The 255,284-nt window shown below is 37.6% G+C and overlaps 2 protein-coding genes and 1 long non-coding RNA gene across 6 annotated transcripts; 2 read left to right on the forward strand and 1 right to left on the reverse strand.

The window, feature by feature from the left end:
* The first annotated feature begins 21,210 nt into the window (after nt 1–21,210).
* On the forward strand, nt 21,211–59,532 carry LOC120528083 (CD209 antigen-like protein C). Its single transcript, XM_039752098.1, has 6 exons — nt 21,211–21,359; nt 36,545–36,649; nt 39,012–39,380; nt 39,481–39,626; nt 42,132–42,259; nt 58,807–59,532. Exons 1-6 carry the CDS (start codon nt 21,266–21,268, stop codon nt 58,955–58,957), a joined length of 993 nt encoding a protein of 330 aa, XP_039608032.1. The 5' UTR covers nt 21,211–21,265; the 3' UTR covers nt 58,958–59,532.
* A 3,947-nt stretch (nt 59,533–63,479) lies between these two features.
* On the forward strand, nt 63,480–210,035 carry LOC120528081. 4 transcript variants are annotated; one of them, XM_039752091.1, is made up of 26 exons: nt 63,480–63,691; nt 79,456–80,023; nt 83,156–83,200; nt 89,047–90,709; nt 91,282–91,437; nt 95,799–95,966; nt 97,341–97,493; nt 100,762–100,809; nt 122,442–122,489; nt 123,895–124,062; nt 129,890–130,042; nt 144,458–144,625; nt 150,105–150,260; nt 150,830–150,997; nt 153,451–153,603; nt 154,083–154,250; nt 154,514–154,693; nt 159,466–159,633; nt 171,347–171,553; nt 179,305–179,472; nt 179,822–180,004; nt 186,112–186,279; nt 189,764–189,940; nt 196,219–196,386; nt 201,427–201,510; nt 209,369–210,035. In XM_039752091.1, exons 2-26 carry the CDS (start codon nt 79,753–79,755, stop codon nt 209,412–209,414), a joined length of 5,235 nt encoding a protein of 1,744 aa, XP_039608025.1. In that variant the 5' UTR covers nt 63,480–63,691; nt 79,456–79,752; the 3' UTR covers nt 209,415–210,035. The 4 variants fall into 4 exon arrangements, with proteins under 4 accessions (XP_039608025.1, XP_039608026.1, XP_039608027.1 ...); XM_039752092.1 differs by having other exon boundaries at nt 209,372–210,035; XM_039752093.1 differs by lacking the exon at nt 154,514–154,693.
* A 39,842-nt stretch (nt 210,036–249,877) lies between these two features.
* LOC120528085 lies at nt 249,878–253,185 on the reverse strand. Its single transcript, XR_005633463.1, has 3 exons — nt 252,940–253,185; nt 252,081–252,215; nt 249,878–250,272 (listed from the first exon to the last, which is right to left on the reverse strand). It is a non-coding gene; the product is annotated as an uncharacterized LOC120528085 (long non-coding RNA).
* Nucleotides 253,186–255,284: the final 2,099 nt, after the last annotated feature.

Raw genomic sequence — 255,284 nt, forward strand, 5'->3', positions numbered from 1 at the left:
AAGTTTGTATATTTAATGCATGCCCACCCTTGTGTGTTGGATGGGTAAGACGCAGACTAAGATCAAGCGAATACATAAGATTTATAAACTCCCTTGCCTTAGAGTTACATTGAATAACTATTTAAAAACTGAAGTAGACCATTATTACAAAATTATCATGACTACTTATTATAATAGGAAATAATACATACTTTTACTTAATGTTAAAACATGGTTGAAACATAAATACTAAAATCTATAATGTTGAGAAAAACTGAGACCACTTCAGAATTTAGTCTTTTGTTAATTTTATTTTTCTCTAATATATAAGAACTAAGTGCAGAAAGTATGCCTACAAGTCGGGTTTAATGGTGCAGTAAAAGCCATTTTCATGAAGCAAATAGAGTTGCATGCGGATGCATTGAGAACAGGCTGCATATTGGCTGAAGACACTTTTTTGATGTAAAACTACTCTTTCATGATCATTGTAACAGACATTTTTCTGTATTTTGCATGGTCTGGATAAAATGGCCTAATGCTGGTGCTGCTTTTATACTGTACTTACATCAATAAAAACTCTTAGACATTTGGGCAACATCACACTAATTTTATTTTACTCTAATTTTATTATTAGTGAATAATACAGAAACCCCTTCCTAAAGGGAGCATTGTGATTGTTAGTAATGAAAGTAAGAATACCTGGAAGAAGTACATGGAGAATTTTCTGAATAAGGAGAATGAATAGGATAGTGAGGATCTTTATGAGGAAATAGAAAGACTTGGCTATAAGTTTTTGAAAGAAGAGGACACAAATGCACTGAAGGTGATGAAGACAAGCAGATGCCAAACTGGATTGTATCAGAAATGTTGAAGGTGGCAGAATGGTAGCTGCCCACTACCCCAGGCATAGAAAATGTTTCTTCTTGCTGTAAAACTGGCTGCCTGTTTTCCCCAAAAAGTGAAATTTACTCATATTCATATTTATATTACATGACGGGATTAACTGAACAGACCTGAGGGTACAGCAAGACATGCCGTGTGATGGCCCTGATCATTATTTCAGGCTGTAAAAAGTGCCCAAGCAAGACTTTTGTCTGTCTATTGTTTTATATGGCCATCAGAACTACAGGGCATCTCTTGTTGACTTGACCATAAGAAAACTCACATTTTTAACCCCATATTCCTGTAAGTCTACTTACAGTTAGGTATTTAAATATTTGGACAGAGACAACTTTTTTCTAATTTTGGTTCTGTACATTACCACAATGAATTTTAAATGAAACAACTCAGATGCAGTTGAAGTGCAGACTTTCAACTTTAATTCACTGGGGTGAACAAAAGATTGTATAAAAATGTGAGGCAACTAAAGTATTTTTTAACATAATCCCTTTATTTCAGGGGCTCAAAAGTAATTGGACAATTGACTCAAAGGCTATTTCATGGGCAGGTGTGTTCAAGTCCATCGTTATGTCTTATCAATTAACTCTTTTAGGAGGGGTTGAGGGCGAATGTCGACTAAAGTCGACATCCAGGGATAGAGGGTGATAATCAGCTGTTAATGGCGACAAATCTCACTGTCACGTCACAGGCATTCCCTCTGTGCTTGGAGGATTGCTAGACTCGTTGACTCGGCAACTAATCCTGGCGTGTGCGTGAGTTGCGAAATGTAAACAATGGCAAGATGGCATCGACATGTGACAAGGGAGCGAAGCGAGTGCAGAAAAGAAAACACTTGGCAGACAATGTTTTGCGCATTATCGCGAGTCGGACTCTGATTTTTCAGAATCGGATTTTATTGACAGTGATCAGGAGATCGAGCAAGAGAGTGAGAAGCCGGCATCAGCTGATCAAACACCAGCGGATCTGCTGCCAGTTGAGCGCTCGCGCAGCCGATGCATCTACGGCAAGGTTCGCGTGGGATAAATACACAGACATTGATCCGTTGAGAGCCGATCTGGCTGCTGGACTTCACAAGATGGCATGGCTTGCTGTTGGAGCGATAGATCACCAGCTGCTGTACTTCAGGCTGCTCTCTCCTGATGCTGCTTTTCAGCTACCGTCAGACGAGATAAACAGGTAGACAGAGAAATTTTTTGAATCGCGGGCTGCGTTTGCATCGCATTCTCATTTTCAAAGTGTAAACCCACAACTAAAGGCGAGATGAAGCGTGCTGTGGTATTACAAATAGAGATGGGACAGAACTGGTGATATAACTTCAGGGAGCATTGGTCCAAACGTGCTTTGCTGTGTAAAATGTATGTGATATGTATGTAAAATCAGAGAGTATGTAGGCTCATACAACATGCAAGACAGTAACATTTGTCAAAAGTAAATACTTTTTGTTGATTTGATATGTTAAACAATTGCTTTGTGTTCTTTTTTAAAAATATTAGTTTTGGAAAAATATTCAGCCCTGGGAGATAAGAAAAAAAATAGCCCTAAAAGAGTTAAGCAGATAAAAGGCCTGGAGTTGATTTGAGGTGTGGTGCTTGCATGTGGAAGATTTTGCTGTGAACAGACAACATGCGGTCAAAGGAGCTCTCCATGCAGGTGAAAGAAGCCATCCTTAAGCTGCGAAAACTGAAAAAAACATCCGAGAAATTGCTACAATTTTATGAGTGGGAAAATCTACAGTTTGGTACATCCTGAGAAAGAAAGCAAGCGCTGGTGAACTCAGCAACACAAAAAGACCTGGACGTCCACAGAAGACAACAGTGGTGGATGATCACAGAATCATTTCCATGGTGAAGAGAAACCCTTCACAACAGCCAACCAAGTGAACAACACTCTCCAGGGGTAGGCGTCTCGATATCCAAGCCTACCATAAAGAGAAGACTGCATGAAAGTAAATACAGAGGGTGCACTGTAAGGTGCAAGCCACTCATAAGCCTCAAGAATAGAAAGGCTAGATTGGACTTTGCTAAAGAACATCTAAAAAAGCCAGCACAGTTCTGGAAAAACATTCTTTGGACAGATGAAACCAAGATCAACCTCTACCAGAATGATGGCAAGAAAAAAGTATGGAGAAGGCGTGGAACAGCTCATTATCCAAAGCATACCACATCATCTGTAAAACACGGTGGAGGCAGTGTGATGGCTTGGCGTGCATGGCTGCCAGTGGCACTGGGACACTAGTGTTTATTGATGATGTGACACAGGACAGAAGCAGCCGAATGAATTCTGAGGTGTTCAGAGACATACTGTCTGCTCAAATCCAGCTAAATGCAGTCAAATTGATTTGGCGGCGTTTCATGATACAGATGGACAATGACCCAAAACATACAGCCAAAGCAACCCAGGAGTTTATTAAAGCAAAGAAGTGGAAAATTCTTGAATGGCCAAGTCAGTCACCTGATCTTAACCCAATTGAGCAGGCATTTCACTTGTTGAAGACTAAACTTCAGACAGAAAGGCCCACAAACAAACAGCAACTGAAAGTAAAGCCGCTGCAGTAAAGGCCTGGCAGAGCATTAAAAAGGAGGAAACCCAGCATCTGGTGATGTCCAGGAGTTCAAGACTTCAGGCTGTCATTGCCAGCAAAGGGTTTTCAACCAAGTATTAGAAATGAACATTTTATTTCCAGTTATTTAATTTGTCCAATTACTTTTGAGCCCCTGAAATAAAGGGATTGTGTTAAAAAATGCTTTAGTTGCCTCACATTTTTATGCAATCTTTTGTTCAACCCACTGAATTAAAGCTGAAAGTCTGCACTTCAACTGCATCTGAGTTGTTTCATTTAAAATTCATTGTGGTAATGTACAGAACCAAAATTAGAAAAAGTTGTCTCTGTCCAAATATTTATGGACCTAACTGTATACAACCTTTGCTCTTTAAGGCATTTATTTTGCGTGCTTTGCCATTTTGCTCATATTTTTTTGCATTATTTAGCATGTTTAACTTATCTGCTTCTCATTTTTTCTTTGGCCTCTATATGCCTTCATTTATTCCGGTTTTAGCACCTGGGTGTATTTATGCATGAGGGAAATTACCTCTTACCATATAAGGTATGGTAGGAGGGGCAAAATCTATCAGACACTCTAATAAGGCCATCATTTTGGCTCCATTTTTAGGGCTAAAGAATATTAGGAAAAATCAGCACCACAAGTTGAGTTGCAATTCAGTGTTGTTACTGACACAATGTTTATTCAGCAACATGTTTTTTATATTTTCTTCTACTACTTCTGTATCTTCTTCCTTTTATTATGTGCCAGCCGAGTTGAGACACTTAACTTGATTTAGTCCTTGGGATACCCTTTTGCTCTTAGGATACCTCTGGGCAGATGGGATTGTTGATAACACTATTAAAGATTAATAATTCATGACCAAAGAAAATCTTTCACTCCACGTTTTTGAGAATCTTCCAACAGTCTTAAAGTTACATGTTTTCAAGTTTATGTTTTCTCGAAAAGCAGATGTCCACGGCTTGAAGCTGAAGATACAAGCCCTGATACTTAACACTAGAATTTTTAAAGCCTACGAAAAAACTCATAATCCCAGCCCACCCTAAATCCCTTCACACCACTACCATCAGCATCGTTTGTTTTGTAAATACGTCGATCAGCACAAGCAGCCTGCTGTCAAATCCCCCCCTCATGTGCAAAAATGCTCAAGCCAAGGCTCCTTATCTGCGTGAGTTGTATGAGGTAAATAATACAGTATATCGTTATTTGGAACATATGCATTTCATGCGTGTTCCGTGTCTACAAAGATCTGGGTAAGTGTAGGATGAAGGGAAATGCGAGAAATGCAAGAAATGCTGAACACATACCTAAACCAGAAACTTTTTCCATGTTATAGTAATGATGACGTGACGTGTATAATGTTTAAAGACTTTAGTCCAAATATCCAATAAACATGTGCGCTTTTAATCAAGAATATATCCAAGGGGAAAAAAGGCATTTGATTTACACGTTGCTGTCAATGAGTTAAAAACTCAAGTTCAAATGTCAATCGACAGGGAATTTACACGAATTCTTGAATGGTGCAGAGAAAAGAACTGCTGCCTTATAACCCGAAGGTCCCAGGTTTGAGACCTGGCATTTTGAGTAGTGAGCTGCTATTATTATTATTATTATAATAAAAACATACATTTGATTTGAGTCTGTAACACCCGGTGTAAATTTTGGCTACTTGTAATAGTGCTTGTTTTTTTATTATTCAGTTTTATTCTGTCAGTGACGTTCACATGGTACAACGAACTTGCCTCTCCCTCTCTGAGTTGTTAGTATTTATCTCCATTCTCTTCACAAGAGCAGCACTATGGCTGGTGTCTGCTCAGAACTATTTGTTGTATTGGCAATCAAAGATACAATGTCCTGTGGCCGCTATCAGACTGGACAAAGGCAAAATCGTAACAACAGACAGCTTCTTCACAGCGCTTTCACTGGCTAATAAACTACTGCACCACAACGCAACTCTGCTTGGCACCATAAAGTAAAATGGGACTTCCACCTGCAGCTAAAGTCACGTCAGTAAGCGAGCAATTCCAGTGTTAAAGGAGGTTCTTATCCAAGAATATCCTGGTCTCTGCAGGATGTCTCTATGCTTCATTGTTGAGCTTAGCACCATGAAAACATGTGGCTAGAAACACTGTAGTAACAAGAACATCATTAATATTTCAACTTTGTACCTCATTTTATACACAGAATTATTTTTTTCACAGTTTTCTTTTCTTGTAAACTACTAATATGTTTTTTTAGTTCTTTTTTATCTGTTGTGTTTTGCAGGTGCAGTTGCTTTTTACTGTAAATTTGAATCCCCCAAGTCACTTTCAATATTTCTCTTCTGTTTCTCTTTAAATTAACTTGTTTAATCAATATAAAACATGTATACTGTTAACTCTTGTAAATGAATCATTGAATCTTCACAATTTCATACCGATTCTATGTGTATTAAGTGGATGATAGTCTTCCCTGCAACCCTACCCTGGTTAAGCGAGTTAAGCAAATGGATGGATAGATGGATAGTTCCTTTGATGCACATAAGCCCATCCTCATGGTTGATCAGTGGTGCAATATTTTGTCCATCAATGTTACTCAACATCAATTTATGGTACTTTGTTCAAACTTTTGTGCCCAGTCTGTGCCTCCAAGAGACATCCCTGGATAGCACATAGTCTGGCATTGATCATTTTATCAGACAAGGTGAAAAGACTGCATTGCAGCAAAGTATCCCACACAGACCCAAAATTAAAAACAAAATGACAAGGCTTCAACACTGGGGTAACAACACAACACTCTTCTCTCTCTTTCTCCTCCTGCACATCCTGCATGGCAAGTTTTGTCAGTCCTCCACACCTGGGTGAGGTCGAGCAACTTATTTTATGTTGAACTGGCAGTACTTCCTGTGGTAGGGCACAGCCCGATGGAAGCACTTCTGGGTCATTCAGAAGTCACATAAAGTAGGGGACCTATCTCCCTGCAGCACACCCTGCCGGCACCCATTGACCCCAGCGATGCGACCCCATTGGTCTACAGTTCCCAGTATTCCCTGTGGGTATCTGAATGGGTACCAGCGCCCAGGGATGCTGCCATTTAGCTGGGCAGGGGAGCACACAGCTTTGAAAAGGAGTCTCCCCCATTTTCTTCATTATATTGGCCCCATTTCCTTAACCAGTCAATGTGTTCTGTCCTTTACACTGTTTTTATTGTAGATTGAGTTTTTTGGAAGTAAGTAGTATAATAATTTATCAAATAAATGCATGCATTTTGCCTGTTTTGAGCATATGAATTGATAACACACATGTGAATTATGTAACACAAGTTACGTGAGAATTTTTTTTGTTTTTTTCCATCGACATTTTTCACATTTGCTGTTGTACACTATTGAGTCCCCATTCTATGAAAAAACGCATTTTCTCTGCTAAAACATGAGATTATTATTTTTCTCTGCTACTACAAATTACATTGGGTAAGAAATATAAAACATTTTCAGTTTTTAGTGAAGTATTCCTTTAAGGTTTATAATTGAAACTCACCTTTTGTCTTATTTTGTAATGTTTAAATAAAAAAGTATTACTCGAAAATGCAACCCAGACCAAAGTGTATCTTTTGGTGATCACCTTGTCGTCTCATCCAACACCTTGGCCCACAACTACCTACTTAGCCAGCTAGCATGGATGGATGCAAAGTAAACAACACGTGGCAGCAAAAATAAACTTCAAAATACACAATCTTGAGCACGATTTTCAACAGTTTAGCCTTCTACCCAGTGACTTTTGTTGACACCCATCTTGAAAGATTTAAAAATACCACACAGCAGAATCAGTTACACACTAACTGCTGCCTGCCATAAAGAGAACAACCAGAGGAGTGCCAGGTTACAGCAGGCAGTGACGTCACAATGGCCTCCCTCTTTGGGTGCCACCCACAGAACACAAGAGAACAGAGCACAAATGATAGAGAGTAAATAATGAATAAACAAAGCAATAAAATCAAAAATACAAAATTACAATAAAACATGGAAAATAATAATTTGCAATAAACAAAGAAGGTACAAGAAATGAAAATACACATATGCCAGAGCTGTAACATGACCAGGTGTGCTGACAAGACACAACAGCATTCCTGATTTCTAATTGGCCGCTTACATACCAGCCATTGGAGCAGCGGGGGGTCGGGTAGGGAGTGCAAGTTCTTTAATAGCCAGACTCAAAAATGAAAGCTTGGTTATCGATTATTTTTGCAGTCATTTCTAAATGTTTCGCTATGTAAATAGTTCTGTCTGAATGAATATGGCACAATCTTCAGCATACCTTTACAATCAGATTCATATTAAACATATCAGAATTGATTATGTGGCACTGTTTCTGTAGATTTGTAATACTTTTATTTGAATCTAAACGTTACTTTTCTTGTAGTTAATAAAGGAGCAAATGTAATACAATGGACAGCTGGTCCATATAAACATCATTTTGCAGGTTGATGGAAAAGCTGCTACCATAGTATACTTATTAAAGCATCAACTATAAAAAATATGAAAGTATTACTATTGCTTTTATGAGATTTGTGACCTGCAACTTTGCAAAATTTTGAGCTATCCGTCATTCACCCTGCAGCCGACTTACTGTAATCTAACAGTTTACACGTCTGATGGCGGCTAAATGAGCGAAATTGCATCCGTTGTGCACATCAGCTGCTGCATTATTACTACAAATGTTTAAAGTTGCCCATTTTTAGGCACAAGCTTTATTATTTTCCTTAGGCCTATCACAAAACTGAGTGTTTGTTTTCATAAGTGGCACGTACATTGAGGAAATCATTTCTCTAGTTTCATTTTTTAATTCACTTATCCAACAAACTCTTAAGATTTACAGTATGTCAGAACCTGTAGGCTAAGTTTCTGACAGCATCACTACCAGCTGCAATATAATTTAAAAAACAGATTTTTAAAATGTTTTAGCTAGAACCTGGCAATTCTTGTTTATGGGCTATATTTTTTATCTTGAAGTGGTATTTTGCAGGTTGTTTATAAGGTTTAAAGGAAGTCATCTGACTAACCACATGCATTGAAACACGTGTGAGTTTTACAGTATCAGGATGTGGTTGGTGATTAAACCTACTGCACCGAAGCACTGATAAGCATGCCTGATGTGATGTCTCCATGAGTTTATTTTTAAAAATAAGTTTGCACATCTAATTAGGAAAAGAAAATCCGAACACATTTCTCCAGTTTTAATGTCACTACACTGTGTCATTCAGGATTGACTTTAAAATTCTGCTTATGGTTTATAAAGCCTTGAATAATCTCGCTCTATCTTATATATCGGAATGTCTGACACCTTATATTCCAAATAATAACCTCAGATCCTCAAATGAGTGTCTCCTTAGAATTCCAAGAACAAAACATAAAAGAAGTGGTGAGGCGGCCTTCTGCTGTTATGCACCTAAAATCTGGAATAGCCTGCCAATGGGAATTCGCCAGGCTGATACAGTAGAGCACTTTAAAACACTGCTGAAAACACATTACTTTAACATGGCCTTTTATAACTTCATTTTAATCGTAATTTAACTTAATCCGGATACTCTATATGTTCAATTTCCTCATAATAACTATTCATGGTGGCTCTAAAATCAGTACTGACCCCTACTCTCTTTCTGTTTCTTTTTCCAGTTTTTTGTGGTGGTGGCCTGCCCACCACCTACTCAAAGCTTCATGATGCTCCAACAATGATGGGTGGATTAAAAGCAGAAGTCTACCTGACCATCATCATCATCAAGCCCTTCCGTGAGAATCCTAAATCCAAAGAGGACTGTTTCATTTATGTTAGGTAGAATGCCCAGAGGTGACTGGGCGGTCTCATGGTCTGGAATCCCTACAGATTTTATTTTTTCTCCAGCCGTCTGGAGTTTTTTTGTTTTTTCTGTCCCCCCTGGCCATTGAACCTTACTCTTATTCGATGTTAATTAATGTTGATTTATTTTGTTTTATAATTGTGTCTTTCATTTTTCTATTCTTTAATATGTAAAGCACTTTGAGCTACTGTTTGTATGAAAATGTGCTATATAAATAAATGTTGTTGTTGTTGTTGTTGTGGTGTTGTTGTTGTTGTAATTTGGGACTGACATACTGGACTGTCTAAGAGATGTCTCTTTATTTATATTTGGAATTAGAATCTAATTAAAAGGATGGTCTTGCATCGTAATTCAAACTTACTATGATGGCACAAGGCATTGTTGTATACTGGCAATGTTACACCGACAGCTTGTTTGCCCCAAATATTTTTGTGAACTAAATTGTAACTGCTATTTCATCGATGTGTAGTACCAAACTTCTTGGCCCTGAGGGATGTCAAAGTTAGACTTGAACTGAGTAATCTGTTTGCCCATAGTGGTTGCCGTTGTTATAAGTTCTCTTAATCCTCTTAATTTTTGCTTAAACTGAAAAGGTTCAGCTGTTTTAATTCTTCTTCATATTTCATCCTGCAATCCAGGAATCAACCCAGTCGCTCTTCTCTGGACCTTTTCTACGCAGCTATGTTCATTTTGTAGCCTGGAGACCAAAACTGCACACAGGACTCAGATGAGGGCTCACCAGTGTGTTAAAAGCTTGAGCAGAACCTCCTGTGACTTGTACTCCACACATCAAGGCGCTATATAACCTGACATTCTCTTAGCCTTCTCAGTGGTTTCTGAACACTTGATAGCTGACAATGATGATTCCTCTACTACTCCTAAATCCTTCTCAGGTAAACTTTCAATTTTCAGACCTACCATTGTTTATTGAAACCTAACATTTTGCTTCCTACATGTAATACTTTACATCTCTGCTAAACTCCTGTAGCTTTAATTACAGTAAGAGGTTGTATAATATGGTGGTCCTCTTTTTTTAAAATACTTATTAGCTCTCTGCTCAGGGCAATGGTGATTATAAACCTTAACTGTGTTTATGATATATTGGATTGATTCAAGTTCTGAATGAGCAGACTTTTTAAATCTTGTTATTTTATTCTACTGATACTTGTGTTTGATTGTCATACTATAAAACTTCTGTAATATAAAGGTTTGGAATAAAAGAAAATTTTACATTAAAAATGTAACAAAAATATTCAGTACTTTTCCACTTAATGATATTCCTTTGCAGGACACAAGCACCTGTACTCAGTCACAACAGGTAACCTGAGGGTGGACATCTTTGGGCTTTGAGGAGATGAAGTGAGAAACCCAAGAAAGTCTAGCGAATGCAAACACCACATGAATAGCAGGCACGCTGCAGAATGAACGTTAGCCAAGGACCCTGAAGTTGTAAAGTACTTTGAATCACGTGACACATAGAGTAAGTAATAATTAAACAGAACAACAGTTACAAAAATAAACTACATAAATATAATAAACACATGAAAAAGAATACTTTAAAACAGTGCTTCCCAAACTCTGTCTTCAGGACCACCTGTGGCTACAGCTTTTTGTTCCAAGATTCATAATAAGTGATAATACTTGATAATAACTGATCTCATTTAGTTAGCTGCTTTTTCTCTTCTATTATTATGCATTTAGAAGAACACAACAGTATGATTTTTACATTATAAGACATTTAAAAATATTTCTATTTTGGCTCTAACCTCTCTCTCTCAGAGCCAGGCCTTCAGATTTCTCAGGTATTTCCGTCGGGACAGGAGTTTCTGAATCTGTTCATCAAGTGCCTGGAGTTCCTCAACTATGATTTCAACGTGAGTTACCCCACTGTCGGCCATTTTCTGCTTCGTGCCCTAGGAGAAATGAGAGAGAGAGGGAGGCCTGCGCCACCTTCATCTGCTCAAAGCTTCATGATGCTCCAACAATGATGGGTGGATTAAAGGCAGAAGTCTACGTGACCATCATCATCATCAAGCCCTTCCGTGAGAACCCTAAATCCAAAGAGGACTGTTTCATTTATGTTAGGTAGAATGATCAGAGGGACTGGGCGGTCTCATGGTCTGGAATCCCTACAGATTTTATTTTTCTCCAGCCGTCTGGAGTTTTTTTGTTGTTTCTGTTACCCCTGGCCATTGAACCTTACTCTTATTCGATGTTAATTAATGTTGATTTATTTTGTTTTATAATTGTGTTTCATTTTTCTATTCTTTAATATGTAAAGCACTTTGAGCTACTGTTTGTATGAAAATGTGCTATAGAAATAAATGTTGTTGTTGTTGTTGTTGCTTAACTCTTCTTTATTGTTTTCCTATTATTTTTCCCTTATTCTATGTAGTCTGCTCTCTTCATTGTATCCTTGAATTTCCCCTTGGGATTAATAAAGTATCTATCTATCTATCTATCTATCTATCTATCTATCTATCTATCTATCTATCTAATAGTAACAATTAAAAACAAGCAACGCAGACACCCGGGTGAACAACACTAAATGATGAAAGGCTGCAACTGCTTTAACTAATTAGTCAATAATGGAAGGCACAATGGAAATCAGGATGAACATAAATAAAAAGTAAAAAAACATACATTATCCACATACAACTGCTTAATTTTTATTAAAATATATTAACACAGTTACTTTTGTAATTTCTTCATTGACCCCAAAACACAGAAACTGGGAAGTAACAGCTCACTTAATAAGACTAGGAGTCCAATTAAATACAGAAGTGGTTTGGAACAAAAACCTGCAGCCCTTTGGGGGGTCTCCAGTACTGAGTTTAGGAACCGCTGATTTAAAATAAAGAAACATAGAAAAGGAAAGTAAACATAAGAAAGTCACACCCTGGCATGACAAAATGAACACAAGGCAATAGGCCAAGACAGTACAGACTTCTGTCTGCATACAGCATACTTTAGTTAAAGATTAACGTTAATGTCTTGGAAAAGTGGTACATGTCCATCCCTTCAGTGTTAAGAAATCATTACACCAGCCAAATAATTATATTACTGCATTCAAAAATATGTAACATGCTAATGGGTGGGCTATGCAATTAAAAAAAAAAATGACCAGAAAGATCAAATTTGGGCATATGTCAGGTTTTATGGCACAGAGGTGAGAGATGATGAAAACTAATCTGCAGCTCTGATCTGTGAGCACAAGGCATGTGTACTGGGCATCAGTTTTCACACAAGATCTACATCATGAGTGAGGTTCCAGTTTCAGACAATGTCTAACTGCAATGGGATTAACAACCAATCGTCCTCCCAGGGCTGCCCAAACGTTTGGTGAAACTTTTTTGTGAGGATTAGCACCAAAACCAGACACAATTCATACTCCATGCCTCTGGTGTATGTAGTCTTAGATTCACTACATGGAGCCTTTCTGTTCAGCATTCTAAATCTCTACAGTACTGGTACTCCCTTGGAACGCCAGTCTGTCGATACTCATGTCCCATCGCAACAAGAGAGAACTGCAAAAAGTGTTCAGTGCTTTATCACAACAACCTTCAGTGCTTCTTAATAAATACTTAATTGATAATAAAATTAGCATAGGTGGAAGTTTAAATCCATAAATAGGTTGTTTCCAAAAATAAAATCCTACTTTCTTGCCAGCCCAGCAAATCTTTTCCCCTTCTATCTCCTCATCTCACCCAATCAATTCCTACAGCAGGCTGGAGATGCTGACGGCTGCTCGGGTAATCCTGTCACTCCTAGGATGTTCAGAGCAAGCTCTTCATCTTCCATGTGCCCACTTCAGCATGTACAGGTGCCTTAGGAGTATTTTGGATCATTTCCCACTCCTCTGTCATGTTCAATGTGGATGATCCAATCCAGGAATGCCGTTCCTTTCACTCCCTGGTGGCACCATTAACTGCCTGCCTCCACACATTAACTGCTGACTCTCACACCTGCTTCTGCCTCTCTTATTTCTTGGTTTCTCCCTCCTCTTCTGACCTGCTCTGGCATCTCTTAACTTTTGTTTGGGTGTATAAAAGTAAATTTGTACTAATAAATATTATTTTCACAAATTAATTATATATTGATTATACTGAATGACTTCTGTCCTTGTTAACTGTTAGATTTTGCCTTTAGCATTCTTTTTTAATTAACGCCTCTTGATTTGTGACCCAGTCCTACTGCCACTTTAGCACAAAGACAAGTATTGATAAGAGAACCAGTGTAATCTAGTGTAGCAGAATCCTGACTCCAAGGGTCCTGTTTATCAGTAACTAGCAAGGACTTGAAAAATGTAACTAATCACACACTTTTATAATTGACAAGTGTATTTAAAGAATGTTACCACTATGTGTAAGTCAGCCATATCTTTTCATTTACAAAGTGACTTCATGTATGTGTCAATAAAGGTATTCTTCTTGTCCTGAACTGGATTCATCAATTTACTTTGACAGTTGACGCTGCAAGCACATCCCACCTCTCCCACTTAGGTGCCTTAATTGTAGACTTCAGAGTGTTAATGAAGACATTGGTTGAACTGTCTACACCTGCACTTGAATTTGGGCTCACCAATTCAACCATCAACACCCTGGGGCTGCTCCGCCACTCTACCGTATGCACCTACACCCACCCGATTTAAGACCCCTTTCTCATCTTACCACAAGTAGGTTTTGGCAAGAGCAAGATGAAAACTGCTATCACAATCCTAGTATACTTCTTTAATAATTTCTTTAAGTCACGTCCATTGGCCTTAAGAACAGTGGTCGTTACCAGCTTCCTGGAATGAACATGCAAGGAGTTAGACATAAATGGGCCAGTACTGCCTAAGGGCTCGTTTATACTTCACGCTCAGAATGCATACACGCCTGCATCATGGCTGCCATGCGTTCCCAGCGTTCATTTGATGCATCCGCTGAGCAGGTCCTCAGAAATGAATGCGTCGGCGTCGAAAGTTGCAGTACCAGCAAAAGTCGGGCTGAGCAGTGTGATAAAAGTCAGAACATGACGTCAGAGTCTCTGTTAACTATCTACACGTGACAGAAAGCCTCCTAGTAGGTTCGATGTGCGCTCTTCGATGTTTGATGAATGGTTCAAAGTGGTGAAGCAAAATGACGACATACTGATGTATTCGTGGTGCTTTTATATTCAAGCATCACATATTCCCGATTTTGTAATAACACAATACATTTTATAAGTCTCCGTGCATTCTTTTTTCTGGGGCTTCCTCCTGACCTGACAGTAGCAGCAAACATCAATAGATCATCACACAGAACACATTAAATGTATGACATTCCAACTCTCTGCAAATTTAGAATCTTTAGATTTATACTTGATATCATTTTCAAGATGAAATGCATTTAAGTATGTTTGTTACATTTTACAGATAAATCGTTAATTTCATTTAAATAATGAATACTGTTAATAATTACACACATGGGGTTGACACGGTGGCAGATCGGTAGGTCTGTTGTCTACGCAGGGAGTCACGCTTGCTGGTATTCTCTGCCTGGAGTTTGAGTGTTTTCCTGCTTGTATTCCACACTGTGCTCGGTTTCCTTCCAAAGACATTCAGATTTAGGGATTTGTTGCCGCTAAAATGACTCCAGTGTATGTGAGTGCTTGTATTCACCTTGCGATGAGCTGAGGCCTCGTCCATGGATTGTTTCTGTCTCACGCCCGATGCTTGCTGGAATGGCCATGCATCCCTGGATTGATGGATTTAATCATTAAACATCCTTTTCAGATATATTGCGGAAAGGTGTCATCAGAATTTAATGGGTGTTCCAGGCAATTTACAACACAGAGAAGCCGAACCTGTTCTCACAGTGATGATATCTCGCACTGCCACCTGGTGGATTCCTCCAGATTTACGTAAAGTACATGTGCAAGTATCTGCAGGAGCATGCATCACGTCGAGTGAAGTATAAACCTGGCCATAGAGTATTTTGAGGCTGTCACTGACAATAACACCAGTAAGTGTAATAATATAATTAACTGACAAAGCAGCGGTCTAGTTTATGGAATCTAATTAAAGTAAAGAATCTCACAAATTTTAAAACACACTTAAACTGCTTTCATAAAGAGGTCTATAAAGATGTTAAGTACCATGACATGTTAAGAAAACACAAACCTACCAACACTAAAAGTCTGCCTTGTATTTGTGCATATCTGAGGTACTCAAACAACGGGTCACTTCACCGGTGCAGTTTTACAAGCTGCCGATGAAAAATCAAAAGTACTGCAGTTGTGGCTCAATAAGCACTAAAAGAGATGGAGAGAGGTGAGCCTTTGATGCAAAAGCTCTATTCCATTTGAATCGTCTTCACTCTAAAAAAAAAAGGCATTTTCTGGAGGGGGTTTAACAATATTTTACTAAATTATAAGTTTGATTTGCTAAATGTTTTAGGAATATATCAAATGTTTCTGTATTATACGGGGATGAAATGGTTTATTTTATCCTACTTTTCAAGATAGTACTGTCATGGTTGTTATAATGTGCTTGTTATTCAAGTCTGATGAGCTCATCAATTAATACGATAGAGACCAAGATTCAAATAAGTGATAATACTTGATAATAACTGATCTCATTTAGTTAGCTGCTTTTTTCTCTTCTATTATTATGCATTTAGAAGAACACAACAGTATGATTTTTACATTATAAGACATTTAAAAATATTTCTATTTTGGCTCTAACCTCTCTCTCTCAGAGCCAGGCCTTCAGATTTCTCAGGTATTTCCGCTGGGACAGGAGTTTCTGAATCTGTTCATCAAGTGCCTGGAGTTCCTCAACTATGATTTCAACGTGAGTTACCCCACTGTTGGCCATTTTCTGCTTCGTGCCCTAGAAGAAATGAGAGAGAGAGGGAGGCCTGCGCCACCACCACCTACTCAAAGCTTCATGATGCTCCAACATTGATGGATTAAAAGGCAGAAGTCTACGTGACCATCATCATCATCAAGCCCTTCCGTGAGAATCCTAAATCCAAAGAGGACTGTTTCATTTATGTTAGGTAGAATGACCAGAGGTGACTGGGCGGTCTCATGGTCTGGAATCCCTACAGATTTTATTTTTCTCCAGCCGTCTGGAGTTTTTTTTGTTTTTTCTGTCCACCCTGGCCATTGGACCTTACTCTTATTCGATGTTAATTAATGTTGATTTATTTTGTTTTCTTATTGTATCTTTTATTTTTCTATTCTTTAATATGTAAAGCACTTTGAGCTACTGTTTGTATGAAAATGTGCTATAGAAATAAATGTTGTTGTTGTTGTTGTTGCTTAACTCTTCTTTATTGTTTTCCTATTATTTTTCCCTTATTCTATGTAGTCTGCTCTCTTCATTGTATCCTTGAATTTCCCCTTGGGATTAATAAAGTATCTATCTATCTATCTATCTATCTATCTATCTATCTATCTATCTATCTATCTATCTATCTATCTATCTATCTATCTATCTATCTATCTATCTATCTAATAGTAACAATTAAAAACAAGCAACGCAGACACCCGGGTGAACAACACTAAATGATGAAAGGCTGCAACTGCTTTAACTAATTAGTCAATAATGGAAGGCAAAATGGAAATCAGGATGAACATAAATAAAAAGTAAAAAAACATACATTATCCACATACAACTGCTTAATTTTTATTAAAATATATTAACACAGTTACTTTTGTAATTTCTTCATTGACCCCAAAACACAGAAACTGGGAAGTAACAGCTCACTTAATAAGACTAGGAGTCCAATTAAATACAGAAGTGGTTTGGAACAAAAACCTGCAGCCCTTTGGGGGGTCTCCAGTACTGAGTTTAGGAACCGCTGATTTAAAATAAAGAAAACATAGAAAAGGAAAGTAAACATAAGAAAGTCACACCCTGGCATGACAAAAATGAACACAAGGCAATAGGCCAAGACAGTACAGACTTCTGTCTGCATACAGCATACTTTAGTTAAAGATTAACGTTAATGTCTTGGAAAAGTGGTACATGTCCATCCCTTCAGTGTTAAGAAATCATTACACCAGCCAAATAATTATATTACTGCATTCAAAAATATGTAACATGCTAATGGGTGGGCTATGCAATTAAAAAAAAAAATGACCAGAAAGATCAAATTTGGGCATATGTCAGGTTTTATGGCACAGAGGTGAGAGATGATGAAAACTAATCTGCAGCTCTGATCTGTGAGCACAAGGCATGTGTACTGGGCATCAGTTTTCACACAAGATCTACATCATGAGTGAGGTTCCAGTTTCAGACAATGTCTAACTGCAATGGGATTAACAACCAATCATCCTCCCAGGGCTGCCCAAATGTTTGGTGAAACTTTATTTTGTGAGGATTAGCACCAAAACCAGACACAATTCATACTCCATGCCTCTGGTGTATGTAGTCTTAGATTCACTACATGGAGCCTTTCTGTTCAGCATTCTAAATCTCTACAGTACTGGTACTCCCTTGGAACGCCAGTCTGTCGATACTCATGTCCCATCGCAACAAGAGAGAACTGCAAAAAGTGTTCAGTGCTTTATCACAACAAACGTCAGTGCTTCTTAATAAATACTTAATTGATAATAAAAATTAGCATAGGTGGAAGTTTAAATCCCATAAATAGGTTGTTTCCAAAAAATAAAATCCTACTTTCTTGCCAGCCCAGCAAATCTTTTCCCCTTCTATCTCCTCATCTCACCCAATCAATTCCTACAGCAGGCTGGAGATGCTGACAGCTGCTCCGGGTAATCCTGTCACTCCTAGGATGTTCAGAGCAAGCTCTTCATCTTCCATGTGCCCATTTCAGCATGTACAGGTGCCTTAGGAGTATTTTGGATCATTTCCCACTCCTTTGTCATGTTCAATGGGGATGATTCAATCCAGGAATGCCATTCCTTTCACTCCCTGGTGGCACCATTAACTGCCTGCCTCCACACATTAACTGCTGACTCTCACACCTGCTTCTGCCTCTCTTATTTCTTGGTTTCTCCCTCCTCTTCTGACCTGCTCTGGCATCTCTTAACTTTGTTTGGGTGTAGAAAAAGTAAATTTGTACTAATAAATATAATTTTCACAAATTAATTATATATTGATTATACTGAATGACTTCTGTCCTTGTTAACTGTTAGATTTTGCCTTTAGCATTCTTTTTTAATTAACGCCTCTTGATTTGTGACCCAGTCCTACTGCTACTTTAGCACAAAGGCAAGTATGGATAAGAGAACCAGTCTAATTGAGTGTAGCAGAATCCTGACTCCAAGGGTCCTGTTTATCAGTAACTAGCAAGGACTTGAAAAATGTAACTAATCACATACTTTTATAATTGACAAGTGTATTTAAAGAATGTTACCACTATGTGTAAGTCAGCCATATCTTTTCATTTACAAAGTGACTTCATGTATGTGTCAATAAAGGTATTCTTCTTGTCCTGAACTGGATTCATCAATTTACTTTGACAGTTGACGCTGCAAGCACATCCCACCTCTCCCACTTAGGTGCCTTAATTACAGACTTCAGAGTTTTAATGAAGACATTGGTTGAACTGTCTACACCTGCACTTGAATTTGGGCTCACCAATTCAACCATCAACACCCTGGGGCTTCTCCGCCACTCTACCGTATGCACCTACACCCACCCGATTTAAGACCCCTTTCTCATCTTACCACAAGTAGGTTTTGGCAAGAGCAAGATGAAAACTGCTATCACAATCCTAGTATACTTCTTTAATAATTTCTTTAAGTCACGTCCATTGGCCTTAAGAACAGTGGTCATTACCAGCTTCCTGGAATGAACATGCAAGGAGTTAGTCATAAATGGGCCAGTACTGCCTAAGGGCTCGTTTATACTGCACGCTCAGAACGCATACACGCCCGCATCATGGCTGCCACACGTTCCCAGCGTTCATTTGATGCATCCTCTGAGCAGGTCCTCAGAAATGAATGCGACGCGTGCGAAAGTTGCAGTACCAGCAAAATGTCGGGCTGAGCAGTGTGATAAAAGTCAGAACATGACGTCAGAGTCTCTGTTAACTATCTACACGTGACAGAAAGCCTCCTAGTAGGTTCGATGTGCGCTCTTCGATGTTTGATGAATGGTTCAAAGTGGTGAAGCAAAATGACGACATACTGATGTATTCGTGGTGCTTTTATATTCAAGCATCACATATTCCCGCTTTTGTAATAACACAATACATTTTATAAGTCTCCGTGCATTCTTTTTTTCTGGGGCTTCCTCCTGACCTGACAGTAGCAACAAACATCAATAGATCATCACACAGAACACATTAAATGTATGACATTCCAACTCTCTGCAAATTTAGAATCTTTAGATTTATACTTGATATCATTTTCAAGATGAAATGCATTTAAGTATGTTTGTTACATTTTACAGATAAATCGTTAATTTCATTTAAATAATGAATACTGTTAATAATTACACACATGGGGTTGACACGGTGGCAGATCGGTAGCTCTGTTGTCTCGCAGGGAGTCACGTTGCTGGTATTCTCTGCCTGGAGTTTGAGTGTTTTCCTGCTTGTATTCCACACTGTGCTCCGGTTTCCTTCCAAAGACATTCAGATTTATGGATTTGGTGCCGCTAAAATGACTCCAGTGTATGTGAGTGCTTGTATTCACCTTGCGATGAGCTGAGGCCTCGTCCATGGATTGTTTCTGTCTCACGCCCAATGCTTGCTGGAATGGCCAAATCCCTAGATTGATGGATTTAATCATTAAACATCCTTTTCAGATATATTGCGGAAAGGTGTCATCAGAATTTAATGGGTGTTCCAGGCAATTTACAACACAGAGAAGCCGAACCTGTTCTCACAGTGATGATATCTCGCACTGCCACCTGGTGGATTCCTCCAGATTTACGTAAAGTACATGTGCAAGTATCTGCAGGAGCATGCATCACGTCGAGTGAAGTATAAACCTGGCCATAGAGTATTTTGAGGCTGTCACTGACAATAACACCAGTAAGTGTAATAATATAATTAACTGACAAAGCAGCGGTCTAGTTTATGGAATCTAATTAAAGTAAAGAATCTCACAAATTTTAAAACACACTTAAACTGCTTTCATAAAGAGGTCTATAAAGATGTTAAGTACCATGACATGTTAAGAAAACACAAACCTACCAACACTAAAAGTCTGTCTTGTATTTGTGCATATCTGAGGTACTCAAACAAACGGGTCACTTCACCGGTGCAGTTTTACAAGCTGCCGATGAAAAATCAAAAGTACTGCAGTTGTGGCTCAATAAGCACTAAAAGAGATGGAGAGAGGTGAGCCTTTGATGCAAAAGCTCTATTCCATTTGAATCGTCTTCACTCTAAAAAAAAAAGGCATTTTCTGGAGGGGGTTTAACAATATTTTACTAAATTATAAGTTTGATTTGCTAAATGTTTTAGGAATATATCAAATGTTTCTGTATTATACGGGGATGAAATGGTTTATTTTATCCTACTTTTCAAGATAGTACTGTCATGGTTGTTATAATGTGCTTGTTATTCAAGTCTGATGAGCTCATCAATTAATACGATAGAGATCTGCCAAGATCAAATCGACAAAAGAATGACCCACTAAATGAATGCTTGCTCCGAGCACTGAAGTACAATAAGGAATGTACTCTTGTAGTCATTCTTGGAATTTTGAATCACCATGTAAATAATGCAGAATTAATATAAAACCAAAAATGAAAGATGGTAATGAAGGGAGAAGTTAAATAGACAAAGAAAGGAACTGCAATAAATCTGCAACTGAAAGAATTGCTAGTTTGGAGCAATCTGGACAGTGGGCTTCATTTTGTGAATTAGTGATTTTGTAGCCAAAGTCTAAGAACAGTTGTGAAACTTCTCTATATAAATATGCGAGAAGCTGTGAGTCTAACCACAAAAAAAAAAAAAAATTAAAAATACTCACTGATACCACAGGGAAAGTTTTGAGCTTCCTCCTCCTTTACTTCACAACTCAGTTACTTTTAGAGAGCAACAATGATACAGTTGAATAATTGCCTCATGCCTCAAGATTATGAAGCCAGCTATGAAAATGAAATAAAAAATAAAAAATATGGAGGACAACAAGAAGGTAGGTTAGCGTAATTCTATAGAATTCTAATGTGATGACAGATGATGGCTTTCTAATATTTGAGTAAAAACCAAACATAACCCAGTTGCCGTGTGTTCTTGTGGACGACCTTCGTTAATGTTAGCAGTCTGGTCCTAACGTTATTTACTATCGTTTTGAACCTGGCTTGTCCATCACGAGGTCATACGTAACCATCTGTATGGCCTAATATTCCTTGTGTGGCCTTTGAAGAGTATAATATGAAATACAATAGGGAGAACTTTTATTCCAAAAGGCTAAAAATAAATTATTTATTCAGTTATCTTGCATATTTCTGAACTTTTCATCTTACACTTTTATTTTTGTTTCACATCAATGCTATGTCCTTTGGTACTCTGTCATTGGTTTTTGATATCTTCAGCAATTTTCATGAATTCATTGTGTATTTTTGGATACGTACATTTATGATACTGAAGTACAACTGTGTTCACGTTTGCACCTTGTAGAGCAATGGCAGGTTACAGTAAGTCATTTTACTCAGTCCACAGAGGGGTTCAGTGGTGGGGATGGAGCTCGCAATCTTGAAATCCGTCATGGAAGGCTTGATTTTTAAAAGCTGCGAACATTCTATGGATTGTTTCAATTTAGATACTTTAATTGTAACCAAGCAGTCTCCCTTCTGTCAAAATGAGCTGTAAATGGAGATGTGCTGTTACTACAGATCTGTCTGTACATCCAACAGTTCAACCAATCACTTCTGTTAATCAATGACATATCTGTAGTACAGCTGAGACATAACACTTGCATACATAATACAGATTAAGTAATAATAAAAAGCAAAAACTGCGTTAAACATCAAATTAGGTAGACTGATATGACCTTTAAAAATTGGAGATGTTACCTATAAGCTTACTGAATCGTAACGTCTCTACAAACCTGTAACAGATACTGTGGAGAACGACACTTATGCACTGTACGTCGCTAATTTAATTTGTAATTAAGAAATTCAATGGTTATATTTAAATAATGACCATTTGGTGTTGCTTCTTTAAGGCCATATGTACTGTATGTGTGTAAAATAGTGTTTGAAATAGCAAGAAAACATTTTGTTTTTTGCTACAGCTGGAAGTTCTATTTTACATCTCAGGATTTCCTGTTAACAAATATTATCACTATGTACAGTAGCTAATAAGAAACTACTGTCTTGTATTCAAGCTTTAGTAAACATTTTTTAACATTATTTGGCATTCACATTCAGAAAAGGTTAACACTTTTGATATTAATATTAATTTTACATAATTGTCATAAATAAGGTGTAGGAGATATTTGTAAAATGAATTCTTAAAGCCAGTAAATAAAATGTAACCTATTTGGTTACACTATATATTTAGTATGTACTTTATACATTACAAAATGTACTCCAGGGGGTTGATAACCCTCCAGAGATCATATCAAGACCCCGCACCCCTGCTGTCAGACTAGACCGGTGTATGGCGTAAGGAAATATGGGAGCCAAAAAGGCGAGAAGATAAAAATGAGTTGTAAAGTCTCTACAAGTTGTGTTTCACTTTAGGTTGAAATCGTGGAAGAAAATATGCCTCAAAAGTTTAATTTAATGAAAGGAGGTCTTTAAAGACATCTTTAATAGTATTAATGCTGATCCAGAACTTTAATATGAAAATAATGAATATCGGCTAAAGCATTCTCCAGTTTTTTAAAGCTTAAGCATCTTCCCCCTCTCTTGCCATATCATCACTCAATGTCAACCCAAAAACAGGTCATGTCTGGTGACCCTTACATAGCATAACATTTATCTGTTTTATTGCTTACAGATCATTTTATCATTTAAGGGGCTTCGTCTCTGACGCTGACGTCCAAGGTTTGATCCCCGCAAGGGGTGCAGTGGAGTGTGTACGCCTGATGAGACCAAATGAGGGCGAAACACGTTCCGCGTACTCTTTGCATCATTTGACAGTAAACTATGCAACATTCCATGATATCTGCTTCTCGCAACTGAAGAGGACATCGTGGCGGATGTTTGCCGAATGGCAGATCAAGCACAAGCGTTACCTGATAGGTAACCACCCACACAATTCAGGTCGGGGCTCAGACTACCAATGCAATGAATATATATATATATATATATATATATATATATATATATATATATATATATATATATATATATATATATAATACTATATATATATATATATATATATAAAAATGATATATAAACATGACATACTATACTAAATTGATATACTATAATATATATATAACAAATATGCCTACTATACTAATACTAAAAAGTAACAAACATGCCTTGCCGGCTCCTTTAGAAATATCCAAAAATATATTGTATACCAGTACAAGTAAAAAAATACATATATAATAAACATTGAGTATAAGGAGGAAGGAAGAGTGTCAAAAATGATTTAAAACATCTTGGGCACAGCGTTTATAGAATTGTTAATTTCTGACAACACTTGAACACTTGAAAGGTAGACAAGCATTTCAATACATTTCTTTACTCAGCACATCCCTTACGCAGCTACAGAATGAATCTTCGCAAGCAAGGATAGCAGCAGCAGTCCTCCCAATGCTCTCTTAACTGTTTCCAATGGACACATGGCAAAAGCACCCGTGTCAACCCTTACAGTGTTAAAGTAAAAGTAATAAAAGGGCACATAAGAAAAGAGTGGACCGATACACACTGTGTTTCTGCACAGAGGAAGAAGCTAAATTCTAGTTAGGACAATTCAGAGGAAAAGATGCAGACATTGTATACCGCAATTAAGAATCATATTGCCATGTAAATTCAGTGTTAAATGTTATCAAATGAAAAATACTCTGTTGCTGTACTTGTGTTTGTTTGTTAGAATATTTCTGCTAAAATGTTTTGTCTACTTTTGCATTTACTTCTGTACATTTTCAAACGCAAATGTCTCTTTTTACTTTAGTACATTTTGGTAGACAGATTAGTAACTGCAACATTAAACGGGAAAACAAACAGGCTACGCAAATACATACAACACACATCTTAACACCTGAGAAACTTGTTATTTTGAACACTTTAGAATTGCATGGTTTTTAAAAGAAAAATCTTGACAAAAATACAGCATAATATTCTAATTTATAATGCACAAAGTTCAATAATGTTTTTATCAAAAAGATACTAATAAGGAAATGTTTAATGCAATAAATAAATGTAATAGAATGTTGTTGAAAACATATCTAATTCCTCAAACTTATATCAATTATTTGTAAACAATGACAGCTGCATGAAGTGGAGGAATAAACAATTTTTGATATGCCATTTATAATATAAGATAATTATTGTTTTGCTTATAAAGACATACCTCACTCTTAGGCTCTACAATAACCCTCGTCACACACAAAGTCCATCTTCTAAAATCACATCAGCATAAGATATGAAACACGCGCTGTGGTGTACTCACCTCTGTAGGGAAGTTTGGATAAAATAATAGAGGAATGAATGCCTTAAGCATAATAAAAATCTCACTTTAAAACTTATGGACAAGATCTGAATTTCACTTGTGGTAGAGGTGACAGGAATTTTCCTCAGTGTAACAAACTAGATTATTGGTTTGGGGGTCTACTTGACTTATGGTAAATGTATTCATATCCCTCCTCAGATAAGCAACTGAAAAATATATACTGCTTAAATTCAATATTAAAAAAATATGTATTGATGCTACGTTATAGCTTTATAGTGATATTTATTGTCACATGTAAAGAGTACAGTGAAATGTTTGCTTGCATGGCCACTCTTTGGTGCCATTATTAGTAAGCAGACTACCTCACCTTGAAATTTGCGTTTCCTTACCTGAAAAACCCCAGAACACATTTAACAAAACTGTCTAACCAAGGGAGACATAGTGAGTTATGCAGTTATATGAAAGACGCAGTACAATTAATAGTAAAAGGCTTTGTATAAAAGGAAAAGCACTATATAATTGATCAATGAAAGGATAATATATAATATATGGTAAAATTGTTTATATAAAAGGCAAACATCAATTAATGAATATCAAGCAAATTCACTATATATTCATTTCCACAAACTCTTTAAAGTTGTGTTTTTTTAACCACATACTTTTAAAGTCAGCTTTTTCAGATTTGTGACATTGACTGTTGATGAGGTTTACCTTTGTCTTTGTATATGGAGTAGATATTAGCCAGTTAATAACAATGAAGAGGAATATTTAATTGCCCAATCAATATCAAATGTCATACTTTACCTATGCTTTACTTTTTCATGTCTCCTTTCTTTTTTTTACGTTTGTTCCAACTTTTAGGCTTTCTTTTATATCAAATTTTTCCATTCATGTTAAACCTCTGATTTCAGAACTTCTGTAAAACAGCCTTTGTTCTTTTGTTTTGGAGGTACCACATAAACATGAGTTGTTATCTGGGACTTAATTAATTCTTAACAGTACATACAGTAAATACTCAGATACTTGTGCAGTTTATCTAAATTCTTGCTTTCCACAATCTTGTGAAACGTCTACACTACGCTATACTGAGATTTTGTTTCATACATAGTAATGCATACACTCTACACTGAAATGTATGCTTTATTCTGAGATTTGATCATAGATTAGATACTGAGATGCACAAACTTTATAGTTATATATCTTATGCAGATACTTTTAATTTTGAACATTTATTGACTTAACTATGACAGACTTGTGATGTACTTAAATTTACTTAATGCACCAGGGGTTGGAAATTAATTTCTGAAAAAATCAAAGAGGTCATAAATTTGTGTGTGCTACACTGTAAGCTTCCTTGGGAGTAGTGTCAAGATGATGTTGTTAAAGAGCTTTATGTTTACTTGTGATGTTTACCCCTAGGTATTTAAATTGATCTGCAATGATAAAAGGGAAGGTATCCAATCTAATACTGTATGCTAGAGAGTTCACTGGAAATAGCACACTTTTATTCAAAGTAAGTCCAGAATTTTTATTAAATTCTGCTAGTGCTGTTAGAACTGCACATATGTTCAGGCCAAACCCAAATGTATCCAATGTAGTGAAAAGGTAGTCCCTGTCGACCATATCAAATGTTTTTTCTGCATCCAATGATAATAATAACTCTGGGGTATTAGACTTTGTGGGTGAATACATTACATTAAACAGCTGTCAAAAATTGGAAGCTAAGTGTCTGCCTTTAATAAATCCAGTTTGGTCTTGTGATATTACCGAAGGAAGCACTTTCTCAATCCTTCTAGCTAGAACTTTGGAGAGTATCTTAATATCATTATTCAGAAGTGAGATTGGCTGTATAATGCATATTGTAATAAGTCTTTATTTAATAAGTCTAAATAATGCTTGGCAAAAAGTCTGTGGTAGTATTTTATTGTCTCTAGCATCTGCAAATGTTGCTATTAAAAGGTGAGCTAACTTGAGAATTTTTTATAAAATTCAGTAGAATAGCTGTCAGGGCCTGCTGCTTTCCCACTCTGAAGTGAGTTTATAGCAAGTAAATCTGAGAGTGCCAGAGGTTTATCCAGTTCTTCTGCATTGAGATTATCTAGATGTGGTATCTGTCATGCACCCAAAAGTGCATTAGGTTGTGCCTTGTCTTCTTTAAACTGAGTAGAGTGTATGCATTATATTTTTATGGTCAATGATTTTGTCTCCATCTGTGTTGGTAATTACTGGTATTGCATTGCAAACTCCCTGCTTGTGGATTTGTTGAGCTGAGACCTTATTAGCCTTCTCTTCCGTGTGTGTGTGGCAGAAGAAGAAGAAGTGCTGAGGGCCAGGGCTCCAAAAGCATTGGGGCGGCCCCTGGCAGTGACCAAAGCCACCAGGGCAGTCGCCCTCTCATGGTCTGGAGGGGGCGCAAGCCCTCTTCCGGTCCTCCTGGGTGTCCCGGCTGGGTAGCAGCCCCAGCCACTCGCCACAACTGTTATGCCCATAGCAGGAAGTTGTTTCTTATCAGTACATCAGACGTGTTGACAGCGGGTGTCTTCCTGCTGTGATAGCGTGTACAGTGCTGTGCAGAAGAGCTCGTCTTAACCTTCTGTCTTCACCCTTCAAGAATGTCTCTGAAACACAAATCTGATGCAAGTGCTGGTGATACAGTAAAGAAGAGAAAAACCATCACCATGGAAAATAAAGTAGAAATAATAAAAAGGTCAGAGAGAGGTGAAACTGCATCATTCATTGGCAGAGCACTTGGTACAGTAGGTCAACAACAGCATTTATTAAAATAATGTACCTGTTCTGACTTACATACAAATTCAACTTAAGTATTTTTTTTGACATCATAGACCATAAGGTGTATACTATTATATATATACAATATACATATAAGTAACATGACAGTTATAATTGAATACTGTCCCTCACCTATTCTGTTTCTCTTCTTGGTACACAAATGTGGCACTTGGTGCCATGGCCCACCTTCCAAGTTGTTTTGCCTGCCTATGGTAAAGTCATCCCTGTTGGAGGATCGCAGGAATCATGGGAAAGTGGGGTTCTTTCATTGGATTGGCTGGCCCAGCACTGTTTTAGCCATGGAATGGCCAAATGGGGAGGCAGCTTGATGGATGAGGTCTCCAGGACTCTAAAAATATCCAAATCTTATTATATGATCATCTACTGTTAAATTCTACTCAGTGCTTTTTTATTTTTATGCTGTATTAAGGATTTGTTCTGTTCTGTGTATTGTATTGTATTGACCCCATTCTTTTGACACCCACTGCTACCTACCTGGAAAGGGGTCTCTCTTTAAACTGCCTTTCCCGAGGTTTCTTCCATTTTTTCCCTACTGGGTTTTGGGAGTTTTTCCTTGTCTTCTTAGAGAGTCAAGGCTGGGGGGCTGTCAAGAGGCAGGGCCTGTTAAAGCCCATTGCGGCCCTTCCTGTGTGATTTTGGGCTATACAAAAATAAACTGTATTGTATTGTATTGTATTGTATTATAGCATGAGCAGAAACACTCAATAAAACTGAATAAAAAAAAAATCAGTTGACGGTGAGATACAAACAAGGATGGCAGATTCACCAGTGTTTGTGTGTCAGCTTTTATCCCTCCAGATCAGAGAATGTCCAGTCCCATTGCCTCAAAACACCACTCACATCTACAGTTACTCCCAGTTTCAAATAAAAACTAACAGAGTCAGATCCCTAGGGCGGTAGTATGTATCGTGATAGTGAGAGACTAAAAGTGAAAAAAAAGGTAACTTTTACAAGTACAGTACTATAAATGTACTCGGTCTGTTACAGACGCAAACCAAATGTATGTGAGTACTGTATAATATTAACAATAAGAGCAGCTCACTACTGAAAACGGCAAATATAGGAGGCAGTCAGGATTGAACTTGGGACTCTTGATTACAAGTCAGTAAATCTTACCGCTATGCTACCTGTTATCTTATCGTTGAACCTTTTCTGAAAGTGTTTATCTGATCTTTGGACTTCAGGCTTCACACATTATATAGTTTATGCCAACACTTTGTCATTTACTACTAAAATATAAAAAAAGTTTCTGTTTTAACAATGTGTTTACACAGATTATCGTAGAAATGGAACACATATGAAATGCATGTGTTCAAAATAACAATCTATTATTTCCACTCTAAAACTCCGGCACTTCACTCCCAGATAATCAATCAAGGGATGAGCTGGAAGAAGTTTGTGCACGTTCTGCAGCTGTGGGGGGATGGAATAGTAGGCTGCTTGCTGCTTGTCTTTATCGGCACATTTACAGGACAAAAGACGCTGATGGAGAGGTACAATGGGATTTAAGGTGGGCTGGATCTACAAGTTTTTTCGTAGACTCTGGTAATTCTAGTGTTAAAATGACAGATTAGAAATAGCATGCTCTCTTTCTCTCCCACCCTAATCCTCCACCACCCATTTTACCTCTCCATTTGAGGCTAGACCAAACATCATGGTCCCAATCCTCTGATATTAGAACAAACTAGACGAGAACAAGCCATTCAGCCCAGCAAAGCTTGCCAGTCCTATCCACTTATTTCTTCCAAATAAACATCAAGTCGAGTTTTGAAAGTCCCTAGTCTTACTGTCTACAACACTGCTTGGTATCTTGTGTCTATCGTTCTTTGTGTAAAGAAAAACCTCCTAATGTTTGCGTGAAATTTACCCTTAACAAGTGTTCAACTGTATCCACATGTTCTTGATTAACTCATTTTAAAATAAGAGTCTCAATCCACTGGACTAATTCCCTTCATAATTTTTAACACTTCAGCCATTTCACCTCTTAATCTTCTTTTGCTTACACTGTATTGGTCAGTTCTTTTAATCTTTCTTCATAATTCAACCCCTGTAGCCCTGGAATCATCCTCGTCACTCTTCTCTGGACCTTTTCTAGTGCCGCTATGTCATTATTGTAGCCTGGAGACCAAAACTGCACAAATTACTCCACATGAGGCCTCACCAGTACATTATAACACTTGAGTACAACCTCCTTGGAATTGTACTCCACACATTATACTCTATGATCTAGCATTCTGTATGCCTTCTTAATAGCTTCTTAACATTGTTGGGAAGTCAATAGTTTAGATTCCACTATGAGTCCCAAATCCTTCTTATAAGGTGTACTATCGATTTTTCAACCGCCCATTGTGTATTCAAACATCACATTTTTCCTTCCTATGTGTAATACTTTACATTTACTGGCATTAAATTTCAATTTATATGTTATCCAAGTCCTTCTGTGATGATATAATGGATTCCAAATGATCTGCTAATCCACCTTGGTATCATCTGACACCATTGACCATTCTATTTTACTGCACAGACTAGAAAATGACATTGGGCTTACAGGCACTGTGCTCACCTGGTTTATTTCTTATTTATCAAATCAATTCCAATATGTACAGAAATGTGCTGACAGTACTCCATCATTATACACAGAATGCAGGGCTCAATACTGGGACCTTTACTGTTTTTCACTTTACATGCTCCCACTGGGATCTATCATTAGGAAATAAAATGTTAATTTTCTCTCGTTTGCAGATGACACCCAGTTATACCTTTCATTTGAATCAAATTAAATTTTTCCGATGTTGTCTTTAATTAGTTGTGTTAGTGAATTAAAGGAGTGGATGGATGAGAACTACTTGTCTTTAAACACCGATAAAACTGAGGTGTTAACTGTTGGAGGAAATGATGCTGATCAGAACAAAATTTTGTCATCATTTAACTCAGTTGGAATCACCATTAATTTTACTGAATCAGCTCGCAATCTAGGAGTTATCTTTGACTCTAGCATGTCATTTAAAGTACACATTACAAAGTTGTCCAAATCATATTTCTTGCATCTTAAAAATGTTGGGAAATAGAGGCGCTTTCTAAATAAATAGGATTCTGAGAAATTAATTCAGTTAGTAGGATTGATCACTGCAATGCGGTGTTTACTGGATGTTACAACTGTTCTTTACACAGCCTCCAGTTAATCCAAAATGCTGCTGCAAGAATTATTACAAGAAAAAGAAACTACGAACACATAACTACAGTTCTTAAATCCTTACACTGGCTCCCGGTTAAGTTTAGGGCAGATTTTAAAATCTTTTTCAAAATCTTCCTTTTAACATATAAATCATTAAATGGCCGAGGTCTGGCTTACTTAATTGAACTCATCATGACTTACGAACCAGAGTGCACATTAAGATCTGAAAATGCCAGTCTGGTTATGATTCCAAGGATTAATAAAATAACAGTGGGAGGTCAAGCTTTTAGTTACAGGGCCCCTAATCTGTGGAATGGTCTGCCTGCTACATAAGAGATGCCCCTTCGGTCTCAGCTTTTAAATCCTTGTTGTTAGTCATTAGCACTAAAACATAAGTAACATGATAGTTATAATTGGATACTAACCCTCACCTATTCTGTTTCTCTTCTCGGTACTCAAATGTGGCACTTAAATTGTATTGTATTGTATATGCAAATTTAACCACCATCTTACTAATATTCCTCGACCCCATCATTGACCCCTGTGGAACACCACTCTTAACATCAGCCAATCCTGATAAAGTTTCTTGCACCATCACCCTCTGCTTCCTGTGTCTGAGCTAAATCTGCACGCATCTAAAAACATCACCCTGAACTCCCACTTCTTTTAGTTTGACGCCAAACCTCTCATTTGGCACCTTATCAAATGCTTTCTTAAAGTCAATATAAATAATATCACATGCTCCACGTTGATCATATCCTTTTGTTGCCTCCTCATAGAATTCCAGCATGTTAGTTAACACATCCTCCCTCTTCTGAATCCATGCTGACTGTTCAGAATAACTCCTGTCCTTGCCAGGTGTTGCTCAATCTTATCCTTAATAATTAGTTCCATTAATTTTCCAGTGATGTGTGTTAAGGTTACTGGCCTATAGTCGCTTGGATCTGCCCTGTTACCCTATTTTTATAATGGGATGATATTTGCCATTTTCCAGTCTAAACACATACCTAGAGACAAAGCACACCCAAAAAAAAACAAGTCCACGGCAGTGGAGTTTAAGGATTAAAATAGAGAAATCTATTAACAAAACTGTCCAAATATTATAAACATAAAATATAATCTTAAACAGTCCCCTATGGGAAATAATATATTTATGCAAAGCTTCCCTCACTCCTCTGTCAAGCCACTTGTCTTCTCTATCCAATATCTGGACGTTAACATCCTCAAATGTCCTTTCTCCTTCAAATGGATGTACACAGCTGATTCTGGCCCTGAGGTGATACTCCTTCTGTGCTGGGCCATCCTCCTGTGTAGCGACTGTTTGGTCTCTCCAATGTACAGTTTAGGGCACTGTTCACTGCATTGAACAGCATGTACTACATTGCTCTTCTTCTGTTTTGGTATCCGGTCATTGGGATGGACGAGTCTGTCTTTCAGTGTGTTAGTGGGTTTAAAGTGGACAGGTATGTAGTGTTTCCCAAAAATCCTTTTTAACTTTTCAGACACAAAAGCCATGTATGGAATAACCAGGTCCTTCTTTTGGTCCTGTGACTCTGACTGTTCTGTTGTCTTTTTTCTGAAACAGGATCCTGCCTTGTTAAAGGCCCACTTGGGATATCCACAGGTCTTAAGGGCTGTCTCCAGATATCTATTTTCCTTCTTCTTAGCTTCTGTGGAAGTGGTAATGTTCTCTGCTCTGTGGTGTACAATACAATACAATACAATACAATTTATTTTTGTGTAGCCCAAAATCACACAAGAAGTGCCGCAATCGGCTTTAACAGGCCCTGCCTCTTGACAGCCCCCTAGCCTTTACTCCCTAAGAAGACAAGGAAAAACTCCCAAAAAAACCCTTGTAGGGAAAAAAATAGAAGAAACCTTGAGTAAGGCAGTTAAAAAAAAAAACCCTTTCCAGGTAGGTTGGGTGTGTAGTGGGTGTCAAAAAGAAGGGGGTCAGTACAATACAATACACAGAACAGAACAAATCCTCAATACAGCATAAAAATAAAAATTTTACAAATTTAACAGTAGATGATATCACATAATACGATTTGGATTTGTTTAGAGTCCTGGGGCCTCATGTATAACACCGTGCGTAGAACTCACACTATAACATGGTGTAAGCACAAAAGCAGGAATGTGTGTACGCACAGGAAAATCCAGATGCAGGAATCTGTGCATATGCAAATTTCCATGTTCTTCCGCTACATAAATCCCGATCAGCGTGAAAAGTAACACACATGCACGCGCCTGCTGTCCCTCCCCAACTCATCCCAGAATTACACCTCTTTGAATATGTAAATCAATATAAATAGCCCTCAAGCCCAGAGTTCTGTGAAAAGACAATGGCAAAACCACGAGTAAAAATAGAACAATTTCAGCGAACACCAAGTGGAGGCAAGGAAAAATGTACTATTTGTTGGTTTAAACAGTAGTATAATCCAAGAATAGTAAGATGATTGGGTGACAGCGTGTTGGAGAAACACGAAAGATCAAGATCACAAAGTCGCACAGTGCCCGAAATAAAAAAGAAGTCACATATTAAAGTCACCATAGAAAAGGCAAGTCGTAGCCCACCATTTGAGTGTCATATGAAAGCTTGTTAGGGTACAGAGAAAAAAATGCACACAGTGGGGGGAAAGCACGAAATGTCAACTTTAATCTCGAAATTTCCACTTTAATCACATAGTTTATTTTGTCATTAAAATAGAACATCATAAACTTAATTTTACAATCATTTAATTTACTTGTTTCTCAAATCCCATTGTAACTGAAGTAGCACGTTAAATGCTTTCTTTTGTATTTGATCATCTGTGCTCTATGTGTGTGAATCACTACGTGCTTCTTAAACCGGCTTTCTCTACCTCCAACAGGACACAGAATCCATTACATTCGTGATACTACAGCTCTCTGAATAACTAAAATAGGAGTTAGCATGTTATTAAACATGGGAACACGGTGGCGCAGTGATTGTGCGCAACCTTCGATAAAATAATTTATTGCAGCTGTCTCTTTCAAACGTACTAACCTCCAGTTCCTGTCCTTCCTTTTCTTTCTCCAAATACCCAATCGCCACACAATCAGCTCTGTAATAGATGTTAAGCCATCTGTAAGATTATAACGGCGATTCTTCAAAACTTTTAAGGAACATTGAAATACTGTATCTTCATAGTACATGTTTAATTATTCTATCCTTCACGCCTGTCCCAGTTAAGCATAGAGTGCGAGGCAGGAACAATCGGTAAACGGAGCGCCACATTCTTGCTAGTGCAGTCACACCGTGTCCTTTAATTATTAACAATCTAGATTATTTAAATAAAGTTAACGTTTTATCTGTATAATATAATAAACATATTTTGCTGCATTTCATCTTAAAATTGTCATCATATGTCAATACGCGCTTTATAAAGTGGCTCAGGTTGTGCAATATTATAACTATCGCAAGTTTACAGTGAGGTGATTGTACTTATAAGTACAAACAGTTCCACAAGGAGCAGTTGATGGACTGATTGAGTGTGTTTAAAGTTCTTGGGGATGAAACTGTTTCTGAACCTCGAGGTCCATACAGTAAAGGTTTTGAAGCATTTGCCTTGTGAGAAGCAGTTCAAATAGGAAGCATGGCTGAGGCAGCGTGTGCTTGATGCTGTATACTGATAATTCTCTATCTGATCAGCTGCTCCGAGTGGTGCAGTGAGAGTGATATGGAAAAGATGATCCACTGTGGCAACCCCTAATGGAAGCAGCTGGAAGAAGAAGAAGGTGCAGTGAGAGTAACAACGCTAAAGCAGCTATGGTATTAAGAATAGTTTGACCATTCTGTGGACCATTATATTGTTACTGGTTAATTACAAGCAGATGCATTAAACTAATAAACAATATGTGGCTAAAATCAGTGTATTTATAAAGCCGCGTCATGGATATGGATCTGAAAAAGAAAGATAAAGCACACAAGAACAGTAGAACTGCTTTGACGCTGGGTGCCGCCAGTCTGCAAAACCGAGCGGAGAACTTGCGTACAACAGGGTATGAGGTACCGTGGAAATGTGCATGGCTTTACGCCAAGTTTAGTTTCGTTTTGAACGAGGAAACGCAACATTTCTGTGTGTACATACCGTTTATATATGAGGTCCCTGGAGACCTTAGCCATCAAGCTGCCTCCTCCATTTGGCCATTGCACAGCTGAAATAATGCTGGGCCAGCCAATCCGATGAAAGGACCGCTCTAACCCATGATTCCTGCGATCCTCCATCAGGGATGACTTTAACTTAGGCAGGCAAAATAACTTGGCAGGTGGGCCCAAGTGCCACATTTGAGTACCAAGAAGAGAAACGGAATAGGTGAGGGTTAGTAACAAATTATAACTATCATGTTACTTATGTTTTAGTGCTAATAACTAACAACAGAGATGCAGTCTGTACAGTTAATCAGCAGCTCTAGTCAGGATATGCTAAACTGAAGTAGTGAGTCTTCAGCAGGGATTTAAAAGCTGAGACCGAAGGGGCAACTCTTATAGTAGCAGGCCGACCATTCCACAGTTTATGGGACCTGTAACAAAAAGTTCAACCTCCCACTGCTATTTTATTAATCCTTGGAATCCTAAGCAGACCGGCATCTTGAGATCTTAATGTGCGCTCTGGTTTGTAAGTCAGTATAAGTTCAGACAAGTAAGCCAGACCTCGGCCATTTATTGCTTTATATGTTAAAAGGAGGATTTTTGAAATCTTCCCTAAATTTAACTGGGAGCCAGTGTAAGGGTTTAAGAACTGGAGTTATGTGTTTGTATTTTCTTGTTCTTGTAAGAATTCTTGCAGCAGCATTTTGGATTAACTGGAGGCTGTATAGAGAACAGTTTGAACAGCCAGTGAACACTGCATTGCAATAGTCAATCCTACTATTAATAAATGCATGAATTAATTTCTCAGAATCTTGTTTATTTAGAAAGTGCCTTGATTTCCCAATATTTTTAAGATGAAAGAAACGTGATTTGGACAACTTTGTAATGTGCGCTTTAAATGACATGCTAGAATCAAAGATAACTCTGATTCAGTAAAATTAATGGGGATTCCAACTTAGTAAAATATTGTTGTGATCAGTGTCAGCATGATGTAGAGTCCGGATAACTCCTAGTTTGTGTTGTAGTGGGTGATGTCCATTTGAAGGACAAAGGACACTCATTTGAGGACATAAACATCCAGATAGAGAATAGAGAAAACAAGTGGTTTGAGAGAGGGGTGAGGGAAGCTTTGCATGTGCAAATCAATAACCCCTCACTCAACAGAGGTGGAGGCCTTAGGCATAACCTGTCTTAAATTTATCATGCTGCCCTTTCATCCATCCACTGGAAAGTTAGGCCCAATTCACACCTCCACCAGGTGGATTACTCGTAACAACCCACTCTATGGGGAGCTGTTAAAAAGTTGTGACTGTTACATCTACCCACACCTTCCCCTTCCGTTGTTTTACTCAACAAGCCTATTCAGGGCAGGTGTGAAGTGAAACAAACCTGGAGGATAAAGTTGTGGTTTTTAACAACATGCCTCAGACTGAAGAAGCTGCTTGGATGAGCAATGAAATGTATCTACCTAACAAGAATGAAGTCCAGTTTCCATGACTCAACTACCAGATATTTTCACCTGGATGACTGAGAATCTTCACAGACATAGCAGAAAATGGTCATAGCTGCTGTTAGTGGACACAGTGATGTTTTTCTCTGTAGATCCTTCTCTGTTTCAACTCATTCTTTTTTCTTCTCCCATCAGATCCAAACCCTCCTGCCAGTCCAGGCAATAAACACCGTTTGTTGAAGCTGCTGCTGCTGATATGTGCCATGCTGGTGGCTGCCATCATCTTCCTGACAGTGTACCGTAGGTGTCTTAGAGAACTGAGATGATGTGGGGTATAAATTTTTTTTAAAGCACTGTGCTTCCATTTTTCTACCACTACAACTTGCCCGAAGAGGGGTCCTGGGATGCCTTGAAAGCTTGCATATTGTAATCTGTTCAGTTTGCCAATAAAATATGTAATTTTGCCTCACTTCTCATTGCATTCATAATGGCTAACACAGTACATCACTCTATTTCTATCTTCCATAAAGATGTAGCAATGCAGAATGGAGCCACAACAATGGCTCACTTTACAAAAAGCAGTGTGAAGTGTAGATGACGCGTTTGTTGATGGCATCATCAATGTGCACCAAGAGTGTCATTCCTGTGTGGTCACATCAGTCACTCCAGGCAGTTCATCACTCTGGCTATCCATGGTTGGCTTTTGAGCTTTGCCAGTCCTGACTGTCAATTCTGACTATTCTGCTAATATCATGAAGGATTCAAAGTATCTCAACTCTGCCTTTCTTTGAATCTGTCTAACTATGAGGGGTTTAATCTCTGCCACAAATTTCCTGTTAGATTGTGGAAAGCTGTCCTTGCAGTGGTTGCACCACCAATGTAATTATTACCTCTTTATTGGCCAGTATTTTTTTTTACAATGGCCTAATTTAATTTTGATTAAAAAATTAAACTTATATCCAATTAAAAATTAACTTTTTAATCCTCATGTAAATATAACAGTACAATGCGGTCTTAACAACACCTGGTCTAATGTGTTTTCTGAGTTCTGTATGATTGTATCTTTGCTTTCTTTTAATTATTTGATCAAAAAACAAAGGTATTTTAGATTTTGCCTCTGTTATAGTACAAATGCAGCCTTAACTTGCATAGTTAGTAATGTTCTAATATATCTGATGCAGGGTATGCTGTAATCATGCTTTTAAACACAATTATTGACAGTACTTACCATGGCAGGGCATGACATGATAAATATAAGTAAATATTCTGGAAGTACAAAATATCCAACAGAGTTATTTGGCAGCAAAATTGGCTTAACATTGCAGCAATTTTCGATCATCCATAAGTCCTACGCAGACTTTTTTAGTGTTGGTATTTTAGTGACTCCAGGTGGAAGGACAATGACGTAAATAGAAAACCTAATTTCATTGCCCATTTCAATAATGTTTCAGCCCCATTTCAATGTTCTTGAATTAATTCTATCACAGTTAACTGATCCGTTCACTCAATACAGCTGTCTTCAATGATGGCAATAATGATAAATATGTGCCTTAGGCATTAGTTGCCTTAATGTGTTATCTGTCTATGCTTTCTATAAAAAAAGAATGTTGTCTGCTGTTTCCTCTGGGTGCTCCGGTTTTCTCTCACAGTCCAAAGACATGAAGGTTAGGTGCATTGGCGATTCTAAATTGTCCCTAATGTGTGCTTGGTGTTTGGGTGTGTGTGGTGGGCTGGCGCCCTGCCTGGGGATTTGTTCCTGTCTTGCGCCCTGTGCTGGTCGGGATTGGCTCCAGCAGACCCCCATGACCCTGTGGATATAGCGGGTTGGGTACTGACTAACTGACATTACCTTCATTTGACTCATGACTGGCACGAAAAGTAATTACTGCTTTTTGCTTTTTTGTGTACCAAGGTTCCCTAAAGGATAGTGCTAGAAGTTAAATTTCTTACATTTTTTTCACTGTGATCAGTTAAATGAATTCCTTGGTTGTGGTGCGGCCAGTCAAGTCATATCAATTTTATTTATGGAGCAATTTTAAAACAACAGAAGTCGACCAAAGTGCTGTACAGCTTCAATATATACACCAAAAGATAGATAGATAGATAGATATACAGTAAATGTATTCACCAAAAATAAATGCATTAAAATCTAAAAAGCTAAGGCAAAAAGATAGGCTATAGGACGGGATATGTATGAAAGTTGACCAAATTTGGTGCTGATCTAATATAAAAAGACAGACTATTCCAATCCTTAGGGGCAGCTACTGCACAAGCACAGTCCCCTCTAAGCTTAAGTCTAGAATTGGGCACAACCAATAGCTTCTGGTCAGAGAACCTCAGTGATCATGAAGGAGAGTAAGGGTGCAAGAAGTCAGTAAGATAAAAGGGGGCTAAACCATTCAGGGACTTAAAAACAAACAGTAAAACTTTAAACACAATCCTGTAGTGAACAGGAAGCCAGTGAAAAGAAGCTAAAACTGGTGTGATGTGATTCTGTTTTCGGTGGGCACTCAACCTTTATTCTCCTAAGTCAGACTACCTTCAAGCTGTATGAATTATCCAGGTTTTTTTTTCAATCTAAAACGGATAGTATTCTTGATTGATGTCTAAATGATGTACTTCTTTGTATTACTGATGGTATTAAATGACTCATTTTTTTCAGATTTCTCTAAGCTTAATGACAAGCAGAAAGACATAGAAGAGAGAAAAATTGCATATTACAACTTGACCAGCAACTACAGAACTCTGTTGAAGACTCATGCCATCCTACAATCTCAATACACAAAAAACTACAGTGCTGTGGTGGAAAGTCATGCTGCCTTAGAGACTCAGTGTATAAGAAACTACAGTGCTCTGCAGGAAAGGCGTGCTAACTTAGAGACTCAATTCACAAGAAATCAGAGTGCTCTAATGAGAAGTCATGCTACATTACAATCTCAGTGTGAAATTCTAAAAAAGGACCATGCTGAACTTCTGGCATGGAACAGAAAATTAAAGAAATGCAATAATCCTGTTATGAACATGACTCAGGGTAAGTTATTTACTGCAACGTGAGTATACTTTGAGCTCTTTAGTTTTATATACTACCTCATTTTATATGATGTTTTGTTTTGTTTTTTTTGTTGTTGCAGAAAATGTTTCATGTGCAGAAGGCTGGTTGCTTTTTGATCTCAAGTGTTATTTTTTCTCCACCGATAAAATGACCTGGCAGTTGAGCCAAGAACAGTGCATGAGTATGGGAGGACACTTGGCGGTCATAGAAAATATGGAGGAGGAGGTACACCCTTTATCCTGGTGAACTTATGTATATCTTAGTTATTTTGAAATGTTCTTTCTTCTGTGAAGTTTCAGTATTAGGAAACATGGGAGATGTCAAAGCAATATTACAAGGCAGATTATTTATGATACAAGGTTTACGTGATTAGAGGTATAGCACAGTCATGCATGCAGAACACACAATAATCATTAATTTGGTGTATCCATCACAGGCAGAAATAACAGTTTCTACATGACAGGATAGATGCTGGATGAGTGTTTGTGGAATGGCTTGCCTTGAAGCTTATATTAAAGCCAAAGCTTCAGTTGTACTCCAGTCATCATCCAACTGTACCTTAAATGTGCTCAAATGAGGGTAATATAGGGACAATGTTCAGGCCAAGGAAGAAGTGCTAGATGGTACATCATGTGGTTTCTGTTAGAATATGGCACCAAGACACCACTGCAGAGATGACAACACCTCAGCCTCTAACACCTCTGTGATATATCATCTGTGATATATACTCATCATCAAGCCCTTCCGTGAGAACCCTAAATCCAAAGAGGACTGTTTCATTTATGTTAGGTAGAATGCCCAGAGGGGACTGGGCAGTCTCATGGTCTGGAATCCCTACAGATTTTATTTTTTCTCCAGCCGTCTGGAGTTTTTTTTTGTTTTTCTGTCCACCCTGGCCATTAGACCTTACTCTTATTCTATGTTAATTAATGTTGACTTATTTTGTATTCTTATTGTGTCTTTTATTTTTCTATTCTTTATTATGTAAAGCACTTTGAGCTACTGTTTGTATGAAAATGTGCTATATAAATAAATGTTGTTGTTGTTGTTATATTGCTGGCTGGTAAATGCACCAGCAGTGTGTATGAGGTGGGGATGAGTGTGCAATCAAATGGTACACCCAACCGCAACACCTGATTCTGGGTTTGCATAGTGCTGCAAAATTCTTGCCTTTCACTGCAAACTCAGGTTCATCCATGATGGTGCAGTAAATTGAACCAACAAATATCTGAAAACACTAGGTGATGTCAGTCATCCTGCCACAGGTGGTATTCTTGACACCACTGCAGTTGCAGATGTCTGTAGTTAAGGGCCAAGGGTATCTGAAGCAATGAATGATGAGTAAGAAGGTCATACTGCTGCAAACAACATTAAGCAATGCATACAGGCACTATCTGGCATGTGACCTACCCCTAGTGTTTGGCCAGAGTCTGTGATGTGGCTGTTTGGTCCAGCACTACCATACATAAGTGAAGTTTGTCCTCCCATTTGTGTGTGTGTCAGACCGCAGACTTCAGTGGGTCCCTAATCCCCCACTAACCCTAACCCTGACCCTAACCCTAACACTGCACTCACGTTTCATCCAACATGAGCGCTAATGTCCCAGAAGGATATTTTACCTTGCCATATCTCCACAAAAGTCTGAGAGTTGGCCGTGTTGTATGGCTGTCGTCCTCATCACCATGGCATGTTTGGTCCCTAAGAATACACTAACTGCCAGCGTTCACTCAATAAAGTTCACTTTGCAGGCTCATTTTATACTACTGTGGGAAAGTCCAGGCGGTGTATCTCAAACACATCTTTTTATGTCCACCCTGGTGTGCTAATGTTGCAATTTTAATGGCCAGCACTGTATTATACAGTATATACAGTATACAGTATTATACATTATAGTTGATTAAAATTTCAGAACAGCTACACTGGATTTTAAAAGAGCATCACAAGAGGAACCACAGAGTCCATCAACTCAGTGCTACAAAATAGCTGGCACAAGTCGCTCAGGGGATATGCAAAAGCAGGAATATCTGTATATGGCTGATCTGGATCATTGGGTGCGGGTCTAGGAGATATGTGACAGATAACAAGAGTACTCTTACTCAATTAGTACAAAAAGCCATTTATAATTTGCTCTTCATTTCTTTCATGGAGAGAAAAGCAGAGAAAAATCATTTAAAAAGTATTTTAACACTCCAAATAATATACAAAGTTCTCTTTCTGGCCAAGTTTTTTTTTATATATATTTTTTAAAATTAATAATTAATTAGGTGAGCCATTATTCCTCAAATTTGTATAAAAGTTGCCAGTTTTTTGTATTTGTAGGATGATATACACCAAATTTTATTTAAGCCCAAAGAAATGTTAGTTTTAACTTTCTGCTAGATTATAACTTGAAATTCTAATGCAATTCTAAGCAATTCTAATATCTGTTTTTTAGTGTTTGATTTCAAATGTAATTCTCCTTCTTCTTTGGCATTGGTTTAGATTTGGATTTTTTAGCCAAATTCAGGGCTTGCATTCAGAAATATTCTTTCAGAAAAAGGGCTTAACCTGTGCCACTCAGTCACTAATTAATGATTTAACAGACATAGGAAGAAAAGAATTGAATTTTGCATTGATAATAAATGATAATTAATTTTTCTATATTATGGCTATCATGCAAACCTATACATGAACTATATACTGATTGAGTTTAACTGTATGAAAGCCTCACTGAATTTTTATTCTGATCAGAATTTTTTAGAAGATAAAGCTAATATCCTGACAGGTGAACAATATGGTTATTGGATTGGCCTAACTGATCTGGAGAAAGAAGGCCGGTTTGTCTGGGTGGACAGCAGACCTCTAGACCCAAAATACAGGTAAGGAAACTCCTTTCATACTGGGGCATCTTGCTTAAATTAAAGAATGCAGCAAAACAGAATAAGGCAAGAACAAAGGGTGACGCCTCAGGATATGTTTCCCTCTTTTTTATAAGACAAACTCTAACTCTTTATCATCAAGACATTTTACAGATGAATAAATATGAAAAATGATTGGTGTCCTTCTAGCCTATTCTTAGATAAAAAAGCATTTTATTTGTTGTCAAATATAAACTGCTGACCGATGGTTTCAAATTTACTGACTCTTTCCCCAAATCCTACCAGCAGTGCTGGCACTAAACATGTAAGTATGGATGCAATTTTTGTTTCTGTAATAATAAGCAGAACCTAAAAGAGCAACTGAAATCGTACTCTGCTGTTATAGTACAGTGTTTCCCAAACTCAGTCATGTGGTGCCCCTGTGACTTCAGGTTTTTGTTCCAACCAGATTCCTAATCAGTGACAACACCTGATAACACTGAGCTCATTTAATTAGCTTGTATTATTTTTCTTTGATTCTACATTCAGAAAAGTACAGAAGCATGATTTTTACATTTATAAGACATTTAGAAATATTCCTGCTTTTGCTATAGATTTAAATGCTTAACTCTCTTTTATTGACTTCATTATATTTTGCCCTTTCTCTGCTCAGTTTTTCCCCTTTGTTGTATCTTATCAATGACAATTAAAAATGAGCAGGGCAGACACCCAGGCAAACAACAAAGAATAATCAAAGGCTGCAGCTACTTTAGGCAGACCCACTAATTAGTAAATAATGGATTAATTAAACAATTAGAAAACCTAGAAAAGCTGAATGAAAATCAAGAAGAAAATATTGTTAAAAAGAAAAATATATATATTCCTGTATAACTGCTTGGTACATTTTAATATATATTGTCGTGGATGCCAGGGGCGATGACCCGGCCAGGATGCCTTGGAAGACCGGAAGTGGGCGTGCGCCCATCTGGGACCACGTGGGGGCTGCCTTCCTGGTTGCTTTGGGGGCCACGGGTACAGGGCATGGAAGCTCCACCCTGTAGGGGCCCGTGGAAGACTTTGGGAGACACCCGGAGAGCTGCCGGGAGGACAGCTGCCGTGGCCAAGGGAGAACACCTGGTCCTCATCCGGGAACCATGTAAAGGGGCATTCAGGGCTGGAGTCGGGAGGAGGAAGGACGAAGCACAGAGGAGGTGTGGAGGCGGCCCGAAGAAAGGCATTTGTGGCCAGGACTTTGTATTGGGGTGAAGGTGTGCACTACTGGGTCTTAGTGACCATTATTTGGGTCTGAGTGACCAGAGAAATTAAATAAAAACCAACATGTCCGCTATACTAATAAAAGGCAAAGCCCTCACTCACTCACTCACTCACTCACTCACTCACTCACTCATCACTAATTCTCCAACTTCCCGTGTGGGTGGAAGGCTGAAATTTGGCAGGTTCATTCCTTACAGCTTCCTTACAAAAGTTGGGCAGGTTTTATATCGAAATTCTATGCGTAATGGTCATAACTGGAAGCTGTTTTTCTGCATTTACTGTAATGGAGATGAGCTTCAACGCGCGTGGGGCGGAGTTTCGTGTGACATCATCACGCCTTCACGTAATCACGCAGTACATAGAAAACCAGGAAGACCTCCAAAAGGCAGCGAAACAATAAGAAGCGGCGAAGGGAGGAATGTCGGGAACACCTGGTATTCATAAATCCAGCTACTGCGGAAACTCTCATCCGGGACTCACCATGTACTTTATTCGCCATCAATGATTGTTTTGGTAAAGCCATACTCAGTGTATTCATTAGGGGCTGTATTATTGTTATTAATGGCCCGGTATATGAAGCGCTGGTAACACAATAAACTACAGATCCCATAATGTCTGATGCTGCAAGTTATTGCGAAGCCATTCATTCAGGGCTGGAGTCGTGAGGAGGAAGGACCAGTGCACAGAGGTTGAGTCGTGTGGAGGCGCTGCGCAAGAAAGGCATTTGTGGCCAGGACTTTGTATTGGGGTGAAGGTGTGCACTACTGGGTCTTAGTGACCATAATTTGGGTCTGAGTGACCAGAGAAATTATTGTAAATATTGTAAATAAACCAAAGATATTTCGTCGTGGTGGTATTGAACAACATGTCCGCTAGATATGTATATATATATATATATATGTTTATGTGTGTGTGTGTAAATATATATATATATATTTATATATATATATATATATATATATATATATATATATATGACTGTCTATGTCAGGGTTGTTTCCTTTTCTTTTCATTTTTCTTTAACACAGTACTTCCACAATATATATATATATATGTATATATATTTATTACCAAACTTAGTTTTCTAATTTCTATATTGTTCCCAAAATACAGAACTTGGGAAATAACACATCACTTAATTGGCCCAGTAGTCCAATTAAAAACAGAAGCCGGTTGGAACATAAACCTGCAACCACAGTGGGTCCCCAGGACCGAGGTTGGGAAACACTGTGTTAGTATATACAATAAATTATCTATGGATGATATGTACATTTTAAGTAGAAATCAATATGCAATCTACAAACAAAACCTACACCGTGTACCTGCCCAGCCGTAGCACCATGTACTTCTGATTGGCATCAGACAGAACAGTGGCTTTTCAAGACACATACAGTTGTAGACGCTGTGGGAGAAATGTTAAAATGGCTATTTAATCATGCTGCTTAAGGTAATTGTGTGCTGTGATCCAATTTTCCATTCTGCTATAGATCAGTGCTGTGACTCTAGGTCAGGAGTGTGGAACTCCAGGAGCCTCATGCATAACGGCATGCGTAGAATTTGCACTATAACATGATGTAAGCACAAAAGCCGAAATGTGCTTATGCACAGAAAAATCCAGATGCAGGAATCTTTGTGTACTCCAACTTCCGCGTTCTTCCTTTACATAAATCCTGGTCAGCGTGAAAAGTAACGCTCATGCACGCGTGCTGTCCCACCCCAATTCCTCCCAGAATTACGCCTCTTTGAATATGCAAATCAATATAAATCGCCTTTAAGCTCAGCCTTCTGTGAAAAGACAATGGGAAAAGCACGGGGGGAAAATATAAGAATGTCAGTGAATACCAAGTGGAGGCAAAGGAAAAACATACAATTTTTTTATTTAAACCGTGGTATAATCAACAAAAGGAAGTTGATCGAATGACATAGCGTGTTGGAGAAACTCAAAAAGCTCAAGTTTACTAAGTCGCACAGTGCTGGAAATAAAAACGAAGTTGTCACATATCAAAGTCGCTGTGAAAAGGCGAGTTGTAGCCCACCATCTGAGTGTCATATGAAAGCTTATTAGGGTACAGAGAAAAAAAAGGCACACAGTGGGGAAAAAGCACGAAATGTCAACTTCAACCTCGAAGTTTCCACTTTAATCATGTAGTTTATTTTGTCATTAAAGCAGAACATCATAAACTTCATCTTAAAATCATTTAATTAACCAGTTTCTCAAATCATATCGTAATTAAAGTAGCACATTAAATGCTTTGATTTGTATGTGATCTTCTATGTGCTCTATGTGTGTGAATCACTACTTGCTTCTTAAACCGGCTCTCTTCCTCCGACTGGACACAGAGTCCATTACATTTGTGATAGTACAGCTCTCTGAATAACTAAAATGCTGAGATGTATACGTGATATAATTTTCACGATGATATGAGTTAAAGCACGTTATTAAACATGGGTTTCACGGCGCAGTGATTGTGGGCGACCTTCAATGAAATTATTTATTGCAGCAGTACTCATGGGCGGCTCTAGGCTCGTGGCGACCCTGGGCAGATAAAGAATCGATGGCCCCTTCACCCGCTAATGTCAATATGGTATCTTATGCACGGCGGATGGCCACATCCGTTGCGGACACTGCATAGCCGCCTCGTGCTCATGACACAAGCGTTTAACTTTTGTCAAAATTTGCCGCTGCATTTTTTTATCTGTGTCGTTATTTTCTGTTTTATATTCTCTTTCTGTTTTATATTCAATATATATATTGGTGTGGCTGCCCCTGCAGTCCTTGCTTTTCTTTCTCCAAGTAAGTAACCAATCGCTACACAATCAGCTCTGTAATAGACGTTAAGCCATCTGTAAGCTTTGAGCGACGATTCTTCAAAACGTTTAAGGAACATTGAAATATCTTCATAGTACATGTTTAATTATTCTATCCTTCACATCAGTCCCAGTGAAGAATATAGATTATTTAAATGAAGTTAAAGTTTTATCTGTATAATATAATAAACATTTCATCTTAAAATTGATATCGTCATCATATGTAAATACATGCTTTATAAAGTGGCTCAGGTTGTGCAATATTATAACTGTTGTGCAAGTTTACAGTGAGGTAATTCTACTTATAAGTACAAGGACAAGCAATTGATTGAGTGCGTTTATAGTTCTTGGGATGAAATTGTTTCTGAACTGCGAGGTCCGTGCAGGAAAGACTTTGAAACATTTTGCCGTGGCTTGATAATTCTCTTTCCGGTCAGCTGCTGCTTGATTCACACTCAGATACAGTGATATAAATACTCCGAGTGGTGCAGTGAGAGTAATATGAAAAAAAAAAGATGATCCGCTCTGGAAACTCCTAACGGGAGCAGCTGAAAGAAGAAGAAGAAAAAGAAGGTGCAGTGAGAATAACAACGCTAAAGCAGTTATGGTATTTGGAATACTATGGCTACATATTGTCACAGGTTAATTACAATCAGATGCATTAAACTAATAATAATATACGATTAATATCAGTGTATTTATAAGGCCACATCAGGAAAGAAAAGGATAACCACACAGGAACAGTAGCACTGCTTTGACAGTGGGTGCTGCCATTCTGCAAAACCGAGCAGAGAACTTGCGTACGACAGGGTATGAGGTTCTGTGGAAATGTTCGTGGCTTTACACCAAGTTTAGGTTTTATACATCGCGATTTGAACGTGGAAATGTTCTTATGCAACATTTCTGTGCGTACGCACCATTTATACATGAGGCCCCAGGCCTGGTGGGCTACGGTGGCTGCAGGTTTTCATTCTAACCCTTTTCCCAATCAGTGACCTGTTTTCACTGCTAATTAACTTCTGTTCCCTTCATTTTAATAGCCCTGTTTTTAAGGATTCAGTCCTCCCAATTGATTCTTTTCTTCATTAAATGACAGCCAAACAGGAATGAGACATGAAACAAGCCAACAGATGACCAGCTAAACTGGGATTTCAAACTCCAAGCAATCTCTTAATGAGAATCTGATTCTTGCTGTTAATTAAACCTAATTATCATCTAATTCCATGGCTTTTTGCAGCTCTCATTCTGCCACAACAGACATTTCCAAAACTGTTGATTTTCTGTTTTTTCTAAGAACACAGTCAAAATGTTTTGGTGACCTGAGAGATCAACCTTACTGAGACCTTCACCTTTCTTTATTTTCAGATATTGTGTGATGGGCACAGGTGAGCTGGTCATGTGGAGGCTCGTTTTGTGTCTCATTATTGTTTGGCTGCTAATTAAAGAAAAAGAGACAACTAAGGGGCCTGAGTCAAGTTAATTAAAATGAAGGCACAAAATTTAATCAGCAGCAAAAACTGGTCACTAATCAAGAAGATAGTCAGAATGAAAACCTGCAGTCATGGCGGGACTCGAGGACCGGAGTTTGACACCTACACCTGCTCTAGGTAGTTAAGAGCACGGAAGACAGAAGTACATCACTTTGAGGGTAAAGTAGTGTTCTCCTACACCATATCCCAGAATTAGCAATCTCCAGTTTTTGCTATCCACATTGTCATATTGTTCAGCATCACAGAGACCAAGTCAAGCTTTATTGCCTACATAGAACCGTTATTTTTAATTTTTTATCTAATATTCTCTGCCCTCTTTCTCAAATCCTTCTGATTAAAAGGACATTCTTCCATTTCCACTCTAATTGTCAGCATCTTACTTAACCCAGTGTGAGAAGCACTTGCATACAGCTTGTGTCCTACCTAACCTGTTAAAAGAAGTCTGATTAGTACAATATTTTACTTACAAACCTACAATATGGTTTTAGAATGTATTTTCTGCTCATCTGTCCCAATTTAGATTTTTAGGAGGTCAAAAGAGGGCTATTTATAACAATTAGATGATATTAAATGTGTTAGTGTCACACAGAGGTTAGTGCTAGGGTTGATACTGTTTTTACTGTATATATATACAGTACTAGGGGCCTTCGCCCCCTGCTCGCTTTGCTTATAAACCCCCCCCCCTCCCACCACCACCAGCAATTTGCACCGTTTTGAAGAGGGGGGGCTGAATGCTCCCCAAGGAGATGCAGTCGCTCCTCCAAAACCCCTCTTAAATGGTGATACAATGGGAAACAAGTAACAGTTGTTTTTTTTACCTCCTCTTTGCTCGATGAGCTGCTGCTGCTTTCATCCCACGTGATCTGAACTTCGCTCGCCCACCCCTTCCCACAGGTACGCGAAACAAGTAACAGTTGTTTTTTTTTTACTTCTTCTTTGCTCCATTAGCTGTTGGATTGCTGTTAGCTTGCTGCCGTGCTGCGTGATCGGCATTTGTGTGGTGTTTCAAAGATTTTAAAGCCTGTACAGCACCTGTCCTTTTGTCCACAAACACTATGCAATCTCTTTTCGCTGTTCCGTTATTTCACCGAATAATATTTTCCATTTGCTTGTGCTAATGTGATCTTTACTATCATTTTTTGAGACTTCTTAATTTTCCTACTTCCTTTATCTCTAACCTGCTCTGTATGCGTATAACAGGACTTGTTTACAAAGGTTGCAAGTATGACGTGACTTGCCTGTCTCATGGGACGTGAAAGTGTCTTTCTGTCTCTTTTCAAAAGATCATGTCTCCTTGCCGGAAAAACGTCTTGTCCCAAGATTTTTTTTTATAATAGATAATAGATATATAAATGATTTGGATAGGAAAATAAGAACAAGATGGTTAAGTTTACAGACGATACCAAGCACAGATTGGCAGCACCATCTTTTGGATGTGCTCTGTATTTTTCTGTACTGTACTGATCTACTTATCCTCCCTTTTGCAGATATTTTGTTCAAGTAATTACATATTTTATGAGGATGACAATTAGGTTATTTTCTTAAGTATACTTGAAAAGTTTGCTACATTTCTGAATTTATTAATTAGACATAATTATTATTGCACCATAATAATTTATTTACAGCATTATAATATTTACATATGAAATAAAATTATTTGTTCATTTATGTAAAACCACTTATTGTGCTCTATCTTATTCTACCTTATTTAATGTAAATAAATGAACAAAGAAGCGACTGTATATACATTTTTGGTTATAGAAAGGTTCACAAATGACAATGTGTTCTGCAGTGAGAGTAGACAGGAGGTTGAGATGAACCTGGAGAGGTGGAGGTGCATACTGGACAGAAGGGGAATGAGAAGCAAGGTGGTAGAAGGGTGTGACTGCAAAGAGCAGAGGTGGTGAAGGTAGATGAATTTAAATATTTGTGTTCAACAGTTCAAAGCAACAGAAGGTTTGGCAGAGAAGTGAAGAAGAGAGTGCAGGCAGGGTGGGCTGAGTAGAGAAGAGTGATTTGCAATAGAATAGTACCTGCAAGAGTGAAAGGGATGGTCTATAAAACAGTAGTGAGACCAGCTATATTGTATGGTTTGGAGACGGTAATACTGACGAAAAGGCAGGAGACAAAGCTGGAAATTAAATGCTCTGGGCACGTGCACAGGAGATATTAGAAGTTCATTGGGAAAAGAATGTTGAGGATGGAACCGCCAGACAAGAGGAAAGGAGGAAGGCTAAAGAGAAGACATGAAGGCAGTCAGTGTGGCAGAAAATGATGTAAAAGACAAGAATAGATGGAGACGGATGATCCACTGTGGTGACCCCAAAATGGGAGCAGCCAAAAAAAGACAAAAAAAAAAACATTTATCTGCCTGAGAGAGTACATAGTCTGTACGTAAGTATAGGACAGTCAGATTACGTAGCATCATGGCAAAGCAATGGTGCTATCAAAATTCATTACAGACTCCAAAACTTGATATCAGAAACTTGGCAAAAACACTCGTATGGAGGTGACAACATCGCAGAAACATGCAGCTGAAGACAAGGTGGAGAAGTCACAGTAATTGTTACATCTGAGCTAAACAGCAAGAGAATACCAACTGCCTGTCAATTGTCAATTTCTAAAACTAATAATCTAATAATAAACTAGAAATTCCCTAAAATACAATGGGTCTTTCTTACCTGATTTGACTGAACTATTAACCCACTTACTGTGGTGGGCTGCCGCCCTGCCTGGGGTTTATTTCCTACCTTGCGCCCTGGGATTGGCTCCAGCAGACCCCCGTGACCCTGTGACCCTGTAGTTAGGATATAGCGGGTTGGATAATGGATGGATGGATGGATATTAACCCACTTAAGTTCCTTTTCCCAGATGGTAATTCTTCTTGGTGATTTCAACATCTGTATTGATATTCCTACATGTAAAATGACCAATGAATTGCTGCCCTTGCTAGACTGTTTTGACATGGAGCAACCTGTTAATTTTCCTACCCACCCTTTCAGTCTGGTTTCAGGGCACAGCACAGCTGTTAAACTGTTCTGCTTTGGATAACTAATGATTTGTTTATGACAGCAGACTCTGGACAAACCAGCATATTAATTCTGTTAGACCTCAGTGCAGCATTTGACACTCAGGTCAGACATGACATTCTACTGTCCAGAATGGAGAACACGCTGAGTATCTCTGGCACTGCCCTGCAGAGGTTCAAGTCCTATCTGACTGATTAGCAGGGGTTTGTTAGTCTTCGCAGCAGCAGGTCCAGCTCATAACCAATCTGACAAGATGTTCCTCAGGCTCCTGTCTTCTGCTCTTCTGTGTCTATGTTTCCCCTTGGTCATATTATTCATAGTTTCTACTGGGTTATCATTTTTATGCAGATGATACTCAACTCTATTTCAATGTTAAAAGTGAAACTTCATCAGAGCTTTCTCAGCTCACACCTTGCTTCAATGAAACTAAAATCTGGATGGAGCAGAACTCTGTAAAATGAAATTGCAACAAAACTGAATCTTTGTGATTTGGCACTAAAGCAAAACTTAGGAAAATTAATGTCCTTACAATCACTCTTGATGGTGATCTCATCAGACCTTTTTCCAAATGCAAGGAATCTTGGTGTCATTTTTATTCCTCTCTTTCGTATTCTACCCACATAAATCACATTAAGAAACTTTCTTACTTCCACCTCCATAACATATTCAGTGTTCACTCATTCCTCTCCTTTTCTAATTCCTTGTTCATGATTTTATCACATTCTGCATCGATTATTGTATCTCAGTACTGGCAGGTGCCCCTTCTAATCTTATATCACAGCTCCAGTTAATTCAAAACTCTTGCTGCAAGAGCCCTTACATGAACCAATAACAGCGAGCACATCACACCCATCCTACTTCACCTTCACTGACTTCACTGTGTCTTATAGGATTGAATATAACATTCTAATAATAACCTACAAAGCTTTAAATGGCCTCACACTGGACTACATCAATGACCTTCTCTATCACTCAGCTCCTGTTCACCCGCTAATGTCCTCTGATTCTGGTAATCTTGTTGTGCCCCACACTAACCTGCACTCTGTGGATGACAGGGTCAGAAGATGTATGGCACCCAGACCTTTGAAATGACCTCCCGAATTAATTAGATCAGCTGATGCAATTCATTTTTTAAAAAAACAACTTAAAACTCATCTGTTCAGGAAAATGTTTAACTTAACTTAACATTTTGTGCCTTCTTTCAGTTTACCTCTCTGTCCAGATGATCAGGATAATTTGTGTGTCTGTTATATCACAAATTAGGTTATTTGTTCAGGGTTTTATTTTTGTATTGAATTTTGTATTTACTCTGGTTTATTGTTTTTATTCTATTTATTGCTTTGCATGTCCTGTATTTAACTGTTTTAGTGCTTTATGCAGAAAATATATGCACCCAATGTTACATATAGTGTACCAGCTGTTTTTACTGAGACTCTGTGAAGCACCTTGATCATGGGAAAGGTACTATGAAAATAAAACGTTTTATTATTATTATTATTATTATTGACGGAGACATATAGCAAACACTGGTTTAAGCATATTTGTGGATGATTTGATGTAATTAAATATAAAGTATTACACATAGGCAGTAAACATTTTAAGACTTGAATACAAACTGATAAGCTATTATATGGTTAAACTCTTTCAGTGGTAGGCATTACTTTGAGTCTCTCTCTAAAAGAAGAGCTTTGTTAGATGAAGATGTATATATTGTTAAAGATTTTTATTTGGCTTTCTTGGGCAAACTAGCAATAATTACATTTAATTTAATTACATTACTGAACTGTATAGAGATAGAGAGGCTGAAGAAAGCTTACCCTACACTGCAATTGCTTGAGGGAGGGTCGACAGCCTTCCACTTTCCAATTGAGGCCATATGTGACCCCTTACTCCCAGGTGGCACCCCAGTCAGTCCCATTACAAGGACAAAACAGAGCTTGATAAGAACTAAAGCTGTGAGTGATTAGTAAAATGAAGATGACCAAGGACTGGTGCTGCATGGTGGTAGTGCCCAAGAATATCAGCTCTGTGAAAATCTGTGTTGATCTCACTCAACTGATAGATAGATAGATAGATAGATAGATAGATAGATAGATAGATAGATAGATAGATAGATAGATAGATAGATAGATAGATAGATAGATAGATAGATAGATAGATAGATGGTAAATGGTAAATGGCCTGTATTTGATATAGCGCCTAACTAGAGTTCAAGAACCCCCCTAGGCGCTTCACAACACAACAGTCATTCACCCATTCACACACACATTCACACGCTGGTGATGATAAGCTACTTTGTAGCCATAGCCGCCCTGGGGCGCACTGACAGAGGCGAGGCTGCCGAACACTGGCGCCACCAATCCTTCCGACCACCACCAGCAGGCAAGGTAGGTTAAGTGTCTTGCCCAAGGACAGATAGATAGATATGATCTATGTAATAGATAGATAGATAGATAGATATATAGATAGATAGATAGATAGATAGATAGATAGATAGATAGATAGATAGATAGATAGATAGATAGATAGATAGATAGCTGTAAACAGTCCTTTTTTAAAAGTTCTTTATAAAAAGAAACAAATAAATATACTATACAGTATATCGAAATGCATAAATTTGTCATTTTTGTCAATCAATCTGCACTCTACAACCCATAATGACAAAGTGAAAATGTGTTCAGAAAGGTTTGAAAATTTATTTAAAATCACAAACTGAATCTATACAGTAACTGTTCAGACCCTTTGTTGTGGTACTGTAAATAGTGGTCAGCTGAATCCTGTTTACTTAAATTATCCTAGATCTGTCTGGACCCTGATTGGAGTTCACCTTTGACAATCTGATCTGATTGTGTTGTTTTGAAAGGCATACATATATGAATTTAAAGTCCCACCATAGAGGACATTCTATACAATTTTGGGATGGTATTAGGCAGGTGATGAGCACTCTGCCCAGTGGAAAGACATCTTCCATTCAGTTTGAAACATAACTTAAGCCAGCTCTAGTTTGCCTTTTTAAGGATGGTAAAACAAATTGAGAGCAACCCATTGGTGCAATGTTGGAAATTTCTTGTATGCATAAAATAACTCGCCGTACCCGGTGGCTCCGCCCGCGTAGTAGTGAAACAGAACAAACTTTAAAAATCAATGAAAAAACAGGTATTGGTATCTAAGCAGAGGCAAGGTCCGCTCCAAAATGTTGCAAGAGACAAGAGCGATTCGAATGGAGGCTGGCGCATGAGTGAAGAAGGCCCCAGCCGAATCTCCACTCTTGACATCATGCTTCCCCCTCCCCTTGGCCCATAGCCTCTGTCTCGGATTAGTGTGAATATATCGCTCCTGCATGCGAACTATGATTCTTAGCGCAATGAGAGAAGTCCCAAAATCAACCGAAATGTTCAAGCAAATTATAGAAAAAAAACCTGATCTAAATCCATTAATTAGTTTGTGAAACTTGTGAAAAGTAGACATACAGACAGATGTTGGATTTTATATATATAGAGATTGTTTCAAGTGATAATGTTTGTTTGTTCTGTTGCACTTTTCTTATAAGTTTTGCAATAGTTGCAGTTTCAGTGTTCAGATTATTATCTAAGGGAAATTTGATTGAGAAGGGGGGTCCTGGTATAGAACAAGTGTATGCTTGCAGAACAACAGAGGATCCCAGTAATTTAAAGTAAACAACTGCAAGGTTACTGCTGTTAGTCTTCACACAAACTGAGTCACACTTACAGTGGATTCAGAATGTATTCAGCTTCTACAATTTTTATTTGAAAAGATCCCACAGCAAAGCAAAAACTAAGTCATATATTTGAAGTGATTACCATGCAGAGCTTAGTGACAGGATTGTGTCACGCCGAGATCTGGAAAAGACTACAGAAAATTCCATCAGCATTGAAGATTCCTAAGAAAATACTTGCCTTCATTATTCTTAAATCGAAGACGTTTGGAACATCCACAACTCTTCCTCGAGCTGGCCACCTGGCCAACTTGAGTAATTTTCTGAGAAGGGCCATGGTAATAGAAGTGACCAAGAACCCAATGGTCACTCTGTATGAGCTCTTGAGAACCTGTGCGGTAATGGGAGAATCTTTCAGAAGCACAACCATCACTGAAATACTCCACTGGTCTATGCTTTATGACTGAATAGCTCGACAATATCCATCCATTATCCAGCCCGCTATATCCTAACTACAGGGTCACAGGGGTCTGCTGGAGACAATCCCAGCCAACTTAGGGTGCAAGGTAGGAAACAAACCCCGGGCAGGGTGCCAGCCCACTGCAACGCACACACACACACACACACACACCCACACACCAAGCACACACTAGGGACAATTTAGAATTGCCAATGCACCTAACCTGCATGTCTTTGGACTGTGCGAGGAAACCCATGCAGACACGGGGAGAACATGCAAACTCCACACAGGGAGGACCTGGGAAGTGAACCCAGATCTCCTAACTGCAAGGCGGCAGCACTACCACTGAAACTAGGCAGGGGTTGAAAGCAGTATTAATTTTTACAATAAATTTTTATTTAGTTTTAGTCTTAGACTTCTGACTATATTGCATTTTTAGTCACATTTAGTCATTTAATTATTGTTAGTTTTAGTCTAGTTATAGTATACAAAAAGTAAATTCATTTTTCCCCAAGAAAACGTAAATCAGTTTTAGTCAATTAAAAGTAAAAGGAAATTAGTCAAACAGTCAAAATCAGATGGATATCTTATTTCACATTTGAATCTTTACAGAATATACTGTACCTCTAAACTAACATTATAACATTAGAACACTTTAGACAAGAACAGGCCATTCAGCCCAACAAAGCTCGCCAGTCCTATCCACTTATTTCTTCCAAAAAACATCAAGTCGAGTTTTGAAAGTCCCTAACGTCTTACTGTCTACCACACTACTTGGTAGCTTATTCCAAGTGTCTATCATTGTTTGTGTAAAGAAAAACTTCCTAATGGTTGTACGAAATTTCCCCTTAACAAGTTTCCAAATGTGTCCCCATGTTCTTGATGAACTCATTTTAAAATAACAGTCTCAATCCACTGGACTAAATGCCTTCATAATTTTAAACGCTTCAGTCAGGCCACCTCTTAATCTTCTTTTGCTTAAACTCTAAAGTCTCAGCTCTTTTAATCTTTCCTCATAACTCAACCCCTGTAGCCCTGGAATCAGCCTAGTCACTCTTCTGTGGACTCTTCTCTTCTCTGCTATGTCCTTTTTGTAGCCTGGAGACTAAAACTGCACACAGGACTCAAGATGAGGCCTCACCAGTGCATTATAAAGGTTGAGCATAACCTCCTTGGACTTGCACTCCACACATCGTGCTATTTAACCTAACATTCTGTTAGCGATTTTCCAACCGCCCATTGTGTATTCAGACCTAACATTTTTCTTTCCTATGTGTAATTCTTTACATTTACTGACATTAAATTTCATCTGCCACAAATCTGCCCAAGCCTGTATGCTATCCAACTCCTTCTGTAATGATATAACAGATTCTAAATTATCTGCTGATTCAGCTGTCTTGGTATCATCTGCAAACTTAACAAGTCTGTTACTTATATTCCTATCTAAATCATTTATGTATGTTAAAAATAGCAGAGGCCCTAGCACTGACCCCTGTGGAACACCACTCTTAACATCGGCCAGTTCTGATGAGGTTCCTCACACCATCACCCTCTGCTTCCTGTGTCTGAGCCAATTCTGCAGCCATCTACAAACATCACCCTGAACTCCCACTCCTTTTAATGTGATGCCCAACCTCTTATGTGGCACCTTATCACCTTAACATGCACACTAATGAGCCAAACCACATGTAGTGATCATTGAACATAAACTGAAGAGCAGGTGTGGAAAGGATTTACTCCACAAGATCACAATCAGAAAATGGTAGCTCTGGTCTGCCATCACAGTGTTATGGCCTTCAACACACCTTAGTTATGCCACTAAATTTCACCAAAAAGGCTGGACAAGGAAGCACATATTGGACTGATATATGGACATATAGACTGATTTATCTGACCATGTGCAAATTTTAAATTTAAACTCTGATAGTTTTTCTCCAGCAACTGAAAAACACTGATTAAAATAACACAAAATAAAAATTCAAACATTATTATATCTGTACTGTTGAATTAATGAATTTGAAAATAATGTAGGAAGTTTACATTTAAACAAACCCTTAAAAGCTGTTTTTGTAACAAAATATTTGTCAGAGAATCCCTTTCTTAGGTTTTCAACATTTGATATTGTAAGATTTATGTTAAGTTCATTAGTTTGTTAAAAGCTCACTAAAGAGTAACATTTAATGGGAGGAGGTCATTTTACACGAATCCATTATTTCAGGACTCTTGTAAAAGAGCCTTTGCAATGCTGTTTCTAAAGTGTCTCACCTAAGTGGTCAGACTTTGTTACTGCTTAGCCTTTATACAAATCCACAATTACAAAAGTTACCTGTAGTTACTTAATCCAGAGAGACTGCGTTACAATCAGTAACACAACATTCTAATATGTGACAGAAGTGCTTCTGTGTTCTTCACATTTTAGGAGTTATATTCGTAAACATTAGTTTGCCCTCTAAAATCAAATGAATGACACAAATTTAGTATTTGCAGATTCGTATTCACTGGTAAAGAAATGCTGTCTTGCCATACTGTACATGTACATATATTATTAATTAGGAGATGTGCTTCAAGCACTGAAATCCTAAATACATTTTATGTTACTATTACCAAATGGAGCAGCTCATTTCATCGGTGATGTAGACAAGCCAAATAGCCACTTTGTTTGAAACTTACCTCAATGTTTAATTGCTATGACTGTTGCCATCACTGCCACTGTGTCTGTATGTGTAAGTGGACACGTGTGAGGTTGTGTCACCTGCCACCCTGAACTGTGCTCACTAGTTACCAAACAGGTGGATACTCGGATGAACAGGCGTAGATGAGCTCATTTCAATCACAAAAATGATTGTAAAGCTTCCATTCCTATACTGGGACTGTGCAGGACCCTGCCTTAAAAGCAATTTCATCTACTGCAACAAATGCATAACACTACAAGCTAAACAACTTACATCTGAGGCTGAGCGCATCTGATTCAAAGCTGCCCAAATCTGTTTCTTAAGCAACTTGTAAAATTCTGAATGGAATTAGTCCAGTGGATCGAGACTGTTACTTTAAAATGAGTTCATCAAGAACAGGGGAACACAGTTGGAAACTTGTTAAGGGTAGATTTTGTACAAATGTTAGGAAGTTTTTCTTCACACAAAGAACAATATAGATACGTAGAATAAATGATCAAGCAGTGTGATGGATAGTAGAGCCTTCAAATCTTAAAGTGATGGCATTTTGGACAATCTCCATGAATAGATTTTTCTGCTGAATGGCTTGTACTCTTCACAACTGGTTTAATGTTTTCATGAATTTCTGTGTTTTCTTGTTTCTTTTATAAATAATATATGGATTCTCTGTATTTTAGTCAAACTCACCTAATCCTAATCATTTAAAGCAATTGCAGTTACACTCCAATCCTAAATGCACATTTACTGGAATGGAGTCATAACATACTGTATGGTAAACACAACTTCAGCTGAAATCCTAGCAAGCTCTTTCCCATAAGTACTGTACATTAAATAAGTTTACACACTGTAGTACTTTTTTCCAAGTAATTTTTTAAAACTGAGAATATTTTAATTTCAACACACTGGTATTGTCAGAAGTGAGCCTGGGCTTTTGTCTTATGCCCTGCTTCCACCGCATCTCTCTTGTTGTCAACTGACCATAGATTAGCAATATTGTAACTTGATACTGCATATACTAACCTTTGTCACAAACTTTTGTCATGATTTACATGGCCAACCTCATGTGGATACATGTGGATTATATACGTGTATTAATGTACATGAAATTTTTGTTTGGTCAGATAAGGCAAAGAACTGATGTCTCCTCTTTTATTTCAGGTTCTGGGACATGACTGAGCCTAATGGTGGCCAAGAAGAAAACTGTGTACAGATGTGGTTATTGTCTCAGTGGAAACGTTGGCATGACTTCCCATGTGAAACTACAGCAAAAAGGATCTGTGAGGCATTTGCAACTCTGCTTCCTATTTAAACTGCTGTCAGAAGTGTCAGCCATATGACGGAGCTACTGTCTTCACACATTATGAGGATTGCTTCAGCAGTAAATCATGCAGCTGTTAGCTTGTGCAGGGAGTAGAAGGTTATCTCATCTTGTCATGTTCTGAGGAAGGCTTGAGCAAACAGCAAATTCTGTGTAGTTTATAAAATGAAAAGCTGTCATCTTTTTAAAATATTTGTGTTGCTGCCATTTTGTGAACAGTAATGGGATAAGCAATGTCCCCCCATACTGGATAAGCAGAATACAAAATGAGTGAAATGAGAAACCTTTATTTCCATATGAGGAAACAACTATCGTAATTTTTATATAATCTTTTAATGATTGTATATCAGTCCAAACGTATTACATGCCATAGTGAAATCCTTTCAGAATTTAGGAAAACTAACATTTTATAGATCTGTGCTTTTCTTATATTTATTTGACTAACAAATGCCACAGCATTTACCACCTAATGCATTTCTGTGCATAAATATCCAGGTGATTAGAAAGTTTTCCAGAATTTGAGAATTAAATTTATTTTCATATTTTACTTGCATGGTAAAGCTATGTTTTCAGGCAAATTTATGTATATGTCATTAAATAATTAAAGACAAAAGAAATTTGAATTTGGCATAAGCATCAAGAGCCATCATGTTAACATTTGGCTGCAGTGGCAGCTTCACATTTTTTTCAGGTATCGTGATGTTTCAGATTTTCCTGCAGCTCTCTAAGGCTCACTTAAACATCAGTATTTGTGGGAAAATGGGTCACAGATTCTTAATGTAAGAACTCTAAGTCTGCCACTCAGAGACTCTTTTTTCATTCTTATTTTGTTCCAATATAATTTTGTTTTTCAATTGTTGGACCACTGAGGGTTGGATTTTAATACCAGCCACAGTTTTGAGGCCTGTTTCCATTTCTAAAACTTACTCTTTTAGTTCTTTTCTTCTGGTGTGATGTTTTCCTGTCTCTGCTGTAGAGAATCACCCTGATAATGGGATGTGATGCTGCCACCGCTGTATAAGTAGAGTTATGTGGGATGTATTATATACTTTATATGTTTTAGTCACAACACAACTTTCATCATTTACGTGTTCCTGAGCTAACCTCAGGAGGGCTGGTCATTTGATATTCATTGCATTTTTATTCATCTCACACCTTCTGAACTCTATTATGTTCTTTAGTTTTTCTTTTCATTTAACAGCATACAGTTCACTTTAACATTGTGTAACTTTCTAATGTTTATAGCTCTGTCTCATAAATTAGCTTGCATTGCCCCTGTTTGTCACTTCTATAATGATGCCATTTGTATAACACACATGAAATTGAATTTTAAGGAAAAGTAATTGAAAATATGGTACAATTGTGGTGCACTTGTCAGTACAACTGCCCTACACATCCAGTACTTGTGGTTTGAATGTCAAGTCCAGTTGATCTTTGTATGGAGAATGAAAATTATCCTATTTATACAAGAAGTTTTTCCAGGTACCTCCCAACAGATAAATGTGTGAGATGATTAGTGATTATAAACTGGCTCTGAATGTGTGCCCTGTGATTGACTACCACTTGGCCCTGCATTGAGTTATGAGAATTAGAGAAATTTACATTTACGTATTTGACTGACACCTTTATCCAAGATGATGTCAGATGCAAATGGATGCATTCCTTTTGTCTTTATAATTGGAGCACAGGCAGGTGAACTGACTTGATCACAGTCGTACAGTGTCAGTAGCAGGATTTGAACCCACAACCTTAAGGTTTTGCATCCATAGCCTTAACCACTATGCCACACTCCTTACTTATGGTAAGCTGCTTATGGTAATTGTTATCATCATCATTTCAAAATTGGAATTTTTTTAATGTGAACAGACCATTCAGCCCAATTAAACTCAGTAAACATATCCACCTATTTTCTCCAAATTACCATCAAGTTGAGTTTTTTTAAGGCACCTTATGTCCTACTATTTACCACACTACTTGGTAATTTATTCCATATGTCTGTGGTCCACTGGGTGAGTAAAAATCGTTAAACATTTTTACACATAAGCTTTCTACTGGTCTCTGTGTTCTTGTTGAAGATCCCATTTTAAAGTAATAGCTTGGATCCACTGTATCAATTCCTTTCATAACACTATGATCATGTCACCTGTTAATCTCTATTTTCTTAAATTTAAATAATTCATCTCCTTCAATTTTTCCTCATACTTTTTAGTCCAGAAATCAGCCTAGTTGTTCTTCACTGGTCTTTCTGCTACCTTTGCTTTGTCTTTTTGTAGCTTGGAGACCAAAATTGCACGTAGTACTCCAGGTGATGCCTCAGGAGTGCGCTTTATAACTTGTATTCTACACATCTTGCTATATAACTTAACATTCTGTTAGCCTTCTTCACAGCTTCTGCTAGAATGAGACGAGAACAGGCCATTCGGCCCAACAAAGCTCACCAATCCTATCCACTTATTTCTTTCAAAAAAACATTAAGTCGAGTTTTGAAAGTCCCAAAAGTCTTAATGTCTACCACACTACTTGGTAGCTTATTCCAAGTGTCTATCATTCTTTCTGTAAAGAAAAACTTTCTAATGTTTGTGCAAAATTTACCCTTAACAAGTTTTCAACTGTGTCAACATGTTCTTGATGAACTCATTTTACAATAACAGTCTCCATCCACTGTAATAATTCCCTTCATAATTTAAATACTTCAATCATATCACCTCTTAATCTTCTTTAAACTGTAAAGGCTCAGCTCTTTTAATCTTTCCTCATAATTCAACTCCTGTAGCCCTGAATCAGCCTAGTCACTCTTCTGTGGACATTTTCTAGTGCTGCTTTGTCTTTTTTGTAGCCTGGAGACCAAAACTGCACACAGTACTCAAGATGAGGCCTCACCAGTGCATTATAAAGGTTGAGCATAACCTCCATGGACTTGTACTCCACACATCGTGCTATATATCCTAACATTCTGTTTGCCTTCTTAATGGCTTCTGAACACTGTCTGGAAGTCGACAGCTTAGAATCAACTATGACTCCTAAATTCTTCTCATAAGGTGTACTCTTTATTTTCCGACTGCCCATTATGTATTCACACACACCCACACACACACCAAGCACACACTTGGGACAATTTCGGATCGCCAATGCACCTAACCTGCATTTCTTTGGACTGTGGGAAGAAACCCACACAGACACAGAGAGAACATGCAAACTCCACGCAGGGAGGACCCGGGAAGCGCCATGCGGGTAATTGTACGCTAGTACATAAATATATGTAAAATGTGGATGCGCTTACTTTTCCAAGACAACTTTGTGAAAGAAGATAATTAAACTGTAATATAAATTAGAAAGCAGACACTGTTCTGTGTTATAAAATGAAGTCATTTCGTTTAATAACAAATTAAAACAAGACCGTCTGAGAGGATACTAGTACACAATTGATCCGTTTTACACAAGTTCTGAGAAAATGGACATCATAAAGTGGTGACGCTCACAAATCCTCACAGTAGTGACAATAATGCACAGTAAGACAGGTTAAACTGTTAAAGCTTACAAAAATGGAACTGACTGACACGTCACAAATCATATTACTTATAATATCACTTCTTCCTCTTCTTCTTTTGGGGTTGCCACAGAGGGTACCTTAAAATACTCGCTTGCGTACGTTTTGTCGCACGAAAGTCTCACAACAATATTTGACACGTCAAGTTGTTTGGCACGCTCTTTTAAGATTGAAAGTACAGCCAAGCCACTAAGTTTGTCTTGCAGCGTGGTGTTTCTGAGGTCGTTTATGATAACTTTTAACATGGAGAACGATATTCCACACGCAGCCTCAGTCACTGTATAGTCAGCAGTAACGTGTAAGCCGTGCAAACGTCACTGGAAGTTGAAGACAGTGCAAAGTGACCTATCAGTAACAGTTCAGCTACTAAAAAAACAGTCAACTTGGTTGACAGGATCGATTTAAAACATGCACGAAATGACAACAATTGAAATGTCGGCGCTATAGAGTTCAACGAGAAGATCAGCAGCAGCGTCCAATTCGTCGTCAGCCATAGACGTCAGGTGGTCACAAGACATTGAACGTTGAAACCACTACATCGAGACTATGGAACCGTTGTTTTAGTTAAGTTATTAAAAATTATTTAAAAAACTCTATACGGCCCCGCCCTCCTACTTGCACAATTTGCACAATCCTTTGCTACGCCAGTGGTGAGGAGGCGCTGAATTCCACCGGGCGCTGTCATCTTCATAACAGCTCCAGCTACAGAAGTGAGTCGAACTGGTTTTAAAATTTGTTTACAAAGTACATACAAAATTAAATAAAGCGTGAAGAAGAGTGAAAACGAGCTTGTGATTCTCACCTTACTGGCCGTGTTGCACAGTCGCGTTTTCTTTATTTTTTTTTAGTATTTGCTATTCATTTACACACATGCACGTGAGCGAGTCGGATGGTTACCGCCCATCTTTTGATTGGTTGGCACACACGTTGTTTCCTTCTCCAGTTGTTTTGCAGCGTTTAAACAGAAACTTGCAGCTCGGCTCAAGTGCAGACTGCAGTAATTAAATGCTACAAGCGTCTCGTGCTTACGTAGGACTGGGTGTAAAAAATGTTCGTGATAAGCGACGTCTTTGCATAGGGTGAAGATTTCACCGGTGTTTTAAAGCTTTCCTGAACGATTGCCTGATTTGGGAGATCCAGTTAATCCACGACGCGAAACCATGGAAAGTTGAACGCAGGTGAGTGTCGACATGTCTGGCCAATTAGATTAAGATTTTTAACAACTGGAAGAACGACAACTACAGTACTAGCCTTACTTCAGCTTTTCTTGTAGCTTTCATTTTCTTTCCGTTGGCATTCACGGTGAACAGGAAATCTCACTCTCACGTATACATTTTTTTGTTCTGCTGATCAACTTTCTCGACCTCCTTTTCAAACAGGTACTGTTGGCATTGTGAATTTATACTTTGGAATTATGATTTTCAGTGATCTACTGTAAGGACAGACACACAGACCTTTAATAATGGAGTTACACAGCAGTTTAACTTGCACAATTAACTTTTGTGTTCAAATGTTTCTGACAAATCCTCCCACTGATAAGCTGGTATGCACAGACCTTTTGGTGGGTCTCATATAACAGGACAGGATTTGTTACATTTTAATCCTGGACACAATCTAGTTCCCACTTTTGTGTGTATTTTTAATTTCACCTGGAGTTTAGATGTAACTTCAGGTGCATTGAAATATTCACAACCATGTTTATCAGAAAAGACACTACAGTCCCTTCTGCTAAGCATATAATTCATTTTCCTAATAAAACAGCTGTAATCTTATATAATACTAACAGGATAAAAGGGAAAATAGAAGAATTCCCATCTAGTTACATGAAGAGCTAAATGGATGATAACAGCAGGAGTTTATGTCATGTCATGTGAGTTCATTTCAAGATGGGGAGCATGCACTGGTACTGTGTGTTGCCGCACCCACCACACAACAGAACAGCTCAGGAACCTGTTTGGCAACCCTGCAGGCAGACACGTGGTCCAGTCCCACCCTCCAGAAATGACTATCTATCAGCTGCAGTCAGGTGTTACATGGGCGTCCTCTTGGCCTGGTCCAGATGCTTGGGTACTCAACAATGAGGATCCTGTGAGCAGCATCGCCCTCAGGGAATTGCGTTACATCGCCGTAGTGCCGTAAGTGGCGCTGCCTCACAACTGAACGTAATATGCCTCATTTAAAACTCCATGAGCAACCACTCATTCGACACAAAGTCAAACCAGCAGTACTCAAGGATTCTCTGAAAAGACACAGTACCAAAGGAGTCCAGTCTTTGATTCAGGTCACTGGATACTGTCCATGTCTCGCAACCATATAGCAAAATGGGAAGCACCAGAAGTCTAAATACTTGGACCTTTGTCCTTTTGCAAAGATATTGGGAGTTCCACACACCCCTTTCCCGCGATCTCATGATCCCATCTATGCTGTCACAATCCATCTGCTGACTTAATCGGAAGAGTCACCAGAGACATGAGTCTCACTGCCAAGGTGAGTAAACCTCTCGACAAGGTTGACATTCTCTCTGCAGACAGACACACTGCTGATGGCTGTGCTCAAAAGTTCATTACAGGCCTGGATCTTGGTTTTTATCCGGGACACTCGCCAGCCCAGACACTCAGACTCTTTGCTCAGTCTCTCGAGAGTAGGAACAAGAACACACCCCTGATGAATCCCAGAATCATCTGGGAAATATACAGAGGCTCTGCCTCCACTTTGCACAGCACTCACAGTACCAGAGTACAGGCTAGCCATAATATCCAGCAACTTTGAGGGGATACTGCGAAGTCTCAGGATGTCCCACAGGGCAGGTCGATCAACTGAGTCGAAAGCTTTAAGAAAATTTACAAAGGCTGCAAAGAAACTCTGTCGATATTCACATTTGTGCTCCATAAGAACCCTCAGTGCCAGGATGTGGTTGATGGTAGACTTCAAAACTGCAAAACCAAACTGCTCTGGTCACTGGTAGGTGAGCAAGTGATCAAGGATCATATTGACATTAACCCTAACAAGTTCCTTACCCAGTACAGAGAGTAGTGTTATCCTCCTTTAGTTTCCACAGTCCAGACGATCACCCTTCCCTTTCCAGATAGGGACAACAAGTCCCACTTTCTAGTCCATTGGGATGATGTCTGTCTCCCAAATGGAATCAAAGACCAGCCTGCAGAAGTGAGACTGGGTGGTTCACAGCTAATTGGAGGATCAGCTTCAAGAACCGTGGAACCAGAGATATCCAACACCCTAGCTGGAGGATCAGCTTTAAACAGCTGCTCAAAGTAGCCTGGCCAGTGGGTGACAACTGCAGTGTCATACGTAATACGTATGACGTACGTTCCATCAGCCGCCTTGACTGCGACTCTCCAAGGAACAGATTCAAATGTGCAAAATACTTTGATTCCTCTGTAAGCAGGATATGGGTCACTAGACCATAGATGGTGTGTCACTTGCTCAAAGATTCCACTAACAAATGCCTCCTTATCTGCCCTCGTAGCCCTCACAGTCATCCTGCTCAGTTCCTGGTACAGACCGGAGTTGGCATCAAGCCATGTGCTGCAACTTCTCTCAATGATATCCAGGGCGCCCTGTGAGATGAAACACCTCCTTCTGGGTATTAACGTTAAACTACATTCAGCCCTGCAAGCAGTCCTCCATACTCGCATGGAAATCAATGGGGGTTGGTGGCAGGATTGTCACTCCAGCCACCGTAAAAAAAAACTTCACGGAGCTCTCAGACAAGAGACAGGACTCCTTTCTACTGTGCGAGGGAGTAGCTCTGCCACAGCTTCCTATAGGAAGGCTTCTCGCATGGTAAAGGGGATGAGAGAAAGCCCTCGGGAGCCTCATCCCCAGAAGAGTCAAAGCCATCAGAGAGCCAATGTGGTCAGGCATTGCCCACTGCACAGCAGCACTTGGGTCCCAATTTGAGGCAGCTCATCTGAGTAGGCGTTTGGAACATCTTGATTCTCCGGCATGATGAGTTCATGTCATAGCACATCAAATCTATATATTTTTTTGCAATAAAATGCCAGATAGTCAGGAAAACACTAGAACTGATCATCAGGCATCACAGATCAGCATTATTTTTTGCAGTTTTCTTAAAGCATGGAAAAAAAAATTATAATGAACCTGAAACATAATGAAATATAGTTTTGTATATGCTATATATTTTAAGATCTCTCAGTAATGCAAACAAACAAACAAACAAACAATTGTTATGGGAAGGGCCATACAGTACTTTCATGTAAATTTCACTTGAGTGATATCCTGCGGTATCACTAAATCTAAGCATGATACAGCTGATTGTTCTGTACAGTAATATACAATGAAGCACATTATCTTATAAACTATATATAATGTACACAAATAAATGTAGGGTGCAATGAAAAGGTAATTAAATCAAGTGAACATCTTAAATAATATTTAATTTGAAAAAAAAATACATTGGTCAATTAAATTACGCAAGCTGTTTAATGAATGGGTCCACTTCAACCATCACAAATCTAGATGTGCACGTTTATGTGGTCATTTCTTTATCTTTATCATGCAGCATGTGCTCTGGTCGGACAAACAAGCTGATAGAGATCTTCACTTGTAAATTTCCTTGAGTGTGCGCACATGCACTTGTGTGTGTATGTGTGTACATTGTGGTGGGTTGCCAGCATTTTACTCCGGCCCTCACCCTCAGGCCGCCAGAAGGAGCTCTCCCGAGAGCATATACGGGCCCCGAATTCCAGCAGGGCCTCATGGACTATGTAGTTTTTATACACAGCCCTGCTGGATACCTTGGGGGCCACTGGGAGTCACTGTCATCACAGGAAGAGCGACGGGCTTCTGGGGTGAAGAAAAGTACTGTTTACCCTGACCCGGAAGGAATAAGGACTTGTGGAACTGTTGGGCAGAAATACTTCTGGGTCAGGAGGAATAAAAGGACTCTGGGAACTCCCAGACAACGAGCTGAGCTGGGTGGTAGGAGGGCAACGCGTCTGGGAGTGGAGGATTGTGATTATTATTGGTTTATTATTGATTATTTTGATTTATGAATATAGTGGAGTGGAGGGTGCTTGGTGCACATTATTATAATAAATATAATTATTGTGGCAATTTTACCATGTGTTTTGCGTGGTACCTGAGGGTTCAAGGGAGCGCTACTGCCCCCTACTGCGACAACATGTATATTTAAATTAATCTTATATTCCAAAAGTTTTGGAAATTAATAGGCCTTGTCCCTTGGTTAAACAGAGCAGACTGCAAAAGCCCCATTTAAATTAAACAATTTCTATAGCAGTTATTGTTGGATATTGGCTAAACTGTTTTTTGAAGGATGTGGGGATAAGTACCGGAACCAAAATCAATATATCTGATGCCTGTAACAGGACAAAGACAATGCATATTTTAAAAAAAAAAAACTATATATTTTTGAAAGTTATCACAGTTGATGTTAGCATTCGGGTAAATATCTCAGAAACTGCCCATTCTAAATTTTTGTATTTTCTTGGATGTAGTCATCCTGGAGCTCTACACAACTCAGAAAAATGCATCATTTTACGGTAAAATGTTTAAGATATGAAAATCAGTTTTGATTTTCCATAGACACACGTACGGATACCATGCTAAAATCAGCTTTTCTTAAAGTTTTGAACATTGTAGAATCAGCATCTGAATATAAGTCAATAGCAAATTTTTGACCCAACCATCAAACTTTCAGTTACATAGAAGTAAAAATGAATATGTGTGGCTTTTGTGCACACATTACAGCTGCATTCCACATCATAGTATAATACAAATTAATATGTCTATCACACAAATATTATTTAAATACATATTGTATGGAATTAATTGCAGTAATTAGCATAGTTCTTACATTATTTCTATATGGAATAGTAAACAATAGCTTCCCTATCTTTAACAAGGTACATTGCATATCATTGCCCAAATATATTTACTTCAAGCACAGAATAACATTCAGTAAAACTCAAAGCATCATTCAAAATACTACATACTTGAATATGTGAGTTATAAATAGTAGAGGCAAAATTTTATTTTAGATTAAGTTATTGTTAATATAAATACATTGTAAGCAAGGAAAGCAACGTTTGTATACTACTGACCCCGTATAAAATAAATATTCAAAGATGATCCTGCCTAGGCAACGACTCACTTATTACAGTGCGTGATGATGTCCGTAGATTTGATGGAATACAGTAATGACACTGGATCTCTCTCTGGTGATATTACAATTGAATGATCTACTCTTTGGGCCTGTCCTCTGAAAAAGAGAGGTACCTTGGTCACTGTGACATAAATGCTCAGCAGGACCATAGAAAATAACAGTAAGTTGCTGCTCATCCTGTCTGCTAGCAATAGATTCTATTTCCCTGAAGGAACTCCACTTTTGCGTTCCTAGTTCTGTCCATATAAACTGCCTCTTAAAATGACTTATTACAGTTTATTCTTCACATAGTTAGAAAATTAGTGAGTAATACTGAATTTAATCCAATAATTATTCATGTCATTATACCTTTCTTAAATCAACAATGCCTTTGTATTGTTTGAATAGATTTCCTTATAAAAACACCCTCCACTTCCTTCAAAAACCACTCCATTCACTAGGTGGAATTTGGGGGTTTTGCTTGTTGCATTTTGTCTTTAATCTTGAAGATTTCATTCCAGTGAATAAATAATAGATAGGTAAGACATTAAATACTACATGTGAATGACTAGCTGAATGTGTCTGATCTTATATGAAAAACATTTTCATCCAGAGAGTAGGGAAACAAATATTGAATATAAAATAATCACTCAGAAATATAGCAATATATTAAAGTATATCAATTGTTCATCATACTTAATTAACTGAGAACAACTTTAATAAGGGTTTAGGGCAGGGGTTCTCAACGTTGGTCCTGGGGACCCCCTGTTGCTGCAGGTTTTTGTTCCAACCAGCTTATGTTTTTAATTGAACTCCTGGGCTAATTAAGTGAGCTGATATTTCCCTAGTTCTGTGTTTAGGGAACAATATAGAAATTAGAAAACTAAGTTTGCTAAAAAAAAAAAAATATTAAAATGTACCAAGCAGTTATATAGGGATAATGTATTTTTTTCTTTTTAACAGTATTTTCATCTTGATTTTCATTCTACTTTTCAAGGTGTTCTAATTGTTTAATTAATCCATTATTTACTAATTAGTGGGTCTGACGCTAAAGTAGCTGCATCCTTTGATTATTCAGTGATGTTTGCCAGCGTTTCCACTCTGCTCGTTTTAAGTTTTCATTATCAAAATACAACGAAGGGGGAAAAACTGCACAGAGAAAGAGCAAAGTATAATGAAATCAACAAAAGAAATCTCTAGCAAAGCAGAAATATTTATAAATGTAAAAATCATGCTGCTATGCTTTTCTGAATGTTGAATAAAAAAAAAAAAAACAGCTAATTAAATAAGCTCAGTGTTATCAGATCTTGTCACTGATTAGGAATCTGGTTGGAACAAAAACCTGCAGCCACAGGTGGTCCCCAGGACCGAGTTTGAGAAACACTGGTTTAGGGGATCCTCAAACTTCTCTTTCCACCTCTTGACAATATCCCTATTTGAGGTCAGTTTTTTTCCAACTTTGTTGAGTACACCATGGGTCATATTCTTCTGACCATTCCCGAGTCATAAAATAGTTTGCCAGAGCTTCTTTCTTAAGTGATTCTACAAAGGCCCACCAAACTCCACTCATATGAAGAACTTTACGTCATTCACTACTACAAGTACTAGCATTTTGGCCTGCTAAAACCTCTTAATCAATTTTGGAAACTGTTATTATAATGGAAAAGCTCCTTGCTGCTACTTCAACTACTGAGGTATTTAACAGAGTCCACTTAAATGCCATGTACTTGACCTTTCCATAAATGCAATAAAGGCATTTCTGGTGAGGAGAAATGGAATAAAAGCATTTGCTAGTCATTCCCTGCATGACTGCACTACTTGTTTGGGACTTCTAGTACTGTCTCATGAATGCATCAAATATCAAAACCAGCCCACCCCCAAGTGGTGATTATTTGATATCTTGGCTAAACTTGCGATATATTAAAACAGTGTTTATTTGATCATGCATGTTTTGTCTAAAATAGTTTAACATGTATCTGGGTCAAAATCCAAACTGTAAGCGTTATCATCAAGCACATGCGACCTCAGATTACATATTTTGGTCTTAAGCCTTTTTTGACAAAAGTATTTATATATTTCTCATGATAGCCTTAGATTATGCAATTAATGCTTTAACAAAAGTACTCAAAGCAATAGGAGATGGGCTGAATACAGTATGTGCTGTGATAAATTGGTAGTAATGTCCTATACCACAGTGCAGTAGTTCTAAAATCAGAGTCCAAATATTAGTTCCTCCTGAATTATTAAGTGGTGGAGTTAGTTAAGATACTTTAATCGACAACATCTCATTTATAACAATGCTTTAAAGCTACTTTGTTAATAAAATATTTAAAATTAAGTTTGTCAGCAAGTATTTTTTTTTATTTATAATATTTCCTTTTGTGAAGGTTTTTAAGATATTTTAGCTTAAGTACATCATGTGAAAAACTTAATCAAATAAACATTCTTGAAGTAACAACAATTAATGCAACACACCAAATACAATTTACCACATAATTATGATTTACAAAAATGGTGTTTCAGCACTTATGTGTATGTGTAAAATGTGTAAAGAAAATATTGCATTTCCTTAAATGCAAGAAAATATTTCAAAGTTCACTTTAATTGATTGTATTGATGAGGGTATGGTGGCTATGTAGCATCTGAGAAATGATGGCGATGTCAATTTTATCATAACATTTAAATCAAGATTAAATTTGGGGAAAATCATTTGCCAAGCTTGTTAAACTGTTCCAGATATTTCCTGTTGATTTCTTTGCTTGAGCGCTGTTCTTATATAAAGCTAGTCTTGTAAGGTTTGTTGTCTGCTTTAATGCTTCTTTGCTAAGTAAGGAATATACATTAAAAATGCCAGATTTTAAAGCCATTACAAATGCTTATTTAAAAAAGCCCTTTTATTAGAAATGGAATGTTAGATGTACATTTGAAAAGGTTTTTAATTTTTTTTTAAATATTATGCAAGTGCATCTGTGAGATGGTTATGCACTGAGGTCTTATTCCCAGGCTTTATTAAGTATTATTTAATGCACTGTTGGCTGGGATTGGCTCCAGCAGACCCCCGTGACCCTGTGTTAGGATATAGCGGGTTGGACAATGACTGACTGACAGACACCACACTGACAGATAGCACTCACACTGGTTGTCATTCATAACAATATTTTTAACATAGGCTGGATCATCAGTAGGCAGTGTTGCTTAGCTGAAATATATATTTTATAAAATAAGTAGTAATCACTCTCACAATTAGTTGTACATACTGTATATACAGTACATAATAGCATGCACTTGGAGAAAATAACAACTTTTGTAAATCTCCTATAATTGTAAGTGGCAGAACAAAAGCCAACTTCAAATGTGAAAAACCACTCCAGCACAAAGATGAAGCATTTAGATATAAACTCTAGATAAGCAGTTTAAGAAAATTGATGGATGTCAAAATATTGGAATCCAAAATTATTAAAAATATCCTTTCCTAATATTTTATACTTTTGTGTGGCATAAATTTGTGTTCGGATTCAATGGGTTGGAAAATGGATGGATGGATGGATAAATTGCAGATATCTAATCCATTCTCATGGAGTACTTTTCACTCAAACTAGAGGTTGTCTGTGAAATTCTTATCCATACTAGCAGGAACTCCTTTTCTGTATCCATGTGGAACTCCGCCACACATGATTTTTTTTTTCTCTGTGATCTTGCAAATAGGATGCAATTGTGAATAACAAAAACCTTTTATTTCACTTTAGTGTTTTTAAAACAAATATGCTATTCCCACAACCCTTCACTGAAATAGATGTCCAGTGATAATAAGTGTAGATTAGATAAATTGGCTAGGTTTCTTTTAGCAAAATCTCTGACATGCATGTAGTCAAAGAAATGTATTGAGGAAAGGTTATATCTGAATTCCAGCACTAGAGGTCCCACTAGCAAACATTTTCCATATGGTAAATATTATGTACCTTACTGATGGTGGGAATAAGTTTGTGTTCTGACTCAGACAAAACTATTTTCAAAGGTCATTTTCACTTTTTGGAAGGTTTTGGATGTCATAGATTCTTGCTGTATGGTTGTTTTTACATGTTATTATCTGTAGGCATATTATTATTATCATTTTGCATTTGTTTTACCATTACATAGATTTTGTTTATGGATTGACAAAGACATTTTCAGTAGGTGTGGCTACGACATGGGTCTTAATTGCTAGGCCACACCTCCCGGAAGTCGTGTCACCTGATATTGTCACCATGATGCATTAAAAACCAGCACCACTGCTCAGTGACATCTAAGATTGTCATTAGTAGTTTCCAGTATCTGCCTCTTCTAGTGGTCGTAGGTTTAAGAGTTATAGCAATCTTTTTTTTTTTTTTTGCCTGGTTCTATCGATCATTTAGCTATTTTCAAGGTTAAAATCCATCTCCTTATCCTTTAAAGATAGCATTATGTAGCAGAGAAGTTTTGGGTTCAAAAAAGCAGGTGGGATTTGCCTGTACTTTGACAAGTGTGTTTGGTTTATTCTGCAAGTTTCTTGAACCTGGATCCATCGATAATCATAAACCAAGAAGAGCCAGGAAAATGAGGACACACGACGTCAAAAAGGTGTTGAAGCAAGATTGGTTGCAGCAGTGGGATGAACCAGTGGCAGTGAGGAATGATAAGCAGAAAAGAGAACAGCAAGTGGGATTGTTGCCTGATTGTTTTTATGAAAATCATGATGAGGATACTTTTTAGAATTATAAACTTTTAATGAACATAACAGAAGTAATCAGGGAGAATGTAGGCATCTCATACAGTCACACTCGGCTTTAAAGGGGATTGTTGTTGTTTTAAAAGACTGCTTCCACGTGAAACGTTTTAACCTGGTTTTTAAAGGATTGTTTTTTTTTTTTTGCTATTTTACCCTCCACGTTTTTATGGATTATTTATTTATATGACTTTGAAGCACTGCACTTTATTTGAACACTGTTCTTAATTGTCTTTTAAATAAAAGCACTATGCACCTTTTTATACCATCCCCTTGCTATGTTGCTATGTTGTTGCCTCCACTGTCTAGCTCACTCGGTGACATTATCAACGGTGTTGGGTTTAAGGGCTCCTGAACAGCAATGGGAGCGTGGAGCCAAACCCGCATCGTCACACTGGTGTCTATTTATTTTTTATGACCTTTTTTCCTTTTGGCACTACAGTTTGTCTTGTAAGGTTGCAATCAACAGCAACAGTCTTTTTTCCATAGCCATCTAATACACTGATAAATATGAAAATTAGTGATTGCTGAAGCAGTATGTTTCTTCTTAGTTCCAGGTAGTTAACAACAACTGCTTCATGGATACAGAGATGAATTAATGTACACTTTCTTGTCCTTGGTTTACCTAGCTTGTACATGTTAATTTTTATATGATTATTCCTAAAGTTTCATCACTTGCATATTTACAGTTCAGCAGTAGAATTGAAAGTTAGGCAGCACCAAGTTCTGCCAACCACTGCCACCCTACCCTGCATTAGATCTCTGAAGAATTCATTTTTCTTTTCATTCATACCCTCTACATATTGAAAATTAACATAGTTGCTGTTGCATAAAGTTTTATTTAAAGAATAATTTCTTAAAGTATATTGTAATGCATTGAAAAATACATGTTCATTTGATATTTTAACTTTTCCATAGTATAAGTTTGTTAAAGTTAAATTTAAGTAAGTATAAAATTGTTGTATAATTGTGATTCAGTTGTGTGTATGTGAGTTGCTATGGAACAGCTGAAGCAAACTGATTAAATTTAGACTAGCATGCACTACAATTAAGAAGAAAAAAATATTCACTTGTTAAGAATAATTTTGAACTCCAAAATTTTACTAGGCTCTTCTACTTTTTATTAAGTACAGTACATATGGAGGTGATAAATATGGGTCAGCAGTATAAAGCAGCATGTCTCTCTATTATAAAAGAAAATCCTGAGACGAGACTTCATCTTGAAGAGAGACAGAGAGGCAGAGACGTTTTCACTTCCTGCGACACAGTCCAGGCACGTCATACTGACATCCATTGGAAGCATGTTCCCATGAGACGGTGACTTGTCAAACAAGATCATGAACATGTAACCTCTCAGTTGTTGCCCCGCCCTACTTACAACCATTTGCCCTACTTACAAACATTTTCAAACAAGATCACTGTTATCTAAAAAGCGAAGAAAAAAGAGTGGCTGTAAAATAATTGATAAGTTGAAGATGACACGACCACGACTAAGTGAAGAATAAAGAGAAGAGCGTCGAAAAAAGACCCAAAAGCGCTGGAGACACAGCAGGACTTCATAAAGGCTCTCAAAAACGGTGGCGCCATACACCGCAAGTTCAAAAATATAACAGTACTAAAATTCGAAACTGTCAAAAAAAAAGGCAGTACAGATCGCATTCACGCTAAGAAATGGAAATTATTACTCAGTGAAGTAACGGAACAGCAAATACTGATCGAATATATGGACATAGGTGATATGTCATAAGTATGTAGATATTGTAAGGCTTTAAAGTTTAAGTTGGAGACTTGTACATTGGCAAATTTTACCTGGTGTTTGGAGTCATGGACAAGGGTTCAAGGGAGCGAGAGCGCCCCCTATCTACCACAGCGTCCACAATAATATTTTCGCGTTAGCATTATTCAATGCACAAAATGTTGATTTACACAATAATAGACCATACACTATGAGAATCTGTGTTCCTGCAACAATTAATGCTACGACAAGTTTAATTTCGAAAAAACACAATTTGGTCAGGTGTATATTTATAATCAGCGCTGCAACATAGAATTGAAAGAGTTAAACGATCCGACGTACTAGAAATTATACAGCCAATAATGGATACAAATCCATACGTTCAAAAGTCTTGCACTTTACACAACATTTATCTGGATTTCTATCTGAATCCGAAAGATCACAGTCGCATTTTTAATAAACCAACATGTGACGTATTTTTAGCGATTCCAATTTCAAAAGATGGAGATATCAAAGACAGAGTAGATATTCGTGTATATCTAAAGGCAAAGCACAATTCGTCATTTCTGTCAAATACATCGCTACATTCAAATCCTTTACTCTTTCCTTTGGTTTTCCCAGATGGTAAAACAGGATGGTCGCACAATAAGAAACAAACGCATTCAATAAAACTTATAACACCCACACAATATTTCGGGTTCAAATTAGCGATACGTTCCCATGTATTTAACCCACTTCTATTATCTCAATGTCTATCGCAACATTACATTATTAATGTATATCTAAAAGTCGAAGTCTCTTCTTTATTACATCGAATCAAGCTAAACTTAGAACAGAACATATGCAAGGGCTCATTGATCAAGTTCAAAATTCAAATATCAATAGTTCAAACAAATTCAAAATAGGTAAAGCAGTAATATTACCTTCATCATATCAAGGTAGTCCAAAAGCATTGCAACAGTTGTATCATGATGCAATGGCAATATTCCAAGCTATTGGTCGTCCAGATTTATTTCTTATAATAACGTGCAATCCACAATGGCCAGAAATCCGCAGATTCTTCACAACAGTGCCACCAGCTACATCGGCTCTGGATATTCCCACTTTCGTAAGTAGACTGTTTTATCAGAAAGTCTTATTTTTATTGAATGAACTCGAACGGTGTTCGGGCAAATCAGAGCATACATTTACACCATCAGATTTCAAAAACGGGGTTTGCCTCACATGCATTTATTGATTACTTTCCATCCATCCATCCATCCATCAATTTTCCAACCCACTATATCCAAACACAGGGTCACAGGGGTCTTCTGGAGCCAATCCCAGTCAGCACAGGGTGCAAGGCAGGAGCAAGTCCCGGGCAGGGCGCCAGCCCATCGCAGGGCACACACACACACTAGGGACAATTTAGGATCGCCAATGCACTAGTTAGTTTGCAAAATAACTTATTAACTGCTGATGATGTAGATCAGTTAGTCTGTGCTGCGATTCCAAACAGGGAAACCTATCCTGAATTATGGTACATAGTCATTAAGCACATGTCACTGAGCACATTTAAAAGATTCAGTATGTTGGAACTCAAAAGAACTAAAGTGTTTAAAGAACTTTTTATGGAAGTTTTAAAATGAAAAGTGCACATAATGCATATGTAACAGTTCCCATGAAAGCAAAATAAATCAGTTGTATTTCCACTGGACCAAACCCGGGGGTTGGCGAGCGAAGCGAGTCATCTATATAAAGTAGATCATGATTTCACATTGTAACAGAAAAAGTCAGCTCAAATTTGCATAGTGTAGTGTTTAATTATCCCTGTTTTACTCTAGTAAAGTTCTTTTCATCTTGGAAAATGGAGTTGTTACTTGTGTATATATTACTGTATGTTGCACATACAATAAACATTTGATGGCTGTTGTCTTCATTTAGCAAAACTAGTTTGAGATCGACAGGCGGATTGGTGCGGCATCCGCAGTGATGTGGGCTCTGCATCGGTCTGTCGTGGTGAAAAAGGAGCTGAGCCATAAGGCAAAGCTCTCAATTTACCAGTCGATCTACGCTCCTACCCTCACCTATGGTCATGAGCTATGGGTAGTGACCGAAAGAACAAGATCGCGAATACAAGCGGCTGAAATGAGTTTCCTCCGCAGGGTGTCTGGGCTTTCCCTTAAAGATAGGGTGAGAAGCTCAGTCATCCGGGAGGGGCTCAGAGTAGAGGAGTCAGATGAGGTGGCTCGGGCATCTGATCAGGACGCCTCCCTGGTGAGGTGTTCCCGGCACGTCCAACCGGGAGGAGGCCCCGGGGAAGACCCAGGACACGCTGGAGGGACTATGTCTCCCGGCTGGCCTGGGAACGTCTTGGGATTCTCCCGGAAGACCTGGAAGAAGTGGCCGGGGAGAGGGAAGTCTGGGCCTCTCTGCTTAAGCTGCTGTCCCCGCGACCCGACCTCGGATAAGCGGAAGAGGATGGATGGATAGTTTAATGCTGTATCACAATACAAGGAAGCAACAGCATTTATTTCTATATCACATTTTCATATACAGGATGTATAACAAATTGTTTTACAAGATTTTAAAGAAATAGATGTAACAAAAAATAGGTAAAGAATAAGATATAAGAAAAAAATCAATGAATACAGACTTGCATAAAATAAATATATAATTCATGGAGTAGAATTGTCATATTCAATGTCTCTGAAGATGGGTCTGATGATAAGGTAAGATTGCCGGGAGGAGTAGAGAGGGAAAAAACAAACAAAAAAAAAAAAAACCTGTCGTGTTCCAAGGCCAAAAGCAAAGCCATTAAAATTAATTAATCAATTTTACAGTTGTTTATTTTAAAGAAGTTAAAACCATCTGCCATTACAAGAAAACATATTGGAGATTGAAGAATAAACATCTTTCAAATAATTACCATTCTAGTGAATTACATATTGTATCTGTCAGTTACAATGAGCCTAGGTCATTTTGTTTTGCCACTACTATAATATAGAATTCTTCTGAGTCAAAAGTAGCTTCAGAGGCCACAAAAGAGGCAGCATTTTGTGAATTCATAGTCCAAGTGTTAAAGCAAAGCTCAAAACAAACACAGGAAAGGCTTAATAGACCTCAAAAGCATGAAGTAGACCTGTCTCTAAAACTCAAGAAGCAATGTGACAGTCTGCACAGACAAATGGGAACACAACTATAAATCACCAAAGGGTGAGGGGAAAACCTCAAAACCCATGGTGCATAGAAAAACAGTTAAAACAATTTTTATATTAAAAAATGCTTTTACAGATGAGAACAAAAAGCTAATCTTTCTGTGAGCCTCTGTCCCCTTGAGCTCAACATACACAGAACAAAAAAAGACATTAAGTAGAAGTGAAATAAACTACAAAAGAATCACCAGTAGAAAAAATCATAAAAAGAAAATAACCAAAAACAAGACTTCATAAAATATTAACATAGAAAAATCAATAAACATCAGAAAAAATTAGAACAATAAGTAGAGTTTATAAAAGAAAAGTTTTGGGCTAAACCATAACACCTGCTTCTTTAGTATTGTATTTAGTATAGAAATGGAAAGTAATATCTGGGCAACTCTGTAATACCTATTTAAAAATGCTTTACACTAAGCTCCTGCATAACCAGACAAATAGAGGACTTGTGTCATATATTAAAGTGTTTAATTATAAAAATTTCAAATGTATCTATAGACCACAGATGTTAACTGTTAAGTTTTTATTAGCAAAATGAAATTATATAGGCTTATTGTTCAGCGAACATAAAAATACTAAAATAATATTTTCAGAAATTCATACTTTAACTAGGAAAATATGTACAAAAATATTCATTCATAATGCATGTGGCATAAAATAAAACAAAATTATTTTCATAATTACAAGTTCTCCTGTTGCTTGATTTCTTCAGTAATGTACCCATCTGAAACAATTGGTTGCTCACAGATGCAAATGTATATGTAAAGAGGTTTAGAGAGTGTATATAAACATAAACAGTTTAGGCATGTGGAGTGCAAATCTGCATTCGAAGTCTATAGATGTGAATTTATATTATAATGGAGTAGCTCTCGGGGGACCTGTTAAGTTTAAACTGACATTGTTCATCCAAAATTGTCCTAGATCTGAAGGCACCACTTCCACCTCTCTCTCAGCTTCTAGCAAAGCAACATCTATGCCCACAGCACTTGGCACCCTCACTGGAGCTTTATAGTACTAGCTAATCATTAAATTTTATATCTTCTTTGAGTTTTGCTGAAATTTGTACTTGTCCTTTCACACCTTACTGTACATGCCAAATGTGATCATGCCTATTTTTTCCTGTCTAGGATGTCAACTCTTCTTCAGTCGTCTGTCCACCCTTTTGGTTAGTGGTGCTGTTCATGTGGCCCATCAGTCACTTCTGTTATTTCCTTCATTTGTGAAAAGCCTGAATCAAAGAAGGCAAATAAGAAGAAGAAGAATGGTTCAAGTGCCAAACCAGTGATATCTCAGGATAATTAAGTGAATAAGAAATAAAGAAACAGAATATCTTGCCCTCTTTCTTGTTCCACCCTCACTTCCACTAATTTCACAGTAAACAATCTACAAAAGTGCTTACTTGTTTGATGTAATTATTTGTAGCAATGGATTTTCTGAAGAAGAAACTTGAAAAAATCTTAAAGAAACTGGGACACTATCAATTAAAACAGTTTTGGAATAAGCTGGAATCATTTGAAAAAAAGCACAAATGTAAGCATATTCCATTAAGTAAACTGGAACGGGCTGAAAAATCTGCTCATCCTGCTGTAGAAATTACTCAGCTTATGGTTGGTCACTATGGAGTAAAAGCTGAAGATGTTGCTTTAGATGTTTTAAATGAAATTGGAAGAAAGGACTTGGCTGTAAAATTTAAAGGTAAGTGACAAACAAACTATTTCCTGCTTTGTTTTTTTGCCCAACATATATGAATTTGAAAACGTTTGACATTATTTCCTGAATAGAACTTATATCACCGATAATTAGCATTTTGTTGAAGGAGAGAAGCTTTTTATTCTGCCTTTTTGGAACTTGTGGCTGACTACTAGAAACTTTTGGAAGCTGTGGTTTCTGATAATGCATATGTTAACACAGTGCTGATGTAGCAGGTTCTCAAATGTTTTGGAAAATCACATTCTTTTTTTATCTGTTTAATTCAGTGAGTAAATAGTAAACTGGGCAGTTTACTATTAGTTTAGTACTCGAAAAGAGAGTGTGAATATTCACAAATTTCAACACAGTTGTGTGAATAACTACCCACTTTTCCTAAGAGTTTGGTAAGGATTTTTTTTTTAAACATTGACCAAAATATTTTTTTCATTAATAATTACTAATTATTAATTGGGATTGACAACACTGGGCACAAGCCTGGACAAGTTGCATACATCTAGACACTTAACACTCCCAGTTAGGCTAATTTGGATTTGCCAATTAATCTAATCTGCCATCTATAGAGATGTAGGAGAAAAATCAGAGTACCTGTAGAAAAAACATTCAGGCATACAGTAGGTAGAATGTGCAGACTTCACACAGACCATGACTGGGGTAAGATAAAAACATAGAGCACTGAATTCATGAAGGAGGACTGTTATCCTGTTGTGTAGTTCTAGCAAGCTTCAGAAGAGCAATGTGGAGCAGTGCTTGATCGGAGTTACAGGGAAACTGTATTCATTTTATAGAAATTCAGTGATACTTGCCCTTAAACTCCCATGATCATTGCTCACGTAATTGCTCTTGCCAACATTGTTTGCGGTTATACCCACCAGTAATTTCTAGAATTATTCTTTCATTGCCGGTTACATCGGTTACATCAAACTGTTTTTATTATAAGAGCACCAGTTTGAAACGTTTGTAGAGTGTGTGATTCAGAATCAGCCATAGTTTTGAAGCAAAAAGGTGGCGCGAGCAATTATAACTTGCTGATCCTTTTGACAGCTGAGAAAAGATTTCTATTTGGTAAAAATAAGTAAAACAGATGAAACACTGCTCTGTACACCCATCACCTGCATGTCCTCTCTTACCGCATCCATAAACCTCCTCTTAGGCCTTCCTCTTTTCCTCTTACCTGGCAGCTATATTATTAGCATCCTTCTCCCAATACACTCAGCATCTCTCCTCTACACATGACCAAACCAATGCAATCTCGCTTCTCTGACTTTGTCTCCCAACCATCCAACTTGAGCTGACCCTCTAATGAACTCGTTTCTAATCCTATCCATCCTTGTCACACCCAATGCAAATCTTAGCATCTTTAACTCTGCTATCTCCAGCTCTGTCTCCTGCTTTCTTGTCAGTGCCACCATCTCCATCCCATATAAAATAGCCTGCCTCACTACCATCCTGTAGACCGTCCCTTTCACTCTTGCTGATATCCGTCTGTCACAAATCACTCCTGACACTCTTCTCCACCCATTCCACCCTGCCTGCACATATTTTCACCTCCTTTCCACAATCCCCATTACTCTGTACTGTTGATCCCAAGTATTTAAACTCATCCACCTTCGCCAACTCTACTCCTTGTATTCCTCTTCATTCCACTGACCTCCCTCTCATTTACACACATGTATTTTGTCTTGGTGTTCCTACTGACCTTTATTCCTCTCCTCTCTAGAGCATATCTCCACCTCTCCCGGGTCTCCTCAACCTGCTCCCTACTCTCGCTGCTGGTCACAATGTCATCCGCAAACATTATAGTCCATGGCGACTCCTGTCTAGTCTCTTCTGTCAACCTGTCCATCACCATTGCAAATAAGAAAGGGCTCAGAGACGATCCCTGATGTAATCCCACCTCCACCTTTAATAATAATATAACATAATGTTTTTAACTAGTTGTAGCTAAATTCAGTACTTTAGAAACTACGACACGCATGCTGCCTGCACAGACTGAAATGTGCTGCTACTTTTATTATCTCCATTGTTCTAGGTATTGTCCCATTTTAGAGTCTTGGTAAATCTGTTTTCTTAACCCACTTTTTTAAAGTTAAGAGTGTCTGAAGCATTTAATGAAAGTCAATTGCGGGCTACACTCACACCACCATCATTAATGCTTTGCCACTTCAGTGTTATCAAACATTCATGCTTTTGGGTTTATTTATTTTAATTCAAAACTTTCTAAAAGTGGAGCAGAATGGACCCCAAACCTCATTTAGAAGGATTTGATAAAAGGTTACTAGGATTACAGGTAGTTATTGTTGTAATATACCATTTGAGCTAATATGTATACATGAATACACGCCGTACCTGGTGCCAGGCTTGGGAGTGGTGTGCTCTGGTGAGTGCTCTGTGGCCAGGTCGATGTAAGCTGGTCAGGGCTCAGCCTAAAAAGCTGTATGGAGCCATGATATAGGCTTTCTACCCACAAGGTAAAGTTTTAGGGTCAGGTGTATTGTCAGTCAAGTGACAGGCAAGAGTGAGATGAATCATGGCAGGGAAGATTAAAATAAGTGAGTCATATTTTACATTTTTCTTTAAATGTTGGAATGAAGGTTGATCATCAAGTAAAACAGACTGTTCTACAAAAACAGAATAGCAAAGTACTGCTTGCATTCATTTCCGTGTTTATATTTTATGGAGTGTGATATATATTTGGAAATATGCTTAAAATAAAGATAAACTGAAATAAATTATTTAAATAGGAAAGAGTGATTAAAATATCTGTGAAACAGCTATGTTGGACCTTAACACTATAAATTCTGCTCCAGCAATAGTATCCTATAATTTAATATTAAACCGTTGAATGATAAATAGTAGTTGAATAAATGTTAATAATTATTGCAATTAAAAAGGATTTGGCTTACTGTTTTTGTTTTTCTTTTGTTCTTTTCTCTCTGTCTTATATTATCACTGAGAATGACATTTTTCTATTCAGGTATGAAACATTAATCTAAACCTTAAAATAATAGTTCTCTAACACAGATATACAGTATCATTTTTAAATCTAAATATAAAAGTTTGTAAATTCTGTTAACAGACAAATTACTTCTTTGCTGTCACATTTAACCTTTTTTTCAGATAATAAAGAAGAAAGCACTGTGCACTCAAAAAGAAAAATGACTGGTATGTATTTCAGAAAATGTAAATTTTTCCTAACTCAGTTCTTGAGTTCAGGGTTATTGGTAGTCATTGTCTTTCCCGCCAGAAGAGTAGAAGGGAATATAGAAAGGCATTCAACAAGGTTCCATCCAAATATTACTAAAAATGAACTTATTTAAAAGAAATGGGTTTGGCCTATTTAGAATAGAAAAATAGAAATTGAATATAATAGCAAAATAAAAGCAATAGAAAGAAATTAGTCTAATTGCTTTATAGTCTGAATGTGAAAGAACAGCTCAATGCTCTTTTCCCCCACAGTACATACAGCATTGTGCTCCACTCCTCACAGATGAAAGTGAATTGGAATGCAGTGCCACCCAACACACCCCAGCTAATGGAAGCACCTTTGCCTACTCCACCTTACTAGAAAACCAGTTTGCACTTGCTTAGGAATTTGGTTTTATTTTGCTGTGTATTATTTGATGTGATGATTATCTGCAAGTACAAACTGGAGTGATATTCTTGCATAGTGAAGAAAAAGAACACACATCAAGGCTTTTCAATGAGTTAGGAGTGTTTTTCTCTCTAGATAACTCTAGGTTTCCTTTAACCACTAGACCTGGTGTTAGCACTGATGTTCTGATTTGATTCAGTTTCGATTCAAAATGTATCAATTCGATTCAATGTCGATTTTATCTTGATTTAATTAGCTTGCACTGATGTATTTAAAGTGCTGGCTTTTTTTTAGAGAACATGTAGAACATTAATATAATGTGGCAAATTTCAGTAACACTTTATTTGAAGGGTGTCTGCATAATGACTTCATAACATACAGTATGCATAAGCATGGATTTATATTTAAGAACCAGTACTTGATGGCAGTGAACAGTTAACAGCAGCATTTGCAAGTTTTTTTAATAACACCTTTTTATTCATTTTACCGTAATTTAACAAGCATATGTATTGCCACATCATAGTCCACACATATTGCAATGACATCTGCTTTAGAAAACATCATCTTGTGAATAATATAATTAATAAATCAAATATTGCCTCATAAATAATAAATATGTTATCTAGTAAACTGTTTGTATGTTATGAATCTCTACGTAGACACCCTTAAACTAAACTGTTAGCTAAATTTACTCCCCTATTGGACATTTAAAATAATCCTGTATTACTCAAAATTAAAGATACAGTAGAAAGACTCATGTCTTTCTATAATTATATAACTTACACATATATTTAGTTGCTCACGTGTAGCAGTCACATATTGAAAATGTGTCGTCACAGTTCCTATTCGGACAAAAAGGAATTGTTTTAAGGATCTACTGTATAGCTGATGATTGTTGACAGCAGAATTGCATAAATGGAACACTGTCATCTCCAGGCACAGGAGTAGCTTCAGTGACAGACTTTTGTCACTGTCCTGCTCCACTGACAGACTGAGGAGATCGTTCCTCCCCCACACTATGCGACTTTTCAATTCCACCCGGGGGAGTAAATGCTAACATTAATTTTATTTTAATTTTTTCATTTTTATTACTATTTAATTTAATATTGTTTCTTTGTATCAGTATACTGCTGCTGGATTATGTGAATTTCCCCTTGGGATTAATAAAGTATCTATCTATCTATCTATCTATCTATCTATCTATCTATCTATCTATCTATCTATCTATCTATCTATCTATCTATCTATCTATCTATCAAAAGACAAAGAGCCAGCCATCGAGACTGACAACGCATCTAATGTGATCTGTGCAGTACAGCTTATGGAGCTACTCACATCGGCAGCTTTGCACACCAGCTCAATTTGGTAGCTCGGGCTGAAAATTTCAACAATTGCCCGCTTGCTTGACTGGGTGAAGCACGTTGAAAACGTTTTCCACTGTAGCAGTACAGCTAGCCAAAGCTTAAATAGAAGCAATATTGGAGATGCACAAAAAGTAAAGTGTTTTTTCCATAGAAAGTCTTAACAGGCGCATTACCGACATCTACTGGAATTGACACCAAAAACTAAGATAAGCAAAAATACATATAGTAATAGAGGAGGATGGAGATTCACAAGATTGATCTTGAGACTTTAAAAAATGATATTGAATTATTTAAACGAAAAATAAAGTTTAATCATAAAATTGATATTTTTACCCAGGCACATTGACCACTTTTTGTCCTTTCACTTAATTCTGTCCAATCCTTTTTCTTCATGTATTCTTCTGATCATTTTAATCTTTGCCCATTCCAGTTTGTTTAAACACTTTACCCCCTTTTTCTAGATCCAGGCCATGAGGGATAAGGCAATGAATGACCTTAGGGGCCTTAAGGTCCACATTGAAGTTCCAAGTTTCTGGTCATAGCACTTGGTACTGAAATTTTAACAGGTTTGGTTACCTATTGCAGGCCATTGCCTCACTGACTTTTATTTAATATCATTAAACCTGAAACCCCTAAGTTAGCATCCTCTATCTGAAACAGTAAATATTAGGAGTTTATCTGATTTGTTAAAACATAAAAATTAATCAAAAAAATTAAATGCAAAATACAAGTAATACAATAAAATATTATTTTTACAGCAAGTCAGCAGTGATGACACAGATTCAGGCCTTCCTCTTTATCTTAATGATGATCTGTGGTTTTTTTCTTTCTTTCTTTTTTCAAATCTCATTATATTTTTACGTAGAATTCCTGCTCCAGAGTGCTCAGAACCTCCTAATTCTTAACTGTTGACCCACTCAGGACTTTCCATACTGAGATGGTATAACACTACTTTTGCCTTAAGCAGTTTTTTTTTTACATCTAATAATGCTTAACACATATGATTCAAATAAACATTTCTTTGCATAAGTAATAATTCTGTTTTCATTTCCATTTGTCATAAGCTTCATAATTAAAATTATTTAAACACATTACAGTATTATGATTAAATAGTTATCAAAGAGTAACAGCTTGAAAGTTCAATTTTTGAGCTGCATTTAAAGGAGGAACTGCCTTTTGTAGTTTTAACTAACATTCTATTCTTCATGTTTGGATCATTGTTTCATTTTCAGATTTTTCAACTTAATGTACACATCATGACTTGCAAATGTCAATCTTTTATTATCTGAATATCTCTAGCTCATTTCTGTCCATTTCGGTTCTTAGGCTGATTTTTCAATTGTCAGCCAGATCATTTGTTTACTTGACCCCTTCCACCAACAGTCTTCTCACTGTAATAAATATGTCTTAGAAAAATACTACATAGTTTGAGAGTTTTTTTTTACTTGTAGTTCCATATAAAGTGGGTGACCAATATACAGTCAATGTGTGTATTGTCTGAAAATTTTATATGCAGAGAAGAGAAGAACTGAATAGATGGAAAGTGAAACACTGAATTATGTGAAACCTTGAACTTAAACAAAACAACCCTCTTCGGTGCCATACAGATGTCTTTTAGAAGTCAAAACAGGGGACCTCTGTTTAGTTCTGTACATATCTCATTCATGCTACTATTGCTGCATCTCCACCTTCATCCACGTTTATCATTACAAAGAGAATATTCTGCTTGCTTTAACATAAGCGTGTTACCAATACTTATCTTTACATGTCTGACAGTTACCAATAGCAAGAAAACCAAGTGGTTACCAATGGTAAGAAAAACATTCACCTGCTGACCAGAATAAGATAAAATCAAAATGACAAAATATGCAAACAAACTGGCAAAAGATAGATTAGGTAGCTCATTCATTTAATTTTCCACCGCTTATCCGAATCCCGGTCACACAGGCAATAGCAGTGAGGCCCATATTTTCTTTTCTCCATCCACATTTGCCAACTTATACTGTGGGATCCCAAGGCATTTCCAGGCCATCTGGGAGTATATATCTATATCCTTCTGGATGTTTCCCTCTCCTCCATACAGGTGTCTGTAGCCCAGCCAGACTGGCCATTGACGTCTTGGTCACCTTTCTTACCTATATTTTTGTCATTTGGCTGGATAGCCAGCTCTAGGAAGACTTGTGTTTGTTCTAGATTTTTTCCATTTAAGAATTATGGAAGCCAACATGCTGAGATAGATAGATAGATTGATTAGATGGGTAGGTAGGTAGGTAGGTAGGTAGGTAGGTAGGTAGGTCTTTATTTGTAGATAAGTAAATAAATAAATACACACACACTTTGGTCTGAAAATACTTAGCTGGATGTCACAGTGAGACATTATGCAGATGTATTGCTGTTGAAATAAAGGAACCTTCAGCAGCATTTCTTGAGAATATTTAATACTATAGAAAATGTTTTGTAGCCTTCCCAAATTTGTGGCTTGACACAATTCTGTCTCAAACTCTGCAAGTAATTCCTTTAATCCAATGGATTGTTTTTTACTCAGCTGTAGGACTTTATATAGACGGGTGTATGCCTTTCCTGCTCATGTCTATTCATTTGAATTTACCATAAATGGTCTCCAAACAAGGTGTAGAAACATCTCAATAATTCAAAAGAATGGGATACACATGAGCCTGATTTCAAGTGTCATAGCACAGGGTCTCAATACTTGTGTCAATGTGATATTTCAGTTTCTTACTTTTATTAAATTTGTAAGAAATTCTAAAATCCTCTTTACACTTTGTTATTGTGAGATATTAGGTGTTAGATGATGATGGGAAAAAAGTAATTTTAGCATAAGGCCACTAATAAAGTTACAAAACACAAACACATATTCTTTAAAAACCCACACAGGAAAAAAGCAAGCAAGGAGCTACAAATATAAACTATTAACCCTCCATGTTTGAACATTGTAGATTCTTCCTATTCGTATGGTAAAACCTTGGCTAATTTAATTATTTTTTGGATGACACTGTATAAAAATGTATGATTCTTTTACAAGCCAGCTGCATCATCTTGTTAATAGCATCTGACAAGAGGCAAATATATTACACATATTCATGTGTAGCCTACAGGCTGGACATTCCCCATTGGCCATGTTTTGCCCTCTTCTGCCCTACAGGAACATCAGTAAAGCACTTAATTAATAATGCATTTGAATTAATATTACAGTATTTGGTATAAATGATAAATTTGGATCTCATCAACATATGAAATAAAGTCAGTATTCTGTTTCTGAATGACATCTGCATATAATTCTGAATATAATTGCAGGCTTATTAATATCTTTATCTGTTAATCTGTAAGTGTCTTTGTTCAGTTTGTTCCTTCTATTAATTTTAATATCCTCGATCCAGGCAGACTAATAAATGTGCAACTGTATTTAATTTAATTAATTCTATTAAAAGCCTTACTGACAGGTTTCAGATTTTAAAAAGTATGTGATCTTTTTAAACCATGGGGAGACACTTTTCACTTTAAATAAAATGATAAAAATGATTTACAAAAAAGTGGAAGTTAAAAAGTTCAAACAATGAATTATAATTTGAGCAAAATCAAAATTCAAACTAAAAATGTAGTAAATTATACTGCAGCCTTAAAGTTTTACACAGACAGGAGTGACAAGAAGTGTGAGTCAGTAAACCTTTCCTGCAAGAGGAATACGTTAATATGGATTTAAAACAACTAATTATTTTTTCATAAATGTAATACAATATTTTCAGATTTCTGTGATCCATGTAAAATAATCTGACACAGTAATGTCTTGATGATTCATCCATCTGTCCAGTTTCCTAACCTGCTTATCCACGGCAAAGTCACAACACTCCTGAATTGCATCGCAGCAATCGTGCGTAAGCCCGCATAATTTTGCATAATTTGACATTGCTGATTCTTATGGACCACTATGATATTAGTTGTGACAAGATTTTATGATGTTTGAATTTTTCATTGTTCATTAGCATTTCACCATGAAACAGAACATGCTAACTACTAAATCATGTATCTTTCAGATTACAGCAAACAGTACAAGGAAGAAATAAAAGATAATCTTGTAAAAATAAGAGAATATAACAGCCTACCAGGGGAAACAGTGGATTTCAATGCTCGATATACAAAGCTAATACTTGTGAAAAAGAATCAACAAGTAGAAGAGAAGAAGATGGAATTGGAAGCAAAAGGAAAAACACACACACATTTGATGGAAAAGCACAGAGACTCTAGTATTAATATTGAGCATCTCTTCTCTGCAATTGAAAATGAAAGAAAAGAGCCAAAGACTGTGGTCATTCAAGGCCCATCAGGAATTGGGAAATCTTTCACAGTACACAAAATCATGCTCGACTGGGCCTCGGGTAAACTCTTCCCTGATCGTTTTAGATATGTGTTTCACTTGTGCTGCAGAGAACTGCGAATTTGGGAAAACAATAGCTTGGAAGACTTGATTATGCAGTGCTCTGACACTTTAAAGCCAGCCATACAGGAGATACAGTCTGACCCCAAAAGCGTCTTGTTCATTTTTGATGGCTTTGATGAGCTCAAACTTTTTCCAGAAGATGGTGAGAGCAAAGATGGCAAGAATGTGGCTACAAGTGTGGTGATCAAATTGTTGAGAAAAAACATCCTGCGTGAGGCCTCACTGTTAATTACAACGCGTCCTACTGCTTTACATGTACTTGAGAAAATAGTGACAATTGAGCGTTGTGTAGAAGTTGTAGGGTTTTTAGAAGAGGAAATTAAAGACTATTTTATAAAAAGTTTCCAAAATGAGAAAGAAGCCATCAGTGCATTTAATATAATAGAAGAAAATAAAGTAGTGCTGTCAATGTGTTTTGTTCCCATTTTCTGTTGGATTGTCTGTTCAATTATGAAAACAGGTGGACAAAACTCTGAACAGATCATGAAAAACATGCAGACAGATTCTCAAGTAATGTTACATTTTATAAACCATTTGCTGGAACATCATTGTATGAGTAGCACATCTGGGAAAACAGAATTTCTCCAGAAAGTCAATAAATTGGCATTCTTTGGAATCAGAGAGGAAAAGAGAGTGTTCACAGAAAAAGACTTGAGCATGTGTTCTATAAATACAGATAACAATGAAACCACGTTTTTTAGCAAGCTGTTTTTTAAGGCAGATGCTCGGAGACATGTGTTATACCATTTTTTACATTTAACAGTCCAAGAGCTTTTTGCAGCAATCTATTGTGTTTCTCGCTCATCAAACGAGGAGATAGAACAACTTTTAAATGACTCCTTAGACACAAAGAATCAGAGTCTCATCCATGTTGTACGCTTCATATTTGGTCTCAGTAGTGTGAAGTCACAAGAAATAATGGAAGATGGTTGTCAAATAATGTCAAATAACCTGAGGATTCACCTTCACAACTGGTTTCCAAAAGCAGTAATGTCCTTCAGGGATAATCCCCCTTTTCTCTTGCAGTTATTATACTGCTTGTATGAGATCCAGGATGCACAATTTGCTGCATATGCAATGACAGTCCTTTCTCAGCTCAATTTTAGGAGATATACTCTAAATATAATTGACTGCACTGTGATTAAATACTGCATTGAACATACTGACTCACTGGAGCAGCTTGATCTTTGTTGTTGCAACTTGGAAGAGAAAGAAATAAAGATATTATGGAAAGTTATTTTTAAAAGCCAGGATATAAGGTAAAATGTATAGTGTATATAACTCTTCTGGATATAATGTTGGAAAGCCAAGGTAAAAAAAGTTCAGATTTTGCTACATTGATAATCTGTTTGATTTAGTTTATTTAGTCGGTTGTTTTGCCTATTTTGATAATTTAGATTTTCAGCTACCATTATTCAGTTAGATGGAAAATTAAATTCATTCAGCTTTTAATAGTTTACCAAATTTGGTAATAAATTTAATAAAACAGCAATGTAAAATTGCTAAAAAAAATCATTTTGTTGAGTTTAGTTTGACATTTTAAAAGGTGCCAGTCTAGTCATTATCATTTCTAGATTTGTAAGCTAAACTACTTATCATAAAGCTTCTCATATTTTATACACCCTTTTTTTGATATGGGTATCTATGCTTATAAAATTGAAGACATTTTCTAAATTTAAAGACAGAAAATGGATCTAATCATGTAGGCATGTTTATCCTAAATTTGTTCTTGTGAACCTTAGGTTTTCAAAAACTGGAATTTTTTTAGTTTGTATTTATTTGTACTTCTTAGGTGAAGTTTGTATGGATAATGATGTTTTTTCCTTCATAGGATAAGTGTAAAAAATATGAAAAAAGATGCTGTAGAAGATTTCTGCAGAATTATCTCTGCACAAAAAATGTATAATAACCTGCAACTTTATGTTGACAAAACAACACATATGTATAATTTTCTTCTACAAGCAAACAAGAGTGATGTCGAGACAAGGTTTGTACTTGAATTTAAAATAGTTAAGTAATAATGCAGCAGCATAAACTTTCCTCCTAATATTTATTTCATGTCTCATTATATTTGATATACTACTTATAAATCAGTTCAGTTCAATGTGTTCTTATTAAGCACACTTCCATTTAAATGCTCTGCACATTATGTATTGTGTGGCGTAGTAGTTAAGACTTTATTCTTTGGACTTCAGTTAAGACTTTATTCTTTGGTTAAATCAGAGGTAGTAGGTTTAAATCCTGCTACAGAGACACAGCATGGCCATGGGCTAGTCACTTCTTCTGCTTGTGCTGCAATTGTAAAAAGAAAAGAAATTAATCCAATTGTTTTTTAAATGTTGTAAACCACCTTTGATGAAGACATTAGCCAAATAATAATGATCAAAAATGTAATGATAATAATGGATAAAATAAAATGTTTATTTTTTTGTTCTTTATGCATTTGGCTATGGTAGAGCAAATGCCACAAAACTTTTTAGTGATCATTATCTTATCCAGTAGGAGATCAACAACTGCTTTTTATTAAAAAACCATTAGCCCTCTGCTTGAATCAGTCTTTCATCTAAAGTATGCACCAATAACATAAACTGCCCATCACTGCAAAAATAAATTGGCTGCAAATAGAATGGCAACTTAGTGTTATGCCAGAGGTGAAAGTTGGTACGAACATGTGTAAAATCAGACCAGTAGATTTCAGAGTAACAGGCATCAGTCAAAAACCAGGACAGCAAAAGATCAATCTCCAGCATCAAAACACTCAAAATTGAGGTTGAAAGTACTTTCCAAAGGGTCAATGCACAATTCATTAAACAACCAATTGTTTCTTAAAACATATATACACAATCTTAGATACCACACAGAATGCAGAACCAACTTTTTAAGTGTCACGTCACGTGGCAGACGTCATGTAGCATGACTTTCAGGAAAGACTATCACATACTAGCAACATGTCGACAGAAATGGTGGTGCCTTCTAAATAGAAAACATAGTATTAAGAAAAATACAACACAAGTTTTAGATTGATCAAAGAAAACACCAATGTACAGTATCTAGAGTCTCTGCACTGCTTAACTTAAGAAGTGCTCACTCTGAAGTGCAAAAAACCATATCATAACATAAAGCTGACAGCATACTACATGATGTTAAGTCAGAGAAAATGCCAAATTTAACAGTGGTTGTTGCTGGATCTCATTACCTGGATCGTGTTGGATTACATAGCTAGAAATCATAGGGGGTGATAGAATTTACATGACATGTTCACATATTTTCAGCACAATTTCAAATTTCTTTCTATTGTTCCAATCACATTGTATGCATTGTGCTGTATTTATGGTTGAGCACTCTTTGATTTTCAATTTTCTCATGCAAAGGAGTCTGCCCCTGTGGCTTAAAACAAGGTCAATCCTGTTTAATCTTGTTTTGTTGTGTGACAGACTGCTATAGCTGACTCACTGGGCATCTCACACTACATGACTGGATTACGACTCACTAAGCTTATGCAAATTAAGGCTACAACTAAAAGTCACTAGAAAAGTCATGTAGTGTAATGTCAGCCGTATCGATCAACTGAACTCAGTCTCTGCATATTCAGCATTATGCACTAGTATATGGTATCAGCAAATATCACAAAATGTCAACAACTACTTTTTGTCAAAAAAAAAATGTGAAAGTTGTCAAAGTCATTGAAAACAAAACCTAAACTGCATTGCAATAGTAGTCTCAGGGGTTTTTTGAATTTTAGCCTTATTGTTTAGGTTTTTTTTAATTAAAGATTGCCAGTTTTCCTCTTTACACAATGTAGCAGTGATAGTATCAGTGCCAGTAGAAAATGTCATGTGTACATTCTTATTTGAATGATTGACCAATATTCAACAAATTGCCACACTCCATGACCATTATGAACAGATATGCATTAAAATACATAGCTTCAATAGATTTTATATTATTTTAAATAGGATTATTCAAAAAACTAAAATAAAAAAGGCAGCAAAAATATGAACAAATAATTGATGCAGTAAGAAATATATGAATGAAACCTGTCATCTTTACAACGATTGACAAACACGGAATGTAACTTGAACACAACACATCCTACAAATATGATTGAAAGAAATAATGATAATCAAATATGACAGCAACACTCAGTAACACTCACAAAACAAATACTGTATATTGACAGTCATGTTATATAAAATTGTGAACGGAGAAACCGTGGTTGTATGTTTTTATGCTAATATTTTTAGTCATAGCAGTATTTAGCCTATATATTATATATATATATATATATTTCCTTTTCTTTTCATATATATATATATATATATATATTAATATATATATATATATATAGTGAACTTGTACCCAGACACAGGCAGACAGACATCGTTGGTTTCATAAAACACTCGTTTATTTACAATATTTACAGGTCCCGCACTCAACTCCCCAGTGCCTCTTGCACCGATTCACCAATTCCAGGCCTTACAATGCCTCTGTCTGTCCTCAGGCCTTACAATGCCTCTCTCTTTTCTCTCTCTCTTTTCTGGCCACCTCCAGTCCTCCCGCTAGCTCCGTCCTCTTCCACCCGACTTCCGCTCGACTGAAGGGAGGCGGCCCTTATATCCTGCTCCCGGATGAGCACCAGGTGTTTCCGGCATTCCTTCCTTGGCCACGCCCCAGCGTGGCGGAAGTGCCGGCTGTCCTCCCGGCAACTCTCCGGGCGCCACAATAAGTCTTCCCCCCAGCACTTCCTGGTGTGGCGGAAGTGCTGGGCTCCAGGGTTCCTCAGGCTCCAGGGCGCCGCCTGGCGGTGGCCACAGGCCCCTACAGGATTGGGCTTCCAAGCCCTCTACCCGTGGCCCCCTATACAACCAGGGCGATCGCCCCCTTGCGATCTGGAGGAGGCACAAGCCCTCCTCTGGTCTTCCTGGGCGTCCCGGCCGGGCTCCATCCCGGCCCGGAACCACGGGATAAACGGCATCGGCGCCGCCTGGCGGTGACCTCGGGTCCCTACAGAATTGGGCTTCTAAGCCCTGTACCCGAGGCCCCCACCACAACCAGGACGGACGCCCCCTCGCGGTCTGGAGGAGGCACAAGCCCTCCTCTGGGCCGGGGTCCACAATATATATATATATATATATATATATATATATATTTGAATACACTATTACAGCTTACGTAAATGTAATGGTTATGCTTAAATTTACCAGTTGTTAAGCCAGCACAGTGAATAGTACATTACTGTGTGCTTGTGTTCATTTCTAAGGACACACAAGATGATATTCATTGGCTATTGTAGGCTATTGAGTGTGCCAGATGTTTCTACCTACACTTATATAGTGCAAATAACTACTAGATTTTTTGGTAGAGCAATAATTTACTTTAGTTTAAGTTAAACGGCTACTTAGTGTTTATATTTTTGGTTCCCTATACACAGACAAGTGTCATGTTAGTGCTGTGGTTAATGTTGATATTTCATATTTCTCATTCAGTCTTGCATATGGTCATTGTAAAGTGTGGATTTTCCATTGTGTAGTCTAGTTTTTTTTTTCTGCATCCTGAAAGAGGTGGAGATTAAGCTAAATGTGAGTGTGGGTATGTGCACATGTGCAATCTGTGATAAACTGGTGCCCTGTCCAAAACTGGTTGGTTGTGGCATGCCCAAATCATTGCTATGGTGCAGCTGCATCTTTCCAGTGGTCAGAAAAACACTTTCACTTTCACTTTGTCTGACAGTGCATGTCTTCTCCATGTAGGTAAAGTGATCACATGACATACAAGATTTGTTACCAATATTATTCCATCTTTGTCAAATCGGTATTTTCATACGTGTTCATTGTTGTCCAGAATTTTTAAAACATCTCGACTTATGTGGAATGTGTGTGCTAATCACTTCCTGAACACCATCTTCTAGCAGTTCCTAGCAAGTTAGGATAGCTCACAAACTCTCCTAAATCCTGGTGAAGTTAGGTGTGGTTTCCTAAGTTTGGAAAAATGATAAAATACTATTAATTCTATACCTAAGTAGATAACCAAATTTGCAACAATTAGATTTTTGAGCCAGTACAACCATTTTCCTACACAGAAACACTTGATAAATATGGGCACATATTTCTGAAATGAACTTTGTTCTTTTAAGGGAAAAAAAGAAACTTTGAGCTTAGTTTATCCTGGATGCAATTGGATAACCTATAATTGTACTTCTAACATTCCCCAACTTTGATAAAAGATATAATGAAGTCAAATTTGGTTCCCAAATAGAAGACAGTTTATTGGAATTGTCTGAGAGATTCTAAAAAGAACTTCTTAGATATTTAAACATTTTTTTTACCCAGCATTTTATTTTTTCCACAGTATTTCAGTCTGTGATGTGTCTGCATCCTGCCTAATCCACCTTTTCAACAAAATAATACCAAAGTATAAACCTGCCTATATTCAAGTTTCTGGTGAGATTGATAGTATAGCAGTGGATACCTTTACTACACTCCTGAAAAGCGAAGACTATACACCTAAGCACCTGAGGTAATTATGTGTTTATTTTATATATTTAATTTTACTTAAGTGAAGAAGATGACACAGCAGGTGTGTTTCAAACTTTCTGTTTAAATTAATGAAATTGTGTTTACTTATGTTATTATATATTGCATTGTTTTATTATGGAAAGGCTTTTTGGGACATATTTGTATGAAACATAAACCTCCTTTTCTAAAATACACAAATTCTCTTGCCTGACTTTTAACAGTTTCTGGGTATACAGTCTGCACCTGATTCTATATTGTGGTATCATATCAGTTGTATATAACCCACAATTTTTTCTTTGTTGTGCTATTGTATCACTTTGTTGGAGCATACTGCTCACCAGCTGACCTATATACTTAGTCCCCAGTAGAAGAGTAAAGCAACATGGAAGCTGGGGAAGAAGGAAATTGATTTAATATGATATTCTAATATTCAGAATATCAATGCTGTATAATCTTATGTGCCAGAGTAAATACAAATTAGGATGTGAAAAACCACGCCATACAACTTCGATGTGCTGTGTTCTTTGTTTGAATTTCCTGTCATTCTTACTTCTCCCTGATCAGCTTTTGTACTGATCTTATAAAGACAATTTAGATGTGATCACCCTGTCTCTAAAAAGAACATTTGGAGCTTATAAATTAACTTATACTTATGCAATTAGAGGCAGAAAGCTATAGTGATGTGTGCCTGTGTAACTTATAAATAGGAATTATAAGAAGGGCTCTTGTACCAACATAAATTGTGCTTTGCACTTTGTAGTAGATGCATTTGCTTATCTATTACAGCCAAGCAACATCCCACATCAATTTTCCTGAAACTTTAGAATGTCGTAGAGCTTTTTACATGTTCTACTGAAACTAATTATCAAAATATTCAGATAATTCTTAAGTCGATAAAAAAACATTAACAGACAAGGCACATTTTGCAATAGCCAAGTAACACAACATGCTGTTTAAGCATAGGAAAGGAATAAAGTGTCTAGTTCTGCTTCTTCCTACATACATGCAAGTTTGCTAGTAAATCAGATTAACTGTGTCCCAGATCCTGTGTAGTTGCATCTACTGACTTAGGTGGTGGCTGACATTTGACAGACTAGGCCTTCTTGTCTGGAAATCTATCTAAATTGGCAGATTTTATTTTTGTACCTCCTAGATTCATTTAAGTAACACATATATTTGTAAAACACTGTGATATTTGCTAAACAATTGCATCTTCTTGCCTTATATGCATTTTGTGCTATTTATAGGAATTATTGCATTTTTTTCCTAAATGTCCTCATCTGGTCTAGTATAGTTTTCTTGGGTGACTTTTAATGTGTTTTACTGTATCTACTAACAGACATAGATTGTCTTTTTTTGTTGTCTTCTTCTTTAGCATAAAAACCAAACTCTTGAATGAAGCTTCAGCAAAATGCACCTGCAATCATCTGTCCTCCTGTTACAAAGTCAACTTTGCAAAATGGGAGTTATCAAGAGATCATGAAAACTGGATTACCCTAGAATATGAAACTGGAATATACAAACCAAGGTATTGTATGTAATAGTAAAAATTCTACTCTCTCATTAATACAACAGAACTGTAATATGCCAGTTGATTGTACTCCTAGTGGTGAAATACAGTCCATCACTTGGTAACTTATACTCATTTAACTGACTGGCATCCTAGTGAACATTCAGATTTTTAAGTAAGTTTCCATTATGTTTATTCAGAAATCTTTCATTTAGGTAAGCCCTTACAAAAAAGAAATACATTTTAAAAATAAATGCATGTTACAGTTTAAAGATAATTATATTACAGTATCTTGTAGTATACTAAAATATACTGTACTTTAAATATGTACATTAATGTAATTTTAGTTTGTTGCAATATATTTTAATGATACTGTAAAATAACAGTTATAGGGCGGCTCAATAGCACAATGCTAGTAACAATAATAGTGCTGCTGCATTTTCACATGTAAACAGGGGTTCACATCCCTGGTGCTCCCTACATGGAATTTGCATGTTCTTTCAGTGTCTGCATGGGATTTTAATGCAGTTGAATAACATGCATATTAGGTAGATTGTGGATCCTATATTGACCCTGATGTGTTTGCTAACCCTGCAATGGACTACCTCCCTCTCCAGAGCGTGTTTCTACCTTGCACCCAGTGCCTTATGGGATAGTCTGGTTCAAGGCCATTTAAAGCTTTATAGGTTAGTAACAGAACATAATATTCAATCCTGTAATACACAGGGAGCTAGTGAGGTCAGGGAAGGATGGGTCTAATTCATAATTATCTACATGTCCTAGATCAAACCCTAGAAAAACAAAGAGAGGTCATTATGAGTAGGTTTGTAAGATCTAAGCTTTGGGCAGATTAGATGTTCTTCCTGAAACAATCTACTGTTTCACTTATGTAGAATGTACAATACTATCTACAGAAAATGTAGTGGACAAGCAGAAACATGGTGTTTGTAAACATTTTTTGAATACATTTTAGATTCTTAAGTAAAAATAGTACGTTGTTTCATACAATAGCTTTAATCTAGGTATCATACTACTGCCAGGTATTATGGCTAAGGAGCCTATTATTATGTTGGCACTTATAGTTGTTGGGGTAAAAAGGATAAATAAGAAGCAACTTGCTCTTTTTTCTCCCTCCCCTAATTTGCTTCCCCAAGTGAGGCTAGAGTACACTTCACAAAGCCCTAGTCCTCAAACATGCCTAGAGAAAGAGCATGTCCCAAACAAAACAAACCCCAGCAGTGGTGTGGTAAGGTTTAAATTGAGATATCTCACTATAGTAGAGTCCAGATACAATAAAACTAGTGTATGATGATAAATACTCCCCTTATGAAAGCCAAAAACAAAACAGAGATATCTTATAATAGTGCAGTCCAGATGCAATAAACCTAGGGTATCATGTTAAACAGTCCCCTTAGTAAATTAAAAAAAATACTTAATGCTTACCAGGACACAATATGATTCATGTTCTTATTTCGGATGATGTCAATCTTTTTATCTCTTCTGCTTCTTCAGGAGAACTGAAGATGTAGACTTAGCCATCAGTAAACATTTTCAATTTGGCTGGAAACAGGAGGCTTATCTGATTTCGGCTTTGCATACACACTGTTGAATGCTGTAGAATACAACTCGTTTAGCACCTGTTGAAGGGGAGCAATTTGGGAAAATATGACTGTGGTTATTTTCAAATATAATCACCTCTTTCTGTCTGAGAATCAAAATTAAGTTTTCTTCAACCTGTAGTTTGTTGAATCGGACAATCAGGCTTCTCGATTTTGAGGCATTCGAACCACACATCTGATAAGCTGTCAAAATCTGTTTCCGATTTAAGGTCCGCTTTAGTTCTTTTAGAAAATAATTCAGCTATAAATTTCACATGAGGTTGGACTTTCACAGTGTTCAGGAAGATCTTTGACTTTGATGTTGTTCCTTCTATATCTATCTTCAAACGCAGCTAATTTATCACGGAACACTTTGCATTCAGATTCTACAGCAATTGAGTTTTTGTCAGCAGCGGATGTAAATTGTTCAGCTTCTTTAATATGAGTCATAAACATTTTTAATTTCTTCTATGTGATCACCTAGTGCTGTTATTTTATTCTTAATTATGCTCAAATGTTGCTGTACTTTTTCATCAATTTTTGCTATTTTATTTTAAGGTTTACATCAAATTTATTGCTTAAATGTACCTTCTGATCTTTTATATCATGAAGCAGCTTGTCTGTTCTGCAGTCCATTCTAATGTCAGTTCTGGCAATTCTCTAGTGTATATCCTTCTTTACATCATTTTATCCCCCCACCCCCCTAGTGCAGTAATCAGTCCCTTCACCTCAGATAGCTCATTTCTATCTTCACTGTGCTCTGAAAGCAGAGTCATGTATGCTGTTGAAGTTAATCGCGTTGATTCGGAGGGGGTGTTGGCAGCAGTTGAAAGTGTGGATAAAGGGGCTATACTTGGTTTCAATATCCCACCTGAGGTCAGCGAATTCTTGTTACCCTCCTCATTCGCAGTTTTGCTTTCACATCAACTAGAGCAGATACTGCAGTGTGAAGTCCTGGCTGATTCATCCCCTTCGCCTGTCTCTTTTAAATCAGTCCATGGCAGGCCGTGATATGAACTTGAGACTAGTTTAGACTTTGATGTACCTTTAGCTACCTTTTCCTTCCCTTTCTGACCATTTGGTCTTTTGCTCATGATTTTAATATATTTGCAATTAAATACTCCCAGGTTGACTAAATACGGGATATCTTGAATAAATAATAAAAAAGCTAACACCGCTATTAGCAGAATACCAATTTCTTGCAACAGACAAGACTAACATTTTTTTTTAAAATTATGCTTTAACATGGATGTAAGCTGTACCTATATTGCCCTTTTCCAGCTGCACATACTGTAGCTCTTCTCCAAATCCCAAAGACATAATATATATGATGGATGATCCCCTGGCATTTCAGCATATATCTGCAAACTCACTTTTCTTTTCAGTATTAGTATGCTACCTAATAATGTAAGCATTCTGTATTTGTACTGCCTTGCACTTGTATTGCATGTGGATGACCTGTGCTATGTTTTATGTCCCTGACTGGACAGATCAAATGTGATTTTCTATGCACATCTGTACAAAAGTCAAATAAAGAATCTAAATCTAATCTCTATCTTTAACTTGTTTGCTCTGCTTTAATTGCCTCTTTCCTCTGAGTATCCCTGCCTACAAAGCACTTTTTGCCAATAATATGTTCTGAGTCAATTGGTGTTATTAATAAAGTTCTTTCTGTTTTTTTCCTGTAGTGTATATTTTCTCATACATACAAATGAAATGATTTTTGGCCTTAGTAGGTAAGTTTTCATTGTTGTGGTTATTCAAATAATTCTGTGGATTGTCTGTGCTAAAATCATTTCTGTATTTCTCTCTTTGTGTGCGTTTGTGTGTTTTCTATGAGGTTACGTATGTATGAGATGCCCTGTTCATGAGTTGCTCCTGCTTTGCACTTGATTTTTGTTTGGATGGGCTCCAGTTTTCCTGTGACGTTGTTCTGGATAAGTGAATTTAGAAGACAGATAAATTCTTTGTTTTTTTCCCCCCAATACTGTTCCCCCATATTATGAAGTAACATTTTTTCTTCCCATATTTTTATTTCTTTTGGAAATCCTTGAGATTTGTTGTTTTTTATTTTAGTCTGTGTGAAAAATTCTCTGAAGATAATGATCAATGACATTTTACTGAAAAAGATAAATTATATATGTTGAAAGCATAAGTTACAAATGTACATATTAAAAACATATTTACTTAAGGTGATTCCTAAGTTTTCAACACAACAGTCTTTCTGTGTTTTTTTGATAGTTGATTCTAACTGTTCAGCTTTTAGCTTTTAAAATCCAAAGTTTTAAAGCCGATAGCAACAACAACCTTTTACCGTTTAAAATTTCTTAATGACTCACAGACAGCACTTGAAGCGAGGGAGGTTTCCCTGTTTGAGAATTGAGCATGATTAAAAGAGCAGAGGAGGTGATGTCTACTTGGAGAAATGAGCCCGGGTGGTTGGCTTGACTTCTCTGGACAGAGGAAGGAGGAAAAGGAAACCTGGTGGTGGAATGGGGAAGTACAGGAGAGTATACAAAGGAAGAGGATGGCAAAGAAGAAGTGGGATAGTCAGAGAGATGCAGAAAGTAGACAAGAGTACAAGGAGATAAGGCGCAAAGTGAAGAGAGACGTTGCGAAGGCTAAAGAAAAGGCGTATGATGAGTTGTATGACAGGCTGAACACTAAGGAGGGAGAAAAGGACCTGTACTGATTGGCTAGACAGAGGGACCAAGCTGGGAAAGATGTACAGCAGGTTAGGGTGATAAAGGATAAAGATGGAAACGTACTCACAAGTGAGGAGGGTGTGTTGAGCAGATGGAAAGAGTGCTTTGAGAGGCTGATGAATGAAGAGAGAGAGAGAGAAGGTTGGATGATAGTGAATTAGGAAGGTCATCGGATTAGCAAGGAGGAAGTAAGGACAGCTATGAAAAGGATGAAGAATGGAAAAGTCATTGGTCCAGATGATATACCTGTGGAAGCATGGAAGTGTTTAGGAGAGATGGCAGTGGAGTTTTTAACCAGATTGTTTAATGGAATCTTGGAAAGTGAGAGGATGCCTGAGGAGTGGAGAAGAAGCATACTGGTACCAATTTTTAAGAATAAGGGGGATGTGCAGAACTGTGGTAACTATAGGGGGATAAAATTGATGAGCCACAGCATGAAGTTTTGGGCAAGAGTAATGGATGCTAGGTTAAGAAGGGAGGTGATGATTAGTGAGCAGCAGTATGGTTCCATGCCAAGAAAGAGCACCACAGATGTAGTGTTAGCTGTGAGGGTGTTGATGGAGAAGTATAGAGAAGCCCAGAAAGACTTGTATTGCATCTTTCTGGACCTGGAGAAAGCATATGACAGGGTGCCTCGAAAGGAGTTGTGGTATTGTATGAGGAAGTTGGGATTGGCAGAGAAGTATGTAAGAGTTGTACAGGATATGTATGAGGGAAGTGTGACAGTGGTGAGAACTGCAGTAGGAGTGACGGAAGCATTCAAAATAGAGGTGGGATTAAATCAGGGATCATCGCTGAGCCCTTTCTTATTTGCAATGGTGATGGACAGGTTGACAGACAAGATTAGACAGGAGCCCCCGTGGACTATGATGTTTGCTGATGACATTGTGATCTATAGTGAGAGTAGGGAGCATGTTGAGGAGACCCTGGAGAGGTGGAGATATGCTCTGGAGAGGAAAGGAATGAAGGTCAGTAGGAACAAGACAGAATACATGTGTGTGAATGAGAGGGAGGTCAGAGGAATGGTGAGGATGCAGGGAGTAGAGTTGGTGAAGGTGGATGAGTTTAAATACTTGGGATCAACAATTTAGAGTAACGGGGATTGTGGAAGAGAGGTGAAAAAGACAGTGCAGACAGGGTGATATGGGTGGAGAAGAGTGTCAGGAGTGATTTGTGACAGACGGATATCAGCAAGAGTGAAGGGGAAGGTCTACAGGACAGTAGTGAGACCAGCTATGTTATATGGGTTGGAGACGGCGGCACTGACCAGATAGCAGGAGACTGAATTGGAGGTGGCAGAGTTAAAGATGTTAAGATTTGCATTGGGTGTGACGAGGATGGACAAGATTAAAAATGAGTACATTAGAGGGTCAGCTCAAGTTGGCCGGATGGGAGACAAAGGCAGAGAGGCAAGATTGCGTTGGTTTGGACATGTGCAGAGGAGAGATGCTGGGTATATTTGGAAAAGGATGTTAATGAAAGAACTGCTAGGCAAAAGGGAAAAAGGAAGGCCTAGGAGGAGGTTTATAGATATGCTGAGAGGGGACATACAGGTGGTGGGTGTTGCAGAGCAAGATGATAAGATAGGATGATATGGAAGAAGATGATCTGCTGTGGCGGCCAAAAGGAGCAGCCAAAAGAAAAAGATTGTCAATTGCTTCAGTGGACAGTGATTGTGTTACATGTGACGGTAAAAATGAAATACACATAGTTTTGCATTTTTGATTTTAAGTGAAGTGGTTCTAAAACACTGTGAAAAACATAATTAAAAGGTAGAGGAAAATTCCAGGACCTCCATCTGAAATTGTTCACCTTATAAGTAGAAAGTTATTCAGTTTAGGCTAACAAGAGTCAAATGGTAATCTTCAGGAATTCATAACAGTAACTAGCCTCTCTTTGTATATTACATTTTTTCCAGTATTGTAGGTTATTTCCAAATTGTAGTGCAGGGTAGCAAGACGAAAGCTATTTCTCAGAAAAAAACAATGTCCAAGCCTGTGTAAATTTTACCAGATGACTTGTTCAGTCTCCCATATGTGATGAGACTAAAGTAGAAATGTTGGTTTTAATTCTAAATAAAACATTTGATGGCTAGTTTAATAGTGATTTCCCTCATAGTGCTGTTTTCTTCATTGTTTAATTGTTAATGTTTATCACCATCCTCCAGTCGCTCATCAGGGCTTTCATGAACTGCCTTAAAACCAGATAAAGTTTGAAGATTAGCAATACTTTGTGAATCCACATATGTGGGACATTGTCAAATGCCTTTTTTGCCTCACCATGTTCAGGTTTCTGTTTAGCTTCTTTGCCATAAATACCAATATCTTGTTTATGAGGAGCTGGTTTCTGTAACCTCCCAAAGCTTTTCTGTATCTTTTTTTTTATTGGGAAGCACATTGTTACTGAGCTGTAGTTGATACTTCCTACTTGTGATGATAGAGCAGCATTCATACCTTACAGGTGATAAGCAGGCACATAATTGGATGGCAGTTCTTTGGATCTTATGCATCTTTGCCTTTTGAAAGCAGTGATCCCCAATGGATCTTTAACAAGCTCAAATTCTTCACTGAATGGTTTGTGTAATGCATTGAAGTGCTTGCTCCAGACGTTTTGGACCTTATCTGGACCATGAAACTTTGAGTTTTGAGTGTTCTTAATAGCTGAAAATATCTTATCAATCTTGTTAATGTTTATGTAATTGCCTTATTTTTTTTCTTTAATAATGTAGGATACTAGATCATATTAAAGATAAAATAGTTTTAGATTTTAACCTATATATTAACAAATAAAAAGTAATGTATGTGGACTTTTGTTGTTCACTCCACTTGAGATGGTATGGTAGAGCACATTGGCTGTGTGCATCCAGTGATTTTTTTTAACTCATTTTCTTTATTTCAACTGCAAGCTCCCAAATGGCTCCATAGTAGGGATGGGATTCTATCAAAATGTCATATCACAATTATAGTGACCAAAATAGTCATGGTTAGTGGTAATATAACAGTTTTGTTAAAATGTGGCTAATTTTTAAAACACTACTATACATTGAAATCATTTCACAACATTTTATATTGAAACAAACATAAGAGGTTGCTGCCGTTTAAAAAAATAAAATTCACAAACACAGAAAACACAGAGACTTCAACCAATCCATAAATATGTCTATAAACAGCTAATACTCTATTATGTACAAGGATTAAAATTCATTTTTAAAAAGTATTCTGATATTAATATTGTAGGCATTTTTTAAAATCTCACAGCCTATTCTTTCTAATATTTACAGTAGTTTATAAAATTTTGAGTAGACAAAGTTATCAGACAATCTTTCAAATAGCTCATTTCTGGTATTTTAACTTTAAATAAATAATTGCTGTTTTTCCTGTAGAGATGCCCACTCATATTTAGCCAAAAATCCAATGAAAGTGAAATATGCTGAGAAAAATAAATATTTTTAAGATTTTCATCCTTGATATGTTTTTTCCTGTCAGATTGTAATTTTCTTCAGCTTTAATGCAGTTGAGCAGTCAACATAAGGCTGTAAGGGTGAATGCTGCTAATTTAAGTTAAATAGACTTTTCGTCTGGGTACTCCAGTTTTCCTAGTATATTCTTAAAGCTCAGTTGGTTTGGTTAAATGGTCCCATTGTGGGTATGTGCATAAGTGTGCTGCTCTTCCGTTCTCTTCTGAATTGGAGTAGGTTGGTTTGAAAATAACTAAGACTATTGCTAGGTTGCTAGTAAACATATTTGCTGTCAGATTAACAAGAACTGTTACCAAAACCAAAGGACATTTTTAAAAGACCATAAAAGCCTGTTAAGTGAATTGTGGTATTTCTGAAATATCAGTTTGTAGAATAAAAAGGAGCAAAACTGAATATTTTATGTCAATTTCCTGAATGTGTATATTGAGTATATACTTCATCCTGCTTTAGCCTTCACATAAATAAAGTTTATTTGAGTTTCTTGTGTCTTGAACTCCTGAATCTCATTGTGCAGTTTTGATCAGATTGCAGAATGCCACAGATTACCTGCAATTCAGGCAATGACAGATTGACCATCTAGCTCTTTGAAGAAGATTACTTGTGTTCTGAATTGTGTATTGTATTTACCCCATTTTTTGACACCCATTGCGCACTCAGCCTTCATGGTTAGGGATCTCTCTCTACATTGCCTTTGCCAAGATTTCTTCCTTTTTTTTCTCCCACAAAGGGTCTTTTTCGGGAGATTTTTCTTGTCTTCTTAGGTAGTCTAGGCTGGGGGGTGGCATGGAGGTTGTCAAAAAACGGCCTATCAAAGAACATTATGGCACTCCTTGTGTGATTTTTGGGCTATACAACAAATAAATTGTTGTTGTTGTGTATTTTATTGACAGTCCTCATACATTGTAACAGTAGGGGGCACTCTTGCTCCCTTGAACCCTCAGGTACCACGCCAATCACCCGGTAAAAGTCAATAATTATTATTTATTATAATAATAAAGTGCACCAAGCACCACCACTCCACTATACTCAATACACAATACTCAATAATTAATCACCAATTCTCCAACTCCCAGACGCGTTGCCCTCCTTCCACCCAGCTCAGCTCACCGTCTGGGAGCTCCCACAGTCCTTTTATATATCCTGACCCAGAAGTGTTCCCAATCCCCAGTCCATGTGATTCTTTATCATTTCCGGGTCAGGTACAAGTCCTTCTTCTTACCCCGGAAGCACATCGCTCTTCCTATGACATACTTCCAGGTTATAGGGCACAAAGAAGTCTTCAGTCCTCCCTGCAGCTCCCTCTTGTGGCCCCTGTGGTATCCAGCAGGGCTCAGGATAAAAACTACAAAGTCCATGACTCCCTGCTGGTCTTCGGGGCACCTCCATACTGCAGGGAGGGCTCCATCTCGCGGCTTGGGGGACTTGGCTGAGATAAACTGCCGGGCATATTCCACAGCATTCTGTTAGTGTTCAGTGAGTTTCAAATCTGTAACTGATAAATAATATGTTGTTCAGCAGCAGTACATCATAGGAAAGGATGTCAGCCTACCATACTACTGGAGGTAGAAGAAGTTATGTAATATGTTGACTTCCAAGTTTAATGCAAATAAATATATGTGCAGCATAATTATTTACAATTGTTTTTTAAAAAAAACAGTGCCATCGACTGTGTTTTCTGCAGTTTTGGTACTCTGTACTTTAGTTAGTGAGTGTTAGTGAGGAAGTCTGGATTTGTCTGGAAAGCATTAGGGAAAGTGTTCTTTTTTAGGTGTATGTTGTAGACCCATCCAATGCAGATAGTAATTTCAATGCACATCTTTTTAATAATATGAAAAAGGCAAGTTTACAGGGAGATATTATAATTCTGGTGGACTTTAACTATTCAATTGTTAACTGGGCTGACCTTACAAATAGCAGATTACAAGAGCAGAACTTTATAGATGTAATCAATGACTGTTTTTTAACACAGAACCAATGCGAAGGGAAGCCTGTCTAGATTTAGTATTTTTTTAATAATCAGGATAGAATTGAAGGTGTAGAGGTGGTTGAACCATTAGGGTCTATTGACTATAATCAAGTATAGTTCTTGGTGTTTTAGAAGAGTGTGGATGCAAAGACCAAAACTTTAAGTTTAATTTTTGTAGGGCAAATTTTGAGCAGATATGGCCTATGGTGAATAGACTGGAATAAGCATTTAAGTGTGGAGACAGTTGAGGAGCAATTGAACAGGTTTAAAAATGTTTTGCATATAATGCGGGATTGCTATATTTCAAAATTTGTGATTAGTAAGAAATCAAAAAAGAGATGAAATACAAATTTCAAAGAAAAAAAACAGCTGAATGTTAGGTTATATAGCATGATGTGTAGAGTACAAGTTCCAAGAAGGTTATGCTGAAGTTTTATAACGCACTTGTGAGGCCCCATCTGGAGTACTGTGTACAGTTTTGCTCTATAGGGAACAAAAAAGACATAGTATTACTGGAAAAAGTCCAGAGAAGAGTGACTAGGCTGATTCTATATCTACAAGGGATGTGTTATGAGGAAGGTTTAAAAGAGCTGAACACAAGTTTAAGCAAGAGGAGATTAAAGGGATACATGATTGTTTATGAAGGGAATTAGTACAGTGAATTGAGATGGTTACTATAAAATTAGAGAGAACCATAGACACATGGAATAAGCTATCAAGTAGTGTGGCAGACAGTAGGACTTTAGGGACTTTCAAAACTAGACTTGATGTTATTTTAGAATGTAGAGAAAAGGCAAGCAAAATTACACCTTTTATTGGCTAACTAAAAAGCAAGCATTCGAGGCAACTCAGGCCCCTTCTTCAGGCCAGAAGAAGATCAAGTGGATTGGACTAGAGAGCTTTGTTGGGTTGAATGCACTGCTCTTGTCTAGATTTTTCTAATGTTCTAATAAGACAAAAATTTGTAAAGATACTTAGATGAGTCATACAAAGGTGGACACCCAAGATCAACCAAGTACTAGAAAGAAAGACCAGCTGGGTAAGCACATTTTGATCATGACTTTTAAAAAAGTATCTAATTTTGCCACCAACATCCATTCTTTGTGAATGCATGTTGTTACTGGCTGGGGAGGCATCAGTAATTAAGAAGTCAGAACTGCAGCATAGCAAAACAAATCATTTATGTACATAGAATTATTGAAAAACTGAGGTATTTTTCCTTTCTGCATTCTTAAGCCATCTTACAGTTACACAATCCCAGTTACTGACACATTTAACATTTCCCTGTTCTTACCAGTCATGTTACCCAAAGCAGGCACCTACTGTTACTTGTTACAGATCATCAACAACTGGTGAGTTTTACTTAAGACTTTATCATTCTTTCTGCTATACACATAAAACAAGACACACATTTTCTTTATGTATAAATTCAGCAATAATAATAGTAAAGCAGTAATGATGAAAAAGCACAAGATGGGAATATTTATTAGAAAAGCCTGGGCATTAGAGTGAGGAGGTGTATTGTTTCCCATTGTCTCAGCTGTCATTTGCTGCTTTTCAGTTTATAGGCACACTGATACGCATTACACTGTAGTCAAATGCAGCTGAAAGCACAGGCAATGTACATCTTCCTAAGTTTAATAAATCAATTGCATACTGAAACACTCCATTGCCAAATGTAAAATACAACAGCATAACATTTCAGACTATTTGTTGATTATCAATGAAATTAATTTTTTTTCTCACCAAATGTTACATATTTACACGAGCACTGAACACAGGAGATGTGGTTAAATTAATTCGGATAAAATTAAAATAAAATATTGCTAAAATATATTGATAAAATGAGAAGCATTTTCCTTTTCGGAAATATCACAAAAGCTAATGAGGTGTCATTTAGGACAGAATGAATTCTTAATGATAGGCACCTGTGTGCATTTCCATATCGAGTTAGGAACTAAGATAAGACCTCTATTACAGTAAATAGTCCAAAAACTCAATACAGGCAAATGAAGCTCCCATCTGACGCTGCTAACAATGAAGGTTTGCACTGTCATCTTGTATGTTTGGAAGGAGTGAATTGTCTAAGCTATTTATAGTGATTTGTACTTAGAGGGAAGTGCTGTATAGCGCTCAGAAGCGAAAACAAACATTTAAGCATGCTGAACAGTAGTTTATGTTATGTTTTTTTTTAAATGTACTTTCAGTATAACACCAGTGCTTCCAAACACTTAGATATGAAGTTTAATATGTTTTGCAGTGAAATTCTTAATATATATTTTGTACTTTTATTTTTGGACAGTATCACACAAAGGAAATCACAACACAGCCGCAATAACAATGACAAGTCTTCAGTAGTACTACTACTAATAATAATAACATTTTATTTATATAGCACCTTTCCTATGCGCAAGGTGCTTCACAGAGTCTCAAAAAGAATAGCAGGGTATATTTTAAAATTGGATACAAACAATATCCATATAGAAAACTAAAACAGATAAATACAGTATATACAAAGCATTAAATAGAATTAAAGACAGCAAACCAGACTAAAATGCTAAGTACAATACTAGAAGAAAGTCCTGAACAAATAACACAATTTCCAGTACAAACACAAAGTTTCCTGAGCATCAGGGCAGAGAGGTAAACTGAATGAAGAGTCAGAATGGCAGGATAAGTTAAAAGCCTTCCTGAACAAATGAGTTTTAAGTTGCTTTTTAAAAGAATGAATTTAGTCAACTGATCTAATTAATTTAGGGAGGTCGTTCCAAAGTCTGGGAAGACCCTGTCATCCATAGAGTGCCGGTTAGTATGGGGCAGAAAATGATTTCCAGAATCAAAGGACCTTAGTGGGGGTGCAGGTGCATAGTGATGGAGAAAATAATTGATGTAGTCTGATGCAAGGCCATTTAAAGCTTTATAGGTTATTAGTAGAATTTTATATACAATCATGTAAGACACAGGGAGGCAGTGAAAGCAAAGCAGGATGGGTGTTATGTGCTCATTGTTGTAGGTCTGTGTAAGGTCTCTTGCAGCAGAATATTTTGATCAAATAGAGCTGTGATAAAAGATTAGAAGGGGCACCTGCCAGTAGTGATTTCCAATAATTGATGTGGGATATAATAAAAGCATTGGCAAGTTTCTCAGGATTAGAATAAAAGAGGAATGAAGAAACATGGTATATGTTATGGAGGTGGAAGTAAGAAAGTTTCTTAATGGTTTATGGAGAAATCAAAAATGACACTAAGATTACTTGCAGTAGAAAAATGCCTGATGCGATCATCGACAAGAGTGATTGAAAAGGAGCTCATTTTTTTAAGTTAGGCTTTAGTGCCAATTTGCAGGAGTTCAGTTTTGTTGCAGTTTAATTTTAAAGAGTTCTGCTCCATCCAGGTTATAAATTCACTTAGGCAAGTTGTGAGCTGAGAAAGCTCTGTTTCACTTTTAACACTGAAATAGAGTTGAGCATCATCTTCATCTTCCACAGCTGTAATTAATACGTCCAAGTGGAAACATATAGATACAGAACGACAGAGAGCTGAGGACAGAGCCTTGCGGAACTCCTTGTGTGACTGACACTGAGCTGAACCTGCTATAGCCAAGACTAACAAACTCCTGCCTACCAGTAAGCAATGATTTAAGAACTGGAGGGAATTGCCAGAGATACCTAGAATGTTCCCATTCTTGACAGTGGAATGCCATGTTTGAAATATCAGAATTAGTATGCTGCAATATTGGAATATTGTTTCAGAGTCTGTTACTGAATTATTGAGTGTAATGTTGCTAAACATTACAAAATATCACTAGTTGGATGAATGTCAAATGTTTGGTAAACTCACAACAATTTACAGCACAGTGGCTTTGAATGTGTTGATGTTTCATAAAGGCTCATTGTGCCTATCAATACTCTGCACTTCGACCCTTAATCCCTCCCACCATTTCATTGTAAAGATAGACATCACTTTATTTGTCCCCAAAAATTATGAGTTTTACAGAAGCACAATAAATGAATAACTTAAATTATCTATACTAATAAAAGGCAAAGCCCTCACTCACTCACTCACTGACTCACTCACTCTCACTCTCATCACTAATTCTCCAACTTCCCGTGTAGGTAGAAGGCTGAAATTTGGCAGGCTTATTCCTTACAGCTTACTTACAAAAGTTGGGCAGGTTTCATTTCGAAATTCTACGCATAAGGGTCATAACTGGAAGCTATTTTTCCCCATATAATGTAATGGAGTCTTGAGTTGGAGATGGCGTGGGGGAGTTTCGTGTGACATCATCACGCCTCCTACGTAAGTACGTAGAGAACAAGGAAGAACTCCAAACAGCGATGAGCACAAAACGCCATTTCACAATTGAGAAGGCAGAAAAACATTATGAAGCAAATGATGCATACAAGCATATTCATAAGTACAGCTACTGCGGAAACAAAGCACGGCGTGAACCGTAAGTTTATATTAAATTAAGTTCATAGGGCTGCCACTAGCGTTTGTAATTTAGTGCCTGCCCATATAAGGCCGTCCATCAGCGGCAATCCAATACAAACACTGCCGGTAAATGTTCACGGGTGAAGGACTGTGCTTATGCAGAGGAAGATGAGATGGTCAGGGTGGTGTTTGGCACAAACTCATTGAAACTGCGAGAGAAACTTTTAAGTGCGGGTCTTAGCTGACATTACGAGATGGCACCAGTACAGCTGGGAACCTTCGATGCAAGAACACCAAGCGGCTCACGTGAACTGGCGCAATGCGCAGACAAAAGCAACAGTTCCAAAGAGTGCTGAACAAAACCGAATTACACAATTGAGAAGGCAGCAAAAAAATATGAAGCGTCTTATACATACAATCATATTCATAAGTGCAGCTACTGCGGAAACAAAGCACACGGTGGAAAAAGTGAATGTCCTGCTAAAGGAAGACAGTGTAAAAAAAAAAACGTGCATGCAGTTTGTCACATCTCAGATAAAAGGAAGGCGAGCTGTTTATTGATGCAGTAAGGAACTAATCGATGAATGAAACCTCTTATCTTTACAACGATTGACAAACACGGAATGTAACTTGAACACATCCTACAAATACGAGCCTGATTGAAAGAAATAATGATAATCAAATCCTTGATGACAGCAACATTCAATAACACTCACAAAACAATTACTGTATATTGACAATCATGTTACGTTATTTTTAAAATGTTCCCTTTTCTTTTCATAACTTCTACTTCTCCACTGCGTACATGGGTATATATATATAAATGTATATATATACCCGATCTACAATACATACTTTAGCATAGACAAGCCACACGCTGTGGCTAATTGTAGAGTCTTAAGCCTCTAACGCCGACATTCGAGGTTGATTCCCAGAGGGGTGTACTGACTATGTACGCTACCTGATTCATTTTACCTTCGCATCTCCTTGGTTTGGGACGTATGAAAAATATTAGGTTAGCGAGAATCATGTTACGTTATTTTTAAAATTTTCCCTTTCTTAGCACAAGCACAGCTGAGAAGCTTCGATGCATGTACTCCATAACGTTAAAAATAACGCATTTAATCACACTTTCAATTCCAAGCAAGCGGGAACTTTTGTCAATGCATGATTTCCTGGTACATCCATTACACTGATGCACACATCACAGCTACAAAAATGTTAGAGTCGGAATAAAGCGCGTTCCTACGACTGATCATTTCGACTACCCGGCGAAGCCTTGATAAAAGCATGGTTTTGTGCACACTGAAAAGCAAGCAAAATTAGATGCATTACAGAAAGCGGACTTTGTGGCTCTTACTGGGGATCATTGGACTTCCGTGACCGTTAGTAATTCTAAATACATCTAATTACAAAATGTTCAATGATCACACTGTTTTAGCCTAATGTACAAAATAATTTTGGCTAATGTTACTCAGAGTTTAAAGAGTAAGCTGGTCAAATTACCTTTTATGTTTCTGACTTATTTTTTAAGAAGAAAACTGCACTTTATGTTGAAATTTTGGTTATTATTATTTAAAGACAATACTATTCTGAAAATGTACTTAAAGTACTTAAACTACCACTTTATTTTTAAGTCTGCCCAATTTTAACCAGGGATGATATTTTTGTTTCTGTTTTGAATTCAAATGCAGTTTAAAAGCTTTTTTCAGAAATTAAAACAGCTTCAGTTTACAATATTCATGTCCATGTCTATTATTTGATTCTGTAAGCCCACTAAAACCGTTTTAAATTAAAAAAAAACATTTGCGATTTGGGGCAAATTTACGTGTCGATTACATACGATTAATCAAGATTAATTCTTACACAGCCTCTAATTAATTGGATTAATTTTTTAATCGAGTCCCACCTAATATATATATGTAGATATATATGTAGATTTGTATATATATGTGTATATACAGTATATATGTAGATATGTATATGTTGTATATACAGTATGTATATATGTGTGTGTGTATATATACAGTATATATATATATATATATATATATATATGCCAGCAACACTCATGACAATGACAAAACAATTACATTGTCAATCATGTTACGTTATTATTAAAATGTTTCCTTTTCTTTTTACTTCTCCGCTGCCAATCGGGTATTTTGCTATATATATATATATATATATATATATATATATATATATATATATATATATATATATATATATATATATATATAAATAGATAGATATGACAACAACACTCATATCAATGACAAAACAATTACATTAACAATCATCTTACGTTATATTTAAAATGTTTGCTTTTCTTTTTCATAACTTCTTTAACACACTACTTCTCCGCTGCGAAGCGCGGGTATTCTGCTAGTCTAATATATAAAGCAGAGTCGATGTATGTATGTTTGTTTGTCACCCATACAAATCTGCACCAGGCGTCCGATCGCCACCAAACTGGGCATGGGGCTCCTTTGTTACCAGGAGAAGGTCATGGGGTATGTTTGGTTGCGAAAATGTTCTTGGTCAAGTGCAGGACGTCTTTAAAAGTACAGCACAATTTAAAAAATATGGCTTTCACATATAACTGACAGGTTGCATATCATGAACATCCTGTCGCTGTCATTGGCCTATTGGATCATATCTGTGTTCATTGTGAAGCTCTAAAATGGAAAGGAGAGTCACTGGGATTGTGTTGCTCAAATGGGAAGGTGAAACTGCCATCTCTACTTCATCCACCTGAACCACTACACTCTTTGATGTCAGGATCAACACCAATTTCAAAGCATTTCTTGAACAACATCAAGAAGTACAATTCCTGTTTTCAAATGACTTGTTTTGGTGCAACTAAACAAATAGGAGAGGATGAGTTCATGCCCACATTCAAAGTCCAAGGTCAAGTTTACCATACAATAGGATCGTTACTTCCATTAACTGATGGGACACTTGAGTTCAGATCTACTTCATTGAAGATATTTCTACAACAGCGCATCATAGACACAGCAAAATACCGAACGTGAAACTGGACATTGTGATGGATTTAGAACGATTCCTTCATGAGAACAATGCATATGTCACCCTTTTCAAGACTGCACTTGAACATATGCCAACAGATGATTATAAAGTTGTCATAAGAGCTGACAAAATGCCACAGGGAGAGCATCACTGACGATTCAATTCTCCAACACTTGATGAGGTTGCCATTGTAATGGTAGACAATGACTTTGGGAAGCGGGACATTATCCTTGAGAAAAGGAACAGAAATCTTCAGTGTGTGGCAGACACATACAGGTCATATGATGCACTTCAGTATCCACTAATCATTTGGCAAGGTGAAGATGGGTATTACTTTGGAATTCCACAAACAGATCCATCTACCGGCAACTCTGTTTTTGGCAACAAAGTCAGAGCAATGGACTTTTATGCCTACCAACTAATCAGTAGAGTTTCTGAAGAGAACCACATCTTGAAACTGTTCCATCAATACATTGTGGACATGTACGCTAAAATCGAAAGCAATCGTTTGCTTTACATTAGAATGAATCAAAAGAATCAAAAGAAGCTGCGAGTGGAAGAGTACATTCCCCTTCGAGATGCTGTTTCAAATGATGCTGATCCAAACCAGTTGGGGGAAATGGTGATATTGCCTTCAACTGTCACTGGGAGTCCACGACACATGCATGAATATACTCAAGACACAATGACATATGTGAGGAAATATGGACGACCAGATTTGTTTATCACATTCACATGCAATCCAGCCTGCAGGAAATCAATATACAGGTACACTTGCTTGAAGGTCAATCATGTATTGATCACCATGATCTTCTTGCTCGCGTCTTCAAGCAGATGCTTTCAAAGATGATGGACGTGATTACCAAATCACATGTCTTTGGAGAAACACAGTGTTGGGTGTACTCTATAGAATGGAAAAAGCGTGGACTCTTTCGCTGGTGTTGAGCAGGTACAAGTCCTACCAAAAACAACACTTACAGCATTTTTTGATTTATGTTAACATGATCCATTTGCGCAGTCACTTCTCTACTGTGATGTGCCAAAGTATTATACATGGAATGTTTCCAACAAAACATTCCAAAAGCGAAAACAAGGAATGTGAAGTAGATGGGTATCCAACAGTGCAAGCTACTGAAGCTTTGGGTCGTGTTTACACTGTTCATCCTTCAAATGCTGAGTGCTTTTATCTGCGCATGCTGCTCCATGTCATCAAGGGGCCGACATCTTTTGCATACTTATGGACTGCCAATGGAGTTGTGTGAAACTGTCAGTGAAGCTTGCGAAAGACGAGGATTGTTGTAAAATGACCAACATTGGGACGTGACAATAGCTGAAGCCACTGCAACACAGTCATCATATAGACTAAAACACCTTTTTGCCATATTGCTGACTACCTGTAAACTTGCTACCCCATTTAAATTATGGGAAAAATACAAAACAGGTCTTGGTGAAGACATTTTAATACAGCTTAGAAGAGAGAATCCTGCTGTGACAGTTGACTTCTGTGAAGAGATCTATAACACAGCTCTGACGCTTTTAGAAGACCTGTGCCGCTCAATGGCAGGGAAATCCTTACAACTCCTTGGGTTCCCATCTCCTATCTGAGACTCGGGCGACAACCAACTGTCTTCTGAAATCTTACGCGAAACAAACTATAGATTCGAAGAACTTGAAAAATACATCTCTGAAAATGAGCCACGGCTGGTGACAGATCAGAGAGTTGCTTACAATACCATATTGAATCTAATACAAACAAATAAAGGATATATCGTTTTCCTTCATGCACCTGGTGGAACTGGAAAAACATTCCTCATCAACCTGATTTTGGCCAAATTTGTCAGCAAAGGAAAATTGTACTGGCAGTGGCATCTTCAGGTATTGCTTCCACTCTCCTTCAAGGTGGGCGAAAAGCACATTCAGCGTTGAAGCTGCCACTAAACTTGGCTCATAGTGACAGTCCTGTATGCAACATAGCAAAAGGATCAGGGCAAGCCAAAGTGCTTCAAAACTGCAGCGTGATCATTTGGGATGAGTGCACAATGGTTCATAGAAAAACTCTAGAGACTCTTGACCAAACACTACAAGACCTACGTTCAAACAACTCTTTGATGGGAGGAACTGTTGTTGTTTTAGCTGGTGACTTCAGGCAGACACTTCCTTTTTTTCCAAGATCAACACCTGCTGATGAGCTGAATGCATGTCTTAAAGCATCACACCTGTGGAAATACGTCAGAAACATTACGCTCACAACAAACATGAGAGTTCATTTGTGTCGTGACACCTTTGCTCAATCGTTCTCTAAACAATTGCTTATGCTAGGAGATGGGAAGGTTTCTATAGATGGTAACACCGGGCTGATTGAATTTGAAAGATCCTTTTGCAATATTGTTGCAAGTGTTCAGGAGCTACAAAAAAAAGTTTTCCCAAACATTCAAGTGAATTATAAAACACATGAATGTCATGAATCTCAAAGAGCTATTTTAGCTCCCAATAATGACAGTGTGAACAAAATGAATATTCACATCCAGCAGATGATTCCAGGCAGCCCTAAAAATTACAAATCTATCGACACTGTCATAGACCCTGCTCAAGCTGTGTTGTTTCCAAAAGAGTTTCTGAATTCTTTGGAACCAGCAGGACTTCCCCCGCACAATTTGTGTCTTAAAATTGGAACACCTATCATGCTACTTTGCAATTTTGATCCTTCAAAACTGTGTAATGGGACAATTTCCTGTTCATTTGGCTTTTGCTATGTCAGTTAATAAAGGCTCAAGGGCAATTACTGCAAGTTGAAGGCATCAATTTGGAAAATCCATTCTTTTCACACTGATAACTCTACGTAGCATGTTCTAGAGTGGGCAATCCTCAGAATTTGTTAATTTTCGCACCACAAGGGAAAACAAAAAATATAGTGTATCCAAAGGCTCTGGAATGACCACTTATATTACATATTACAATAAAATGTGAATCAGGAAACTGCTTGTTCTATTTCTATGTTGTGTTTCTTTAATTTGGGAAATTCACCATTTATAGATTCCCGGGCAGTCTGGGTACTCCTACTAGTATTATTATAAACAACAAATCCCTCTCAAATACACACCAGAATGACTAAAAAGGCATGTCCTCTCCCCAATCCCAACTTGGAGCTTCAAAACATTGTTTCATGGTGTATTCTCGCTGTGCATCTCAGTGTTTCAACACCTCATTCACAGAACTTTGTTTCTTCTGCAGCTTAGTGATTTGAACTGTGCTCAGTGTTTCATTTGAACTGCACATTCTAGCTCACTTTGATTGTTAAGACACGGTAAGACATGGTAAATGTGTTAGTGACTGGGATTAAGTTTACGTAAGTGGAGTATAGATTAGAAATGGTACAGACAGGGGAACTATTTTTATTTAAGAAAATGGTTTATTCTACTTCTGGGCACTATATTTGTTTAAAAAATTTATGTAAAAAGGCAAATTTCCCACTGGGGATAAATAACGTATCTATCTGTCTGTCTGTCATACACTGCTGTGACTAAAGCATCTTTATTACAGATCGTCTTTCTGGACTTAGAAAGAATGGCTTCACAAGGGATGGATGTTTCTAGAAGAGTCAGATGCTTTTTTTGAAAGCAGATCTAGTTGTGTTTAACCTATATCTCTTTGTTGCCACAGCACTTCAGTCTGTCTTTAATGCTGACTTCCATAGGAATCACAGAGTTCTGTTTTCACTATAGAAGCATCTACTGTGGCTGCTGTTGATGTCCGTGGTGGTGTTTCTAATTGAATGACAGTTGTAATTAATTATGCAGCATGTGCTTTCATTCATATTACACCATGCAGCCTCTCTGACATGTTCTGGATTGGCACCTTTTAATCTTGGGTCCAGCAGGGTTCAGCCATATCTCCAGCAATAGCTTTGTTATCATCTTTTACAATGGTAGAATTCATACACCTCAAGTGACCATGAATAGAAGATGGATTATTGTAAATATATGTGCTGCCTTCTGCAAATTATTCATTTCATTTTTGATGGCAATTCTAAGTGGGAATGATTTCAGAACTGATCTCTTGTGTAATTGTCCTGTAGTATATATACAGTGCATCCGGAAAGTATTCACAGCGCATCACTTTTTCCATATTTTGTTATGTTACAGCCTTATTCCAAAATGAATTCTATACACAACACCCCATAATGACAATGTGAAAAAAGTTTACTTGAGATTTTTGCAAATTTATTAAAAATACAAAAAATTGAGAAAGCACATGTACATAAGTATTCACAGCCTTTGCTATGATGCTCAAAATTGAGCTCAGGTGCACCCTGTTTCCCCTGATCATCCTTAAAATGTTTCTGCAGCTTAATTGGAGCCCACCTGTGGTAAATTCAGTTGATTAGACATTATTTGGAAAGGCACACACCTGTCTATATAGGGTCCCACAGTTGACAGTTCATGTCAGAGCACAAACCAAGCATGAAGTCAAAGGAATTGTCTGTAGACCTCCGAGACAGGATTGTCTCGAGGCACAAATCTGGGGAAGGTTACAGAAACATTTCTGATGCTTTGAAGGTCCCAATGAGCACAGTGGCCTCCATCATCCATAAGTGGAAGAAGTTCGAAACCACCAGGACTCTTCTTAGACCTGGCCGATCAGTGGAGATGGGCCTTAGACAGGGAGGTGACGAAGAACCCGATGGTCACTCTGTCAGAGCTCCAGAGGTCCTCTGTGGAGAGAGGAGAATCTTCCAGAAGGACAGTCATCTCTGCAGCAATCCACCAATCAGGCCTGTATGGTAGAGCGGCCAGACGGAAGCCACTCCTTAGTAAAAAGCACATGGCAGCCCGCCTGGAGTTTGCCAAAAGGCACCTGAAGGACTCTCAGACCATGAGAAACAAAATTCTCTGGTCTGACGAGACAAAGATTGAACTCTTTGGTGTGAATGCCAGGCGTCACGTTTGGAGGAAACCAGGCACAGCTCATCACCAGGCCAATATCATCCCTACAGTGAAGCATGGTGGTGGCAGCAACATGCTGTGGGGATGTTTCTCAGCAGCAGGAACTGGGGGACTAGTCAGGATAAAGGGAAAGATGACTGCAGCAATGTACAGAGACATCCTGGATGAAAACCTGCTCCAGAGCGCTCTTGACCTCAGACTGGGGTGACAGTTCATCTTTCATCGTAGGACAACGACCCTAAGCACACAGCCAAGATATCAAAGGAGCGGCTTCAGGACAACTCTGTGAATTTCCTTGAGTGGCCCAGCCAGAGCCCAGACTTGAATCCGATTGAACATCTTTGGAGAGATCTTAAAATGGCTGTGCACTGACGCTTCCCATCCAACCTGATGGAGCTTGAGAGGTGCTGCAAAGAGGAATGGGTGAAACTGGCCAAGGATAGGTGTGCCAAGCTTGTGGCATCATATTCAAAAAGACTTGAGGCTGTAATTGTTTGCCAAAGGTGCATCAACAAAGTATTGAGCAAAGTCTGTAAATACTTATTTACATGTGAGTTCTCAGTTTTTTTATTTTTAATAAATTTGCAAAACCTCAAGTAAACTTTTTTCATGTTGTCATTATGGGGTGTTGTGTGTAGAATTCTGAGGAAAAAATTTAATTTAATCCATTTTGTAATAAGGCTGTAACATAACAAAATGTGGAAAAAAGCGCTGATGTGCTGTGAATACTTTCCGGATGCACTGTGTATATGTATATGTATATGTATATGTGTGTATATATATATGTGTGTATATATATATATATATATATATATATATATATATATATATATATATATATATATATATATATATATATCCATTTATCAATATAAAATTTGAAAAAAAGTAACTGGAATGATTTGACAATGGCCATTAAATTTCAATAATAGAATAACCTAATTTTTGAATTTGATCTTACTTTGCTTTTGTCACAGTCATAGGAAGCCACTAATCAGGTCTCTACAGAATTTTGATCTATCATAGGGCATTTTCATATTATAATTTATAATTAATTTTGCAAACAGTAATAGGTGACATTATTGGTCATAACAACAACATTTATTTATATAGCACATTTTCATACAAACAGTAGTTCAAAGTGCTTTACATAATAAAGAATAGAAAAAAGACACAATAAGAAAACAAAATAAATCAACATTAATTAACATCGAATAAGAGTAAGGTCCAATGGCCAGGGGGGACAGAAAGAAAAAAAGACGGCTGGAGAAAAAATAAAATCTGTAGGGATTGCAGACCATGAGACCGCCCAGTCCCCTATGGGCATTCTACCTAACATAAATGAAACAGTCCTCTTTGGATTTAGGATTCTCACGGAAGGACTTGATGATGATGATGATGGTCACGTAGACTTCTGCCTTTAAATCCATCCATCGTTGTTGGAGCATCATGAAGCTTTGAGTAGGTGGAGGTGGCGCAGGCCACCACCACAAAGAAACCAGAAAAAGAAACAGAAAAGAGAGTAGGGGTCAGTACGGATTTTATAGCCACCATGAGTAGTTATTATAAGGAAATTTAACATACAGAGTATCAGGATTAAGTTAAATTAAATTAAATTGAAGTTATAGAAAGGCCATGTTAAAGTAATGTGTTTTCAGCAGTGTTTTAAAGTGCTCTACTGTATCAGCCTGGCGAATTCCTATTGGCAGGCTATTCCAGATTTTAGGTGCATAGCAGCAGAAGGCCGCCTCACCACTTTTAAGTTTTGTTCTTGGAATTCTAAGGAGACACTCATTTGAGGATCTGAGGTTACGATTTGGAGTATAAGGTGTCAGACATTCCGATATTTAAGATGGGGCGAGATTATTTAAGGCTTTATAAACCATAAGCAGAATTTTAAAGTCAATCCTGAATGACACAGGTAACCAGTGTAGTGACATCAAAACTGGAGTAATGATAAAAACACAATTGCATACAATTCAGTTGTTATAGTGATCGCTTTTTGCTGCTTTACAAAGCATACAGGTGACTCACATTGGCTTACAATATTATATTTTTGCACAGTGGGGTAAGGGGATGTGCAGGTGAAGAGATTGGTTAAGAGAATCAGGTCTAATGTAAAACCTGTTTCTCATTTAGCATGCAAGACTGTATAATGGGAACTTGCATTTGATTCCTAAGTAAGTCACTGTTTGTAAGTAGCTTGCACATTTTGCCATTGTAAGGTTTTTCCTGGTTTTCCAGGCTTCTTTCAATAGCCCAAAAATTAGCTTTAGGAGAAAAATAATCATCAGATGACATTAGCCTGGGTTCATTTTGTATCTTAATAAATTGTAATTATGCATTTATTGGTATATGTTTTTAGTATATTTTTGTTTGTTTGACCTTTGCAAATAAGGTAAACCCTGCCATTATTTATTGTACAAGATTTGTTTTATCAAATCCCATAAATATAATTTGCCTTTCAAGCTCAGTTTACATGATCAAGTTGGAAAGTAGTGCCTGTGTATTATTGCATTGGAGTGTTCTGAGATGTTTGTGTTGTAACTGCTTTCCTTTCTCATCCCACAGCATGCCAATGTTTATATAAAGCCAGAATTTCCTTTAAAGATCTTTACTCCCCATTTGTGGATATAAAAAAAGTTCATTGTCCTTACACAGAATGTAAGGATGAGTGTAGTCTGTATTACAAACGGTCACACCAGGAAGTACATTCTGATGTGAACATTACTATATATACTTGTCCTAGTCTTAATTTTAATTAGTTAAAATTTTCTTTCTATTAATTTGTTCCATTTTCTTTAATACAGTAGAACTGAGGAGATGTGGGAGGAATATGACAACAAAGAAGGTCATAAGTACGTTTATTTTCAATTCAAATATCTGTTAATCAATAAATTAATAATTCATCTTTTACATAAATTAAATTATCTTTTAACTGATAAATCAGTGGTTATGATCATAAATAATGTCTCACAAAAATTCAAGTCAACAACATACTTTCCTTTTAATTGTTTATAAACGTTTTACCTTTAAAATCTTTTCCCCTGTTGCTTAACTGAACAACCTGTTTGTCCTGGCAACAAAGTCTACTGCATTATGCTGAGTTCACTGTAATAGTCCAAGTGCTGAAAAGTACTTTCACATATTTGTTTGTGACTTTTAATAAGAAGTGCATGATGTTTAGAAGTCATGTTTCTTAATGTGAATATGCTATTTAAGTGAATCCTACATATCATACAGTTGTTGATCCACTTGTCATATTCTTATTGTTATTGTCGTTGGTTAAGCAGTAATTCGTGGCTTTGATACAATGTTTATATCTTGTGCCTCCCTTGATTCTGCACATCAGTGGAAATTAATTACTTCCTGCATTTTAAGGTATTTAACAGCAAATATCAAAACTAAATATCTTGTATTTAGTATGCAGATACTTTGTAGTCTTTACAATTGGGTTCTTTCATCTATCTTTGACCAGGTGTGAATCTAAAAGTATATTCTTTGTAAACAATTGAAATCTCAGTACTATAGACAGAAAGTTTATTTTTCTCATGTTTGTTGCCTGCTCAGCAGTGGTCTGGTGCTTTACCGACATTGTTACAGGTTGTGCTTCTAATTATAATGAAAATTATCAAACACACTCAGACTTGCTTATAAATAAAGGAACCGTGAAAATAGGGTAAGTGAAAAAGAAGAGTTTGACAGAGGATATATAAGGAGTATTTTTCTGTTTACAGAGGAGTCAAAAGACAGGTTTATAAGGAAGTGTATGCTGTCTATTTTTAAATCTAGCTATTTAATATAGTTAATGCTTCTTAATCTATCAGATGAAATAGGGTGTCTACTTAATTGATTTGCAGTTGAACATTCTTTATCCTTCCATGACTGGTTGTAACACAATGCAAGGTGGAGGTTGTTTTATCAGATTTGTAAGTGTGAAATCTTGCAGCACTAGTTGGGCTTGGTCACAGCCACCATTGTCTCTGAAACATATGCTTTAATCATTTGAATTGTTGTATAGAAATGACTGAAAAACTTACTGCAGGTAAAGCTATAATTGTAATAAATTTCAGATATGGCTGTGTTTTCAACATGTTTGTTTTCTTTTTCTGGTATTTATTCCAATCTTAAACTGAAGTATATTTAATTTTAAAATTTGTACAACTAAAGAAACAGCAAAGTTTTGGGTTTTTTTTGACAGAGGTTACCTTTTAAGAAAGAACACTTGTATCCTGTCATAATTAGTTTTTATTTCCAATATAGGTTTTCAGTTTCTGGTCTTTCAGAATTATCTACGCTGTGCATCTGTAAAATGATAATCCCAAAATGTAAACCTTCAGACATTCAACTGTCAGGTGAGATTGGAGAAGAGACAGTGAAATCTGTCATTGATATACTGAAAACTGAAAAGTACACTCCCAAAAACCTGAGGTAAGTAATATCAGTGGAAGCTTTATTACAGTGTTCTTCGAAAGGTTACTAGATTAAAAATGTCTGTCTCTCTATCTGTTAATACAGTCAGTCAGTCAGTCATTTTCAAACCCTCTATATCCTAACACAGGGTCACGGGGGTCTGCTGGAGCCAATCCCAGCCAACACAGGGTGCAAAGAAGGAACAAACCCTGGGAAGGGTGGCAACCCACTGCAGGTCACACAGACACACACACCAAGCACACACCAGGGACAATTTAGGACTGCCAATGCACCTAACCTGCATGTCTTTGGACTGTGGGAGGAAACCAGAGCACCCGGAGGAAACCCCGCACACACGGGGAGAACATGCAAACACCACGCAGGGAGTCTCCTTACTGTGAGGCAGCAGCGCTACCACTGCGCCACCGTGCCATCCTGTCTGTTAATACATGCTTGCATTTATTTTTATTACAAATAGGACATGAAAAATGCTAAGATTTGAAGGTATAGAATGGACTTCGTTGAAACCTGATTTGTTCCAAACAGTTATAAGTACCTTGGATGACTTTAAAAAGGAATAAAAATCATGTCTAATGATGAAAGAAAAATGAGTGTGAAAAGAAACACATTGAAATAGAAAGTATGGTTCCATAAAACCCAGTATGACTTTGATGGTCTGGGTCAGCTCCATGCTCCTTGGTGTGTCCTAAGCTTCTTGAACCTGGAACCGTCGAAAGTTGTAAACTGAGATGAGCCGGACAAATGAGGACACACACAGTCAGCAAGGGGTTGGTGCAAAGTGTTTAGTGCTTTTATTAAAAACCAAACAGTGTCCAAAGTGCAGTGCATTCAAATTCATCTATAAATAAATAAATAATCCATAAAACCAGGTGCCAATAAGGGAGGATTCCTTTGCACTTGGTTGTTCCTGCTTCTTAAGGGTGCTCTTGAGGGCGTAGCCACATGCTCTGCTCATGGGGCTCACTTACTCATCCACCTGCTTCCCCTCTCATATTGCACCAACTCTGTTCAGTTTCTGTCCTTCTCTCCATTCCTTTAACCTCTTTGCCTAATCGTTTTTTTCTTTGTTTATTTTCTTGTCCTTTCCCTGCTGTGCAGGCTCACTATATGGCCCTGACTGGGTGCAGGTGCTATCCTCCACCCACACTGAGGTGTGAATGAGGCACTTGACTGACCACATGAATGTTGCTATCAGCCAAACACCACAATCAACCTTGGAGTGATGTATGCATGTCCATACCCACACCCATACAGAGCCTGCCCATTGTGGGGCTTGATAACTTTTTTATAAAAGTCATGCTTTGGCATGGACCTTTTATGTTATGTCCTGCATATGACTTTCCCAACATAACAGAGACACCCCTTCTTATAGACACATCATGCACTCTGTGTGGGGAAGTGTGATCAAAGGACCCTTTATTTATTTTTTTGATAAATTGTGTGCTTAATGCTAGTGTCTTTTGGAGGTTATTAGTTTCATGAATCATCCAATTAATACAATTGTCCATCATATGTTGTAATAATTTTCTGTTAACGAACAGAGAGATGGCTTAAAGTCAACACCAGTCAGGAGCAGATAAAAGAAAAAAGTGAAAGTATGAAAAAGTATTTCATGCTGCACTTGCATTCAGATATCTAAATTTGTGCAACATTCAGTAAGCTAGTTAATGTTGCATTGATTTCCTCATCACTAAAGCTACAGACCTCAGGACTTAAATATGTTGTTAAAGGGCTGCTAATGTTAGTTGACATATGAAGTGCTCTGAGTTTTGTTCCATTGGGGATGTGTTTGTAAATTTCATCAACACACACACAAGCTCTCTTCCTTGCTAGTTATTTTTTGAGTGAATTATGAAAAAAACACCAGGCAAGCATATCTAACAACAAAAAGATCAATTAGCTCTAATTAGTTATTGATTCATTTTATTAGTACCTGACATTATTGATTTAGTTAATATCTTATTACTTTCTGCTGCCATTGGAAGGACAATATGAAGTTCAAATAAATTCATAAGCATAGGTGAAGCATTCACATGTTCATTTTTTAAATATCTAAATATGTAGCTATTCACCTGGTATTTACTGCATTAAGTAAGTTTACTCAGCATGTTAATTTCTGGTGTTATTATTATTATTATTATTAGTAGTAGTAGTAGTAGTAGTAGTAGTAGTAGTAAGATTGTTGTTTTTATTGTTCTTGTATATGTCACAAGTGATACTGTTGGCTATATCAAATAACAAAGTGTAAAAGCACACTGATACCCTGGACCACCATTTATTATTATTATTATTATTATTATTATTATTATTATTATTATTATTGTTATTATTACCAATTAGGCCATCATTTATATAAAATGAAAAATTTATAGTTGATTTTGGGATGTGTGCTTTTTTGTTTATTATTTATTTATATATGTATTGTAAAAATTAAAGCTGTTATAAGAAATACTAATGTAGTGGTTTCAGAACTTTTTGTTGTGGGAGGAAGAAAAAGATTCCATTTAATTTCCCAGTTTGGCATTGTACAGCATTGCAACATAACACTGTGATTTCAGGTGTTAAATATTATAGGCCAATGTTTTATTTTGAGAAAAGAAATTGATTAATATCATTTGAAAAAAATGTTTCCCATTTTGCACTGCAATGGGGTGTAAATGGAATCAACATTACAAAATCATTATGATTATATGACACACTCTGAAACAATGTTGCTCAAAGTCAGGCTTCTTGCATTTTAGACATTATATACACTATACGTGAGCCAAGTTTAATTCAAAATGTGTCACTTCTTTGTTATTTCATGGTCAGACACAGGAACAGATGCACAGATATATTCCCAAAAGTGATCAAATCATGTTCAATATTGGCCAAAATGTGTAAACCTTTTTTTAAACTCAAAGATGAAATTTTGATGTCATTATATCTTTCTTGTACATACCTACCGTACATGTATAGTAGTTATCTGTATAAAAGCAACATTTTTGTAGCCATTCTGATCAAAATCAGTAGGCTTCTAATATTTTGCATTGCAAATAGCTGCACCAGGTTTCATATGGATTATATTAATTGTTTTTGTGTTGTTATGTCCATAGACTTACATTTCTTACACACAAATACACATACACACATCCATGCCCGCAATCACACATAAAAAATTTGACAAATAAGAGAAGACCATTCAGTCCATTTGTTTCTTCATTGTTTAGCTAATAGCTAAGCTGTCCCAATATCTCATCCAGATCCTTATTAACATTTATTAAGGTTTCTGTTTCCATTATAGGTGTTGGTAGTTTTTTTCAGATTCCCACTACATTTTTGCATAAAGAAGTGCTTCTTAGCTTCAGTAAATGCACTTCCCCTTAATTTTCACTGCCATTCATGAGTACATTATTTACTGTTAAGTTGAAATAATTTGGCTAGATCTACTTTATCAATGCTTTTGAGAATTTTGAAAACCTGGATTAAGTCCCCACAAAGTCTCCTCTGCTCGACACTAAGCAGGTTTAACTTTTAATGTCAGAGCACAATATGTCCTCAAGTTCTAGGTCCACATTTATAAAGATTGTATCCAGACAAAATTAGTTTTGAAATGTACATACGTAACTTCAGGTGCAAATGTCGGAATGTTTAAAAGAAAACTGGACAGGGGAACATGCATACAGTATACTGTATTCACAACAACCCCGACCCGACCATCTGTATGCAACATTTAGTTGAAACTGGAAAATGATGACATCCTTGATCAAGCACAGAAATGCAGCCAAATGAACTAGAGGACAACTCTCATGCGTAATAATTCATATCACCATTATTATAACTCATATCATCATAATAATAATGTGCGTTAATGTGACAAACATATTACACCTCAAATGTGAAGTATAAAATGTTCATGCCCTATTTTATTTCCCTTTAAAGAGGCCCAATGCTTTGTATTTGCACTGAAGAACTTTTTTGGTTATTCATTATTTTATATCGTCTATCTTTTTTCACTTCTCAGGGAACTGTACAACAGGTCAGGAGTATTTTAGCTAAACTTCACTTCATGTGTAGAGTAAGGGAAGGAAGCAAATGGAATATATACAGTAGTTCTTATTTTTCATTTTTGCATATTTACAGTTTGACCTGTTAGTTTTATTTTAATTCTATGAAAATATGTTTAATTACATAAGTACAACAAATTGTGTTCGTGTCAAAAAATGCTGCTTTTCAAAAGCTGTCTGTCTCTAGAAGATTCATGCCCTCAAGTGTTGAAAGCATGCTATATTAGATAAAGCCACATCTACTGAGTGTGGTATATAGCAGGTCCGCGGCTCAGAAAAAACGGCCAGTTTTAAAATAAATGTTAACCACACTTTCAGCTTAAAGAGGGGTCGTGGTAGTGTGGCCAAAGTGGTTCTCGGACACAATGAGGTGCAGGCATTTCCTCACTTAAGGGCACAGGTGAGGAATCATCTGTATCCATAATTGATGCAGAGAGTTGCTAATCACGACACCTGTGCCACGTCCCCATTATATATAGTAGGAGCACAAGTGCAGAGGGGGAGAGAAGAAAGATCGGAAAAGGGAAAATGGTGGCTAGAGGAGGAAGAAGAGGAAGCTGGAGGCTGAGAGCCAGGTGTGAGCGAGCGAGCAGGGAAGTGAGCCCTAGTGGGGTGTTTGGCCGGAACTCGGGGCTGGCTGGATTGGGTCACTCCTGCTGAAGCAGGGGAAGCATGGGAGCCGCCAGTAGAAGAAGGCACTGTGTTTTTAAAGAAGGGACTGCATTTAGCCAGTAGTTTAACCTCAGTTTTAAAGGATTTATTTATTGGGATTTTAACTTCCACATTTTCACTCTGTTTTTAATGGATTTTTTATTTAATGAAGTTTGGAGCACTGCACTTTTATTTGGGCACTGTTTGTTTTTTGTTTTGTTTTTTTTTAATAAAAGCACTGTTTGCACTTTGCACCTTTCTTCTTGCTTCTTTTGTTGTCCTCATTGTCCAGCTCATCCAGTAACATTACCGATGGTATCGGGTTCAAGAGGCTCCCAAAAGAGAGCAAGAACCCGCATTGTCACACTCAGTAAATAAATAACATACAAAATTTCAGATTAGTTTATAATCTGTTAATAAAACTTTGATATTTCTAAGAAAGGTAACCTAGCAGATTCTTCTTGGAAATGTTTCTCTGTATTTAAAGAGTCACACTGGGATTTTATTTCATACTAAAAGTGGGACCAGTTTATGACAAATATGTACACTAGAATAGTTGAATGCATTTAAAAATGTGCTGTAAATATTCAGTGATATAGCTAGTACACTTTTAAATTTACAAAACATGTAATTTTTACATGGCTATAGTTTCTTTCAATTTCAAGATTTTGGTAAAAGTGAGAGAAATCTAAATAACTAATTTCTTAAACCTATTTATTGCAATTCAGGCTTTTGGGAGAGCAGAGGAGCACTGGACACACAATAAGAACCTTAAATCTACAATGTCTAAACAGTGATTGACTCAGGATTCAAATCCAGAATTCTGAAGCAATGCACTAACCACTGTGCTACCATACTACCATGGCAGAAAAAAAAATACATAAATATAACAATAAAGAAAAAGAACAAAGTACCCATTATCATCCATCATATGTTGATTGCAGCATCAAATATTGTCTTCAAACACATTTGCTCTTTGTGATCATACTTCCTTAGCAGAAACTGTGTTTTTTGGGCTAAGGTATTCTGTGGAGTTACAAATGGATTCAGTAGTTCTGAAGAGTCTTGTGTTGTAATATTTAATGTAATATATATATTTTTCTAATTCTTGCTTTCTTTATCTTCAGATTAGAGAGCAAGAACATGTCTGAGGCTTCAGTGAAGGACGTCTGCTGCATTGAGTTTAAAGACAACTTCATTAAACAAAATATGTGGCAGTTATCTCAAAATGAAGAAGATGATATAATACTTTGCTATTATGGTGGTGGTTCATGGTTAAGGTAATGTACACTTTGGATCTTTTATATCTCAGTCTTAATTGCTGTTCCTTATTTTTTGATAATAGCCTATTTGAGGTAATTTGTTGCTTATTTTTGTATGAGTTTGGTGACCTCTTCATCTTAACAACTACCAAAACTGCAATCATAATGTTTTACTTTCCATAATTTTTCATATTAAGCTCTTTTATGTCAGTTATATCTCTGCTCAATGCTTGTTGTCCATAAATGTGTTGACATCTTTGCCTTTATACCTTCTCCTTCAACAATAATACTCACTACTTATTTCAGGTTTGTAGTATCCGTGCCTTTCTATGTTTTGCCAGCCAAGAAAGGAGTAGTATAGTATGTGATTGAAGTATTTCATGGGCAAGCTACCATGTCACAAACTTTGTTAGCAAAAGTGACCCAAAGGTAGGGCTTGTGATGCATCATTTCTTCTTGATACATTGATTAATTTAATATTGTCCTGTACGCATTCAAAATAAATTTAGTAGGGAAATTTACAGCTACTATTGTAGGCCACTTGCTATAATCGAAAAGTTTCTGAAGCTAATGTTCTGACTATATTCAGTTTATATACTTATAGAAAGTTATAATGTTTCACCCTTTCTCTAAACACTTGCATTTACTACCACAGGGAAAATGTACAAATTTTTTAGAAACCTCTTAATCTGAAATATAATTTGGAACTGGCAATCTGAAGAAATGAATAACAATAATGAGTTAATGGTGCTTAATGAAGTATAATGATGCCTTAAACATTTACCCATGATACCTGTTTGCCGTATCCTCACAGTATGCAAATAACGCAAACTCTTAATTTTTTGTTCCCCCCCACCCATACCATAGGATGAGTCGTTGCTCATGCTGTCCACTCATTCTCCTGTTCAGTTTTGTGTACTGATTCTGTAACAGTTGAGAATATTTTCAACAAGTATTTTTTTACCTGTTTGTTTTTTGGAGCTGTTTAAATTCATCAAAGGCAAAACCTATTTGCGGTTTTAAACTCAGAATCAAAAAGTCAAAAAATATAATGAGCAACCAAAGTACTGGGCAAATCACATTACAGTCAAATTCAAAAAATATGTTGAAATTAAACTGACCTAGCACTTGGCCTACTTTGGAAACTGAAACTAACTAACTCTAGAGATTGTTGTTTATTTTTATCCAACTAAAGGACAATCTTAACTCATGCCATGGTTATATTTATATTCCAATGTTATAGATGCAATGACAATGGTCAAATCATTCCCAAATTCATTTAAAAAAATGAAGTTTATGTAAATTATTGTATATTATGACACAGATTTAACTTGGTTAATTATCAGTTTTTTCTTCAGCAATTGCAGTAATTTAATTAAATAATTCAGCAAAGCTCCTACTTTATTTACCTTACATTTCTTTGTTGTAGGAGGTGGGTCTCCAAACTTTAGACTTTTAGGTAATCGATGAACACTCATTTTAAGAAACAGAATAATTCAATTTATTGATAAACACAAGGATTACAGAAATATGACAATTGCAATATATATATTGATATATAACACAGGACATAGGACATAGACAGACTAGACAAACCTATAAGATAGATAGATAGATAGATAGAAGCTCTTTAAATAAATAAATACATACATACATAAATAAGTAGATAAGTACATAAATAGATAAATATAAACACACACTTTGGTCTAAACACACACGGATTACTATAAAGTAAGAAAATTTCAAAAGAAAGAAAAGTTCTCACTTGGCTGTCACAGTCACAGTGAGACATTATGCAGACATATTGCTTTTGGTATAAAGGAGCCCTAGTAGCATTTCTTGATACACTCCTACTAAATAATTTGTTGACTGAAAGTACTCTGTCTTAGTGTGCCACAGTGAGGATGTGCAGAATTGTTCATAATGGCACTCAGTTTACTTGGTATTTATCACTTTATATCACTATTTAATCACTTTTAAGATACAGTAATGTATGATATTCTATGGAGCTGTTGCTTTGTTGTTGCTCTGGGTTCAAGTGAAGGTTTCTTCCATTAGAGTTCACTCTTTCACTTTATTGCATGATACTTTGTTGTGTTTGGTAATGCTTCTTTCTCAGCTTGTCTTATGCTGTTAGGCCCTTTATAATGTCATCTGCAACCTCAAAGGGAAAAACATTTTTCATTTTGGCTCAAGTTTAGATGCTGAAGTTTCCTTCTTGAAATAATGGCTACTTCTCAGCATTTGATAGTATAGGCAGACAGCTTTGGCTTGGCAGACTGGATGTTAGCTTAACAACCTCTCCTGATTGTATTAAAGTCACTTCCAGTTATATAATTGATGTCTCCTCATAAGCAAGTTCTTCTGTCCATCATAGTTTTCAATAATTGATGTATAGTTTTTTGTTCTGGCTTGAGCCCATTTTGTGCATCAAAAAGTCTGTAGAGGGGCAACATCTTATTTTCACCTTTGTTATCAGATGAAATACTGGCAGATTCCTAGTAAAAGCTGTATCTCAGTTGCTTAATTTGGAATATAAGTGGGAATTTTTTTGGGTAGCTGGATGTCTGTTAAGTCTGATGCTTTAACAAGCCTATTGTGCCAATAAAGCCTAGCAGAATGGTCAATGCTCAGTTTTTCCTACAATGTGGAATTAGTATAGTGAAAACCCAAACATCAATTGACAATTATTATGAAAGCTGTAGTTTTATTAATTTTTTTTCAAGTTCTTGGTTGATGTCTGGTGCCCTGCCTGGGATTTGTTTCCTGCCTTGTGCCCTGTGTTGGCTGGGATTGGCTCCAGCAGACCCCCGTGACCCTGTGGTTAGGTTATAGCGAGTTGGATGATGGATGGATGGTTGATGTTGGGTCTGGTATATACTTCACACTCAGAATGCATACATGCACACATCATGGCTGTGACGTGTCCTCTGAGCACATCCGCAGGTATAAGTTGCAGTACCAGAAAAAAATCAGGAGACACAGTGTGTTAAAGTTTGAACGTGATTTCAGAGTCTCTTGTTTACTATCAACATGTCACAGCAAGCCACTTTGCAGATCCTACAGGATCAATGTGCATGCATCAATGTTTGATGAATGGTTTGATGTGGTGAAGCAAAATACTGACATACAAATGCTTTTGTGGTGCTTTTATATTATATTATAAGGTCTCACATACCATCTTCTGTGCCATCTTTTTTTTTATTTTGCACCTTCACAGCAGCATCAGAATTTACAGCAGTGTATCTGAGCCACAGAGAAAAAAATTATGGACACTGTGAAAAGGCCTATTTTGTGATTAACACTAGAATTACCAAAGCCTACGAGTAAACTCGTAAGTCCGGTCCACCTTAAATCTCTTAGCACCTCTCCGTCAGCATCTTTTGTCCCGTAAATGTGCTGATAGAGACAAGCAGCAAGCAGCCTGCTATTCCATCCCTCCACCGCCTCAGAATGTGCACTAAGTTTTCCCAGCTCATGCCTTGATTATCTGGGACTGAAGTGCTGGAGTTTTAGAGTAGAAATAATAGATCATTATTTGGAGCACATGCATGTCATGAGAGTTTCAATTTTTAAAATAATTTGTGTAAACACATTGTTAGAACAGAAATGTTTTTCATATTTTAGTAATAAATGACAAAATGTAGGCATAAACTATATAATGTGTGAATAAGTATCTCTGTACATGTTAATTACCTACCAGTATGTAGAGTTTTGGATACCCTAAATTAGATGATGTGTGTATTTATAGTATAATTACAAATGTTGGTTCATAACAGTGCACTCCGTGGAATTGGAATGAGGCATTCTTAATCCACTTGATTTATTTCTTTACGGGTCTGGGTTGATTTGAGGGAAGGAGAACTGATGGGTAGGGTTTTCATATTTTTGTTTGTTTTAATTCTTCTCTAATATGACGTATCTTGATTTATTTAGGTATTTGATATTTAATTGATAATAAAAAATTGATCAGAAAAAAGTACAGAGTAATCTGCTGTCTGTTTCAGAACAATTCAGTTACCTTGGAGTTACAATAATAATGTAAAGATCTTAATATATAATACACTTTTGTGGCTGTTCGTTTGTCTATCCCGGATTTTAAATCCTTTGTAGCTCGCAAACTATTTGATTTATTGACCTGAAATTTGGTACACAAATATTATGTGACCTCTACTGTCTGCTTTCAGGATGATTGACATCCAGGATTATTCCTCTTTTTATTTTTATTTTATTGTAGAATCAACTCTCGACAGCGGCCAGAAGGGTGGCTGTGTGGCGCATGCGTATGGGTGCCATTCTCATTCCCTACCACCTTCACTGTTACTTCCCCTACCTCTTCATATTGTAAATCATTCTTGAGGCAGATTGAAGATTTAAGTACCAGCTTAAGTGAAAAATTAAAGAAAATGTACTAAGTAATTGCAACACAAACAATGACTTAATCAGTTTTAATATGAAAAGATGCTGATAAAAGAAGAGAAGCAGCGGGCCACTAGTGTGGAGAAAAGAAGAGCTGCTCAGGAAGCTGCAAGTGCATCAACCTCTGAGAAAATGAATGCTAAATGTACAGAAAGAGTATGAAAACTATGAATGTTCAAGTCAAGTATATTCACTACACGTTATCGTGCAGTGTGCCTGTACTGGTCTATTATAAGTTAATTTATATTAAAGGGAATCAGACCATATTTAAAATGATGACATTACAAAGACCGCAAGCAGAAGGTGGCCTGGTGCTACCTGCTTTTCAGCCATACTGGTGTTTTATATAAATAATCTGTTACAACTGGAAAAAAAAAGAAGATGATTCAATGAAAAAAATACAATGATGTTTTGCATTTAATAGTCACAAGCAACCAACATACTTTTAGTCAATGACAGATATAGAAGAGCGCAAAAGTAGCATGTCTCATTCTGCTAGTCAACACAATGATGATTTGACTGTCACTTTTATTTTGGTTTTATTTCTGTTTTGTGTATAATACACAGCTCTTCATATGCAGAGCATGGCAGTATGGTGAATTGAGAGCATCTTCAATTAAATTAGACCCTTTATTTAGTAATTCTGGGAAAGTCTTCTTGTATTATGTGAATTTCCCTTGGGATTAATAAAGTATCTATCTATCTATCTATCTATCTATCTATCTATCTATCTATCTATCTATCTATCTATCTATCTATCTATCTATCTATCTATCTATCGCCTTTCATCTATCTATCTATCTATCTATCTATCTATCTATCTATCTATCTATCTATCTATCTATCTATTCATATCCACCACAGATGAGCCACAAGCTGTTTAAAAATGTGCTGCACTTACAGTAGGTCTAATCTACTGACATTTCACCATTCAGCATTCATGGGTGAAAATGACAGTTTTCTTGTTAAGACATTTTATATGTTGTGTGCAATGTAACCAAAACGAAAAAATGAATAAGTAAATAAAGAAAGCACAATGCAACAAAAACATATGGGGACACTCAAAAATTCACAGGATCAGTAAATGGCACTGGAGTAAAGTTTAGTTACCAATAACTGTCATATGCCTACAGTCTCATTAACCAATTTGCCAAGTGGCATAGTGCTGAATTTATTTGTTTTTCAGTTTTTTTTATACCATGGCCATTTTCAAGAGACAACAATGTTTGTAATTTTCGACATTGAAAGACTTCTTAAAGAGTTTGCTTCCTGTAGACTTTTTGTTATGACATTAAAATTGGGACCAAAAGAACACTTGATACCGTGGAAGAAATCCAGAAAAAACGTAAGAGGCTGTAGACTTGGTGATAAAAGATAAGAACAGGAAATTTTTCCAGGAATGAATTTACTGCATTTTGACGGTGACTAAAAGTCAACTGCTCTAAATCCTATAATAATAAAGGATTTTTTAAAAACAATTTCAGGTAGTGGTGCACCAGCAGAAATTTCTGAATATTATTTTTAGCTCATGAGGAGTGGGCATTCTCTTATCTTTTGACACAGTATGGCCTATGCCATACTGTATATAATTGTGGCAATGGATAAAAAAAGGCAAAGACAGCAGATAAGGCTGTCTCATATTCACATGAATATAAAGGACTGGTTCAGAAAAAAGATGCTCAGTCCACACAGGCTTCAACTTGCTACAGCCAATTTTAAATGTTCACGTGTATGTCAAAACTAATAGTGAGTTTGGTTTAGCGATTGAATTTATATAAAGATTTGTGTATTCCAGGAAATTTTGTATTTGGTTTTGGTACACTGTATTAATTAATGCATGTCATAATTATCATGGATAGCAGAATCAGATGTCAGTATGATGTGTTGTTTTTTTACTTTTGTCAAAACTTACAACTAACAATTTTTCAAGGGGTCAGTTCAAACACATACTGTATGTGTTTATAGCACCATCAAAGCACCTTTTGCAGAACAAGTTGAAATAATACAGTTATGAGAAATAATAAGTTATGAAAAATTTGGAAAATAAAGTACTAAAAACCAGTGACATTTATTTAAATGTTGTCATGACAGTGCAGCCAACAGAAAATAAAACTGTGATGTAATTTAACACCAACAAACAATCAATCAATCAGTCAATCAACATTTATTTATATAGCACATTTTTATACAAAAAATGTAGCTCAAAGTGCTTTACAAAATGAAGAATAGAAAAATAGAAGACACAGTAAAAAATAAACATTAGTCAACATTAATTAACATAGAATAAGTAAGGTCCGATGGCCAGGGTGGACAGAAAAAACAAAAAAAAACCTCCAAAGACTGGAGAAAAAAAAAAAAAATCTGTAGGGATTTCAGACCAAGAGACCGCCCAGTCCCCTCTGGGCATTCTACCTAACATAAATGAAACAGTCCTCTTTGTATTTAAGGTTTTCCATGGAAGGACTTGATGATGATGGTCACGTAGACTTCTGGCTTTCAGTCCATCAATGTTGGCGGCACAGGCCGCCACCACAAAGAAACCGGAAAAAGAAACAGAAGAGAGAGTAGGGGTCAGTATGGATTTTGGAGCCACTGTGAATAGTTATTATGAAGAATTGAACATACAGAGTATCAGGATTAAGTTAAAGTGAAGTTATGAAAAGGCCATGTTAAAGTAATGTGTTTTCTGCAGTTTTTTAAAGTGCTCTACTGTATTTGCCTGGCGAATTCCTATTGGCAGGCTATTCCAGATTTTAGTTGCATAACAGCTGAAGGCCGCCTCACCACTTCTTTTAAGTTTAGCTTTTGGAATCCTAAGGAGACACTCATTTGAAGATCTGAGGTTACGATTTGGAATATAACGTGTCGGACATTCCGATATATAAGATGGAGCGAGATTATTTAAGGCTTTATAAACCATAAGCAGTATTTTAAAGTCAATCCTGAATGACATAGGCAACCAGTGTAGTGACATCAAAACTGGAGAAATGTGTTCGGATTTTCTTTTCCTAGTTAGGATTCTAGCAGCTGCATTCTGCACTTGTTGCAAGTGATTTATGTCTTTTTTGGGTAGTCCTGAGAGGAGTGCGTTACAGTAATCTAGTCGAATGAAAACAAAAGTGTGAATTAATTTCTCAGCATCTTTCAATGATATAAGAGGTCTAACTTTTGCTATGTTTCTTAAGTGAAAAAATGCTGTCCTAGTGGTCTGATGAATATGCGATTTAAAATTCAGATTACAGTCAACAGTTACCCCTAAATTTTTTACTTCCGTCTTAACTTTTAATCCTAATGCGTCAAGTTTATTTCTGATAACCTCATTGAATCTATTATTGCCAATTACTAAAATTTCAGTTTTCTCTTTATTTAGTTTGAGAAAATTACTATTCATCCATTCAGAAATACCAGTAAGACATTGTGTTAGTGTATCGAAAGAGTCGGTGTCATCAGGTGCTATTGATAAGTACAGCTGTGTGTCATCAGCATAGCTGTGGTAACTCACGTTGTAACCTGAGATAATCTGACCTAACGGAAGCATATAGATTGAGAAAAGCAGCGGACCCAGGATAGAGCCTTGTGGAACACCATATCGGATGTCATGTGTCTTTGAGATCTGATTACCACAACTCACAAAGAATTTTCACAAACAAGGAATTATTAAAAATTTATAAAACAAATGGTATGCTTTAGAATAATTTTATGTGACAAATTCATACATACCATGATTGTGAAGAAATATCTTTAACTTGAATATTTACCAAATTTATCCTTTAACTGCATTCATGTTACTGGGCTCCTAGTGCCATCTGTTGGTAAAAGGAGCACAAGTATATTGAAGGAACATAAAGGGGCTTTTGTCTTTCAAGCTGCCAGAAAGGGACAATGAACCACATTAAAATTATCAAATAACCGGTACTGTATATGGTCCCCCCACCCCAAAATATTTCTATATCCTGACAACATTCACCCTCAGATCATAATTTGTTTAGATCATATGAAGCTGTTTTGGGCTACACAATTAATTGGTCCTAATCTGCAATCCTGTTTTATATTGCCACTACTAACAATCTAATCTACTTTGAGATCTACTCTGAGAGACTGCTTTGGAACTACGGACTGGGATATAGTGAGAACATTGAGAAGGTTGTTCACTGCACTACTGACTACACTGCTATGCTAACAACAAGCCATTGATTACAAGTGACATCAAGGGCCTTTTGAACCAGAAGAAAAGGGCTTTTCAAGGCGGTGATCAGCATGAGCTCAAGCATGTGCAGAAGGAACTCCAAGTCCAGCTCAGGGCGGCGAAGGAGCAGTACATGAGAAAACTGGAGCAAAAGTTGCAGAGTAACAGCATGAAGTAAGTGTGGGATGGGATGAAGATCATCACTGGCTGCAGCTTGAAGCGGGGTGACACCATGGAGTACTGCACCCTCCACCCATCCTTTTGCTGATACCAGCATAGGAGAGAGTTTCCCCCCACCCACAATTACAGCAGCTCAGGTAAGCAGAGACCTGAGTAGACTACGTGCCAGCAAAGCAGTGGGTCCAGATGGAGTATCGCCATGACTGCTGAAGGTCTGTGCGTTGGAGCTGGGAAGTCCTCTACAGCGCATCTTCAACCTGTGCCTGGAACAGGGAAGAGTCCCGAGGGTTTGGAAAACATATTGTATCACTCCAGTCCCAAAGGTATCATGTCCTAGTGAGCTGAATGACTTCCGACCTGTCGCTCTGACGTCACTTGTGATGAAGACCATGGAGTGGCTGCTGCTTCACCACCTGTGGCTACAGTTCACATACCAGGAGAAGGTAGGAGTGGAGGATGCCATCATCTATATGCTACACCAATCCCTCTTCCACTTGAACAGAGGCAGTGGTGCTGTAAGAATTATGTTTCTGGACTTCTCTAGCACCTTCAACACCATCCAACCTCAGCTCCTTAGGGACAAGCTGACAGAGATTGGGGTAGATTCATACCTGGTGGCATGGATTGTAGACGGTTTTACAGACAGTCCTCAGTATGTGCATCTTGGGAACTGCCGGTCTGACATTGTAGTCAGCAACACAGGAGCACCGCAGGGGACTGTGCTTTCTCCGGTCCTGTTCAGCCTATATTCATTGGACTTCCAATACATCTCGGAGTCCTGCCACATGCAAAAGTTTGCTGACGACACTGCTATTGTGGGCTGCATCAGGAGTGGGCAGAAGGAGGAGTATAGAAACCTAATCAAGGACTTTGTTAAATGGTGCGACTCAAACACCTACAACTGAACACCAGCAAAACCAAGGAGGTGGAGGTGAATTTTAAGAGGCCCGGGCCCCTTGTGGACTCCGTGATCATCAGAGGTGACTGTGGGCATAGGGTGCAGACCTATAAATACCTGGGAGTGCAGCTGGATGATAAACTGGAATGGACAGCCAATACTGATGTTCTGTGCAAGAGAGTAGAGAGTCGACTATACTTCCTTAGAAGGCAATAAGATGCTGCAGATGTTATATCAGACGGTTGTGGCGAGTGCCCTCTTCTACATGGTGGTGTGCTGGGGAGGCAGCATAAAGAAGAAGGACGCCACACTTGGACAAACTGGTGAGGAAGGCAGGCTCTATTGTAGACACGGAGCTGGACAGTTTGACATCCGTGGCAGAGCGACAGGCACTGAGCAGGCTCCTGTCAATCATGGAGAATCTACTGCATCCACTTAACAGTATCATCTCCTGACATAGGAGCAGCTTCAGTTACAGACAGACTACTGTCACTGTCCTGCTCCACTGACAGACTGCGGAGATCGTGCCTGTCCTACACTATGCGACTCTTCAGTTCCACTCGGAGGGGGTAAACGTTAACAATGTACAAAGTTATTGTCTGTTATACCTGCATTTTTATCACTCTTTAATTTAATATTGTTTTTTTTTTTATCAGTATGCTGCTGCTGGAATATGTGAATTTTCCCTTGGGATTAATAAAGTATCTATCTATCTATCTATCTATCTATCTATCTATCTATCTATCTATCTATCTATCTATCGATCGATCGCAGTAAGAAAGATATTTAGATACCTAGGTAGTGGCATTTCTAATCATATGCCAGATATTATTATCTCTAACTTTTGCTATGTCTTTAAGAATGCTAAAGAATCCCTCCCCTCTTAATCTCATCTCCCTCTCATGGTTGGTGAACCACTATAAAAATTAATATTGTTTCATACATTCATTTTTCCTATTCTATGCACCCTCTTTCTTTCTGAATCAAATATTGCTCTGAAATGAGATCTCTCCATTCTCATTTTCCTTGAAACTGTAATAACTGTAGTAGTCCTAGCATTAAGCACACTACATTGATTCTTGACAGGCAGAGTGTGTCTCTGTTAGACCTAGAGCTTTACTACTGGGCTTATACCCTCCACCCAATCTGGTACAGGATCTTTCTGCTAATGGACAATCACAATTCCCAACAAATTTAATTTGGTTTTTCCTTATACTACTTCTGTACTCATTTTAATTCTTTGAAAAAGAATACTTAATTTCTCCAAATTTGATCCTTTTATTATTTATGCTTTGAAGACAAGATGTTGAATGCAAAACCATTTGAGCCTCTTTCACTCTCACTTTTTATTTTCATAATGCCTTTTGAATATGTAGATGCTAATTCTCTTTCCCTTTCCCCATTTTTACATATGGATGCTAATACCTCTATGATTGGCACTGCAAACATGGCCAGTCACTAAGATCCAAGTTCTCTATTTCCTATTCTTTGTTTTTCTTCTATCTGTAGCTCAGGTTAATTCTTATAGCAAGTAGAGGTTTGCAGTCTTCTTTTTTCTCACTGCACTCAATCCTTGCATTTTCTCTCTGCCTATTCTGTTATGTCACTCCAGAGAGTGTTGACATGCTGCATGTTGATTAGCATATTGAAAAAAATCCTTGACAGTAGGTCTGGGGGATACATCAAATATACTCAATTCATTGCAGCTTATTCTACATGGGATGTAGTAAATGAAACACATCATGCACATCGAGCACAAATTATCATATAATTTTTTTTAACACCTTGAACCCAGCAGGCTGGTTTTTGGGCCAGCTGCATAGAGGTGTACACCCAAAAGTCCAGTATGACGGCCCATACATGTCTGTTACTCTGTGCTACTATTACACTACTTTGCCTGCTAAGTTTTGCAATCTATTTTTATAGATCCATATTTTTAAAAGGCTATTACACTTCTCTGTTGTCATAATCCAGTTCTCTTCACTATATTAGACTATGCACAAATATACCACTGTCTAGTTACACTGTTGTGCTATTTAGAGATTTATTTTTTAGCTGCAGGTCAGATGTGTTTTTTTTTCTCATAGATTTCAAGAAGAAAACAGAAAGGAGTTGTACTTTAGCATGGGATCAACTCAAAATAATAGATATGTAGTGTGCACAGAGAAGTACAAGCAGGCAAAGAGAGCTTTTGCCCTTCTGCTCCACAAGAGGTTTCTTTCTTTCCTGAGTTCCCCTTAAGGCACCTGCATTACTATTTGACAGGTATACAGCCCTAATCGAACTGCCCACCAGTCACTGTCCATGGTGCCAAATAGACGGGTTTCTAAAGAAACTGAAAGTTTCTTTGGTCAGCTTACTGCACCCTGTCTTATGGCAGACACCTTTATGAATAGCCTGCTGTTATAGCAAAACGGCTTTGTGAGCTATTAACCCTAAGTAGCTTGCAAGCAGTCATTTTTTTTCTTTCACAGTAGTCCTGAGAGGAGTGCGTTACAGTAATCTAGCTGACTGAAAAAAAAAGCATGAACTAATTTCTCAGCATCTTGCAGTGTTATAAGAGGTCTAACCTTTGCTATATTTCTTAAGTGAAAGCAGATCAACATTACTGAGGCCTTTCTTTATTTTCAATTATTGTGTGATGGATGCAGGTTGTTGTTTATGTTTTGGTTCATTTTGTGTCTTAATATATTTTGGTTGCTAATTAAGGAAAAAAAATAATTAAGGGGCCTGAGTCTTAAGTTGTGTATCAATTAAAATTAAAAAGAGTTAATTAGCAGCAATATCTGGTCACTACTTAAGAAAAGAGTTAGAATGAAAAACTGCAGCCACAGTAGCTCTCCAGGACTGGAGTTGGAGACCCCTGATTTAGACCCTCTATCTGCCTCCCTATTGCACGTGTGTGACAATATGTACACTATTTTGCCAAAAGTACACCTGCCTTTACACACACGTGAATTTTAATGACATTCCATTCTTAATACATAAGCTTTAATATGGAGATGGCCCACCCTTTGCAGCTATAACAGTTTCAACTCTTCTGGGAAGGCTCTCCACAATGTTTAGGAGTGTGTTTATGGGGATTTTTGACCATTCTTCCAGGATAGCATTCGTGAGGTCAGGCACTGATGTTGGAAGAGAAGGTCTGGCTCGCAGTCTCTGCTCTAATTGATCCCAAAGGTGTTCTAATGGGTTGAGGTCAGGGCTTTTTGCACGCCACTAAAGTTCCTCCACACCAGACTCGCTTATCTGATTCTTTATAGACCTTGTTTTGTGCAGTTGTGCACAGTCATGTTGGAACAGGAAGGGCCATCCCACAAATTGTTCCTACAATGTTGGGAGCCTGAAATTGTCCAAAATGGCTTTCTTTATATGATGAAGTATTAAGAGTTCCTTTCAGTGGAACTAAGGGGCCAAACCCAACCCCTGAAAAACAATAATCCCTCTCCACCAAACTTTACACTTGACAGACAGAGAAGCGTGATTCATCACTCCAGAGACAAACCCTGGGGGAGATATGACACTTGCACCTATTGTACATTGCTACCAAGATGGAAAATGCTTTCTTCCTCTCCTTCAAACAATAATTAAAAAAAAAAAAAAAATAGAATGTTGCATAGTTTACTGTCAGAGTAGGTAACCACCCATACAATCAGATCAAGACTCAGACTACGGATGCTATGAATGTAATTACTCCGATCTCCAGGCTGTCAAATAAACAAATCACACTCTGTGGTGCAGCGTAAAGGGACTTCTTCTCTGACGCTGACGTCCCATGAGGGGTGCAGTGAAGTGTGTACGCCTGATGAGCCCAAATAAGGGCGAAGCACGTGTCACATACTCTTTGCATTATTTTACAGTAAACTATGTCGTATATATATATATATATATGCATATATGCATTTATATATATATATATATATATATACTGTGTGTGTATATATATATATATATACTGTATATATATATATATGTGTGTATATGTGTATATATATATGTATATATAGATATATATGTGTGTATATATATGTATGTATATACTGTATATATGTGTAGCTATATATATATATATATATATATATATATATATATATATACTGTATGTAAAATACATAGCATTTATAATCACTCATATTTTCTCAGTACATGTAATAAAACAACTACACTAATCTGATAACTATTTGTGCTCCAGTCATTTGAAGTTTATAAATTCACCTGAAGTTGCACTGCAGTTTTTTCACACAACTAGGGATGCACAATTCACCACCAGCATCAATTTGAGGTGTTGAAGGGAGAACACCTGAATTGGCACATTGTGGATGGACCTAGCTGTGTAAAGTGAACCACACTGCAAGGAGGCTTGCAATGTTTCCAACACCCCAGTGATTTATGCAAATGTAAGAATGAGCAGTTGGCTTTCTTTGTGAACATGGAACATCTGATGAAACATTGTACTTGGCCACATTTGAGATGCCTTTTAGAAAAGAAAAAAAAAATATTTAAATGCTGGTGTATATATTGAATCATATACAGTACTCACATTAATGCATATTGAATCAGATACACACACAAATACCCTGGTGTGTGTGTGTTACAAAAAGACACCCTATCTAGATGTTGTTCCTGCCTTGAACCAGATGATTGCTGGGATAGCTTGAGCTGCCTTGTAATCCTGCTATGGGTAAGCCAGTTTAGAAAATGGATGGATGGATGTTTAAAAATATTTATGCTTTTTTTTTTTCTTTTGAAGTATTACAGTCTCTGGTGTTTGCACTTATAATTTGAAGAACATCTGCAAAATAGCAATTTCAAACTTTAAGCCTGAAGCAGTTGTACTGAATGGTGAACCAAATGAACAAATTGTAGCAATTATCATGGAAATAATGAGAAATACTGATCTCACCCTCAAACATCTGAGGTAATTTTCATCAATTTCTCTTTTATTTGTTGTTCAAGACAGTTCTTTACTCTGTATCTAATAATACTGTATTTTTACAATTCATTCAATAGGTATTTTTCATCATGTAAAACAACAGTAACTTTTTAATTGGTCTAATATTGCTTAATCTTTATATATTTTTTTCCGTGATGCTTTACAATAATATTCTTATCATGTATTAATTGTCAGATGCCTTTATTAAAGTTAGTTCTACTGATTTTTATACAAATTAACAAATAGTGAAGAATCTTGCTAACATACTTCCAGGACTAGATTAAACCAGTCTTCCAAAAGCACTGTTGGTTTATTTGTTTTTTGGATCAGTACTGCTTTAGTATACTAGGAGGAAGGCCCAGCATGGAAAGTCTAAGCAGTCACAAGATGCTTTCTAAGATGATGAACATCAGTAGACTGGGAGCTGTTCATCTGTTCCAGTTCATTTCACAACCAGCAAAAGAAGGCACAGTCAGCAGACAGGTTATAGTAGAGCAGAGACTTCTTGGTGATTCTTATGTGGAGAGCATAGACAGGGGGTACTGTAAGAGCAAGCTGTGCAGGGACCTGTACATCGGGACCAGAATTTTAAACTAAATCTTAATAGAATTGGTAGCAAGTTTCCAACTGTGTCCCCGTGTTCTTGATGAGCTCATTTTAAAATAACAGTCTCGATCCACTGTACTAATTTCCTTCATAATTTTAAACACTTCAATCATGTCACCTCTTAATCTTCTTTTGTTTAAACTGTAAAGGCTCAGCTCTTTTATTCTTTCCTCATAATTCAAACCCTGTAACCCTGAAATCAGCCTAGTCGCTCTTCTCTGGACCTTTTCTAGTGCTGCTATGTAACTTTCTGTAGCCTGGAGACTAAAACTGCACACAGTACTCATGATGAGGCCTCACCAGTGCATAAAGCTTGAGCATAACCTCCTTGGACTTGTACTCAACACATTCAACACATCGTGTTATATAACTTGACATTATGTTAGTCTTCTTAATGGCTTCTGAACACTGTTGGGAAGTCGATAGCTTAGAGTCTACTATGACCCCTAAATCCTTCTCATAAGGTGTGCTCCATTGTGTATTCAAACCTAACATTTTTGCTTACTATGTATAATACTTTACATTTACTGACATTAAATTTCATCTGCCACAAATCTGCCCAAGCCTTTATGCTATCCAAGTCCTTCTGTAATGATATAACGGATTCCAAATTATCTGCTAATCCACCTGTCTTGGTATCATCTGTAAACTTAACCAGCTTGTTACTTATATTCCTATCTAAATCATTTATATATATTAAAAATAGCAGCGGCCCTAGCACTGACCCCTGTGGAACACCACTCTTAACATCGGCCAGTTCTGATGAGGTTCCTCGCACCATCACTCTCTGCTTCCTGTGTCTGAGCCAATTCTGCACCCATCTAAAAACATCACCCTGAACTCCCACTTCTTTTAATTTGATGCCCAACCTCTCATGTGGCACCTTATAAATGCTTTCTCAAAGTCCAGATAAATAGTATTATATCCTTCACTTTGATCGTAACTTTTTGTTGCCTCCTCATAGAATTCCAGCATGTTAGTAAAACACGACCTCCCTCTTCTAAACCCATGCTGACTGTTCAGAATAACTCCTGTCCTTGCCATGTGTTGCTCAATCTTATCCTTTATAATTCCTTTCATTAATTTTCCCGTGATACATGTTAAGCTTACTGGCCTATAGTTGCTTTGATCTACCCTGTCACCCTTTTTATATAATGGGATGATATTTGCCATTTTTCAGTCCTTCAGAATCTCTCCAGTGCGCAGTGACCACCTAAAAATATATGTCAAGGGTTTATATATGTACTCACAAGCCTCCTTAAGAACTCAAGGATAAATATTATCTGGGCCTGGTGATTTGTTTGATTTCATCTTATTTAATCTGAGCAGCACTTCTCCCTCTACAATTTCCAAATCCCTCAGTACCTCCTTAGTAGTCCCTGTTACCTCTGGGAGGTTATCCACTTGCTCACTTGTAAACACCTCAGAAAAATGTAAGTTTAGAGCATCCGCTATTTCACTGTCTGTATATTTTAATTCCCCTTTACTATTTCTGATGCACTTCAACTCATCCTTGACTGTTCTTTTACTACTAAAATACTGAAAGAATCTCTTGTGGTCTTCTTTCGTCTTATCTGCTATATTCCTCTCCAACTGTCTTTTAGCCTCCCTGATATCCTTCTTAATGGTTGCCATCATGTTCTCATATGCTCTACAATTCACTTTGAAGTCATTAGTCTTATATGCCTTATAAAGCAGTTTTTTCCTTTGCAACTTCTTTTTTAAATCTTTATTAATGCACAGTACAGTTTAATTCCAAATTTAGGTATGTATCTGTCCTGCATTACATTTAAAACATTTTTAAACCTGTTCCACTGCTCCTCGACTGTCTCCTTACTTAAAAGCTTATCCCTGTCCATCCTCCTTAGACTTTACCGTATCTGCTCAAAATTAGCCCCACCAAAGTTCAACTTAATTTTAGTCTTTGCATCTGCACTCTGACAAAATACTGAGAATTGTATTATATTATGGTCACGTGACCCTAGTGGTTCAATCACCTCTACACCCTCAATTCTATCCTGATTATAACAAAATACTAAATCCAGACAGGCTTCACTCCATGTTGGTGCTTTAACATTCTGTGTTAAAAAACAGTCACTGATTACTTATAAAAACTCCTGCTCTTGTGCTCCTCCATTTTGATTTAATGTCAACAGTTTCGAAGTTCCAACTCATAAACGGTAAATCATACTGATTCTGTTTTTAAGTTGTGGTCCCCTTTAGTCGGCAAATGATAACATATTTGAACAATTTGATGATTTTTATATTCTCGCTATACGATGCCATGTTGGCCAGTAGCAGTGGATCTGGCAAACATTATAAGAGTGGTGCTGCTAAATGTAAGGCACAGCTGTAACAGAAATTTAAAAACGTTAAGCTTACCAAGATTTCTACTTTTCTCAAAACTGATGATGGGCCAGCTGTGTTAACAGAGAATGCTGATGCTGGCGAATCATCGAAAACGCCGCAAGCAGGTTACACAGACAGTGCAGTGAGTGAAGTGGTTGCAACTACGGAATCTGGAAGTAGCGATACAACGGCTTCAGATTAGGTGCTATCTGTTGAAACTGTTCAAACCAGTGAAACTACTTAAGACAAACAAGCAATATATATGACAAAGCAATTTCCTACCATTAAGGCAAATTTCTTGGAACCATTGACATCTGACGATAAACAATTTGGGATTTCAGTGGCACGCAAGCGAATATTTTAAGGTACTAGTGATATTATAAGTAATATGATTTGCGACTTGTCAGTAAGTTCCATTTTTGTTAGCTTTAACAGTTTAACATATCTGTAATGTGTTGTATTTTTCTGTGCATTAATGTCACTACTGTGAGGATTTGTGAGCCAGACCACTTTATGATGTCCATTTTCTCAGAACTTGTGTAAAATCGATTGTGTAGTAGTATCCTGTCAGCTGGTGTTGTCGTTTTAATTTGTTACAAATAGAAATTGCTTCATTTTATAGCACAGAACAGTTTCTACTTTCTAGCTTACATTACATTTTATTCATCTTCTTTCACAAAGTTGTCTTGGAAAAGTAAGCAGGTCCATATTTTACATATATTTTTGTACTACTACTACTTCTACTACCCACACCTCCCACATTCCATTCCCACAATTTATTTTATTTTTGCTAATTTGCATCAGCTGTAATAAAGCAATTAAAAAGTTATTACAAATTCCATTTAGAGAGCTGGTTTGTTTGTCACCAGTGTGTGATCTGATAGTGTCACGGTTGAAAAGGCAATGTCCAGCTGGCCTCTAGAATCGAGTTACGAATAAATTACTAACAGTTATGCTAGACAGGAGGGGCCCACCTCAGGGCGCCGCACAGGGGCTTTCAGCAAGCTTGCTACGCCACTGGGTTGACTGTGTATATATCTGTGGTTGAGATCACAGTGATTATGAAAAAACTCTGTAGTAAGACCACAAAGATCCTGGAAAGGAGACTCCAAATAAAATTTGAATTTCACATTAAGAAAGGGAATATGGATTCTATCCTAGCTGTGGAATAGTAGATCAAATATTCACACTTGCACACATACAGTATCTTTTTATTGGTCTTACTGTCCCATAGGACCTCCAAGTAGAATCACTGCTTTCCAGATTCTAAAGCAGTCAATGTGATGGTGCAGGTCAGCTCCACACTACTGGTTTCCTCGGGGAGCTTCTTGAACCCACTACCGCCAATAATGTACCCAAGGGATGAGCCTAGCAGATGAGGACACAACACACATACAGCAAGGAATTGGTGTTAAAGTGCTTAATGCTTTTATTAAAACAATCAAAACAAATCAGTGTTCAAAAGGTGCAGTGCTTCTTCCACAATAAATAAATAATCCAATAAAAAGAAGTGTCTGTGGAGATTAAAATTCAATAAATAAGAATCCATTAAAATAAGGTTAAAAACACACAGGCTGGAAACTGTCCTTTCAAATTCTGATCCCTGGTGCACCTTTAAAACTGACATCTCCCCAACTTGGCCTTATCAGACCTTGAAGTCTAAGGAGAAGTCCACCAGTAGGCACAGACAACCATTTATTCTGTCCCATGTCCCCGCCACCATTCCCATGCTGTTCTACATGGAAACACCATGCCCTGCTCCACTCTTACCACTGCTGATTTCTGGCTCCTCCCAGTAGGGTGTGCACTGCACTTCCACCGGTGTCAATCACTGGCTTCTCCCGTCAATAGCACACCCTAACCTCAATGGTCGCTCCTGCTCCCTAACCACTCTATAGGAGCGATCCCTCAGCTCCCTGTTAAGCACTGGCCTTACACGCTCCTCTCTGGGGCTCCATTCCTGTCTGCCTGCCCATCTTACACCGGCTCTCTCTTATTCCTGCCTTTCTTTCACAATGCCTGTTTAACCTTTGTTGTCTCCCTTGTTTTCCTTTTCTCTCCTAACACTCATGCTTACCTTTTTAAAGGAGGGTGGGTGAGGCACAGCTGTGGCAATCACAGCTCCAGCTCTAATGAGGGAAATGGGCGATCCTGCAAGCATTCTGCACTAAAGCCATGCTACCACGCCCCACCCAAAGACGCCAACCAGCCGTGGACCGTACTTTACCACAGTCAGTTAAGACAGTTTTAGCATATAATAAGAATCCCGTTGGGTACATCTTTATGGTACCAGGCACAGGCCACTGGGAGAGGAGCCAGAAGCGGACCTACAGACATGCCATCCAATAGTGCATATTACCACAACAACCCTCAACAAGAGAAGCAGAGTGAAACATAAACAAGTAAACATTTTTTAATCTTTATTTATTTAATTCTTCTACTGTAACACCAATTTCTGTTATTCGTCTGAGCTGTTTCATGTATACAAAGAACCTTTTGTTTTATTAAGGATAAAGAATAGTAATCTAAGTCATGAATCAGCAGAAAGAATCTGGAACATTTTGGCAGAAGAAATCAAAATGAAAAATGTTAACTGGGAACTGGAGTCAGGGAATCATAAAAGTGGATTTTCCCTGAAATATAACATTGAGCAGTCTGAATCCAGGTAACACTCATCTGTTTTATTAGTAACAAATAATTTAGTACTGTTGTTGCTAAACATTTAATAGGTTTCTGCTAAAATTCTACTAAAACTCAATTAACAATTGAACAATTAACAGTTAATGCTTAATAATTTGCTTGGCAGTGTTTTTTTTTTTCTTAAATTTTCTTAAATTATATGCTTTCCTTGAATATTTTAGAATATGAAGGTAAAAAAAAAAGAAAAAAAATGTGTGTAGTACCATTCGGAAAAGGAATAGGAATGACATTGGCTGGTCAAGGTCACCAGAAAAATTCTTTGTTTTTACTCCATGCATTTTATTGTGACTAAATTATACTGTCAGTATATGACCAGCTTGTAAGTGGTCCTACACATGCCAAACAAACTAGATAGAAGCACAGTGAATTGCCTTCTGCCTAACTGTTGGAGCTGTTTCCACTTCCAACCCCTTTCTAGTCTGGAACCACCCTCTCAAAATATTGCAATATTGCTTTATGCAATAAAATAAAATAATTTTTTTTTTCCTCAAATAATTTAAAATGTACAATTAATTGCATTATTTTTCTTTTAAGCTTTTCTGTTGATAACATCAATGAATTTAAAATATCAAACATCTGCAAAATAATAATTGCAAAATTCACACCTATGAATATAGAATTATCTGGAGAGCTTGGTGAACATACAATAAAGTCTACAATTGAAATACTGTACTCTAAAGGATATGCTACTCAAAATTTGAGGTAAGTGTACTTTCTACTTTTACGTTTAGGAACATTTTTTAAAAAAAAATTTAGGAACATCATTTTAATGAAACAAAGGAGATCGTGGGTATATAGTACATAATCATATAGTGTTTGTCAATAACTGTATTGTCAACTTGCCTGTTTAGTACATTTTTCTTAAGTTTGACAGTTTCACCACAACTATTGGAACATTGGAATGAGCATCATTACTTTCATATTGTCCTCAAGTATTATACACATATTTCAGAAAGTAAAATACATATCAGATGCAACTGGAAAATATTTTATTTCTTATATTATTTAATCAAATATTATTATAACAGTTTTTGCTTTATTTTTCAAAAATGCAGTGAAAACTGATTGTATAATCTATTCACATTTTGTAATTCCAAACTACTTCTTTGATATTTAATTCTGAAAATAAATACAGATCAGTGAATTAGTAATGGTGGAAAAGCTTGGGAGTTGCATATAGGGCAAATGTTCAACTAAGTAATGACTAATTATAAGAATAGATTTGGATTAAATTCAGATGATCATATAGGTATGTGTTTGCCAAAATATTCTCAGCCTTTGCATTTTTCATTTAATATTTATTATTTGTATAGCAAATGCCACAATTCAAAATTTATGGGCACTACCATTCAAGATGCAGAGAAGTTTTTTTTTTCTTCCTTTTTTTTATATAATAAATCAGTGGAAGGGCTTAATTTGCTCTAATGATAAAAGTACAAGAGCAGAAGCTAAATGTAACATGACCATAATGGATCAAGTTTTTTGGAATCTGGAAACACTGTATCAGTAGCCTAGAATGTTATATTGTGAGGATCCTGCATAATAGAACTATTTAATCAATTATTGTACAGTAATCCCTCCTCGATCGCGGGGGTTGCGTTCCAGAACCCTCCGCGATAGGTGAAAATCCGCGAAGTAGAAACCATATGTTTATATGGTTATTTTCATATATTTTAAGCCCTTAGAAACTCTCCCACACTGTTTATAAATATTCTCCGCACAGTTATACATTAAAGCCTCGTTTATTACGGTTAATCCGCTCCAGACAGATAAATGAATTTCCACGAAGTAGGATTCTTTATTTATAAATCTAATATTTTCGCAGTTAGAGCATAGAAAACCTGTTTACGACCTTCTAAATGCGTTTTTTAACATTATTAGAGCCCTGTAGACATGAAATAACACACTTTAGTCTAAAGTTTAAACTGTTCTCCATGACAAGACAGAGATGACAGTTCTTTCTCACAATTAAAAGAATGCAAACATATCTTCCTCTTCAAAGGAATGCGTGCATCAGGAGCAGAGAAAGTCAGAGAGAGAGAGAGTAAAGTAAACAAGCAAAAATCAGTAGGGCTGTTGGGCTTTTAAGTATGGGAAGCACCGGCGATAAAGTGGCCGCAATGAAGGGATCAATGTGAAGGTAGTCTTTCAGCATTTTTTACAGGCGCGTCCGTATCTTCTATGCAAACAGCCTCTGTGCAAACAGCCCCTCTGCTCACACCCCCTCCATCAGGAGCAGAGAATGTCAGAGAGAGTGAGAGAGACAGAGAAAAGCAAACAATCAAAAATCAATACGGGTTGTTAGAGCTTTGAAGTGTGCGAAGCACTGCATGAGAAGCATATGTTATATCGTTGAGGAGTTTTATTTAATACGTAATACGTGCTCTGATTGGGTAGCTTCTCAGCCATCCGCCAATAGCGTCCCTTGTATGAATTCAACTGGGCAAACAAACTGAGGAAGCATATACTGTAAATTAAATGACCCATTGTCCGCAGAAATCCGCGAACCAACGAAAAATCAGTGATATATATTTAGATATGCTTACATTTAAAATCCGCGATGGAGTGAAGCCGCGAAAGTCGAAGCACGATATAGCGAGGGATCACTGTATTCAAATAAGGTGTTTTATCATTCTTTAATTATGTGTGTTTAATTTAGAGTGATAGCACAGTAGATATCACTGCAGCTTCCAGTGGATCCAGCAAACAGGCTTCAAATCCTATGCCCAGTTGAAGAGCTCACAAGGAATTGCATGTTCTCAGAATGTCTGTATGACTTTCTTCCCACACCCCCAAAAGATAGGTTACGTTAGATGATGATTCCAAATTACCCTCTGTGAGTGTGAATGTGAGTGGGACTGGTGACAGAATGGTACACAGGCTTTGCACCCAGTTCTGTTAATATAGGCTCCAGCTCCCTGCATCTATGAAAATAAGTTTTTTTTTTCTTCCCTAACGTTGCATTATTTTTTACACAAAATGATAATGCTATTGTTTAAATTGGGTGTACTGAATTAAATAATGTTCTTATTTTTCACGTAATGTACACTTTTTCTTTATTTTGAAATCTGATTTCATTAGAATAGGTGAAAGAAAGAAATAACTGCAGAAGCACTATTAAAATATTACTTATAAAGCTGTATTTCTTACAACAGGATAAGAAGTAAAACTCTGGCTGAAGCTTCAGCAGAAAATATATGTGTCATTCTCCCTGTAGACAATAAAATTAAAATTATGAAATGGGAAATTAATAAAGATGGTAAAATGTACTTTGAACTGGAACTTAAAAATGCCATTTCGGAATCAAGGTAAGATTATATATTGCAGCCACAGTAGACTTTAACTGGGTAGTGACAATAGAAGACAATTTATTACTATTACAATTTTATAATTATATTGTTGTGTTCACAAGATTACTAGCTACAAACCAGCAGGCACTGCAGTTGTTTGAATGTGTATGATATCTTAGTAAGATTTACTGTATTTTTCATTCATTTACTTTTCTCAGATATAATACAAGAGTGTTTGATTATAAATTTTGTAGAGAATGTGCCATATAACAGAGAGAGTAGTAGAGAACAGGCAAAGCAACAAGTAAGTAAATCTTTGAGAAGATGATGTTGTTTTTTTTTCCTTTTGACTGATACACCAAAATCCACTAAAAAATTTTTTTAGGAAAATGATTAAAAGAAATAGGGAATAATAAGACTTAGACACTTGAAGTGGAATGGTAAATGTGTGGATTAAGTTGCCTCTTAACTATGTAATCATACAGGTTTTTTTTTAGGTTCTCAGTTTCTGGATTCTCAGAAACTGTTATGGTAGGTATCTGCAAAATAATAATTCCAAAACACAAGCCTTCAGAGATAAACATTTCTGGGGAGTTTGGACAAGATTCAATAAAATCAGTAACTGAAATATTGAAAAACACAGATTATGTTCCACAGCACCTAAGGTAACTATAAAATTTTATGCTTGGTTTCTGATTTTAATTTAAGTTTAATTTTTTTTTTAAATAAGCTTGTTTTTATATCTTAAATCAAGTCATTATATGAAAAAACTTATGTTAAAGAGAATTCCATTTTAAAGATATGAATACAATTTTAAATGTAAAGATACAGTACTTTGAATCTATAAAAATGTATTCAGCGTTCATTCTTTTATTATAATTATTATAATTCTAACAGACTATAATGTCATTGTACTCCTTCTCATTAGTATACATGGTTTCAGTCTAAGTGAAACATCAGCAGAAAATATCTGCAGCCTCCTGTTTTTAGGCACAGAAGGGAAAAACATGAGCTGGAAATTTTCCCCACTGGAAGAATCTGATTATAAATTAAACCATGCTGAAACGTGGAACACACTAAAATGTAAAGTGAATGGTTGTGAAACAAGGTAACTTGTCTAATATACACTCAACCACAAAGCTTAAGAAATTTGGTTATTTTCTTTATCTAATAAATATTATGTATGCTTTTAATAGTAAGCATTTTACTTAGAGTGTGTAACAGTTCAATTAAGTAGAATATACTTTATTATGCTTAATGGCTTTGAATTTCAGAATTCAACAGAAAACATCTACTAAATGTTAAATGTTAATATTTGGAGAGATTCCCAGATGGTTATATGGAGGGAGTACTAGATAGCTGATACAACAAATCAGTGGAGTACTTAGGCCTTTATCTTAAATATTTTCTAACAGGCGGAAGAATGTCCTAGTAGTTAACGACTAAGACTGCTGTCTCCACCTCTAACTGGGTGACCTTAAGCAAGTCACCTTGTGCAATAGCTACATATTTTGATAATCTTAAAGCTCATTGTCCATAAGAACCAAGCTAAGCGCAGACACTTGAGACTTTTCGAAGAGTAAATAAATTACCTACTTGTGGCATTAGAGGAGAGTGTCATTTTCCAGTTGGTCCAGTATAATTTTTTAGTCAAAGATTTGTAACTCAATAAGCCTGATGTGAAATTTCGTAGAACAAACAGAACAAGTAGTCACATTTGAACATTTAAAACAATGATTCCTTATTTGGAGTAGGTCACTCTGAAATTCGAATGAAAGTTTTTGAAACATAATTACGCACCTTATCGTGATGGAAAATTGTTAAACACGTGGAGGCAGTGGTCAGACTGAGAATTAAACACACCACTTTCAAGCTGTTAGGCTGCAGTACTAACCACTGTTGTTCTCATTCAGTAAAATCTTTTTTATTTATTCGGTGCTCTGACTAATAGGATATATTCTAATCCTGCTTTCCTCTAAAACTTATAATTAATTGTATCATTTCAAAACAACAACTTGATATGAAGGAAACCATGTCTATAGGCACAAAAACAGATATTATTAGTTTTTTCACAAAAAAACTAAGAAATTCTAAGGTTAGCCATCATTTGAATGTACCTTAGGTCTCCAAGAAATTGGTTGGTGGTCAGTAACAATTGATTGCAATATTTTTTTTTTTTTATTTATTTAGATATTTATGTAACTTTATTATGTGGAAGAATGAGTTCAAAACTTAAATAATATTAGGGATGAAAACACAAGTACAGCACAATAGTCTCATCATTTAGTTTACTGTATATTTTCTGGTCGAAAAGTTCTACCATACACACATCTTATTTCATGTCACTTCCACCTGAACTCACTGCTTCTTTTACGGATAGGATTCAGATGTGAATTAGACATTGCACAGCTGCTTCTAATGGTAACTGACCTTACCAGTTTCCTTCCTGACTTGGACCATTAGTTCAGAATCCATGCATGAATAATTTCAAATTAAATAAAATCAGTTGAATGAAACAATCAGATTAGTTACATAAGCTTTAATCTTAGTCTTTAATGACTAGTTAAATCACATGAATGTTAGTGCATATGGTATATACAGAATAATCCAATAATTTACTTTAATTGTTCATAAATTCACAGATTCGGGGCTTAGTATGGCTTGACTTGATAGAGTTTTGCATAAGGATTTAAATGAAACTTTGTTCATCACATACTCTAGCCCTGGCAAATTGCTGGTGAGTTCTGGGTATTAGACTGCATGTGTGATAACAGCTATTACAAGTCTACCCTCTTAATAATTAGTATGTTGTTACCTTCTGAGTTTTTTCAGGCGTGTTGTACTGTATGTTGAAATTTTATGAGAGACAGCATGATTAGCTAACCTATTCATGTCATGAACTCAGTATTTCTCACCCTGTTTTAAAATATGCCCATTTATTGAACCTTCTCATAGTCACAAGAAAGTTCTGAGGACACATATTACCCTAAAACTTAATCAAAATTAAGTGGATTGACCATCATTATAAAAAAAATTCCTAATTCTTCAAAGCTCATAATCATCAAATTGTACAAACAAAAATAATCACTAGTTTGAAATTGATTTGAACTGTAGTGCTGCTGCTTCACTACCAAAAAGACCTGGGCTCAAATACCAGCCTGCTCATTGTCTGTGTACATGTTCGAATTTTGCGTGTTTCCCCTGTGTCCACATACATTTTCTCCAAATACTCTGATTTTCCTTCCATATATTTTAGGTTCATTGACATTTCTATGTTGTGCCATAAGCTAATATATGCAAGAAATAACCATTGAACTAAGAAATGTAGTTTATTTTATGGAAGTAATTATTAAACATTGTCTCATCAGCTTCGATTAAGAACAATAGTCCTGAGTCAGGGACTTCTGTTATCATTAGCTATAACATTTTCAAATTCTTTCCTTTTCTTTAAGGGATCTATTATGCTCTGTTTTATACCTTGGCCCCTTGGCCCACAACTGGTTCATATTTCACATGAAATAATAGTTATATTGCCTGGATGGCTGTCCAAAATATGTGCTACCTTTTCTATGACATATATGGGCTGACTGTATTAGGTAGGTTCCAAACTAGGCCTTTATTTATGTTGAAGTGGTGTGAGAAGGTCCAAGTAGCAGAAATGCCATTCCTGAATGTATGCCACACCTGTGGATGTAATAGATAAACATGATACACCTGTTCCATTTTTCATTTATTGATCTGTAAGATGATACAGTCTATCAGTTTTTTTCTGTCTTTTATTTAAGAGTCTATACTAAAGAGTTAGAAGATTTGAATGTTATATCAGAGGTAGATCGCCATAGCCTAGTTGAATTCATGAATGTTTGAGCCATTGTTATAAAACCCCTGCCCGTTTTTCAAAGCTGTCATCTGTAGGGATGGGAATTGATAAGATTTTCACGATTCCTATTCCATTTTTGATTCTGTTTAACAATTCGATTCTTCATCGATTTTCCTATCGATTCTTATTTTTAAAAAAGGAGAACACACAGGTCGATTAGCTTAGAACTTTGTTTTATATCTTATCTTTGAACAAGATAGAAATTTAGGAGTATCATGACCGTACAAACCCAACAGTGAGATCTTAAGAGATCCACAGTCTACGACTCCTCGATGGGGTGCCATGGGGTCCCCAGAAAAAAATTAGTAAATGTAAAATAATAATAAAATAAATATCCTTCTGTAGCAATAACAAAGTATAACATAAATGTTTCAGCTCAGAAATCAGATTTGCCTTTTCGACCGCATACCAAACAGGGATCAAGTAGTTGGTTAAACTGTCTCTGTTTGGGGATTTGTACTTAGGGTTCAGAGTCTTTGTCATTTCTCTAAAAGATATATAAATGGAAACGGATGAAACATCTGGTAAGAGGAGAACATACAACTTTGACATTCCCTGACTTAGCCTACAATTAAACACATTCACTTACCAAAAATCGGGTGCATCTACTTTGGCAAATGGGTGCAAGCCTTTTACCACAAACTTAGTCACTGCTCGGTGACCTTCGTCTATCCTGGCCTGTGTCATTTTACTTTTTCCCGCCTCTGTGAAAGGAGAAGCTACCGGTAGACTGCAGCGAGAAGTGCCATCGGCTTAGCTAGCCAGAGTCTGTCTGTCTCTCTCGTCATGGTCATCTAAATGCAATAATATGCAATGTTAGTTGATTAGTTACCTGCCGTATTAACGGGAGAGGACGTGCAAACATTACCGCTGCTTCTGGGTTGAGATTCACTAGTCCAGAGCGGATCAAAAACACGATATGCATTTAAGGTTATCACATGTTTTGTGAGTAAATGGTTTTGCATATTCGTAGTGTTTCCTCCCTTTGATGAAATATCTACTTTGCAAGTATTGCAAGTTGCCATGTTGTCATCCTTTCTCGTAAAGTACACCAAACTTTTGAGCGTTTGTGCCGCTTAGGCGCCATGTTTCCTGCTGGGTAAATGACGCTACGCAACGTGGTGACGTCATTCGAGGCGACTGGAATCGATAGGGGAATCGTTTGCAAAAATGGCAAACAATTCCAAGGAATTGAAACAGTGGGAACCGGTTCTCAACAAGAACCGGTTTTCGATTCCCATCCCTAGTCATCTGTTTGCACATCAACAAAAGTTAATGCTAGATTCTAAAAGCAGTCTCTGTATCACAGAAGACGGAATCTTGTGCTGAAATGAAGATTAGGCGCAAATGAATATGACATGAAATGACAGAGCAGGATCTAATTAGAGTAAAGTCAAAAATACATTTTATAATGTTCTTAAGCAAAGCAAAGCCAAAAGAATAATTAAAAACACAGAAATAGAAGCTCCTGCGGTGGGTTGGCACCCTTCCCGGGATTGGTTCCTACCTTGTGCCCTGTGTTGGCTGGGATTGGCTCCAGCAGACCCCCGTGACCCTGTGTTCGGATTCAGCGGGTTGGAAAATGGATGGAAATAGAAGCTCTTTTTGGTACACTGAACCAGTCAGCCCATCCTGCAGGAAACAAAACTTTATCAGTGTTTCTTAGGGCAAAAGCCCAAGTCATACATACTGAAAGTGCCAAGTGGTGTATATATTTTATCTATTAATAAACTAGACCTAACACAGAAACAAAACAAAAATACACCTTTCAGAGAATACAAGACAGAACATCTTCATTAGGCAACATCTTATTTTTGAGGATGAATTTGTATGCAATATGAATAACCAGCATCCGGAGGTTTAAAAAAATATTAGATGAAGGGCTGGGAAAATGTTTAACACTTTCTGCTATGTTTTGCAAGCTGCTCATCTAAAGACTTTGTGATTTTATTGAAAAAATATTGTTTATAGAGCAGTGTGTTTTGCTTTTTTTTCCACAGCTTCTCATTTTGTCAGAAATCAGAATGTAATGTAATAAATATCTGCAAAACAATAATCCCAAAATATAAACCTTCAGAAATTAGACTAACTGGTGAGTTTGATGAGGAGATATTGAAGTCTGTCATCACAGTCTTTAAAGATGAAGACTATAGTCCTGATTACCTGAGGTAATAAGATTGCTTTATTTATTTTTACATTATTTATTGTTTCTATGCATGACTTTTTGTATTATTTAAAATCCATATTTTTCATTCATTGATATTCTGCATTAAAGTGAAAGGCTTGTTAAGAAAGTACTGTCTAATTAAAATAAAATTTCTAGCTGGGATAATGCTGTCAAAAGCATTTTTAAATGGTTTCAGATGTATGTGTGTTCCAGGTTTTGTTTCTCTAATATTTTGCATGACCACTTCTTTTCTATGGGGACTGGATTATAATGGTGCCATTAGTTTTTTTTTTTTTTTTTAAATATTCGTGCAGACTATGCCAATGAAGAAAACTATAAAATGTTTTTGATATTGATGTGTAAGAAAAAGTTATGTATTGTATTGTGAAAAAAATAACTCTCCAAATTTTTAGTCTTCATATCTTCTCCTTATGATGTCAGTAGAGGGATTGGAAGAGCATGTGGTGCTCCCAATAACTTTGCAAAAGGAAGAAGGTCCAAGTCTTTATAGTTCTGGTGATTACTTGTTTGCTATATGATCGCAAGACATGGACACTATACAGTGGCATGCGACAAAGACTGGACTCCTTCTGTATTGTCTCTTCAGAGAATCCTTGGGTACAGCTGGTTGACTTTTTGTCGAACGAGTCATTGCTCACAGAATCCTAAATGAGGCACATTACCTCAATTGTGAGAGAGCATCAGTTACTGCACTACGGCCACGTGATGCAATTCCCCAAGGGTGATCCGGCTCACTGGGTCCTCATTATTCAGGACTCGAACGGCTGGACCAGGCCAAGGGTGGATACCCACATAACACTTAGCTGCGGCAGATACATGGTCATTTCCGGAGGGTGGGACTGGACTGCATGTCTGACTGGGGGGGTTACCAGCCGGGATCTAAAGCTGTTTCATCGTGTGGTGAGTGCAGCAATGCACTGTATCAGTGCATACTCTCCAACCTGACTTGACCTTACAATTCTGGCACCTGCTTGTTATGTGGTCTTCTTTCAGCTAGTTCCGTTTAGGGGTCGGCACAGCAGATCATCAGTCTCCCTCTATCCCTGTCTTTTACATATTTTTTTTCTGCCACACTGACTGTCTTCATGTCCTTGCTCCCCACATCCATAAACCTCCTTTCTCTGGCCTTCCTCTTTTCCTCATGTCTGGCAGTTACATCCTCAGTATTGTTTTCCTGATGCATTCTTTATCTCTCCTTTGCATGTGTCCAAACCATCTCAAACTGGCCTCTTTCACTTGTTCACCAAACTGTCGTACTTGTGTTGTCCCTCTAATATACTCATTCCTAATCTTGTCTACATTATGTGGTGATTGTAGATGAGGATTATTAGTTGTATTCTGGTTACTTACATTATATTTTCATCCATTACTGAGGTGGTATCCATTTCAGTAATAAATTATAAATCACCAGACCCCAATTCTAGCAGTATGTCCATTTTTATTGCAAAAATATAACAACAACAACATTTATTTATATAGCACATTTTCATACAAGTGATGTAGCTCAAAGTGCTTTACAAGATGAAAAAAGAAAAGTTTATAAACAGAAATGTAAAAATAAGATTAGGCAATACTAAATAACAAAGAAAAAATAAGGTCTGATGGCTGGGAGGACAGAAAAAAAAAGAAAACTTCCAGGGGCTGGAAAAAAAAAACAACAAAATCTGCAGGGGTTCCAAGGCCACGAGACTGCCCAGCCCTCACTGGGAATTCTACCTAACATAAATTATCTAAATTAGTCCTCACAGTTTTCAGGCTTCACATGGAAGAATTAGATGATGATAGTCATGTGGACATCTGGCCTTCAGTCCATCAATCTTGGGACTGCATGGTGCCTTGATCAGGTGGTGGTGGTGCAGATTGCCACCACAGAAAACTGGAAAAAGAACAGAAGAGAAAGCAGAGGTTAGTACGGATTGCAGAGCCATGATAAAAATGATAATTCAATGCATATACAGAATACCAGGGTTACACTAAATTTAAACTATGAGAAAGCCACGTTAAAATAATGGGTTTTTGGCAGTTTTTTTTAAAGTGCACCACCTTATTAGCCTGGCAATTTTCTATTGGTAAGCTATTCCAGATTTAGGTGCATAGAAGCAGAAGGCTGCCTCACCTGCATCTTTTAAGTTTAGCTGTAGGAATTATAAGCAGACAGTGTGACGATGTGGGTTCTGGCTCCACGCTCCTATCTGCTGTTTGGGAACCCTTGAACCCAATACCGTCGATAATGAAACCGAGTGAGCTAGTCATTGGAGGCAATAATTAAGCAAGGGGATGGTTGAAAAAAAAGTGCTTTTATTTAAAAGAGTCAACAAAACAAAGTGTTCATAAATAGTGCAGTAATTCCAAAAGTTCTTCAATAAATAATCCAATAAAAGAACGTGGAGGTTAAAACACACAAATAGAAAAAAAACAATCCTTAAAACTAGAGATTAAAACGGTCAAATAAATAGGAAGCAGTCTTTAAAAAAACAAGCCCGGTGCCTTCTTGTAAAACTAGCGTCTAGCGTTGACGTCTCACCTGCTTCTCCCATATGGGCCCTGCAACAGGCGAGACGCTCACAATGCAGCTGACCCTCTGCCTACTCCTGCTGCTACTACCACTGCCAGTCGCCTTCCCGATCCTTGGCTCCGGTCGGCTCCCCCCTGACAGTGACTTGGGAGTTCCACTGTGACCAAGGCTCTCACACAGGGAACACTACGTCCCAAGTCCCGACTCCCGCTACCGTCTGCGGAGAGTCCCGCACCTTCCCGGTCACTCCCCCTGCAAAAACAAACTTCTGTGGGTGTGACCACAACCACTTCTCCCAGGTGTTGGCCAAACACCCAGGCGGCCTTCAGCTGCCTGCGAGCGTTTGCTCGCCTCCTTCCTGCTGCACCGATTTGCTTGCGCTCTTTCTCTTCTCTCTCCTTCCTGCTTCCAACCTCCGTTTCCTTCTCTTTCTTTATTTTCTTTTTCTTCCCTTTCCCGACCGACTTGCGCTTCTTTTAAATGACGAGGGGCCATGACAGCTGTAACATATTAGCCACGGGAGCAATCACGGATGTGGACAGTTCCTCACCTGTGCACTCGGCGAGAAACACCCACACCCCTGAGTGTCCCGCGGCTCGCCATGGCCCAACGCCCCCTTGCTAAGCCGATGCGAGAGCGGTGATTATTTATTTAAAATGAATGGCCTTTGCTCAGTGAGCTGTGGACCCGCTATACCACAGACAGTCATTTGAAGATGTAAGGTTACAATTCGGAGTGTAAGGTGAAAGGCATTCCGAAATATAGGACAGAGTGTAGTGACATCAAAACTGGAGAGATGTGCTCATATTTTCCTTTCCTGCACTAGTTGCAACCGATAGATGTCTGAGAGGAACATGTTACAGTAATCTAGTCGAGTAATTTTTCAGCATCTTGCAAAATTATAAGGGATCTGTCTTTTGCTTTATTTCTTAAGTGAAAAAATGCTGTCATGTATAAATGGTGCGTACGCACAGAAATGTTGTGTAAGAACTTTTCCACGTTCAAATCGCGATGTATAAAACCTACACTTGGCGTAAAGCCACGCACTTTTCCACGGTACCTCATGTCTTGTCGTACGCAAGTTCTCCGCTCGGTTTTGCAAACTGGCGGCACCCAGCGTCAAAGCAGTGCTACTGTTCTTGTGTGATTACTCATTATTTTCATGACGCGGCTTTATAAATACACAGAAACTAACCGCATATTGTTTATTAGTGTAATGCATCTGATTGTAATTAACTCGTAACAATATAATGGTTCAGGGAACAGCCATAGTATTCCAAATGCCATAACTGCTTTAGCGTTGTTACTCTCACTTCTTCTTCTTCTTCTTCTTCTTCTTCTTCTTCTTCTTTCAGCTCCTCCCGTTAGGAGTTGCCACAGCGGATCATCTTTTTCCATATTTCTCTCACTGCACCACTCGGAGTATTTATATCACTGTATCTGAGTGTGAATCACAGCAGCAGCTGATCGGAAAGAGAATTATCGGTATACGCATTAAGCACACGCTGTCTCTGCCACGGCAAAACGTTTCAAAGCCTTTCCTGTACAGACCTCGCGGTTCAAAACAGTTTAATCCCAAGAACTTTAAATGCAGCCAATCAAGTGCTCCTTGTAGAACTGTTTGTACTTATAAGTACAATCACCCCACTGTAAACTTGCACTATAGTTATAATATCGCACAACCTGAGCCACTTTATAAAGCGCGTATTTACATATGATGACGATATCATTTTTAAGGTGAAATGCAGCAAAATATGTTTGTTAAATTATACAGATAAAACTTTAACTTCATTTAAATAATCTATATTCTTCACTGGGAGTGTCTTTAAGGATAGAATAATTAAACATGTACTATGAAGATATTTCAATGTTCTTTAAACGCTTTGAAGAATCGGCGCTAAGCTTACAGATGGCTTAACGTCTATTACAGAGCTGATTGTATGGCGATCGGTTACTTGGGGAAAGAAAAGCACTGACTGCAGTGACGGCTACGCCAATATATATTGAATATAAAACAGAAAGAGAAAATAACAACACAGCTAAAAACGCAGCGACAAATTTCGGCAAAAGTTAAATGCTTGTGTCATGAGCACGAGGCGCTAGTGTCTGCAACATACGTGGCCATCCACCGTGCATAAGATACTTTACTGACATTGGCGGCGAAGGAGCCAGCCACCGATTCTTCCTCTGCCCAGTGCCACCACAAGCTTAGAGCCCCCTGAGTACTGCTGCAATAAATTATTTCATCGAAGTGAAACATGTTTAATAACGTGCTTTAACTCCTATCATCATGAAAATGACATCACGTATACATCTCAGTATTTTAGTTATTCAGAGAGCTGTAATATCACGAATGTAATGGATTCTGTGTCCAGTTGGAGGAAGAGAGCCGGTTTAAGAAGCAAGTAGTGATTCACACACATAGAGCACATAGAAAATCAAATACAAAACAAAGCATTTAACGTGCTACTTTAATTACGATGTGATTTTAGAAACTGGTTAATTAAACAATTTTAAGATGAATTTTATGATGTTCTACTTTAATGACAAAATAAACTACGTGATTAAAGTGGAAATGTCGAGATTGAAGTGGACATTTCGTGCTTTTTCCCCACCGTGTGCTTTTTTCTCTGTACCCTAATAAGCTTTCATATGACACTCAGACAGTGGGCTTACAACTCGGCTTTCCACGGCGACTTTGATATGTGACTTCTTTTTTATTTCCGGCACTGTGCGATTTTGTGGATGTGAGCTTTCATGTTTCTCCAACACGCTATGCCACTCGATCAACTTCCTTTTGTTGATTATACCACGGCTTATTTGAACAAATAGTATGTTTTTCCTTTGCCTCCACTTGGTATTCGCTGAAATTCTTATGTTTCCCCCCGTGCTTTTCCCATTGTCTTTTCACAGAAGGCTGCGCTTAAGGGCGATTTATATTGATTTGCATATTCAAATAGGCATAATTCTGGGAGGATTTGGGGCGTTACATAATGCGCGTGCACAAGCGTTAGTTTTCACGCTGATCGGGATTTATGTAGCGGAAGAACGTGGAAGTTGGAGTACGCACAGATTCCTGCATCTGGATTTTTCTGTGCGTAAGCACATTTCGGCTTTTGTGCTTACGCCATGTTATAGTGCGAGTTCTACGCACGGCGTTATACATGAGGCCCCTGATTAGTATGTGATTTAATAAATAAATACTCCTATATTTTTTAACTCTGTTTTGACTTTTAAGCCTAATGGATCAAGCTTATTTCTAATACTCTCATTATATCCATGTTTGCCAATCACTAAGAGTTCTCTTTTCTTCTTATGTAGTTTGAGAAAATTACTACTCATTCACTCAGAAACACAAGTAAGACATTAGGCCGGTGAACTAAGAGAGTCAGGGACATCAGGCGCTATTGATAAATATAGTTGTGTGTCATCCGCATAGCTGTGGTAGCTCATGTTATGCCTTGAGGTAATCTGACCTAATGGAAACATGTAGATTGAAAAGAGCACTGGACCCAGAACTAATCCTTGTGGAACACCATATAGAATTTCATGTGTCATTGAAGTATAATTACCACAATTAACAAAGAATTTTCTACCAGTTAATTAAGACTCAAACCAATTTAAGACATTGCCAGAGAGGCCCACCCATTGACTAAGGCGGCTTATAAGAATTTTGTGATCAATGTTATCAAATGAGGCACTCAGATCTAAGAGGATGAGAACAGATAAATGGCCTTTGTCTGCATTAACCTGTAAGTCATTTACTACTTTAACAAGTGCAGTTTATGTACTTTGATTTGTTCTAAAACCTGACTGAAACTTGACAAGAATAGAATGTTTATTCAAGTGATCATTTAGCTGCGTAATGACTGCCTTTTCCAGGATTTCACTTAAGAAGGACAGGTTAGAAATAGGTATAAAATTGTCATAAACAGAGGAGCCGAGATTATTTTTCTTGAGCAGGGGTTTAACAACAGCAGTCTTAAGACAGTCTGGGAAGACCTCCGTAACTGATGATGAGTTCACTATCAATTAGCACACCAGATACGTCTTTGAAAAAGCTTGTAGGTATTGGGTCAAGGATGAAGGTGGAGGGTTTCATTTGAGAAATTTTTCTATACAGATTGGGTAAATCTATTTTGGTGAAAGAATTCACTTAAAATGGAATACCGGGATCAGAATTGGGGGGATGTACTATATTATTTCTAATATCATTAATTCTATGAGTAAAAAATATAGCAAAAGCCTCATAAGTTTCCCTTGAGGTTTTTTGGAGGCATTCCTTTGAGTGACCTGGGTGTAGCAAACGATCAATAGTAGAGAATAAGACTCTTAGATTATCAGCATTGATATTTATAATCTTAGCGAAGTAACACCGCCTCTCAGGATGGACTATGTTGTTGTATTCTGTTATTTTAGCCTTCAATATTTCACAGTGAACAATCAATTTAGTTTTTCTCCATTTACACTCAGCTCTCTGGCATGTTTTCTTTAAATTAGTCACTCTTTGGGTCTTGCATGGTGTAACAGTGCTGGAGGATTTTTTAACTGTCTTTTCAGGAGTGACTATGTCAGCGGCAGTTCTCACTTTAGCATTAAAAATTTCCAATTTACTATTTACATTGTTATCACTATTGTAGTAAGCACTGCAAATGGACTGGTTGCTAAAAACATTAGTAAACTTTGAAGCTGCAGATGAATCAAATAAATGTTTTTTAACAATAAAATAATTTAATTGTATCTATCATTATTCCTACATTAAATAGTAAGAGAAAATGGTCTGATAAACCGATATCCACGATCTGTCTTACACCAACTTTTAATGATTTTGTAATCACTAAATCTAGCATGTACCCCCCTTTGTGTGTTGACTGACTAGCATGCTGGCTAAGATCAAAAGTGTGCAGGAAATTCACAAATTCTTTTGCTTTTGAGTCACACTGATTATCGCTATGAAAAAAGTCTCCAACAATTAGGGACCTGTCATAGTTAGTTATTATAATTGACACTAAATCTGAGAATTCTTCAAAGAAAGACATATTATATTTAGGAGGTCTATAAACAGACAATACTGGAGATTGAGAAACTCCTTGAATAACAATGTCAAAATACTCAAAAGATGTGAATATACCAAAACAAGCATCTTTACACTTTAACCGACTCAAAGAACTATTTGCTAAACCGCCACCTTTCTTACCTTGGTGAACCGCATGAGTAAAGCTGTAATTTGGAGGTGCAGATTCGATTAAACCAGCCGCACCACCAGAGTTAAGCCACTTTTCATTTAAATGATTAGACATACACGCATAAATCAGATTATCTGCAAAATTCAAATATAGGGATGTCATTTTTTTACAGCTGCATATAGAGCGATTAAAAAATCTAGTAAAGCAAAAAGTTGACCACAGAGGCAAGAATTGCAGTTTTACAGCATTCCATGCAGTGCTTGCCCAGCGGTATATGTGGGACAAACATCTAAAAGACTTGCAACACGTATACAGGAACATCACCATGCCATCAGAAGGAAGGACCCACGGTCTCTGATTTACACACATATAAGTTCCATCAGACACAAGTTTAATTGGGACTCTGTGAAAGTAAAATTCAAGGCCAATACTAAAAGTGCCAGAGAGCGGAATACAATTTTGCTCTCTAATGAAAACGCCATTAACAAACTCTTGGACTTGAAATGTGCATATACAGGCTTAAAAATATGAACATCCATATATGATAAAAAAAGATTTTATGGCCATTACCTTCTGAACTAGGGCTTCAGCAATCAATTATTTAACTAATCAAGTATTCTACCGATTATTCCATCGATTCATTGAGTAATCAGATAAGAAATTATTGTACTTCATTTTAAAGCAATAGCAAATATACAAAAAATAAAAGACATATCTCTGAAAAGTAACAGCTAATGTATTTCCTTTTTAGAAAAAACAACGATTTTATTGCTTAAATTGCATACAATAAAATTATTTCTCAAAAACTGAACCTATTTAGTGTATTTAAGTGCTATAATGTGTTCTGGGTTTTAAAGAAAACATTGTCTAAAACACAAAAACAAATAAATACAAAAATAATATACCAATTACAAAATACTTAAAAAAAAAGTATAAATACAGCCTAAAACTAAGGCATAAATCAATAATAATAATAACAACAACAACACATAAAAATTGCCTTTAAGTTGTACAGTGTAATTTTCAGAACTATAAGTTTCAACCTGACTACAGCTCAGGCATAACGTAAGCCTATACTGTCTTCTTGGAAGGATTTGTGACATTTGTAGGAGGCAAAAAAAAGGTTCTGGCAGGATTGTATCCCCTAGATGAGGTAGATAGGGTGTGTATGTTTATGTGCTTTAGTCTTTAAAGGAGTATGTGATGGATGCAATGAAAAAAGTGAGCATATCAACATGCTTAGAACTGGGGCTTGCTCTGCGCTTTGATGCAATGTTTCCTGCTGCAGAAAAGAGATCATCTGATGGCGTGAATGTTGCCTGAATATACAAAAAGGACTTTGCCAGCGTTGGATAGTGTGATGTATTTGTTTTCCACCAGGACAGAGGATTTTCCTTCTTGGACAGGGGATGTTCTCCGAAATACATCAACACCTCTTTCTACACAGCTTAGTTTAACTGCTGCTTCTTATCCCCTTCGTCACTGGTGCTGGAGTCTGATGATGATCCCAGTATGTTATCACAGAATGATGTTAACCCTATTGGATGTGTTACAGGTTTATCTTGTGCTGTGCTGCAGGCTCTATTTTCATTTATGTTGGGCTGCCTTGGTTCCTTTTTAACAGCAAGTGCCATGGTTTGTAATGTGCTTTGGACCTTAAATGCTTTGTCAGTAGGCAAGAACTTAAGTTTTCTAAACCTGGAATCCAGAGTAGCAGCAATTAGAACTCTGTTTAGAAATTCAGGTTGAAACGCTAATACTTACCATCTTGTTGTGATCTCTTTCGCCACATGAGCTTGGTATGTCCTTAATGGTGCAGTCTCAAAAGCTAAACTCTGAATGGACTTCTTAAGACTTTGTACTAGCTGTGGAAGTGAAGAGAGGGTAACATATTTTTGCTCACTCAGAAACACTGTAGCTCTTTCAAATGGCTTAAGCTTGACTCAGCTTCTTAATCAGGTTCCACTCTTCAGACTTGAGATCAAGTTAATTGTGTTTTCCTCTCAGAGTCACTGCTGTATCACAGAGTGCAGCAGTCACAGGCCATCTTTGTTCCAGCAGCCCGGATAACATGTTATAAGTATTGTTCCAGCGAGGTCTTACGTCTTGTACCAGCATGTGTTGTTGTGTGCCCATTTACCGCTGCTTTTCCTTTAAATGGGTGCATGCCAGTTCAATTTTTAAAAAATGTTCAAAAAGGCATCTTGCAGCAGCCACACACTTGGAGATAGCTTGGTAGCTCTTCATAACATTTTCCACAACCAATGTCAGGGTGTGAGTTGCACATCACACTGATACCCATCAATGCTTTACTGCCAAAATCTTCATTGCTACTACAAGATTAGAACCATTGTCATGGACAATAGCTTTGATTTTCTCTGGTGGAATGTCAAATTTGGCAATAACTCTTCAAGCCATTCTGCAATATTTGCAGGCATGTGTCTCTCTTCAAGGGGCATTGTTGTCAGGATGCTGGACTCCATTTCTCAGTCCCCACCAAGAAAGTAGCATATCACCCCCAGATATGCCTCTGTAGCAATGCTCGACCAAATGTCAGTTGCGAGTGCAATGTTGTTAGTCTCCTTAAGGGTATTCTTCAACTTGCCTTTGATTTCTTCATACTTTTTCTGAATCATTTTCATGAGGTAGGTTCTTGAAGGCAGCATATACCGGGCATTGAAAATGGAAATCTTTTTGTGAACTCAGCTGCCTGCTTAACTGAACATGATGCAGCTATCTGCACAAAGCTCTCCATACAACACTGTAATTTACTAAAAAAAGAGTTGAAATAAATATTGATGCTAATTGCTAGGCCTAAATATCATACTGTAAGTACATAATACTAGCTAATGTACATTTATTTACTATGTTAAAGGGTTGCCCTTCACCCACTGACTCCACTCACTGCAAATAAACAGAACTGATTACACCTGCTGTATTGGATTGGTGCATTTAATGCTCCGATTGCTATTTACACCACCTGATATTTTGCTTTCTGTAGTATATGTTTTTTAAGAATCACTGTGATGTAGGGGTGTGTGTGAGTAGCATAGTAACATAAAAGAAGCTCAAGCTTTCTCAGATTTTTTTTTCTCTGGTTATTTTCTTGAGCAAAACTTAGGTAATTGACCAACCTATTGATTTACATTCTTATCTTGCCATTACATATCGTTATAGTTCATTCCTTACTAGGCATTTTTTTTTAAAACAACCCTTCATCTCAACAAGCAATCATATTGTTTTACATTAAATATTAATGTTAACGTTACCTTGTGTCAGGTCCGCTCTGTGGACTGGATGCGTAGACTGGATGCTCCCTAATGAGATGCTGAAGCATTGATGTACTATTCTGATAAGCTAGTTCAGTTTTACAATAGACACATTGTATAGAAATTTCATTTTTTTTTCAGCTAGAAATAATCCCAAACTTTTTACATTTTCTGTTGTTTTCATTGGCCCGTCTCTTCATTTCACCCCTCACTATTTTCTCTGTCTTTCTCCATTTTGCAGTCCACGCTATCAAATCACATCTTCACTTCACCTTTCCATAATTTAAGCGCATTGTGCGACACTAATAATCATCCGTGCAAAACACGCTGAGCTGGCTGAAGTGGAGTTTATACGGGTTAAACGAACCTTTGATGCAAAGAAATTGGTTAGATGAATTTTAGTAATCAAATTACTCGAGTTACTCGAGGAGTCATTTCATCCCTATTATGAACCCCACCTTATTAATCCACCCCACCCTCACAACTTCTCCCTTCCCTTCAACCTCCATCTTTCACCTGCTATATGTTACCTTTGATTCTTGTATGTCTAATCATTTTCCGCTAATAATGACACTTGGTAGGCTGTTGAAAGCATAGGAATAAAAAACTGTTTTAAGATACATGGCTCATTTTTTCCCTTTTTGGATCTAACGATACAAGTATATAGATCTGCTTTTAATGACCCTTATTTACAATGGATTTTGTATTTTTCTCTTATTATAGATTAGTAATCTGGAATCTGCCTGAAACATCAGCTAAACATATTGCTACCATTTTAACTACAGAGATAACACAGAGGAATAATAGCTGGGAGTTAATAGGATTTCGTTCATTAAACCTTACTTATTTTAACATTGATAGTGATCATGATGATTTTATTACTGAACGAACTGTCACACTCAAGTATGAAGCAGGTGGTGCTGAATCAAGGTAAAGTAGAATTACTTTTAAATTCTAACGTAATTTTGCTTACACATTTTTAGATTGTTACCATATTCCATATGCATAGTATGTAGCAGATTAATCTGGCCAGAAAGGTGGGAACAAGTAAATAGTTTTCGTTAAAATATCTTAGAACCAGAATATTATAATTGTTTTCTTTTAGCCATCAAATATGTTTATGTATTACAATATGTTGTCCTTTACATTTTTTTCAGCCTAACAGTGTAATTGATAAATTATAAGCTACACTTCAGTTGTTAAGATGAAAAAAGGCATAAATGAATTTTTAGTGATACTACTTTCTGTAAAAATAAAGTATAAGCATAAATGTAGGTGAGACACACTGTTTCTTTAGCTGAATGTGAAATTTGATTGAATTGTTCATCCATCTGTATATTTTTGAGTCTGTCTGGAACTTTGTTTAAATGTTATTTGCGTTTCCTTTACCTTGAAAATTTGATACCTATCTATTGACTTGCATGTGCACATTTTCCATTATTGTGTAATCTGTTTTGTAGTTTTCACATTTTAGATGGTCAAACAAAAATATAACCAAAAATGATTTTTTTTTACTTTATGGCATTTCTGCTTAACACTAGAATTACCAAAGCCTATGAAAAAGCTTGTAAATCTGGCCCACCTTAAATCCCTTTGCATCTCTCCGTCAGCGTCTTTTGTCTTGTAAATGTGTCGATAAGCCCAAGCAGCAAGCAGCCTGCTATACCATCTCCCCCAGCAATGCAGAAAGGGCTCAGCTCAAGCCTTGATTATCTTGGAGTGAAGTGCTGGAGGTTTAGAGGGGAAATAATAGACCGTTATTTGGAACACATGCATTTCATGTGTGTTCCATGTCTATAACAATCTATGTGAACACTTTGTTAAAACAGATACATTTTTCATGTTTTAGTAATAAATGACAAAATGTTAACATGAACTGTATAATCTGTGAAGGCTAAAGGCCAAATATCAAATAAACACTTTCACAAAAGGTGCAAGTGCAAAACGACAGTTTCCATGGTGCAGTGGTAACTTGTGACTTGTAATCAAGAGGTTGTGAGTTTGATACCAGCTCCATAGCAAATTTACTGTTTTGAGGATTAAGCTGCTTTTATTGTTAATATTATACAATAAAAACATACATTTGATTTGCTTTTGTAACAGCCGGTGTAAATTTACAGTACTTGTAAAATTTAATGTATTTTTTTTTAAATTTCATTCTCTCAGTCAAGATCACAATACAACCCTCCTGACCAAACACCACCACCACCACAGATCTGACGCTGTTAGTTTTTATTTGAAACTGGGAATAACAGTAGATGTGACTGATGTTTTAAGACAATGGAACGGGCAAATTCTCTGATCTGGATAAAAGCTGACACACAAACGATGGTGAATCTGCCTTCTTCGTATCTCATTGTCACTTGAATTTTTTTTATTCAGTTTTATTGAGTGTTCCTGCTCACGCTGAGTAAGTAAGCACTTTATGGTCCATGATGTCAAAGCCGCACTGACAAAAAACAGAGACATAAGTACAACCCCAAATCACAAAAAGTTGGGACACTGTGGAAAATGTGAATAAAAAATAAAGCAGTAATTTACAAATTTCCCTTAAGTTTTATTTCATTGCAGACAGTATGAACACATGATAATTCATGTTTTTTTTTGGTCAACATCATTTGATTTGTAAGTAAACATCCATTCTTGCCATTCAGGCTTGCAACACATTCCAAAAAAAGTTGGGATGGGGGCAATTCAGGGGTAGTAATGAGGTATAATAACTAAATAATGATGTGATTTGAAACTGGTGATGTTAACAGGTGATTGCAATCATGATTCGGTACAAAAGCAGCATTGAGGAAAGGCCTACTCCTTTAGGAGCAAAGATGGGCAGAGGATCACCAGTTTGCCACCAAGTGCAGGCAAAAATCTTTGAAATGATGAAGAAAAACGTTTCTCAAAGACAGATAGGAAGAGATTTGGGCATTTCTCCCTCTACAGTGCATAACATAGTGAAAAGAATCAGGGAATCTGGAAAAATTACCGTGCGCAAAGGCCAAGGGCACAAGCCTAAACTGAATGGCCATGATCTCCGAGCCCTCAGACGGCACTGCATTAAAAACCGTCATTCATCAATAAATGATATAACTACGTGGGCTCAGGACTACTTCAGGAAGTCACTCTCAAGCACTACAGTACGTAGTTACATTAGGAAATGCCAGCTAAAAATGTACTGTGCCAAAAGGAAGCCCTACATAAATAGTGTCCAGAAGCTCCGTCAACTTCTCAGGGCTCGGAGGCATCTGGGATGGTCCATTGTGCAGTGGAAACGTGTATTGTGGTCAGACGAATCGGTTTTTCACATCTTTTTTGGAAGAAATGGACGCCGTGTGCTGCGGACCAAAGAGGAAAAGGACCATCCAGACTGTTACCAGATACAAGTCCAAAAGCCAGGGTCTGTCATGGTATGGGGTTGTGTCAGTGCCTTCAGCAAAGGTAACTTGCACTTCTGCGGTGGCACCATCAATGCTGAGAAGTATATCTCAGTTTTGGAGGAACAAATGCTGCCTTCAAGACGACGTCTTTTCCAGGGACGCCCATGCTTATTTCAGCAAGACAATGCCAAACCACATAATGCGCGCATAACAAAGGCATGGCTGCGTAAGAAGAGGGTGCGGATGCTTGACTGGCCTGCCTGCAGCCCTGATTTGTCTCCTATAGAGAATGTTTGGCGCATTTTGAAACGAAAAATGTGTCAACGAAGACCCCGTACTGTTGCGCACCTAAAACGTTGTTTGCAGGAAGAATGGGACAAACTAACACCTGCAACACTTAGTCACTTGATTTCTTCAATGCCTAAACGTCTTTTAAGTGTTGTTAAAAGACAGGGGAACTGTACAAAATGGTAAATGCTGTACTGTCCCAACTTTTTTTGAAATGTGTTGCAACCCCGAATGGCAAGAATGGATATTTATTTACAAATCAAATGATGTTGACAAAAAAAAACAAATGAATTATTTTGTGTTCATACTGTCTGCAATGAAATAAAATTTGAGGAGAATTTATAACTTGCTTTTTTCTTTATTTATTCACATTTTCCACACTGTCCCAACTTTTTCTGATTTGGGGTTGTATATATGGTATTTGGAATAATTCATTTTATGACCTGTATAGTACATTTCGGAAAACATTGTGGCACTGATGCAACATTATTCATTTGCATACCATGTTGCGGTTGTAATTAGTGACCGCGGTTTTTTGGTGTTTTTTTTCTCTGATCTTGCCCAGTTTACACATTTTGGTGCATGGTGGTGTTTCTTTTGTACTCCCAAGACATGCAGAGGAAAGAATAGTACAGAGAGGTCAGTTCCACGCTATATGCAATCATCAAATTCAAATGTTAACAGTTCCCACACACCCAAGGACCATCCTTCCTACATTTACGACATGTGTACCTGTTGCAATGTACACACTTCTCTCTATGCTGTGGTTTCTAGTACATTGAAGGGACACCTGACACTGACTGAGTTTGCTTTCCTGGGGGAAGCAGCAGTCTTAGAACAGAAGCTTGTCAATGTTGCATCCTCTTTTTCTTTTTCCATCACCTTTTCTTGTAAGAAGCGACGACGAAGTTCCTCTGCAAGGTGAGCAAAGAACACTCTTCTTTTCTCAGTGGACCCGTGCATGCCTAGCACACTACATTTGTGTTGATCATCGCATGATGGTTTTCTAAGGTTGAAAATTTTTGATGACTTACAGTATGTCTTGTGATGTAGACCGCAGGCTATAGACAATTTTACTAGAGACAAAATGTCAAAAAAGGAACCTTTTCTTATAAATAAACATAAACAAGTGTTGGGCCTACAAAGAGAATCAATCAAGTGACAAAACAATGGCAACAATGGTCCCTGTGAGCTGACTTTATGTATGCTGCACAACTTACAAAGATAAAAAAAAAAAAAAAATTATGGAATTCTGCCGGAGGTGGAACTTTGACCACATCCAGAGGTGGGGAACATTGAATCCAAATGGGCCATGTTCCGTACCTCTATTGTTGAGGCGTCTGACCGGAGCTGTGGCCGAAAGGTGGTTAGTGCCGGTCGTGGCGGCAATCCCCAAACCCGCTGGTAGACACCGGTGATGAAGAATGCCATCAAGCTGAAGAAGGAGTCCTACAGGACCCTTTTGTCCTGTAGGACTCCAGAGACAGCTAATAGGCACCGGCAGGCCAAGCGGAATGCGGCTTCAGTGGTTGCTGAGGCAAAAACTTAGGTATGGGAGGAGTTTGGAGTGGCAATGGAGAACAACTTTCGGACGGCTTCAAGGAGATTCTGGTCCACCATCCGGCATCTCAGCAGGGATAAGTGGTGCAGTGTTAACACTGTGTATGGTAGGGATGGTGCACTGCTGACCTCGACTCGTGACGTTGTAGGTCGGTGGGGGGAGTACTTTGAAGATCTCCTCAATCCCACTAACATGCCTTCCAATGAGGAAGCAGAGCCTGGGGACTTGGAGGTGAGCTGTCCCATCTATGGGACTGAGGTCACAGAGGTGGTCAAAAAACTCCTTGGTGGCAGGGCCCCAGGAGTGCATGATTTACACTCCGAGTTCCTCAAGGCTCTGGACGTTGTAGGACGGTCTTGGTTGACATGCCTCTGCAACATCGCATGGACATCGGGGACAGTGCCTCTGGATTGGCAGACTGGGGCGGTGGTCTTCCTCTTTAAGATAGGGGACCGGAGGGTGTGTTCCAACTACAGAGGAATCACACTCCTCACCCTCCCTGGAATAGTCTGTTCGGGAGTCCTGGAGAGGAGGGTCCATCAGATAGTCAAACGTCGGGTTCAGGAGGAACAGTATGGTTTTCGTCCTAGTCGCGGAACACTGGACCAGCTCTATACCCTTGGCAGGGTCCTGGAGGGTGCATGGGAGTTTGCCCAACCAGTCTACATGTGTTTTGTGAACTTGAAAAAGGCATTTGACTGTGTCCCTCGGGGAATCCTGTGGGGGGTTGCTCCGGGAGTATGGGATACTGAACCCCCTGATAAGGGCTGTTCCGTTCCTGTACAACCGGTATCAGAGCTTGGTCTACATTGCTGGCAGTAAGTTGAACCCGTTTCCGGTGAGAGTTAGTCTCCACCAGGGCTGCCCTTTGTTACCGATTCTGTTCATAACTTTTATGGACAGAATTTCTAGGTGCAGCCAGGGAATTGAGGCAGTCCAGTTTGGTGGGCTCTGAATCTGATCGCTGCTTTTTGCAGATAATGTTGTCCTTTTTGCTTCATCAGGCCATGATCTTCAGCTCTCACTGGATCGGTTCGCAGCCAAATGTGAAGCACCTGGGATAGAAATCAGCACCTTTAAATCTGAGACCATGGTCCTCAGCCGGAAAAAGGGTGGAGTGCCCTGTTAGGGTTAGGAGCGAGATCCTGCCCCAAGTGGAGGAGTTCAAGTATCTCAAGGTCTTGTTCACGAGTGAGGGAAGAATGGAGCGGGAGATCGACAGGCGGATCAGTGCGGCATCCGCAGTGATGCGGGCTCTGCATCGGTCTGTCGTGGTGAAAAAGGAGCTGAGCCAAAAAGCAAAGCTCTCAGTTTACTGGTCGATCTACTTTCCTACCTTCATCTAGGGTCATGAGCTGTGGGTAGTGACCGAAAGAACAAGATCGCTAATACAAGCAGCTGAAATGAGTTTCCTCCGCAGGGTATCTGGGCTTTCCCTTAAAGATAGGGTGAGAAGCTTGGTCATCTGAGAGGAGCTCAGAGTAGAGCCACTGCTCCTCCGCATCGAGAGGAGTCAGATGAGGTGGCTCGGGCATATGATCAGGATGCCTCCTGGACGCCACCCTGTGAGGTGTTCCAGGCACGTCTAACCGAGAGGAGGCCCTGGGGAAGACCCAGGACACGCTGGAGGGACTATGTCTCCCGGCTGGCCTGGGAATGCCTTGGGATTCCCCCAGAAGAGCTAGTAGAAGTGGTAAGGTAGAGTGAAGTCAGGACATCTCTGCTCAAGCTGCTGCCCCTGTGACCCAATCTCGGATAAACGGAAGAGGGTGGATGGATGGATGGACAATACTGGAATTTTTTTTATTTGTCTTTTGAAATATATAGTAGTAGCTCTAAACAGTCAATAGTCACTATTATTTTTCTGTATAGTGGGGTTAATCACTTTTTTTGTCTCTAAAGTATAAATTAGTAGTCTTGAACTACTCAAAGTTCGACCATCAGAAATTGGTAGTTTCGATGCAATGGTTCAACATTCCTTTATATATAATATTGTTATGTGTTTTGGTATTTGTGATGGTGCTGGCCGTCTCCATGCTCCCCCTTCATTTTTGGGAGCCTTTTGAACCTGACACCATCAATACCATAACCAAAATGAGCTTGGCAGATCAGGACAAAACACACATGAAACAAGGGAATGGTAAAAAGTGCTAAAGTGCTTTTATTAAAACCAGTTAAAAAATAACAAGTGTTCAAAAGTGCAGTGCAACATCTAGAACTGATAAATAATCCATAAAATGATGTATTCCGTGGAGGTTAAAATGACCAAATAAATCTAATGCAACAAGGTTAAAATGCAGGCAGGAAAGTATCCTTTTCTAAAAGCCACATGCATGTATCCTTTTCATGGGCAGCTCCCCTGCTTATCCCCCAGAGAAGTCGCCCCACTGGCAGATGCAACTGACCTTCAACAAGTCCGGGTCCCTGCTGTCCCATTGCTTCAGTAAGGCTCCCTCTCCGGACATAGGCTTGGGTCCCCAATGGTCATGGCGCTCACGTTAGAGCTCTCCTCCCAACCCTCCTCGACCCCCAACGCCTTCCCAGTCTTCTGCGGCAAGCTGTCCAAACTCCCGGTCACTCCCGCTTCTTGTTGCTGTTCAGCCGGAGTGAACCATTTTAACTACCCCTAAGTGTGAGCCACACAATCTTCCCCAGGGTCTCACTTCCCAGTTACCTGCCTTCTCTCTCTCAAGCTTGCTTTCAAATGCCCTAACCAGCTCCTTCCTCCTTTTGCCTTCATCTCTCTCTCCTTCTCCCTTTAACCTCCTTTTTTTTCAACCCAACCTCACACTTCCTTATTTAAACAGGGATTTGGCACAACTGCAGCAATCAGCAGAGCCCCACATCATACATGGGAACCGCTCTTGCCTCCTGAAGACATAAGTCTGGCGATTATTTATTTAAAAGGCACCAATCAATCGTGGCCTTCACTTTACCACAGTATTTCTTTGTGGATTAAATTTGCATGTTTTTACAGTCTCTCAATCTGTTGCAGTCAAAAAATCCCTCCCAGTGCAATTGGCTTTGCTTCATCATTTCAGGCTTTAGTATGTTCTCATTGCTTACCATTTCCTTTACTCTTTAAAGGATATTTATTGTAAACTTACAGAGAGGAAACCCCTGAAAAAAAACTTATGAAAACATGTCTTTCATATATGGTAACATGGTACTAGTACAGGAAATTGGTCTACTTTTTTGTTTTATTTCATTTTATTTTTTTAATTTAAATGAGACTTTATATTCTAAGCGGGAAATTGTGTAAAAGGTTCAGCCAGGATCAAGCACAGCTGTCCAGTATAGATTTTACTGGTTAATTGTCCTTTCCTACACCATTAACTGCTTTCTTTGTTCAGCTCAGAAGGCATCCTGCTGAACTTTAAGTAAATCCTTTTGATAGATTGCATCATTTGCAATATTAGTACTCCATATACTGTTTGTTGTATATTTTTCAAATCCAGGTTGTCGTTCTCTGATCTGAATGAACAGAATATGACAAATCTCTGTAAAATAATAGTCCCAAAAAATAAACCTGCAGATTTCAGTCTATGTGGTGAATTTGGTGAAGAAACAGTAAAATCATTTTTTGAAATTCTGAAAAATGAAGATTACACTCCTAAAAATGTCAGGTAATTATGACACTTGCCATTACATTAAATTGTTTACTGTAAGTTTTAAATTCTGTATTTTTCCAAATTCACAACTTTAAACCACAACATTTTTATCTATTATAAGAAAAATAAGAAATCAACTCTGTGTTACTAGCTCATGGTTAAATTCTGTAGCCAACTCTTGACTTCTGTTTTATAGGAAAATAATAAGTTGATGTTGTTCATCATTACTCAGAAAACAGTTTGAGGCTATAAAGATGCAGTAAATACATATTAGTTATATTTCCAAATGATTACAGAATTATAGGACACCCTGTATTTTGTGAAATATAATACTTTGAATGACGTCTTTGTTCTCAATGCTTAGATTACAGATCCGGAACCTAACTGAAGTATCAGTAGAAAATATCTACACATTTTTGCATACAGATAAAATGAAATATGTAAGCTGGAAATTATATGAAGATTATAGCAAATTTGATGAAGATTTTCTGTTTGATGAGGAAAACCTGATTATACTTGAATATAAAGCTGAATGTTCTGAGACAAGGTATGACTTAGTAGAAGTTGTATGTTTCATTAGATATATTTTAAAAGATGTCAGCACATAAACAAACTACAGCTCCGCTTGCTCTGAACCAATAACATAGTGTACTCATTATCATCAGGGATTAGGACATAACATTTTATTCTTAATTTCATTTAACATTTTTATCAGGGATGCAATGGTCCTCCACCATTTTGGTGCTATGATGGTACATGTTGCAAGGAATGAGAATCTTGACATGTTTTAGTAAGTTGACTAGTTATCTAAAATTGAGCTGCATACCAATCAGTGTTATTGTCATTAATATGAACTATTACAAAAATGTAAACTCGCAATGAAAAACTTGTTAAAAAATGTTAACATGGCATAATATTCAGGTGCTGTGGGGTATTGAGTTAACTGATTTCTTAGTAAATTTAAAGAAGCAATTATCACATTTTTGTTTATTAAATATTTTTATATTTTGCTGCTGGATTTATTTGATTCTTTTTAGTGTTTTTGTTACACCTTCTGTTGAGGAGAAATTAATTTTGGTAATGGAAAGTACTATTGTAAAACTCATTTTCATTTTTAAAATACTATTAAACTAGTTTTTTGGACCCATTGTAGATTTCACTAATAGTGTATGGTGTTTATATTAGACACTGTGTATATTTAACTTCTTTCATCATGGAGGAGTGCTTTTCCCCACACATTTCCTTGTTTTCGTTAAAAAAATGTGCAAAAGTTTCATTTATGGTGATGACTTTGCAGTCTGGTGTAGTGAGGAGTAAATCACAACAACAAACTATAAACTCCAGCAAGCAATCTAGGAAATAGAGGCATGGATCAGATCACAGCTTGTGGAGGTCAATGGAAAGAACACAACATATACCATCTTGATGAGACTCCGGCCACTGACTCCTCAGTGTACAGTACCTTGGGGTCACTATGGATCACAAGCTAGCTTGGAAAAAACAGCAGCACAAGAACCAAACCAGAGTGAAGATCAGAGTGGCTTTGATGAAGAACCTTCAAGGCACAAGCTGTCTTTTGGTGGATACTGAAACAAGAGACATTAAATGCTGAGTACAAATGAAATTTAGCAGCAAAACATTTGAGCTTATTTGAATGAATACAGCATGCCAGCATCATTAATCAAAGTTAATTCGATGTTTCCTACATGAAACAGTCAATCTGAAAATACATTTCTGTTCAGCTTGAAGCTGTGTGTCATCACCAAAAACTTTTCATGAAGCAAAGCCTTTGAAAAAATGTTTTGCCCAGTGTAATTTGTTTGATTTGCTTGTGGACTTGATATTTGGTTTTTGGTTTCTCACACTTCTTAATGTGTTCAGTAGGAAGACAGAAATACCCTGTTAAATAGATGTTATAAAGAACAGCAGAGATTTTAAACTATATTATTTGTATGATAAAGCAGAAAAGTTATCAAGGTCAGAAACAGAGCTGATACACTTAGAAACAAGACAAAACTGATTTTGAATTCAAAATAAAATACTATTCACAGCCAGTTGACATTTTATTTACCAGCAACATGATGCTGCATCAGCAACTACACAATGTCACTGAAAATAGTAAACAACAGAAATGCCAGATACAGTGCCTATGAGGAAGTTATCACATTTTATTGTTATACAACATTAATAACAGAAAGACTCTTTAATGTCAAAATGAAAAACGATCTTAGCAAAGTGGTAAAAATTAATTACAAACATACTGTATAACACAAAAGTTGCTTGTCTGATAGCCCTAGAGCTTGAAGAAAGTACCCCAGTGTGACGAAACCCACGGGTATGGGAGAGACGACGGAATAAGACCTTCTGGAAGGTGGTGGGGAGACACTTCACAGAAAATCTCTGGCTGCAACATTTTAGAATGACACCGCCGATGTTTGAGATGTTGTGTGGATTCATCAGTCCTGATGTTGCGCCCATCACAGGTTGTCACCGACCACCGGTTCCAACCCCAAAGCGGATTGCCATCTCCCTTTACAAGCTGGAAAACTGCGCCGAGTATAGAGTAGTTGGAGAAACTTTCGGGGTTAGTAAAACTACCGTCCATCGATGTGTATATGCTGTGTGCACCGCTATTAAAGAAAAATTAATGCCGCGTTACATCAGACTTCCGACTGTAGCAGAGGCCAACGAAACTGCTTACCGCAATTCCTTGGTGCATCTTGTGCCACAGATTTACAGTGCGCTGGATGGCACACATGTGCCTATTCTTCCCCCGACGGAAGGTTACCGCGATTACATTAATCGCAAAGGGTGGCCATCTATTGTTCTCCAGGCCCTTGTTGATGACAGATGCATGAAACGAGACATTTGTGTTGGCACTCCTGGAAGTGCCCATGATGCAGCTGTGTTTGCAGCATCGGATCTGTACAGATGAGCCTACCTTTCAACATCCCTTCTCAGTGCGATAACAACTGAATTAGTACTGTAACCTGCTTCCCTTAAGGTTTTTAATTAAAACTGAAATTTGAATTAATACAAAATAACAACGTTTAATCAAAAAAAACTAAAGTTAATATTAATGAGAGAATTTCTCATATATGCTAAAACATCTGCCATTTACAGTAGTTTGAAAAACTATTTGCCCCCTTCCTGATTTCTTATTCTTTTGCATGTTTGTCACACAAAATGTTTCTGATCATCAAACACATTTAACCAATAGTCAAATATAACACAAGTAAACACAAAATGCAGTTTTTAAATGATGGTTTTATTATTTAGGAGAAAAAATCCAAACCTACATGGCCCTGTGTGAAAAAGTAATTGCCCCTTGTTAAAAATAACCTAACTGTGGTGTATCACACCTGAGCTCAATTTCCGTAGCCACCCCCAGGCCTGATTACTGCCACACCTGTTTCAATCAAGAAATCACTTAAATAGGAGCTGCCTGACACAGAGAAGTAGACCAAAAGCACCTCAAAAGCTAGACATCATGCCAAGATCCAAAGAAATTCAGGAACAAAATGAGAACAGAAGTAATTGAGATCTATCAGTCTGGTAAAGGTTATAAAGCCATTTCTAAAGCTTTGGGACTCCAGCGAACCTCAGTGAGAGCCATTATCCACAAACGGCAAAAACATGGAACAGTGGTGATCCTTCCCAGGAGTGGCCGGCTAACCAAAATTACCCCAAGATCGCAGAGACGACTCATCCGAGAGGTCACAAAAGACCCCAGGACAACGTCTAAAGAACTGCAGGCCTCACTTGCCTCAATTAAGGTCAGTGTTCACGACTCCACCATAAGAAAGAGACTGGGCAAAAACGGCCTGCATGGCAGATTTCCAAGACGCAAACCACTGTTAAGCAAAAAGCACATTAGGGCTCGTCTCAATTTTGCTAAGAAACATCTCAATGATTGCCAAAACTTTTGGGAAAATACCTTGTGGACTGATGAGACAAAAGTTGAACTTTTTGGAAGGCAAATGTCCCGTTACATCTGTCATAAAAGGAACATAGCATTTCAGAAAAAGAACATCATAACAACAGTAAAATATGGTGGTGGTAGTGTGATAGTCTGGGGTTGTTTTGCTGCTTCAGGACCTGGAAGGCTTGCTGTGATAGATGGAACCATGAATTCTACTGTCTACCAAAAAATCCTGAAGGAGAATGTCCGCCATCTTTTGTCAACTCAAGCTGAAGCGATCTTGGGTGCTGCAACAGGACAATGACCCAAAACACACCAGCAAATCCACCTCTGAATGGCTGAAGAAAAACAAAATGAAGACTTTGGAGTGGCCTAGTCAAAGTCCTCACCTGAATCCAATTGAGATGCTATGGCATGACCATAAAAAGGCGGTTCATGCTAGAAAACCCTCAAATAAAGCTGAATTACAACAATTCTGCAAAGATGAGTGGGCCAAAATTCCTCCAGAGCTGTAAAGACTCATTGCAAGTTATCGCAAACGCTTGATTGCAGTTATTGCTGCTAAGGGTGGCCCAACCAGTTATTAGGTTCAGGGGGCAATTACTTTTTCACACAGGGCCATGTAGGTTTGGATTTTTTTTCTCCCTAAATAATAAAACCATCATTTAAAACTGCATTTTGTGTTTATTTGTGTTATATTTGACTAGTGGTTAAATGTGTTTGATGATCAGAAACATTTTGTGTGACAAACATGCAAAAGAATAAGAAATCAGGAAGGGGGCAAATAGTTTTTCACACTACTGTAATAATAAGAAAAAAATGTTTAGATAATGAAACACACGGTTTATTAAATATTTTGACTGGCACAGTAAATTACCTTTGCGGTTTTTGTATTATTTAGACATCCTGAGAGACACCCCCAGGCTACAGTTGATGTGGAGGAAGTTCAGGTACCCCTTTTAGTAGCAGGAGACCCAGCCTATCCGCTACTGCATTGGCTTATCACGAGAAATAACGAGTCTCTTCATCAGACCATGCAAACCGCTCCGCTATTCTCGTTTTGATTGCACGTGATGAAAATGTATCATGTAACACATTTATTTGCGTTAAAGCCCTTTTTTTCTGACAAAAAGTGTTTCTAATGTAGTTTTTGTTACATCGATATGGAATTTATGCGCTAAAGTTAAACGGAAAAATATTATGTCGACATGTACAACATTTTATCGATAATTAGCATTTCCATCAGCTAAAATTTGAAGCGCTAAATATTTTTTCGCAAAAACTCCTTGGATGGAAACCTGGTTATTGTCTTGTCTCACTAGCTCTAGGCAGTTGTCCTTAATTGCAACAACTGTTTCATTTTTAATTTCTAAGCAAGGAGACTGCTGCCTTAAAGAACACTTTCTCAGTCATTTTCTCCATCTTTTAATACTTGAATTTCTTCTGCTGGTACCTGAAATTTCAGGTCTTTTACTTTATTCTTACTTAGCACACATTTCACAGGGAAATCATTGTCACATGTTTCATGAACTGTTTTGAAATGCCATCCAAGGATGCTTTTACTTTTGCAAGAGTCTTGCCAATATGGCAAATACACATTTGGAGTTTGACAATGTCCCATCTCAAATGGAATTGATTTTCACCATCCATGTATTCTTCAGTTCTCTTTATTTAAAATAAACTATTAAAAGTGAATCAAAATGTACTGGGAATAAACCAAGATTGTTCCGATCTGATTCCTGTCAAGTTTATAACAAATTGTATTGCTCTAACTTGGAGGCTGGCAGTAGAGCCAGAGTATGTAGAGGCCATTCACCATGTCATATTAAGTTTAATGGAATTTCCTATTTTAAATAAAACAATAGGATCACACTCTCAGCCTTAATCTAGAGTTACTATTTTGATTATCGATTTGACCATGAAAACCATTGTCTCAATTAATTTAGGAGTTTAATGAGTGCTAAAGACCACTGTAAAATTCCAAATTACACCATAAGCAAGTAACAAAAGTCAAAAACTAAATTTTATTTTTCATTTTTTAAAACTTTTAATCTAACATTCATATTTTAATTAAAATCCTAAAGAAACATTCTGTAAGGAATTCTTTCATACCATAAAGTAAATCATAATAATGTAAAATAGCTTTACAATGCTTGTCACAGTTGCTAGCCCATCAGGTCACCTGTGATTCCTGGAAGAATGTGCATACTTAAGGTATAATAAACATAATACACATGCTTACAACATGCATTTGCAAAGTAATGCCATACAATACTCCATCCGTATTGTTTTCACACAATCTTATATTCATGGATTAAAATAAAGGACAGATGAAATTATATATTAACAGGTTATGCACTCCTATATATTGACTGTTCATGCAGTTCCACACTGATGTTCCTGGTCTAATATGCCAAGTAAGTCCCATAACCATCACTGGCATAACAACATGAACAATATGTCTAGTACAGAATAATGCTGCTGCAGTGATGACACAAAAATAAATAAAACAGAACTAATTCAAATATCTTACAGAATCCAAAAATGTAAAAAAAAAAAAAAAGTACAGAAATTCCACCTTATGCTTTTTAAATGAGCAGTCTGAGTATTAGTTTTGTTGCTTTTTTCACGTAAGGCAGATGGATCTAATTTGGCAGTTACTCAATGTATAATTAAAAAAAATAAAATAAGACCTTGTCCATTTCTTCTATTTTGTTTTCTTTTTGCCTTAGTTTATCAGTCTTTAGCAGGTATCCACCAGAGGTAATGGAAAACTGCCAAAACAAAATAATTAAATATAGACCCCAAAACATCATTCTTTGTGGAGCACTTGGTGAAAAGACATCTAAAGATTTTCTTCAAATTCTAAAGAATGAAAACCACACTCCAAAATACCTAAGGTTGGTATATGTTATGTTTTTGGACTTCATATTTAAGTATTGTAAGGATGTCCACTCCCTTTAAATGTTCTGCACATTTTATCCTACAGTATTTTATCCTCTTGCAATGTGCATGATAATTTAAATCTCTAATCTTCCTCTAATATGTAATCTCTGATTTTACTATTATTAATGGATGTAGGTCACCTAATGTTAATTATATCCATAATATGTGGTTTTGATTGCAAATTTTGCGCAAATTAAGTAATATGGAAAAATCAAGTGTACCCTTGCTTCAGTACTGACTGTGGTCCCTTTGGCAGAAATATTTTGATATAAGTATTTGTTGTTTACTGTTCCAAGATATTCTTTCAGCTATGCAGTAAAGTAACTAAATATCAGTAGTGGACATTTATACGGTGGTTTTTGATGTACAGATAATTGATGTTGGATAAGTTGGTAATTGATGTACAGATAATTGAAGGCAGTTTTTTTTTTGTTTTGTTTTTGTTTTTTTTTTTATCTTGACAAATTATATATATTTTGTAGTCTGCAGAGGGAGGAAGTGGTGCTAGTAAACAGCACCCTTCTGTGCTCCAGTGGGAAATTATCATCACACAAGCCTTTAAGCTGTCTCTCATATGCATGCTTGTGCCAAAATATAATGAAAAGTTGATTTACTCACTCAACAAAAACACTATTTCCCATTTAATTAAACAGCTTAAATTTGACAGGATGGCACATCAAGGACAGTAAGCATCCACTAAGAAAGAACACTTTGATACATATTAATATATAGGTGTAAACCACGTAAAAACTAAGAACCTCAAAATCTCAAAATTTTTGAGTGATGTGACTGAAATTTGGTGAAGTTGTACAAAAAAGAACATTAGCCAACTTGTTTTTATAGTAATAAACACTGTTGTAAATAATGCTGTAGCAAGTAGGCTATGCTTAAGAACCACATTCATTTTTTGGCTCAGTGTTCTACTAATCAAGCTATAGCTTTAATCGTGCAGAGAAAGGTGGTCAGCACTGAGTAAACAAGGGTGGCTTCCTTGCACAGGAAAAAAGACATGAGGCGGTGACCTGCGTGGAAAACGAAATGTTGAAGTGGAAGAAGGAAAGTTCGGTGAAACTGAAAGAAACTGTGATTAGCAAATAATCTCCTTTTGTGCATATGTACAAAATGTGTGTGTATACTCCTGATTCTAACTGCTTCTTTTTCCTCCTTGTGATATGAAATAAAATACAAGTTCAAGCCAGATTGGATTGATGAGCACACTTACAGTGGTGTGAAAAACTATTTGCCCCCTTCCTGATTTCTTATTCTTTTGCATGTTTGTCACACAAAATGTTTCTGATCATCAAACACATTTAACCATTCGTCAAATATAACACAAGTAAACACAAAATGCAGTTTTTAAATGATGGTTTTATTATTTACGGAGAAAAAAAATCCAAACCTACATGGCCCTGTGTGAAAAAGTAATTGCCCCCTTGTTAAAAAATAACCTAACTATCACACCTGAGTTCAATTTCCGTAGCCACCCACAGGCCTGATTACTGCCACACCTGTTTCAATCAAGAAATCACTTAAATAGGAGCTGCCTGACACAGACAAGTAGACCAAAAGCACCTCAAAAGCTAGACATCATGCCAAGATCCAAAGAAATTCAGGAACAAATGAGAACAGAAGTAATTGAGATCTATCAGTCTGGTAAAGGATATAAAGCCATTTCTAAAGCTTTGGGACTCCAGTGAACCACAGTGAGAGCCATTATCCACAAATGGCAAAAACATGGAACAGTGGTGAACCTTCCCAGGAGTGGCCGGCCGACCAAAATTACCCCAAGAGCGCAGAGACGACTCATCCGAGAGGTCACAAAAGACCCCAGGACGACGTCTAAAGAACTGCAGGCCTCACTTGCCTCAATTAAGGTCAGTGTTCACGACTCCACCATAAGAAAGAGACTGGGCAAAACGGCCTGCATGGCAGATTTCAAGACGCAAACCACTGTTAAGCAAAAGAACATTAGGGCTCGTCTCAATTTTGCTAAGAAACATCTCAATGATTGCCAAGACTTTTGGGAAAATACCTTGTGGACTGATGAGACAAAAGTTGAACTTTTTCGAAGGCAAATGTCCCGTTACATCTGGCGTAAAAGGAACACAGCATTTCAGAAAAAGAACATCATACCAACAGTAAAATATGGTGGTGGTAGTGTGATGGTCTGGGGTTGTTTTGCTGCTTCAGGACCTGGAAGGCTTGCTGTGATAGATGGAACCATGAATTCTACTGTCTACCAAAAATCCTGAAGGAGAATGTCCGCCATCTGTTCGTCAACTCAAGCTGAAGCGATCTTGGGTGCTGCAACAGGACAATGACCCAAAACACACCAGCAAATCCACCTCTGAATGGCTGAAGAAAAACAAAATGAAGACTTTGGAGTGGCCTAGTCAAAGTCCTGACCTGAATCCAATTGAGATGCTATGGCATGACCTTAAAAAGGCGGTTCATGCTAGAAAACCCTCAAATAAAGCTGAATTACAACAATTCTGCAAAGATGAGTGGGCCAAAATTCCTCCAGAGCGCTGTAAAAGACTCATTGCAAGTTATCACAAACGCTTGATTGCAGTTATTGCTGCTAAGGGTGGCCCAACCAGTTATTAGGTTCAGGGGCAATTACTTTTCACACAGGGCCATGTAGGTTTGGATTTTTTCTCCTAAATAATAAAACCATCATTTAAAAACTCCATTTTGTGTTTACTTGTGTTATATTTGACTAATGGTTACATGTGTTTGATGATCAGAAACATTTTGTGTGACAAACATGCAAAAGAATAAGAAATCAGGAAGGGGGCAAATAGTTTTTCACACCACTGTATATACAGTATAGAAATTTCAAAGAGCCAGATGTGGGTGGTGGGGGGTTGATTTTTTTTACTTAGTGGTAAAATACATACAGTATTTCAGATAACTGTGGTGTCCTTTTGGAGGTCAGATATTGATGTGCCACAGTACTCCAGTCCCCAAAGCAGAAACATTTAATTGCTGGTACAGCAAATTGGCCCACTTTAAGCCCTATGTGCAAAGCAAGCCAGGAGTGACAGCATGCCTTAGTCAGTTCAAACGCTTGCACAGCTCAGTAAAAGGATCCCCCGTGGACAGAGTATAGAGGAGGCGAAAAGTTTTTATAAAGTTGACAATATTATTTCTTTTCACCTGTTCTTTTCTGTACATAGTTTTAATGTTCAATTTATTGCCTGGACCTTATAAATTTGTGTAGCCTGTAAACATCAATGCTCTGTGTAATAAGTTAAAGTAAAACCACAATTCAGTATATATTGCTTTTGATCTAAACTCTTCAAAACTTTTTAAAGGTACACAATTACGTATCAGAGTCTTATATGCACATCTGACAGAAGCTATCATTTTTAAAGAATGTACTACAAGGTGACATTATATTTTGCTTTTAACAAAACTTGTATTCTCTTGCATTAGCATAGGCTGCAGTATTCTAAATAATGCAAAACAGCAAAATATATGCACTTTCCTGACATCAGAAAATGAAATGAAAACTATGAGCTGGGAATTATATCACCGTGTTGGTGATGAGGATGGTTATGACAAGATAAGCAGGATTTTCCTGAGACAGGAAGATGATGGTTCTTCAATAAGGTAAGGAGTAATGAAGAAAAAGTTGCCAATTCATGATGAGTCAACAGTGATTTTTTTCCTATAGCTTGGGTATATACAGAAGCTATTGTCATTATATTTATTGAATTTATAATAGTAATTTTGTTAATACAAAATTTCTCCTTGTAATGAAACTTTTATAAACAAATACTATTGCTTCATGTGGCATCTTTTTTGATATTTGTACAGCTTTATTTAATCAGTTAAGCACACTTTTTGAATTGTATGACAGTTATATGGTAAATGTGTGGAAGACTGCCAGGATTTCTCATGTCTTTAGGCTTATTTTTTTAAAATATAAAAATATTGCAAATCATATTTTTTCAGATCAATTAAAGTACCTGTTCTGTTAGATAAATAACTAAAGTGAGATAGAAATGTTCACAGATACCAATTCAAGTCCACAAAGCTTCAGAATACATTCATGTGTGAAAGAAAAAATAATACAATTTTGAATGTTTAAAAGATATTCAGCGTAACTGATAAAAAAAGTGATCTACAGTCATTAAGTTCACATTATCCTTATATTTCATGTATCATGCTATGTATAAAGTATTACTTTTTCAAAATAAAATTTCTCTGCCTTTTTTTTTCTTAAAAAATCATAATCTAACTCTTAATTAAACTGGTCTCAATTTTCCTGAATAAAAGTGTCATACAGATGCACAGCAAACATGCCATGATTCTTCAACTATAAAACCAATATAGTTCAATTTTATATAATGGTCTTATTATATGTTCAGCAATATGGTATGATACAAATATTAAAATTTTCATTTTATAAGTAATTTTAATGTAAAGGAAAGGACAAACATATAATTCATGTAATGAATATTGTTTAAAATACTTAATACAACTGTACAGCACTAAAATTAATTGTGATGAATATAGTATGCTCACAGAAAACACTTTGTGACCAGATACAAAACCAATAATGACATTTATAAGAAAATATAATAAGTAGGCATGCTGCATTATATTTGTGCCATATTTGGTGGCCTGTTGCTATCAGTTACCCAGGGTCTTGCAACATTCCAGCAGTATAATCTGTGGCAGCACATTGTAGGCTAATTTTTGTGGTCATAAAAATTATTTATGAACATTTTGAAATCACTTCAGTTCTTTTTGTCTTCAACTCCGGACTCACCAGCCCAAGAAAAATCCCACATATGATATACCATTTGACTTGATGTCTAGTTTTTGCAGGACTCAAAAAAAAATCCTACTTTTAGGCCGTTTTTCAACCATGTTTTGTGCAGGAAATTACACCCTTATGACTGAAAAGTAAATCAATAGGTGTGTTCACAAAAGTGATCGGACTTGAAGTTGTGCATGCCACATCAACCAAGCCCAAGGGTTCACCACCTAATAGAATATGAAGGCCTAAAGTTTCTCCTTTTCATAAAACCTCAAAAAAAAAAGGAAAAAAGTATAATAGATAGTAAGGTTTGTGAAGTGTCATCTTATGATATTTCAAGGTTGTTGATCACATATTTTTGATATATTTTTACTATTGACCCTAGTTCTTCTTAGAGTCACTTCCAGAAGGTTCAAAATGATAAATCTCAAACATATGCATATGGGGTATAATTTTAGTCGATTGCAAGGCCAGTTATTTTGAATATAATTTTTAGATTTTTGATCCTTTACTTAGGATCTAGCCCTTTGTGCACCTTTATGAGAGAATGAGAAATGAAAAATTTCTATTACAATCAAGAATATTTAGACTTCAAATTAAAGCACACATTTTAATATCTCAGATATCTGAAGCAACTACTCCCATTTATTATGTATTTCTACCTCAGGAAGGTAACCCATTACATTTCTTATAAACACCCTGAATTAGGATGGCTTATGCCAATTAAGAATTTTTTAAAAGTTTTTCATGAAATATATTCAAAAACATAGTATTATATATACAGTCATGGCAAAACGTTTTGAGAGTGACACAAATATTGGTTTTCACAAAGTTTACTGCTTTTGATCTTTTTGTCTGATGTTTCTATGGTATACTGAAGTATAATTGCAAGTATTAAATAAGTTTCAAAGGCTTTTATTGACAATTACATTAAGAGTCAATATTTGCTGTGTTGGCCCTTCTTTCTTTTTCAAGACGTTGGCAATTCGCCCTGGCATGCTGTCAATCAACTTCTGGGCCAAATCCTGACTGATGGCAGCCAATTCTTGCATAATTAATGCTTGTGGTGAATGAGAATTTGTGGGTTGTTTGTTTGTCCACCTCCCTCTGGAGGATTGACCACAAGTTCTCAGTGGGGTATTTTGTTTGCTGGGCCACTTAGTTATCACTTTTGCCTTACAGCACGCTCCATCATGCTGGAAAAGGCATTGTTGGTTACCCATGCCCAGAGGGGACTGGGCTGTCTCATGGTCTGGAAAACCTACAGATTTTATTTTTTTCTCCAGCCGTCTGGAGTTTTTTTTTTGTTTTTTCTGTCCCCCCTGGCCATTGGACCTTACTCTTATTCGATGTTAATTAATGTTGATTTATTTTGTTTTCTTATTGTGTCTTTTATTATTTTTTTTCTTTATTATATAAAGCACTTTGAGCTACTGTTTGTATGAAAATGTGCTATATAAATAAATGTTGTTGTTGTTACCAAACTCTTCTTGGATGATTGGGAGAAGTTGCTTCCAGAGGATGTTTTGGTACCATTCTTTATTCATGGCTGTGTTCTTAGGCAAAATTGTGAGTGAACCCACTGCCTTGGCTAAGAAGCAACCCCACACATGAATGGTCTCAGGATGCTTTACTATTGGCAAGACACAGGACTGATGGTAGCGCTCACCTTTTCATTTTTTGGGTGCCCCAAACAATTGGAAAGGGGATTCATCAGAGAAAATGACTTTACCCCAATAGTCCTCAGCCGTCAATATACCTGTACCTTTTGCAGAATATCAATCTGTCCCTGATGTTTTTCTTGTAGAGATGGGGCTTATTTGCTGCCCTTCTTGACACCAGGCCATCCTCCAAAAGTCTTCACCTCCCTGTATGTGCAAATGCTCTCTCACCTGCTTGCTGCCATTCCTGTGCAACTTCTGCACTGTTGGTGCCCCGATCTCACAGCTGAATCAACTTTAGGAGACAGTCCTGGTGCTTGCTGAACATTCTTGGGCACCCTGAAACCTTCTTCACAAGAGCAGTGGAAATGCTGTTTTTGGGATTAAGTTCACTTTCATGGTAAAGAGGGACTTTGCAATTAATTGCCATTCATCTGATCAATCTTCATAACATTCTGGAGTATATGCAAATTGCCATCATAAAAACTGAGGCAGCAAACTTTGTGAAAATTAGTATTTGTGCCATTCTCAATACAATTGGCCATGACTGTACTTTACACAAGCCAAACTTCATAATTCCAGAAGTTCTGGAATAAAAATGCAATAATGTAAATTTTCCCACCATACTATATAGGTGAACTTGGTCACTTATGGATATTTTAATAGATGTCTCAGGGTTTCCCCCACATGCATTATGGATTATTGAAAGGCTATAAGTGGATCCAGAGTAGATAAAAATTATAGGTCTGCTCAAGTAATTTGTTAAGTACACTTATTAACATCCCTAAAGACATGCAGTATTAGGTTGATTAGTCACTCCAGATTAATCACATGTGAATGGGGGGAGTGCCTGGTGCCCTGGTTGTACTGTTGTGCATTTCTTTTAAAGTCACTCAGTATATTGCAAGAAAGATAGAGGGCACTGTTGCCCTGTGAACCCAACAAACACAGGGTAAAAGCAATAAGAGAGAGAGAGAGGTTAGGAGCCTGCACTGATACAGCGGATTGCCGTACGCAACACATGACAAACCAACGCAGGATGCCAGATTAGAACCCGAGTGCAGCCATGCAATGGGTGACACCTCAGCACCCACACTAGTTCAGATAGAATGGAACCAGTGTGAGGTTTTTTTATGATGGCTAGTGTGCCAGTTCTGCCACTAACCCCCAGGTTTTTCCCTGCAGGTTGGAGGGCCTACATGCACGTCTGGATGCAGATTAACGTCATACCCAGGACGGAGCCATTGCTCAAAGTAGAGTCACTTTTGGCCTTTATGGGATTCAAACCGGCAATCTTCCAATTGCCAGTGCAGATCCCCAGCTTCAGAGCCAACACTCTGGCCAAAAGCAATAAGAAGATCTTTTAATTATTCGTCTTCCTTCAAAGTGCCTTTTTAGCACCACAGCCACCATACACAAATAAACCAATAACAATTAATACAATTTTCTCTTCCACACCTCCCGGCAAGCTCTGTCAACTGCCTTCCAATTCCGGCTACCTTACTGGGTCTCCACCAGTCCTTTATATAGTTCTTGACCTGGAAGTGCACCTACTCTTCCTCTCACATGACTTGCCAGTACTTCTGGGTCAGATGGGGAATCCCAGGTGTTTAATCAGCCCGGAAGTACCGTGGGGCTTATATTCTCATAACTTCCAAGCACTTCTGGGCTGTAAGGGAAGCATGACTCTCCAGAGATGAGAAAATGGACTCCAAGTCTCAGGATGCCCTGCGGGAATCTGGGGCACAGCTAATCTCCAGGGGTGCTGCCATCTAGCGTTTTGGGGGAGATAGTGTCCTGAAAAAGCTGCCTTCCCCCATCCCAGCAAGGTTGAACTACCAGCTGTCCATCACAATATAATATACACTAATAGGTTTGATTCCTTATTCTACTTGAGACACTGTGACTAGAAAAAGACATTCCTAAGCTTTCAAAGAAATAGGTAAGAAATGACAACTAAAAAGTAGCAAATCATCCTATAGCCTATGAAGATTTACTAGGACAGTCAGAACCCTAAACAGCTTTTCATGTGCAAACCTATGTCATCAATTATGTGAGGCTGAAAGAAATCCTTTCTTCTGTAATAACAAACAGATATGTCTGCACAAATGTTTATTTTTAAAACATAGAAAAATACACTTTTAAAAATTAACTATATAGCAAATATTGTCTTGGCCCTGAATTGGATTAAATGGGTCTGAGAATCTTATGGAAAAACCAAAAACATCATCTTTTACATCTTAAGGCGCTTTTCCACTGCATAGTACGGCACAGCACGGTTCAGTACAGCTCACCTTCGTTCGGCTCAGTTCGGCTCGGTTTTGCTTTCGACTGCAGTTTAGTACCGCTTTAGAGTGGGCGGATTATTCACGTGGCGTTATAGTTGCGCCGCCTCTACTGCCGTGACACCGTGGAACTTTTACAACAACACGCAGACAACGACAACACTTTAGCTCGACGACGCGCAAGGGTAAGCATCTAAAAAAAGCACATCACTAGCTAACTTTTATCACTGTTGCAAAGCATAAAATGAACTTAACTGCCAGTGTAACATTAAAATGCTGACTCTGTATATTACAGATCTTCCACATTTTGCAAAAAAGTCGCCGCAACAGACCATCTGTTTGGACATTTAACCGTGCTTCAGAGTGGTGGGATGTGATTGTTCCCGGTTTTACAAACACTCAGTGGCTGGAGAACTTTCGAATGTCTGAAGAAACATTCATCCACTTATGCAACAAACTGCGTCCAGCGATGGAGAGACGGGACACAAACTTCCGCGTGTGTGTACCTTTAAAGAAAAGAATAGCCAGTGACGCAGTAATGACGATTTTCTCCGGCCAATCAGTGACCAGCAGTTTGCACGTCACGTTTTGGTAATGGTTTGGCGCGCTTGGAACCTCGGCTGAGGTGGTACTAAAAAAAGGACCAGGTACCAGGTACTGTTCCCAGTGGAAAACCCCCCAAAAGTGAGCTGAACTGAACCGTGTCGTGCCGTACTATGCAGTAGAAAAGCGCCATTTGTTTTATTAATGTATAGTATCAGCTTATATTTGTAAACAAGACACAGCACTTGAGTAGTTTGGTTTAACACAACATAATTAAACATGGCATTCAACTTGTATACCAATACAATACCTTCATCCTTCAGAATTCCTGTATGTAATGTATAATCATCTAGCTCTGTCAACATCCAAATCAGGTAGCTGATATTCTAGTCTTGTGCTCTCATTTTCAGGATTTGATTTTTTCCTTGCTTATTTCATATAGGTGATGCATTATTGAACTCTCATATCAGGCGAGCAGCCATTTAGTCATTTACAAAAATAAGAATTTGTAATGTTTAAAAAGTAACTGAAGGTTAGATGGATGAGGTTTCTAAGTAAACAGAGTTAATTTACTGTGAAATTGTGGTGGAGATCTTTGCATATTTAACCTTTTTTTGTTTGTTTTTTCTTAAGACTTTTGCTCTCTGATATCTCTGAATATATTCTTTTGGGAGTATCTAAAATGATAATACCAACATATAAACCTACAGAGATAAATGTGTCTGGAGTGTTTGGTGAAGAGTCAATAATTGACTTTATTGACTTGTTAAAAAATCAAGATTACATGCCAAAATGTCTGCGGTAAGTCTCTTTCACTCACTCACGCACTAATTTTTTGGTATTGCAAGCTGCAGGCTGCTTATTCCTCATATTTGTTATTCATATAAAAGGGGTATCTGACCATAATATATAGCATACACCACAGAAGCAAGACTATGCCAAAGTGCATATTTCCTACTATCGTATCATATTTACAGTTGTGGTAGAAATAATCCTTCACAAAGACAAAAGTTTTGGGGACCATCTCCATATATTGTCGTCCAGACAATAAGAAAAAAAGAAGCAATTCAAAGTCTTGGAATACAATGAATGAATTTATTGGGTCAAAATGGCGGTTATATAACAGAATAAGAACATGTGACAGGAAATGGTTGGCATGGTGTGACGCTGCAGCAGGAACTGGAAACAACACCATCAAGGTTGGCCAGAAGTGACGTCATCATGGCCATTTTGGAACCCGAAAGTTGCAGGGATTATTTTTCTTCTTGATTTCTGTTGATGAAAAGTTCAGGTAAGTACCACGTGACAATCCCTTATCTCGCGATGTTTCACTCACCTTTAGGTTCTTTGCCTCCTAATCGCACATGTGTGACACAGTTTACTGTATATTTAATATTTACTACCATATATAGTGTAAGTCTGGTCTTAAACCTGAAAAATCGATCATAAAATCAGACCCTGACTTATACACCCATTGAAAAATGCGACATTTAATTTTTATTTTTTTTTAAATCTTCTTGCCTCCTCCAATCTCGCATCACTTTCTCAGAGGCATCAAATTTTGTTGCAGCAGCAAAATTACCAAATTCTTTTGCTACTTCAACAACTTTTAATTTAAAACCAGCTTCATATTTTCTTCTGATCGAACGCTCCATCATAGATAAGAGATACTCTTATGATAAAGGTGTATGAGGGTGTGAGACACAAAAAACACAAATCAGTGCAAACATTGCTTCAAAATAGTTTGGGTATTACCTTGTGGTCACATAGGCACAATATATAGAAAAAAATGACAGTGTGTTCTGTGGTTACACTCTCCACTGGGCTTTACCATATCATAATCACTTGTACCAATAGCATGAGTTTTCCGTATTCAACTTTTACGACCGACATTATAAAATGCCAGAAATTATACAGTAAAATCAAGTCCTGACTTTTTGACGGGACAACTTATCCACAAGTATGTATGGTATAGTATCAGATTAAAGCTTACTTACATTAAATAAAATCAGTTGAATAGTGCTTAACCTATATAAAACAGTCATGCACTCCTATATGGTGATCTACCTTGATTATTAACAAGGTTATTACTGTTTAGGACTGTTGTAGAAAAAGATGTTAACTGATGTCCCTTGTGGCAGATGAAATTTAATGTAAGTAAATGTAATGCATATATACGTAAGAAATAAAGAAGAGGAGGATATACAGTAGGAGTCGCAGTGGACTCGTCACTATCAAACTCTAGACAGCGTACAGAAACCATTAAAATGGCTAACAATGTTCAATGACAACATTTATTTATATAGCACATTTTGATACAAAAAGTAGCTCAAAGTGCTTTACATAATAAAGAATAGAAAAATAAAAGACACAGTAAGAAAATAAAATAAGTCAACATTAATTAACATAGAATAATAGTAAGGTCCAATGGCCAGGGTGGACAGAAAAAACAAAAAAAACTCCAGACGGCTGGAGAAAAAAATAAAATCTGTAGGGATTCCAGACCATGAGACCGCCCAGTCCCCTCTGGGCATTCTACCTAACATAAATGAAACAGTCCTCTTTGGATTTAGGGTTCTCACGGAAGGACTTGAAAATAATGGTCACGTAGACTTCTGCCTTTTAATCTATCCATCATTGTTGGAGTATCATGATGCTTTGAGTAGGTGGAGGTGGCGCAGGCCACCACCACAAAGAAACCGGAAAAAGAAACAGAAGAGAGTAGGGGTCAGTACGGATTTTAGAGCCACCATGAATAGTTATTATGAGGAAATTGAACATACAGAGTATCAGGATTAAGTTAAATTGAAGTTATAGAAAGGCCATGTTACAGTAATGTGTTTTCAGCAGTTTTTTAAAGTGCTCTACTGTATCAGCCTGGTGAATTCCTATTGGCAGGCTATTCCAGATTTTAGGTGCATAGCAGCAGAAGGCCGCCTCACCACTTCTTTTAAGTTTAGCTTTTGGAATTATAAGGAGACCCTCATTTGAGGATCTGAGGTTACGATTTGGAATATAACGTGTCAGACATTCCGATATATACGATGGGGCGAGATTATTTAAGACTTTATAAACCATAAGCAGAATTTTAAAGTCAATCCTGAATGACACAGGTAACCAGTGTAGTGACATCAAAACATGTTCGATTATTTAGCACCCTGATGTGTGAGGTTTTATATCATTTGTAGAATAAAAGTCAAAGGAAGTTATCCTTAAGCTCTACAACTCATCACTGAGGCCATCAGGCTACAGAAAGAATCACAAAAAGTCCATAGATGAATGACTAGACTGATTCCAATTCTTCAAGGTATAAGTTATGAGGAAAGATAAAAGCAGTTGAAACTTTTTAGTTTAAAATTATGAAGGGAACTGGTACCATGCATCCTGGCTGTTACTTTAAAATGAGATCATGAATATTTGCCACAGCTCAAAACATGTAAGGGGCTATCACATTCTGCCTAAACTCATTTGAAAATTTTAAGCTGCCTTATGAAAGCTTTGTGGGGAATAGTTTGCTGAACAGGAGTGAGATGTGGCCAATGAATGTGAAATATTAAGCAAAGATTTTAGAGTGGGTTAGGATTTTTAGTAGTGAGTAAAATGAGATGATAAGCAAGCAATGTGATGTAAAATATCGCAGTATATTTTTTGTGAGAGTTTTAACCCATCAAGTCCAATCATAAATCCAAAGCTATCTCTTTAATAAGAAAAGCTATTTTGCTGAAATAATTTTGATTAACCAACTATATGATCTAGATAGGCAAGTGCTTGATGACATTGTTCACAGTTTGGGCTTTGTCCTATATTTACCTTAAATTGTTTTATTTGAGTTAGATATGTGCAATTTACATTTTTAGCATAGTTGTTGATGGCTGATCTCTGTTCATTTTTGGAGATTCTTAATTAGAGGTCCCATTCCCCATGTTGTCTTAGATGTCTTGGGTGATTGTGGATGTTCAACAGGCTTCTTTCTACTTTTTTGCTAACTTTTACTTAGTGAAAATGCTTGAAAGAATATGTTTGATTTGTGATTGTTTAGAGCAATGCAAATGTACAAGTATTGCCAGCATAGAGATCTTTAGCCAAGTGTGTTTTATTATGTTTTAATGAAATTAATTCTGTTGTGGCTCACCAGTGCCATGACTTAAAACAAACAATGGAGTCAAAGGTTACTTAATCTTCATCGTATGAATATGTAATTATCACAACTACAACCGAAAAGTTGCCTTTATTAGAATTTTGAAATAAATGTCAATATACTTAGTTTATTCAGTAATGTAAAAGGCAAGCTATGGTAAGCTATACAAGTATTTTATTTTATAAGAATGTTTGTGCATCAAGTAATTCCACCATATTAAAAATGTAAAGAAATTTTAAGAAAAACATGATTCTTTTATTGAGATTGGGGCAGTCCTTGGGATATAAATGAGATTGGTTCTAAGACTGCTTTTAAATTGAATTTATAGGTAATTCAGGATTGGTACGCACAGATTTTATTTAGTGTCAGTTTGTCAGATGATTCTCTTAGTATATTTACCTTTCTTAGAATTTGGTTGCAAATCCATATTTAATCTATTAGAAGTGGAACTATAAGCAGCTATGATAAAGACAAATTTAAAACATTGTATTTGTAGAAGTATTTTAATATGTACTACAGTATTAATCGCGCATATCTCTATTGGTAAAGTATTCCATATTTTTAGTGCAGAACAGCAAAAGGTCACCTCACCATTTCTGTTATTTTTAGCTGTTGGAATAATAAGAAAACCACTATTTGAAGATTTGTGGTTATGACTGGGAATGAGGAGTGGCAGGCATTCCAAAACACAGGAAGGAGCAAGATTATTTAAAGCTTTATATACCATTAGTAGTATTTTAAAGTCAATTTTAAAAGACATGGATAAGAAATGTAACAATGTGAAGACTGGTGAGATGTGTTCAGGTCTTCTCTATGTGGTTACATTTCTTGCTGTTACATTCTGAACTACTGTACTTAATAACCAATTAACATCTTTCTTAGGTCATCCTGTTAGGAGTACATTAGAGTAATCTAGTCTGCTAAAAACATAAGTGTCTTGTAATGTTATAAGAGGTCTAACCTTTGCAATGTTTCTTAAATGAAAAAAAACACAGTTGTAGTAATATGGTTAAAGTGTGATTTAAAGGCTAGGTCAGGGTCCATGATAACACCTACTGTAAATTATTTATTTCAACCTTTACTTTTAATGCTAAGGTGTCCAGTTTATTCCTATTACCCTCACTATTTCCATTTTTAACAACAACAAAGATTTTTGTTTTCTTTTTATTTAGCTCGAGGAAATGATTATTCATCCATTCAGAAATGCAAGACAGACATTGGATGAGAGAGTCCAGTGTGTCAGGGTCATCAAGTGCTATAAATGAGTAAAGCTGCATGTCACTGCATTGCTGTGGTAGATCACCCTGTGTTTGTAGATAATCTGGCGTAACATTCGTCATGCAGCACCCTGCTGTCAGTCTCATTCACCACAACCTATTGTAAAGGATGTTGAACAATCAGAATTAACTTCTGTTCTGAATTCTAGCAGTGTGAAACAGAATAAAGACAGAATTTCATGTTTAGAATTATTATTTTAAACCTTTTCATTATTATCTGGTATTCAACCACCTTAAAGACAAACACTATGTGGAGTTACTGGTGAATAACATAACGTTCCCTAAAAATTAGTCACAGAATGTGCCATGGTACTTCCAAGTCATTTATGTGAGCTCAAATGTATGCTTAATATACAGTAAGTCTGTTTTAAATACTTTGGTGTAAGAGACCAACCTTAATGTGAAAGCTGTTTTCCTTCATTTAAGGATAAAGACTGACAGTCTGACTGCAGCTTCAACAGAAAACATCTGTGCCAGTTTGTCTGCCTACAAAGAAATGAAATCTCCAAAGTGAGTACCCTGCTCATATTAAGTGTAACTTACTGTGAATGTTCCAATGACAATATACCATCATCAAAACACCATCTGCATGTGAGGAAAAGGAAGCCATACAGTATTTTGAAAAATACCAAGCCACTGTTATGATAGCGGCTCATGTTGAAACTCCCTATTGGATGTAATAAAAATAAATTCAGATATCCACATATGTAAAAGTTTTAATTGAACACAAGGGAGAATTACAAAGCAGACACACAATATGTGGTTCTGTATACTATTAGAACAATTTGGGGTACAATGCCATTTGGTGGCTGCCCACTGTCCCAAGCTTTCTTCTGTAAACACTGGCTGCCTGTTTTCCCTGTCAGTGAATTTTACACATATTCACTTTTCAGTTAACCTGGTGTGATAAAAACACAGACCAGACATCATAAAAAGGTTTGGGGCAGCCACCCATATAATATCCCTTGCTGCAAAAGGTTTTTTAAATTGACAGTGATGTTCGCAATACTGAGTCCAAAACAGAACTGATTTCTTGGTGGTAAGATGGCGGCTTTAAAGGCCTATATAGGAAGTGATGTCATTGAGGGAGCCAGACCCGAACCCAGAAGTGACATCATCGAGGGCCCCGGGCCTGGAAGGGAAGTCATTTAATACAGATGCTGAAGTAAGAGCCTGTTTTAAGTCATAGAACGCAGATTCCATCTTGTCAGTCCATACCACATTGTTGGGAGCTCTTTTCTTCGTCAAATCAGTCAAGGTCGCCGCTCTCTCAGAAAACCGAGGTACAAACCGATGGTAGTACCTGGCTAATCTGAGAAATGCTTGGACTTGCTGCTTGGTTCGTGGATGGGACCATTTCAAAATGGCATCTATCTTTGAACACTGTGGCTTCACAGTGCCCCGACCCACCAGATAGCCCAAATATTTAGCTTCTCTCAGTCCAAAGAAACATTTCTTTGGATTGATTCGGTGCCCAGCTTCTCCTAGTGTCCACAACACCACTCTGACCTGCTGTATGTGTTCCTTCCATGTGCTGGAATAGATGACGACGTCATCCAGATAGGCAGCACTATACACATTATGGGGACAGAGTACTTTGTCCACCAGATGCTGGAAAGTCGCAGGAGCCCCGTGTAGCCAAAATGGAAGGACACGATACTGCCAGTGTCCACTAGGGGTGCTAAATGCCGTCTTCACCTTTGCGGAATCCGTTAAAGGAATCTGCCAGTAACCCTTTGTCATGTCAAGTGTGGTCAAGAACCTTGCTTGGCCCAGCCTTTTGAGGAGGTCGTCCACGCGAGGCATGGGATAAGCATCAAATTGGGAGACTTGGTTAAGACGACGGAAATCATTGCAAAACTTCCAACTTCCAACTTTCCAACTGCCGTCAGGTTTACAAACCAAGATGATTGGACTGGACCAGGGACTAAAACTTTCCTCTATCACTCCTAGTTCCAGTATTTGCTTGATTTCCAGCTCCATTTCCACTTTCTTTGCCTCAGGGAGTCTACAGGGGCACTCGTGGACGATAACCCCAGGCTCTGTCAATATGTCATGCACAATCAGAGAGGTCCTTCTTGGTCTCTCACTTACCACCTCTGGAACAAACAGGATAGATGACTCCAGCTCCTGTCTCTGTCTGAAAGTTAATTTCTTGCCGAAATTAAGGGTGTCTATTAGAGCAAAGAATGAGCTTGGCTGAGCAGAGGAGGGTCCTTCCACGGCTTCAGCAAGTTTGCATGATAAATTCGCTCGCTTGGTTGATGATTGGGTTGTTTCACCAAATAGTCGACCAGCGCTTTCCTCTCCCTAATTTCATAAGGGCCTTGCCAATGGGTGAGTAATTTGGAATGGGAGGTGGGAACCAACACCATGACACATGGAATTCTCGGAGCGCCGTGCCATGGTCGTAATAATGGGTCTGTGCTGCTTGTGCCTTTTGCATATGACTTTTTAGAATTGGCCGAATTTTTCCAAATCTATCTCGTAATTGTGTGATATATTCCAATATATTAGTAGAGGGAAGAGCCTGTCCTTCCCAGCCTTCTTTCAAAATGTATAATATACCCTGAGGTTGTCGACCATATAACAATTCAAAAGGTGAGCACCCCGTAGAGGCTTGTGGAACTTCCCGGTATGCAAATAGAACGAGATCCCAATTCCTTCTATTCCCGCTTAACACCTTGCGAAGCATCTGCCTGAGAGTCTGGTTAAACCTCTCTACTAGACCATCGGTTTGAGGATAATATACCGCGGTCTTTAAGTGCTTTATTTTCAGTAACTTGGCCGTTTCCCTGAATGTTTCTGAGGTAAAATGTCCCTTGGGCCATTAGGACCCTACAAGTTCCCACGCAATTGCTTTAGATGTAGCTGAGCACAAAGGAACAGCTTCTGGGTATCGGGTCGCATAATCAATGAGGACTAATATATTTTTGTGTCCCTGGGCTGAGGGCTCTAAGGGTCCTACTATATCGAACCCTATTCTTTAAAAGGGAGTGTCAATTAGGGGAAGGGGAATGAGAGGAGCGCGGCCCCTCCTAGGAATTTCCTGTAGTTGACACTCTGGACAAGAAGTACAACAAACGGCGAACCTCCTCATTAATTCCCAGCCAATAAAATCTGAGCTTGATCCGCTCTAAGGTTTTTCCAATGCCTAAATGGCCTCCAAGGAGGTGAGAATGTGCCAATTCACAAACCTGCCCCCAGAAGGTTCGTGGGATTAGCAACAATTTCTGGACCTTCCCCTCATGCTCTGCGATCCGTTATAATAAGTCATTCTCTATTACGAAGTGAGGTCCTTGTGGCATGGACTGATGCGTGCATTGGCCCTTAACACTGGAATTACCAGAGCCTACGAAAAAACTCTTAGTTCCGTCCCACCTTAAATCGATTCTTAAAACCGTTCTCACCTCTCCGCCAGCGTCTTTTGTTAATCTAAATGTGCTGATAAAGAAAAGTTGCAAGTAGCCGGCTATTCTATCCCCCACCGACTAAGAACGTGCACAAAGTTCTCCCAGCTCATGCCTTGATTGATTATCTGGGAGTGAAGTGGAGTTTTAGAGTGGAAATAATAGATTATTTGGAATACACGCATTTCACGTGTGTTCCGTTTCTACTGTAATCCGTGTAAACACATTTTTAAAACAGAAGCGTTTTTCATTTTGTAGTAGTAAATGACAAAATGTAGGCATAAACTCTATAATGTATGAAGCCTGAAGTCCAAATATCAAAGAAATAGTTTCACAAAAGGTACAAATATAATAGAACAAGCATGCTTTTATTCAACACAATAACTGCAGAAAAAAGCCGCCTTAGCATGCCACATTGACACATATTCATTACAACTGCCTCGGTAGCGTAATGGTATCAGCTGTTGACTAGTAATCAAAAGGTCATGAGTTTGATCCCACACGACTCCGTTTTGAGAAGTAAACTGCTCTTATTCTTAATATTTTAAAATAAAAACGTACATTTATTTTCAGTGTGTAACAGCCAGTGTAATTTATGATACTTGTAAAGTTTAGTTTTTTTTTTAGTTCACTTTTCATTCGCTCAGTCATGTTCAAGATCCTATAAAGATGCGCTGTAGCAAAACAGGGTACTTGTGACTGCATTCTCGTGACAATGCTTGCGAACTGCAGTGCCTGCGTGCACTTTTCGAGGCATTACACGTCTATTTTTTGAGCATGCCCGTGTCGCTCAAACACAGGAACATATGTTGGTGTACAAGTATAACAAAACAAGTGCACTTTTATTCTAGACTATCAGACAGGCAGAGAGGGCACTAGATATATAAATAAATAAACAGGGAAGGCACTGTATAATAGATATATAAAAAACAGCTATGTCTAATTGCATATAGCTCTGAACTTACTGCTCTGTACTATTCTGTCCTGTGCATGTCCTGGAGTACAAAAGAAACGCCACCATACAGCAACATGTGCGAACTGGCAAGATTGGGAAAAAAACACGCAGTCACTGATTACAAACCGCAAGATGAATGAAAGAGACAATATATTTAAAAACATCATCGCACTAATGCAATATTATTTGAAAACAAAAGCGTCATATCGGGTTTGAATATGCGCCCGATCTGACACTGTCTGTTTTCAGATAATATCGCATGTACTGTACGTTGAAACTGCTGCACTGAATAAGCTGACGCCTTTTGAAACCTGCGTCGGCGTGTATTCAAACCCAATCTGACATTGTTCGTTTTCAAATAAATTGCATGTACTGTACTATTTTAGAATAAAAACATACATTTGATTTCAGTCAGTCTGTAAGAGCCAGTGTAAATACATAATTATAAAGGTTACCTTTTTTTTTTATTCAGTTCCATTCTCTCAGACGCGTTTATGACCCCCAAACCCCCATCTGACACTGCTGTTTTCACATAAAGACATGCTATAGCTCAAATGTGATTTATTTGGAGATGCGCTATAGCTTGAATGTTATTTATATAGGGAAGAAAGTACAGTGTCAGGCGCTCATTCAGTGTAATAGAAACTATAGCACAGAGAGATGTGTACACTGCAACAAGTACACATGTCGTGAATGTAGGAAGGGTGTGTGGGAATTGTTAATATTTTAATGTGATGATTTTATATAGCACGGATCAGAAATCAGCAGTTCTTAGCATTGTACCATGCAAGCTGTCGTATCAACCGCCTACTGTAACTTGCTTTATTTTTTCTTCACTTATAGCCTAGAATAAAAGTGCACCGTGTTTGAGCGACACGGCATGCTCAAAAAATAGACGTGTAATGCCACGAAAAGTGCACGCAGGCACTGCAGTTGGCAAGCATTGTTACGAGAATGCAGTCACAAGTACGCTGTAGAGCTACAGTGCATCTTTATGTGAAAACAGCATTGTCAGATTGGGGGGAGGTAGGGAAGGATCTTGAACACGACTGAGTGAATGAAAAGTGAATAAAAAAAAAACTAAACTTTAAAAGTATAAATTACACTGGCTGTTACACACTGAAATCAAATATATGTTTTTATTTTAAAATAGTAAGAATAAGAGCAGTTTACTTCTCAAAACGGAGTCGTGCGGGATCAAACTCTTGACCCTTTCATTACTAGTCAGCAGCTGATACCATTACCCTACCGAGGCAGTTGTAATGAATATGTGTCAATGTGGCATGCTAAGGCGGCTTTTTTTCTGCAGTTATATTTTTGAATAAAAGCATGCTTGTTCTGTTATATTTGTACCTTTTGTTAAACTGTTTCTTTGATATTTGGACTTCAGGCTTCATACATTATATAGTTTATGCCTACATTTTGTCTTTTACTACTACAATATGAAAAACGTTTCTGTTTTAACAATGTGTTTACACGGATTACTGTAGAAACGGAACACACGTGAAATGCGTGTATTCCAAATAATCTATTATTTCCACTCTAAAACTCCACTTCACTCCCAGATAATCAATCAAGGCATGAGCTGGGAGAAGTTTGTGTACGTTCTAAGTCGGTGGGGAATGGAATAGCCGGCCACTTGCAACTTTTCTTTATCAGCACATTTAGATTAACAAAAGACGCTGGCAGAGAGGTGAGAACGGTTTTAAGAATCAATTTAAAGTAAGATGGATCTCCAAGTTTTTTCGTAGGCTCTGGTAATTCTAGTGTTAATGAGAACAACTGCATTTTTTGCAAATTTAAGGGAGTCATCTTTCCATTGCTCCCTTTTAAAAGAAGCTGACATTTCTTTAAATTGAAAATGAATTTGGGAGAGAGGATCCGGGTTGACCTCAAGGGGTGGAGACTCGTCCCAAATTGTTGAGGCGTGTGTGGATGATGTTTCCACCCGCGACGGTCCCAGAGTCACTCCGTCCTCCTCACGGGCTTCCGTACGTCTCCCTGCCGGCAGAATACATGGCGTGGAAACAGCTTGAGATGAATTATCCTCATCTGTAACTAGGCCCAAGTGTGGATCAGTAGTAACCTGTAGCTAACTGCATTTATTATTAGACCAGTTTCACCCCAGAATTACTGGAAAAGGTGGATTGGGGAGGATCACTACGGGGAATTTTTTTAGCAAACCTCCTTGAGAAATGAAAACTGGGGTCGATTTATAGGTATGGACTTCTCCGTAAATACATTTAATACTGGTCTTTACTTTCATCCATTGTCGCAGCAAGATTTATTGGCAATCAACAATGGAAATGTTGCTGCCTGAGTCAAACAATGCATTGAGGTTTATAACCATTTACGACTACTTGTCCCATCTGGGATGCCATCAGGGGATTAGCAAGGGCACACAAACTGGTCTCCATCCTCCACCTGCATTCCGCCTCGCTCCCGGATAGGTTATCCGTCAAGCAGCCCGGGGACTTCGGAACAGGTTCCGGTTTATGTGGAAGAGACTTATGGTGTAGGACGTAATCTCTAGGGAATCAACTAGAGCATCGTTCTGCTCTCCCAGATTTCGAGGCTGATTTAGGTTTTTCTATGAGCTGTACCAGCTCTTCCATTAAATGGAATTCTCCCCAGACCGGCTGGGAAAAAGAGATGGGGAAGCCCTTGTAAAAAAATAAAACAGGCTATTTGCTGCACTATTTGGAAGGGAGTTAATTCAAACGACCTTAGCCATAATGACACCTGTCCCCACGTTTCCATAGCTTGCCCCCGAACTGATCCCTTAGGATCGAATTTCCAAGCCTTTATTCTCCCTCCCTGCTGGTCTGGGGCTAACCCACTTTTAGCTGGGTCCTTGGTCTCAATGGGCAGCTCAGCTCTCTTGTCTGAGAGAACATAATAAGCCCTTTTTGTTTCATCCCCAGAAACGAGCCTACGTCTGTATATCTCCTCTACACTCTCCTTCTGGTAAGATACTAGCCCAAGTTTACACTTACAAAGTGGAGCCTGTCCTTACCTCCTACTTGCACATGTGTGACACTGGTTATTGTATACTGTATTATGAAAGACTTGAGGGTACAGTAAGACATGCCACGCAATGGCCCTGAAAAATGTTGCAAGTTTTAAAAAGGCCAAGTGGCCATCACAACTGATTTACCCCTATGAGAACAATGGCTAAGGCTAGCTAGCTTCTTGCCAGACCCTCATAATTCTTTTTACCCCATTTTCCTGTAACACTTCCATTGGGCCTAACAAACTTGTTAACTTTTGGTGATGTCTACAAAAGTTTTTTACTGGCCTTCTAAATCTCTGTAGCCTTAAACTATTTAATTAGGGCATTATTGTCATGTGTTGCTGCTGATTATTTACATACTTGTTATAGTTTATACTTTATACTTGTTATAGTTATGTACATATTTGTTATAGATGCCCTCCAGAGCATTTGTTTTCTTTGCTTGTTCATTTTGCTCATACATTTTAACATTATTCAGAATTTATTATATCTGTGTTCTTCATTTTTACCACTTGGGAGTATTTTCATACACATTTACAGGTACGTATGTGGTCATGGGACCACTTGTAGTAAGGTGTTTTAATGAGGCGATTATTTCTGCTCCCTTTTTAAGGCTAAGAAATGCAAAGGAATTGCAGTCTAATCCCATTCTCTTAACGTTTTTTTTTCCCAGTAACATGTTTTTGCCTACTCCTCCTCACTATTATTATTATTAGTTATAAAGTATATTATTTATTTTAGTAGTAGTGGTAGTACTGCTACTATGTGCCTGCTGAATTATGAAACTTAAATTGTTTCTGGTTGTTGGGATTACTGTACTTTTTTTCCTTAGGAAACCTCAGGACAGATGAAATGGATAAAGATGAATAGTTAATGACCAATGGAAGCATTTGACAACACATCAGCAACAGTTGTCAGACAGCATTTCAGTTATTAAGTTAACTTACAGTATGGTATTATTTCATATTTTTTATTTTTTCTCTTGTTAAGCAGATGCTCGCAACCAGAAGCTAAAGATGCAAGCATTAATGCTTAAAGGAGATTCCAGCCTTTGGAACCAGTGCCACCTCTGGATGTTTCATTGTTGAGTTAACCATTCCAGTAGCATGAAGGCTATGGTTAAAAAAAATGTACATTAACCAAAAATAATTTAGAATTTCGACTTGACTCAACACCAAAATTGCTTGTATTTGGTCAAGTTTCAGCAGAGAAGGACAACATGAAAGAGCATGACAGACTGTGCCTCACACACACACACACGATACTTGCCCAAGGAAGATCAATTCACTACAAAAAGACACTTTTAATTTTAAATCTCATAAAATGACAAACCAAGATGCACTTTTTTTATTTACTTTATTTTATATTTACATAATTTTTAATTTTTTTACTATTTACGTCTAAGATTTCTTTAGAGGTGTGCTTTACTTTATTATGCATTTCAATCCCTAAATCAATTATTTCTTTCTCTTGTTTCACTTTAATTAGTATAATGAGTGCATTCTTTATAAAATGTGTATATGCTATAGTTTTTGTTTATGGTGCTTTTACGATTTCGTATTTGTAATATACACAATATCTGTATGTAATTTGATTGTTTGGTGGTTAATATAGTTATGGTAAAGAGCTTTATGATTAAATTCTACCAAATGGGGTATATATTTTGTCATATCTCACAGGTGTTTTTTTATCATTCCAATTTTTTTATTACTTTGTCAAGCAGTTTGTTCCTAATAATGTCACATCATTGTTTTCTATTTCTGCTTTTATTGTTGCTTTTTAAAAATACAAATGTCAAAAGTGCTCAAGAGCCCCAGTCAAAAGCACCCAATCCCACGTATGCATTTTTATGAAATATAACTATTTATTCAGACACTGTTTCTTATTGATCCTAAGTTAGAGTGTCACACATTAACAAGGGGTGTAGGGACACTCTGTTAGTCATTCAGGAGACATACATATCAGCAGCTACAGATTCCCACAGCTCCTCTGTTCACAACTTGAGATACTGCTGTTCCTAAGGTATACGTTCCAAGTCTGAAATACAATGCATAGCTTCATAATGAAATGTTATATAACTAAAAAATTAATTATTAATTAATTAATAATTTTTATGTTCTGTTATAAAAGATAATAATGTAAAAAAGTTTACCATGCAGTCAGAGCATGATGAAGACAGGATGTGAGTATGGAAAAAAAGAAATTGTAATATGTCCTGAGGCTGCAGTGGGGAAAGGTAAGAAGGAGAGATACGTAAGGGCAAGGAAGTTTCTCAGAGCTCCAAGATGCCCCTTTCCGAGATATATACACAATGTGTTTAGAACATCTCCTGAAGTACTTCATTCCAGGCACAGACATATGTGTGGTTGAGCAGTTTGTTGGTTTCAGAAGCAAGTGCAATTTCAGACAATATATCCTATTCAAGCCTGAAAATTATGGAATAAAAAATCTAGTAGAACTGTGATGCAGCGACCAGCTACCCTCTCAAGTGTGAGATATACCTTGGCAGACAGGCTGGGAGGGAACGAGATGTAAATAAAGGGGCCCATGTAGTGAAAGAGCTTGTGGGACCTTGGTGCAGAAGTGGCAGACATGTCACAGCTGCCAAATTTTTCACTTCCGTTCCCTTAGCTGAAGTCTTACTGGAAAATGGATTGACATATTACATAAATTACTCTTGTGTCATGTGTTCCAGCAAAAAGATATGATGTACTGGAGCTGTGAAAAGCAAAAACCAGAGATCATACTACACTATAATGCAACCAAAGGTAGTGCGGATAATCTGGATCATCTGGCCATAATTTTCACATGCAGAAGAAAAATAAACAGATGGGCAATGGCACTATTTAAAGAACATGGATGTTGCGGCCATTGCTGTCGTCATCATCTGGGTGGGGAACTTCCCAGACTGGAAGGCATCAAAACATGACAGGCATTGCCAGGTCATACCGAGGCAGCTGGGGCATGCCTTGGTCACGCCACACATGAAAAAGGAGAGCTGAAACTCCTAGATTGTAAGCCCCAATCAAAGCAATATTGACCCTTATGGGAGTGAGTAAAATTCCTGCAGATGTGACTGCTCAACGCTTGGGTGGAAAATCTATTCAGAAAAGGTGTCACCTTTGCTCCTGAGACACAGACAGGAAGGTAGCAACTGTTTGCTCCTTCTGTCACATGCCATCATGCACTGAGCATAGCATGAAGCAAATTGTGTGTATGACTGCCTGTAGTGTTTATAGTTTTCATTTTATTTACTTTGCACTGAAAGAAAAAATAAACTTTAGAAGTGTTGAAGAATTTAGTTTTAAAAGATAAAAGAATATGTAAATAAAAATTGTTTGAATGACTATGTGTTTCTTTCAATTATTTTATATACAAAATATGCAAATTAATTGTAAATTTACTAAAATAATAATAATAATCTTTTCTTTAGATGGCATTATTTACATAACTAATAATGCTTTAATAAGAAGTTTTGCTGTTATTATTATTTTACCATAATAATTGCTTCTTCTGTTAAATTATCCTTGGGGTCCCCAGGGATCCCAGTGGGCAGTTCATGTATGTAAAATATGTTGGTAGGGTGAATGTTAAGCATCATTATTTAGCTAAAATGTTAACAGAGATAAGCATTTTCATTTGAAATTGCAAAGAATTTTCGTAAATATGCATTTTATTGTTCGTATTTGCCACTTACTGTATAATTTAGGGGTTTCTGCACAGGTTTCAAGAACAAGTCAAAATAAAAAGAATTAAATTTATTTATCACATACAGTCAAGTTGAGATAGTAATTTGACATCTGAACATTTTTTTTCTCTTTTAATACTCAAGATTTGATCTTCATTTAATTTAATTTTAATAAAAAAAAAAGTTATGGCAGTTTTTGTAATCCTATCTTAAATTTTAATAATGAGGCCAGTGCAAGGAAGGACCCAGTCGTCTATGAGAGCTACATCTGCAAGAGATAACAGTTGATCCAGCATTTCAAGCTCAGGGTCGTTGAACTGGAAGAAGAGTTGGCTGGCCTGTGTTGTAGTAGAGAAATGGCACACCTGGCCCAGATGTCCTTTAGAGATAGTGTGCACCCCTAAGGTGGCAAAGTAAAGGGTGCTCATTGTCCAGGCCTTCAACCCCAGAACTGGAAGGGTCAAAACTGTTTTCAGGTCCTTGCGGAGCTGGACGGTCAAAACTGTTTTCAGGTCTTTGTGGAGCTGGACGATATCTCTGATGGTTCTGAGGTGATAGGTAGGGATGTGGAGCCCCAATGGGCCACCTCAAAACCAGATTCCAGAAAGACAATGGTTGTTAGAGAGATATCAATAATTAAGAGACACGGCTCACATTTCAAGGTGCACCTCCCAGCTTGCACGAGAGTGCATATTATGGGATGTTCAAAAGCGAAAGTACTATAGTAGTCATTTCCAAGTAGAGGAACATTTGTTTGTGATAAGTAAGAGTCAGTAGTGTCCTGAATTAATAAGAAGTGTGTGTTAATGACCAGAGGTGGGTTCGTTTGCATTTTACTTGTATGCTTTTATACGTTAAGATGCAAAGTTGTTTAAGTGTACTGTTTAGCATTTATATGTTGGTAATGTGCCTTAGTGTTAGTTACATGCAGCAATATTATTTAATAATAGTTTATGGTATTCCATCAATGCACTTTACTATAAGTTTGTTAATACTATGTACTGATAAGTTCTTGATTTGGATTCTATATTCCCAGTAAGCTAGTGCCTAATTTGAGTAATATTGCCATCTAGTGGACTTTGTGTAACTTACCAATAAGTTTTAGGTATTATTTTTATTGTAGACCACATATACACCTATATACCTATTCAAATACAGGTGTATATCTTCAAATAAATTAATTCAATTTCATTCTGAGTTGCTGTGTGGAATTCTCTGCATCATTTACCAGTGCCCTGATTGACACACCGGAGTGAACACTATAAGTCCTGAACACACTACAGATACAGTAGTCCTTCGCTACAATGGTAGTGATACTTGGGGACTCAATCATTATGGGGATTGATGCACAGGTTTCCTCCAGAAACAGAGTCTTGCACGGTGTGTTGCCTTCTGAGTGCACAGGTGGGAAACCTCCATGGAAGGGTAGATAGGCTATTGGCCAGAGTGGGGGTGGATCCAGTTGTTATTGTCCATGTTGGAACAAATGACATACATAAGGGTAGTCTGTCAATTCTGTGATCCAAATTCAAAAAGTTAGGTGCCAGGCTGAGGAACAAATCTGACAAGGTAGTCTTCTCTGAAGTTCTGCCTGTGCCAGGTGCCAGGCCAGGTAAGACTGAGGAGATTAGAAGGCCTAACGTGTGGCTCAGATCTTGGTGCAGGGTAGAAGGGTATAGGTTTATGGGGCATTGGGACTCATTTGGGAACAGATGGGACCTGTTCTGCCACAGCACATTACATCTAACATGGAGGGGCACAAATGATTTGGGGAAGGCATATGAGTAAGCTAGTTAAGGATTGTTTAAACTAGGGAATGGTTGGGGGCTGGCGTTTGGGAGTTTAGGACATTCCACGTTTAGAACTATGCATGGAGGAGTACAAGTAAAAATGCATAGTAATGTAAATTCTAACCCAATGTTTAAATGTAGAAGGATTAAACAACACACATTAAAAATAGCTTGCCTTAATGCTAGAAGTATGAAAAATATGTCAAGTGAGATGAAGTTGTATGTATTAGAGCATAATTATGATATTATAGCAATAACGGAAACCTGGCTAAATAACAAAGATGAGGATGAGAATAATATAGAGGGATACACATTTTTAGGAAGGATAGACAGAACAGAAAAGGGAGGCTGTTTATGTCAAACAAAATTTAAATGTAAGTTCACTTCAGTTGGATGATGAGCCTCATCTCAGTGAGGACATGTGGCTTTGCCTGGAAAAGATTAGAGATAGAGTTCCTATTTTAGCAGTTTGTTATAGACCATTCAATGCAGACAGTAATTTCAACACTCACCTTTAAGTAATATTGAAAAGGCAGGTTTACAGGGAGATATTATAGTCATGGGGGGTATTTAACTATCAGAATATTAACTGGGATAACCTTGCAGATGGAGGAGCACAAGAGTTTTTAGAAGTAATCAGCGACTGTTTTTTAATACAGCATGTTAAAGCACCAACATGAGGTGAAGCCTGTCTGGATTTAGTATTCTGTAATAATCAGGATAGAATTGTGGGAGAAGAGGTGATTGAACCACTAGGGTCAAGTGACCGTAATATAATACAATTCTCAGTATTTTATAGCAGTGCAGATGCAAAGACTGAAATTGTTAAGGTTAACTTTGGCAGGGCTAATTTTGAGCAGATGCAACAATGTCTAAGTAGAATAGACTGGGATAAACTTTTAAGTGTGGAGAGAGTCGAGGAGCAGTGGAACAGGTTTAAAAATATTTTACATGTAATGCAGGACAGATACAGACCTAAATTTGGAATTCATAGTCAATTTAAAACAATCTGCAGTATGTTAATAAAGAGTTAAAAAAGAAGCTGCAAAGTAAAAAAAGAGCAGTATACGGTGTATAAGACTAATAACTCCAAAGTGAATTGTAGGTCGTACAAGAACGTGAGGGCAACCATTAAGAAGGATATATCAGGGAGGTTAAAAGACAGTTGGAGAGGAATATAGCAGATAAGGCAAAAGACGACCCTAAGAGATTCTTTCAGTATTTTAGTATAGGAAACAATCAAGGAGGAGGTGAACTGCATCAGGAATAGGAAAGGGGATTTAAAAGATACAGACAGTGAAATAGTGGATGTTTTAAACTTGCGTGTTTCTGAGGTGTTCACAAGTGAGCAAGTGGATAACCTCCTGAGAGTAAATGGGACCACTAAGGAGGTACTGAGGGATTTTAAAATTGTAGAGAGAGAAGTGCTGCTCAGATTAAATAAGCTGAAATCAAACAAATCAACAGGGCAAGATAATATTTATCCTCATGTTCTTAAGGAGGCTAGTGAGTACATATATAAACCCTTGACACATATTTTTAGGAAGTTACTGCATACTGGAGAGATTCCGAAGGACAGGAAAATAGCAAATATCATCCCATTTTATAAAAATGGTGACCGGGCAGATTCAAGCAACTATAGGACAGTAAGTATAACATGTATAACAGGAAAATTAATGGAGGAGATTGTTAAGGATACGATTGAGCAACACAAGACGAGTACAAGAGTTTTTCTGAATAGTCAGCATGGTGTTTTACTAACATGCTGGAATTCTATGAGGAGGCAACAAAAGGATACAATCAAAGTGGGGCTTATGATATTATTTATTTGGACTTTCAGAAAGCATTTGTTAAGGTGCCACATGAGAGTGTGGGCATCAAATTAAAAGAAGTGGCAGTTCAGGGTGATGTTTTTAAGTGGTATCCAGCAGGGGTCAGTGCTAGGGCTGCTGCTATTTGTAATATATATAAATTATTTGAATAGGAATATAAGTAACAAGCTGGTTAAGTTTGCAGATGATACCATTACAGAAGTATTGGACAGAATACAGGCTTGGGCAGATTTGTGGCAGATGAAATTTAATGTCAGTAAATGTAAAGTATTACACATAGGAAGCAAAACTGTTTGAATATACAATCGGAGGCCCGAATATCAAAAGTACACCTTAGGAGAAGGATTTAGAAGTTGTAGTTAACTCTACTGTATCATCTTCCAGACAGTGTTCAGAAGCCATTAAGAAGGCTAACAGAATGTCAGGTTATATAGCACGATGTGTGGAGTACAAGTCCAAGGAGGTTACGCTCAACCTTTATAATGCACTGGTGAGGCCTCATCTTGAGTCCTGTGTGCAGTTTTGGTCTCCAGGCTACAAAAATGACATAGCAGCACTAGAAAAGGTCCAGAGAAGAACGACTAGGCTGATTCCAGGGCTATAGGGGATGAATTATGAAGAAAGATTATAAGAGCTGAGCCTTTACAGTTTAAGCCAAAGAAGATTAAGAGGTGACATAATTGAAGTGTGTAAAAGTCTGAAGGGAATTATTAGTACAGTGGATCGAGACTTGTATTTTAAAATGAGTTCATCAAGAACACGGGGACACAGTTGAAAACTTGTTAAGAGTACATTTCGTGCAAACATTAGAAAGTTTTCCTTTACACAAAGAACTATACACAATTAGAATAAGCTACCAAGCAGTGTGGTAGATAGTAAGACTTTAGGGACTTTCAAAACTCAACTTGATGTTTTTTTAGAAGAAATAAGTGCATAGCACTGGCAAGCTTTCTTGTGCTGGATGGCCTGTTCTCATTTAGATTGTTCCAATGTTCTAACAATAGTGCCAGGGTGCTTCACCTGTCACAGTTCAAGGGAGAGTGGCGAAGAGGAACAATGCACAGAATGTCTCATTGGAAGATAAAAGTCAGCTGTAAAGAGTTTCTTTGGTTGAATAAGCAAAACTAAGATTTCTGGCCATCAGACTGGTATAAGCCAAACACTGCACATTATTAAAAATACACCATCCCTACTGCAAAACGTGACAGTGGCAGCTTCATGATGCTTCTCTTCAGTGAGCACTGGAAGGCTTGTGAGGATAAAATGAATGCAGCTGAATACAGGGAAATTCTGGAGGAAAAATGATGCTGACTGCAAGAAATCTGTTCCTTCAGAGAAAATGTATTTTTCATTAAGATAATGACCCCAAGCATAAAGTCAAAGCTACAAATGAATGGCTTAAAACAATAGTGTTAATGTCCTGGAGTGGTCAAGTCAGAGTCCAGATCTCAATCCAGTGTGGACGTTGACAAGGACTATTCACTCTCAATCCTCATGACACCTGACAGAGTTGAAGCAGTTTAGCTAAAAATAAAAAGGTGGGGTTGAGAGAAGAGAGCACTGTGAGTACAGAGTTAAGGCTGTTATGGCTGCCAAAGGTGCATGAATTTAAATACTGACCTAAATACTTTTGTGATTACTTATTTTTTTTTTTTTATATTTGTAATTACTTTTCACCACTTTGCTGAGATTTTTTTCAGTTTGTCATTAAAGACTCTATTGAAAAATGTTAAAAAATTTAAATGAAATCCCCTGTGATTCGATATTCTATAACAGTAAAATGTAAAAATCTCCAAATGGATTTGCACTTTTTACAGGCATTGTATATTCCATTGTATTCATATTTAGTCTGTCATTTCTTTATTGACCCTTGCTGTCCTGCATTAAGACTTTCTTATCTGTTAAATCATAACTTTTGTCTGATTGTTTCTGTACTTGGCATGTCAAATTTTACTTTCATTTTTATTGTCTTGATGGTTGCCTCCCATAATCTAATGAATTGTAATTCAGCGGTGTTCTTTTTTTTTTCTAAACTTTATTTTATATTGAATGTTATTAATTAATTTTAGGATATGGCCTCAGACTTTTTACTGTTACTGTTATTTTTTTAATTGAACTGAAGATATGCTGCGGTCATTACAGACCCAAGATCCAGTCTGCCTTTTTGGTGGAGCTGTGAACTTGAGCGATGTCACAGGGTGAATATACAGGATCTGAGGGTACCTTAAGTAACAACTGAGTGTGTAAAAGGCTCCATGGAATTTAAAGTGAGATAATTAAATATTCCCATGCTCAGCTGGTAGTACTGCAGTCACCAAAGAAGCTATCTGAAAACTCATTGGAGAAGCAGCTTGTCTGAGCATGGAAAAGGTGAAGATCCAGAGCAAGATTAAAAGAAAGGTGGGAAGAGTCTAAAACTGGCCAACCTCCATATGTCAGGCAATTCAGTGCTTCCACCTGGTGTGCTCACTAAGTTTATTTTATGTATTTATTTATTTACAAGGGGGCTTACTCCCTGCTTGCTTCGCTCTCCAACCCCTGTTTTCTGTGCTATGCACCAGCCACTTTGCGTGTCTTCCACTCGCATTGTGAAGAGGGGGGCTGAATGCACCCCAAGGAGACACGGTCACTCCTCCGAAACCCCCTTTTTACCTCCTCTTTGCTCGATCAACTGCTGGTTTGCTTTTGCTGCCGTGCCATGTGATCTGCATTACATGCAGTGCTTCAAACGTTTAAAAACCTGTACAGCAGCTGTCTTTGTCATCTACTCTTTTGTCTTTTATTTCCAGCCCTGGGCATGGTTAAATCTCTTGGCACAAAGTCTCATCTCGTGCGATGTGAGTTCTTGATATTTTTTACTTTATAATTTAAAAAAGGAATAAGAATCTGAAAATCTAACAACATCACATTAAAGTTTGATAAATTCTGAAAAGAATGATGTCAAACATATATGTGTAGGTTTTAAAATAAGCCTGATTTAAAGCGGGACAAAAAATGACAACATATATGTATACATACGTACACACTCACCAGCCACTTTATTAGATATACCTTGCTTGTAATGAGTTGGATCCCGTCTTTCCTTCAAAACTACCCTAATTCATCTTGGCATAGATTCAACAAAGTGCTGATAACATTCCTCGGGGATTTTGGTCCACAGTGTCATGAAAGTATCACACTGTTGCTGCATATTTGTTGGCTGCGCATCCATGATGCGAATCTCCCATTCCACCATATCCAAAAGGAGCTCAATTTTAATTGAGATCTGGTGACTGTGGAAGCCATTTGAGTGAACTCATTATCATGTTCAAGAAACCAGTTTGAGATGATCTGAGCTTTGTGACATGCTGTGTTATCCTGCTGGAGGTAGCCATCAGAAGATGAGTACACTGTGGCCATAAAGGGGTGAACATGGTCAGAAAAAATACTCAGGTAGGCTGTGGTATTTAAACAATGCTTAATTAGTACTAAGGGGACCAAAGTGTCCCAAGAAAATATCCCCCATACTATTACACCACCACCAACAGCCTGAACCATCTGTGCAAGGCAAGGTAGATTCATGTTTTAATGTTGCTGATGTCATATTCTGACCCTGTCATCCAAATGTCACAGCAAAAATCAAGACTCATCAGACCAGGCAACATTATTCTTCTATTGTCCAGTTTTGGTGAGTCTGTGTGAATTGTAGCCTTATTTGCCTGTACTTGGCTGAAGGGAGTGGCACCCAGTGTGGTCTCCTGCTGCTGTAGGCCATCTGTTTCACGCATTCAGAGATGTTCTTCTGCATACCTCTGTTGTAACGAGTGGTTATTTGAGTTACTGTTTCCTTTCTATCAGCTCAAGTCACACTGGCCATTCTCATCTGACCTTTGGCATCAACGGGGCGTTTTCACCCAGAGAGCTGTCACTGTCAAGCTAAGTCTCAACATATGGAGATGGGCAAAATTCAGATTTTGGTAGATTAGTGATATAAATAAATATAATATAAACTAGGGGACTTCGGCCCCTGCTCGCCTCACTCGCCAACCCCCATGTTTGGTTTTCCGGGCACACTTTTAAGATTTTTTTTTTCATTGAATTGTTGCTATTTCATTAGTTTCTTTCGAGTCCAAATATGCTGAATCTTTTAAATGAGGTCAGTGAGACATGTGTTTAATGACTTTGTCAGGTTAGAGATAATGAAAACTGGAATTCAAAAGACCACAAAAAACGTAAGTGTGAAACACATGCAGAGCAAGATACAGAATATGAAAGCAGCAAAAAAACGAAAGTGTCCAAAAAAAAATAAACTTCACATTAGCGCAAAAAACCAGAAATTATTACTCGGAGAAATAACAAAACGGCGACTAGAGATCGAATATATGGACATAGGTGATATGTCAGAAGTATGTAAATATTGTAAAGCTTTGAAATTTAAGTCAGAGAATTTCAAAAACTTGTTTTACCTCACATGAATTTATTGGTTACTTTGCAAAAAAAACTTATTAACTGCTGATGATGTAGATCGCTTTGTCTGTACTGAAATTCCAAACAGAGAAACCTATCTTGAATTATCTCTAACCTGCTCTGCATGTATTTGGCCCCTTGTTTTTAAACCACTTTATGACTTTTCACTTTGTTTTCTGCTTTGTCTTTTATCTCTGACCTCGCTTTGTCCTGCTTTTTTTTCAATGACACCTGGTCCGTGGTGATTATCTTCCCTTTTATGAGTATTCATTTCCGTTTGTTTGCGCTACTGCGATCTTTACTTTTGTTTTTTATACTTTATAATTTTCCTACTTTCATATTCTTTAACTTTCTCCACATTTGAATTGAGTCTCTTTTCTCTGTGCTGATTTCTTCTTTGCTTATTTATCGATGTTTCATTTATAACGTATGTCCTTATACGCTTTATATGCACTGAGACCCTGGATCTGTATGTGCTCAAATTCCTTCACAAGACTGAATGTTTTGCTGCCCCATTGTCCTATTTGATAGATTGTAAGTAGGGTGTGTCTTGCAAGAATCTCATGTTCTATGTCATCGCGAGATGGTCCTAGGTCAATCTCTTGGCACAATGTCTCATGTTTACGGTCCCCACGAGACGCACCATGGCAAGTCTCTTTAGTCTCGCAGGTCTTTTAAATGACTTCCAAGAAGATCATGTATCATAGCCTTGCTTTTGCTTTCCAGGACAGGATTTTTTTTTATAATAGAAAGATAAATGTCAAGGCTTATACCATATAAAAGACAGATAAAAAATATTGGATTTAGCCACCTAATGGAGGGTTGTCAGAAAAGACTTTGGACAATCTGCTGATATCACTGTTAACAAGCAAAAAAGAGTACAGAGATGAACAAAGACAAAAGCTGGACATCAGTGCAGCATGAATCAAGAATTAACCCCATCTGGAATGCTGAGCACAGATGGTGGTCCTCATAATATAAGAAAACCTTAACAGCACTAGAGAAGGTGCAGAACAGAGCAACCGGACTGCTGAGTGTTGTATAAAGTCCAGTGCCTGAGCCTATAAACACTGGAACAGCAGAGCCAGACAGGAGTCAGTACAGTTTGGTATAAATTCTTCAGAACAGGTTTAGGATTAGGTAGAATTTATTATCTCAGAGGAAAATTTGATTGCAGCAGCAAGTACAAAACAGAAGACATTGTTACAGAGATCCAATAGATAAACAAAGACACAACATTTGACAACCAATGTTATTGTATAAACACACACTCAAGATTAATACAAAGAAGAATAATTACTTCCAAGAGTTCACAAAATAATAACTCAGAAGTTAACATTTAGCAGCATCCAAAGAAGTCATTGCATCTCCCCAAAGAAACTCTGACATGGACTCATCGTGTGCCTGGACCAAAGAGACTAGCCATGGAAGGGGACACCCCATTCTAAGGAGAATTCCAGAGATGCAAAAAAGAAGTTAAAGGGGTGACAACCCAGCATCACCAGGCAGACCTGGCCCCTCCAGAGGACCTGGCTGTACCGGGAACCTCTGATTGGGAACCCAGTCAGCCCGAGCCAGCGGGAAATGCCCCTCATCCACTTGTTTCGCTACAGCTTCAGATCTGTTCCCTGCCTTCATCCTTTAAACGATAGCAGTGGAATGATGATTCCTTGAAGCACGCAAGAAATGCAGTCTCCACTGTAAACGGCCACCCCACCCATACTTCCACTTCGTCCAGTTCTACCTTTGTTGTATCGAGTGACAAACCACCAAGAGGAATCCAGAAGCTAGCTCCTCATCCTTTTGACCATACTGCCACAAGATTTGAGAGCTAGCTCATGCCCACCTGTTAGGGGCTTACCTCAGAACTGAGAAAACACTAGAGTGTGCTACCGCACTTTTCTACTGGCTGGGGGTTCTCGAGGAAATTCACCCATTTTGCAAATCCTGCCCCGAGTGTCAATTAGTCCAAATACCGCGATGGGACCATGCCCTCCTCGTCCCCCTCCCGCTAATTGATATCCCATTTGACCAGATTGACACTGATAATTCTCGGGCCACTGGAGCCCTCTAATCAAGGTCATAAGTATATACTAGTCATAGTAGATTATGCCACCCGATACCCAGAAGCCATCCCCTTTGAGATCGGCTAACTCAAAACTAATTGGCCAGGAACTTAGATGGGTCTTTGCACGAGTCGGCTTCCCCAAAGAAGTCTTAAATGACCAGGGGATGCCTTTCACATTGCATACTTTCAAGGAGGTCGCCAAACTGCTAAAGATTACACATCTAAAAACATCAGTATATCAAGCCCTGACAGACGGTCTGGAACTTCTGTCTGTCTTGCTGCGTTTATCTGCCGAGAGAGTTTCCACCAATTTTCATCACAATCCTGTATATTCACCAGAGGCAGTGGTGGGCGAAGCCATTAACACCATCTAAGAGTTATACAGAGGCTTGAATTGCTATCTCCCGACTCTCTGAACTTTATTTTGGAAGACTGGCAGTTTTTGCCAGTATATCACTTGACCAACTCTTCACAGCCAAATGCTTGATCAGTGTTACAGGAACATCAAGGGCACTTATGAATCAACAGCAAAGCCACCGCTGCGTTCCTCAGATCATTACTGTGTCCACCTAATTCCAATCTATAAACCCGTCTTTAAGAGAGAAAAGCTGGAAAGCAAACCAATTAAAATCTGGACAAGAACTCTGTTGAGTGCTTGCATGGCTGTTGTGATTACATGACTGGTAAGTGTTTGAAAAATCCTGTGCTGACATTGACGAACTGACAGACAATTCTGCAAGAACACCATAATAGCCACAAAATCAGCCAAAATATACCAGAGATCTGAGTACCACAAAGACCCTCAGTTACAAAAGTGTGGAGTGTGCGATTCAAAGTGAGGCTCTATGCAAATTTCAAGTCAAGCACCTCCTGTACAAAAGGTGGAATTTTATATGTAGGCATTGGGAATGTTTGTTGAATAAAACTGAATCCATTAATAAAAGCAAAAAAGAAAACTGAATGACAGAACAAACGAGTGAGTTATTCTGATTATGAGCATGAAATCCTTGTTATTGTGGAGAATAACAGAACATTTTATTTTGGTAGCAACAGTCTGTGAAAGTAAACTGGCAACTTTATTCTGCATTTCTGAAATAATTTCCAGCAACTTTAAGAGAAGCTGAAAGCAATTTTTCTGTATAGGTGTATGAAACTAAATAAATAATGATGATGATAATGGAAGGCAGACAGGAAACAAACGCAGAACAGAGATGTCCGGTTTCCCCACCACTGGTCTTATTTAGATAGCAGTGGTTATGCAGATGGGTAACTGCAACATGGCCAAAGATGATGAAGACATCTATGTAAATCTGGACTATTCCTGTCAAAAAAAGCCTGAAGGACAACAGAAGGGTACGTTAATTTAATTTGGTTCAACAGCTTATTTAGATCAACATACTGTAGTTTATAATATGAGCTCTTCTGGAAAGCCCTGTCTGCTTAGAAGATACTTGGATGGTGCAGGATGAGCACCTTTTTTCTAATCGTAATGCTGCTTTTTGCCATTATGTAAGAAGTGAAGGTTAAACTATCATATCTATCACCAAGTCCTCTTTTGAGTATGGTTGTTCCTTTCCCAGTTTTATTCCTTCTACACGTTTGTTTTGTGGTTCAGTTCTTGTCACTGATCATTAGCACCTTCATCCTGCTCTGGGCTCTGTGTCTACAAAGAGCTTGTGTTTTGAACTGGAATGTGCTAAGTTAGTTTCTTTCATTTAGGACATTGTGGTGGATGGCTCTGTAATGGAAGGACTGGGTATGATTACATATTCAGGGTAATACCTTCCCCAGGTCACTAGAGAGCAACCTCCCTGGCTTACGGCGGAGCGGGTTTGGAGCATGGAAGCTCAACCCTGCTGGGGCTGGTGGCCATCACCACGGGGCGCCTGGACAGTTGCTGAGCCCAGGGTTGCAGCACTTCCACCAGAACTGGAGGTGCTGCTGGAAGAAGGTCTTGGAGCACCTGGAGCACAGCTTGCTGGGAGAGGAGTGGAGGTAGCAGAGCAAGAGAGAAGAAAGGAGGGAAGAAAGAAATGACTGTGTATTTGTGTAGTTGGTGCTTTGTGTACTGTGGTGTGTATTGGGGAACAAAGGAAAAGCGCTTCCCATCGGAAAATAAAATGTGTGCGCTAGATTTAAACTTGTGTCTCATGTCTGTCTGTGTTGGGTTCAGGCGGCTGTAAGTCCCCTGGTGGTCCACAACATGCAAAAATCTTATTGCATTGCTTCATTAAATATTTCCTTTACAACATGCATAAAATCATCTATTGTTTAAAAGAACTGATAAACAGGAAATTTGGATTCAGCATTCTGACAAATGCTAGAATAGAAAGGTAAGGGAGTGAGGAAAAAAAAAACAAATAAAATTGCAAATTTATTTCACAAGTTTACTCACTTCCAGTAGAGCTGTGAGTCATGACATAGGTTATCAATCAATCAATCAATCAACCAATCAATCAATTAATTAATTAATCAATTAATTAATGTTTCTGCTTACTTTTTCTTCTGCAGAACCAAATAATATAATACATTATACAGTATTATGTTCCCAAATATGCTTATTCCGATTAAGGGTTGGGGAGCCAAAATCTACTCCAGCAGCAGGAACCAAATGTGGACAGGGTGACAGTAATTTGCAGGGAACTGATAATCACTTTCACCAAAGCTTCTTCTTTCTCTTCACCTTTTGGCACCTCTATGTGGGGTCAATGTGCTTGATCAATCTTCTCCGAACAGCTCGGTCCTCCATCTCCTCGCCAGTCCAGCCCCTTTCCTTCAGATCTTCTTTTACTTTATCCATCCACCACTACTTTGGCCTCCATTCACTTTCTCTTCCCCTGTATTTCTATCCCCATTACTCTTATGCCAACATATTCATTGTCTGTCCTCATCACATGTCCATACCATTTCAACCTGCTTTCCTTGTACTTTCATAGATATCTCCTTCAATTTTGTTGTTCCTCTGATTGTCTCATTTGTTATTCTGTCCTTTTTTGTAACTTCACACATCCATTTCCACATTCTAATTTCTGCCACATCCATCTTCTTCTCCTGCACTCCCTTTAATGGCCATGTCTCAGCACCATACATCATTGCCGGTCTTACCACTGTCAAAAACCTTACCTTTAACCTTCGCATTAATTCTTTGATCACACAATTCTCCTGATACATTTTTCCAATTGTTCCATCCACCCTGCACTATATGGGTTACCTGTGTATTTAATTTTCCATCATTTTGCTACCTCTAACCCTAGATATTCAAATGTATCCACTTTTTTTGATAGCTCTCCCTGCAGGCTAATGTCTGATTACTGATCACCATTAAACCTCATATAATCCTATATTTATCTTCAACCATCTATCCTCCAAACTCTTCTCCATTCTTCCAGCTTCTTCTGTGCTACCTTTTTTCTGGTGCTACACAATTCAATGCCATCAGCAAAAAGCCTGCACCAGGGTGATTGGTCTTTTATCCCATAACTGAACATATCCATAACCAGACCAAAGAGGTTAGGACTTAAAGAAAATCCCTGGTGCAGACCTTCTCTAACTGGATCTTGTCTGTTACCCCAACACTGATTTTAACCTGAGTCCTCACTCCCTCAGACATATCCTGGATAATCCTCATATACTTCTCCAGTTCTCCGCTCTCTCTCATGCTCCTCCAGTCTTCTTGATGTGGCACACCATCATAGCCCTTCCCCAAATCAATAAACGCTTAATCATTTTCACCACATAAATAGTAAAAATAATAATGTGTAACTGAAATAGGGGGAAAGAAAATCTTGTTTACTAACCCACTTGAGATGAAAATGTTGGACCGATGCCCATAACACTCCTCTTGGTTTCTGCAGGTGGTTACAGGGGAACAGATACTGAGACGCATCAGGCAATAAACAAAAGCATAACCAACTAATTATACTTCCTAATCTGGAAAGAATTACTTTTAGGAGAACACCACACACCACCTGCTAAAAACTGGAAAAAATACTAAGTTGGTGAGTCTTTCAAAAGTGATAAATTTAACCTAAGCTAAAATAGAGGAGAGAAGAAATGCGGTTTTCAAATACGTAGAAGCACAGCAGGATCAGCCATGTATGGAAAATACGTACTTTATTTAGAAAAAAACAGAAAGCAAAGTCCACACAACAAATACTTGCCTCTGCACGTTCAGTTTTAGAAATGGTTATCCAAGATTTCTTCCCAAGATGCCTCGCTATTTTCTTTCCAAAATGCCTTATAAACTCCCTCTATAGAGCATTAAGAGTTTGCTTTGACTCCACACTGTGCTTGAATCCCAAACATTTTGGCACCCTTTGGTCTCTAACATTGCTCTAGGATTATTGTTTAGTGATGAGCAATATTCAAGTTTCCCGAGACTCCATAGACACATGCAGCTGAGAAATGTAAATAGTATGTTGCATGATTTTTAATACCAGTGGCAGGCATTATGGCTTAAATCTTTTAAAGAGCAGCCATTATCAAGTGCTTTGGTGACACTGCTCTAAATACCAAGTGACACAGTAAAAACACCTGGCCACTTAAGACCCTAGTTTGGCTATGGGCAGCACTGACTGGCAAGTATGCAAGGCACTGTCATATAAAATCTGGGAGTTGCAATAGTCTTATTACTTTTTTAGAGAACCATTGGGGTTTGAATCAGTCCAATATCTGTCTCATCCACATCTGAGAAAATATTTTTAATGATCGAGATAACTAGTGAATACAGCAAATGAGCTGGATATTCATGACTATAGCTGTCCATATTAGATATAGTGAAGTGTTTCCCTGCAGATTTCTCTTTTTTTAAACATATCCTTATCCCAACAGCTCCAGAACCTTCTGACAATCCAGTCAACATACGTTGCCCGTTTAAGCGGCTTCTGCTCCCATGTGTTGTTCTAGTGGCTGTCATCATCATCCTCACAGTGTACCGTAAGTGTCTTACTAAACTGAATTGAAGTGAGCAGGCGGCTGGTGGGTAGTATCAGTGCTGTTTGTACTGTTCCAGGTATGCGAGCTGATGCTCATTTTTTAAAATGCTTTACCATATTGAAGATTCCTTCTCATGCCTCTTATTTGAATGTCACTTATTTTTCAATACATATTCAATGATTCAGACAGTCATTAATGTCCTTTGTTCTTATTTAATTTTATGTTTATCTTTTGTTGTTTCCTAGTACTCTTGTTTTATTATTATTATTATTATTATTATTATTATTATTATTATTATTATTATTTTGGATTTTACTTTTTTATTAGTATTAATTTGTCATTTGTCATCAGTTTTCATTTTTGACTTTGTTTTAAGTCTTGACAAGATGGCCCATTGCTAAGGACACATCAAGGCAATGATTCAAAAGCTGGCATACATGTTACCAGTGTCCAAGATTGTGGATAAACATTAAAACAAATAGCAAATACTTTCTTTTGTTTCTGACTTTTAGTGGTTGAAACAATGAAGCATTCTTTTGATTCCAAATTAAGGATTACATATTGGGGTTTGTGTGAACGATACTGTATAGGAATCTTTTGGGTTTTGAATTTAGTAACCAACACTGAATTATGTGTATTCAGTTCTTTCAGGTTACCCCGATTCTGACCCCTGTCTTTGCTTTATGTTCTCATCTCTTAGTCCCTGCCTTATTCAATTCATTAAATTTATTTTTTCATCCTTTTTATTTTTATTTTTTTATGTTATGCTGTTTAGGTGTGGCAGGTGACCATAATCATCAGTTCAATGACATCAGAGTAAATGATCCTATAAATACGGTGATGATTTCAGTATGTACAATACTTTGGTGGGTAAACAACATCCTTCAAATCTTTAGCATAATTAAATTTATTCTTAGGCTAGTAGGCTATATGTGCAGTGTTGGGAAACCAGGAGAGAGGTGCAAAACTGAAAAGGATCAAAAATGACAAATCTATTACTGCTTCAACAACAAAGTCAATCAGCAAGGTAAAAATTGTGGTAGAAATTCAACATCTTATTAAAGAAAGAAACATCCTCTAACAGGACAAATCAGAAAAGAGGTAGGAGAAAAGCTGTTCATTGTATCTTTTAATTACACCTCAGCAAAATGCCTTAGAGGAAGCATTCTTCTAAAACAGTCTGTTACAGTGTGATAAGAGAAACAAAGAAAAGAGGTTCATTTTATAAACTACTAGCTGTCCCTCGCAGCTCCACCCGTGTAGTAGTGAAACAGGACAAAGTTTAAAACTCAATAAACTAAGTGGTACCGCTAGCTAAGCGGAGGTGAGGTATGATTCGAAACATGCCGAGAGGTACTTGACTTGAACGGAGGGTGGCGTGTGAGTGATGAGGGCCCAACCCGGCTCCCTACTCCTGACGTCATGCTGCCCCCTCCCCTCTGTTTGCAGCCCCTGTCTTGGATTAGTGCAAATAAATCGCTCCTGTATGCGAACTATGATACTCAGCATGATGACAGAAGTTGCAAAATCAACCAAATGTTCATGCAAACTATTGAAAAAAAAAACAGATCTAAATCCGCTAAGTACTTCTCTGGTAAAAATCAGACAGACATTTGATTTTTTGCATATGTTATGACCAAAACCCAAAGCCTCGGCCATTTTGCAATTTTGGCCGAGAGGAGTGGCCAAAGTCCGAATTACTAGAAATGACCAGTGTATATGCTACTTTGGTCGGCCATTTTGCGAAGTGGAGAAAAATCCCTGGCCAAAATTCAATGCGCTGATGTAAGAATGTCCGCTCCTGTTGCGAAGATGCTTAAAAACTTCAGATGCAGATTCAGAAGTGAGGTTTCCATTCTGCACGAGAAACTGCTCACACTGGAATCCAGAAGAAAAATCACTACGAACTGTTGTGTCTTCCCAATCACTGACTGGCGGCCAAGGTGTCACTCGATGCAATTGCACTACTAAGTGCACAACAAATTGCTGCTCATGCCTTTTTCCTGCCGACTTTGGCTGATCACCCCATCCTATTTTGTAAACTGGCTGGCCAAATCCCGAAATGAAGGAAAAGATCGGATATTGGCTGGTCAATTGACAGCAACATTGGTCATTTCCCGATTTGGCTGGATATGTCCAACTTTGGCTGATTTTGGCTTTTGGCCGCAACATATACATATAGAGATTGAATTTACATACAGCGTTGTTCAATGTATATATTTTACTCTGGTTGGTTCGTTGGTTTACACCTAAATGACTTGTTTAAAATAAAAGGATATTATATTATATTCTGGTTCTTCTTATACCTTTTGAGATGAGCCACCACCCTTGAAATTTCTGTGCATATAACAACTGTCAATTGCCAGCATGTGATGAACTCAGGTGCCACACCCCGCAACAGTGGGAAAAGTTACCCTGGCAACAGAAGAAACTGCAGTGCACTCAAGACACATGAGACCACAGCCAGAAGAAATAAAGTTCAAAAATATAATAAAAGAGCTAGGTTTGGTATCAACTTTGTTTTTGTCTTCAACTGACGAGTCTCATCTTGTCCTGTTCTTAGTTGTCTGCTCTTATTGATCTTCTGGTTCAGAACTCCGCCTATCCTGTTTTGTTCAAACTATGCTTTTTTCATCTCCTAGTCTCATTACTATCCCACAATACTTCTTAGTTACCCTCGAGTAACTTGAAACTGGGTAAGAATGCATTGGTTTTGTAGATTTTGCATCAGACCCTGGGAGTAAAGTTAGTGCTTTGTCCATAGCCTAAGCTATTAAAATCCCAGTTTGTACATTGATTTTAATGAAAGAATAAATTGATTTATACAATTTATTTATAAATGGGATCAACAATGTTTCTGCTGTGTAGCCATTATCAGGTTGGTACCACCTGATGGAACATGAAGTTATCAATAAAACATTTTCAATGCTGCTAGCATACTTTCTTGACTTTTTTACTTGGAAGAATCCTAATTGACCGCCTATAACAAAATGTTACTAAAAATTAGGGAACAAATCGCTTTGGCAGAAACAGTTAAAATAACATCTTTATATAATCTGGCGGACGTCTATTCAGTTGTATTCTTAGCTAGTTAAACATACTGCAACATTACCTGCCTTTGTGATATTTCAATATCTCTGAGTGATTTCTTTATATTGAGGGTGTTCCTTTTTCTGATTTCCAAATGAGCAATAATTGATCTGTTTTGAATGATATATCCATCCATTATCCAGCCTGCTATATCCTAACTACAGGGTCACGGGGGTCTGCTGGAGCCTGTAGATAACTTGTAATTTATTAATTCTAGTGACCTTCTTCAAATCAATGCATCCTTTTTGGTTTTATATACTTTGTTAAAAAGAAGGGAAATTATCTTTTTTCACATGACCTTTGGAGGGGTTTCCAAGCGCAGAGTCAGCTATTGGCCCAACAGAGTAGAATCCATTCTGGCAGTAAAATGATTTGAACTAGCAGCCTTCCAAATACCGACTACTTAGCATTTTAACATTTTGCCTTAATCGAATTTCAATTTATGAATTAATTTATATAATACCAGTAACGGCGTACTGCACGATATCGTGCAGTGAATATACTTGACTTGAGCATTCCTAATTTTCATACTTTTTCTCTGTACGTTTAGCATTCGTTTGCTTGATGCACTTGCTGCTTCCTGAGTAGCTCTTCTTTTCTCCACCCTAGCGGCCCGCTGCTTCTCTTCTTTCATTGGCATCTTTTCGCGTTAAAACTGATTAAGTTAGTTTTTGTGTTGCAATTACTTAGTACGTTTTCTTTAATGTTACACTTAAGCTGGCACTTAAGTCTTCAATCTGCCTCAAGAATGATTAGCGAAGGTGGTAGGAAATGAGAATGGCGCCCATACGCATGCGTTGCACGACTGCTCTGCTGCGCGCTGCCAAGAGTTGATTCTACAATAAAATAAAATAAAAATAAAAAGAATAATAAAAATCATCACCCCAAAAGCGGATAGTAGATGTCACGTAATGTATGTGTACCAAATTTCAGATCAATAGTTCAAATGGTTTGCGAGCTACAGGTGATTTAAAATTCTAGACAGACAAACAAACAGCCACAGTAGCGTATTATATAGGAAGATTTCCAATCTATTCTCACAATCGCATTACATCATTAGTGGTTCCATCATTGGCCTAAAAACGACTTACTGACGATGGACTGAGCTATTCATGATTGCTGACATTACACTGAGGAGATAAAAAGCAAACAAAGTTAAAAAATGTCCACTTTAAAAAGTATCTGAAAAACTTTTCAAGAGATGATCAGGAATTGCCACTGCAGCTGATTTAGATTTTTCAGAATATTGTGGTAATTTAGAGCACATATATATTAAGATTTCACTTGATTACATATGTGGAAATCGTGTTACTTATAGTCATGGTAAACACTACCTGGAAATATTTAACTGTGCCACAATTTAGGTGGCTTTAATCATTTTTTGTTGTCCTTCTAATGTAATATTTTTGGTGTTTCAACCCTCAATGAATACGATTTTTCATCTGTTTCCTTTGTGTTTTGTTTCTTGAGATCGTTTGCTCTGTCAACACTGCCATTTTATTTTTCTTTGATACTGCCATTTTGGATTTGTATTACAACGATAAGACGCTCTGTTATGGGGCGCTCAGTTCCCACAAGTAGTGCCTTGTGATGTCACTCAGTTGGCAACACATAAAAGATACACACTAAGTTATGTCCAAAAAAAAATGTGAATATACATTTTCATGCATATTTTGGTGAAATTCTCTTGGAATTTAGACTTTTGAAAAGAGCTTGTTGACAATGACTTTCGTTTTTATTTGGTTGAGACACTAGTGTCATTCATTTCTTGGTTTCAAATATCTGATCTCTTAACTGTGCCTTAGTGGCCTGTCTATTTCCATCTTCTGTGAGTACAAACCAGTGGTTGAACTGGAAAAAAAGAAGCGGCAGTACACCCGATGTTCTGGCTTCTTCAGCATTCCTTCTTGAAATTTCTACAGTGCATTCCATAATGTTACGGTATTTGCATACATTTTATTCACATCATGTAGAAATGACGACATTTTTTCTACATCGCCTCCCCATTTCTGGACACCATAATGTTTGGGACAATTGGCGTCACAGGTGTTTGTGAGATCTCAGATGAATTTTATTGCTTCATAAGATACCTCTACCCTTTGGAGTCTGTAACTGCAATTGATCAACACGAGAACAGGAGCTGTGCCAGTGAAAGTCAAAGGCTTATGAGGCTGAAAATAAGAATAAAACAATTAGAGACGTCAATAAAATCTTAGGATGACCAAAATCAACTGTCTGGAATATAATTAAGAAGAAAGAATGCACTGGTGAGCTCAGTAATTACAAAGGGACTGGTAGGCCTAGGAAGGCCTCCACTGCTGATGACAGAAGAATCCTCACTATGGTAAAGAAAAAGCCTCAAAGTCCAGTCCAACATTTCAGAAATAGTCTTCAGGAGGCAAATGTGGATGTGTCAAAGATGACTATCAGCAGAACATACAGACTCCAGACTACAAGATGCAAACGACTAGTTAGCCCAAAATCAGGATGGCCACATTACAAAGAGCCTGCAGAATTCTAGAAAAAGATCTTGTAGACAGACGATGACAAAGATGATCATCAGAGTGTTGGCAAGAGGAAAGAGTGGAGACGAAAAGGAAATACCAAGGATCCAAAGCAGATCACCTCATTTGTTACACTTGGTGCCAGGGGTGTTATGGTTTGGGCATGTATGGCTGCCTCAGGTCCCGGCACACTTCCTTCATTGATTATGGAGCTGCTGACAGCAGTGGTACAATGAATTCTGAGGTGTACAGAAACTTCTGATCTGCTCAAGTTCCAATAAATGCCTCCAAGTTCAATGGATGATGCTTAATCCTACAAGTTAATGATCTAAACATACTGCTAAGACAACACAGGAATATTTCAAAGCTAAACAAAATGGAAATTCTTGAATGTCCAAGACAGTAACCTGAGTGAATTCCAAATAAACAGGCCTTCCATATGCTGAAGAGAAAACTAAAGAGGATAAGCCCCCAAAACAAGCAGGAAATGAAGATGGCTGCATTAGAGGCTTGGCAGAACATCACCAGAGAAGATCCTCATAACCTGGTAATGTTTATGAATCATAGTCTTCAATGGATATGTGACAAAGTCCTAAATATGACAGCTTTAATTGACCTGCCATTGCTATGTCTCAAATATTATGGTGCCTCAAATCATATAAAAAGTGTTGTCATTCGAACATGGTGTGACCAAAATGTATGCAGATCCCCTTAAATGAAAGTCTGAAGCGTGCACTTTAATCACATTTAAATTGTTTTGATTTGTAATTTTAAACTGTGGAGCAGAGGGGTAAATCAAGAAACAGTGTGTCCTTGTCCCAAACATTATGGAGGGCACTGTAAGTTAAGAGATGGAGTAATTTTAGTTAGGAGACTGGGTGGAGGAGATAGCTGGCAAGTTAACAGGTGTGGTATTATAGTACCAAGAGGTTATGAGAAATGAATACTGAAAGAAAACCTAACCAAACTCTGAAGTGTTAAACTTGGAAGTGCCAGTGCTGCACTTTGGTCTGACATCAGACTCGGCCCTACACAAGAAAAGCAAATCACAGAAGTGCTGGTATAGTAACTGGTTAGTATCAGTCTACTTTAAGCACAGGTACAAACTGAACATAGCATTATATTAACTTCTCTATAAGTCACATTAAGTATTTTGAGATATCATTGGATAGCAGGCCAGACGGATGACTGACATATTGAAAAATTAGGATATACGTAATCTATTTCCTAAAAGGCATTTTAGCTTGGAATGCAATCTGTAATATTAAATTGGTTTAAATATTTTATTTGTGCTTCTTGAGCCCAAAGTAACAAACACTTTATTTTATAAAGTACCTTTTATATTAAACACTATCTGAAGATGCTGTTAGCATTTTTACATTCTGTAGCAGAATCATTTACATTTTTTTTTAGTGTAAGCACTGGCAGGAAAAATGATTCACTCGATTCACTCGATGTCACAAAGCCTGTCAGAGACGGGGAGTAAACTGGTGTCTTTGATGTGTGTACTCCAACATGTCCGCCTATACAGTATATCCTTCAGTTCAGGTTCTGTCTAAAACTGTTATAGTTTGTCTAGGTCAGAATGTTCTTTATTACCTTGAAATGTACATGATTCTTAGCTAAAATGTAAGTTATATACAGTTGGGTGACTGATTGCATTAAATTAATTTCTTTCTCCTTAGATTTCAGAAACCTTAAAAGTCAAGCTAACCTGCAGTCACAGTACAACATACTGAACAGGAGCCATGCTGAATTGTCAGTTAAATTAACAAAACTGAAGGAGGTATACTGTCCATCTCTAGGTATGTGAATTACCAAAGCGTCAGTACACTTTATGTACACTTTATGTTCTGGGAAGGCTTGCCCTGTATGTAAAATGGGCTGGGTCCCCTTCAATTCCAAGTGTTACTTCTTCTCCATCGATAAACGGACCTGGCAGTTGAGCCGTGACAAGTGTATGAAAATGGGTGGGCACCTGGTGATTATAGAAAGTGCAGAGGAGCAGGTACACCAATCAGCCCGATGGGCACTGATTCACTTACTTTGTGCCATTCTTAAGACAGGTGGAGCGTGTAAACTGCCAAGACAAAAACAGACACAGGTGCACAACTCTGTGCACAACAAATGGCTGACTTCTGTCTGTTTGCGTTATACCCAAAAAAAGTATTCATCCAATGGAAAAAGTTAGGTTCTGGTGTACTCAAATACACGCTGAGATTGTTTTCTCAATAGAAGTCTGAATGACCTTACTCTTTACTTAAATCATAATTTACATAACACAACATTCTCAAAAGGACTTTAATCCAGTTCTGGGATGAGATGTGCTGGAGTGTATTCTAGCGGCACTGGGTGTAAGGAAAGGAAGAGCCCTGAACTGCACAGAAGTCCACTGTAAAGCCCACTCACATACACTCACACAGATTTAGAATTGTCAGTCAAGCTGATATCCACGTTTTGGGATGTGAAGGACAACCCACACACACACAAACACACACACACAGGAAGAATGAGGATATTCCATACAGGCTGACTAGGTGCGGGATTCAAACCAGGACACTGAATCCATTAGGCACTATCGTGCTACAATAGTGAACCGTTGTTTAGGGGGGTTAAAAAAAACGTATCACGTTTTTTTGCAAAAGTTTTGCAAAAATCCAAGAATGTGTAATGTGGGAAAAGAGTGCTATACTGTCAGGATTTAGGGGGCATTTTTCATATCGTAGTTGTTGCTTTGGTGCACTGGTTCTGCTGTAAGCACCAGATTTCAATTTATTTGTTCACAGACTTTTTGAGTTTTGAGAGCTGCCTTTATTAAAATCATTAAAATCATAAATCCACTCTGTTGATGCATTTACAAGTGTAGGTTGATTTTACAGCTGTGTACATAGATAAAGCGGTTTTCTTTATATTGTTTTTTGTTGAAATGACATCACTCAAATACAACCATGAAATGTCATTTCTATTTCTAGTTCTTTCTATATATAAGCAAATATTTTAGGTAAGTTACTGTTTAGAGACATTGATAAAAATAAGTTATCTCCAGAATTCCCTCCCTTCTAATGTAGTGAGAAGTCAAGCAAAATGACATATTGTAACCTTTTTAATTAGCTAATAAAAGGTATCATTTTGCTTGACTTCTCACTACATTTATAATGCCTAACACAGTACAACACCCTACCCACCCTTTGCCTGGGATTGTATTTGAAATCTAAGACGCTGTTGGACGAGTAAAGGAGGAAAATAAACAAAATAAACAAGTTGAGGTAACTAGTCTCAAAGTAAAATTGAAAAAGTGAGCTAATTTGTAGAAGTCGCACAAAATGTTTCTCCATCATGAGTTAGACAAATATGCAGATTTCTCAATGATTTTCAATTAGTACAGAAGCTCTAGACCGCACAGTGAAAAAAATTTATTGGATAACCCTTTTCTCGTACGTACGTGTAAATATCTTGTAGGTACGAGATACTTTCACGTGCGTACGAGATGTTTTCACGTACGTATGAGATACTTTCACGTACGTACAAGATATTTCATGTACGTATGAGATAAACTTAGATTAAAATATTACAAAAGTGTGCTTCAGGGCTTCCTAATTACGACCTTAACAAGGCCATTGCGCTTCAGTTTGACGTCACTTCCAGCTCTTGTAGCGCGGTGATATAAAAAAGCAGACGAGGGGCCTTTGATAAGGTCGTAATTAGGAAGCTCCAAAGCACACTTTTGTAATATTTTATTTTATTTTATTATTCGCCAGGCTGATACAGTAGAGCACTTTAAAACACTGCTGAAAACACATTACTTTAACATGGCCTTCTCATAACTTCACTTTAACTTAATACTGATACTCTGTATGTTCAATTCTTCATAATAATTATTCACAGTGGCTCCAAAATCCATACTGACCCCTACTCTCTCTTCTGTTTCTTTTTCCAGTTTCTTTGTGGTGGCGGCCTGTGCCACCACCACCTACTCAAAGCATCATGATGCACCAACATTGATGGACTGAAAGCCAGAAGTCTACATGACCATCATCATCATCATCATCATCAGGTCCTTCCATGAAAACCCTAAATACAAAGAGGACTGTTTGATTTACGTTAGGTAGATTGCCCAGAGGGGACTGGGCGGTCTCGTGGTCTGGAATCCCAACAGATTTTATTTTTTTCTCCAGCTTTTGGAGTTTTTTTTTTGTTTTTTCTGTCCACCCTGGCCATCGGACCTTACTCTTATTCTATGTTAATTAATGTTGACTTATGTTTATTTTTTATTGTGTCTTCTATTTCTCTATTCATCTTGTAAAGCACTTTGAGCTACATTTTTTTGTATGAATATGTGCTATATAAATAAATGTTGATTGATTGATTGATTGATATTTCAATCTAAGTTTATCTGTCACGTAAGTGAAAACATTTTCACGTACGAACAAGATAAGGGTTATCCCATAATTTTTTTCACTGTATGGTTCAGAGCTTCCATAAATTACTGAGTTTGGTATTTCGAAACTTTGTACATTGTGATCTGTTTGTAATCTTTCAAAAACAAAATGAACTGACTTTTTTCTGATAAGTAGCCAAATTTCAACAAAATGGTCCACTGGGGGCTGCATTATTTCATTTGGACAGACAGTCAGACAGAAATTGTTATGGCAGCAGGTGCTTCTCACATTATATCGAAAAAATCACTAAAAATATAATATTGTGCTTATTTTTAAAATTAAATGTCTTTAGGTTCACATTTGGTTTTCCTTTACTAGTAACAGCTAATTTTAGATTTGATTTTTTTTGTTAAGTTTACACTACTTGATTGTCTGTAGTACTAGGGTGTTGTACCGCGTTAGCCATTATGAATGTAGAGAAAAGCCAAGCAAAATGTCACCTTTTATTGGCTAACTAAAAAGATTACAATATGCAAGCTTTTGAGGCAACTCAGGCCCCTTCTTCAAGCGAGACGTAATGTTTTGACATTTCTTTCTTCTTTTTGCAAGGCATTTTTAAAAAATGAAATTAATATCAAAGAAGGTAATGGCAAAAGCTATTGGATTGGCCTGACTGATCAGGTGGAAGAAGGTCAATTTCTCTGGGTGGACAACAGACCTCTAGATCCAAATAACAAGTAAGAGAACTCCTGTCAACCTCTGACATCCTTCTTTAATTAAAGCAAGCTGCAAAACAACATGGCCCAAGTGCTACAAACTTAGCTGAGACAAGAAATCAAAAGAATTGAAAGCCACAAATATGTTGTAAACAATAAATGTAAAGCAGGAAGACAAAATGACATATGGCCATATTGCTGAATAATTATATAATTAAGAAGTTCTTGTGTCATATCCCACAGGAGTTTGCTCTGCTTGCCTATCCCTACATGGATGACACACACGGTCAGCATGTTAAGTAATGTTGCCTGAGGCAAGGTACATTACTGCTGACCCTCCACTCTGCCATACTTATTAGACATTAGTTGATACACTTAAACCACAAACAATGCGTATCGTGATAAAGGCTTCACAATGCAACATTACCATGGAACAGTGCATTTTGTAATAACAGGCAAATAATAAAAAAAATAATATATATTATTTTGAAAAAAATGAAAAAGATTACCTGTAAAACAATAAAACACACAAAATATGCATTAAGACAAAAAAAATACATAAATCCTTTACTGGTTTGTTGGACTCCCATAATGAAATGAAAAATGGAATCAGAAATGAAGCTCGTCCTCTGCTTTTGTCTGCCTTGGCACATTTATACTCCATCTGCAAGCTAAAAAGCACCTGTCCTTTATAACTGAGCATATGTGGTACAAACAAAAAAAGATACTGTATTTAACAGATACTATACATGTGGCTGAAACCTTAATAACTACCACAAATTAACACAATTTTTAAAAAATGTTAGCAATACAGTATGTGAAAAGTCAAGAAAATGAACAACGGCATCCTGTAACAATACATAGCTTTGATGTATGCATGCGCCATTTTCCTTCTTGGCAGTTAGTGGGACGGTGAAGCTGTGTGGATCCTCATTATGTGCAATTTAAATCTTTTAAAAAGTTTTAATGTGAAACAAAATATTTCTTGTAGTCTTTATAGTAAATAAATAAGGAACACGTTTATGGAATTTTAAAGGCTTTTAATTACTTCTCAATTTTTAGTGTAATTATTTTGCAATGTTAAAAAATGCTGTGGCAAGAAAATTTCAGCCTCACCAAAGTGCTGCCTGAGGCAAATGATACGACCACCTCACCTGACACATTGGCCCTGATGACACATTAGACACAATCATAACATTAGAACACTCTAGAAATGAATAGTCCATTTGGCCCAACAAAGCTCACCAATCCTGTCCAATTAATTCTTCTAAAATAACATCAAGTCGAGTTTTCAAAGTCCCTATTGTCCTATTGTCTACCACACTATTTGGTAGCTTATTCCAAATGTCTGTGGTTCGATCTGTAAAGAAAAGCTTCCAAATGTTTGTACGAAATTTACCTTTAACAAGTTTCCAATTCTGTCTCCTGTGTTCTTGATGAGCTCATTTTAAAATACAAGTCTCGATCCACCGGACTAATTCCTTTCATAATTTTAAACACTTCCATCATGTCTCCTCTTACTCTTCTTTTGCTTAAACTGTATAGGCTCAGCTCTTTTAATCTTTCTTCATAATTCAACCCCTGTAGCCCTGAAATCAGCCTAGTCACTCTTCTCTGGACCTTTTCTAGCGCTGCTATGTCCTTTTTGTAGCCTGAAGACCAAAACTGCACACAATACTCCAGATGAGGCCTCACCAGTGTGTTATAAAGTTTGAGAAGAACCTCCTTGGACTCCACACATCGTGTTATATAACCTGACATTATATTATCCTTCTTAATGGATTCTGAACACTGTTTGGAAGTTGATAGCTTGGAGTCCACTATGACTCCTAAATCCTTCTCATAAGGTGTACTCTCGATTTTCCGACCGCCCATTGTGTATTCAAACCTAACATTTTTACTTCCTATGTGTAATACTTTACATTTACTGACATTAAATTTCATCTGCCACAAATCTGCCCAAGCCTGTTTGCTATCCAAGTCCTTCTGTAGTGATATAATGGATTCCAAATTATCTGCTAATCCACCTATCTTGGTATCATCTGCAAACTTAACCAGCTTGTTACTTGTATTCCTATCTAAATCATTTATATATATTATAAAATAGCAGCGGCCCTAGCACTGACCCCTGTGGAGCACCACTCTTAACATCGGCCAGTTCTGATGAGGTTTCTCACACCATCACCCTCTGCTTCCTGTGTCTGAGCCAATTCTGCACCCATCTAAAAACTTCACCCTGAACCTCTCATGTGGCACCTTATCAAATGTTTTCTGAAAGTCAAGATAAATAATATCATAAGCTCCACTCTGGTTGTATTTTTTGTTGCTTCCTCATAGAATTCCAGCATGTTAGTAAAACGCAACCTCCCTCTTTTGAACCCATGCTGAGTATTCAGTACAATTCCTGCTCTTGTCAGGTGCTGCTCAATCTTTCCTTTAATAATTCCTTCCATTAATTTACCTCTGATACATGTAAAGCTTACTGGCCTAGTTGCTTGGATCTGCCCGGTCACCCTTTTTATGAAATGAGATATTTCCCATTTTCAATTTATCCATTTAGAATCCATTGTTTGTAGTACTGTAGGTGATTGTGTGGAGCAAGTTTTTATTTTGGCAGGTAAGAGTGTAGCACTGGACAAGCTGACAGCTGACTACAGATAGCCAATTCGAATATACACCTCTGTTTTAACATGCCATGCACACTTTGTGTTCCTTATGTACTACACGTCTTATGGAATTGCTTTGATCACTGACATGCCCGTGAAGATATAATCTGGTGATTCTGCCATGTTCTCTCAAGTCCAACTTCAGACCTTTGAATTTAATTCTAATCGCTTCAAGCCTAAGGTACTAAAACAATGAAAATCTAAGTGCTAATTTCTCTATTCCTCAAATATTAATCAAGATAGGAAAACAACTGTAAAATGTTCATGGAAGAGCCAGATTGTCTCCTAAACTTTCCAATCATGGGAATGCCACGTATTTCAACAGAGGACATTCTAGTGCCATTGTCAGATGCTTACTACCATTTTAGCCTTAGCCCATGTTCATTTGCTTTACAATACTGTTTTCTTCAGGTTCATTAATTATCTATATGCTTGATGTACATCCATCCATCCATTTTCCAACCCACTGAATCCAAACACAGAGTCACAGGGGTCTGCCTTAGCCAATCCCAGCCAACACAGGGCACAAGGCAGGAACCAATCCCGGGCAGGGCACCAACCCACAGCAGGACACACACCAAGCATACACGGGCCAATTTAGAATTGCCAATCCACCTAAACTGCATGTCTTTGGACTGTGAGAGAAAACTGGAGCACCCGGAGGAAACCCACACAGACCTGGGGGGAACATGTAAACTCCATGCAGGAAGGACCCGGGAAGCGAACCCAGTTCTCCTTATTGCGAGGCAACAGTGCTACCACTGCGCCAATGTGCCGCCCATATGCTTGATGTCCCAACCCAATTGTTAAATATGCAACTCCTAACCACATTTTGCTTGAAGCATAATTCAGCTGCTTTGAGTGTGGTCAGATCAGGTGACAGAGTAATAATTCCTTTTTTGTTTTAGATTCTGGGACAAAGGCCAGCCTGACAAAGAATCTGAAGACTGTGTGCAACTAGGAGTAAAAGACAACTGGGACAATTGGCATGACTTCTCCTGTGAGGGGGAAAGAAAAAGAATTTGTGAGAAAACTGCTGAGCTACTTCTTAGTTAAAATAGTGCTAGGCAAGACATAGGATGAAGTTGCCATTGTCAAGCATCTTCATCTCTACTGAATGTTTTAGTCCCTTGTTGCACCTTTTCTGTTCCTGTCATTGATGTGTTTCTTTTTCCCATAAAGTGCTATGATGTTTTCTTGACCATATTTGAAATAATAATGCTTAAGAGTAGATTGCATAACTAGTAAAAATACCCTAATGTTTTAGAATTTATTTTTTATGTTTCTTTTTTTAACTCATGAACTCTTTATATATCAGAGTCCTAGCTTTGGTCTGAATTTAGAAATCGGAGCATTGATCAACAGCGGCCATTGTGAAGAGAACTTACTCTTACTGGCATATGTAGTGACCAGTGACTTCCAAAGGTATTCTGAAAGATTTCAAATTTTCCTAGAATGTTTAATTCCCACAAATGCATTAAAGTGTATTTTACATTTATGTATTTTGACCTTTAACATATGACAACTTTTAAGTCTTTTTGCATAACTGCCTACCTGCTTTGGGTCCTGCAATTTTGGTACTTTGCTATCACTTATTTCCAAAAAGGTTCAAATTATTCCACACATTTTCAATGGTGCTGTCTTCAGAACACTGAATAGACCACTTAAAGATTTTCTCTTTTTCTTGTGTGTCTGATTACACATAGCACAGCCCTCCAGGCTGCAAAGTGTTGAATGGTCTCCTTAAATATTATTATTATTATTATTATTATAATCATACTGTATATTTTGCTGATGCCTTAAACCAAATTAACTTCTAAGAGCAGGATTTGTTGCAGTTCTTTAAAGCATAAGGAGAGTCAATCATTTGCTCAGGGTCACACAGTAAGGTAGAGATTGGAACCAATTGACGGCTTTGTGGTTTCACATTCAGCGTCTTAGACATTGCACCATATTGCTCACTCTTCACCCTAACTTCAGGATTAAAACAGGTACCGTTGCGTGAAATGCATTCAGTTCTTTTTTTACTACAATCTTTGCTGAAGAGAATCGTCTCTGTAAGATGGTGAAGCCATTATCATAGTTTTGTCTTTTTCCACATCTTATCTTTATGACTGAAATGTTCTTGTAGATGAGTTGTTTTGATCATAAAAGCCTATTTCAAGGCAAATTTGCTGGTTTTGCCAGTGACCATATTCACCAAATTTTTCCCTGAAAATTCCCTGTACAACTGGTTTGGATTAACTTTTTTCCCAGTGCCCCATGATATTTTGCAAGGTCAGCATGACATCATGGAATTGTAGCAGCCATGTTGGATAGGGATATCACTACCTGATCTGCACTACCTACCCAATTTGCATCACAAATGTGCAGAATTTTCACACATGTGTACTGCAAGCTTACTCCACTTCACACTTTATGGTGCATCCTGATCTGCTTTGTGCATACATGAAGAATTTACAGCAAACACACGTATGCATGGTGAGACTACCCAATCGGTACTCCATCCAGATTCACAAAGCACACACAATAAAATGAAAATATAAAACTTGCACAATTTTCATTTGAGGGGTACATTAGCTGAGCTTAATAAGAATATTATGAAAATTCGTTGTTGTTCTCCATAACTTCATTGTTCATTGTTTCTTCACCACTTCATTAAGTATGTTATGCTCCTCTCTATGTAGCGCAGATCAGGTAGTGACAGGCACAGGCCCCCTGAGTATATAACGGTGATCCAGTGAATCACAGGCTCTGTGGGTGTTAGTTAGTTTTAGTAGAAGCTCGGGAGATAAAGGACTCGGAGTATTCTGAAGTATAATTTTATCTCAGTGCTGTGAAATGCTGCCTCATAGCTCACATCACATATTTTGCCACAATATTCAGTCCTGCATAGTTAGCAAACTTCTCCCTAGCTGTCAGGTACACTTTAAAGACCATTGCACTATTATAAGCCACTTAAAACTAGGTTCATTACTCCTTCCCCATTGTCTTCAGTGCATTTTGCCAAATTTGGCAAAATTCACAAACATTTCTTCATCTTCTCCAAACTCAAGCCAAAGCAAATTCAAAGGGTTTTTCTCATCACCACAGATCAGCACTGAAGCAGTATTTAAAACTTTTCACACTGTCACACTGACCAGTAAAGCCAGATAAATACATATAAATATTATTTATTTTTTACCTACTGGATTCCCAGTTCCAAACGTTTGAAGGGCAGATAAAAGATAGGCAGAAATTTGGTCATCAAATAAATAAGAGGTTTATAATTGACTAAGTAACTTCACAGAGTTCCCGGGAATAGTTTGGGAGCCAACCGGGCAATCCCATTTAGTCTATAAGCTTAAATAAATAAGTGACTGAAGGTACATGTGAACAAAAAAATCACTTTCTCTGGCTTTCTCCTAACTCCTCTTAAGGCAATCTTTGTAATTAGCTTGTTCTATGAGAGGGTAAGTAATTGGGAGCTCCATCCTCATAGGCTCATGTCCAAAAAATGATGTTGCATTACAGGGTCGATCGATTTTCATAATGCTGGGACAAAAAGGAGTGGTGTCTTCCTTGTATATGTCACGTATCCTCACTTGGCGTCTTATTAGAACTGCAGGAGTAAGAAACAGAACAGAATCAAGTCCCAAAATGATATTACCTGCTTGGTCTGAATCCTGAAGATAATTCTCAAGTACCAGGGGCCTCAGGTATAACGCGGTTCATGGAACTCACATTATAACATGGCGTAAGCACAAAAGTGGGAATGTGCGTACGCACAGAAAAATCCAGATGCAGGAATCTGTGCGTACGCAAACTTCAACGTTCTTCCGCTACATAAATCCCGTTCAGCGTGAAAAGTAACGCACGTGCACACGCCTGCTGTCCCGTCCCAACTCCTCCCAGAATTACGCCTCTTTGAATATGTAAATTAATATAAATAGCCCTTAAGCTCAGCGTTCTGTGAAAAGACAATGGCAAAACCATGAGAAACAATAGAACAATTTCTGCAAGTACCAAGTGGTGGCAAGGAAAAACATACTATTTGTTGGTTTAAACAGTGGTATAAACAAGAAAAGGAAGCTGATCGAGTGACATAGCATGTCGGAGAAACTCGAAAGCTCAAGTTCACAAAGTCGCACAGTGCCCAAAATAAAAAAGAAGTCGCATATCAAAGTTGCCATGAAAAGGCGAGTCGTAGCCAACCGTCTGAGTGTCATATGAAAGCTTATTAGGGTACAGAGAAAAAAAATAAGGCACACAGTGGGAAAAAAGCACAAAATGTCAACTTTAATCTCGAAATTTCCACTTTAATCACGTAGTTTATTTTGTCATTAAAGCAGAACATCATAAACTTAATCTTAAAATTGTTTAATTTACTAGTTTCTCAAATCCCATCGTAACTAAAGTAGTACGTTAAATGCTTTGTTTTGTATTTGATCTTCTTTGTGTTCTATGTGTGTGAATCACTACATGCTTCTTAACACCAGCTTTCTCTTCCTCCGACAGGACACACAATCCATTACATTCATGATATTACAGCTCTCTGAATAACTAAAATACTGAGATGTATACGTGATATCCTTTTCATGATGACAGGAGTTAAAGCACGTTATTAAACATAGGAACACAGTGGCACAGTGATTGTGCGTGGCCTTTGATGAAATAATTTATTGCAGCAGTACTGTATCTTTCAAACGTACTAACCTCCAATTCCTGTCCTTCCTTTTCTTTCTCCAAATACCCAATCACCACACAATCAGCTCTGTAATAGACGTTAAGCCATCTCTATGTTTATAACACAAAACTTTTAAGGAACATTGAAATATCTTCGTAGTACGTGTTTAATTATTCTATCCTTCACGCCAGTCCCAGTGAAGCATACAGTGCGAGGAAGGAACAATCTGTGAACTGAGCTTCAGATCATTGCTAGCGTAGCAACACTGTGTCCTTTAATTATTAACAATGTAGATTATTTAAATAAAGTTTTATTTGTATAATATAATAAACATATTTTGCTGCATTTCATCTTAAAAATGATATCGTCATCATATGTAAATACGCACTTCATAAAGTGGCTCAGGTTGTGCAATATTATAACTGTATCACAAGTTTACAGTGAGGTCATTGTACTATGTATAAACAGTTGATGGACTGATAGAGTGTGTTTAGAGCTCTTGGGATAAAATTCTTTCTGAACCGTGAGGGCCGTACAGGAAAGGTTTTGAAGCATTTGTTGTGTGCAGTTCAAATAGGAAGCATGGCTGAGGCAGTGTGTGCTTGATGCTGTATACCGATAATTCTCTTTCCGATCAGCTGCTCCGAGTGGTGCAGTGAGAGGAATATGGAAAAAGATGATCCGCTGTGGCAACCCCTGACAGGATCAGCTGAAAGAAAAAGAAGAAGGTGCAGTGAGAGTAACAATGCTAAACAAGCTATGGTATTTATATTATATTGTTACAGGTTAATTACAATCAGATGCATTAAACTAATAAACAATATGTGGTTAATTTCAGTGTATTCACAGCGCTTCATCACTTTTTCCACATTTTGTTATGTTAGAGCCTTATTCTAAAATGGATTAAATTCTTTTTTTTCCTCAGAATTCCACACACAACACCCCATAATGACAACGTGAAAAAAGCTTACTTGAGATTTTTGCAAATTTATTAAAAATAAAAAAAATTGAGAACGCACATGTACATAAGTAGTCACAGCCTTTGTCATGAAGCTCAAAATTGAGCTCAGGTGCATCCTGTTTCCCCTGATCATCCTTGAGATGTTTCTGCAGCTTAATTGGAGTCCACCTGTGGTAAATTTAGTTGATTGGACATGATTTGGAAAGGCACACATCTGTCTATATAAGGTACCACAGTTGACAGTTCATGTCAGAGCACAAACCAAGCATGAAATCAAAGGAATTGTTTGTAGACCTCAGAGACAGGATTGTCTTGAGGCACAAATCTGGGGAAGGTTACAGAAAAATTTCTGCTGCTTTGAAGGTCCCAATGAGCACAGTGGCCTCCATCATCCGTAAGTGGAAGAAGTTCGAAACCACCAGGACTCTTCCTAGCTGGCCAGCCATCTAAACTGAGCGATTGGGGGAGAAGGGCCTTAGTCAGGGAGGTGACCAAAAACCCGATGGTCACTCTGTCAGAGCTCCAGAGGTCCTCTCTGGAGAGAGGAGAACCTTCCAGAAGGACAACCATCTCCGCAGCAATCCACCAATCAGGCCTGTATGGTAGAGTGGCCAGACGGAAGCCACTCCTTAGTAAAAGGCACATGGTAGCCCGCCTGGAGTTTGCCAAAAGGCACCTGAAGGACTCTCAGACAATGAGAAACAAAATTTTCTGGTCTGATGAGACAAAGATTGAACTGTGTGTGAATGCCAGGCGTCACGTTTCGAGGAAACCAGGCACAGTTCATCAACAGGCCAATACCATCCCTACAGTGAAGCATGGTGGTGGCAGTATCATGCTGTGGGGATGTTTTTCAGCGGCAGGAACTGGGAGACTAGTCAGGATAAAGGGAAAGATGACTGCAGCAATGTACAGAGACATCCTGGATGAAAACCTGCTCCAGAGCGCTCTTGACCTCAGACTGGGGCGACGGTTTATCTTTCAGCAGGACAACAACCTTAAGCACACAGCCACAATATCAAAGGAGTGGCTTCAGGACAACGTTGTGAATGTCCTTGAGTGGCCCAGCCAGAGCCCAGACTTGAATCTGATTGAACATCTCTGGAGAGATCTTAAAATGGCTGTGCACCGACGCTTCCCATCCAACCTGATGAAGTATGAGAGGTGCTGCAAAGAGGAATGGGCGAAACTGGCCAAGGATAGGTGTGCCAAGCTTGTAGCATCATATTCAAAAAGACTTGAGGCTGTGATTGCTGCCAGAGGTGCATCGATAAAGTATTGAGCAGTGAATACTTATGTACATGTGATTTCTCAGTTTTTATTTTTAATAAATTTGCAAAAACCTTAAGTAAACTTTTTTCACAATGTCATTATGGGGGGTTGTGTGTAGAATTCTGAGGAAAAAAATGAATTTAATACATTTTGGAATAAGGCTGTAACATAACAAAATGTGGAAAAAGTGATGCGCTGTGAATACTTTCCGGATGCACTGTATAAAGCCACGTCAGGGATGAGGATCTGAAAAAGAAAGATAAACCAAACAGAAACAGTAGCATTGCTTTGACGCTGGAAGCCACCAAAAACTTGCGTACGACAGGGTATGAGGTACCTTGGAAATGTGCGTGGCTTTATGCCAAGTGTAGGTTTTATATATCGCGATTTGAACGTGGAAACATTGTTACGCAACATTTCTGTGCGTACGCACCGTTTATACATGAGACCTCAGGACTGTAATTAGTACTGTTTACTACAGGACTGTTATGCTTTAAAGAGAAACTAGAACTAGAATCCAGAAAATAATTATATGATATATCCAAGATCAGAATGTGTTTAAGCAAAAGGACACCCAAGAATATCATTTAGAGGTGTGTGCCATAGCCATGCTCATGGATTCCAGATTACATTTTGCTGCCGTCTGTTTGGGACGATTGTAGCCATGATGCAATTGGCTGGCTACAGAGATGGTGCAATCTAGTGTTTGAGATTAGTCTTGCAGCCAATACACGAAGGAGGTAAAATAAGACAGCTGACACTTGGTTGTGAGATATGCTAAAGCCCACACAAGGAAGAAACAGGCAGCTCCAAACTGGTTAGAACTTCAGAACAATTTTAACAAAATCAGGCCATTTGGCCCAGCAAATCTCGAAAGTCCTATTCACGCAATTTCTCCAACAACACATTGAGATGAGTGTTCAATGTTCCTTAACTCTCACTCTGTACGACACTACTGATTTATTGCATTTGTTTACCATGCCACTGATGTCAGTTTCCTTATAAATGGAAGTAAGGGCACACAGAGCTTTTCAGAAAATTGGACTTCATCAATTCTGACAGTCCTTTTTTTTCTTAATTCTTCATTTATTTGTATTTTTCCACATTGCACTGTGATTCCTTCAAGCTTACTTCTTCTTTAATTTTTGGTTTCTTCTCAGCACCCTTTGTGATTAACAGGAGCTGGAAACATTTAGACAAATAATCAAGATTAATTAAGAGAGTGAAGCAAAGAGTTCTTGACTTGAGCTGGATGTAATTTTTGGGAATATTACAGCAGTTTTGACAAAAATCCTAGGCCTACCTTAGTAAGTACACTGTAAAACCATACCAGTAAGATTTCAGCAAATTACTCTCTTAGCACACTGACTGTTATTCGTTAATAGTGGTATGGAGAAAAATAGGAATAAAACAAGAGTTTTAAAAAAAATCTCAGTTTTTATTCTTTGGGTGCATAAATGTAAGACTTTTTATTTCTGCAGGGGTACCACAGATTACATGGGATGAAATTTAATGCTGAGAAGGATACCACAGTTGATTTTGAATGACAGTATTTGCGTCTGCCTGTCTGTGTTGGGTTGGGTGGCTGGTAAGCCCCCTGGGCTTCACGATAGATAGATAGATAGATAGATAGATAGATAGATAGATAGATAGATAGATAGATAGATAGATAGATAGATAGATAGATAGATCGATCGATCTACTCTTTTTATGTTTAGCCAATCAGACATTTTCTTTTATTTCAGTCATTCTGTGGTCTATTTGAGAGGAGGATTGGTGTTTATCATACGTAATATAATAATATTTATTTATTTAACAATTGAGCACTGTCATTGTCACTTTCTTCTGACAGCTCAAAACCCCATCAGACAATGCAGAATCCAAATCGTGAGCACTACACAAAAAAAATGTCTTTGGTAAAGTATTTTTGATGCCATTATTTGATGCCTCACCGTAACTTCAACTCACTTCATCATGCGCTGTTGCTGCCGTCTAGTGTATAAAACGATTACATTCTTAGTTGACTTTTATTTATTTTTTCTCACCATTAACATCGTACCCCTTGATTTTGACAATTTTTGTCAACACCCATCATGAAAGAAAACAAATACCAGACAGCCAACATCAACCCTTACTGAGAACAATCTGGGGAGTAGTGACAGAGTACAACATTATTCACAGCGTTTCATTGGCTGTTACATAACTGCCACTGGTACAGCATTGGCCAGGCGGGAGGTTAGGTGCATGATTTTTAATTGTGAGATCCAAAAATGCTAAAATGAAAGTTGTTTAAGATGGAACATCACAGAAAACCCAGCATTGACATTTCAATTTATATCTACAGTGTGAATTTGCAATCTGTGGCATATAAAAATGCATTACATTTGATTTTGTAACCTCCTTTATGTACAGTGTCCTCCATAATGTTGGGGACAAAGAAATTGTTTTCCTTGATTTACCCCTTCCATAGGAATAAAACATAATAAATGGGATCTACAGTATTTGGTATCCTTTTAATTTCTGCTAGATGACAATGAAATCAAAAAGAAACAAAATGAAGGCATAGTCTTTTGCTACCTGCTTATAAGATTTTTCCGCTGAGACAAAAAAGCTTGTGTCAAAACACAAAGGTAGAACAGAAAAAGATTTCTTGGAATCCACCCCATATATTGTACAACACAGTTCAGGAAATAATGGCACCAGAGCACTCTCTGGTTCTGTGTCCAAATAGGGACAAACTAAGGAGGGAAGGTGCTGGGTTCTTATAGAGGCAGGGGAGGAAAAGGTGGGTCCAGGATCAAAGATGTCAATGGGAAGTGTGGCTAGGGAAGTGGTACAGGAACGTCAGGTAGTATTTTATTCTGGTTTCTCTTCAGGTGATCTACAGAAGAGGGAGAAAAAAGGTTAGTGCACTTTGTCAAAGCCTGCTCTCGTATTCTGCCCTCAGTTAAGCCCTTGGCCTGGCACTTGTGTGACACCTGGTAGTCTCACAAGGGTCTCCTCTTGAGTTACAGCAGAGATCTCAGCAAAGTCACACAATGGGCTTTGATTTTCCAAGTAGTAGTTTTTTGCAATTTGAAACTATTTTGATAGTGTGCTCAGTAAAATATGGTGAAATGTATGGACAGTTGTTTGTGGTAATAAAACACTTTAAAATGATTACAAACCGTAGTGTTTGCTTCTGAATAATACTGTTAGTTTCTGTAATTTAATTTGCTGTGCTCTAATTATATCACACTCAGTCAGTGTAACTTAGTAATTAAGACTCTGGACTTCAGCCCCTGCTACTGACACTGTGTGGCACTGAGAAAGTTACTTCACCTGTCTGCCCTCCAACTGAAAAAACAACCAATGGCATTTCTGATAAGCCCCCCTGAGATAAAGACATCAGTCGAATAATAAGTAAAAAATATGAAGTTTTGAAAGAGACCTCACAATTTTGACTCCTTTTACCTCAGTTGTATCTCATGTCTCCTGTTTTTGTCTAAAGCTGTTTCTCCTGGAGAATGTTACATTTACATTTACCGTATATACTCGTATATAAGTCGGGCCTTGAAACCCAAAAAATCGATCATAAAATCAGACCCCAACTTATTTGAAAAATATTTAAAAACCTATTTAAAAATACGACCCTTAAAATTGCCTCCTCCAATCTCGCATCAGTTTCTCAGGTGCATCGAATTTTGTTGTAGCAGAGCAGTTACCAATTTCTTTCGTCACTTCAACTACTTTTAATTTAAAACCAGCTTCATTCTTTCTTCTGATCGAACGCTCCATCGTGGATAAGGGATGCTGTTACGATAAAGGTGTATGAGGGTTTGAGATACAAAAAACACAAATCAGTACGAATGTCGCTTCAGTATAGTTTAGGTATTACTGTGTGGTCACGTAGGCACAATAGAAAGGGAAAAAAAGGCGGTGCGCTCCGTGATTACTTGCTCAGATGGGCGTTAGCATATCATATCATTATAAAATACTGGAAATTATACGGTAGAATCTAGACCTGACTTATCTGCAGGAGAACTTAAATGCGAGTGTATACGGTATTTAATTGGCAGACACTTTTAACCCAAAGTGTCTCACAAAGAGGAAAACATAATTGAGTAACATTAGGCTGGGGTCTGTTTGTTCAGCAAGTGTAATAGGATGAGTAACAGAAGTTGATTACCACAAATGGAAAGATGCAATAACTAATAAATTTACAATCATTGATTAACTATTAATAAAGCGATCAGACTTAATCTAACAACAGATTAAACAACAATTTAAAATATCACAGAGGAAGGTGTTTTTTTTCCTCAATCAATCAGACTAATATTCACAGAAAAGATTGGTTTTCAATTGCTTTTTAAATGTGAGTCAGTAGTTCGGATGGAGGTGGGGCAGCCTGTTCCACCAACTAGGAACTACACGGAAAAAGAGTCTGTGTTGAGACTTCACACCATGCAGAGGTGGCATCACCAGACACTGTTCACTGGCAGACCTGTGTGGACAAGAAGGAGCAGAGAAACTCACCCGTGTCTTCATATACATAGGTGCTGACCCACTGACTACTCTGTTCACAAGCATCAGGGATTTGAACTTAATATGTGCTGCTACAGGGAGCCAATGTAGTGACCTGAAGAGAGGACTGACATGTGCCCATCTTGGCTGGTTAAATACAAGATGGGCTGCTGCATTCTGGACTACCTGCAGCGGCTTGATAGCACATGTGGGTTCTCCTGTCAGACGGCCAGATGTGATGAGACCAAAGCCTGAACCAGAAGTTGTGCTGCATATTCTGTCAGATAAGGTGTGATCTCGCGGATGTTGTGCAGCATGAACCTGCATGAGTGAGAAACAGTAGAAATGTGGTCAGAAAAAGATATTTGCTCATCAATCACCACATCAAGGCTGCAAACGGACTTGGCACGTGTTAGCAACTATGAGCAAAGCTGCACAGAGAAGGGAAGTTGAACAGACTGGCTGGCCGGGGTTAGAAGAATTTTATGAGAAACATCTGTGACAAAGTTGATTCTTAAATGAAACATAAATGAGAAGGTCTTTTAAGTCTCATGAGCCATCAAAGATCAACCTTTGAGCAGTAAAATTATCCTATGGGCACTGGTTCACAGTTTAATATTACAAGTCAAACAATTCAGACGTGATTAAAGTGCATATTGCAGATTTTCATTTAAGTATATTTGAGTCACACCATGTAGACGCGACAACCCTTTTTCTACATGGTACCCCCCACTGTTGGTACATCTGTTATACTTTTTGTTATTTTTTTGTGTATTTAATGAAAGTGCAATTTTAGCATAATAATAATGGACAGCAGGCCCATATGAATGTCTTGAAGTGTCAACTATACCAAATACGTGACCATCACTATTGCTCTTATGAATTCTGTAGTCTGCATGCGTTGCAAAATTAGTGGTCTGTCCCCCATTTGTCTTGCAGCTTACTATAGTCTGAAAGTTTATATGTCTGCTAGGACTCTTAATGTGATATTGCATCCAATATGTATGTCACCTGTTGTTTAATTATTAAGGTTGTTTAAAATTACCTGTTTTGGACACAAGCCTTATGCTTTCTTCAGGTTCTTAAGACTATCACAAAGGTGAGTGTTTGCTTTCCTAAGTGACAAGATATAACATCATGCATAGATCAGGTCATTTAAAGATAACTTTTCTGGTTTCGTTATTATTATTCACCCATTTTATAAATCAGACTAACTCAGCTGTGTTTCTAACAAGATCACTGTCAGCTACATTATTACAAAGAAAACAGGATTTTAAAATGCTTGTCTGAGCTAGAAGCTGGCCATTCTCTGTTTAAGGGCTTTTTATGACAGATTGTAGATCAGGTTAAAGAAGCCATCAGACTCACCATTGACCAGGTCTGTGGTTTGCAGCTGCAGGATGTGGTTGGTGTTTAAACCTCGAGCACAGAGGTACCGAAGTTTGCCCAGTGCAGTGTCAGTGTAATTTAACTTTTAAAACTAAGTTAGCACACCTAATTTATGGCTGACATGCTGGACTTTGTAATGAACGTGTCACTATATACAGTATATATATATATATATATATATATATATATATATATATATATATATATATATATATATATATATATATATATATATATATATATATATATATATATATGAGATTAGCATTGTGTTGATTATTTATAGAGGTTCTTTTTCATTGTAATTGTATACTGGCATTGTTACACTGAAGGCTGTCATGATATGACTGCTCTCCTATACCAAAGAGGGTGAAAGTGTCTAAAAATCTATAGAATACAGAAAAATACTCTTCTATGGGAATAAACTATAAAACTTTTGCTACAAAGAGCAAGTCCAAAGAGCAGAAACTTTTTAATTGACAATATGTATTTAGAAAATCACAAAATAAGAACACAAAGGGCCAATAGGAGGAGGAGGAGAAGGTTAGGAGCACGCGCTGATACAGCACATCGCCGCACCCACCACATGACAAATCAACTCAGGGTCTCAGATTAGGACCCGAGTGCAGCCATGCAATGGGTGATACCTCAGCACCACACTAATTCAGATGGAGTGGAACAGTGTGAGGTTTTTAATGGTGGCTGCCACCAACCCCCAGGTTTTTCCCTTCAGGTTGGAGGGCCTACATGCGGGGCTGGATGCAGATTAACGCCACACCCAGGACGGAGCAATTGTAGGCCACAAGCAGATGTCCAAAATGCACTCCTATGTGACCAAGTCCCAATACGCAATCTGAAGATCAGAATTATAGTTCTCAAAAAGAGGAAACCCTCACTTCTTTCATCATGCGTCTATGGATATGCTTTGCTAGTGACTGTGCAGGATAGCAAGACCAGAGGTATCAGGTGGTTGTGATATTACCATTTTTATAATACTAGGGTGTTGTAACATGTTAGCCATTATAGAATATAGTAAGATGTCAAGCAAAATGACCCCTTTTATTGGCTAACTAAAAAGATTACAATATGCAAGCTTTCGAGGCAACTCAGGGCCCTTCTTCGATGCCTGAAGAAGGGGCCTGAGTTGCCTCGAAAGCTTGCATATTGTACCATTATTGTATAAAGACAAAGAAAATGAGAGAAAAAAAACACTATTCATCCTAAAGGGACTACTCTGTAATCTCCCACTGGTGAGAGAGCAGCAGAGAAATGCAGTGAACCCCTAAAAATTATTATTCTGCTTGAATTTCTTTCATGTTTTGATTTCTGCTGTTTTGTGTTTCGAGTCAGCATTCTTTATCTTGCTGTCAGTTCCCTGGAAGCAACATTTTGCACATTTTCAATGTATGTCTTTTTTGGAACACAGTTATCTACAAAAATAGAGTAGATGTGCTCAGTGTTTAATGATCAAGCAAAATACTCAAAATTGCTTCAGGCTTCAACAGTTATATTGACAATGATATTAAGTGAACAGTCAGTCAGTCATTTTCCAACTTGCTATATCCTAACTACAGGGTCACGGGGGTCTGCCGGAGCCAATCCCAGCCAACACAGGGCGCAAGGCAGGAACAAATCCTGGGCAGGGCGCCAGCTCACCGCAGGGCACACACACACACACCAAGCACACACTAGAGGCAGTTCAGAATCGCCAATGCACCAAACCCGCATGTCTTTGGACTGTGGGAGGTAACCGGAGCACCCAGAGGAAACCCATGCAGACATGTGGAGAACATGCAAACTCCACGCAGGGAGGAGCGCGGAAGCAAACCCAGGTCTCTTAACTGCGAGTCAGCAGCATTACCACTGCACCACCGTGCTGCCCACAGTCAGTCATATCAGACAAAAGTTCAGAGTTCTTATATTTCAGAAGGCAGTTCCAGGAATGGGAAAACCAAGGCAAACTGGAGACGTTCATCTTGGTGGTCCTTTATATTGAGTTAA

This window comes from Polypterus senegalus, chromosome 4 (genome assembly GCF_016835505.1).
Source record: "Polypterus senegalus isolate Bchr_013 chromosome 4, ASM1683550v1, whole genome shotgun sequence".
In the NCBI taxonomy this organism is placed as follows: domain Eukaryota; kingdom Metazoa; phylum Chordata; class Cladistia; order Polypteriformes; family Polypteridae; genus Polypterus; species Polypterus senegalus.

What these genes read in the sequence shown, in the direction of transcription:
- LOC120528083 (XM_039752098.1), top strand. Translation starts at nt 21,266, where the DNA reads ATGATACAGTTGAATAATTGCCTCATGCCTCAAGATTATGAAGCCAGC. An exon ending in TAGAAAATATGGAGGAGGAG is followed by an intron (nt 39,627 to 42,131) that starts GTACACCCTTTA and finishes TATTCTGATCAG; the next exon opens with AATTTTTTAGAAGATAAAGC. An exon ending in CCTCTAGACCCAAAATACAG is followed by an intron (nt 42,260 to 58,806) that starts GTAAGGAAACTC and finishes CTTTTATTTCAG; the next exon opens with GTTCTGGGACATGACTGAGC.
- LOC120528081 (XM_039752091.1), top strand. Translation starts at nt 79,753, where the DNA reads ATGGATTTTCTGAAGAAGAAACTTGAAAAAATCTTAAAGAAACTGGGA. An exon ending in TTTAAAAGCCAGGATATAAG is followed by an intron (nt 90,710 to 91,281) that starts GTAAAATGTATA and finishes TTTCCTTCATAG; the next exon opens with GATAAGTGTAAAAAATATGA. An exon ending in TACACTCCCAAAAACCTGAG is followed by an intron (nt 124,063 to 129,889) that starts GTAAGTAATATC and finishes CTTTATCTTCAG; the next exon opens with ATTAGAGAGCAAGAACATGT.